The sequence below is a fragment of the Gymnodraco acuticeps genome, unplaced genomic scaffold (genome assembly GCF_902827175.1).
Source record: "Gymnodraco acuticeps unplaced genomic scaffold, fGymAcu1.1, whole genome shotgun sequence".
In the NCBI taxonomy this organism is placed as follows: domain Eukaryota; kingdom Metazoa; phylum Chordata; class Actinopteri; order Perciformes; family Bathydraconidae; genus Gymnodraco; species Gymnodraco acuticeps.
The window spans coordinates 6,357,194-6,645,551 of NW_022989768.1; the positions used below are offsets into that span (position 1 = coordinate 6,357,194).

The 288,358-nt window shown below is 40.5% G+C and overlaps 6 protein-coding genes across 7 annotated transcripts in view; 3 read left to right on the forward strand and 3 right to left on the reverse strand.

The window, feature by feature from the left end:
• pde3b (phosphodiesterase 3B) overlaps nucleotides 1-44,953 on the reverse strand; it is a 53,042-nt gene extending 8,089 nt beyond the window's left edge. The window contains 13 exon segments of the mRNA XM_034218872.1: nucleotides 2,904-3,017; nucleotides 3,224-3,335; nucleotides 3,632-3,766; nucleotides 4,011-4,162; nucleotides 4,825-4,916; nucleotides 5,026-5,248; nucleotides 5,354-5,454; nucleotides 8,347-8,495; nucleotides 9,765-9,973; nucleotides 9,976-10,012; nucleotides 10,851-10,877; nucleotides 10,879-10,902; nucleotides 43,915-44,953. Of these exon segments, the coding sequence (XP_034074763.1) occupies nucleotides 2,904-3,017; nucleotides 3,224-3,335; nucleotides 3,632-3,766; nucleotides 4,011-4,162; nucleotides 4,825-4,916; nucleotides 5,026-5,248; nucleotides 5,354-5,454; nucleotides 8,347-8,495; nucleotides 9,765-9,973; nucleotides 9,976-10,012; nucleotides 10,851-10,877; nucleotides 10,879-10,902; nucleotides 43,915-44,802 (2,263 nt within the window). The 5' untranslated portion in view covers nucleotides 44,803-44,953.
• Nucleotides 44,954-48,515: 3,562 nt separating this feature from the next.
• Nucleotides 48,516-62,045, forward strand: copb1 (COPI coat complex subunit beta 1). Its single transcript, XM_034217824.1, has 22 exons — nucleotides 48,516-48,689; nucleotides 49,998-50,151; nucleotides 50,762-50,991; nucleotides 51,171-51,340; nucleotides 51,448-51,562; nucleotides 51,670-51,762; nucleotides 51,873-52,010; nucleotides 52,130-52,249; nucleotides 53,092-53,199; nucleotides 53,313-53,459; nucleotides 53,624-53,769; nucleotides 54,325-54,421; nucleotides 55,006-55,166; nucleotides 55,245-55,365; nucleotides 55,463-55,690; nucleotides 56,163-56,342; nucleotides 58,158-58,302; nucleotides 58,434-58,553; nucleotides 58,663-58,808; nucleotides 58,997-59,086; nucleotides 61,341-61,496; nucleotides 61,770-62,045. Exons 2-22 carry the CDS (start codon nucleotides 50,061-50,063, stop codon nucleotides 61,827-61,829), a joined length of 2,862 nt encoding a protein of 953 aa, XP_034073715.1. The 5' UTR covers nucleotides 48,516-48,689; nucleotides 49,998-50,060; the 3' UTR covers nucleotides 61,830-62,045.
• Nucleotides 62,046-67,530: 5,485 nt separating this feature from the next.
• On the forward strand, nucleotides 67,531-101,617 carry rras2 (RAS related 2). Its single transcript, XM_034217835.1, has 6 exons — nucleotides 67,531-67,945; nucleotides 94,765-94,852; nucleotides 95,018-95,120; nucleotides 96,813-96,921; nucleotides 98,764-98,882; nucleotides 99,619-101,617. The coding sequence occupies exons 1-6, from the start codon at nucleotides 67,844-67,846 to the stop codon at nucleotides 99,704-99,706; spliced, it is 609 nt and encodes a 202-aa protein (XP_034073726.1). The 5' UTR covers nucleotides 67,531-67,843; the 3' UTR covers nucleotides 99,707-101,617.
• A 1,322-nt stretch (nucleotides 101,618-102,939) lies between these two features.
• Nucleotides 102,940-151,950, forward strand: tub (TUB bipartite transcription factor). 2 transcript variants are annotated; one of them, XM_034217845.1, is made up of 12 exons: nucleotides 102,940-103,135; nucleotides 132,886-132,937; nucleotides 140,579-140,741; nucleotides 142,155-142,292; nucleotides 144,344-144,496; nucleotides 145,254-145,375; nucleotides 146,152-146,343; nucleotides 146,583-146,695; nucleotides 148,160-148,274; nucleotides 148,976-149,074; nucleotides 149,207-149,378; nucleotides 150,048-151,950. In XM_034217845.1, the coding sequence occupies exons 1-12, from the start codon at nucleotides 103,080-103,082 to the stop codon at nucleotides 150,179-150,181; spliced, it is 1,509 nt and encodes a 502-aa protein (XP_034073736.1). In that variant the 5' UTR covers nucleotides 102,940-103,079; the 3' UTR covers nucleotides 150,182-151,950. The 2 variants fall into 2 exon arrangements, with proteins under 2 accessions (XP_034073736.1, XP_034073743.1); XM_034217852.1 differs by lacking the exon at nucleotides 102,940-103,135 and adding an exon at nucleotides 125,960-126,374.
• Nucleotides 151,951-154,208: 2,258 nt separating this feature from the next.
• ric3a (RIC3 acetylcholine receptor chaperone a) lies at nucleotides 154,209-159,112 on the reverse strand. Its single transcript, XM_034218886.1, has 7 exons — nucleotides 158,995-159,112; nucleotides 156,979-157,199; nucleotides 156,631-156,712; nucleotides 156,346-156,442; nucleotides 155,148-155,305; nucleotides 154,767-154,993; nucleotides 154,209-154,724 (listed from the first exon to the last, which is right to left on the reverse strand). The coding sequence occupies exons 1-7, from the start codon at nucleotides 159,110-159,112 to the stop codon at nucleotides 154,209-154,211; spliced, it is 1,419 nt and encodes a 472-aa protein (XP_034074777.1).
• A 28,949-nt stretch (nucleotides 159,113-188,061) lies between these two features.
• lmo1 (LIM domain only 1) lies at nucleotides 188,062-212,375 on the reverse strand. Its single transcript, XM_034218184.1, has 4 exons — nucleotides 211,627-212,375; nucleotides 197,487-197,700; nucleotides 190,150-190,275; nucleotides 188,062-188,837 (listed from the first exon to the last, which is right to left on the reverse strand). The coding sequence occupies exons 1-4, from the start codon at nucleotides 211,646-211,648 to the stop codon at nucleotides 188,732-188,734; spliced, it is 468 nt and encodes a 155-aa protein (XP_034074075.1). The 5' UTR covers nucleotides 211,649-212,375; the 3' UTR covers nucleotides 188,062-188,731.
• Nucleotides 212,376-288,358: the final 75,983 nt, after the last annotated feature.

The window sequence follows — 288,358 nt, forward strand, 5'->3', positions numbered from 1 at the left end:
CCCAGCAATCGCAGGCATGATCTGAAGAGAACATGTTTGCGCAGCTGGAAAAGAGCGAGACAAGCTCTGAAAGCTTTCACTCTTTCCGCTGATAAGCGAGCTGAAAAGGGCACCGAGTTCAGGCGTAAACCCAGGAAGAGTATAGTCTGCGCGGGGCACAACATGCTCTTCTCTGTGTTTATTATGAAACCCAGGTTGAGCAGGTGCTTTACGAGGACATTTGTCTGCGTAACAGCCTCCTGCTCCGACTGTGCGAGAAGCAGCCAGTCGTCCAGGTAGGTCGCCAGGGCGAATACCCGTTGTCTTAACGGGGCTATCGCGGCTTCCGTACATCGTACAAACACCCTTGGACTGAGAGACAGACCGAAGGGGAGTACTCTGTATTCATAACAGATCCCCTGAAATGCGAATCTCAGATATTTCCTGTGTGGGTAATATACTGGGATGTGAAAATACGCATCTTTCAGGTCGACTGATGTAAACCAGTCGTCTTGTCGCACGAGCCGCAGCAGAGATGTGTGAGTGAGCATTCTGAACTTATATCTTTTAAGATATTTGTTCAGAGCCCTCAAATCAAGTATTGGCCGAATTCCATTCCCTCCCCGTTTGGGAACGAGGAAGTACTTGGAATAGAAGCTGCCCTGACTCTGCTCGGCGGGTACTATAGATATAGCCCTCTTTTCTAGGAGTGAGATAATCTCTCTCTCCAGAATATGGGCTGAATCTCCTCGGGCCTGCGAATGCAGAATGCCCGAGAAGCTAGGGGGGGGGTGACGGTGACTTGGAGTCTGTAGCTCCGTGTAACTGTCTTGAGAAACCCAAGCAGATGTCGTGAGCATCTCCCGCTGTATGCTCCTTAGAGCCAGCTGAGATGTCACGTCTCTTCCCCTCTGAGTCTCTATTTGTTGTGTTATGGGACCCTCCAGTGTCTGAGCACTGTGGTGCCCCATTTCGACAATCCCCACCGACACAGCTCATGCGCGTGGCGGTGGTGCCCTTACGGCTCCAGCCGGCACTGCACATGCGCGTGACGGTGGTGCCTTCACAACCCCAGCCGGCACTGCGCATGCGCGTGACGGTGGTGCCTTTACAGCTCCAGCCGGCACTCGGCGCATGCGCGTGGCGGTGGTGCCTTTACAGCTCCAGCCGGCACTGCGCATGCGCGTGACGGTGGTGCCTTTACAGCTCCAGCCGGCACTGCGCATGCGCGTGACGGTGGTGCCTTTACAGCTCCAGCCGGCACTGCGCATGCGCGTGACGGTGGTGCCTTCACGACCCCAGCCGGCACTGCGCATGCGCGTGACGGTGGTGCCTTCACGACCCCAGCCGGCACTGCGCATGCGCGTGACGGTGGTGCCCTTCACGACCCCAGCCGCACTGCGCATGCGCGTGACGGTGGTGCCTTCACGAACCCAGCCGGCACTGCGCATGCGCGTGACGGTGGTGCCTTTACAGCTCCAGCCGGCACTGCGCATGTGCGTGACGGTGGTGCCTTCATGACCCCAGCCGGCACCGCGCATGCCGGTGGTACCTTCACAGACCCGTCAATTGTCCGCCCTTTGAGAGAGGCCGCAGCTGCTATCAGAAGGGGAACAGTTGACTTGACTGTTTATTGTTTTTATTGTTTTTCTTTTCATTTTTTCGAGCTGCGCCCTTGGCTCGAAGCCTGGATGCATCAGCGGAAAATGTTTTATGACAGAAAAATCAATAAGTGTGTGACATGTGTTTATGCGGACTTGAGGATGGTGTTGAGGCATCTCTCGAGGCGGCGGGAACACATTTAGAGCTGGGGAACCGTAGACTTCCAGCTCTGTCACAGAGGGGAGAAGGAGGGGCTGTCATGCCGCTCGCTTCTTCTTCCTCGACTGCTGGCCGAAATTCTGGGTTGGCTGCGCCTGGGCTGCAGCCGGAACCGGAGATTTTCTAGGCCAGCTCGCCCTCGTCCCCTGCCTGGGCTGGGGACTCGGGGCGGACTGCGACCTCTGCGTTTTCGGTATTTTTAACCGAGCAGGGTTCGGAGCAGCCTGGACGAAGGGCTGCCTCTGCGAAGGCAGCGGCTGGGCCCTTCGAGGGAGGCAGAGGTGGAGGGCCTCGTCCTCCTTCTTTTTCGACTCGCATCTCCTCTGCATGGAGGCAAGAGCGGAGCCGAAAATCCCCTCGGGAACGATGGGCATGTAAAGCACATCCTCCTTTTCCCGGTCTGGGAGGTTGGTGAGGTTGAGCCATCTAGCTCTTTCCTGCACCACCATGATCCCCATTGTTTTGCCCGTGGCCTGGACGGCGCAGCGTTGGACACGGAGACAAATGTCTGTGACCGCGGCCAACTCATCCAGAACGGCCGGTCCAGGATTACTCAAGATATCCTCACAGAGCTCCGCTAGGTATGCGGTTAGCAGTGAGGAAACGTTCAGAGCCCTGGCGGACAACAGTCTGTGGACCGTTAAGCTTGTCCGGCTACTATAGAGATGTGCTCTGAAGCGAGAAGAGGTGTTTGAATGACGCATGCGTCGTGGCGCAAGCTACTTTTAGGGGGTGAATTCCCTGACGCTGACGTCAAGATCACCAGCCAATCAGGATTGGCGTAATGAGATTGATGCTTCTGTTTGCTCCGCGATGAGGCGCATCCCATAGTGAGACATCGAACGGAGTGTTATGAATGAGAACTGGTAGAAGAGTTTCTTAATAAAGTAGTGGTGTTCACACTTACAAACAGGTGCTATTAGCAGGAAAGGACAAACATTTAAAAATATTTCTTTCTCTATATTTGGTGAGAAAATGCTTGGTAAGATTAAGAGGTGAAATTGTCTCAACCTAGGACCTAAGAGCTATATTTAAAATGACTACCTTAAGTGTCTTTTATGAATTTCCTTTTTTTCTCTTGTGGAGAAACGTAATGTTTTTACCTGTGTCACTTCCTGTCACATGCTCGCTGTGAATCTGCTGGAACCCGGGGATTTGTCGAGTGGTCAAGTACCAGACAGCATGGAGCACATCAGTAGCATGGACCCTGTTATGATCTGTAACCATGGTCGATTAAATGAGTCAATTTGACCATGTACAGAACATTTGAAATCATATGTATTTTTATAGACAAGTCAAACTGCAACCTGATTCATTCAATGATCGACATGAACCATGTGGGATATTGCATTAACAAACAAACAAACAAACAAACAAACAAGAGTCCTTGCATTTCTTGCACATTGCACAATGTAATACTCACAGGGAATGTCTCTGTAGCCACTTTCCAGAGCACAGAAGTATGACATGAACTCCCTCACAGGGATCTTAAATATCTCAAACAGACACGTATCCTGGAAGAGGGTGTACGTCACCTGGGGAAACACACCAGCTTTACTGAAACACCAATCGCAACATAACAAACACGCTCACTGAGCCTCAGTGGAACAATAAAAGTACTTTTTGCACATCATTTTGCATAGAAGAAAGGTTGCAGTGTTGCATTAAATATAGAATTAAATGCTTAAAGTCCTGCAAATATGATTAACTACAATTTAATAGAACAGTCTGTTTAGGAGACTCATCAGAGTGGACACATACAACAATTAAAACACACTGCTGCTACGTCTACAGCTACAGCAGATGACTGGTGAGTGCTTGTTGTACTAACATAGCTGAGTATCCTTCCGGTCTTCCCCCCCGTCCTGCCCACCAGGTCAAAGATCTGGAAGTTCCAGGTGTTCATCCTCTCCATGAGAGCCTCTTGGTCCTTCAGCATAGGATCTAGTCTGAACTCCTGCTCACCCTGGAGACAATCAGAAAAGTTGTAGATATTAGCATGAATATTGTTTCCATTGGCAAAAAAATGAATCACTATGAAATTACAAATCTAGATAAAGTATGAGCTAAATGGTTGAAAACTAACATCGCTGATATGGTCGTTTATGGAAGGGTAAACTACAAATAACATGATAAATAGAGTAATTGTTTCATCTGCTGTGCTGCGGGAAACATTCGTATTGTAACTAAAGCCCTCTGATGGAGCACACCTCTGATTCCTGAGTTTGCTGGTCTGTGCTCTTGTCCTTCTCCTCCTGCCCCGTGTTCCCTGCAGCGTCTGGACCCCCGTCCCCCGACACGTCCACCTCCACGCTCTCCTCCCTGATCAGAGACTCTCCTGCAAAATCCAACCCTTCACCTGCTGCACACACAGAGCACAGTGCATGGAGAGACATGAATAATATGGACTCACGAACACAACTACATTTTGACCACACTACTTTCATGTCAAAGTGACTGGATTGCAGTCACAGAAAATAATGTATTAATTATATTGATTTGTCCTTAAAGTATTTTAATAAATACTATAATTACTGGTTAATTAAAGATGATGTCTTTTAATTGTTTTTCTAATTACTCTTGGCTAACAGTGTTGTTGTAAACTGAATAGAGAAAAAGTAAACCCTAATACTTGTCAACAAAAGGTATAAAGGCTAGTGTGGTTAACATGGTCAATGGTGATAGTGGAAAACCACTGAGAAAGAATAGGCTTATTTTTAATGAGCAAGTCTATCTTTTTTTAATGTTTTCTAGTTACACATTTTAAGTTTATTAATAAAACTCAATTTTCAAATGTAAAAGGAAGCAGCACGAGGGTTAATTAATAATATCAATGTTGCGTCCTCTGTGTGTGCTCCTCTGTCTTTGTTTGTGTTCCTCAACTTGCATTACATTTGGAGTCCAGCAGAGGGCAGCATTAACCCCCTAACTGCTTACAGTAGTGATTCTCTTTCAAAACAATAGCACTGTTGAAGACTGTCAGTCATTATTACGCTCTATAATGTGCATTTCATATTTTTGTACCTGAGCGTCTGCGTTGAGCCTCACTAGTAAATGTTTGATAGGATTCCCCTGCGTCACCGCTGGTAACGCCCTTGAGCATCTGACGACCACAGCTAGAACGGGATAGACAATCAAAGATATAACCAACTGCAGTACAGCTTTGGTTATAACCACTTACACAAAATACACTCTAACATGCAAATTCGTCGGTGCAGGTCTCACCTGGTGCACAGAGGGAAGGCGGAGCTACGGAAGGCCTGCTGGAAATCAGGTGAGCTGAGGGTGTAGCCCAAGGGCTTGTGCAGGTTTAAACTGACACTGGGCTTTGTCAGGAAGTCAGCCGTGTCTGGAAACACCACAGGCGATCGAGTGACGAGAGACAATGAGGAACCTGCGAGAGTACCGTGGCTGGGGGAGGTGACTGGGCTCAGGCTCGGAGAGGCCCCTGGAGGAGAGGAAGGGGGTCCAGGGAAAGAGAGCAGCATGAGATGATATCAAAACGTGAGGAATTAATCTAGGGTCTTTGGGAAGTTTTATGGTAGAGTCTCACCTGCTCTCCTGGACCCTGAATGGTAGGTGAGAGTAACAGACGAAGACCTCTGCTTGGGAATCGTGAGCAGGTTTGGATTGGGTCCATTAGACAGACCTGAGCTGGAGCACAAAACACAACACGTATTTAAAAAAATATACAATTCAAGGCTGCAATATCCTTAGACAGCCATTGAATACTTTTATAACAAAAATAGGATTATTTGAATGTCAAAAAAGCCATCTGCCATCATAGCTAGTGTCTACTGCCATCCAGTGGAGACATGTAGACACAACATCCAGTAGCGCCAACAGCAGGTTTGAAGTGAATTGAACACCGTGAAATGGATTTGTTAACATTCACTAACAGGGCACAATTTCCTCTTAATGCAGTAAGTACCATTATCATAGTCCAAAGACGACATTATCATGTGTTTACAACTTATTCTGCTTTTGCTTTCTCTGTGCAAGCCACACTAACACAGCCAACATGCAAGACACAATGCCTCACACTAGGGCTGTGCGATTATGGCAAAAATCATAATCACGATTATTTGGGTCAATAATTGATATCACGATTATTTTGACGATTATTCATTGACCATTTATTGAACTTTAAAACAAATAATATTTTACCAATAAACAAGATCAACAAATATGTTGGAGCGCACTTCCAAAACCATACTAAACATATATTATTAATATGATAAATAAAAATAAATTAGACCAAAATAAATTAAATCAAACATGTTGCAGTGCACTGTCACAACCTACTGAAAACTCCTTAACATATAGCCAACATTTTGGTAAAACATATTCAACATATTCCACTCAGTTAAACGTTGAAGGCTGGCCAACCGTCATGGTCCAGAAGTAACAGGAAATAAATGTTGAACTACAATTTAAGACCAAATAAAAATATGTAGGCCACCATGGCAAATGCTGGTAGGGCTGCTCGTGTCATCTCTTAAAGATTTTTTGCAAGAAACACCAGGCTGTTTACATGGTCTAGTTTCAGAGATGAGCGCAGGCAGGTGACGATATTGCCACCTGTACTGAAGACCCTCAGCCACGCCCCGACACGGCGGTGACGCCGGCCAATCACAAAGCTTTGATGCGTTCAAGTGCATTATTCTGGCACAGGAAGATTATGTTACAGGACATTAACGATAAAACAGAATATTGTTGTTTTATTTTTAGACACATCTCGCGATCGACTGGTTGGGCACCCCTGGGCTTGACCATAGGTCCGTTGTGGTGGCAAAGTAGTCAGCTGAAGCCACATCTCTCTCAACTTCCCCACGGCATTTGTCAAATAATACCGAATGAAATAATACCGAGACGGCATCGCGTAACGCTTGTCCAACGTGTTGACAAGTTGCTTAAAGCCCTCGTTGCTAACAGTGCTAACTGGGCACATATCTTTAGCGATGTGAAATGTAATGGCACCTGTAATATCTCTGTGTCTCTGCGAGCTCGTCGCGTAGGCCGTTGCTCTGTACAATGCGTCCTGAATCGATGACTGTGATGATGTTGTGGATGAAGTCGAGCGGCATCTGCTTTTTGTTGTATTATTTATTGCCCGGTCGTATTGCACTTTGTGGTTGTATTTCAGATGATTAAAGAGATTGGTTGTGTTAGCGTGTGGTGCCAACACAATCTGGTAACAAATCCTGCACTGTACTTTGTTTTGCTCCACGTCGGACTCCTGAAAGCCAAAGTACTTCCAAATAGTGGAAATAGTTGTACCCTTCTTTTTAACGAGTTGCTACTCTTGTTCTGACATCTTCGCTCGCGCTGAACACTCACAACACATGTCACTCCCACGTGGCCGAGTGGGCTTTTAGGGAGGGGTGAAGCACACCCAGCTAAATAATCGTATTTTGTCAATTATGCTGTTTTCATAATCGTCGCAAACCATAATCGTAATCGCGATTAAAATACGATTAATTGCACAGCCCTACCTCACACATTCACACAGTCATTTTTATCAATTGTGACTATATGAATATAACATGTATTTACATTTTATTTGTTTAAGCAGGATAATTGGGTTATCTAACGCTAACTTCAAACAACTAAAAAAGGCATCAAACCACGAATATCGACCAATTAGGAAAAGAAAATAACTGCAGACTGGACAGTGATGAGTACTTATGATTACAGAGCGACATGTTTACATAAGTCTAGAATAACTTTGCTTTTCATGATATTTATTGTATTAAATCGGATATATATATTTCATATTTGTTCCACCCTAGCAATAAAAAGTAACACTAACCATCTGGAACATGAGGTGAGCTGATGAGTGGAAACTGTTCTGTTCGACTCAGAGATGTGATGATGGGGTTGTATATATTGTAAATGATATGAATTTGTAGTGAGACAAGGAGGTTTGTAAAAGAAAATAAACAAAAATGATCTACATTTTTCACCTGGTCCATTAAAACAGATGTATAATTCACAGTTGACCTGGTTTCCTGTTAAGTGCACTATGTTCCTTTTTATAAAGAAGATGTATTTTGTACTTATTTAGAACTCACTGAGGCCTATTCATAACTTTGTTGAGGCTGACCAAAAGACTAGAAATAAAAGATCCTTATATTTCAACGTGCACAGATGCTGCTGAGCCACCTGAAGAAGATCAAAGCATACAGTCACATTATTCAGATCTTGCAAAAAATAGCGATTAATCTGCTCCAAAACAAATTCAACGTGGGAGGCGTGTGGTGCAGTGGGTTGAGCGTTGGTGTTCAGGGGGTCACAGGTTCAAACCCCACTGCAGTCAGCATGTCGTTGTGTCCCTGAGCAAGAGACTTCACCCCAAATTGCTCCTGTGGGGGATTGCCCACAGTATTGAGTATGTAAGTCGCTTTGGGATAAAAGCGTCTAACAAGTGACATGTAATTTAAAAAAAACAAATTCAGGGTGAAGTATAGCCCAGATGATGTGTGTGAGCAAATGTAAAGACAGTGTGTATTTCTGGAAGGTGGTAAAGTGTGTTTGTGTTGGTACCTGCTCAAGTTGAGGTCTGGGTGGGGTCTCTTGCCAGTGCGTTCCCAGCGTAAGGAAGAGGAGTCAAGAGGAGGGAGTGCAGAGCAGGAGGAGGAGGTGGAGCTCCTCCTGGGCTGAGGGGTGGGGAGGCTGTTCCTGCTGCTCAAACCCTGATGGGGAAAAAGGAAGTCTCCAGTATAGATCAATGTTTGATACACTAACTCAGTGGTTCTCAAAGTGGGGGGCGCGAGAGACCAGGAGGAAAAATGGTCATACAAATTAAAAAAAGATTTAAAAAAAAATTTAAAAAATTATTGATTCGAAAATAGTCTAAGTTATATCAGTGGGTCTCAAACGTTTTGATGTAAACAATTATTTCCGAGGCACACGTGTATATGATCATTATAGTTATAACAGGTATGAAATACTATATGACAGTAAAAAAGAATAACGTTTAAAAGGGTGATTTGTAAAATATCCATAAAGAAAAAGTAAATCTGTTTCCAGGTCTGTTTCATATGGATGTTGAGAGAGGTATCCATAGATCTCTTCATTTTGTTCTCAAAGTGCACCAGATTGATGATTTTAACTTCAATATTTAGAAATAAATCTTCCCGGGGGAGCATGCCGGACCCCCCTATGTTAGGTCCACTCCCCACTTATAAAAATAGCACTTTACCCCTGCTTACACCTATATGCCGTGAGCTGATTATCGTGCCTTCATTGTAACAGTCACACTGTGTATTTGCGTGGGGAGTGTTGCAGTAGAACATTCCACTGTAGCGCCCGGTACATTAATGGAAAACCCTAAATGTTTGAGCACCTTCTATGAAACGTCAAGCTACCCCACAGCACCCCCAAAAGAAATCTCTGGCGCCGCCACTGATCCTGACTATTTGTGTTGGGGGGGCTGACTTTTTTTTTTCTCCAAAGGGGGGCCTGACAGAAAAAGTTCGAGAACCACTGCACTAACTAAAGATGCTGGTCGTGTTATATAAACAGAAGCTATGAGCATGTGTGAACTAAGGCCGTTTTCATAATTACAATTGTACAGCATCAAAAAGCAAAGAAGCAAGCAGAAAGCACCTGCAAGGTAAAGAACAGGGTCCAATTGTCAAAATACCTGTCTCAGCTTTTGCCCCAACTCAATGCAACGTCATCTAGCAGCGCAACACATCATCCAGGCAATCAATTATATCAATGGCGTAATTCTGTTATCTGCCATCAAGATAAAAGATAAAAAGACTGCGGCTATGATAACTTTAACAGCTGACAAATCCTTTCTCACGGTGTTAGAGACTGCTGTGCAGCATTATGTTGTCAGTAGTGTCCTAAGTTTAGATACTCCTTTATTACCGGGACTTTTTCAAACTGAAATAGCCTATTACTCATCTCTTCTGTATTTACTACACTGGTGCAGTGGCAATGCTGGTACTCACCTTTATGGTCTTTCTGTCACTCCTCTCTACAGAATCCTCCACCTCACCACAGGGGTAGAACCCGGGGAAGGGGGTGAAGGGGTTGACCCTGGGGCGGCACGAGCCTGAAAATGTCCCCATGAGGCTGGAGATGCTGCGCAGGGCTGAGATGGTGTGTGGGGACTGAGAGGAGTCCATCAGCAGGTCGGACACCAGGTTCCTGGCCTCGTGATGACTGAAAGATCCACGCCGTTGCCGCTCACCGCACCCTGACATATTCACACATACATCGAGCAGATTAGGGGACAGGGCCAGTAAATGCACCAAGTCGGTTTAAAACGTTTTCTTTAGGGAAAGTTTTGTTAAAGTGCTTTTAGATTTTCATTCGACATTTCTATATACATTTTTTTGTTTCTTGTATGTGTGTTTTTAGTGTTAGTCTGTGTGCTTTGGTCAAATGTCAAAAGATAATACAAAATAGATCCAAAATCATGGCTTTAAGGTTAAAAACAGTGTTGTCTAGTAGCCCTTGTGTTGGTCTGTACTGTAAACAGCATGAAAATCAGCTGATTTATGACACTAACTTAATAGAATGATAGGGCTAGCTGTGTTATGGTTAGAACAGTAACCGTAAATAAGGAAAAACATACACTATAGGTAGGGGCCCATATCAGAAGTGTTGTGCAATGCTTGTTTCTAAAGTACTGAAAGGTATAAGTGCATAAAGAGGGTGTTATCGGGGCAGGTTTGATGTGGGAAAATGTCCTGGCTTACTGGGCTCTGTCTAACAGGAACAAATAATGATTTTTGGTCTGTGGGAGATACATTCTTTGACAGATTACGCAAATAGTTCAAACAAGACAAAGAATGTCTGAAAAGATAAAAATGTGGCTTGACAACAATCCCAAGGTCACTGCATGCCAGGTTTTACACAATGTGTATTTTGCCTGACCAAATCAGTCAGCAAAATAACTGAATTTCCTGAAGGTGAATTATAGAAAGCTTCCACTCTACATGGACCACCCCTCTCTGGACAGACCTGTATTATGTGTGTGTTGATTGGATCCCACCGTGCACAGTAAACTCCTGAAAGAACACAGAACTGACCTGATACTGGGGTTTGTACCAGTGTTTTCAGATCCCAGTCCCACAAGATCATCTGAAAAAAAACACAAAGGACATAAACTGTTAGTGAAATATCATCATTGCACATATGTTTGTGCATGCATAACAGAGAATACGAAATGTATTCACATACAAGGAGCACAGACTTTGACCTATGCTCCACTTTCAGCACACTGCCTTATGACTTGTGTATCTCTTTTATGTGAGAGCAATGGCAGGTGAGCAACAGAGCTTCTTCTAATTCTGCATGCTTTCCAAACACACACTATAGAAACAGTTTACACTAAAGATTTCCTGCAACACATGATGCACTTTCTACTACAGGTATGTTTCACGCACAAGGCCTTAGTGACATCAATCTGAGCCCTTAACTGAAAGCAAAAGAAAATCAAACCACTACAACCACCATGGTGCGTCTGCAATGGGGCTTTGAGATCTTATCTGGTCCAACTACGTCAATCGGCAACATTTCCACGCTATCTGTTGGTAACCACACAGGAGCTCTCCACACGTTACTGTGGTGTACAGTCAAAGTTGCTGCAGGTTGTGTAACACTTAGTTGCTAGACCTGAAATAATATAATCCTCTGTTTTAGAAGAATAAACACAAAGATGGTTAGTTAAGATAATAAGGAAACATTCACTAGTTTTGTTCCACTACCAGATTATTATTTTGCACATGCAGATTTTCCTAACATGCCTTCAACTTTCTCAGCCGTGCACTTTTTCGTGAGCGCACAGAAATGGTATGAGAAGTCATAACAATTCCACTATTGCGATGAAACCTGGTACAATATTTTCATGAATGTGGCAACAAACGGACCGAGATTTTCGTTCTACTATAGCAATTTGCAATGTTTTCAAAAGCCAGCATGCATTCTCACCATGCACCACAAGAGGGAGAGACACAAGGAATACACCTTCTTTTGAAAAGCACCTCCATAAACACAGACAACCTCTACATGTAAACATCATGCACACATGTCCTTCTTTTAAACATGTCAGCCAGTCAGGAATAATCAAGGCACATCAAATGTGAAAAGGTTTCAGATTCATAATCGGTCATTTCTATCACAGTCAAGGAATTCAATAAGATGTATGCTAGTAAACAAATTCAGTTTGTTTTAGAAAAAAGCTTTAAAAAAATATGTTTACTGTTAAATTGTAAAATGCACTCTTATATAAATGTTTTTGTGATTACAAAAACTAAAACTATTTTACAGGCTTTAAAGCCAGGTTTTTAATATAACAAGGCACGCTCTAAATAGTTTTGTTTAATCGTGACTTGTTTTACTTTTCTGCATGTGAGACATACAAAGCATTAAAGCTATAGGTAAGGTCGGTAAATAGATCAGACGCCCGGTCCCATCTCCTCTAATCAGTAACCGTTTCATTGATCAAAGAGGGATGTTGGGTGTTTGTCATCAGCATCTGTACAATGCTGAAAACATTTAATATGGCAAATAAGCCCTGCCATGGCAACTCCAGATAGAGGCCAGCAAACAATGCTCCATACACCATGGCAACGAGATGGCGGGAGACGGCCGGAGGACAGAGTTGTTGGCCTTCTGCTTGTTTACGGAGAGACGCAGGAGGGCTGAAACGGAGAGGGAGATGGGTAAAAGCTGAAGGAGAGGATGCCATAATGGAGGGGATGGAAAGTTAAGGACAGAGAACCTATAGACAGAGATTTAAAAAAACTAGACACAAAGTACACTCAGCCTTAATTCAGCTCCACCCAAGGTGTTTTTGTTCCTTTTTTTACCGACCCTCAATCGTACAGTGAGAAATCTTTAGTGTGTCACCTAACATAGTATGTGTACACTCTGTCTACACCTCACCACTACAGTGTGCCTTTGCATTATCTGTGCACAATGCACGAAACACGAATGTTCTTCTCCGCCTCCAACGCAGCACAGAAACAGGAAAAAGCTGGCTGAATGAGAGAGAAACAACACCATCACAGAGTGTGCCAAGCCACAACTTATTTACAGCGAGGGCCTTCCGCAAGGGAGGGGATTAAATCTGTCAATGAACCAGAGATATTTTCTTTAGTGATGTTTTGAAAACATGACATGAGGGCAGACACAGAGACCAAGACACACCAACTCAGCTGCTGACACTTAAGACACCTGTCCTGTACACATGCACATAGACGCACACATGCACACAGCAAAACACTTATATTCTTTCTCATCATTAAAACATTTCGGTGAGATTATGAAACAACACTTCTTATCTTATCAAGTACATTAAGAAACAAGCGATGATTAAACTCTGTACTCAATGACATTTAAAAGGAATCATTTGTTTTTTGCACTTGTACATAAGTGGGCCTACATGCATACCAAATGCATTACACCCCAGCGGCATACAACGTAGGAAAAACGTCAATAACAATGCATTAAAATGTAGTGTTATTGACGCCATTTATTATTATTATGAATTTTTGTAAAGTTAGCTTTTGCCGTCACGACTTTACTAGTCTTAATGGAGTATTCTGACATTGCTTTTGCTGAGTTAGCCTACTTCTTCCATCATTAGATTTAGGGATAAAGACGCTGAGAAGGGAAGAAATAATGTACATTAACGTGAATCATGCCTAGATTTCAAGTTAGTTCTTTACTTGGTGTTATTGCTATCTTTTAAAACACAGGCACAGACAAGGTTATACTGGCATATATTCAGTGTATCTTGCTATGCTGCGTACACTGTGTGCACAGCTACATGTGAATGGAGATTATTTATGGTGCAGGTATTTCAAAAAGGGAAATAACTGCACTATATGTATGCACACCTGCTTGAATATACAGAAGAAAAGCAAACGGGGAGAGACCAACAAAGCAAAAAAAACACACATAATCTAACATTCACTCAAAGGTCCAGGGAAATGTAGTACACGTAAATAAAGAAAAAACATTCAACACACACATACCACACACAGTTATTTAACGTTTAAACACAAGTCGTAAATATTAACAGGAGTCAATAAACCTGTGCAGGCTATTAGACGGCCAGTTGTTACACCTGCGTGTCATATTGGCTAGGCTCTGCGGTGCGAGAGGTGCTAGAACTGATAAAAACACGCTAATAAGAGTGTGGGGGACAGAGAAAAGGTATCAATGGCAGACAGGCAGGCATTTGTATGTAGAGGAGTAAGGGCTCTGCTGACGTCAGTGTGGCCCGCACACACAGCGTCAGCAGCCCCTCTGCACATGCACACGCCGATAATGAGGACCGAGCTCTGGCTGTCAAGACACGCACCGGAAGGAAAGATGATACGGAGAGAGGAAAATAAAGCAAAGGCTTGATCCTGTTTCGGGGAGAGAGATCTAACCATATGAGACATCTGCAGATAGTGTGTGTGTGTGTCCTATTGGAGGGACATAAGTTGAACTGCTGAAGCTCTGGCAGGTAGCTGACGGTGGGCCCAGCAGCTGAGGCGACTGGAGGAAGGAGCTGGGGTTTTAAACAGTCTCTGGGACTTTTGACCCCGACTTACTCACGACCCCACTACCACCACACACCACACACACACACACACACACACACACCACACACACACACACACACACCACACACACACACCACACACACACACCACACACACACACACACACACACACACAACACAACACACACACACACACACCACACACCACACACACACACCCACACACACACACACACCACACACACCACACACACACACACACATCACACACACACACACACACACACACACACACACACACACACACACACACACACACCACACACACACACCCACACACAACACACACACACACACACACACACACACTAATTTCAATGAAAATGGTCATGAAGAAAGAAAACAGTGAACTCCCTCTAACCCAGTGGTTCTCAACCTTGTTCTGTCATTCCCCACTTTGTTCCTCATCACTCCAATAAAATGGTAGGCCAGGCTTAAAATGGTCAAATGTATCATTCTATAACAGGGGTCGCCAACCTTTTTTTGGATGAGAGCTACTTTAAAAAAATAAAACAGGTCGTGAGCTACTTTTCCTCATCTTTTTTTGTTTTTTTGCAGTGTATATATTTAACACATTTTAACATTATTATACCTTTGTGTGCTGTTTGGGTCTGTGGGGACCCAGTTTTCAGTGTTTACTAAAAGAAAATGTATGCAATTAATTATTTGAACCTGCTTTATTTGGGGGTGGACCTCACATCCTCAGGGGGGTCCGGGGGCATGCAAGATTTATTTGTAAATGTTGAAGTTAATTGCATCAATCTGGTGCACTTTGAGCACAAAATGAATTCATGGATACAGCTCTCAACACTCATATGAAAGGGAGCTGTTTTCAATAATCCAAACATCTTTAGAATATGATCACAACCAATAAAAAAACATTTAAACTTGTGTATTCTTATCTTATGTTACCTAGTTAGCATTCTTTCTTTTTATTTATGCATATTTTACTAATCATTCCCCTTTTAAACAGTTTTTTTTTTTTACTGTCCTATAGTACACATTGGAATGATTTACTTTATTTTTTACAACTAGGCTATATTAAATAGATAAAGGTGTGCTCTCTCTCGCTCTCTCTCTCTCTCTTTCTCTGTCTCGCTCGCTCACAGAGGCTGTGTGCTCCTTCGTGGCGATGACGGCTTGTGTTAAAAAATAATAATAAACATAGGCCTATTTGTAAAGTGGGGGGACACAAACGGGATTTCGAAAGGTGTCACGGTTAAAACTCCTTATGAAGTGGTGAGATGCCGCTCCACATTTGCTTTTCTTCCCGACTGCAAACGCTGTTTGGTGGTGTTGTGTGTGTGTGTGGTGTGTGTGTGTGTGTGTGTGTGTGTGTGTGTGTGTGTGTGTGTGTGTGTGTGTGTGTGTGTGTGTGTGTGTGTGTGTGTGTGTGTGTGTGTGTGTGTGTGTGTGTGTGTGTGTGTGTGTGTGTGTGTGTGTGTGTGTGTGTGTGTGTGTGAGAGCGTTTCAGTTGTGTGTCTGTGAGCAGGCGCGGATTGGCCATCGGGATATTCGGGACTTTTCCCGGTGGGCCGCTGCCGTTGGTGGGCTGCTGCCTTCGGTGGGCCATGTGGACTTTCACAGCGCTGGTACCGCACCTGCCGCCGCAAACACCTGCCGTGGCGAGGCTCTGGCCTCTGGCGGGTCTGATATAGCAGTCTGAGAAAATGCATTAGACATTCTATACAAACACCCAGAAGATGTATCTGAGCCTCGTTGACACTATGAGCATGTATACATGCATATGTGATTTATTGAGTTTTCTAAAAGTTTAGGCTAAATATAGAAAAATTCTCAAGACTGTTAATTGTATTTGTTGTATAGTTTAAATAGCATTAAAACATCTATTTTGAAAAGATAACATACAAAATGTAATTAGAGATACATTTGTTATGTATTAATGTATTTAATTTCATAACTTATTATATTCTTAGTTCAAATCTAGTACCCATATGGACATATTTTGGTAACTTTTGTTACAATAAGATGTGAGATATATCATATACTATAATAATACTTAAGCGAGATTAGATTAGGTCATGCTGATATGTTTTCTGCTGAGTGAATGAACCATTTCACGGTTGGTAGATGTGAAAGGATTTCAAAGTAAGGAGTGACTAAGCAGCTTTGAAGGTTTAAAGATAAAGTACTTCCTCCTAGTGTAACCAGTCCACAGGACCAAAGCCTTGTAAAAATGGTTTTGCATCTGTGCAGCTTGGCTCAGCACCAGTCCACAGGTCAACAGGGCCGACCAGAAAATGCACAGTACTCCAGATGGCTAGTCCACCTATCGCTGTCACCAGTGTTGTCAGGGCAACCTGGCAGGACCATGGAAAATTCTTTGACCAGGGAAAGGAGCTTGTGCAAAATGTCATCCCTCTCTTTCACACTCATCTACCACTTCACTGGACTGGTGTTGTTCAGCGTCTGCCCTGCAAAAGGCAGTGCTCTGGGAGTCAATTGGACTATTAGCCTATGTTAAGCACTTAACTCTTGTGACACACTAGGGACTTTTCTGGCTTTCTCATTAAAATATGTGTAACTGTCTAATGCAGGGGTGTCCAACCTTTTTTGAACCGAGAGCTACTTTTAAAGTTGCCAGTCTGCCGAGATCTACCAGTCCAAATAGAGAGGCGTAGCCATTACTGACAGCCTACTACCAGGTAAATACACACTTCTACTTGTATAAAACTGACCTTTGTACGATTTATACTTCATAAAATACTGCAGATCCTTTATCTTACCTCTTTCTAATCTACACACATACAAGTATTTAACTGAAGTTACACAACAGTGTTGTTGATACAGAGTTGGAGTTTATTCACACGTCACTACAGTGGGTAATGTTTTCAAGAAGCATTGAACAGTGCTGCCACATATGACACAGGAACAAAGAAAAGACTCTGAACCCTTTCTTTGCCATTATATAAAAATAGTGTTGCTACAAAAGTATAAATGAGGCTTACTAATAAGACAACTCAGATCTGAAGCTACACAATAAAAAAGACAAACCCTTTTTTTGTTGCATTTTAGTAGATTATAAAAATAAATGCCTTTAAAATAGGATGCAAGCAACACTATCTTAACCTGAATTGATAATAGATTATAATCAATTTAAGTTTGCATTCTTATACCATTTTGTACAATAATTATAATGAATAAGTTCAAACAAACTCAAACTTACAGCTGATTAATAACGGTATCTAACTTGAGTTTTTATCATATCAAAAACCTGTTGAAATGCTACTGTTATTTTTATTGCGCGTCGCAGCCTCCAGGAATGCTTCTTTCACAACTTCGCCGTCTTTGAAAGACTTCATGTGTTTCTCAAGAACGTGCCTGACACGATAAGATGCTATGGTAGCAGCCTTGCTCTTGTTGTTGGGCCTGGTGAAAATGGACTGCTGTGCATTTAGCTGTCCTTTCAGGCCCCTCCCCTTTTGGAGCGTAGGGCAGAATTAGGAGGGAATTCCGTCTCGTAGCGTTTGTGCACTGTTTTGAAATGCCGCTCCTAAATTACCCTTCTTCGATAAAGCCACGCTCGCATTGCAGATGAGACAGATGGACTTTGAATTGGAATAGATACAAAAATAATCATCCTCCCACTCGGAGTGAAAATTATATATGTTTTGCTTCTGCCATAATTGCGGTCTTGTGTGTGTGCGGACTGTCACTCCTGTTGACACGGACAACGTTAGCGAACTAGTGCACTGCCCACTGCCCACCAGCCACGCCCCGACACATGGGGTCACGCCTGCCAATCACAAAGCTTTGATGCGTTCAAGTGCATTATTCTGGCACAGGAAGATTATGTTACAGGACATTAACGATAAAACAGAATATTGTTGTTCCATTTTTAGACACATCTCGCGATCGACTGGGAATCTCCTCGCGATCGACCATCGACTGGTTGGGCACCCCTGGTCTAATGCATATCTCATACAATTCTGCAAGGTTTGATTGTGTTCATTTTTTGGGAAGTTTCTTCTTTATCGCCCTTTTATCCAACCCATAAAAAAGGGATGATTCCACCTGCCATTACAGGATAAAATCATACAATCCTAACATTAACATTTTATTGGCATTAATTAGAGTCAACCAAACGCCTTTGAAATATTCTATTTCTTCTATAGTTCTAGCCGCAGGGGTGCCCAACCAGTCGATCGCCATCGACCGGTCGATCGCGGGGAGATTCCCAGTCGATCGCGAGATGTGTCTAAAAATAGAACAACAACATTCTGTTTTATCGTTAATGTCCTACAACATAATCTTCCTGTGCCAGAATAATGCACTTGAACGCATCAAAGCTTTGTGATTGGCCGGCGTGACCCCATGTGTCGGGGCGTGGCTGGTGGGCAGTGGGCACTACTTCGCTGACGTTGTCCGCGTCAACAGGGCTGCTTCTCAGGTCGACTATTTTCATTTCCTCGCTCCTCGGTCCTCTGTCTCACCGGAAGTTGATTTACCTGCGCCATCTTGAGTACCGTCCCATGGCTCTTATTTCTGCCGGAGGACCGAGGATCGAGGAGCGATCATGGAGGAGCGATAACCGAGGAACCACCAGACCATCCTCCGATGAAATCCTCAGATACTCACCCCGCCCCCTTACTGTGTATCGCTCACTGATTGGACGAGGCAGTGCATGCACTGATCTCATGCTTCTTGACATGAGAGCAGAGTGAAGAAAATACATGAACCTCACTCCTCAGTTTATACCGTGTTTTGTTTCAATTCATGTTTCATTTAGTTACAAATATGTGATATATCTGAACAACAAAGTGGTCAAAAATCATTTAATTCATTTTTTGGAAACATATTCATGATCGCTTTTTTCGTTTTACATTTTCATTTATTGTCATTTCCATTCAGTCAGTCATTAAGTGCTATTAAAATGTTAATGTGCTACATATCCACACAAACACACAAAGTGTGCAATCCAATGAATGTTAATCTAACTGGGTTTTGATAGATAACATATGTCTTTTTCTTCTCTCAATTATTTTATTTCTATTGTGCACTCTAATCAATATTAATCAAACTATTGTTCGTTTATAAATTTTAAGAATGGCGTTTATCTTTTTTGAGAATTAGTTCTTATTTTATTTTATTTATTTGGGTCTACAACAGATGATAGAAATGTGTGTGTCAGTAAATGTGTACTAACAGAGGCGGGGGTGTGTGTGGAAATAACGGGGACAGAGCTGCTGTCAGACGATCAGCTGTGCAGCGTCATCACAAACGGACGTCGCTTCACGTGACGCTCCGGAGGAAAGGACGTCCCATTGCTCTTAAAACTCATTTCCCTGCTTCTCGTGGTTTCCTTGCGTCCCTCCATGCTTCCCTGGTGGGAGGGACTAAACGCAGGGAAACGACGCAAGTGAGTGAAGCAAGGATTTCATTTAATCGACCTGAGAAGCAGCCCAGGAGTGACAGTCCGCACACACACAAGACCGCAATTACGTCAGAAGCAAAAAAGCCCAAAATATATAATTTTCACTCCGAGTGGGAGGATGATTATTTTTGTATCTATTCCAATTCAAAGTCCATCTGTCTCATCTGCAATGCGAGCGTGGCTTTATCGAAGAAGGGTAATTTAGGAGCGGCATTTCAAAACAGTGCACAAACGCTACGAGACGGAATTCCCTCCTAATTCTGCCCTACGCTCCCAAAAGGGGAGGGGCCTGAAAGGACAGCTAAATGCACAGCAGTCCATTTTCACCAGGCCCAACAACAAGAGCAAGGCTGCTACCATAGCATCTTATCGTGTCAGTCACGTTCTTGCGAAACACATGAAGTCTTTCAAAGACGGCGAAGTTGTGAAAGAAGCATTCCTGGAGGCTGCCAACGCGTTTTTGGTTGACGGTAAAAATAACAGTAGCATTTCAACAGGTTTTTGATATAATAAAAACTCAGGTTAGATACCGTTATTAATCAGCTGTAAGTTTTAGTTTGTTTGAACTTATTCATTATAATTATTGTACAAAATGGTATAAGAATGCAAACTTAAATTGATTATTGTCTATTATCAATTCAGGTTAAGAAACTAGTGTTGCTTGTATCCTATTTTAAAAAGGCATTTCTTTTTATGCTCTACTAAAATGCTACAAAAAAGGGTTTGATTCTATTAATTTTGTCTTTTTTTTTTGAATTGCACTTTGGCAGCAGATTCCTGTGTAGCTTCAGATCTGAGTTGTCTTATTAGTAAGCCTCATTTATACTTTTGTAGCAACACTATTTTTATATAATGGAGTCTTTTCTTTTTTCCCTGTGTCATATGTGGCAGCACTGTTCAATGTTTCTTGAAAACATTACCCACTGTAGTATGTGAGGTGTGAATAAACTCCAACTCTGTATCAACAACACTGTTGTGTAACTTCAGTTAAATACTTGTATGGGTGTAGATTAGAAAGAGGTAAGATAAAGGATCTGCAGTATTTTATGAAGTATTAATCGTACAAAGGTCAGTTTTATACAAGTAGAAGTGTGTATTTACCTGGTAGTAGGCTGTCAGTAATGGCTACGCCTCTATTTGGACTGGTAGATCTCGGCAGACTGGCCACTTTAAAAGTAGCTCTCGATTCAAAAAAGGTTGGGCACTCCTGGGGGGGTGCATCTATAGAAAGTACATAGAAAAGCACATAAAGTGTCCTTTTCACCCCACAAAGCAGCATTTCTTAACATTTACACAGTGGAAAGCATTTTATGAGACTTTTATAGAATCCATTAAAACATAAACAACTAGTCTTTAATTTGTTATCGAGCTGCCAAGTCATGTGACCGACTGGAGTTAAATGTTCTCCCCAGATATGCAAGGAAAACCAGTTAATAATAATTAAGTTAAATCAATTTCATTGGAGCTAGCGAAAACATTGATTTCAGGATTAAAACTAAACCAAAAAATAACTGAATTTATACCACTAGATCACAGTAATCAAGCACATCAAGTTCAACATCAAAGCCCTTGGTTTACGTCAGCAAAGGTCAGAGTTTGTTGCAGCACAATGAGTAGCCTACATATCTCTCTCATCTTCCATCTCAGGGGCGTAGCATGTGGTTTTACTATGCCGTTTTGTTTACATGAGTCAGGAGACATACAGCACACGGCCTACACACCCACTAACTCCTTTGAAGCATGGAAGATAGCATTTGCTGGTTGCTTCCTGGCTGCTTTGTCCCGACAAAAAATAAGACACACCAGAATGAGAACGACAGAAAAACTGATTGGAAGTATTGCGCCTGCGCACCATAAGCCATTTGGGAAGTAACAGGACAAACTCTTGGTGCTAAACCCACAGTAATTGACAAGTCCAAGGGACATGGAACTGTTGAGGTTTCATTACAACAAGGCAATCATGGTTGTGTCCATCATGGTGGAGAGACCCATTAACGATATAAAAGTCGCACAGGCCAAAGACTGCATCTGCCGTAGTTAAAGAAGCGAAAGCATTGGTGTGGGTGTTTTGAGGATGCTTTGATGAAAAAACTTGATTCAGGAATGGAAGTCAAGAACATCAGTCAGGCAACTTTGAGGTGGCAGGTGTGTCCTTTTTATAAGAGAAAGCCTCAGGAGATATTTAAAGATCTCATGAGACCTTCAATATCGATGGATTTTCTGGAACTCTAGTTTGACATGGCATGGCTTTTGAAGAAGGAGATGCAGGAAGAAGAACAATATAGATAACTGACTAGATGTTTAGTAACAGCTACACTAGTTGGCCAAAGATAAATACAAGTTTTCCTTTATTTCTTTAGCTTTTGCATTTTTCTTTTTTTGGAACTATTTCCGCACCTTTAGCTGTTTTTAATTGTACATCGACACAGCGAATGAGAAATTGATTTGCATACCTTTTTAATTTATACTGAGTCAGATAGTGTAAGTGCATATTTACTTCAGTCCACAGACTACTGGCAGAATAACAATGGTTGAGAATATCTGTTAGTGTGACGAAATTTGCCATTTATCTTCATCTATTTATTTTAACTTTGTGTTCACATTCAGTGCATTGTAATGCAGAAAAATGCTTTAAAAGATCATCGCATGGAACAAGCAACAAGATTGAGCAAGAAGATTGTCAGCACCTTGTTTTGTAATCTTTAAAAAGGAAAGCATTGTAAAAAGGAAACAAACCCTGCCAGAACAAAAGTTGATGACGTTATGAGATGTGAGCTGGTTATCCAGGCAGATGTTGGCTAAAATTATTCTTGAGCCCATCCCAGACTCACCTTCATGTCTGTCAGTACAGCACACATAATACAAATGAGTGTACTTTTATTATAAAATTATGAATTTAGGTATACAATTGATTCATCGCTCGGAAAAGAAAACCACACTTTAGGAAGTTCAGACCATATCGCATAGACCAGCGGTTTTCAAAGTGTGAGGCACGCCTCCCCGGAGGGGCACCAGAGAGCTTCAGGGGAGGCGCAGCGTGAGAAAAAAATAACGAGAAACAGTGAAATCTAGCTAGTTAATTTCAGCTAACTTTATGCGCAATGAATGCCCATCTCTTCTCCATCCTCTGCAATGAGATGGGCGCTCACTTCCACCAGCTGCTGCTGCACTCCGAGGTCCGGTGGCTGTCCCGGGACAAGGTCCTCACTCGCTTGTGTGATTTGCGCATGGAAGTTTTCCTCTTCCTCGCCGAAATCAACTCCCCACTGGTCAAGCACATGGAGGACATGAACTGGGTTGCAATGTTGGCCTATCTGTTCGATATCTTTGACCGGATAAACGTGTTTATTCCTGTCTACATTGCATCCCCGCATCATCCGCCTGTGCGCATCAAAGACGCAGACTCATTGTTCCCACTAAAGTAGGGGTGAATGTAATAAGGAGGCAAAGTTGACGTTCAGTGTGTTGCCGGGAGCACAACGATGTTGAAAATGTTAAACATGTTTAAAAAATATGTTTAACACATAAAGATAAAAAGGTTTTAAAAAGTTGTTGTTTAATGTTTTAAGGAGGTGACGCTACTCAGCCAATCAAATCGGTGCAGTCAGTGAGTCAGCACGATAGATTCAAACACACAGAGACAAGAAGAGAGAAACAGTCGGAGTCATTTCAAATGGCGTGCTCAAAAAAGAGAAAGGTAGACAGCGAAAACAGAGCATTTAATGACATTTTCTCTTACTGGACCTCTTTGAAATTGAATACCCCTGCATTATAGCAACAATAACAATAATAATAATAATAATAATAGCAATAATAATTGGGAGGGGGGGCGCGGCTGTTCTTCTGTTCTCTGAGGGGAGGCTCACCTTCCCACACTTTGGAAACCCCTGGAAGCTGGATTTTCGCTTAGCCGGCTAACTTCAGGGAAAACTCCTGCTTTCCGGTCCTACGACGCTGGTTCTCTTTTTAGCGGGCTAGATCTCCATGGTAACTTATGCTGTGCGGCTAACCTGCTCCTGAGCAGGTTAGGTTGCAGGCTAAGAGATCAACTCAGTGAAAGCACCGTCTGCTGACCAATCAGTGCTCAGTGTGCGGAGTTTAAAGCGATCAAGTCATATTACAGGAGAAAGGAAATACAGAAAAACTGCCGTTGCAGGAAAGACGGCCGGCAAAAATCACCGACTGTGTGAACGTGAAAATGAATAGAATATCACCTCCATCTTCAGAGCAATCTGACTATTATAACATTAGCGTTAAGAAAGCTTACTTAAATATCTGCCACAACATAAGTACACTGAGTGCAGACGTCGATGTGTCCCATTATCATCCATATCACATCATAATGTATCTCCTTATCTGAGTCAGCTTCTTGAGCCGTATCTGGCCGTGCAATACTTACAGTCTCACATACTGTATGCAGAAGTATTATTTTAAGCAACACATTAAGTTGACGAAACACTCGAGACAAATGTAATTAAAGTCAGATCGTGTTTTAGACGGGGCAGTGATATCATAAACCTGTTAATGTATGCATTCAAACACTTTTTCTTTTGCCAGCTGTATTCACCTTGCAGGTGCAGCTATGTGGCTTTTATCCTGGATAAAGTGTTTAAGTCATGGATGTTTAAAGTTTAACTTCTTCATATTTAACTAGTATTAAAGTTCACTTTTCATTCAGGAAGTATGACGCTGCGCTGTCAGTACGCTTCTCCATGTTTGTGATTGGTCGAATGCTCCAAATACCACTCCTTTCATGTGAACGCGCACCTAACTAGATAGGACATGGCTGGCTTGAGCGATCCACTTGATAACCAGCGTCGTAGTACAGTTTAGCGACAGCGCGTATGTTTTGGATTAGGCCAACCGGCTAATTTAAATATATCCAGGTTAGGAAAATCCAGCTTCGTGGTACAGGCCTCTGGTCGCATCAAAAAGACCGCAAAAAGTCTAGTCTGTTAACACTCTTGTGATTGAGGAGAACTGAACATGTAAAGCAAATTACTAGGAGTTTAATTGTGACAAATTTGTATCTTAACAAAAGACACAATCTGTTAAACCGTCAGCACACTTGTCTGTGTGAGTCAATGCCAATGCACAATCTGAGGGATTATTTGAACGATCAATTTTTCCCACAATGGTATGTTTCAAACAGCCAGTAACTTCTTGATTCTACTCTCCACCAAAACTCAGTAAGCAGCTACCAATGTATAACCTGCACACCTTCATGACATTTGAACAATACAAATAATAAAAGATTACTGACTAACAACATGCAGCTCGTTTTTATCCAATTCCCCTCTGTGCTTTCTAGTAAATCAGAAATTACTAAACATTTTTCAAATAATGCTTAACTGGGTCAAGGTTACAAAGGATTTGTTTGGACAGAGTTAAAACTGTGTCCCTTATATTCACAGTTCATCTGTTTGTTAAAAAATAAATCTGTGTTAGGTCTCAGCTGCTCATATAAAAAATAAAATACAATCTACGAAGAACACAAACATTTAAATATGATTTATTCATTAAAACGTTTATTTTGTAAAAAGTGGTTCAAGCAATAAATGACACCTGTTTAATTCAAGTGATTTCCAACAGACTGGCCTCAAATTAAGTCAAATGGGAACTCTTGGGAGGAAAATATTACTCTACATAACATATTCAAGATTAAGGGATTTAATCCATTCATGACTTTGGCCCTTCATTTACTGGAAACCACTTAGTAAATCATGCCCCTATAAATAGCTGCAGTCTGTTGTGCAGGCTATGAAGGCAGGATACATTTGATCTGGCTTCAATTGTATGTTGACATGGAACACAGCAATTCATTGCTATCACAAAAGATTGGCAAGAATATACGCATGTATGACCTTTGGAGAGTGGTGGCAGAGAAACCACGTGTAAATACTCGGAATAGAACTTCTCAAAGTCCTTTCTGCTGACATTGATCTGCTGATCTGCAAGTTCATATTAATATCTCAGGTTCACCCAGTGTTCACAAGTAGTTCTAAAAAGGACCATTGACCTTGTGACGCAGAAAGGGGTGAATACCAAACTAATCAATGGCAGCCCTTGATAGCATCATGAATTGCGCATTTCTTTCATCCACTATCTGCCCCGTCTCAAGGTCTGATTCACAAAAGATATTGCGCTTATGATATTACAGCATAAACACTGCCATAAAGTTGTGCAGCTGATTGCAATTATCTGGGCTGCACAATTAATACAAATGTTATGTAATGTAATCAAATGTGCTTCATTCAAATTGAAGGAAGCAAAATTGTGTTCAAATATAATTTTTAATAGAGTATTGTCAAGCAAAATAGATATTGCGCCAACAACTCACGAAATAAAAGAAACAAAGTGTGTATGATTTCCTAAAAATGTAAATGTAATATGCAATGATAGCTGTAAAGTCGTGACACATCTTATAATTGCGTTTCACTTACAAACCAAACCTATGAAGATGGTTATAATTGAACTATAACTGAATGTAGCTATTAGCCTTGGTCTTTGTACATTTGGACAGTATTTGTAACATGCTCATTTGCATTTCACTCTTAACCAACACATATTATATATTTCAAATAGTACAGGATACCAATGTGCAAGTTGCTGCTCAATTCTTTAATTAATTCGTCCCAGATACTACAATCAGGGCCTGTTGAGGGCTTTATAAGACTTTAAAAACAACAACACCTGTCTGTTTTGTTTCCCTTTTCATACACCTGTATGTCCCTCCACCAATATCAGTTCAAGGTTTTGTTTCGAACAAGCTGTTTGAACTTATGTTTTTTAAGATATGCCAGACAACAAAGGTGATCTTAGTGCCAAATATTTTGTGTTGAAACTTTGCCCAGCCCCGGACCAGACGGCTTCACTGTTCAAGACATCCTGCACACAGTATAGTCCAGTGAAAACATTGAACCTGGCCTTACTTTAACAACAATGCAATATAACAGCCTACATCAACACAGTAAATTGGCAAATCAAGTGTGTGCAAGTGCACATTCCAGGTAGATTTATTTGTAATGTGAAGAGCATAGTTCTAGCGTGTACGTCACAATTATCAAAACTGAGATTAAACAACTCCACTGAGATAACTCTCCAGAGTTGTAAAATTATTTATGTGTATATGAAAACCTCCTGTCTGGAGTGTTGGCATCAGACAGACCTTCAGTATGTTGAAAAGGTTAGATCTGATAACAGTAATTGAATAACGTTTCAATTTATGTTCTCATTCTTTAAAATCTTTAGTTTGTTAACTGGTCACGGCACCACACCTTGTTTTTGGACTGAGCCTTATTGAAATACATGTAGAAAGAGTTAGGACATGGTGAAAGACTATTTGTGCTAAAGCGAATAAAGGACAAAGAGATTAATGGGCAGCACTTTTGAAAACTGATTGATTGGTAAAGTCATATATCAATCAAACAAGCTTCACACTCTGTTTTTAAAACACAATCTGTACTGTCATTGCTCAGGTTTTCATGCCTAGAATATTTTGGCTTTCGTAATTTCATTATTCCAAAAAAAGGTATTTTAATTGAAAAACCAATACTCTATACTCTCAGCATATTCTTACTTGGTTCTTTGTATTTAAGTGCAAACAAGTTATGTATGTCCTTCACATTTAACCTTTTTTGACCATGGTGGAGCCCAAGACCAGGCTATAGTTTGGAGGCTGGGAGGCCCGAGTACAACAGGAAGGTTATACCTGATATGGACATGAGAGCTAGATGAGGGAGGCTCGAAGCCTTGTAAGGGCACATCTGGTTTTATCATGGAATCAGTGCAGGCTCCTCTCATAAACACAACCTAACGCCTGAGCCCTGGAGCTCTGGCCAATAACAAGCATGTGAACACAAACGCCATCCATCAGAGCCGAGCAGCAGTAGGAGGAGTTAACAGGGAAGTAGAGGGAGTGAGACAGACACAAAGAACAGTGAGAAGAGACACCACAACAGAAAGTGTGTGTTAGGTCAATCATTTACAAGCAAAGTGAACAACGCTGGCTGTAGGCAGCTTTTTTATATTTCTACCTTACGTATTACATTTCCACAACGCTTATGTTAAAGCTGAGATGACAGGGAGTTGAATTATAAAGAAATAGCTTAAGGAGCTTTAAGTTGTACACTTGTCAAGTTAAAAGGTCAAAATCAATATGGAACACTCTGTAGCGCCTCAACGTTTGTCAGTCTACTTGTTTTTAAAGTTATAGTGAGAGTTTGTTTGTGTGCTCCATAGCAACGCAGGGCAAGTTGCAGCCTGTTCTTTCCCTCCTGATGGTGGTGTGAAGGCCTGGGTTGGATCACAGAGGTAAAGGTCAGCAACATACTGTATATGCGGCTCCTGCATATCATTTTTCAAATGTCTCACATCTGCAATGTTTGTTTCTCTCGTGATGTTACGCTTCAAAGGTGCAATAATCTACAAAAATGTAGCTTTGATCATAAACTAGATAGATTTAAAATCAACAGAAACACACCACACACAAGCCCAGGGAACACTTCTACTAAGTTCTGCAGCTTTCTAGCCCCTTTTTCTCAACATTTTGTTTTTTTAAGACGTGTGTAGCATATGCTTCAGTCGCAGGATCAATTTTCAGCTAAAAAGATCTGACTCGTACCAACGATGCTACATGCTTAACAGCAGACAAACAGAGTTGACGACTAGCTGTTGATGAAACTTAATTAGGACTTAAATATTGTGTTGGTGGAGACCAAATCAGAGATAAAAAGAAAGGTACATTTTGTCTTAATTGAGATGAGATAATATTGTTGCTCTATGTATTCTGACTGTGTAGACCACTGTATGCTAACACATTCACCATTATCGGGCATAATATGTCAAAGCTGGGTGTCTGTAGGCTAGTATTGATTTCTTCTGCTCTCTAGTGGTAAGGAGTCCAAGAATTAAGCTTTAAGGGTCTGAGCGTCTATTATCTATGGTCTATCTATTATCAAATTAAATTCTTCAGAATATATGTTACACATTCTGGATATTCTGGATATTTCGAAATGATACAATGTGAAACAATTTACACCGGTTCTGTCATTATATTCACACTGATGTTCAAGCAAAACACCCGTCTTCAGTGTGATGCAATCAACCAACAAGTGTGCAACCGTCTGCTTCCCTTGGTATGGATAATGAACAAAATGACGCTTCCTACTACAATGTGTGGGCAAACAGCAACCTCATGCTGGTAGGTTGCGACAGAGAGAGAGAGAGAGAGAGAGAGAGAGAGAGAGAGAGAGAGAGAGAGAGAGAGAGAGAGAGAGAGAGATTTGCGAGTTGCATAAGAACTGGTAAGTTAGCAGGGTTTCCCACACATAGACTTTACTTGGGCGGGCCGGCCAGGTATATTAACGGCCGCCAAAGTATAATTTGCGAGCAATTTAGGTTTAATTTTTGTAATCCATCCGCGAGCACGACGGTATCTGCGATCCCTCGCTCTACCCCTCGCTATCGCGTGAAGGGTCTGCTTTATGTGCTCCGCACCCTGCTGCGAGGCTCCGGCGAACAGTTCATAAGCGTGCTCACTAGCGCACCTCCCCCCTGTTCATAAAGTCAAGTACCCCTCAAAAGATCCGGTTTATTTCATTTTAAGGATGCGCACCAAGCAACATCTCCAGGTGCTCCTTTGAGAACCAGGGCAAAAAAGTTATGTGCACCCCTGATTATAACACACCAGCAGGGAATAAAAACTACAGTTGCTGAGGCTGAAAATGTCTATTGTTGCAATGTCACAAAAGTAATACGTTGGAATTGTATTGTGAGAAAAAACAACCCTGGCATGGTACAGGCGTGGTGCTTTTCAGATTTTTGAGTCCCTGGTGTTTGGAAATAGAGAGACTTAAAAAGTGAGGATGCACGTTTTAGCAAGTGGAGAAGATCAATTGAAATAAAAGGAAGGAACTTCCACACTCAAACTAAATTAAATCACCCAAAACACATTGCAAGGTGTAAAGCTGGTTACTGAGAAGGCACAACAAGTATTGCAAAGTATAAAACTATTCAAGTAACATTGTTTTGAGACGTAAAAAACATAGTTGAGATAAGATACTGTGTATTTTTTGACACTAACATTTTTCCAGTACATTTTATGAAATGATGCTGTAAATCTGTTCACATTCTCTACATCAACACATATTTTTCTTCTCGCTTTTAAAAATGATTGCATCAACAATTTTGAGAATAACAGATATTTGTCATTTAGCACAAAACCATTCCAGGGAGGCTATTTTTGGGTGACCTTCATCACAGGATGCAACAGTCACATGATTCCAGTTTCAACAACTGAACACAGAATATCTAATTATGTTGTAGATATTTATCTGATCCTATTGAAGAAATCAACAAACAGTAATTCCTAAGCAAGCACTGTCCGTTAAACAGATGACATGTATGCATCCTAAATTACTGTAAAATAAATATTGTAATCAATTTGATTAATATGTTAGTCTTTTTAAAGGTCCCCTATTATACTGTTTTTCATCAATATATTATAGTTCTCAGTTATATACAAAACATGTTTCTAAAATGTTTGGCTCGAAGTACCAAAAAGATCATGCATTGTAGCATCCCATAAACCCCTCTGTTTCAGCCCTGTTTCAAAAGTGCTGATTCTCTGTCTGTTATATGGAAATAAGGGGCCACTCCCAGCGCCCCTCTTGGGGCTTTCACACCAACGCAGTTCCAGGGCCGGTTCGGAGCTAGAGCCTGAAAAGCACCATTTTTTCCTGTTCACACCGCAGCGGAGCCGCCTCTAACCTCCGGAATCCGGTTCGTTTCAAGCACCAAAAAATGGTCGGTCTAGAAGCAAGAACCGCATAAGTCACGCTTACGTCGGAGGGGGGCGAGATTAACCTGAGTTAACAGTTAAAGGCGAATACGGCAAATAAAAGTTGTAACAAGCAGTAGTGCTGAGCAAAGACGCAAACCACACACTTATAAAAAAGAAAACACACTTTATAAAGTCAGGCAACACTAACCAGGCTCCGTGTGATTCTGTTTATTTGTACCTTACTTTGACCATCCGTTCGCTGTTATTGATCATTGTGGAGAGCAGGCAGACGTTTTGTTTGTATTATAGCAGCTATCGGATGGAATCAATACATGGGCTGCACAGGTTTTCATGTCCGACTATCACAAGTAGAATCATAATGAAAAATATGCCGGTAAAATGTGCCTGAAGAACACGGCTTATGCCACAATAGGATAGCAACAACAAGTAGTCAGTTTAGCTTCGGAAGAGCAGCACTGCAGCGGTCGGTAAATGCAGCTGAAACACATTAATAAACAATGAACCATGGCACTCTGGAGAAAAGTATAAGGTCGGCCCGTCCACACTACAGCTTCGACAGCTTCAAAAACGGTTTCCAACGCGTCTGCCCATTCACTTTGAATGGGGTGACGTCACTTTTTGCCGAACTGCATTGTGGGAAGCAGAGCGGAGCTTTTCTGGCGTTTCAGGCTGCAAAAGTTGAGCAATGTTCAACTTTTGAAGCTTCTGAAGCTTTCGGTGGAAGCGCCAGCCAATCAAATCATATGCCAGTACAAGCTCTAGCCAATCGAACCGCTGCTTGTGTGTCAGGGGCGGGAGATTCATGCGATTGGTTGTTGGTCGAGCTTCAGACACGCCCAGCTCCAAGCTTTTTTTTAAGCTGTGTGGACGGGCCGTAAAGGTTGGAGAAGTCGTTATTTAATTTAATCTGGCTCTGTATGATTAAAAGCAACACGATCATCGACCCGACGCAGTCCCCCATTGAAAATCAGCGACGTAAACTGTGACGTCATGACGCAGCAGCGGCAGCACCAGTCGGGCTCTGGGCGGTGTGAACAAAACGGAGGCTGAAAAGAAAAAACGTTTTTTTTTTTTCTGAAACTTTCAGAATCTCTTTACACAGAAGGGACACATGTTTATGTATACAAGTGGATTTTTTGCATAATAGGTGACCTTTAAGTGCCACATCTACACTCCTTTTTAAATGCATCATGCAGTTTACAGTAAAACAGGCTGCTTTCAGAGGGACGGGGCATCAGCACCTCTCCCCTTAATGTCCTGTCTTCAGAACGAGCCGACTCAGCAGTCTGACAGAGTGCGGGTCAGAAAATAATGCTGGAACCACCAGAGATCAGCATTTTATCTGTATGTATAAACTCAGAGCTCGGCAGGCTCTGCCTACATCACCTGAGACAGATGCCACATGGTATAAATACTGGAACACTGGCTGACTGTCAGATGAGTCACACAAACAAACCCTGAGGTAGGTTTACTAAACAGGGTTAAGGAGAGCAAAGGTAAGGCCTTCATGTACCACGTTTACCAAGATTTGTGTAGTATGCAATCTTTTTTTCGGACAGAATTTACATTTCCAGGTATTGGGATGTTGTTGCAACACCAACAAATAAAAAAAGAGAGATCCTAGGGGGGAAAAGGGTCACTTTAAATGTGAGAATACCATTAGTAGTGCAATATAGTGAGTAATGTTGTGTTTCCTTGTACGATGTGAGGGTCTAAGGACAGAGGGTGTCGTTTTCTCATACTGATATTCTGCACAAACTGCGCTGTTATATTTGCTGTAAAGTGTCTTTACTGTATTTTTATTATATGTACAGCACTTTGGCTCGACCAAAAATTGTTTAAAAATGTGCTATATAAATAAAAGTTGATTTGATTTAATAGGAAACTAGAAAATGTACATTTGTTTAGATTGAAGTAACTTAAGACACTTGGCAATCGTTTTATCAATTGTGTATTTAACTTATAAGTCAAAATAAAAAATAAAAAAATTTCAGAAATGTAAATGATGCAAGTATTTAAATCACTGTCAATTATTCTCATGAGGTATCTGGAGCACTGAATACTGGATGGACAAATCAGTGAGCTAGACTATAATGATACATAATATCGACTTAACTTCTTGCTGCAGTTTGTTTTGGAGAGTAGAATGTGACCTTTAGTTTGTTTCTCACTGCTCTGTTGCTCCATGACATGCAAACAGTTAACTTCACTATAACGGCATGGATTGCCTATTAATGTGTCCAAAACATGATAAATGATCTTCACTGTAGCACAGACTACCTCTAACATATACCAGGCCTTAGATATGGTTCACAGTTAGTTTATTTAGCTTTAACAAAGATTTAAAGGTGATAAGTAACCATATTTAGTCTGACTTTTATCACATTAATTCATATTATTTCAGATCACTAAGTTGATCGTAAGAAAAATGTATTTTGACTACAAGATATTTGTGTTATGTTTTAAGACACATTTTCAGTTTTCTTTCTGTTATAATACTTTTTCCTTAAAAAAAGTATTTGCATACAACCTTGTAATATGTTGGGAGAGAATAGTGAAGAAAAAGTTTATATTACCTACATTTTTGGCACAATGACGATTCAACTAGCATTTAGTACATGTAAAGGACACGCTTGTCAACTGAAACAGACATAAAAGTAGAAAGAAAAATGTTAAGATAGATACTTTATTAATCCCAATTTGGGAAATTATTTTTGTTACAGGAGCAGTGTGTTCAAGAAACTAGATTTACTCAGAAAAGATCAAATTCATTTTGCATCGTTTGTTGTCCTAATGTGTTTTAAGCCTGTTTTGGCGACTTGTACAGACAACCCATCTGATGTGTGTGTGCTTTCGATCACTTAACAACAGTAACACAAAACTCACTATGGCCGGTAGAGTTCACCTTATGACGCAAATACTGCATCTTTAATCCATGCCTACCCCCAGCCAACTCCTTCTGTCTGCAGCCGAGCACCCGGCGCCTAATGCCCCGTGTTGTTGCCATGCCAGGGAGCCTGCTGTTGATATGTGGCATCAGGTCCACTGTTAGACCAGTTGATCATTTGACAAAAGGGGGGGGGGGCAGATCAGGACAAAGGAGGGCCACACTGCTGCAGGCAGTCCAATGCAGCGCAGAATGCAGAATAAATAAGAAATGACTTTTGAAAGGTTTCAAAGTGTATAAATACAGTGTCTATTTATTGAATATAGAAAATAATGATTGGCTCGCTTCACTCCACAGCACCAGTAGTGCCCATAAAGCTAAGGGGGATTTGTGATAAACAACACTTGTGTGAACTGGATTTCTGTTTGAAGGAAAGTCTCTTTGGCCACTACCCTATTGCCCATCAGGCCTTGCTCCCTGAATATCTTATTTTAAATGTCTTATGTGCACATCATGTCAAGGCCATCCCAGGGAGCAATAACAGTTTGACTGTATCTGAGCAGCACAGTGTGCATTTGCTGCAGAGGGGCCGTACGATTAAAACCCTGTGCCCTCGCTCCCTCACTCTGCCATCAGTGAGATCCATATGACCGCTGCAAACACCTATCTCTGCCCAAAGATTATCTCCAGCAGCAGCAGCCCTCATGACTTACATCATAGTCTTCAGAGCACAGACGCAGCAGACATGACCGTCTTCTACTGGATACAGACTGGTAAACTACTGCGTCATAGCTCTAACTTTTCTCACATGATAAACAAAGATACTGTGTCGTTGGTAAAATAAATACTAACACTTGCTAAATTAATAATAAATAAATACTAATATTGATAACTTAATAATACAATGCCTCTATTCACAAATTGTGATCGGAGGAAATGAACTATTATTTTAACCTAAAAATGTAGATAAGCTTTTTGTTTGGTCAACTCAAAAGGGTCACATTTTGTGTGCTGTCACAGGACAGAAAGAGAGACAGTGGGTGGGAGGGGGGGAGAATGAGACAGGTCCCCAGGAATTGATTACACCGAACAATGGCGAGCAGATCGAGAGCAACTTCGGCCGGATGGGGGAGATATCACACACTGAAGCTCCGAGTCAGAGACTTTCGTCAGACGCAAAATCTCACTTACACTATGTGAGGGAAAATGGGGGGGGGGGGTGTCTGGCATTTGAGCTTGTGTGTGTGCTTGTGTGCTGGGGGAGGGGTGGTCGGGGGTTAAAGTGAGAAAGAAAAGGAGACAGCAACAGACTAAAGAAAAAGTGAAGAAAAGGGGGTGGGGATTGGCCGGGAACCATTTTTTTGTTTAAACCTCACCATTCCACTTTAAAAGATTTATTTTTACCATAAGTCACTCAGAATAAATTGTGTAGTTATTGGAAATGGTGATCCTGTTGGTTGAAGTTAGGGTTTTCATTGCAGTGACTAATAGTGCTTCTCAGTTTTGCCCTTTTCAGTGGGATCTGCCCTCAGCTGCTAAACACACACAAGCCCTCCTCTGTAGCTGCGGCTGACGTCAACCGTCACTTAGCAACAGCCTTTTGGTGTAAAAGCAGCAGTGCTGACACCGTTTTCAAAAGAGGCGCACAGAGAAAGACGGAAAGAAATTCAGAGAGAAAGAGAGACAGAGATAGAGAGAATAGAGAGAGGACGAGTAGAGAAAGAAAGTGAGTACAATTTTGGTGAGGCTGCCGTGTCATGTTTGGATGAGAATTAATGCAATAAAGGAAAATAATTAAAATTGTAAACATTTTTCATTTTCCACAAAAATCTAGAATCAATCTCGTCAGACGATGCCTTCACATGATCACATAAAGCTTTAAGAATATTAATGGAAAGGATGATATTGATATTGTTATATCAATAAAGTTGACTGGAGAGTGACTATAAACAGTCATTAAAACCTATGGTATGTACTCACCAAAATAAAACTTGAATTTACTACATCCCTCACTTCATGCTTAAATTCCCACAGCAACAATGTACGCATGGGCTCACACCATATGTCATAGAGTCTAATTAACCATACTATTACCATCCCTCGACCAAACCTACCCAAGATCTCTCTCGCTCTCACCCCATCTCTGGGCTGAGCAAACAGTCAACACATGCAAGGTTCAACAACCTCATCCTGATCTGAAAAGCTCAGTCACCTGAAATGTTTGCATTGTTGGGAAAACCTTGTGGTGTAATCAAAGTGGTGTTTTGTATGTAATGGAAAGAAGAAAAGTATGGCATGCTGATACAATTGTTGCAGGAAAAAAGGTTTAATTAGCCTAAACTTAGTTGGCGTATGTGGCCTGGCATCCACCTCCCCATCCTAACATTTTGGGCCTGAACAATACACAAACTCAGCCACGGATAAGCTTTGTGCAGACAATAGTACAAGCAGATAGCCGAGGTCAGGACATCACATCAAGGCTCATTAGAGAAAAATAAGAACGAGGCGACCCGCTGCACAGCTCTTCATACGCATTTCACAAAACAAATCATAGATTCGTCAAATAATAATCATAATAATGTTGAGGAAAGAAACGTAATGAGACAGTCAATGAATATTTTGTGAGCTCTCTTTTGATAGTGACTGTTAAAGACACCAGAGCCATTAGGCTAAGCTCTGGTAGACCTAACATGAAAACTAAAGAGCTGCAAGCTAATTGCTGGTGATCATGACGCAAACCGTTTCCAGGGTAACCCGAGTTTTGGAGTACCCGCTCCAGCATTTCCTCATCTGTTTGCACTCACACCAGCAGGCTGACAATGCAGCCGCTGCATCCTGTTTCACTCTGCAGTCAGCCAAACACACAGTACCTCGCTCAGCTTAACCCTTTCTACCGCTCCTGCTGCTGCCGCCCATGAAACATTAAAAGCAGATATGCAAACTAGTTATGACATTAAAGAAAGTAGGATGAGAAAATAATTAACAGTGTCTGTCACAGCAGTGCATCTGGATCCAATGACCAAAACACTCATTGAAAATCGGTAGAATCCAAAAGAATAATACAATTATTTACATTTAAGACACATCTTAAAGACCCATTACAGTATATTGTCAGCTGATTCAGCTCTAGATTTGGCATTCTTAAATGTTGAGCCACTATGAAAGCTACCTGTGGCAGCGATGAAGAGTTGCTAAGCAATGAATTAGGACATTTGGTCTTTATATCGTAACAGTTACACAAGGTCCTGAACACGGATGTTGACTTTGCACGTCACCCTCCTTCAGCTGAATAGATCAGCTTCATATTTCATCAAATAGAGTTATATTATAATAATCAGCACAAAGACAGATTAACAACACTTTCACTAAAGATGACCATATTTTCATATTATATAACACCTGTATTATAAATTAAACTGCGGATGCCACATAAGGCGTAATTCTTTCAAGCTGTTTTACTTTCACATGGACTGAGAGAAATTATTCACCACATTGAAAATATAACATTTCCTTTTAATAGAATAAAAACACACACTTTTAACTGCAGGTAACATCTTATTGGCTGTTATTTAAAAGGCAATGCAACTTCTCTCTGTTAGCACAAATGTTGGAAGTCTATAAAAACAAATAGTTTTAAATTAAAGCAATTTCACTTGTTTAAAAAAAGAAAGTGCAAAAAGAATATGAGCTACAATGCACAATTCAATTGTGGTGTTCTCTTAAGTGTTTATGACGCATTCTGAGCATGTAAGAGGCAGAGGGTGGCCCAGCATGCCCAACAAGGTTTAATTTAATTATCCTCTGTTCAGTTAATTGTTTAAAGCAAGATGGACTTATTTACATGCCATAATCAGCATGTGGAGTTTTAACTGGAAACTGGAAAATAAAACTGAATGTTTTTCTCAGCATATAAAACTCATCCTGAATTAAACACACAATGGCCAGACACGGTTTGGTTTTGGTAACAGTTTCAATAAATGCACTTTCTCCACAGACAATACAAATAAAGAGGCTGAGGATGCAAACTGTAAAAATAGTATATTGGGTACTGTTAGAAAAATATCACTCGTACAATATACATGTTTATATTATTTGCCCATTAAGAAAGAAATAACCACATCATTTTTCGAAATCACAAATCTACAATTACATAATAAACCAAACATGTACCTTTCGATTTTAAAACAAAATTCTGCTCTTAGATTTAACACTTATTACTTTGGAAGATTTGTTCAATTATTTAACACATTCCATACACTTACACCACTGTGCAGATTGTGTCAGCCTTAACATTTCTGTTTTTATTCAGTAAACACATTTGAATATATAAAACAAGGAATAGATATTTTTGAAATTCTTAAAAAGCTGATAGCTCTGTATGATTTCTAGATGAATAAACTGAGTGGTTTTTACATTGCAACATTTTTCTCCCAAAGACTCTTTCTATTGCACCTCGTCTGAAGACGGACAATTTCTCCCTTTCACATCAGTGCTGGAGGCAGACACTATATTCTACAGCGCGATTAATAAGACTTGGCATTTTTTTCTTCTTTGCAATCACCCTGTGGTACGTCACTGGGTTGTGACGTCAATGTTATATCATTCCACATGGCTTTACAGCAAGCGAACGTGACAGCTGAGAGCTGCTCTGCGTTTTCACTGCTCTCCCTTCCAACCTTTCTCTCTGTAGCCTGCTTCTCTCTTCTTGTCTGGATGGGGGGTTAGTTAAGTGTATTATTTACCCCTGCCTGCCCCCGTGGAGTGGTAACCACACAAAAAGAGGGCCTTCTCCCTGAATTGCACCACCAGCAATGCCTCTAGGTCTTACCATTGAAGTAAAGCTTTTAGATGTCTGCCACTAAAAGCCCAAATACAATAATCCTACATAAGAAATACTTTTGCCACTTTATCGACATCAACTCAAAAATGATACCGGAGATCAGAGATACAACATGATTTAATTGTGTTGCAGAAAAACTGGTAATTCATGTTGTATGAGTCGAGTGACTCCTTGTTTTGGATATAACAATTCGAAGGAACAATTCGATTAGAACAAATATGTTCGACAGTGAGTGACCTGTGTGCAAGAAACAATTATTATTATTATCTTATTATTATTAACAGACTTATTTAGGTCTCCTATTGAAGAAGAATTTAGCACAATAGAAGGGCACTGTTAATGCAATAAATCTAGGATTTAGTGCAAACCCCTGGCATTTGCAGTCAATCCATAAAGCTTTGGTTGTGCAAGAGGTTTTGAGGTACTGTGCCAAAACACACAACTGAGATTTGAAATTATCAGAGCAAAAATGAACATTCATTTCAGCTGGAATCGCATAATTGAGACAAAACATCTCCAACACTGTATAGAATATGTGTTATAGTGCACTGCATGTTTGGTTTATATGTGTAAATCATGTTTGCACCTTCACAGATTCAGAAATGTCCGTCCTCTTTCATGATTTCTATGAGCAGTCTAAACACTTTTTAAATGCAGTGTGTATAATAGTAAAGGCTCAGATGGCAGCAATCATGAAGTGTGTTCCTTTCAAATCAGTCAGATACATTTGAGGATGGCACCTCGAATGAAAGATGTTCTCAGCTACAGACAGTCACGAACTCTAACACAACACTGCAAAAGACAACTGAGAGGTTGATGTATAATACAAAATAGAGCAATGTTATGACTTATAATGTGGACATAACATGACATGAAAAATGTGTGCAAATCACAAGCACCTGTTCTCTTTATTGTTTGGTTCTTGCCTTCTTGTCAGGTTGTTCGTTGAATAGTAAAAAACAAAGTGAAACAATCAAGTATGTCATACATACATACAGTCCTCTTTGATGTTAAAAATGTTTTAAAGAAGAATATACAAACTGACATCAATGTGATGAAACTATGAAGTATGAACGTTGTGCAATCAGACCACTGCATTTGAATATGGTGATCACTAATGGCGCATTTCCACTGCAGCGGGTAGCCCCGTTTAAGCGTCCTTAAATCGTCCTCAAGCGGCCAGGCCAGTTTTTGGTGGCCTTTCCATATAGCGTGGCACCGGCTAGCGGGTTCTTTTTCCCTCTTTTTCCGGCCCCATAAAATCGTGGTTCTATCAGACCAGGGCCAGGGCTGAACTAGTGACGTCAACACTCTCGACTGCTAATTGGTCAGAGAGAATCTTCACAAGATCGCGCGCGAGATCATCCCTAGCGTCGCATATATATTTAGAAGCAAGCTTGCAGCATTTTTATACACAGCATTTTTGTAAACGGAGGAGCTACAAAAATGGCAACGTCAAAGAAAAGCACACCGTGGTCGACCGAGGAGGTGACGACGTTCCTACATCTCATTGGGGATGATCAAATCCAGCAGGAGCTCGACGGGACAACTCGAAATGTGAAGAAAAAAAAAAGCCGATCGCCCCGCCTACACTGCGTTGCTACCCCAGGTCCTAAACTGTAATGGAAATGCGCCACGGCCTGGGCCGGCCAGCGAGGCAGCCCGCTGCAGTGGAAATGTGCCATAAGACTGTAAAGATGTTATATAACACTCCTTTGTAAATTCAGTTTAAAAATGTAACGCTTCATAGGGCGACTGTGGCTACGAGGGAGTGCGGTCGTCTTTCAACCAGAAGGTTGTGGGTTCGATCCCAGCCCATGCAGTCAACATGTTGATGTGTCCTTGGGCAATATACTTAACCCTGAGTTGCTCCCGATGGCATGGCCAACGGTGTGTGAATGTTAGGTCCTAGAGTAAGGTACACTGCGCTGTATGAATGGGTGTGAATGGGTGAATGACATGTAGTATGTAAAGCGCTTTGAGGGTTCTTAAAGACTGGATAAAGCGCTATATAAGTACAGTCCGTCTTCCATTTACCATTCATACGCTTGTGGCGATATAGAGGTTATCAGAAAGAAAAGTCAGCTGAAACATACTGGCTATAGAAGTTGCGATGGGCTGAAAATAATGACGATTTAAACACATGCTTGTCAGTACCAGGGCATGCCTATTCCATATCTATATGTTTTTCTGTCATTTGGTTTAGGAAGAACATTGAAGGTGTTCTCTTCTCATTACAGAAAAATATTTGGTAGCATCTTTCTTATAAATATGTGCAAACCTAATTTTGTCATTAATTATTGGCTTTGCTGCCTGTTTATAACTAGAATGTGTGAATCCAAGGGAATCCATAACCCTAAATAGCATTGTAAAGAAATGAAAAGAAAGGTAAACAAGAGTTACATTTGCAATTTTAGTCTAATAGATAAATATTTGTGGCACGTCTGTACAGCCCCATTTGCATGTTACTATAGCATAAAGAAACACTACAATAACCTGCTCACAGAAGTATTGCTCTTTAACACCATTAGTAGCTAAATCAATCCAAAGTGTACCATTAACTAAAACAATAGCAACAGCCTTTTAAACATAGATGTTGATCCATACACTGTGTTTTATTATTTTGCTTTGTCTACACAGTGCACATTATTGCAATACACAATTAACAACTTATTAATTAAATTCCAGTGACTATATATATATATATATATATATATATATATTTTTTTTTTTAAAGAGGATATTCCCCAGAGCTCCCAGAATTGATTAGGTTTAAAAATCCCTGACAATTTTGCATTTTCTTTTCATCAGCGAGAAATCTGTTAGTTATACCGCGTGAAACAAAAGTACTGTTGCTGTTATTACCTGCAGTATGATATACAATCCACATCAATAAAGGATGTTGGTTAAACAGTTGACAGCATATTTGTTTGGGAGTGTCCTGCTATACAATTCGAATCAGTACCTGACAGTATTACATAGCCAAAGTGTAACATTGTAATTATCAAATGGCTGAAGATGTTCTGAAAATGATTTCAATTTATGTATAAATGATTTTAAAAGCAAGTTTCAAGAATGAGTTCACACATGGATGTCTGTTATCCGGGACCAAAACATGCTTACTTTCATCTACATGATGTCAAAACTCTAAACAAATATTTTGATGATGAACTTGCCGTGTATAACACCTTGTGTGACTATTAACAAAAAAAACGCCGCCACTCTCTGCAACTGAAAGCCACAAACACAATGAAGCTCTCGAACAGGGGAAAGGGGGGGTGCCTGGTGTGCAAAATGCGTGTGAAGATGAAGAACATGTGTGACATCACCAGTGAACCCTGAGTGACTCCTTTGCAGTCTGCCTTTGTGCCTCTTTTTCGCTGCCTCTGACGCAGAACCGTGTCATAAATACTGAGAAAAATCTTCATTTCAGAGAATAACCCTTTTTAAGATTTGAGAACATCAACAACTGCTCTTCTCTACATTATGAGTTTAACCACTAATATTGTAAGCCATCATACTATTCCAGTAAGATCCATCCCAGCATCCCAGCATGCAAAGGAAAGAACACCTTAGAAAGGTTGACAGTAAGGTGCATCACAGCCAGTATATAAACACGCATCCGCACCAACATTCACCACGTTGACATAAAGGTGTCTTAACATGAGGCTGGATAATCTGTTCAATTTTGTCTATATTTTTCCTCAATATTGATTAAGACGCCTATCAGATATTCATCTGGTAATTCAACACATTCACTAACTACCAAGTTGTTGTTGTCCTCCCACAGTTTCTATACAACTGTGAACAGTTTACGTTTGTGCAATTTCACACAATGTCAAATAAAGTCAACAGCTTGATGGAGATGTGGTAAGGCAAATTAGCTTACATGGTCTGTTTAGTTAAATAAACAGAGTCCGGTTTTTTACACTCCAATGGAAAATAATAAGGTGTAGTACTTGTCATTCAGTTGTAAGCTTTGGTGACCCCATTTCTGAATATATCAACACTTAGTACTAAAAAATATGTAATTTAATTGAAGTTTGAATTGGAATCCTATTATTAGGATTGTTTCTAATATACAATTAGGGCTGAGATTCTTTCAAAAATATTTCATATCAGAATTTCTGTTGAAGGACATGCTTGTTGTCATCAATTTGAACTATATGTTATATTTACAATCAATTATTATATTGCATGTTTGCCCAGCCCCATACAATGTTGTCTTAGTTCATATATTTATTTGGTAAAATTAAGTGCTTGCTGGGATCTTATTTTTGCAGGAAAAAGCAGAAGGTGAAATGGTGTATGGTGTGTATGCAAGGTCCCGAATTATCTATGTATCTATTTATGTATTGCTTCATGCTCTTTTAAGGCCTTTGTGACTGCTAATCGGCTAATAGCCTAAAAAATGAAGTGGGAAAACAACTGCTGGAAAAAGCAAAACTGAGGCACACGTGAGATACAATTTAGTTCTCTTATCGTCTCTTTTAGTTGTCTTATAGCAAAGCTGGGAGGACTGAAAAGCAATGCAGGTGTTGTTGGCTCAGTCAACTGAAGAACTGTATGTTTGCTTTAAAATATACTTCAAAATAATATTGACAGAAATGTTTGCTTTTATCTTCACAGAAATTAAGACAGCAGCTTGTATCAGCTCTTTCCTTCACAACTTATTATGTGCAACATGATAGTTTTCATTTAGAATGGATATCACTTGATATAGGTGTATTGGTTTACAAAACAAATGCAAAGTAGTAAGGAGGATAACTTTGCAGTAGACCTGTAAGTTACTGTATGCAAACAGACTGGTTTTATACAGCTTGTGTATACAAGCAAACAAACAAAAAGAAGAAACACCCGCTGAATGTGGACACTGAATAATCCCTGCCAGGCCTCACCATTATTTTTGTTTTGTAGACTGCTTTAGTCAGGTGGGACTGTAGGCCACAACACTTGCTTTGCTCCTAGTTGTGTTGTTATTGTGACAGCATGACACTCATTGCATTGATTATCTTGTATATTGGCTTAACTTCACAAATTAATATATTCCCCCCAAAAATGTAGATAAACATTGCTGATGTCATAAAGTGTTTAAGGCAATTAAACTGCACATTTGAGCACCTTCATCCTACAGGTTTTACCCCACATTACAATTGTTGTTTAATTGTATCTGATGTATTCATGGTCGATAAAGTTATTATATTATATGAATTTCTGATAGAATGCTGATTCTTACATTTTAAGTATGTGTAGGCTATAAAACACACCTTTTCATAATTTGTTGAAATACAGAAATGATGCAAAAGCCAATATACTACTTCTAATGACCAAATGTAATCTTATTAAAATATTTTACCAGAAAAGCTCACCTACCAGGAATGTACTTATTGCATCTAATAATTGTGTTAAGCTGATTTAGTTCTCAGAGGGAATGTTCTTTTTCTTCAGCAGTCAGTAGTTTGATTTGCTTTGAGAGCTTTATCATGACATAATAAGACTGGGTGTTTTCCTCCTCTGGTGCACATGTGCACTCGGGGTAGCAGTGGATGATCAGCGGGCCTACTTTAGAACAATAACAACAGACACGGTCCTGCAGGGAGCACCTACCTGTTCTCTGGATATGCAGGGCAGCGAAGGTCTGCGAGGCATTTTACAACTGCCATAATAGCTGGTCGACGTTTCCCCAAGTGAAACACAACTGGACCTTCTCCTAGGTCTGATCACTGGGACCTTTTCCTCCGCGGTGGAAATCCCACTCGGTGCTTCCCTCGACGGGTAGTAGCGGTCAAAACAGAGCCCCAACAGGGAGCCCGAAACCCCCGCAAAGCAGGCGAAGAGAGGTCGGAGCAGTGCAGGCAGACCGCTCAAACTTGTGAAAGAAACCAGCCACACAACGCTGGCAAACACCAGGATAAGAACACTGTGTTTGAGTTTCAGAGTTGGAATCAGTGTGAGCAGACCCACACATCCCAACACGAATAACAACCTGCCCACCATTTGCATCTGGTGTTGGTCCTCTCCCCATTGCAAAAACCGCAAAACAAAAAAATCCCCGAGGTAACACGATGCTGGTAGTGACAGGAGCCAACATTTACTGCTCTCCTTCTTTTTCCTCCTCAGGTAAAAGGTGAGAAAGAAAAAAGCACATCCTATGCTGAATAAAGGACTGATGGACTGGGAGAAGCCCGACAAAAAAGTCCGCAAATCCCACAGCGAGTCACTTTGCAAGCTCCTAGAAATGAGAAAAGAAACTGCGAAGAATACAAACGCGCCGACGTAAAGGGCAGATATCTTTAACAATTTTGAATTAAGAATGTCTTCGTTGGAAAACCTGCACACGTTAAACAAAAATCCCCTGTGATGGTCCTGTTTGAGAGGGGTGACGCAGCTCTTCACATAGCCGTTCCTGAAGCCCTCTGAGCTGTTTACACTTCCAGCTCCGTCGTGGTGCCTTGTTTTACTGTGCAAAAGCTCTCCTTCCTCCCGTGCAGACATGGCTCGACTGTGCCTCCTCGTATCCACGCTAAAGTCCCCCTCTTCTAATATTCACGCCGTGTTAACGCTGAACTACATGACAGCAAATGCACTCCATGGTCACTCAAACGTGCTCCAGCACTTGGACTAAAGAAAGAAGGTGAGATGTTGTTTTTACAGAAAAGGGGCTCCATGTCGCCGCCTAGAGGCCACACACCTCAGTGCTTCGTAAATGTGGAGCTCTGAACCAATCCTGAGAGCTGCATCATTATCATAACCTACCGTAATGTAATCAAATCACTGATCCGCAGTTAACACACTTTTAAAACGTTTTCATTGAAAAAAGAAAATGGCACAAAAACCGACACTTGTTTTCCATACTGCCCACATTGGAAATTGTACAGTCACCTTTGCATAAAGAAAATCCACATTTATATAAAATAATGTAGCCCTATTGCCATACAACATTTTAATAGCCAAGGACAGTCACTTTTTGGAGTCAGCATTGTATATAGGTTTTTAACATTGATTGATCAGTTTACCTGGTGTTCATTTAAATGTAGCTTGCTGTGTGTTACTGTGTGTTTTTAATGCTTTCTGGATGTAGTGCTTTGTGTTTTAATTTACACATTATAATAGCAGATCTTGCACATGCAAGCCAAAGAAAATGTTTTGCTATTTTTTTTGGCAAATAAGTAGACAGTTATTTTCTATTCTATTTTAATATTTACAACCTTCTAAATTGTAAGTGTATTGTTTCAGGTATTTATTTGTCTATGTTTATAGTAGACACTTTGAATAGATTTTAGTCAACAGTTCCAGAGTTACACTTTTGAATGTGACTACATTGATTCGCATAATTATGTTTTGCATAAGCCTGGAAATAGTCTATTTAGTTTAAAAGTAAAGTCCTATTTTTTGTGTAAATATTATTTGTTTTGATCAGAAGTGTCACCATCGAGTGTCGCTGCATCATGGTGCTCTGGGATCGTTTGCATAGCCTGCCTTCAGTCTGGTATGCAGATTATCGATTTAATAGATCAGCAAAACAGTGTAACCGACTTTAAATGCCGAGTTGTGGCAACATATCTAAACAAATTGTTAACGTATTTTGCGATAAAAATACACAGACAAAGGTTGAGTTGATGTCTGACGAAATATGGTCAACTAGCTAAATACATACAAGCTTTCCCATAAGTAAATTCGCTTGTTGACATCCTAACATCAACATTGTAACATGATAGACCCAGGAGTGCCTGAAGTAAAGACTACTATTGATCCATGAGAGCTGCCAACTTGAACAAACACGTTCATAAAAGTACAAATTAAAATATACGGCTAATATCTAAACCTAAATAGTCGTATCAACGTTAACAAGTTGACAGCATTTAGATAAACCTCTCTAATGTAATTAGTTACACCTGTGTATCTGCTGTCATAACAAGTCAAAATATCAGATGTGAGAATAAGTCAAAGTAAAAGCAAGGCAGTTAAATGCACATTTCCTTACAATGCATGCAGCAACAAAAATGTTTAATATATGTTACAACAACTCACCTGCTTGCCAATAACTCACTACCCTATAGTTTCTCTTTTGTTAACTGGACTTATAACTTCTCAAAGTATATTTATATTTAATTGAATGTCTTCTTGCAAACAAAATGTAAATAATATCCCACTTTTATATTGTGTTAGCTGTAATTCAGCCCATCAATAGTTTTTTTTATTTGTCAGATATTTAACATATTTTTTTCTCACGGTCAACTTTTATATTTCAAACTTTTAGTTCTATTTGGAGATGTTTGGATTGTATAATTGTTTACTTTCCACTCTTTTTTATTTATAATTATGTGTAATAAGAAAATAAAACAAAATAAATCCCAATGTTTGATTAATAAAGTATATCTTATCTTATCTTATAATGAACCAAACAATAAAATATAAGAAAAGAGAACAAATAAGCTGTCACTGTGACTTTAGATTTCTCACACATTTTGTGATTTACACAGATGTAAGGCCTTCTTGGATCCTTGAAAAGCTAGCTTGGATGTAGTATCGTAAATAAAATGTCTTAATGTCTGTGTTACTAGATGTGTGCCACACAGACTAAGTAAACAGGTGTGTCCTGATGTGTCTGAAAAGTAAACATTACATGTTATAATAGTAATAATCTTATTCAGCGTTTACTGTTGGTTCAGTTTTGTCAGCAGGGTAAACAATGTTTCCCTTTAACTTAACTAATGTGCATATTTCGCCTCTTCTTTAGATATGTAACCAGTATGACAGAGATGTTACTCTTTTGAGACATGAGGTTGGCTTAAATGATTGCATTTTGTTCACCATTTTATTTATTTATTGTTTGTTTTTTATTTATGTGTTAGTTTTCTATGAAATTCTTCATTAATGTTAAATTATTCAATGGGTCCCTGGAAGTGGCAGTGGCAGTCAGTTATTATATATTTCCTCCTTTACACTATTTTGAATGATGGTAGAAGAGGAACTACACTCGAAACCATTCCCAGAGAACAGGATCCTTAAAGTAGAATACAATTCATTAAATGACAATACAATAAACAATCTATTTTTTATAGTAAGCATAAATAAAGGGCATGTGTGAAGCCGTTGTTCTATAGCTGAAAAAAGGTTCTGCAGTGTCAACAAGTACTTTGCTCTTGACTTGAACCATAAACCTTTCTTATCATGAAAACTTCCATTTTAATATATGTAAACACTTCCATGGTAGTGGTTGTTAATCAGTGTAAGAATGATTGCAATACGTTGTGGTGTTGGCAGCCATACAACAGTGTACAATGTTTAAGGTAGCTGGTGGTCTGCACAACTGACATACATTAACAGATTCTCTGAAGATACTAATATACTCCCCTCCATTGTTTTATCCACTGAATGTATCAGTAAGGCTTAGCTTCCACTGGAGGGTGCTGCATTATATTATATTCCGTTACATACTATTTGTTAAAACACTAAAGTAGCTATATTTAGTTCCCCCAAAATAATGTAATGTATTTGTGATGCAGGAATCATATCTGAAGTAGTTATACTGAACCAATAAACTTTAAGTGGAAGTTGAAATTCACTGTGAAAAACAAAAAAATCAATTATGGCTGTACAAAGATGTTTAAAGTAGCCTATATTTTATTTTCTACAATAACATTTGCTGCAATTATCACTATTCACAGATTTGAATATGAAAGGGCAGTGAGGTAAAAAAAACGTTGTTTAGTGTACTGCATAATAATAATGATATTATTATTATTATTATTAATTTCACCCTGTTTTTATCCACTTTAAAAAAAGGCTACCATTTAAATATGTACACCGAATTACCAGAAAACATGATACATTCTTAAGTTCATCTTCTTCTTCATATGTGTATGACTTGTTATCAACAAATAAAGTATTCTAGGCCTACGTAATGTGACAAGGCAAATCAGCTTTATTTAAAAAAATGTCAGTGCATTGGCAACAGGCTGAGTGCAGCTTTTTAGTGGCTTATTTCTTTCACTCAGGGAGTCAATATCCACAAGGAATCTGAACAATTAGTCTCATACATTTGACCACGGTCCGTCAAATTCACCGGTGGAATACAGAATAATTCGTGTCTTGCAACATTATACAAATTTAAAGAGCGTGATATAAATAATTGATGTAATAGTTAACTTATATGTGTTTTTGAATGGAAAACGCTCCTTATTATTGCTCTCGCGTTTGAGCCTTCCGCCACACGGTAGCAGTGATGTGGCTCAGAAAGTAATCTTCCACGTCAGTAGGAAGTGGTAGGGAACTACACAGACAGCTCGCCAAAGGGAGCTCCTGGGACATGTCACAGATGTAATTATCCAAACCTGGATATCGAAGGCCACTTCGGAGGATAAAAGTCTCGCAATAAGGTATGTAAAGTGATTCTCTTGTTGACCAAGGTGATATTTTCTCTCCCGACCCGCGGTATCTGCTCAGGCAGCTAGCTAACGTTACTGTCCACCATTTCATTGCTAGCCTGAGCAGAAGCTAAGCTGGCGTTTGCTAACATTCGCTAGTTAGCGACTAATCACATATATTAACTAAATCTAACCAATTGTATAGTCCACTTAGTAATTCATGTTTGCCTTTTATTCAGGGTTAGCCACACAATTGTTGTTGCTATCGCAGGTAGGGCCATTAAAACTGTAACAGTAACTAGCTGCAGTGTTGTACCAGGATTTTAACGCTGCGTGTCACACTTTCTGGAGTTGAGCTTCATCACCCACTTAATCGTAACCATTCCGTCTATGAGAGTGACATTGTCACTTAAACTGTCTCTTCTGTCACAATGACAGCTCTTGTCTCTGTTTTTGTGATGACAGCCATCGCGTTTTTACATAATAAAGCCGAACCTAGCAAACACTACCATTATGTAACTAACCACCTAATGTTAATTACATCTATCCAAAGACAACTCCGTATTAATTCAGCTCCTCCTTTTGTTACAACTAGGTGCTGGAGGAATCACCTGTTGGGGATGTTTTTCTGAAAGAGTTTTACATAGAAGCCCCACAAACAAATGCCTCATTGATCCAAACAATCACTTTTTAGGCAACACCTGTATAATGCTAAAACATTTTGAAGATACCCTTCATTATTTGTCTCCATGTACTGTTTCTGCCCAAGTCTTTCAGGGTCTAAAGAATCCCAGAATGTTTTGAGTCAGATAATCACCCAGGACTGATCACGAGTCTATGGCAGGGCAAACACTAACCTAATACATTACATTCACAACTACTTAATTGATCTATTATGCATTCCTTTGGAAATATTCTGGAAGGATCTCTGGTTTGTGAGGCTAAAGTGTTAAATAAACAATGAGACAATGTCCTATACACATGCAGTTAAATTCAGTAAATAAGTAGTGGCAAAATCATTATTTCTACACTTAATAATGTTTTTTTCCCCCAGTAAAAGTAAGAATGTGAGTGATATAATAATTATAACAGTTTACCATGCCTTCTTTGCCTGCTGATGAAAATGTTAATGAAATATGACCCAACAGTGCGTTTTCCTGTTTCAAGGACATGATGCTATTCAGCAAATGTATGTTGTTTGTGTCTAATGTTCATTCAGATTTTGTTCACACATTTGCTTTACTTACTGTATGTTTATGCATCTGTGTATAAAAAAATCTCCACCTTTTTACTGAATCTATCTTTTACTGTTTCTTGCAGTTATTGTCCAGTGATCGACATTCGTTGGGATTCTTCTAAGACAGATACAGGCCGGAAGCAAAAATGACGGCTGCAGAGAACGTGTGTTACACTCTGATCAATGTTTCATCTGAATCAGAGCCTCCTTCTGAGGTCACACTTAAGGCTGATCTAGGTAACTATTCTTACAGTTCATTTGCATAGCTACCTTATTAAACCTTAGAGGGACTATATTATTTTTCTACATTCCAACTGCAATACATTTGAGTTGAATGGAAATCAATGTATGCTGTTTAAAGTGTTAAAAGGCTTAAAAGAATCAAAAGCAAAACATCTTTTCCATTAAATGAAGTTCTTTCCAATTTAGGATAACCCACACATCTCAGTGTCAGCTCATTTCTTAGGAAGTATTTCTTTAGTAGAATGTTTTTCCACTAGAAACAATTTGCAGCCAATGTTGGTTTTAATACATAAACAGATAAACAATATGAATCACTCATCAAACAAGTGAACATCCCAAAAATCATAATGCATACTTAGAGTCAAGCTAGGACCAGGTGGAGGGATTATATCTCTTCGCTGGCCTGGGAGCGCCTTGGGATCCCCCAGTCAGAGCTGGTTGATGTCGCCAGGGAAAAGAAAGTTTGGGGCTCTCTGCTGGAACTGCTACCCCCGCGACCCGACCACGGATAAGCGGGAGAAGATGGATGGATGGATGGATGGAGAGTCAAGCTGACTACATTCATTGTAGTAGTAGTAAGACACATACATATTGTTTTCTACAGAAAAGGGGGAGATCAAGGCAAAGACCGAAGCCCTGAAGAAGGTCATCATCATGATCCTGAATGGTGAGAAGTTGCCAGGACTGCTGATGACCATCATCCGCTTCGTGCTGCCTCTTCAAGACCACACCATCAAGAAGCTGCTGCTGATTTTCTGGGAGATTGTTCCCAAAACTACCCCAGACGGAAAGCTGCTGCAGGAGATGATCCTGGTCTGTGACGCCTACAGAAAGGTAAGATTCATCCACTCAATCTGTAGATCTGTATATTTCTTATATCAGGTGTCCTGTCATCAATATACAGCATGGGAAATAATGCTTGTTATAGTCAGAATGGGAACAAAATAAACAGCAGCAGTGTTGTGACTATTGAATCCACACCATTTTCATTTTTCTGACTTTTTTCATTTCAGGACTTGCAGCATCCAAACGAGTTCATCCGTGGCTCCACTCTGCGCTTCCTGTGCAAGCTGAAGGAGTCCGAGTTGCTGGAGCCGCTCATGCCAGCGATACGGGCCTGCCTGGAGCACCGCCACAGTTACGTGCGCCGCAACGCCGTCCTGGCCATTTACACCATCTACAGGTACAAACTGTTAAAGGTTTTATGTGCAGTTGACTTTCCATATAAACATATGTTGTACTTTATTCACTGTTGCACAACAAGCAGCTGATGATCTTTATTTCTTTTAGGAACTTTGAACAACTCATCCCAGATGCTCCAGAGTTGATTCATGATTTTCTTGTCAATGAGAAAGATGCCAGCTGCAAGAGAAATGCGTTCATGATGCTGATCCATGCCGATCAGGTCCGTCAAATATTGCCCATTTCCTTATTTTTCTATAATTGTGTGCCGCTAGACTTACATGATCTATCCCAAAGGTATAACTTACAAATGTCATTCACTTCTTACAGGATCGAGCTCTGGATTACCTCAGCACGTGTATCGACCAGGTTCACACTTTTGGCGACATTCTCCAGCTGGTCATTGTGGAGCTGATTTACAAAGTGAGTGCCAGCATTAAGTCTAATTTATCTTAGTTTTGTAGCATAACAGCATACTGCCACAAGAGCTGCGTTGGTGTCTGAACTCTTGCTGTATTTCTTCTGTCTGTTAGGTTTGCCATGCTAACCCCTCTGAGCGTGCACGGTTTATCCGCTGCATCTACAACCTGCTGCAGTCCTCCAGCCCGGCTGTGAAGTATGAGGCTGCTGGCACTCTTGTTACCCTCTCCAGTGCTCCCACAGCCGTTAAGGTACATCACCCGGGTTTTGTCAATATACCGTATATATGGTAGTGATATTGTACTGCATTGGAGCGAGTAGCAGTGATGTCTTATGTCGTTTATTCATCTTTTGCTTTGCCGGACTTCAGGCTGCAGCCCAGTGCTACATTGATCTGATCATCAAGGAGAGCGACAACAATGTGAAGCTCATTGTTCTCGATCGTCTGATTGAGCTGAAGGAGCATCCCACTCATGAGCGTGTACTCCAGGTACGTTGAATTATTGCTGTTTTTTTAACTACAATTACCCATCACTAACCTGATTTGGATTGATAGGATATAACATCATATAAGCAACAATAATTACATTACATTTAGCTGACGCTTTTGTCCAAAGCGACTTACAATAAGTACATTCGACCAGGAAGACACAACCTTGAAGAAAACAGAATCATATAAGTACATCAGGTTTCATAGAGCCAAACATTTCAAGTGCTAGTCAACTGGCTTTAGATAAGCCAGCCCTTTATTAGTATAAAAGTGCTTCGTTAATAGTTCTAACGCTCGAAGTGGAGTCGAAAGAGATGAGTTTTCAGTTTGCGCCGGAAGATGTGCAAGCTATCTGCTGTCCTGATGTCAATGGGGAGCTCATTCCACCATCTTGGAGCCAGGATAGCAAACCCACGTGTTTTCGCCGATGGGAACTTGGGTCCCCCTCGCAGCGAGGGCGCAACGAGTCGTTTGGCTGATGCAGAGCGTAGTGCACGCGCTGGGGTGTACGGTTTAACCATGTCCTGGATGTACGAAGGGCCAGATCCATTCGCAGCATGGTAAGCAAGTACCAGTGTCTTGAAGTGGATTCTAGCAGTTACCGGAAGCCAGTGAAGGGAGCGGAGGAGCGGAGTGGTGTGGGAGAATTTAGACAACAACTATATATGAAAATGTACAGAATACATTTTTAGAGTCAAAAGCAGCTGAAAAGTCTGTAAGATATAAAAATCTAGCAAACGTAGTTATATTAGGACACTGCAACAGTTTGCTGAGCCTACAGTGCTACATCTCTGTTGGGAAGTAATTCGGTTTTTCACCAATACATTTGTATTTCTATCCAGGATCTTGTGATGGACATCCTGCGTGTCCTCAGCACTCCTGACCTGGAAGTCAGAAAGAAGACCTTGCAGCTGGCACTGGACCTGGTTTCATCTCGCAATGTAGAAGAGGTCAGTGGCGCGCAGTATATCCAAGTTATTGTTGTTGTTATTATTTTGTCCAGGCGTGTACACAGACAAAACAGGTTATACTGCAAATAAAGTGAAATCTATTGTCTTTCCAGTTGGTGATAGTTTTGAAGAAGGAAGTGATCAAGACAAACAATGTAACGGAACATGAAGACACTGATAAGTACCGGCAGCTTCTGGTACGCACTCTCCATTCCTGCAGTGTGCGCTTCCCTGACATGGCGGCCAATGTCATACCTGTGGTGAGTTTCCTATCATTCAAACACACCAGTAACAAGATGCTTGTGACATTTGTTATATTTTATAGCTTTCTGAAATGGTCTCAATGGTGGTTGGTATGTATGACACTATATAGTAAAGTCTGAGTATATAGTAAGGCTTTTCTTCGTGTTGTTATGATTTACAGCTGATGGAGTTCCTCAGTGACACTAATGAGGCAGCTGCTGCTGACGTGCTGGAGTTTGTGAGGGAGGCCATTCAGAGGTTTGACAGCCTGAGACCCCTCATCATCGAGAAGATGCTGGAAGTCTTTCACGCCATCAAAACTGTCAAGTAAGGCTTTCTAAGCACATTAAGGGGAATATTATGCAATGTCTTGGTAATGCCATCCTAATAGATATAAACAAAAGCAGGTACAATTTAGGTTAGACTATTTTATATGGATACATAGGCAAGTCAATCAACAAATAAGTACATCCTTTTCTATTCAGTTTGTGCTAATCTGAAGTCCTTACTCGTACTAATACTAAAATACGAGCTGAACTGTCATTTTGTTCTGTTATTGGGCACATGCTTCTTATTATACTATGTATTAATAAAGAGACTCATGTGAGGCCAAATCACACACTTGAGTTGTTCTTCAATTATGTCTCCTCTGAAATGATGTGATTTAAAAAAGGGTACAAGAGCACAAATAATCAAACATATACAAACCAACTTTAAACAAAGAATGAATTTGCCTGATTTTGGTCATTCTGGTCTGATAGTCACTTTATGTTTTACCTCAAGTCACATTTGTCGAATGCCATTTGGATAGCTCGTGTATCAATACAGGAGTACGTAGTTCTGTCAATGCTCTTCAACATTGTCACCGTTGTGTTATTTCAGGATCTACAGGGGAGCGTTGTGGATCCTGGGAGAATACTGCAGCACCAAGGATGACATCCAGAGTGTGATGACAGAAGTACGCAGGTCCTTGGGAGAGGTACGTCCATTATTATTATTCAGGGTGTCTGCGGGGTCTTAAAAAGTATTACAAGTTGATGAATCAATTTAGCGAAAATGAAGGCTATTAAACCGGCATTTTTCAAGGTATTACATGTTGTAGCTTGTTTTCAATAAGTATATCAATTGTCCAAAGAGGTTGTATTCTACAGTCTGCCTGAATGTAATCATTGCGTAGGTGTGTAGTGTGATTCTGTAGTTTATTTATGGCATCCCGTTGGATGAACAGGGCAAGGCACGCTCACTGCTTGATAGTGCGCGAAGCTCCGTTTGCGCCGGTTGTTAAACATCGTTATGGGGAAATGCAAGTTTGCGTCCAAATGGTTGGAAGATAAGGAGGAAGGACAATCAATACTGTATATAGTCAATGTGAGGTAAAGTGTGTCGCCAATGTAGACGGTTAAAACTCCAAGTGGCGATGAGGTCTTAAAATGTGTGGAAAGGGTCTTAAAAAAGGTCTTAAAAGGTCTTACATTTGACTTCAGGATTCCTGCATATACCCTGTTATTAGTATTAAATGGAAAAAAGCTCACTTGACCTAACATCCATCTCTTGCCTGGACAGATCCCCATTGTAGAAAATGAGATCAAGAGAGACTCGGGGGAGGTGAAAGCAGATGATGAAGTGAGCGCGGCTCCAGCCCAGAAGCTGGTGACAGAGATGGGAACCTATGTGACGCAGAGCGCCCTCAGCTCCAACAGGCCTTCCAAAAAAGAAGAGGATAGGTAAAGAAAGGCTCATTATTCTCCATTGATTGTCTGCACAGTGAACTCACTCAATAAACACTGCTTCTGTTGTTCCAGACCTCCACTCAGAGGCTTCCTGATGGACGGAGACTTCTATGTGGCAGCTTCCCTGGCCACCACCCTGACCAAAGTTGCCCTGCGTTATGTTGGAATTGTTCAAGACAAAAAGAAACAAAATGTAAGTCGTCCTCTTTCCACTCTACTGACCACTTCTGTCAAAAACAATTAACCAGCTGACTGTTTGTCTAACCCCTGTTGTCTTGCTGTCCCCTCAGTCCTTTGTGGCAGAGTCCATGCTGATCATGGTCACTGTGCTGCACCTGGGCAAGTCCTCTCTTCCCAAGAAGCCCATCACAGACGACGATGTGGACCGCATCTCGCTGTGCCTCAAGGTCCTGTCGGAGTGCTCGCCTCTTATGAATGACATTTTCAACAAGGAGTGCCGCAGATCCCTGTCACATATGCTGACTGTCAGACTGGAGGAGGAGAAGCTCTCGCAGAAGGTAACGCTATTTAACCTCCTGTTATTTAACCAGCTGAGGCATCGCCACAAGAAGAGGAAGTCACATTTTATCTGTAAATTGCATATTTTTTGACCCAGCCCTTATTTATGAATGTTACAAATTCAGTTTTATGCTTGTAAATATACATATAGTGTTTATAAGACAAATAAGTTTTGTTTTTAAGAGCTTTGAGCAACAGGAAAAGTGCTTTATAAATAACATGTATTATTATTATTATTATTTATGGCATTCATTTATGAGGGTGTCCGCATCTCTTGACAAAAACATAATTGCTCCATCTTTTTGTTGATAAATGTAACTTGATTCTAATTGAAATATATATTTATCTTACTAATTTGTTTTCACATCTTGGCCTCACTATTTAAGTGTCTTGAATATTTCTTGGTGGGACAACTATATGCTCGATTATCCCCTTCAAAATAACCCTATGTGTTTCTTATTCTGACCACAGAAAGAGTCTGAGAAACGAAGCGTAACAGTGCAGGCAGACGACCCGATCTCCTTCATGCAGCTGACCGCCAAAAATGAGATGACTTCTAAGGAGGATCATTTCCAGCTCAGTCTGCTGGCTGCTATGGGCAACACTCAGAGGAAAGAGGCTAATGATCCCCTGGCTTCAAAACTCAACAAGGTACCCCCACAGCAGAGGTGGGAGTAAGTCCTACATGTGCAAGTCATGAGCAAGTCTCAAGTCTTGACCTACAAGTATCAAGCAAGTCCCAAGTCACTGTGGTGAGAGTCAAGCAAGTCAAGTCATTGCTCAGGTCAAGCAAGTCAAGTCATACGAAATTCTGATGAATAAGCCCAGTTTCCGCATTTAAATCAGTCTTTTAGACAGTGGTTATGAAAATGAATTCAACCCACACTATGATCTTCATTACATACAGTTAATCATTTGAAATCTAATTTAGACCGATGACAATCATATTAGATTAATATTAACCCTAGAACTGCAGACAATATAGCTAGGACTCAAAAAGTCTGTTCAAAAAGGCAGAATTCCAGGTAAGAAAATCACATATGGCATTTTCCATTACACATATTTAATTTACATTTCTGTTAACACTAGAACCGCCAACAGCGTCAGCACCTACATAGATATCATTTTCAAATCATTTAATTTGTTCCTCTTCATAATTTCCTTATAAACTAAGTAGGACGATTTAAAACTCACTTAATTGGGTTAATTTAGAAATTGCTTCAGTTTAGCATCATAACAGATCAAAAAGTTCAGATTAATTTTACAATAAATCAAGGAATGATGCACTTCTACAAACAAAAATAACATAATTAAAACATTTAAACAAACTACTAAAAGTAGATGAACTACATTATTCAACAGTTTACAGTAACTTCTGATAATAACAGAAATAAGCGAGGCATCTCTTTTCCTCTCTCTCTCCCTCTCCGGACAGCCCGTCAGTATCAGGGTTAGTCAAAAATGAATCCCTTGGCGGTTCTAGTGTTAAATTACCGTATTGTCTTCTCTTCTCTTTGCTTATTCGATTTGAAACCAAGTCTAACGTAGTTTAAACTTAACGTTAGCTTACTAGCTAACACAACACATGCACGTACATTTCTCTGGGTTTGTTTTTGTAGTGACGAATGAAGTTGGATGTTGTGGTGGTCGTGTCACTGATCTTTATGCAGCAGACCCTGCATACCGCTGTTCTCTTCTTATTACCGTCATCGACAACATAATCCTTGAATCCAAACTTCACTATTTTTGGAGTAAAGCTAGCCGCTGCCATGTTAACTGACACTCCTGCCGTCTAGTGGGTTGCCAGGTTTGCGCGCACGGCGCTATAATCACCCAATCACGTTTAGAAAAAACTCAATGTAATATCTCACTACAAAAACAAACGCAAATATTTTTATTTTAAACAGTCAAGTCCTTTCAAGTCATCTGTCTCAAGTTTAAGTCAAGTCTCAAGTCATGAATACCAAGTCCAAGTCAAGTCTTTTATCAATGTTAGTCAAGCAAGTCTCAAGTCAAAAAATATGCGAGTCATGTGACTGCAACTGGTAATTACATTGAGAAAGATCAACTTGGGAATTAGATTAATTTGTTTTGAGATTTTATTAATTTGTTCTTCCATTTATAACGCTAATTTATTTTGTGCTGTTTTTGATTGCACAGTGGAAACAAAAACAGTTGTTTCGTTTGGATTTCATATTCTACCATTTTTAAGTTGTTGCATTATTTGTTTTTTATTTAATTTGACTGCGGGTATAACAGTTTTTTATGCAGGGACACACTCAGCTACGAGTATCATTTTTCTTTTTTAATCCTGCTGCTTGAGGTCTTGCTGTGCAAATGCACTGCTGTTAAAACCTTGTAAATGGTATACAAATGTACTTTTTAATTGCTTACTGTGAGGAAACATTTGTACTTGCAATATAATTGATGATTAAATTGATAAAAACGTGTTTTTGTCCACTCTAGGTGACCCAGCTGACAGGGTTCTCAGACCCAGTGTACGCTGAAGCCTATGTTCATGTCAACCAGTATGACATCGTGTTGGACGTGCTGGTGGTCAACCAAACCAATGACACTCTCCAGAATTGCACTCTTGAGCTGGCCACTTTAGGTGAGTTTGGTTTATTTTTCACCTCACTGGACATATGAACATGTTCTCCCCATTAATGATGATCAAGCCCCTCGTATTTTTTTGCTACTAGTTGTTATGTTTGCATTCCACTAATAGTATCCATCCCACAGGTGATCTCAAGTTGGTTGAGAAGCCTTCACCTTTAACTCTGGCTCCTCACGATTTTGCTAACATCAAGGCTAATGTTAAAGTGGCCTCGACTGAGAATGGCATCATATTTGGAAATATTGGTGAGATAATATTTTGGTTTATCGTCTTGATAGAACTTCAGCTCGTTTTGATCTCTGTAACCAGAGAAGTAAGTCTAATTTGTGGAGATGTTTGTTCCTTTCTTTCCAGTGTATGATGTGTCGGGAGCCGCTAGCGACAGAAACTGCGTCGTCCTCAGTGACATCCACATTGACATCATGGACTACATCCAGCCTGCGTCCTGCACTGATGCAGAATTCAGACAGATGTGGGCAGAGTTTGAGTGGGAAAACAAGGTAGGCTTTGCTTTTCTACTTTGTGGCTAGTTCCCAGAAACAAATTGCCTTTAAAAAGTGTGTTTGGTATCATTTGTCATACACACAGGTTTTTTGTACTTCCTACATTCAAAAATCCATAAACCAAAATCAATATTTAGGACTGTGAGCATTGAAGATGTTCCCTAATCAATCTTTCTTTTTCATAGGTGACAGTGAACACCAACATCACTGATCTGAACGAGTACCTTCAGCATATCCTTAAGTCCACCAACATGAAGTGTCTGACTCCTGAGAAGGTTGGTATAAGACATCACATCAACAGAGATAATCATTTAAATGAGGTTTTAATGCTGGCTGGACCAATACAAATAAATGAAATTCATTTCATTTCATTTCAAACCTTTATTTAACCAGATTGGTCCCATTGAGATCATAGATCTCTTTTTCAAGGGAGACCTGCAGCATATAGGTTCCACATCAAACATAAAACAATAAAGGACATTATACATTATATTTACAGGATACATTTACATAGTTATAGACATTTACAAGTGGCCATAGTATCAACGAGCATTTCATTTAGCCTAGCTTTAAAAACATGCAGAGGAATGAGATTGCTCAGTTTCAATTCTTGCTGAAGATTGTTCCAAGCAAGTGGCGCTGCGCACATAAAAGCTGTCTTACCTGAGACAGTCCTTGCTCTTGGCACATCTAAGAATACTACATCATGCGATCTCAGACAATAGCTGCTTGCAACTCTCTGTGTTATCAGAGAGCAGATATAATACGGGAGTTTACCCAACAAAGCTTTATAAATAAACGTGTACCAATGACTGAGCCTCTTTACAGTAAGTGATGGCAGACCTGCCTTGGCATACAGGGTACAGTGATGAGTAAGTGCTTTACAATTTGTGACAAATCTCAGTGCGCTGTGATAGGCGGCATCTAACTTGTTCAGGCAATAGGCAGGTGCATTCATATAGATCAAATCACCATAGTCCAGCACAGGTAAAAAGGTCACAGTGACTAGCCTTTTCCTGGCTTCAAAAGAGAAACAGGACTTGTTTCTGAAAAAGAAACATAGCCTAACCCTCAGCTTTTTAAGCAGGTTATTGACATGACGTTTAAAAGTAAGACAATCATCAAGCCAGATACCTAGGTATTTATAACTGGTAACCACTTCAAGTACTTGTCCTTGCATAGTAACAATATCTAAAACAGGCTCTGGTGTCTTTTTAGCTTTTGAAAATAGCATTACCTTGGTTTTATCAACATTTAAAAGAAGCTTAAGTTCAGAGAGCTGAGTCTGAATAATGTTAAAAACAGCCTGTAATTTAACACCAGCCTCCTTAATGGAGGGACCTGCACAGTACATCACAGTATCGTCAGCATAAAAATGTAAAGTAGCTTCATCCACATTTTCACCTAAACTGTTGATATATATGGAGAATAAAAGTGGACCTAAAACAGAACCTTGAGGAACACCATTAGCAATGTTTAACCACTCAGAAGACAGCCCATCAAAGTGAACACATTGGGACCTTTCAGAGAGGTAGTTCACAAACCAACCCACTGCATGGCTGGATATGCCGATACTGAGTAGCCTCTGCTTTAAGATGCGATGATCGACGGTATCAAACGCTTTGGAAAGGTCAATAAATAGAGCTGCACAACTCTGCTTATTATCTAAAATACTCGTAATATCATTTACCACTTTCATTGTGGCAGTGATGGTGCTGTGTTGTTTTCTGAAGCCTGACTGATGTTTAGACAGGATATCATTTTTACATAAAAACTCCTTTACTTGTTCACTCACTAGGCGTTCGAGCACCTTCGCCAGAACTGACAATTTAGAGATTGGCCTATAGTTATTTAAAATAGTTGCCTCCCCTCCTTTTAGCAAAGGCAAGACATAAGCTGACTTCCATACTTTTGGAATTGCATTTGTGCCGAGGGAGAGGTTAAAAAGAGTAGTAAGAGGAAGAGCAATAAAATCTGCAGCTATCTTTAAAAAGAAAGGTTCTACGTTGTCCGGGCCAGCCGGTTTCTTAGGATCTAGCTTAGATAAGGCTTCATGAACAACATTGACAGTAAAAAGAGTAAAACTGAAAGGGTTTTCCAGAACACATTGTTCAGAGTCACGGATTGGGGTGTTCACAGAAGCAGAGTTAGAAACTGAATCAAACATAGAACCGCAGGACACAAAATGCTCATTAAAACAATTTAACATGGTGGCCCCTAACATGGTGGCTCATTACGGATCTCACCGGTGGATATCGATTTTTATTGCTTTCCAAAATTTCCTAGGATTATTTAGGTTTTCTGTGGTAACTGACAAATAGTACTTCGACTTTGCACTTTTGACATTTGAAGTGAAGCTATTCCTTAGCTGCCTAAAACGCAGCCACTCTACCTCTGAGCCTGATTGCCTAGCCTTTGCCCAGGCCATTAGTTTGGGTGCTGGTGCATTTTGTAACGAATCAGATAAATCCTCTGGTGTTGTTACTCTGTAATACTCTCAACTCTTATCCTTCTTTTCTCACAAACCAGGCGCTGTCGGGCTTCTGCGGCTTCATGGCTGCCAACCTCTATGCTCGTTCAATCTTTGGCGAAGATGCCCTGGCTAACGTCAGCATCGAGAAGCCCATCCACCTGGGGCCTGATGCTCCTGTCAACGGACACATACGCATTAGAGCCAAAAGTCAGGTGAGTCTCAGTTGCTGCATCATAAACCTTTATACATCTAAGAAGTAAAGGCTTTGTTGAATTTATTATCTTTCAACTTGAGAAATGCAGCAAATTCATCTTTTGGAAGGATATCATTGAATTAAATACTTTATTGAAGGAATTGGACGAAATGGCCAGGGAGAGTGATAATATGAAACAGCCCATAACTTGGTGTGATGTTGCTCTAAAAGCTTTTGCTCTTATCAGTGTCTAGAAATGCTATAACAATAAATCTTCTCCTTTCTTTCACAGGGGATGGCCTTGAGTCTCGGAGACAAAATCAACCTCTCCCAAAAGAAGTCAAATGTCTGAGACAACTCTGTTCCAGCTGACCCCTCTGCTGTTCTCTTTCATCCTCCATCTTACAGTCTTTTCATCACAGCTAATTAAGAACTCTATATGGTCAGTGGCTTTCCGCTGTTTTCTTTCTTTCTTTTTTTTACATCACCTCTGTCTGGAAACTAAATTTCAGTAATGTTCTTTCCCTGTCCTGTTTAATTTTCAATAAACTATGTATTAAAAGAAAGACTTAATTTTGCTTAATGCTTTATTCACTGTCACTGTTTTAATTTTGGGCAGATTTAACTTAATGCTAAAACAATTATTTTTAAAATAATTATTGTTAGCTTCCCCAACTATTCGAAAGTTTATATTAGATTTATCGTTCTTTGTGCCCAATTCACTGTTAAAGGTTTTAATTGATTAATTCATTCAACTAATCGTGTCAAAAGCCATATTAGGAACAGGAAAAGAGGATGAGGTTCATGAGAAGGAGTTTCTACTGTCTTTATTTAGAAATGACTGTTGAAGGGTGAAGTTTGGAAAATAATTTATAGATGGCCATTGTTAAATTGCTTTCACCTGGAAAGTTGAACATGAATAATGAATTCCTCAGATGCCTTGTGTGATCTCGTGCACAGTGTGAAGATGAACATCAGTAGTCCAGCACCCCAACAATGGCATCATGAATACTCTTAAATACATCCATATCCTTAGCTTGGACACAATTTATTTCGACCTCAGGTACTACTGAATATTGCAGTGATTTCAAAGGTACTCTCAAAACCATCTGCAAGTGTTACCTTCACTGATCAAATGAGATTGAGATGGATTAGTGTTGGCAGAGAGTTACATATTCCACTTTCCCTCCTGTTTATGTATGAGTAAAGGGACATTTCTGGGAATATGCCAGATTAAAGGGTGACAACCCCGGTCATACATTTGCAATATCTCTGAAATCTGTCTCTCCAGGGGTTTAGATAAAGGCTGAAAGGTGGCTTTGAGGTCAGAGCTTCAGCTGCTAAAATAAACAGCTGGCTATCTGGCAGCAGTTACTGGCCATTTCTCAATGTTGAGTAAAGCTGCTGCAGAGCCACTATTTCAAGTATACTACGTCATCGAGTGGCTCCGAAGGACTGTTTAAATGCCCAGCATTCGGCGCTACTCGATGACGTAGTATACTTGAAATAGTGGCTCTGCAGCAGCTTTACTCGACATTGAGAAACGGCCACTGACAACCTACTGTCTGCATTGTACGGCCTCTTTGGATTTATGGTAGATATTATCCATCATTATTACAATGAAATCTAAACTCCATAAAACCGTTAAGCTTTTACACCCTGTGTTTATGCTATGTTTTTCTATTTTGGTGATTTATCTTGTACACAAAGTAAGCGTACATTCTTTAATTTATCATTTTTATAGGGACTCTTTTATAGGGAGCTGTGTTTGTGAAAAAGTGTTTGTAAGTGGTTTTACTATATGTAGCACCAAGCCCAGTGTCAAAAATACTTTTCATTGTTCAAGGTAACTGTGAAAATATATATATATCTTTGGACACTTTCAGTTTACTGGGCAGTTTTTTTATTACGCCTGTCCTGCATTTTATACAAAAAATGCTGCAGCATTTCTCTTTCTCAGCTGCTAACAAGCTTGTCCTGAACTTAAGGCCTTATGGGTGAGTTCAAAAGTTTAGTAACACGCTCACTCTCCATATGAAACAACTATTTATATGAATGCCTGAAACCAACTTTCATACTCTCAATCAAGACTGTTTCACATCCAACCTCCTTCTTCTGACACTAGGTGGCGCCACATGTGTCGAATCAAACAGTGCTTTGGCACCCTGCACATCATAATCCTGTAGTCAGATTTGTCATAACATGGCATTTACTTGACATGTTGACATAATACAAAAAAGCCATGCTTGTACACACTGAAGTTAAGTCTGTCCTTTCAGATAGACTGGCTTAAGTCTATTTTTCAGACTGAGTGCTATTTAAGTGATGTAAAAAAAGAGTCCATCCCTTTTATTTGCACCTATCATGAAAACACTTCAAGATAAACATCACCATGTGACCACCATTTGACTAGAATAAGACAACCTTAAGCCTTTGAACATTAACTGTCACTGTTACATGAATACACTAATAAAGGTGTATCTGAGAGGAACAAAAGTGAGTTTTATTTGTCTTTATATTATTTATTTTTAGAATTTACATTACGAATTGATATTTATATCAACCTTTTTATTGGTAAAATGCACTGCTGATAATCTAATTAGATAAATACTACATTTTCATGGAAAATAAATTACTCTTCTTGTGCATTGCTAAAACGTAAAAATTCCTTGTATCTGTAAACCTATACGTTAATTCTTTCACACACACATACGGGTTTTGGGCCGAGGGCGACACCGTACTTCCGGTATCAACCATTTCACGCGAGGTGCATACAGAATATCATAGTCGATTGCCTTAATCAATATAGTCAACTCTAAAATACCACATATATGCATTGGCATGATAATATTATTGTGACAAGTGGGGTATTCACCTGGTGTTTCCAGAAGATAGACGTAGATGCAGCCAAAATTGACCGAAGGCCACTTTTGAGGGTCGTAATTCCATACATTGTACATCCAACAACCCACACAGCTCTAGTTTACGCTGGTAACGACCTAGAGCACACCCCTCAAGTCCAGAGATGTAATCCGAAGACATGCAGCGATTTCTTCGGTCGTTAATTCAGAAAAAAAACCTAGTGCGCTCTGCCTGGTACATAAGCTAGCTGTTTATATTAGCATCACCAGGATTTTTGCACCTCCAGAAAAATGGCGTCTTTATAAAAAAATATATGGCGCGCGTTGCATTGTGGGTAGCTGTGACGTCACTGTGTGTGAAAGAATAACACCGATTCTGATTCTGACTCTGATTTCCAATGACTGAAGAAGGCCGATGTAACATTTTTATATTTACTGTAACCAATGACCAGGTGCGCATAATTTTACGTAATTAATCATATATTTTCGATTATAAGGAGTAGAAATATGATTCAGATATCCGCGGAATCACTGGAAGAGTAGCTTTCCAGCGGTATCTCCTGTGAGACTGTAACCAGGGCATAGCAGCCAATATGGCCGCTCAAAGCAGCTTGACTTTACACTGTGGATTGGTGGATTCGTGTGTCCGTCAAGGAAATCTCGGCCGGCAGCCATCATGGTCTGAAATGACCAATGGACATCGAGAAATCACTAAGGACCTACCCACCAAGTAAACAAAACATAAACCACGTGTCTCCCATCAGTTTACGTCTTTGAGGAGAGAGAGAGAGACAGAGAAAATGGCTAAAAAAAACTTTACAGTTGCCGACTTCGCTAGAGATTTTTTTCGCTAGCAGCAGTGAAGATAGAGCCTCAGAACGTGAAGTCTTCGACTCTTCTGAAGAAGAAGAATACAAAGACAACAACAAGGATCCATTTGGGCATGGGTAAGTGTAAATATTACAGTAATAGTGTACTGGCAATGTGTGGGGAATACCACGAAAATGAACAATAGGTTTATTGATATATCTTTTTTATCGATAGTCATGAACTTTTTATTGGACAAAATAGACTCTCCATCAGCAAATGTTTACTCTGTGTTAACGTTATTTTGGTGTGTAAAAGTGAGATTACATGTGTAGAGGATTACATTAATCATTTATTCGTCCCACAACGGAGACATTTACAGTGACATGTTTTTGCCATCGATTATTTTATCATACTGTTCTGTACAGATGAGACTTTGTCATAGATTTATTTATATGTGTGCCTGTTATTATTTTTACCGTCCTGTACAGATGAGACGTTGTAATCAGATGAGACTTTGTAATCAGATGTAGCCTATGTGTGTCTGTGATTTTATACTGAATGTAAAGTAACTGGAAATACCTGTGTGTGTGTGTGTGTGTGTGTGTGTGTTCCTTCTCCAACCTCCCAAACTTTCTTTTTATGTGTGCATTGTTATTTGTGCTTGAGCAACATTTTACTTGAACTTTATTTCAATGAAATTAGTTGTAATTATTGTCCTACATTTTAATTTGTTTTACAGAGATGTTTCACAGCTGCCTGGGCCTAGTGGCCCACAGGCGGCGTTTATCCAGCAGCCAGAACATCCATCTGTGCCGGCCCCCAGGTCAAGATCTACCGTGGCTCAAGGGCCTTCACCAGAGCGATCACCACCAAGGACCAGCAGACCAGCATCACTACAGCTGCCTCCACCTCCATCTGCGGCTGCCACCAGGTCAAGACATGATGATGATGTCAAATACACCTCAGCACAAAGGCTCCACCACAGCCATCACCTTCAACCCAGCCAGCAAGGAGGTCTCGTGGAGGTCTCGTATAGCACTTGTACACCCCACCTACACAGCAGCCCATGCACCATCACCCCCATCTTCACAGCAGCCAGACCCACTGTCTTGGAAGACAGACAAAGACCTTGACACTGTCTTGACATTTATAATGAATAGTTGGTTGAAAGTTCTGATGTTCAATATTGTAAATAGTGAGATTTTCCAGTTTCTTATATTTATATAAATAGTTGGTTGAAAAAAACATATTTATAATAAATTGTTGGTTGAAAAAAAGATTGAATGCTCAATTTGTATTTGTACACATCACATGAACCTTGGTATATAATATGAAGTCATTATTCAGTCCTAATGTATCTCAGCCCCTGCTGTGGTGAAAGTAGAGTGATAAACACCTATTTTACTCAAAATTCGAATTTAATTTTTTTAATTTTAGACATGAATAACACATTTATATACAGTGTAATTCAAATATTTCACTGCTTTTGTGATCCTAAGACTTTGGTAACCTAATCTAAAACACCAAAACAATTCGATCACATGAGTAAATTTGTGTTTTCACAAAAGTTTTGAAGATTTTCCGAAAATCGGATGTCAAATTTTAAGCTTTTGAGCTACTTATCTCATCAAACAGTGCTCTAAGGTGAGTAATTTGCATATATAGAAATACCAGAGATTGTCCTGAACATTTAGATATTTAACACATGGGGTGCCATGTTAGAAGAAATACATTTAAAAGGTGATTTAAGAAAACATCTAAAAATCGAGAAAATACCCTTAGACTCCAGAGGGTTTTTTAATATAACCTGGTGTTGAAATCTTAACATGAGATGTAAAAATGTTGTTCTTCCAATCGAGCAATGCAGGTCAATAAATAAGGGTTATAACAATGAAGCAGTCTAGATTACAGAAGAATCAGAAACATGATACTGCAGAGCTTGTCAGTCTCCTGACTTTGTAATGTGCTTGTGAGGCAGTAGCAGTAGGCCTATACTGTATTTCAGTGAGTAGTTTTTTCTTTATTTTTTGAATTCATATGGCATAGGGTACAAAACATCTAATTGGAGACTTTTGAAGAAAACAAAATACAGTTTTTATTAGGCCTACTGGAGGTTTACACTATGACTCTATAGCTATAGCTGCAGGGCATCTTTATCATCCCTGTGTAATTTGTTCCAGTTAGAGAAGGCAGGCACAGCTTTTATGTGTGTGCTCAGGGAAGGCTGTGTGTGAGGACAGGAATGTGACTGCAGGGGAGTATGATAGTCTCAGGACAGGGCTGTGTGTGTGTGTTTGTGCACGCGCGCTTGCGTGTGTGTCTGTGTGTGCGTGTACTGTAGGCGTGGTGTTCAGTCACACACAGCCTGTAGAAGGGCCCCTAGCGCCAGACATTAGTACTGGTGGTCTGGCTGTTCACTCTACTCCCGGTTCCTCTGCTCGAACAACGCAGTGTTGTCGAGGCTGAATCACAGTCAGGCGTATGGACAGGCGCCCGTAGCTCCGTAGACCCTTCCTTATCTATCTATCCGTGCATTAAACGGACTACACCGACGAGTCATTTCCCGCACGTTTCTGGACTCTTCTCTCCGGTGTCTCACACTGCAGGGCCTCTTCACTTTACAGGAAAAAGTGGGTGTTTGCTGCTCACTGGTGTTCCGGCGGCGGCGGCGGCGGAGAGCAGCGAAGTGTCCTCGATGGCAGGCTGGAAGGACGGCTCGGTGCAGGAGAAGTATCGGCTGGTGGTGGTCGGAGGAGGTGGTGTCGGGAAATCAGCCCTGACTATCCAGTTTATTCAGGTCAGTAGCATGCACACTTCACTTGAATTGGAGCCCGTGCTTTTAAATGCTTATCCGAAAACACGGCGAAATCAGAGGGGAGGCCAGACACGGGAACCCCGTAAGCGGATACCTGGGTGTTTTCTTCTCTACTTTATTTGAGGCCTTCAACTATTTACAGAGGGGTTGTTACAAGTTAGGGTGAGATATTAAGCCTTATTTTGTGAATTAAACGAGGAAGGACGGCTGTCACTTTAACACGTCGATTTCCGAGAGATCCACTTCCACTTTGCCGTTCATTGCCGCTAGTCAAAAGAGAAAGGAAAGTGGGTCTGCGGAGCTCCTCAGTTGTCCTATTTTATTAACTTGCTGCAGAGTGACGTTAATAAAGAGTCCATGCTAAAATGTAGTCTGTTCTAGCCAGAAACTAAGGAACCCTCAGCCCAGATGAGTGTTAATGCTATAAAAAGTGCATTGTAGAGTTACAGAAAACTCCATCATTGTAGTAGGCCCACTGATGTCCTCAGAGAGATAAATGTACTTTTAACATTATAATTGAGAGACACCAAACTGTTTCAAATCTCATGAGAAATAAGCAAACAATGACAGAACCCGTAATGGTTTAATTAATATATAATAAGCAGAACAGCAGCAGCACATAACAACCATTGTAAGATGATTAACTTTTATGTTCAGATGTAGACTTTCGATAAAAATACCTGCTGGCAAACATTATTTGAAACACTTGAAGTGACTGAAGGCAAACAACTACATTAATGTTAATTATTTTAAAAATAATTAACCATTTCCCCCTGAAAGACTATGTTTTCACGAGTTTAATGGAAGCTTACTTGAAAATCCATCTGTGTCACATATAAAAGGCACGTAAAGAGTTACCTCCATCTATGTCTGGTCGCATTCCAGCACACTGCAGAGCCTGCCTCGCTTTGACCTTCCAAGCTTTCATAATAGTAATTTAAGCAAGGGCTCCTTTCCGAAAAGCCCCACACCCACACACACACACACACCCACACACACACACACACCCACACACACACACACACACACCCACACACACACACACACACACACACACACACACACACACACACACACACACACACACACACACACACACACACACACACACACACACACACACACACACCCACACACACAGTGACACACACACACCCTGTATGAAATAAATGACAAACTTTAACCTTTGCCTTGTGTGTTTCCCCCTCGTGTGGTACTGACCAGACTGCAGGCAGCTGCATGTCTCCACACTGCCAGACAATAGTGGGCTGGCACACGTTTTGAGAGAGTGGGGGTAAAAAGCTTGTGTGTGTTGGGGGAAGTTGTGTCTAATGAGGGTTCAAAAAGCTCATTAACTGCATACCAAGTAAAAAGGGATCAGATTGCTGTGGCACAGCTATTTGCCATAGCCTGCTGACCTCACTGACCTGAAGTAGGGCAACATTTGAAGCTGAATTAAAACGCACCAAAGACATTTTACTGAATATAAAAACAGTGTTACATTGATATTATGATTGGGAAGATTTTTTTGAACATGAGTTTGAACATCATAATTCATGTCTGCTCAATATAATTAGCAACGTTTGTTTTACCATTGCATAAAGAGGGATGCTAAGAGATTTATTAATAAAACGGCAGCCTCCACTTGGAATCTGCTGCTTAATAAACAGCCAGCCACACCGCTGACAAACTAATTCAAAAGCCTATTATTGAATTCCTAAAGTGTCATATTTTGTTGAATAAGTGAGCTAGAAAATATCATCAAGCTCTCTGCATTGTGCTCTTGCAATACATTTATTTTGGAAAGTAAACGGTAAGGAGTACCAGGGTATAATTTATTTATTTCAGTTGTAAAGTCGGATTTTGCTTGAACAGCTACTTTATATGCATTTTGTATTCAGCGTGACCCACAGTTAATTTACTCATGCCTTTCTAGCCATCGGCTGGCATATCTGGTGCCGTGAAAGTGAGAGAGATTGAGATGTTGACAGCAGCAGGAGAACCTACATCCTCTTCAGAAGTTAATAGAAGGTGCCTGCCAAGAGAAAAGACCTAACAGCTGATTGTGAAGTTGAGGCTTTCCCCAGAACTATGTTGAGTGTTGAGGAGGTGGGGGTCTGGGTCAGCCTGGGTGGGTTAATGGTCACGGACCATGTGGAATTTGGCCCTTTGGCAAAAGGAAGTCACTCTGCTGCTGCTGCTCTTAGGACCTTTTAGTTTTGTATGGAAAAACATGACCGGCTTCCTGAATCATAGAGGTGTGTGTGTGTGTGTGTGTGTGTGTGTGTGTGTGTGTGTGTGTGTGTGTGTGTGTGTGTGTGTGTGTTGTGTGTGTTGTGTGTGTGTGTGTGTGTGTGTGTGTGTGTGTGTGTGTGTGTGTGTGTGTGTGTGTGTGTGTGTGTGTGTGTGTGTGTGTGTTGTGTGTGTGTGTGTGTGGTGTGTGTGTGTGTGTGTGTGTGTGTGTGTGTGTGTGTGTGTGGTGTGTGTGTGTGTGTGGTGTGGTGTGTGTGTGTGGTGTGTGGTGTTGTGTATTGTTGTGGTGGGTTGTGTGTGTGTGTGTGGTGTGTGTGTGTGTGTGTGTGTGTGTGTGTGGTGTGTGTGTGTGTGTTGTGTGTGGGTGTGTGTGGTGTGTGTGTGTGTATGTGTGTGTGTGTGTGGTGTGTGTGTGTGTGTGTGTGTGTGGTGTGTGTGTCGTGTGTGTGTGTGTGTGTGTGTGTGTGTGTGTGTGTGTGTGTGTGGTGTGTGGTGTGTGTGTGTGTGTGTGATGTGTGTGTGTGTGTGTGTGTGTGTGTGTGTGTGTTGACAGGGTTTTTTGATTTAATGGTATACGTTTTTCTAAAAAGTGCTTGATTTAATTTTCTCCCAGATTTATTGCAGTATCACTTTTAATGCACGTGTTATGAAATATAACACATTTTACAATATACCAGGCCTCCTGTCAGTGCTAAGTAAAACAGCGTTAATGCAAGTGATTTAAAGTCTCTTCATAAACAGAAAAACCTTTGTTGAAACTCTTTTTTGGCTTCCTGGTTTGCAATGGCTCCTTCCTCTTATATTTTCTTCCATTTCTTATGGATATGGTTTTCATTGAACTCATACCTAGATAAAGAACATGAAACATTTATTATTTGATAACTACTCATCAAGTAGGTAAGAAGTCACTATTTTAAATAGACTACGAAGAGTAAGCTTAAGGTAGTTTTCCAACAGTTCTACAGTATGATTTTATAAAGGAAAGGTGCTCCGACAGTCTGGATATGCAGCGGTGTCTTTTTGTGGCATCATGTGTTATATGTTTGCAGGAATGTGTCTGTGTTGGGGGTGGCTAACCAAGCACTAAACATTAACTATTTTAAGAAGCATGTTTCAATTTTGTGTAATTTGAACATTTTCATTACTGGAACCAATATGATACCTGAGCTTTGGCACTCAAACTAAAACCTTGCTTTTAAATGTACCAAAACATACCAAACTCTTAAATGCACTTAAGTTGAATTTACAAAAGCAGCACACTTTGCACACTAAAAAAGTTCTGATATAGCTCAGAAGATATGTGATTAAAGTAAAACAAGACTTTGATCGTTTGATGTCAGTTAGATACTTGGCAGTCTTTTGATACTCGATTCTATTGGCACATTTCAGTCATTAATTAAGACAAAAACAAAACGACTACTGTGCTGAAGCAGGGATTTCTGGGAGTTGGGGGATAAAAGATGATGTCGCTAGCAATAACAGAATGGCAGGCCCCCGGGCGCTGCTGGCCTCCCTAACGCCGAGCGGTTGACTCAATCTGAGATAGCATTAGCATGACATAACATTGAGTCATCTGACAAAAGTTGTGAAGCACAGTGTGTTGTTTTAATGTGACGTCCATTAGAAAGGAAGCATCCCAAGAAGGGCAAACATGACTCACATTGGCCATGTGAACACAGCATGTGGGGTGGTGTTGTGTGTAGGTTTGTTTTTACCCAAGCAATAATCACACATCAACAACTGACTTAATTTACAAAGAGTAACCAAAGGAGCTCCTAAAAGGAGACCATAATGAGGCGTTGTGTGGTCTGATCACTGGTCTCTGAGTCTCTGACTTATGGTGTTGCCTGCTCACGTGCTTGCTAATATTAGTGTTGTGGCGGCCCCCGGCAGTGGAGATTCATCCATGAGAGCAAAACATCCTGACTGATCAAGTCCAGACAGTTGAGGATTTGTGTTAGACCTCATCTGGATTTACAGCTGAAGTGACCCCTCTCTTTCTATACTCCTACTCCTTTTTCGAAATATCTCACATATTTTGTTTAGATATGAGGTCTTTTAGGAAGAATGTTGCCCTAGAGTAATAATTCAATAGCAAACACGGATTATAATGGCAGCTCTCGTTGGGCATGTGGAGGCAAGGTGTAGTAATAATAGTAACGCAGGAGTTGAATGTGGTGACCGCCGTTTCATGTGCATTTCTCAGAAATAGCCACAGGTGGTTAAACAAAATGTTTGCAGCGACGCTGTAGTGTGTGCGTTTGTGATTTAGTTTAGTTGTATGTAACACCACACACGGCATACTCTCAGCCCATTTTTGGATACAGGCAGTTTTGTAGCTTTCTGTCTGACTCAGGGATATGTCACATGCCATACCGCTGAGTGCAAACATTTCCATTTATATTCTGACCGGCGTTTCTACATGTCCTTTAAGGGAGTTTATACCTTTCCTTTGTAAAGGAAGACTGGACCATATTACATTAAGCTCTCTTCTACCGTAGGGTTTGCAGATGCGTGTGTGTGTATGTACCTGTGCGTGTGTGCGTGGCTGTTATCCCAGGTGATGAGAGGACAGTGTTTGTTTAGCTCTGTAGGAAAGTCACCTGTTGATTTCTCACAGAGCTGGATAAGCCCTTCATTGGTTTTGACAACACAAATTCTAACCAGGAGGTAAAAATAAGTACATGTATCTATGACAACAAAAAATAACAATAATTTAAGAGGCTAGAGGACAGCCTTTCACCACTATGTCACCTAGGAAAGAATGCAGGTCTTGTACGTGCAGTGACTATTGCATGGAATTTATAAAGCAAACAATTCCGGTAGACAAACTGTTTTTGAGTGTATAACTGCAAAAAAAGATACTCTAATAACGTAGTTATAAAAAAGGTAGATTTCTTTAAGGATCAATGTTCTTCTAGGCTGGTGCTGCACTCACATTAATATCTGTTTCATGTTAGTGTGCTCCAGTAAAAGCTCAACAATGAATTTTAAAACAATGGCCTGGACCGAGCACAGTAGCACAAAGTCTGTGTGACTGTGCCTTATTTCCCTTTTCCCACCACCACCCTTTACCCTCATTTGACTCTTGTGTAGATATTGAAGCCAAGTTCCACCTGCCTTGGGTCAGTGATTTTATAGGATTTCCTTCTTTGGTCTGCTTATGAAAAGTTATTTCAACAACTTAAACTGTGTATAGTTTGAAGAGCAGAATTGATGATACTGAGATTGCTAACAGAAAGATTGAAGAAATTGCTTATTAATTATAAAACAACTACATAGGAACCCTATTGCTGTTATAGATAAACACTTTCTGATGTGCAGGGTCTGATAAAAGCAATTACCCCTTTAAATGGAAATGCATATTTAATCCTGCATCCTTGTATTGTTTGTAAGTATTTTAACTTTACTGTGATTAGAAAACTTTTAAAGACTCTCAAAAAGTGAACCTAACTGTCCATTTTGTATGTTCTCCTCTATCTCTCTTATGCTCATATTACTCTTTTCAGATGTTACCATGCAAGTGTTTATACATACTTAATTATATGTCTTCACTTGTCGGACCTCAGTGAACATCAAACTCTGGCTGGTTATAGCCATAGATCATAAGTATGTTTCTAAATAGGGTTTGTGTGACCAATCAGTTATGAAGTCAGCTGGCCTTGTGGCTGGTGACTGCATAGCACTTAGCTTGAGGTTGTTCTTCACAAGGGTTTTTCCCCTTTGTTAGTCACCTGTTTCGTCAGGATCCTGAAATGTGTGACCGTTGGTATATTATAGCAACATGATTTCCTGAACTTATATAAGACAGAGGGAAACCAAAGTATGACAGGGTGCATACACTTGTAACTTAATTTGTAGGAATGTATATAAAAAACTGCCTCTTTTTTATGGCTTTTTATTAGCACACTAACTTAAGACATTTACACAACACTTCCATACCTGACACTTCTTATAGGTCATTGCCTGCAGGATGTTAAGAGCAACTTTATTGGGTTTTTTCAATTGTTCTATTGTATTATTGGCTATGCAACACCTACGCGAAAGCAGACCACTGCCACATTTTCTTAGAATTTGGCATGATTAACAATAGACAGTGTATCCTAATGTTTTAGGACCCCCCAAAACGTAAACTCCTGCGTAAAATCTAAATGTGATTATTCAGATTGCTATGAATTATTCCAGCAAATTGACACACTGTAAGCTTTTTCCTCTGTGCCCCCTTCAGGCAAAGAGGCCAGCCTTCCACACAAGACACTGTATAAAGTAATTGGTAGGCATGTGTGAAATGTACATAATGCTTCCAAAAAGATAAACCCCTTTGATTGTAATGACCATGGCTTTTCCACTAGTAGTGCAACCCTCAGGACACATTTTACAGTTTTCCTCCCATACATTCCATGGAGCTGAGAGTAATTTATTTATAATTTAGTGTCAAAATCACTTGTGTATTGTGGCAAGTGATGAACATTGAGGTACCAAGGGCTGCTTGTGAGGCTTTATGTTTTTAGGCCTATTTGAATACATGGATAAGTAGTGTACAATCGCAGTGATGAGGTAATTGACTTGAATCTGGAAAAATGCCAAGCAGCTCCCCATAGGAATGTTCATGTAAAAGTACATTTAGGATCCATAAAGACACTCCCAACCATCTGGGAAAGCTCAGGAGACTAGCAGGTCATCCCTTTAGCTCTGAGAGAAACGAATGACTATCCAGGGAGGGAGACGACTCTTAACCAGCATTAGCTTAGCATACAATAATACAGCATCGGGTACTATTAGACTATTGTATATATTTGTTGGTGATTCCATTCTGATGATGTAATTTTTACGATCTACTAGTGTGTTGTTGTAAGTCTTATAGTTGAGAGGAATGTTGTCAATTATTAAGATTAGATTTACTGTTACATAAATGGCTTTAAATACATGTTTCACTACCATTTGACTCTCCTTTATGTCTGTTTCTTGTGTGACTTTCAATGGCCTTTACCTGTGTTGGCCTCTTAACTAAAGTTGGCTTGGATCCAGTCCACAGGCACACATACATATATGAATACTTTCCACTGAAAACAATAGATATTGCTCCCCTTCTTTTGTAAGTGTGCTTCCTCATTCTGCATAGGTCTTCCGTGTATTGGTTGTAATACAGTTAGTGTTTGTTGTAAATTAGTTCTCTGTTTTGCTTTTCCGAAATGTTTCTTATCTCTTGTAATGTCATTCTGTTAACCCAATAATCTCCCTGTTCAGTCAAAGAAGAACTTAATCCCTGATGTGTGACTGTAACGTGTTTGTTAGCTGGCAGGGCAGAACATATGAAGCCTTCCTCGAGAAATCAAAACTTAGTTATTATAACATGTTTTCAGGTGATTATGTAGAAAAAGCTGTATGGTGCCAGTGATCATTGCTCTCTAAACCATTTCCCACTTTTCCCGAAGCATCTTCTCTGTGTTTTCTTCTGTGGAAAGCAAAATAGTTTGCTGGAGGCGGAGGTGTGATCCAGAAAACCACAAAACAGATCTGAGATCAGATGATAATTTCAGCCACTCTCTCCCTCTAAGTGTCTCTGCAAAAGCTGAAAGCAAATTCTAATGAATCCTGAAGCATGTACGCACAAGTCTGTAAGTAACTCAAAAGAGCAGAGAGTATTATATACTGTATTTTGGTATTTGCACAACATTCACTTGTGCAGCCTATGAAATTGGTTATATCTACAAGAAATATCTTTATGTTAGTTTCAACATATTTTCACGTGTAATATACATGAATAAAATCAGCATATGCTTAACATGACATACCAATCAAATGTGTTTCTAAATTCTCCATTTTACCATAATACACATATTTCTAATGAATATCAGAATGAAGGAAAACAAAACATTTGTATGCGCACTTTGAAATTGTAACATTTCCCTCCGATAGGTCATAAAAACCTTGTATTCACCTGCAATATCCTCCGTTGTTTTCCGGTCACTGCCCCTCAGATAATCAGACAGACAGAGAGGGCAGCGGGTTCCTCTGTGTTGTTTTTTGTCCATTGTTCTGTATTCACACATCTGTCTGTTTCAGAATAACTGTGCACAGTATCAGGTCTCGCATCTCAGAGTCATATAACAGCAACTCTGTCTATGGGAAACTGATGCTGCTTATTTTAGCAGCCCGCTCCCACCACATTGTATTCAGCATTACAAATGTACGTACACCTTTTCATGTGACACGCCTACATTTAATCACCCCACTAGTGATGCAACGGTTGATTATATATAGCATTTTTCATCAGTGTGCCCTTTTTGAACAATGTCTACAATGTTATTAAAGTAATGTTGCCTTCTGTAGTGTGCCCCATGTAGAGGAGACATTTTCCTTGTAGCTTAGATGATAGAACACTATGAATGGTTCTTTTTATACGTCTGTGCTTGTCGCTGATGCCGGCTCCTAAGCTACTTGCCAGGCAGCTGGTAGACATTTGGCACGTCTCATGCAGACACCGTCCAGAGGCCTGCGCGGCACCTGCTGTCCATCAGTGGGAGGTGAGGCTTGGAATGAGACAACCCCTCAACAGGTGACAGTACAGCACGACTCGCTGTCCTAATATGCTGACCACAATGGCCCAGTGTGACTCTCCTCCACTGATAAGAAAACAGATCATACCAGGAAGGCCGTTCAGTCTGCACCAGGTACATGTGTGGAGGGATACATTGAGAAATATCTGCGTTTGGTTGAGTCAGTGACACAGCTGTTGTGTGACTGTTATACTAATCTAACACACGCAGCAAATGCGTCTGTGTTTTCAGCACCAGTTGCTGTCGGCAGGCCTGATGCAGTCTTTTAAATTGGCACACGCCAATGCAAATCAAGTCAGCAGCTGCCTAAAAAAGTGTGTTTGGTTTGTCGAACCAAAACATTGGCCACTCACAGCCGGGCCTCCCAAAATGCTAGTTAGAGCATGTAGCGCTCAGGCCCTTCGCACACAAAAGACAATCGCCTTGTTTACAAGCTAGCCATTTCAAAAGTTACACTCTGCTAGTCATGTGTGAGGGCCGCCACAAGCCACAGGCCTGGTGACTTTCAAGTCCATAGCATATGATACGTTTCTTCAAGCATTACCCCTGCAGAGGAGGTTGCGTTTTCTGGTCAATTTGCAGAGTTGTGGAAAAACTACTGGCCATCTTCATCAAACTTGTTGGAAAGGTGAAGCATTGGCTAGGGATGAGCCTATTGCATTTTGGAGCAAATCCAAATCACAGACAGGGGCACAAACTGGGTTTCACTTATGTTTACATAGCAAGATGTTGCAAGAAGTATTTTAGTTGCATTATGTGGAGTTACAATTATCGGAACAAATATGTTCTCTTCCCCAGCAAGTCGAAACATCAACTCAGAAAGATGGCAGAAATGTTGGCACACCTTTGGTAGAGATGATCAAAATATGTCTTGATCTGCTTCCTTTGCTTCTCATTGACATGCAAATACTGGAAATACCCAAACAAATAGGCCTCAAATACATCTTCTTTGTATCGTCCTTGTTGTTTCCAGCTCATCCATGGAACACATAACTGCAGCATTGGTCTTGGTGGAGGCCTCTCTGACTGCCATCCTATTCTTTTCTTGTTTTTCTTTTATTTGTTATTGTGACATGCACAGTTGTTGATAATGATCAGTGTCTTTACCCAAATCCAATTACTTTTGATGATGGTGACTGGGCAGGCAGGGAGGAGCCATCAGAGATAAGATGTGTCCATTAGGTGTTATTTACGAGGAGTTGCCCGCTTCAGTAATAACGTTTCTGCTGCCTGTGTCGTTGGAGTGCTGGCCTAAAAGCACACAACGGTAATGCTGCTGTGTATCTGACATGATGCCAGTGAGTGGCCCCATTTACTTTGACATATCACACCTTGCTAAGAATTATAGTCTGCAGTCGAGTACACTGGTGCAGAAATACACACTCAGCAGTTGTACCAGAGCAGAGAGGGGAGATGATGAACACATTTCTGCAGGTGCTGTACAGTTTAATCTTCTTTGAGGTGTGTAGTATGTTAGAAATAGGTCATTTGTTTGGATATAGATGATTTATTTTCTATAATCTTAATCGGTGAAACAGCCTTTGGATCCTGTTAGTGTTTTTCATTTTTAGAGATGATAAGCATCCCATTATTCGGTCAGTCATACGTTTTTTCTGAAAACCATAGACTACTGACTGTGAGCCACACTCCTTTGAGTGACTTTGTATGGGCTTTTGAAAGTCACACAGTAGTTTCTCTGTCCACACAGCCACTGCAGTAGCTGGTGTCCTCTCACTGTGCCGTCACAGTGGACCTTTGTTGATATGAGCACATGCAGGACTACTTCTGCACCAAGAAAAAGCAGAGGAAGAAGAACAAAGCAAAAACACATAAACACTCTACTGTCTGAGTCAATGGGTTCCAACAAGGTCTTATGATATGTGTTATGATTTAACGAAATATATTTTATGTTTTAAATGTCAGTACGATAATGAACTTCCTGTGCCAAAGGTATTGATTTTCTTTTCTTTCATCCTCAACATCTATTCAACTTAATTTATGGCGATTTTGATACAGCGTCACATGGGCCGAGGTTTTTCTCACTTCTACAAAAGCAGGCATTGATGAGGATTCACCCGAGTAATACGCAGTCAGGGGGGAATCACCATGTCTTTTTAGAGATTATCAAAATATGTCTTTATTTTTCATCCCTCCCAGCAAAACAAGGAAGGGCCATAGACAAACCGGCTTAGGGAAGGCTTAATGCAGGGAAGGGGAACATTAGTGATGTCACGTGATCAGCTAGAACAATAAGGGTGGTTCACACAGTTCTCTGTCTTTGGGTTGTTCTCCTTAATCTGTATGTGGACTTGTAAAGTATTTACGCAGGTCTCTGGTCACTTATATTTAACCGAAGTTAACTTACGAAACGGATATAAAGAAATAGTTTGTAGTGTGACCACTACAGAGAAAACAGGCAGCTTTGAGCCCAGTCACCGGGTGGAAAAAGGCCTTTAAATGGCACCTCTTTGATTCTGTGCCTTTGAGCAGGTTCAAAAGTGTCCAGCACACATTGATATTTAGCAGGGCTATTGATGTATTAATGCCAGAGAGGTTAAAGGAGAGCAGGGGGTTGACGGGTGGGACATTTATCCTCTGCTTTATTCTCTGCATGTGTGGTGTTGCAACTCTACAGCCTTAAGTGCTAGCTAGACCATTCATTGTATGTCACTTTTTTTTATTTTGAAACACCAGTCTGTCCAATATAATTGTAAAAAGCCAAGTACCATTCAGGTGTGTTTGATTAATGGCAACTTGAATGAAAATGCACCCCTATATCCTAGCGATGAAGTGCAGTGGTGTGCACCAACCAGAGTCCACGATTGTAAAAAGGAAAGGAAAAGCATGAGACCTGTGGAAGCCCATTTGTGGTTTAAAATGTTAACGTCCATGCAGGATTATAAATAGTTTTTTTGTTTATGCAGCTTATTGTTAACCTAATCTATAGATGTGTGTGTGTGTGTGTGTGTGCCCGCACGCCTCTTGATTTGTCCCTTCCCTGATTAGCGAGACTGTGTATGAAGTCCATTGAAAAGATAGCTACATTTTCCTAACAACTTAGACCTTTTCTTTGTAGTTTTTGTCATCATTTTGGTTACTTATATTGAAAATGTAATCATCCATTACCTTTTAAAGTGGCAGGGTCTGCATTTCCAGTGATGTCATCTTACTGGGTGGATGTTGGAATCACGCCAAAGGTTTGTCTGGTGAGGCAGAGTCTCACTGGTCAGCCCGTATTTAAGGACAAGGCCATGATTTAAGGGACAAGCTATTGATCTGTTGCGCATTAGGAGGAAGAGATCTTGTAGGAGTGATGTGCATGAGTTCATTTAATTCGGCTTGAAGCCAAGATTTCTGTGCTACACCCAAACTGCTCTCTCACTGTAGACATTCTATATGAGTCTTATTACTTTGGCCGTTAAACAAGCACTATAATCATTTAGGTTTATAGCGGAGTTTTTAAAAACTGTCAATCAAAACCTATTGTTCTTTTCAATTCTTTGCAGCGATTTGTACTGTCTTTAAGTTTTCCCGGCTTTAACAGAATGCTCCCCGGTGGCCCTTTAAGGCAGTAGACACATTGTGAGTTCTCTTTCTCTCTGTGTATTAGGTATTGAATCAGTGACCTTTCTGGTTTGTATGAGCTCATGGGAAAAGTGGGTGTTTCCACAGGAAGTTAATGCCTTTTCCTCCCCCTCTTTTTCTCTTTCTCTCCCGCTCCATGTTGCATACAGTCTCCCTCCCCCTCAAACCTTTCATTCTGTCTTATTTTTTTCAACTATTTCTCACTTCAAGCAGTCTTAAGTGCTTGAAGTGAGAAACAAACAATACTCCTTACCCAGATTCCTGTGCAACCCTGTGAAGCATGGGAAGAGAGGTGGTGATGGAGGAGGACATAGAATGTAAAAATGCAAAGGAAATGGTCCTCAATTCCATCTGTTCAACATTAAACCCTCACGGTGGCTATTTGATTACTGACAGCTGCCCAGAGTCCAACCCAAGAGGTTCAGCAAAGGTTAAACCTGCGCTTGTTTGGGGACAGGAAGTAATATGTCGATGCCCCAGTCAAATTTCTCTTTTCGTAGATCAATGCCCAATGCTATCCTGCTTTTGTGTGTGGTACTTCCAAAAGGTTTAACCTAGACGCAGCATAAAGTTGATTTCAGTGGACTGAGATTTATCCTGAAAGGTTACAAAAAAAGTATCTATAGTAAAATAAATCCAGTCAATGATATGAATATCAGTTTACCTTCAGAGGAAATCCTTGAAAAGAAGGATTGGCATGAATATTTATACCATTCTACATTTGTTATGTTTTCATAAGCATGAGTTGTCATGTCATAATGTATTATCAGAAATGGATCATCACAATCTGTCACATTCTTCGAGCTGAGGCGGCGACCTGGCAGGCTCCAGACTGTCTGGCCTGTCGTTGTATCCTTAATTGAAATGTCTGCACTTGGCTGTGGCCCACTGAACGTGTTTCACCTGTCTGCTGGGGGGCAATTTCCCCCCTCTATACCCTGGCCACGTCTGGTGGCCACCCCTATCTCTCCAGCTCCTTGGTGCTGATGTCTCAGTTTGTGTAGCAGTTTGTATCGCTCTGTCAGCAAAGATAAGCGTGAGGGCCAGTTTGAGAAGCTTGGGTTGAGAACCAAATCTTCTCCTGACAATTGTAGTATTACATATTTCCTGATAGTAAATGATCATCTCAGACAAGCGCATCTAAATCATACAACTGTACTGCAATGGCTAAATGTAAAATCTAGTGTTACTGATTGTGAATTCTCAATAAACGTAGGCAAACGAAAGCACTAGTCTTGAGAATGTTGTTGCCCACCTTCAGTTCTATTTTGCATTTTCCAAATGCACAACACCACGCTCAGTTCATTTTCACACTGACAAACCTCCATCCAGAGCTGTTATTAGTTTACTCTACAATGTAAACAAAACAAGCACATTTGAGTGACTCTTCTGGGAACCCAAGTTGAGTGGTTGTTAAATGCCAGCACTCTGTTAAAATAAGTAACTTGGTGTTACTTTCACTATTCTTAATGACAACATCTTTTGTTTTATCTATGAGATTTACAAACAACAAAATGTTGTGTGCTGTGGTGTGTCGAATAAGGGGGTTGGGGAATATAATAAAACTGCAAATGCTGCCAGAATTATTTTCAAGAATAGCACAATTAAATGGCATTCAATATACATTTTCTTTAATTAGTGAATAACTACGGCTGATGATTTTACAGTCAAGCTCTGTGAATTCTCATTGGGCATCAGGCAGTGTGTGGAGGGTAATTATCTCCAAACAGTGTCAATGACTATTTGCTTTAGCTCAGCATTCGCTCTAATTAAGACTTGTAGTATGCAGGCACATGGTTTCTCCCTCATCTCTGTAGGTGCAGTATGTTTTTGTTAATTCATCGCCCAAGGTTTCTTTTTTTTGTACTGTAAATCTCAGGTTTTTCTTTTTTGGTGCTGAATCTGTGGTTTTGTGCTATGTGTAGTTAATGATGCTGTAGTGGTTAACAGTCAGAGGCGGCTATAACCAAACAAGTAGGATAACAGACAGAGATGGAAAAGGATCTATATTTAGTGTTAGTAAAGCTGTTTGTGTGGAGAGGAAGTGGGTGCATAGTGCAAGCACGATGTTGATTACACGCCTACACATATCACCCGTTCTTGCTTTCCTTGAGGCTGGCAACCAGCAGTCAGACAGTATTTATTGCTTTATGTCTCGACTAAAGAAGCTAAAAAGAAGCCAGAGTAGGTGCTTGAAATCTAAATGGGAATTTAAATAGAAATACACTACAAGCTGGACCAAATATGGCATTTTATACTTTATGTTTACTAGTGAGGCGGTTTAGCAGACAAATAAACAATGAGTTGATGCTATCTTTGTGGTTTGTTAAGTTTTATTTAAAAATAGTGCTTTTAAATGCATCACTGATGGCACATTTTTAAAAGATGGCTTGAAGGAGATCCATAGGAGGTTTATTGACAGTGAATATGTTAACCATGTAATCACTAATGCCATCCCCACAGCAAAAATGCTAAACATTTCCAGATTCCAGCTTATCTAATTTGTTTGATAATATATCAATTTTCAATTGGATTTGTTTGGTGAGTGGACTGTAGTTCGGACTAAATGGTCAGTTTAATGACATTAACTTGGACTTTTTTTAAATAGAAGATAATTAACTAATTAATATAAAATATTAATCAAGACAGTTATCAAACAGATCATCTTTACTAGTAGCCCTAGTGTGTTTTTCTGTCATTTTGTTGTAATTTAAGTCTGTCTATGTTTCGCAAAGCATCCACATAAAGAACAGACTGCAACAAAAAGGCTCGAGACTCATCCCCCGACATCGCGCTGGAAACAGGCCTCTATGTTTTCCTGGTGTGAGCGTGCATGTGCTGTGTGTGGGTGGAGGGCTGGGATGTATGGAATGCTCGGGGGGGGTACTGAGTGACAGGTTTGGACTTTGGTAGGAGGGCAGGGTGGGGAACATGTTGTCTGTGACATCACCATCACCCGAAGGTTCGGCCGGGCCAGCTGCCTGCTGTAGAGGTGGAGTTTCCTTCCTGGTGAGGGGACCGGGGCCACCAACATCTAAACTGTTCTGCAGCTTGGTTCTGCAGGCTTTGGTGTGTGTGTGTGTGTGTGTGTGTGTGTGTGTGTGTGTGTGTATTTGGGAATTTGGGATTTGTCCTTATTTATCTAAGCACAATTGTCATCAGTACTAAAATATTTTAAAACAAGATGTTTTTAGTCAATTGACTAAAGTTATCTTATCCTGTTTCACACATTTTTCCTAGCTAAAATATTAAACCTTTGCCGCTTTACCTTCACAAACGTTTTTTCCCTTGTTTATTTAATTCATCCTTTGGTTTCAAACTTTGTGTCGAACAAAACAGTACAGTTGAAGAATGGTTATTTTTTCATGTTTTTGGATTTTCTTTATAGACCAAACAATTAAGATTGTAAAAACACCCAAGAAAAAAAAGGATAAATTGATAATGAAAGAATCATGTTGCAGAATGAAACCCATATGTGTGGAGCTTATTTACATTTTTTTTAAAGTAACATCGGCACTAAATGTTGTCTTAACAGAAGCAACTGTACAAGAACTTTAAAAGAATGTGTTAAAAAATAAAGAAAATACCGCACAAAACACTAACCTACGGGACAGTTTCGGCTTCTTGGGCAGTGGTCAAAAAGCACTGAGGTTTAAGCCATTGCCCTAATTGTTAGTGGTGGACGTAGTATTGACTTGTGGGTGCTTTTGTTCCCCAAAAACCTTTGGGCAGCTCTACTCGTCTCATACAGACTGATTCATTCTGTTTGAGGAGCCTGTTAAATCGGATGAAGTCATCGGCTTATATCAGATTTATAGGTCATATTACTGGACATGACTCAGGCTGGTTATGTCACATAGTTATTGGTAGGCCTCCTGAGTCATGTTGCACTCCCTCTCCGAGCCCCCTGCCCGGCTCCTGTTAGTGCTGGCTCCACTGCTGCTGGCACTGCAAAACAGCCTCATCTATCACAGGGAACGGCTCTGAGGGTATCAGCTCAGCCAGAACAGTGCGCGAGGCAGCTACACTACCCAAGCACGTGGAGGGAGGGGAGACGTAGCGAGAGGAGTGCAGAGCTCACTGCGGCTGCCCGAGGTTGACAGAATAGGAATAAGAGGTTGACGGGAAGCCGTGGTCACGTGCCGAAGCAACGGCAGGGAGAGTGGTGAAAATATAGGCATATTTTCTTCCTTGTCTTTCTGTCTTTCTGTCTGGTCGTCTGAAGGCAGTGCAGTGAAGCATGTTCTAGGAGGACACAGTAATACTGATGAATTATTGAACAGTGGTGAGTTGGTGTGACAGGCCAGTATACTTGCATGCTGCAGAGCGACAGCAGAGTGAAAGGGAGAGATTATCTGCATCCTTTGCAACAAAAGACAACTGCAGGTGAGAAGAAAGACACAATATGATTGAATTACAAATGTTCACGTCAAACTAGAGCTTGAGCTCATAAAGGATATTGATTTCTTCTTAGAGTTACATTTTTTTAGAGTTTGAAAGAATATAATGACAATTTATCGTCTGATTTTATGTTTTTGCTAAATGTCTCAAATAAAAGAAAGGAAAACATATTAACATATGAATTAAATGGCAACACAGTTTATAAATGACCTACTAAGGCATATTTGGCTGGCCTTGAGATTTTTGGTTTCACATCTCTTTCTCTCTCTCTCTCTCTCACCATTTATGTAAGGGATAATTCGCGTCGGGCTCTCTGATCAGCCTGTCGAGTGTTCTTTTCCCCATAATGACGGCCTCGCTGCACATTATCCCGCTTATTACTAGGGATGCTCCGATCGCCAATTTCGGGGCCGATCGCCGAAATCAGTATCGGCCGATACCAATCGCCGATCCGATCAAGTGGGCGGGGCCTAAATGGAAGATTTAAACATCACTTTAAATCTTCCATTTAAAGTGATGTTTAAAACTCAGTCAATGGGGCTCATTCACTGGAGCTTCCACAAACAAGAATCAACTTAATTATTACATTCAAATGATGTACATTATTCAAGTTTACATTAACTTTGGATAATAACACGGGAGAAATGAGCGGAAGCGCTCTCTTTTCCTCTCTCCCTCTCTCTCTCCCCCTCTCTTGACAGCCTGTCAGTATCTCATGCAGCTCACTGATCCAGTAATGAGTGACCCGACAGTGAAGAATAAATATATTTATAATAACTAGTTTAGCTTGTTCCAGAGGTAGATCAAATAGCTAAGTAGGTCTAACTCTTGTGTGTTCCGCTCACCGGTCTGTCACAGCGGGCGGAGCTGCAGGATTTCTGCTTCACTCACGTTGCATTCCGCTATTTTACTGTCTTTTTCGGACACCTTAAAATAATGCCAGACCGGTGAAGCCATTTTGGCGAGCTTGTTTTGCCGCACACAGAGAAAAGTGTCATGTATTTTACGTCATGCGATCGGCTCTCGCGATCGGCATGTTTAGAGAGCACCGATCGATCGGTAGAGAGTGAGTATCGGCCGATCTCGATCGCTGACCGATCGATCGGAGCATCCCTACTTATTACACAGCCATATACTAAACAAACTAACGACTCGTCTCCCAATATTAATTGAAATGATTTTATTGACCTTAAAAATGGTCGTATTTCTTCCGCTAAGAGAAAAGAAACCCCGTTCCACGGTGCACCAACGGCTGGAACTGCGACAACAACAACTTTATGGCAGCACTCAGCACTGTCCAACTCTGTTCACAGTTTCTGATCCACTAATAAGTCCCTAAACACTGCACTACAGAGCCCATGCCGTGTTCCTGTTAGTGTTTACTTCCTCTCTGCCTTCTTCTGGTAATTTATCTGACGTCCAGTCTTTTAACCTCTTTTACTTTCTCTTTCTTGATCCTCCTTAGCAACGGCAGGAACTGCTTTGATAGCGTTTTTGAGGGGCTTTTTGATTACAGATTTGAAAACATTGTTGCTTTAAAAGTAGCACAATTAATGATGTCAAACCTTGGAAAGTATCTAGATATCCCTGCCCTAATGCCAAAGTAACTGGCAACTGAATATGTTTTGCTGTTTGATGTCTATGTCTGGACCGTTGCGTAAAAAGGAGGGTTTCTGCCCCGTTACTTCTGCGCTGTTTTTATGGTCCCAGTTTGAAAAGCAAACTCCATGCAGTTTTCTTTGCGGCCAAACTGTATACAGTTAAATCGAACGGACTTCTTTGTGCAGATGTGAGCGTCCTTAACAACGGTCAATAAGTCCTTGACAGCGGTCTGTACTACTGGCAGAGGTGGGAGTAAGTCCTACATGTGCAAGTCATGAGCAAGTCTCAAGTCTTAACCTACAGGTATCAAGCAAGTCCCAAGTCACTGTGGTGAGAGTCAAGCAAGTCAAGTCATACGAAATTCTGATGAATAAGCCCAGTTTCCGCATTTAAATCAGTCTTTTAGACAGTGGTTATGAAAATGAATTCAACCCACACTATGATCTTCATTACATACAGTTAATCATTTGAAATCTAATTTAGACCGATGACAATCATATTAGATTAATATTAACCCTAGAACTGCAGACAATATAGCTAGGACTCAAAAAGTCTGTTCAAAAAGGCAGAATTCCAGGTAAGAAAATCACATATGGCATTTTCCATTACACATATTTAATTTACATTTCTGTTAACACTAGAACCGCCAACAGCGTCAGCACCTACATAGATATCATTTTCAAATCATTTAATTTGTTCCTCTTCATAATTTCCTTATAAACTAAGTAGGACGATTTAAAACTCACTTAATTGGGTTAATTTAGAAATTGCTTCAGTTTATCATCATAACAGATCAAAAAGTTCAGATTAATTTTACAATAAATCAAGGAATGATGCACTTCTACAAACAAAAACAACATAATTAAAACATTTAAACAAACTACTAAAAGTAGATGAACTACATTATTCAACAGTTTACAGTAACTTCTGATAATAACAGAAATAAGCGAGGCATCTCTTTTCCTCTCTCTCTCCCTCTCCGGACAGCCCGTCAGTATCAGGGTTAGTCAAAAATGAATCCCTTGGCGGTTCTAGTGTTAAATTACCGTATTGTCTTCTCTTCTCTTTGCTTATTCGATTTGAAACCAAGTCTAACGTAGTTTAAACTTAACGTTAGCTTACTAGCTAACACAACACATGCACGTACATTTCTCTGTGTTTGTTTTTGTAGTGACGAATGAAGTTGGATGTTGTGGTGGTCGTGTCACTGATCTTTATGCAGCAGACCCTGCATACCGCTGTTCTCTTCTTATTACCGTCATCGACAACATAATCCTTGAATCCAAACTTCACTATTTTTGGAGTAAAGCTAGCCGCTGCCATGTTAACTGACACTCCTGCCGTCTAGTGGGTTGCCAGGTTTGCGCTCATGGTGCTATAATCACCCAATCACGTTTTTCGAAAAAACTAAACGTAATATCTCACTACAAAAACAAACGCAAATATTTTTATTTTAAACAGTCAAGTCATTTCAAGTCATCTGTCTCAAGTTTAAGTCAAGTCTCAAGTCATGAATACCAAGTCCAAGTCAAGTATTTTATCAATGTTAGTCAAGCAAGTCTCAAGTCAAAAAATATGCGAGTCATGTGACTCGAGTCCCCACCTCTCACTACTGGATTAACAACGTGTCACGTGTTCTGAATTGACCAATCACAATCGAGTATCCGTGGTATATGCTCATTATATCACAGCTAAGGGGCGTGGTTCGGCCCGACGCGATGCATGCAGTTTGCTTTTCAGCCCAACTGCAACGCAACAGGTTCTCATTCATAACACTCCGTTCGATGTCTCACTATGGGATGCGCCTCATCGCGGAGCAAACAGAAGCATCAATCTCATTACGCCAATCCTGATTGGCTGGAGATCTTGACGTCAGCGTCAGGGAAATCACCCCCTATAAGTAGCTTGCGCCACAACGCATGCGCCATTCAAACACCTCTTCTCGCTTCAGAGCACATCTCTATGGTAGCCGGACAAGCTTCACGGTCCACAGACTGAACCCAAATATCAATTTCGGTCAACGGGCGCTTGCCGGCTACTCCTTCTGCTTCGCAGGAAGACGGTAATTACTAACGCTAGTTATTGTTGAAATCGACCTCGCCGCTCTCTTTCCCCGGAAAGTAAGCTAGGTCTCGTGCGGACATTGTGTCCGCTTCACCGTAAAGAGTCTCCGCCGACGGCTAGCACGCCAAGCTAGCCTGTCGGAGCAGGAACCCCCCATGTCCTCTGACCTGCCGGCCGGCTGTCAAGAAGCGGGGACATCTGCCACGGAGAGTGAACCCCTCTCCATGTCGGTCTGGGGCTCAGTATCTGAGATGGCCGCAGAACCGGATTCCCGCGCCCTGGCAGGCCGGGACCCGGTGGCGGCAAGACACGCGGGAACGGGACCCCACGCTTTACCGAGCTGGGGCTCTCAGTTAGACCTCACCATGGTCTCACCCGCGGAGGATGTCCTCGAGCTTCACTACGACGAGGACGAAGAGGACACCTCGGTGTTCCTCCTGTCCGAGTCGGATGAACATGAAGAGGACATCTTCATGTCATCGGCGAGGGCTGCAAAGCCTGGAGCGAGGGCTGCTCTCCCAGACGATAGCACACCAGCTTCGCCCTGTCTGAGTATGGACCTGCAGGCCGTGTGCAAACGCGCTGCGGCCAGACTCGACATCCCGTGGCCTGAAATGGCCAAGGAGACTTCCAGGTCCCGCTACGAAGGGAAACATTTCCCCCAAGCAACGCGGACAAAGAGGCAACTCCTTCCGGTCTTCCCGGAGATGTTGGATGAGGTGTCGGTCTCGTGGAGAGACCGGCCCTTCAGCAACAAGGTCCCAATCCAGAGTGCCTCCTCCCTAGACTGTGACGGAATGGAGAAGCTCAGCCTGCTCCGCATGCCGCCCATGGAACCGCTGGTAGCAGCCCACCTCCTACCGAGGATGGGCCCGTCACCAAGCAGGAACCCCACGCTGCCGGCAAAGTCGGACCGATTTCAGTCGACAATGACTGAACGGTCCTACAAAGCCGCAGCGTTGTCCGCCAGGGCCCTGAATGTGGCCTCGCTGCTAACCGCTTACCAAGCGGAGCTCTGCGAGGACCTGTCGGGTAACCCGGGGGCAGCCACTCTGGACGAGATGGCAGCGGTCACAGACATCTGTCTCCGTGTCCAACGCTGCGCCGTCCAGGCCACAGGTAAGGCAATGGGGATCATGGTGGTGCAGGAAAGAGCGAGATGGCTCAACCTCACCAACCTCCCAGACCGGGAAAAGGAGGATGTGCTGGATATGCCCATCGTTCCCCAGGGAATTTTCGGCTCCGCTCTTGCTTCCATGCAAAAGAGGTGTGAGTCGAAAAAGAGGGAGGACGAGGCACTCCACCTCTGCCTCCCTCGAAGGGTCCAGCCGCTGCCTTCGCAGCAGCAGTAGTCCTTCGCCCAAGCTGCCTTGAACCCTGCTCGGTTTAAAACACCGAAAACGCAGTGGTCGCAGCCCGCCCCGAGTCCCCAGCCCAGGCTGGAGACGAGGGCGAGCTGGCCCAGAAAATCTCCGGTTCCGGCTGCAGCTCAGGCGCAGCCAACCCAGAATTTCGGCCAGCAGGCGAGGAAGAAGAAGCGAGCGGCGTGACAGCCCCTCCTTCTCCCCTCCATGACAGAGCTGGAAGTCCACGGTTCCCCAGCTCTAAATGTGTTCCCGCCGCCTCGAGAGATGCCTCAACACCATCCTCAAGTCCGCGAAAACACATGTCACAAATCTGTTTGTTCCTCTGTCATTAAACATTTGCCGCTGACGCATCCAGGCTTCAGGCCGAGGGCGCAGCTCAAAAAAATGATAAGAAAAACAATAAAACCAATAAACAGCCCGTCAACTGTTCCCCTTCTGAGAGCAGCTTCGGCATCTCTCAAAAGGCGGATTACAGGCGGGTCTGTGAAGGCACCACCGTCACGCGCATGCGCAGTGCCGGCTGGGGTTTTAAAAGCACCACCGCCACGCGCATGCGCAGTGCCGGCTGGGGTTGTGAAGGCACCACCGTCATGCGCATGCGCAGTGTCGGTGGGGATTGTCGAAAGGGGGCACCACTGTGTTCAGACACTAGAGGGCCCCATAACACAACAAATAGAGACTCAGAGGGGAAGAGATGTGACATCTCCACTGGCTCTAAGGAGCATGCAGTGGAAGATGCTCACATCATCTGCTTGGGTTTTCAAGACAGTAACACGGGGCTACAGACTCCAATTCGCTGTCACCCCCCCTCGCTTCTCGGGCATTCTGCATTCGCAGGCCCGAGGAGAGTCAGCCCATATTCTGGAGAAAGAGATTCTCTCTCTCCTAGAAAAGAGGGCTATATCTATTGTACCCGCCGAGCAGAGTCAGGGCGGCTTCTATTCCAAGTACTTCCTCGTTCCCAAATGGGGAGGGAACGGAATTCGGCCAATACTTGATTTGAGGGCTCTGAACAAATATCTAAGAAGATATAAGTTCAGAATGCTCACTCACACATCTCTGCTGCGGCTCGTCGACCTGAAAGATGCGTATTTTCACATCCCAGTATATTATCCACACAGGAAATATCTGAGATTCGCATTTCAGGGGATCTGTTATGAATACAGAGTACTCCCCTTCGGTCTGTCTCTCAGTCCAAGGGTGTTTGTACGATGTACGGAAGCCGCGATAGCCCCGTTAAGACAACAGGGTATTCGCCTGGCGACCTACCTGGACGACTGGCTGCTTCTCGCACAGTCGGAGCAGGAGACTGTTACGCAGACAAATGTCCTCGTAAAGCACCTGCTCAACCTGGGTTTCATAATAAACACAGAGAAGAGCATGTTGTGCCCCGCGCAGACTATACTCTTCCTGGGTTTACACCTGAACTCGGTGCCCTTTTCAGCTCGCTTGTCAGCGGATAGAGTGAAAGCTTTCAGAGCTTGTCTCGCTCTTTTCCAGCTGCGCAAACATGTTCTCTTCAGATCATGCCTGCGATTGCTGGGGCTCATGGCGTCAGCCATCCTGGTCGTACGACTGGGACGCTTACACATGAGGGAGTTTCAGCGCTGGGTGGCCGCCCTAAAACTAAACCCTGCGCGCCATGGCGCGCGGAGAGTGATGGTTACTGTGTAAATGCGTAATGGCACTGCGCCACTGGCTGCACCCGACTTTTCTAGTACGAGGTGTGCCTATGGGTGCTGTCCTTTCACGGAAAGTGGTCACCACGGACGCATGTCTGACAGGTTGGGGAGGTATTTATGAAGGTCGCCCGGTGAGGGGTCTCTGGAGCAGAGACCTCCAGCGGGCGCACATAAATTACCTGGAGCTTTTAGCGGTGTTTCTCACCCTAAAACGCTTTCTGCCTTTCCTCAGGGGACATCACGTCCTCGTGAGGACAGACAATACGACCACAATATCGTATATTAACCGCCAAGGGGGTTTGCGTTCTCTCCAGTTACACACACTGGCGCGCAAACTGATCCTATGGAGCGGTAGGCGTCTCCTCTCTCTGAGAGCGACGCACGTACCGGGAGTGAGGAACCTCGGGGCAGATCTACTGTCCAGAGGTATACCACTTTATGCAGACTGGACTCTACATCCAAGGATTGTGAGCCAGCTGTGGGTGCGTTACGGCAGAGCCGCGGTGGATCTGTTCGCATCGAAAGACAACGCTCAGTGTCAGCTGTTCTTTTCGATGCGCGATCTAAATGCACCGTTAGGCGTGGATGCACTCGCGCACAATTGGCCCCCGGGCCTTCTGTACGCGTTCCCACCCCTGGCTCTGATACCCCCAACTCTGGCCAGAGTGAGAGAGCAACGCCACACACTTATCCTGATAGCTCCGCACTGGCCAGCTATGTACTGGCTAGCGGAGATATATCAGCTGCTGTGCGGGCAGCCATGGCAGCTCCCACTACGCAGGGACATATTGTCCCAAGCGGGGGGGGCGATCTTTCACCCACACCCAGAGCGCTTGGCTCTATGGGCCTGGCCCGTGAGTGGTACAATCTAAATACAGTGTGACATGACGCTGACCCTGGCAGCTGCCAAGCGAGCCAGTGGCACTCATGCACTATCTGTACAGTTTTCATGCACTCAGTTTGCCCCAGGGCAAACAGAGTGTGGTTGAAGCCTGACCCTGCCTTTATCTTAAGGCGGTCGGTTCGGGTACCACATTTGACATTAAGGCATCCTCCCCCGCCACTGTATTCCTCCGGGGAACAGCGGCCGGATTTGCCGTGTCCAGCCCGTGCTTCACGCACGTACAGGGACAGATCAAGGGTGCTTTGTCATAATGACCAACCCCTTGTGTCCTGGGCTAACCCTTATAAGGGCAAGCCTGTTACTAAGCAACGGCTCTCCCACTGGTCTGTGGAAGCAATTGCTTTGGGGCTCATACGAGTCAGAGTTCGCAGGCACCCTCGGGTCCGCGAGCTCTTTCGACTCAGGGTCTGGCTGCATTCTGGACTCTGTCCAGGATGTCTCCCATCAAAGACATTGGTGCAGCGGCGAGCTGGTCCTCGCCGCTCACTTTTGTCTGCCTCCTAACAGGCTGGACGTTCTGCTCCCAGTGTGACTCAAGCAGTGCTGGGCACCTGGTTGAGTCAGAGCTCTACCTGTTAAGTTCTGGTTGGTTTGGTGATTTTTGAGATAAGCTCGTCTGGCAATACGGGAGCTACAATTTCCCATAGTGAGACATCGAACGGAGTGTTATGAATGAGAACTATAGGTTACTTACATAACCCCAGTTCTCAGAGTAACATGAAGTGAGATGTCTCACCAGACGGCCCTCCTTGCTATGGTGAAGCGAGAAGAGGTGCTTATTTTGAATGGCGAATGCGTTGTGGCGCAAGCTACTTATAGGGGGTGATTTCCCTGACGCTGACGTCAAGATCTCCAGCCAATCAGGATTGGCGTAATGAGATTGATGCTTCTGTTTGCTCCGCGATGAGGCGCATCCCATAGTGAGACATCTCACTTTATGTTACTCTGAGAACTGGGGTTACGTAAGTAACCTATAGTTTTCTCAGACGCGGAGGGATACTGACTCGTTGTGAAAAGTAACTACAATTCTACCGGTGATGTACGCTCATTATATCACGGCGAAGAACCAATCAGATTGCTTGATTTGACTTGTCCGTTTTATAAGCTCTGTTAAATATACGCAAAAATGCCACGTAGAAATCTCCTTAAAAAAAAGAAGGTCTATCCTGATGTCTAGGATACAATTGGTTAATAATAACATTGGTTATGCAGATGTATCAGATGGGCTCTATTCATAATTAAGGAGTCATTTTTTCCTGAGAGAGATGACTGTATGACTGTAGTACACTCAAACCAATCTCTCTCTTTTGTGTCCCCGGCTGCCCAATACGAGCAAATAGGCAGTATACAACCAGTGTGAAATGACACCGCTCCATACACAAACATAATGTAAAAACATAATTTGGCTTGTTTTTAGAACAACAGGGAATCTTGTCTGTATTTTCTGTTCTCGAGCCCGCTCCGTGTTTTAGGGTGTTGGTTTGACATTCCTTGAGTACTCCCCTCAGCTGTCACCACTTAACAAGTACCAGAGGAGAGGAAGAACTACAAAACATGGGAAAAATGTAAAAAATGCATGACTCCGACTCCTGCAGACTCCCTGCCCCCTGGCCCCACCCTTCCAGTCGAGGTTACTAGGAGACCAGATAGTAACCCCAGAATAAAATAAATAAAGTCGTAAGGAGTGAGCGATGCCACTGTTGCAACTGAAGGAACGTCTTGTAAATGTGTTATTAGCTAGAATAACAGCCCAATGTCTCTACATAAGCAGTGGTTGTTCTATGAGGGACTCTTTACATGTATTTTCTTCTGTCCAAGTGTCTGCAGACAGTGTGTTTACCTCCTGTCTGCAGGGTGGTTGTAAAGGTAGAGGTCATTATGGCTGCCTCTGCTGTTGTAACCAAAAACAAAAGGACAGTGGCTGTTTGTTCACATATCCATTCATTGTTAAGCCAGCTGATTCTACTCACTGTGTGTCCTAAACCCTTGGTACATACTCATTCTAAGCAGGATTTCAGTAATGTGTTAGCCATAGAAATAGAACGGGAGTTGTTGACGCTAGGGAAAAAATAAAGCGTACTCTTAAAAGTAAGCAGTGGACACCATTCTCCTACCATGCAATGCACAAACAGCTGTACAAAATTAATTGTAGGTAGTAGTTATACAATTTCTTGATTTGCAGTGTTGCTCTAAAGTCGCAGCTTGTGAAAGGCACATTATTGCTTAATTTCCTGTTAGAATTGTACTCACTGTACATTTATATCTATATCATCGTCATATACAGTGAACTGGGACAAAGCGTGTGTCTCTACCTGACAAACTGTATAGACCCCACATATATTCACAGTTTCTTGTCTTCTGTTCTCTTCTTTCTCACCTGCAGTCGTACTTTGTCACTGACTATGACCCCACGATTGAAGACTCCTATACCAAGCAGTGTGTGATTGACGAAAGAGCGGCCAGGCTTGACAGTAAGTTACTGAACAAACATGTACACAGTTAATACACATACAGAAACTACACACGTTTGGTATTTGTATTTTTCGATTGCATTATTTTCTTATTACGGAATTCATTGCGAAAGTCTCTGTTAATGCACGTTATGAGTGATTTGCATCTGTGTGTGCTCTCTCTAGTCCTGGACACGGCTGGACAGGAAGAGTTTGGAGCCATGAGAGAACAATACATGAGGACAGGGGAGGGCTTCCTGCTCGTCTTCTCAGTCACTGACAGAGGAAGGTGAGTGACAGTTCTTGTCATGTGCTAACTCACAGCTACAAAGCCCACTACTCAGTCTTTTTCTCTCTCTTTCTGTTTGCACATCTCTGTTTACTGTTTCACAATTAAACCCTCTTTTTCTCTCCTTCTCGTTCTCTCACTCTACTAAAACCATAAATCTAGCACCGATACTCTCACTTGTTGCCGCTTGTACTTCCGGACCCCCGTGCCGTTGTTCTTGTTGTCATTTTCGTTTGTTCGTAACATTCCTCCCTCATCCTGTTCTCTTGAATTTACTTATTTATGTACCTTAGCTTCTTGTTTAAAGCCCAAATGCTATTTAAACATTAGTATGTGGGCTAGAATAGACACATATTTAGGTAAACATGTTGTTAAAAAAGGTTAAAACTTTATTTTAAAGTCCAGTGAAGACCTGAAATATCCTTACAACACCAAAGATGTCAAGCTGAATTTAGGGGAAATATTTATATAAAAGATGCACAAGATAATCTAGAATATCTAATAGAGCAATCGTAGTGTATTAAATCTTGGTTTTAAAGATTTGACTTGGTGTAAACGTTCAATAGCTTACATAAAGAAGTGGAACAGGCTAATACAGAATATACAGGATATGATTCTGTCAAACAGTGTGGCATCAAATATTTTAAAGGTAAAATCTCAAGATTTTATAGATGGTTATCCTTATGTCTTCATTCCTTATTGACACCTGTGCTAACTATTGTATGGCAGTTGTGATTTAAATGCTACAGCTAACAATCCTCAAAATGCTACTTTGTCGGACATACAACCGATAAGCACCCAGAGTGTTAACTGCACAACCAAGCTAACTAAGGATGTTTTAAAGAAGTTAAGGTAGCAAAGAGCAAAAAGTGAGGCTGTCATCACACCAAAATGTAGATAAAAATGGTGCTGCTTAACCTGCATTCAATAATTGCCCCTCCCAATACAAGTAGCTAAATAAAGTTACTGAATGAAAACATTATTTTACCTTAACAGTATCAAAAAATATGGTTTGATTTCATGAAGATCTTAAAAACTAGATAATAAAAGAATAAAAAAATGTGTGATTTTGAAAAATTGTTTCAAATATCATATATTCAGAATAATATTTCTACTGTAGTCTGTCACATCCCCTCGTCTCTGTGTCTGTATACCTGCCCCGCAGTGCCATGAGCTGCTTCCCCCTCTCTCCCACAGCCCCCTCCCAATGTTTATGTAGTAAACAGTCTTTCCTTCCTCCATTTATATTAGTCAAGTCTTTCCAGATTTACTATATGCTCAGCAGCCCGTGGCTGGAATGCCGTCCTGGGTTTGCGGTTGCATTCGGCCTCTTTTTATTTCAACCAGATTGACATTTGTATTTACTGTTTGGTTGAAAGAGTGAACATGGCCTTTATACTATAGCAGGACTATGGTCAGGTCAGTGCACAGGGACGAACCTCAGACAAACAACATGTATGCTTCTGTAATAGTGCGGCTGACTATTTATTCTCTTTGCTGACACATTCCTTCAGTCTGATCCATATTGGTGGTGACCCCAACTTCTGGGTGTGTTTGTGTGCTTGGGTGGGTCATTTGGCTGCATTGCAATGTTGGCCGCATGTGCATTAAATGAATGTATGCATCCACATGTAAAACTTTATATAACCTGGAATAGCAACACTACATAACACCCTGTTTTATGTTTTATAGCTTTGAAGAAATCTACAAATTCCAAAGACAAATTCTCCGAGTGAAAGACAGAGATGAATTCCCTATGATCCTCGTAGGAAACAAAGCAGACCTGGAACAACAGAGACAAGTAAGTCCAACAGATTGCAGAGATCTGAATCCACTGACTAACAAACATACATCGTGTTTGATCATCTGAAGAGATGGAATCAACCAGACTGGAAGACCAACATTTGCATATTTGAAAGTGGCAGCAAAGCGTTGCAGCTGCAGCTAGCTGCCAAGATACAACAGGATGTGAGTAAAAGGATAAAAGAGATGCTGTAGAAGTGGTGGTGTCAGGAGGGGAGGCTGTGTGGAGAAAAAAGGGAGTGTGATGAAATGATGAATGTTCTGCCTGCAGTAGCATGCAGTGAATCCACAGCATCCCCTCATGGTGAGAAGGAGCATCACTGGCACACGTCTTTTTACCGTCAATGGGTTTACTGAAATCAGCATTTAGCATGTCAAGCCTCATGGGAAATTAGCCTGTTTTTTATTCATTCATATTACATGCATCACTATATGAGACATGTAGAGACTAACTATATTATATTTCATAACATTACTGATTAAGATGACAACTTGTGACCACATAACTCATGACCTAATACACCTGATGATGATCTGTCATTGAAGCATACAAGGAATGCATAATGACACTTAAGTGAAAGTAATTGTATTATGTGGCTCATGAGAATAGTTTAGCCTCATGAGAATTTATTTTATTATTTCATGCTATTTAACAAACAAATAAGTTCATATTCCCTTATTATATTCAATATATCCACCAAACATTGCAGAACAATCTGTACACTCAAACTTGATCTGTTGCTGTCAGGGAGTATATAAGCTTTGAATCTAATTACCTTTTTGCTTAATTCAGCTCTAGATAATAAGCTGTTTCAAAAAATGGACGTCGCAGATGAATACATACTCATTTAAATGTGTACACTTGAGAAATGACAAGTGAAGTACAATTAAGCAGGACATGCACACAAAAATGCTTCAGAAATGGTGTTAATGGACAATATTGTCTCCCAGTAACCTTTGTAATTAACAGGTTTTTGTTTTTGAAAACAAATGTTGGATGATTCATTGAATGCTCAGGAGAAAGCATGGTCAGGTCAGGAATTAAAGTGAAAGTAGTACAGGTGTTATAGATATTTCATGTTTAAATATAGTTAAGCTAAGAAAAGAAGCTACATTGAAAAATAAGAGAGTTCTTCCTTCAGTGTTGAGGGTCACTTTCACTTGGATGTGAATGTCCGAACATTGTGGTATGCAGTACAAAGTGAATTCTACATACTGTCATATTCACGTATGGTATGTAGCACTCACTTCGTACTACAGCAGTATTAGAGCAGACGCTTCAGCTTAGTGCCCTACACAATAAATTATTTGTTTGATTGTGGCCTTTAAATCTTTGTTCCTACTAGAACAACAAGCAATGTTAAATCCTAAGGTAATCTTATTTAGACGTCATCATAAATAGAGGACACAAACACAAGAGGTCCTAAGGTCATGCTTCGTAATGTTTTAACTATAGATCTGTAGTCTTTCAAATAAATTGAGCGTCAATCCTTTAATTGGCTGAGATTGAATTCCCATAGGATCCATAGTTTCAGGAGCTCTAATCTTTTGTGAAATCAATTGTTTTAATTGGATATGCATTATGCACACAACCATAACATTTTAGTCCGTATGCAGTTCAGGCACTGCTTGTATGTATACTACCATTGGGGTATGTTTTCAAATGGTGCATGCTATCTAACAAGCTCACATTTTCACATACAATAAAACGACATGTATTGCCAGAAATTAAATGACCTGTCAGATGATAATTATTGTCAAACATGGGTTTTCATTGACTAAATCTCAATTTAGATTCAAGCCTCAGCCCCTCCTTATTCTGTTCTTCTTTTTCCCTCAGGTAACCCAGGAAGAGGGTCAGCAGCTGGCCAGACAACTGAAGGTCACATATATGGAGGCTTCAGCCAAAATCCGTATGAACGTAGACCAGGCTTTCCACGAGCTGGTTAGAGTTATCAGGTATGTGATTTATGAAGGCAACTTTTACAAGTATATATGGTTTTCAAATGTATGACAGTGGATTAAGAAATGCACATTTTGGCACTCCTATAATAGTTGTTAATAATGCAGAACTCGGTGAAGGTTTCGTTAATGTAACATTAAATAATAAAGACTCAAGTGTGCCCTCGTGCCGCTTTGATGGCCTCGGGATTTAGTCAATGACCATGAATAATTCCTAGTTCAAACCCAGCTAAGGGCCTTTGCATTTCTCCCTCCTCTTCCATTTTAGTCAGCTAGTCAATAAAGACATAGAATCACCCTGAAAATGACTGATGAATTAAAAGCTAATTATACAAATGACTAAATAAAATAATAAGAATAAACATATTTAGGTTTAATTTATTAAGAGTTTACCAAAACTCAGCTTATCTGCCTCACCAAGGCTGTGTGTGGATTGACTAGATTTGATTGGTAGTCGCCACCAACATGAGCAAAACCCCACAACAAAGTCCCTTTCACACACTGCTGAATCCTGATGAAAGTGACATCACCGTTTACAACCTTGAAAACTTTATCCAGTTAGAAAAAACTCAGATTAATAGATTAACAGCACAGACAGAAATGTCAGACAAATAACCAAAAACCGTTTTACTGAATTAAGGGTGTAGGTAATATTTGTTACAAACAAAAGAACAAGACAGATTGCAAAAGTACCAGTCCAGTGAGTCATGACAGTTTTTCTCCCAACTCCCAGGAAATTCCAAGAACAGGAATGTCCACCGTCGCCAGAGCCTACAAGAAAAGAGAAAGACAAGAGCGGCTGCCATTGTGTGATCGTCTGAGTCAGCCTTATCACTGTAACTCATGCAGCTGCTCTGTTCCCCCCCACTCACTCTGCCTGACATCACATCCTAAGTGGATGACTGACCGCTGCCTTTTCCACGTGCATGACTTCAGACAGCCTTTTCTGAGATACTTTGACGAGGAAATGCTGTCCCCAGGACATCATTATGGACAACTGACAATGCCAAATTTTAACACCACTCTACCTTCAGCCATAATCTAATTCAAACGAGAGAGTCCCTACACTAAACATTGCCTTCTGAATCAGCCTGACAAATTAATGTTTTGTACTCTGAAGGACTTCTCTTGCCTTGTAGTGACTTTGTACTTGCTACCGAGATTGAATGAAAACTATATATCCAGAACGTTGATGAGTTTCTTTAATTTCCAGTGTCCGACCAGAGCAGAGAGATTATCTTCTGAAGCTTTGTGTACGTTGTGCCATATCCACCTTTACTCCCATGTGCTAATCTGCTACTGTACATATGTGACATTTGTTGTGATTTTCAAAGTGTACTTCTAATGATCTATTAAATCACCACAGTACAGTGTGTGAGGTTGAGTTTGGTTTTACATATATGAAAGTGAATATATAAGTATGTATATAAATATAAAGCCTAGACAGCCCTTAAAGCTACAATGATAGAACTTTATGGCATTCTGCAGTGGATTCTTCTTCTTTGTCTGTGGTTTCTGCTTTCATCTCAATTGCCAAATACTGTGTCTACTGTATTTGAATTTTTTAAAGTCTTATGGATTGAAGCATTCTTATCCTATGCTATTTCATCAATGAACTGAAAGTAGCAAATTTGTCTGAATTTCTATCCTCAAAGGTGGCGGTTCAATCAACATTGGCATGGTTTAAGATTTCCAAGAAGCAGTAGATAAATGTAATGGTAGCATATTGTGTAACTTTGACAACTAACATGATTCAAAACACTGAATGCTACATATTCAACTTTTGACAAGTCATGTTATCAAATCCATTTGTTGCAAATCAAGGAGCTTTCAGAGCTCAGTTCAGTTCAGATCATTCCAGTGTAATGCATCTTTTCTGTCAAACATTTAGTCAACAAACGGATCAAATAACTGTCATTTCATTCCAATAACACAGTGGCAACGTTTCTGTTTGGTGTTTTTGCATTATTCTGTTACATACATTTTTTGCCCAATGATCTGTCAGTCTGAAAACAAGTGGAAGCGTTGAGATGCGCAGCCGTTCTCCAAAGGCCACTTGTTGAGAAATCATCAGCACAGAGTCACAGACACAAAGTACTGTTTCACCTTCCCTTTCCACTCCTGTACTTCTGTTTGGGCCTTTGAATGAAGTACTGCAGATTGTTTTCCATATCATCCTCTTGTATTATATAAAACAAGAAAATCAGATGATGGAAGTAATAGACTTGATTAAATGTTTCTACTCTACTTTTATACATTATTTTCTTATCAAACTAGTTGACAAGTATTTTTACATGTTTATAAGTGACGACACATCCACAGCATAGCTTGGATATATTTAAGGAGAAATGTTGAATTCTCTTGATCTTAAACTGGAGATGACTATTGGCCCAAATTTGCTAAATTGGATTGGTCAACCAGATGTGACCTTGAATGTAATTTCTTATTGTGGCTTAGTAATGGAGAATATATTTATCTTTGAGGTGTTCACCACCAGCTCCGAGCTTTAAATGCCGGGTCAGGTGGGAGAGGGTCTAAGAAAGGATTCTGGTATTTACATTGGAGTTTAAAACCACATGACTTAATTATTATAATAACTACTCCCCACTTTATTGCAAATCCTAGTGTACATTCAGATTATACTGTATTTTTGTTTTTGTTTTTCTTCCATATCAGTGTCTTTTGCCATGTGTCTAGCTTTTGGTGCTAAAATAAAATCTGTCATTGAGCCAGATGGGGTAGAGAATCTTTCTTTTAGGCTGCACAGACTTGACTCTTACACATTGAGGCTTGCAAAAGTAAGATCAATACTATTCACAACATGACTAACTGGTGTTATAGGATAATTATGACCACTAAATGCTCAGAAAACAGTAATTATAGGGATTTCCTCTTTGTCTATTAGAAGTAATATTGTTTTCAGGGGGCACTACAAGCACTTTTACTGCTACAAGTTATTTTCAAAGACACATATGTCAGACGCTTAAACTTCATACAATATTCCAGCCTATGCTAAATAAGAGCCTTTTAGAGCAGACTAAGATACTGAAAACATACACTATTACTGGCAAAGAAAGGCATACACATATCTGACCACAAGGGGGATGTTTGAGTCAGGAAATTGTATTAAATACTAAAACCACTAGGGTTAAAAGAACACATCATAAGACATAATGAGTAACAAATACGACAGAGGAACATTTAAAATTAAGAGTTTTAGCAAGGTGATGGGCCATCATCATCATCACAATTCATCTAAATATACAGGGTCAACCTTCATTGTGTGTGTTGATGCTGGAGAGTGCTGTTCAACACATCAGTACATTAACCATAGGGGTTCGTTTCGGTTGAGATTTGACCTATATGTCTGTACTATAGGATTCACATAATTGTATTTCTAATCAAACCAACTATATTAAAAACTCACTCTGATGGTTCAGTAAACCCATCACACAAGGCAACATCACTCTCAGTGTTGCAGTTATTTCTCACAATGTGTCATTGTTTCTCTCCGTCCAGGATGTTCCCATTCCTCCACAGCTGAGTTCTGCTTTGAATCATTTTGTGATTTGTTATGAAAGAGAATCCTTTTAGAATTCCACACATGCTCCTTGCAAGTAAAGAGAGCATCTGAACGTAAGATTACCTTAATTCAAAACTACGTGTTAACTGTTTTAGTGAGTTGGCTCTTGTGGGTGAGAAGATCATAAAGAAAGATGACAAAGACGTTTGTTCATCAGTACAAATTAAAGAAACGTAACTGTTTTTGGGCTGTAAATCAGCTTGTGTAGTCTCAGCCTTTTTGTACCGACCAGCAAATGGATGAGAAGGTGAGTTTGCTATTGAGTCATGAGCTGCCAATAATCAAAATAAACAAATCACTGTTCCAAACATGTATAGGGTCTGTTTCATTAGACTGAACTCCCCCATGCTATTGCCACAGTCAGCATGGAGGTTTGCCAGAGAAAATGAATCAGTCTTGTGGCGTGAATGAAACAGGCTCAGCCCCCCTCTGTGTGGTGGTACAGCCCAGAGGACGCGTCTGGCTCTGCACAGCCTCTGTGGCTCATTCACTTCACGGCGATTCCTTTAGTTTGGTGTTTGCTTTGGTTTGGTGAGGACGGAGAGAGGAGTGTTTATGCTTTAATTTAGCCATCTCAACATCCAGTCCAGTCTAAACAGTTCGCCGGAGACATGGAGGGAGTGAGCAGCAACAGGAGTATGTCTTACAGCAGGTGGAGTTATGACAGGTAAGCGAGCTTTTCCACATAATAACAAGTCTAGCCGACGTTTAATCAAATCAAAACGCTGGTTTTCCTCTTTGCATTTCGTTTGTATTGTCATGCTAAAGCTAAAAGCTTGTGAGAGCTCTCCTCATGCGTAATTAGTTGACAGGTGCAACGGATTTGGAAATGATAGATGCGATGCGAGTGTATTAAGTGGCCTGAGCATCTCCCTGTGTCTGCTGGCAGAGAGCCTATGGGATGTTCGCTTCACTACCTTTACTGTATGTCCATGGTGTATTGACTAATCTCCCACCGTCCTACAGCAAGCCCACCGTCACAGAAACCTTCCCAAAGGCACTTCAAGCTTTTTGTTTTACACTCATAGCATACTCTATCTATCTATCTATCTATCTATCTATCTATCTATCTATCTATCTATCTATCCATGAATTAACATTTCCTATGTGCTTGAGAAGTGACCATAATCAATTACTATACTAGAAATATTCAGCATAGTGGTGAAACACCTGTGTTAACAAGCTAAAATGCTTCAATGCGAGTGAAAAACTCATAAGTTGGCAGGGTTTGTCTCAGCGGGGAACTGTGATTCAGGCCTCTCATTTGACACTTTCAAACAGGCATGTGGAGATATAACACTTGGTATGAAAAACATGTAACTGTTGAATCCATGATGGCCCTCAGCTTGATAAATCTGCATTTTTTTAAAATACTAATATTTGGAAGAAATCAGAAAATAGCTGCAAGTGTGAAATGTGTCTCCAATGTGTGATTTATGATGCATTTAATAAATGAGTAGAAAGAAAACAATGTCCATCTTGCGTGTGTGAGTGATGTCATCAACATAAGTGTGAATGAGTCAGTCTGTGTGAATAGAAAATGGGTCTAATATAGGGAAATCACTCAAAGTATATTCAATACACATAATTATCTTAATGCACACGCGCTGTATCTTCACCAGAGCTTTTTCCAGGAATTCCACTTACCAACTCACATTAAAGCTGACAGTTCCTGATTAGCTGGCCACTTTCTTCTCAGCCAACAATTTGGAGTAATGGGTGAATGTACTGTGGCTTTATCACTGAGGCTCCATCGGTAGGGGAGGTTTTACCTTGACAACACTATATGTTGGCACTGACAACAATATCATTGGTATTCTGAATATGTGCTTGGACATCCCAAGAGATTACTGCAAGAGCCAGTGGTCTCTTAGCTTCCTAAGGTTTCTCACAACAAGTCATGTTTACTGTTTGCGAGCAGCTTTACACTGCAAGGGGTGTCGGGACTGTGCAGAAGGGGTGTTGTTTTCTTTTACAGTATTACTACACAACATTTCTCAATCAATCCAATCTGGGATGTTAATGTGACATTTTCTTACAGGCACAATATATTAGCATCAGGTATTAAACTAAACATGGCTCCGTGAGTCCATGGTACTATATTGAAATGTATTGGCATATATATTTACTTGCAGCATAGTGAAAACATTTTTGGAATTTTTTCATCTTGACGACAAAGCACGTTTTTGTAAACATTACCTTTCAGTAACAGACATATTTAGGTTGGTTTATTTAGGTTCAGGTTGTGGTAAATGAAGCAAGTAAAATTACAGCCTTTTTTTATTTAAGAAGTGAATATTGTTGGATTTCCAACACTTTAAGGCATCCTTGAGTGCAGTGCAAACGTATTGCTTAGAGCCATGTGCATTGATTTGACTGGCAGATGAGAGGCGTTGCAAATTCACAAGAGAACTAATTAAAAATAATTCTCAAAATGTAAGCGAATGTTGCCTGCAAAGGCGTTACTGTAAATTAAAAGATTATTCTACGTATAAGCTTTTTAAACTGTTACTATTCATTGACCATATAGGGAAAATTAAACTGCAGATGTATAGATAATATTGCATTTGTAATAAAATAAGGGGGATTACTGTTGACTTTATCTATCTTCCATTTAATTTAAAGTAAATGATATCAAAATATGTGAATAATCACACTAAGACTCTCATACAGTTTTAGGTACACAACCATCCCTTCCTTACTGGTGTGTTTTTGCAGAAATCGTTATGGTTTTGCAGGCAATCAATCATGTCTGTTTGAACTCTGACCTACAGTATGTTAAACCACACTGTGTCCTGGCTCCCACTCTGCAAACACTGTTTCCTGCAGATGGAAGGGCAAGGTGAGCTAACAAGATACGATTTACAGCATCCAGAGCTCAGTACAGAATTGTAATGGTTTAATAAAAAACAAAGATTAGTTGGAATTTCTCTGTCAACATCGTGTTCCCTTATTCAAACTGTGCAGCAAGGAAGAAAATAAGGAATAATTGGGGCTTATGCACAGTACGTTTCTCCTTCATTTCACATCCTTCTTTATATGACCTGATTAGTTAAAGAGAGACCACTTACTGAGAGCAATACATGTGGAGATTGTACAAAAATAATAATTAGCTAACCTTCTTTAATTAATGTTAGCAATTTATTACTTAGAAAAGTATTTGTTGTTTATCAATTACAAGGATTTGAGGACATTTATAATTCGGACAATTCTGATTAATCAATTTTGCCACTGATCTTTTGCCAATTGTCATTTGAGAGTAGATGTTGATCTCTCCGTTAATTGGTTTCACACAAAAGCTCAAGGTTAGTATTAATGCCATGTGGTTTAGATGACAGGCAGCTGAGAGCAGACACAGTGTCCTATTTTATCAGCATGAGGTGAGAGAACTTATTTTCTGGGTGTCATTTTTCCATGGCCCACAAAAAACTGCTTTTTGGAAAACAGTGACGTAAGACCCTGTTGGGGGGTGTAGGTGATAATGAAATTCAGGAGGTTTGATTCTGTGCAGCTGACTGAGGATATTTGATTTGCCTACTGGACCATCATGTATTCAACCAAACATTAAGACATGTAGCAAGAACTTTCAATGAATTATGGTACGTGATTTCATATACCTATTCAATCACTGCTTTGTGGGTATCTGGTTTTGGGTCAGATATGATGGGTTGATCTGAGATGTGTTTGCAATGCAGATGTATGAATTACTCACAGTTAGAGCTGTTGGCATTCAGAACTAAAGGTGCACCTTTGTGTATGCACTCAACTGCTAATATGCGTATGCTGTCTTTCATTTGCAATATATCCAAAAACGATTGAAACTGCCTCTACAAGTGTATTTCTAACACTTGTTGTGAGATACACACCAATTCATGCACACTAAGAGCTCCTGAAGTTGGAATCCATTGTGTGTTTGCTGCCAATCTGGGATGCTTTAAAAATGAGTCACAAAAATACCATGTATTTTATTGATTCATTGGTCTCCATTAAACACGACTGTTCAGTCCAATAAATGCCAATATAAAATACTCCAAAAAAACCATACAGAGTGAGAGTGGGAAGAGTAAAGAAAAAGTTTGAATGTGGTTGTCATGACAGTCTGATTCGTGTTTGTAGAGATGTTAGCTCAGTATTAGACAGACAAACAAGGATTCATGGCATAACCGTCGTTACGTGCTGTTACTTGGGGGACAAAATGTGTGTTAATTTGGTATAAGTTATTATTCAGCCAGTGTTTCAAAATCCATGATCATCAAGTAGCTGCCTATGAATACGATTTCTCCTCCAGACATTGTTGAGTAGACAGAGCCTCTGCCCTTTACTGTCTGTCTCCTTTTAAATATTGAATAATTCAGGCTCATGGAACTGTCTTAAATTGATCTGTGAATAATAAGAATACAGATATTTGATATTCACATTGCAGTATTTTGGCTCTACCTCTTCAGATTCCTCCCAGCACAAGTTTTATGATAATATTTTTCTTTTATGTCTGAGCTTGTGCTAGTGGACATATTAAGGTTATGGATTGCAGAGATAACTATTGCATTGAGTCAAGGAATATACATATTAACATACACAAGATATATGAGAAATGTTAATAGTCTTTGGCGATTAGACCCCATTGTGATATTATACCTTTTTAAGGGACACATGAAGCTGTTAGTTGATTAGGAAACCCCCATGGGGTCTAGACACTGGTGGTGACAAGGGTGTAACTTTGGTTTGAGAAGTGGGGGGGGACACAAAACAGGGGGTCCTCCTCCATGAAACATTGTTCTCGATTTAATTCCATTTCCTGCCTTTCTACAAATATATTAGGGACTATGGTGTTATGGATTTTTTTCTTTAAATTGAAGTTAAATGCATCAATCTGGTGCACAAATTAAGAGATTGATGGATACAGCTCTCAACACTCATATGAAACAGAACTGTATATATTTCAATTCTCCAAAAACCATTAGAATATGCTCACAAGCAATAACACATAATTGATATACTCCTCTCTCCTATCTTTATCATACCGTCTGCATTCTTTCTTTTTATTTATGGATATTTTACTAATCACTCCCCTTTTCTTTCTTTTTTTACTGACATTGGAATGATTTCTTAACTTATTTTTAACAACTATATTAAATAGACGGAAATATTCGTTTACATATGACCAAACCGTTTGAGACCCACTGAGATAATTTAGACTAAAGTTTACAATCTCTAATCGCTCAGCGAGTCCGTTACCTCACCTAAACTGACGTTATCTCAGTCCGACAGAGAGGACTCTCCTTCTCCTTATTGTTGAAACAGCGTCTAATCTCCGTTAGCTCCGAGCTAGCACCAAATGCTAACAACAACCCCCGTATATATCTCTCTCTCTCTCTCTCTCTCTCTCTCTCTCTCTCTCTCTCTCTCTCTCTCTCTCTCTCTCTCTCTCTCTCTCACACACAATGCGCTCGTGCCACACACACACACACACACACACACACACACACACACACACACACACACACACACACACACACACACACACACACACTCATCCGTGACAATGACCGCTTGCGTAAACAAATAATAATAAACACATTTGAAAAGTGGGGGGGACACAAACGAGATTTTGAAAAGTGGGGGGGTGGGACATGTCCCCAGTGGAAATTACGCCCATGGGTGGTGATGAGCTATAGAGAAGATCTAGATTTGATGAGGATTTCTGATTAGCTCAACATCGGCACTGGATAGGATGAATTGAGGTGAATGGGGGGGGGGGGGGTGGAGAAGGCCTGAAATGACAGCTGATAGCAGCAGAGAGGAGAACAGATTTAAAGAGTGACAGCAGCATAATCACTGTCTGTTGGAGAATCCTGGTAACATCTCGTTAGATAACTAATAAGGAGTGGATGCCCATAATCAGCTGATTGGAAGCAGCCAAAAGAGTGAAAGAGAGGATTGATTAAATTGAGAATAAATAAACATAAAGGTATTCTCCCTGATTGAACTTCTGCTGTGCCTCATTTCCATTTAAAAGAGAAGTGCAGTAGTGAGAGAGAGCCTATCCTCAAACCCTAATAATGTTATATTTTAGAGGATCCAGTCAGTTTGCTATGCCAAATTGATATATATATATATATTGTTGCATCATAGATGTTACAATTTACTTTGAAAATACAACTATATCTTTGTATTTAACATCTATTTGTGATCATTTAGCTGTGCTGTTGTTCACACAAGAGGTGGAAGAATCCTTTACTTAGGTACAATTAGAAATATGGTCTAAAAATACTCTTAAGTTGAAAATCCTAAATTCAAAATGTTACTTAGGTATTTCTAGTTAAGTGAGTATTATCAGACAAATGTAAAGTACAGAAAGTAGAGTATGGTCAATATGTAGAATACAACTTTTCACTGTAATATGTTGTTATAGAATATCATAATATCCTGGTTGTATTATACAGTACATGTGCTAATTTTAACGTTGTAATTTGCCAATGTGGATACTTTGTAAACTACTGGGTTGATTAGTACAATACTGCGTCATATGAGCATATCATGTGTTTTTGTATGTAAATATAAATAGTTTCTGACTTAAATATTTGTAGTGCAGAACAAAGAATGATATTTGCCTCTGAAATGATGTGGTGTAGGAGTATAAAATAGTGTAAAATACAAATATTCAATTAAAGTACGAAAATTACAATAGTACTTAGGTAGAGTACTTGCACTGGACAAACGTCTGTGAAGCAGGACAAACAAGTACTGGCCGAGTTTAGAGGGTGAAAGCTACAGTGGCTTGGACACATCACACACAGTGAAGGGACGAAGAGGTGCAGGAGGGCCAAGGGGAGAATGGCTGACGGATATTAAGAGGTGGACGGGGAAGGAGTGCATGAGACTGGTGTGGAGACGGGTGGTGAAGGCAAGGCAAGGCAAGTTTATTTATATAGCACTTTTCAACACAAGGCAATTCAAAGTGCTTTACAAAAAATGAAAGAGATTAAGAAAATGGCATTTAAAATCAGTCATTAAAAAGAAAAGCTAATAAAATAAACATTAAAAGAAAAAATACATGGATAAAAGTTACAGTGCAGTCAATTAAACATTAAAAGAAAAAAGTACATGGATAAAAGTTACAGTGCAGTCTAAGATATGAATAGTTCAATTAAAAGCAGCGACAAAAAGAAAAGTCTTCAGCCTGGATTTAAAAGTAGTCAGAGTTGTAGCGGACCTGCAGGTTTCTGGGAGTTTGTTCCAGATATTTGGAGCATAATAACTGAACGCTGCTTTACCATGTTTAGTTCTGACTCTGGGGACAGAAAGCTGACCAGTCCCTGAAGACCTGAGAGATCTGGATGGTTCATAATTTAGCAGGAGGTCAGAAATGTATTTTGGGCCTAAACCATTCAGTGCTTTATAAACCAGCAGCAGTATTTTGAAATCTATTCTTTGACACACAGGAATAGACAATAAAGTCAACAAAGTCAACTTTATTGTCAATCTTACAGTTTGTGCGTACAGACAGATAGATCAAAATGCCTTTTCCCACAATCCCGAATATAAAAACAAATGTATATAAAAATATGTGTGCATATACACTGAACAAAAATATAAACGCAACACTTTTGTTTTTGCTCCCATTTTTCATGAGATGAACTCAAAGATCTAAAACATTTTCTATATACACAAAATAACCATTTCTCTCAAATATTGTTCACAAATCTGAAAAAATCTGTGATAGTGAGCACTTCTCCTTTGCCGAGATAATCCATCCCACCTCACAGGTGTGGCATATCAAGATGCTGATTAGACAGCATGATTATTGCACAGGTGTGCCTTAGGCTGGCCACAATAAAAGGCCACTCTGAAACGTGCAGTTTTGCTTTATTGGGGGGGTCTGGGGGGGTCCGAAAACCAGTCAGTATCTGGTGTTAGGGGTAGGGTTAGGGTAACGTTGTGAATTAAGTGGCCCATGGTGGTGGTGGGGTTATGGTATGGGCAGGCGTATGTTATGGACGACGAACACAGGCCACTCGATTCACAACATTACCCTAACCCTACCCCTCACACCAGATACTGACTGGTTTTCGGACCCCCCCAGACCCCCCCAATAAAGCAAAAATGCACGTTTCAGAGTGGCCTTTTATTGTGGTCAGCCTAAGGCACACCTGTGCAATAATCATGCTGTCTAATCAGCATCTTGATATGCCACACCTGTGAGGTGGGATGGATTATCTCGGCAAAGGAGAAGTGCTCACTATCACAGATTTTCAGATTTGTGAACAATATTTGAGAGAAATGGTTATTTTGTGTATATAGAAAATGTTTTAGATCTTTGAGTTCATCTCATGAAAAATGGGAGCAAAAACAAAAGTGTTGCGTTTATATTTTTGTTCAGTGTGTATATATATATATATATATATATATATATATATATATATATATACACACAGTCGAAGACGTGCCGACATTAAGACCTAAATAAACACACAACAATCAATATATACAAAACAACAGTCACTTCAATATTTTGAGAATTTACATTAGTGCAGATATAATTATTGCAAAATGCACATTCGATGGACAATCTTGTGCCAATATTGTGCTGGCTTCTGGAGTGACCTGAGACATGAGAGTACTTGACTGGTTATTACTTGTGGAACACTTCAACTTTGCAAAACTAGATGAAATGCAGTTTCCTACCTCTCTGTGTTTCTGGTGATGATGCCTGTCTTTGGTTATTGCTCAGAGCTCCTGGCTCTCCGGCTGCTCGATTAGTTTTAAGTTCACAGCTTGATCACTGTCCACCTGCCTCAGTAGTTACCACAGAAACCAAACAGCATTCTTCTGTGCTGCAACACCTCTTATTTTAGCTTGAAGCCTTTATGAAATGTATTTCGATGATTTGTGGCCCGAACTGTTGGACGGACACTCATGTGCAATAACATTTTGCGATGTTTAACTTGATGGATTTGAACGTCTCTAACAACCTGTAAAGGGCAATTTAACCCCAAATTGCTTCTGATGGCAAGGCGAGTGTGTGTGAGTGTTATTCTCTCTGAGCATGTGGCACCTTGTAGAGCAGCATCTTCCTCTGTATGAGTGTGGGTGAATGCTGACTTATGTATATGTAAAAGCGCTATATAAATGCAGTCCATTTACCATTACCTAACTAGTTGGACAGCTTTTTAACACTCAGCGTGATTTCAATTCCAGTCTGGGGTACTGTAAATGCAAATGTCAGATATTTCCTGGTTGAGAAATGTTCTTTAGCTATTAGTGGCAGCTCTGCTTGAGTTGGCATTTGCTTTTACAGTTTGCACATACCCCGTCATAAATATATTTATTTTCACATCTATTTATTTGCTGCCTCATAATATTAAAGCTCCTTGACTGCTTTCTTTTTCTTAAATAAGTACTCTAATAATAATACAGAAAATGGTCAGTATATAAATCCAGGTTCTGCCGTTTTGAACCAAGCAGATCGATAAATGTGATTCTAGGTAACAAATTAAAAGCTTTGTGAGAGTGGCAGAAAGTCAGCCAGCCTCTGTTTCCTCTGCAGTTAGAAGGCAAACACTCACATCGTCTAGGGAAACAGTGAACCCAGCTGACTGGCTGCTGTGGTTTGAAGCCTTTATGTTTCTGACAAGAAGGATCTGACGTGGGGGCAGAGGTGGAGAAGCTTCCTTGCTGACATCTCCCTCTGTACTTTGGCCCTTTGTTGCTGTGAGGGAGCAATGCTGGCAGACTTTGAGCTCTGGAAGACTCTAAACGTCCCTTAATATATGTGAAATGACAAGGTACGTATTGTTCTTCAAGAAAAATATATCGCATAATTATTTTTGGTTAGCCAAAATAAATACAGCACCTCTTACTGGAGAACAGCCCTCAAAGCTTTAATGCTTTGAACCGTCTCTGCTCAGAAAAAAAGAAAAAATCCTTTTGAATTCATGATTCATTTTGAACTAAATTTGAAATTGATGTGTAATGTATTTATCCATTTATGAATCCAGTCTATAATCTAATATATATGGTTTTCTATTTGAAATGTATCATTTATATTGATGCACTTGCACACTAACAGAATAAACCTGCTCTGCTATGTCTTATTAAATTCAACTTATTTGGCTTGTAAGTAAGATTAAAGGTCTTGGGTTGGACATTTTATGATGCAGGAATATAGAAGAGTGTGTGTGTGTGTGTGTGTGTGTGTGTGTGTGTGTGTGTGTGTGTGTGTGTGTGTGTGTCTTCACCAAAACCTATAAGGAATTCAAAAACATGATTTATGATCTTTTGAAATGTGATATACTGTATGATATTTTGGAGTATGAGGTATGGAATTATCTCTTTTTTATATTCCATACTTTAATAATTATATCACATAATTACTAGTGGCAGAATGAGTAACGGAATCAGTTGCATATGACCTGGTTAAAAAAAAATATAAGTCGGAGAAAGGGGACATTATAATGATCTTTTTGTTGTTCTCCTTCTTGCTTTAAAACCGTGATACATTTGAGATGCAAATGACAATAGACAATCAGCAACACAGACCAGGATGGAGCCTCTTTAATGTCCTTCAGTGATACTCAATGATGATGATTTTTTTCTGTGAAGAGCTTGAAAAGATGATCTTTGAAATGTGACAGAGCGCTGGAGATACACATTAGCGCTGTGGAGGTGTTCGTGTGGGACCCATATCAACTAGAAAGGAAATAATGATAGGCCCTTATTCTGAAAGTTGAAACATTGCATTTGCTTTCAGCAGCCATTACTTACAAGCAGCCTTGAATTATGAATGACTAAGCTCAATAACCTCATACTTGTGTCACTCAAATTGCGTTTTCATTTGACTACGGAATGGCACTATGGAATGGCAGCCATTCCATTCCAGTGTCTGTTGAATTCCGACATAGGGAAATGTTTTCAGTAGTTTTATAAAATAAAATAAAAAACCATTTGTTTCACTCGAACACATACCTACATAAAGTAAAACCAGAGAAACTGATAATGCTGCCGTGGTCTCTTAATTTTGTACAGAGCTGTATTTTTTAGCGCCATTCAAAAACAACACTTATATTAAATATTTAACATGTATTTAATTTTCAAATCTGTAGATCAAAGGTAAAATCAAGGTCACAAAGTAAAATGCCATCACTAAAGGTAATCTGCTCTCAGCTCAGCATTTTTTACCAAAACAAATCCTCAGTTCCATCAAAGCAATGGCATCGCCTCCTTCTGTAAAATAATCACTGTCTGAGTGGCGTGATGGTGTTTGTTTGTAGCCTCCTCACCTTGATGCCTTTGCCGTCTTATTCATACAGAAGGGGTTGTTGGTTCTCCTTGACATCAAAGTGGATTCGTGTTGAACTTCAGTTGCCCTTTCAGCAGCAGGTGTGCCTCTGGATCCAGAGCCTGAAGCAGTATGACGAGCCAGCTGTACCCTTAGCCCATATATTACATAGACATTTTGGCAAATATTAAAGAATATTAACCTTTTTATATAAGTAGTACTTTGAGTTAAGGAGGACTCATTGCCTTTCCCAGGCATTTACTGAGATGAATGTCTGTGTGATGTGTGAAGACAGAGCAATCATAGGGGAGGTAAATGTTTTTTTGGTTAGTAGTATTGTATGTATAGTGTGTGTGTGGTTCTCCATCAGCTGTTCCTTTTTTCCTTACTAAGACATATGGCAAAGTTCATTCTCAATATGGGAACTTCTAGTGTTTATTTCTTACATTTTCTGATTTGTCTTTAATTGATTAAAAAGCTGTATTTGTCAGCTGCCTATGCTGATGTATATTTGTCTCAAATTTCCCCTTCATGTGCATCAGATACACTCTAAAATGGATTGGTATCACAGTAAATCTGTAAAGGTGAAATCCATACATTCATGCAGGTACTGTCTATCACACGTGTTAACAGTCATTTTAATATATGCTCCATGTACAGTTTACATAAACTCTCATGCATATACATATCTATCCAGGGGCATACAAAAAACAGACAAAACATTGAAGTTACAGCAACTGATTCTTTTTTTTTAATTAACAATGCAGTCATAGGACTATTAGTAATTTTAAAAGGGTTGCTTTTAGTATTAAATCCAACAGAAAATCATTACTGCACCAGTCTACAGTATAGCATATTTATTCCAACAAATGTTTAACTTTCACAGGCCAAGACTTTGTTCCGTTTGGACTCTCTCTCACCGTCTCATCAACCGTGTTCCCAGCTGCAGTTATTTTCAGTGAAAGGGCTCTGATATATACAGTAATAAGGCAGAGAGGCAAACTTAGCGACTGGCTGGTGAACATCATGGATTATTTTGCAGCTACCGATTAATATTTCCCTTAGGAGTTGGTGGAGACCGAACAGAGCTAAAGGGATATTATTGAACCTACACTTGTCCTAACATTGCTCCATGTTTACTGTAAATGTTTTTAAAGCATGCTCAGTTGCTTAAAACCCAACAATGCATTCTGGTTTATTTTTATTATTATTTCAACTTTTGAAGGAGATTCATTATCATTTTACAATTTACATTTATTATAATGCTGGCCAGCACTTAGGCCCTGCATTAAAAACTGTAGTTATCATACAGCCTTACATTTGTTTAAATTAATAATATACAGCAGATTTTTAAATGTGATTTAAATATGGAGTATTCATGCCACAGAGGTTATTCACAGAGGCATCTCTGTTGACAGTTGGTACGGAGAAAGGTGATTACATTCTTTAAAAGATTATTCTACGTGCTATTGCTTAACTCATCTCACTCTGTTCCTTTACCTCGTTGTTTTTCCAGCATTTTCCTTTAGCACTCCATTTCCTCCCGCCTTCACTATTACTCGGACTGCTATGGTTATGTATGTCAGAAATATACATGACATATATTTTTATTTTATCTCCGGAGAAAATACATTGTCTCAGTTTGGCAGGGAACATTTTATTAAAGTCTCTACATTTCGTAAAGGTGCTCTAAGTGACAACAGGACATTTGGATCCTGGTCCTCTGTCAAATAACTCCTTACAGTTTTTATTGGCTGGTATAATGTCTTTTTCACTGGATTTGACTATTTTTTCAATATATTTTTATTGGATTCTTAAGGACATTGTGAACACTGTTTCTTAAAAGTCCCATAAATACAAAAATATGTTTATTACGTTCCCTCGTGTTATTCTTTTATTTATGTCCATCCTTTCCTCATTAGCTCACTATTGGATGTGTTTGGGATATGCCTCTCGATCTGGTTGCTATGGTGATGAAATATCGTGGCATCAAGTTTTGTGTGTGTGTGAAGTGCAATTATGTATGCCCCATGAATGAGCAGCCAACAAGTAAACACCTGCAGTATTATCTCTCTTCGTCATTTATCTTATGGTCATTACATAGTGTTTTCTTGCTGTCTGATTTAAGTTGCTTTTGCTTCTCTTGATTAAATAGTTATCAATTATGTTGGTTTATTTTGATATACAATACCCACTGTCAATAGTGATAAGGAGAAAATCTAACAAGAAATTGGTTGTTGTTGGAGAATTGGAACACACATTATCTTTTTTTATTTAAAGAGGACATATGATGCAAATGTTCAGGTTTCATATTTGTATTTTGTGCCTCTTTTATGACATGTTTACATTTACATGCCTTAATGTTCAAAAAGCTCTATTTTTTTCATATTGCCTGTGCTGCAGCACATCTTTTCACCAAATAATGCTCTACAGGAAAGGGAAAAACCCAAAAAGCATAATAGGGCCTCTTTAACACTATGGCCGTTTCTCAATCTCGAGGATACTGGCTTCCAAGCAAATATTTCAAGGATGCTACGTCATCGAGTGCCGCCGAAGTACTGTTCCAATCTCCAGCATACTTGGAATTCCACCGAGGCCGCGTCCTTGGTTTGGGGGAAATTTCGAGGATGCACATATGTAGACTTTGCGTCCTTAAAATCCCCACAATGCTTTGCGCACGGACCAATTTCAAAAACCCTTGCGGAGAATGGCTGAACCGATGCAGCACACATTTAAATGTAAGTATGTAGTGGCGTAGAAAATGTGTAGTGTTGGTAAATGTGTTACTTTGTTAAATTTGTTACCACCATAAATGTGTTCCGTGAAAGTAAAGCAAGTTCATAATTAGATAGACATCGTGAGGTATTTATTTTCGTTACAGTTTATGTTGAAACCGTTAGAGAGAGTGGCACACTAGTTAGCCTGTTCCATTCTTCTTCGTTTTCCGAAGCCGTGGCTTGGAAGTATACTTGCTTCGTTTCTGAAGGAAGTGACTTGGAAGTACGCGACTACCAAGCCAGCATCCTCGCGATTGAGAAACACCCACTGTCTCCCTACATGGTGGGATCATTTTGAAGAGATTCACACCGTATCACTGGGCACTGGGTTTAAAAGCCATTTCATTTCAAGAAGAAAGAAACATCAATGTTGCTTTAAATGTACTTATAATGCAATATGTCACCTTTTATAATTTGCACTCTTTACAAAGTTGCAATGACCCTGATTCAGCATGAATTTTGAATTGTTTTAATTCACACTGCCTGCCTCTCAGTTTCCGAGTGATGATAATAATACTGATGGACTGGTGGGAGCATAAACCATATTGCTATGTGATTAATGGATAGTTGGAGGATTACTTTGATCAGGTAAACGTGGAGAGAGCAGCTGGCCTTCTTAAAGACTTAAACATGCGCTGAGCAGCCTCTCTGACATTTTTAGGTTTGGCAACCAGCCATATACCTATGTGATCAATAGATATGTATTCAATGCACTCACCATCCCCATCCATCCATTCATCTTCTCCCGCTTATCCGTGGTCGGGTCGCGGGGGTAGCAGTTCCAGCAGAGAGCCCCAAACTTTATTTTCCCTGGCCACATCAACCAGCTCTGACTGGGGGATCCCAAGGCGCTCCTAGGCCAGCGAAGAGATATAATCCCTCCACCTGGTCCTAGGTCTACCCCTTGGTCTCTTCCCAGCTGGACGTGCCTGGAACACCTCCCTAGGGAGGCGCCCAGGTGGCATCCACTAGGTGCCCAAACCACCTCAACTGGCTCCTTTCGACGAGAAGAAGGAGCAGTTCAACTCTGAGTCCCTCCCGGATGACTGAACTTCTCACCTTATCCCTAAGGGAGACACCAGCCGCCCTGCGGAGAAAACCCATCTCGGCCGCTTGTATCCGCGATCTCGTTCTTTCGGTCATGACCCATGACCGAACTGTGTCCAATTGTGTTTTATCAAGATGCCACGTGTTGTTTACTGCCAAGACCTTCTGAAGACAGCTGTGAGATTGAAACATTGCCTCTACTGTACTTCTTAAGGACATGAGAATACAGCATGTTTATTCCCTCATTTTCTTTAAAATCTATAAAGACAGTATTGTGAAGAGACCGATTTCAGAGTGCCACTGTGTCTCTCTCTTTTTCCCTCTGTTCGTTTGTCCTCTGATGACTCCTTTCTCACTGCATACATGAAGGTTCAAAAATACTGAACAGACTATTCTCTAATAAGGATTTCAGTTTTTTGTCTTTGACATGAGGTTGGGAATACTAAAAACATTTAGCACCAACAATAATTCTATCAAATCTGTTCTAAATAGGCCTACCATTTCTATGTCAAATGCAATTATTTTGAATGATTGTGCTGTAATTAGAGGAAAATACACAATTATCATTAAGGAAAAAAGGAGGGTAGGAGCATTGCATTTATCCCGAACAAAGAAAGGTTACGGTAATTAGGAAGTAAATACATTTCTTTATCTGCTCAAAAGGCTAATTTTGATCAAGACAACTCAGATTTCCATACATAGTTTTTTTTCCCCCTGGTCCAGCATTTTAAACATTTACAGTGTCTTTGTACATTTGATTAATTCATTACTTTGAGATGCTCAACATTTGCAACACTTGCATTACATTATACAAATACAGGAATAGGACTGGCACGCTGTGTTCAGCACATTTTCTGTCCAAACAAGTCGGTGCTGCTGTAGGAGATGGGTTCGCAGTCAATCCCCCTCCCTCCCAGAAAGTGTTGTTGTGTAGGGTTTGTACATTTGAAAGTGCAAAGCTCGTGCTATTGAACAGCACCTCCATGTGCCCATAAGACATCATTACACATTGTTCTGTCACTGTTCAACGAGTCCCCCTGTTGGTCAAGAAAAATACCAACTGCCACTGACTGCAGCAACACACTGACGTTAGTGTCTTCCACAGATTTGGAGCAATCACAGCTATGGCAACTGACAAGATGGTAATACGTTTGTGTTTTTGCGTAGCCTATGTGTATTTTCTTTAAGCAGATATTATGGTTGCTCGTGAGCTTTTAAATGTTAATTAGTCTCTGCTGTTGCCATGGTCACGCGAGCGAACCGGCAAATGAGTGTGTATCAGAGGAAGCAGCGTGACGTGCAGAGAGAGACACACCAGACGCCGCCTCGGAGCAAAGATGCTGAGTTAGGATGCAGGGGCTGCACACATTTACACCACAGCGCTCCCTCCATCTCTCTATGTTTAAGAGAATTCAAAACATGTATTAGAAGTGCTCAGACACTGTCAGTTTATTTTTCATTGAAAGGTATGTCACCTGAACTTTATAGTTAACGAGCTGTAACAGTATCATTTAAGGCTAAAGCCCCTTTCTTCAGTTGATATTCAGCATTGCTCACTATCTCCTGCTTTTATCCACAATACTTTGCTCATCTCATTCATAGTTTGTAATTTCCCGAGAGATTTCCAAACTAGACATGATGGGTGTGTGGAACTTCAAAAACTACTTGGAAAACTAAAGATAAAATGTAGATAAGTATTGGCAGCAACCATTTAGAAAACAGTGAGTCACCTTCATATAATCCTCTAAAGATAGATGCAGCACTCACACACTGTACCGCACCTGACAAGATGACACTCTCAATTAACGTCTCTGCCTCGCTGCTGCCTTTCTGTCAGCGGGGTGTGAGGTACACTGCGTAGGTGTTGTTTGTATTCTCTGTTTGAACTATGGTTTGAACCAAAGAGTGGTCATTAACCTCTGAAAGGACACATTAATGCCTTTTGATTTAGTTGTTCCCCCTCATCTCATGGTCTCTTTATGCCTACACAATATGAAGAAAAGCCCTTGTATAAGAAAGGACTGGGACAGTATTTAATACATTTGTATAGTAAGCCAAGGACTGTAAAACAGACTTTTAAATACAGCTTGTGGAAAGTAGAACTTTTATAATTAATATTATAACACCATAAACCTGTGAAGCTTAACACCTTCAACACAGCAGCCTTTGGGAAATCAATGAATACATTAATTGCATTCAGACATCTGATGTCAGTGGAGGGTGAAAATCAGAAACGCTTTGATTAATTATATCAATGTAAACATTTAACAAGAAACTCCAATAATGCATGAAACGAGATGACTAAATCCTAATACATTTCACAGCTACCAGCTAAAAAAAAGTTTAATTCACGTGTACATTAACTTTATAACAAATCCAAGGAATATACTTTTAAGCTCTGGGAAAAATGATGCTGGAAATTGACAATGCGAGTTTAGGGCATCATTTGGCTATCTAGAAATGTAAACAAATCTGTATGCTGTGTAGAGGGGAGATGTGGGGGATGACTCATGAGTCCATACTGGGTGTTGTACCTTTTATCATACTAAGCAGGCATCTTTGCCTGTTGCCTGTCGAAACAAGTGGTTTCCAAATGGAAACCTTGCCATAAGCAACAATTTAGCACAGCTCGTATATTCTTTATTCAGGCTGTCACACTGATTCTGATCTCTTGGAGTCATTTAGGTTTTAAAGGTTTTTAGTTTAGGACATATCGTTTTTAATGTGCATTTGTCCATCTCTGTTGGTGATCTTCCTCTTACAAAAGTCACAGATTCTCAAAGCATTTTTGCTTGTTTTAATGAAATATAAATGACATGTATATCATCCATGCTGTGGATTTCTGAAAATGTTTAAGAGTAGATATGTTAGCTCTGAAATACATTTAATCAACCCTCAATTTAGATCAGATTAATCCCTATTAATTAAACTTCTAAGAATGTAGGCTGATAGGTATCCACATTCTAAATGTGTATTGTTAGCTTCCCTAATGACCACGGGGGAGTAGCACAATATACAAACTGTACGCACTGTACACAGACGCTGTTGTGCTATGAATATCAGGATGCAGAGGAACTTTGGTGTGTTGAAGCAGTCCATCTGGCTGCCTCGCTGGGACACTGTTTCATCCAGCGTGACATTTTCTAATCCAAATCATGTTTTATGCATGCCCTCTGCTGGGAACTGAGATCCAGGGACATTTGTTGATACAAGGACCGTGTGTGTGTGTGTGTGTGTGTGTGTGTGTGTGTGTGTGTGTGGTGTGTGTGTGTGTGTGTGTGTGTGTGTGTGTGTGTGTGTGTGTGTGTGTGTGGTGTGTGTGTGTGTGTGTGTGGTGTGTGTGTGTGTGTGTGGTGTGGTGTGTGTGTGTGTGTGTGTGTGTGTGTGTGTGTGTGTTGTGTGTGTGTGTGTGTGTGTGTGTGTGTGTGTGTGTGTGTGTGTGTGTGTGTGTGTGTGTGTGTGTGTGTGTGTGTGTGTGTGTCGATCAATACCGGATACAAGTCAAAATGCTCATTTACTTTGTATTATTTTGCATTCATAAGCTCACACACACTCACTCTCGGCCTCTGAGGCTGTGGAATTTACTTTTCACTCGCACTCCCAAACACATATAGTCTCTCTGTTTGTCTCTCATAAGATTTATAACTCTCTTTCAGATAAAGATGGCATTGTTTATGCCTCACATTAACCTTCAATGGCTGTATATCTGGTTTGAGGCACCATACATTTTAAGATAGATTTCTTGAATATTTTTATGAGGACATTTTCCGAGATAATTTAATCTTAAAAAAATGATATCATTCACTGAATGGAACTTCATACTGCTGCTGATTCACCAAGGACCTCAGTGGGCTGTTTTTGGCTGAGAGTGATATCTTTGACTCAGTCAGCCCAATTTAATTACTGTATCAGCTTTCCCTATATTGTGTTTTACGTAGTTAAATCATGGTGGTTTTGAAATATTATTAACCAGTGTGGTGGCCTGGTATGATTGGAACACTCACATTTTATCTGACTATTACTGATGTTTTAAAAATGTTCCTCAGACTGTGAGAAGGATTTTGAATATGCAGTGTTATCACAGTTTTGAAAAAGCTTGAAAGCATTTGCACTGTTTAATTTGTGTTTCTGGTGAAGTGAGACGACAGAACAATAGCTCACTTTCTTTTTCAAGATTATCCTTGTATTGCTTATTTCCAGGGTTTCCAATTTATGGAATACTCAATATCCTTTGTTTTAGCAGTTCCATATCATACCAGGCTTTCAACTGAATAAAAAGTGTTAGTCTTCCACGACACTGACCAACGTAAAATGGATCGTTACCTCAATTATAATTTAAAAAATGTGTTCAAAACATTTGTTTTACAACAACTAACGGCATCAGTTTAGTCATTTGATTGCATACATATTAGCAGTATACCATGCAGTATCTATGCTGAATAGTTGATCAAGATTGAGCTTCCGAAACCCAGTATTTCTGTCAACATCAAGTACTCTCTCACAAAATGTTCCATCTCCAGTCTCCCCTTCAGTCCACCTAATCCTCTGTCTGTTTTCATGATGCTTAATTAGACATGTGAGCATTAAGCCCATCCACCTCTTAATCCTGATGCAGACATGGATTTTTTAAGTTTATATCTATTTACTGCTGACGGCGTTCCTTGTTTTGCCCCGTGTGTCTCTGAAGGACAACATGCTCCTGTGTGGGTCGAGCTAGTGACTCACTCCCTAGCCAGGCGTCCTAATTGCCTCCATCAAATTCCCATTTCAAGGCTGCGTACGTCATTAGAGTTTGAGGATTTTTCTACATGCAACAAAAAAATACAGCTTTCTCTTGATTTTATCCGTTTGAACTTACATAACTAACCCAGTTTCTGCTAACTCACCTGATCACAATGCATTTATCAGGTTTTTGTGTTTGGCATTATTGACATGTTGTTAGCCCTGACATAGAGTATAACAATCTTTCCCCCACAGTTCCGCACACAGTTTAAACCTGGTTAAATGTTTTATAAATGTACATTTTAAAATCACCAGTCTAACTATAAACTCGGATAATACGCAACAATGTTATTCACCACCTTATTTGCTCTTCAGTTTAGATTAGATTGATTTATATTATAATTGGATTAGATATACTTTATCACTCCAAATAATGTTTTGCAAGATTTTTTGATACAAGGACCATGTGTGGAGAAAAAACTATATAAAATAAACAAAATAAGTTAGAATACTCTAAACCAATGTAATACTAAAACAGAAATGTATAAACATAAAATACTAATATAAATATTAAGTGTCTTTGAGCACTGTGAAAAGTGCTTTATAAATATAATGTATTATTCATGTTATTGTTATTATTTGTATTATAACCATTACTCATGTATTCCCATCCCCACAAGTTGAAGAAGACCACTCTTTTACTGATAGTTGTCATATCTGTGAGACTAGCACAGGAAAATGGCAATTGTTGAAGTATACACTTAACGTGGAGGAGTAAACCTTCAATACTTAAAAGTCTGAAACTTCACATGTCTATTCCCTCAAAAACACCACAGCCCCCGCATTGGGATGCATGGCAGCACATAGTCGCTGTAAATCCTGTCAATCTGAGGTGGAGAAATAAGGAAAGTGAGGCATCAGCGGATGGAAATAAATGAAGCCACTGTGCCGATCAGTGCCTATGAAGCACTATAATACCGAGGTAAATATCACTCATCAGTTGGCACATGTGCTGCATGCCTGATCAGGCTTCTGTATTATTAAGGCTGTGTGCTCTGCAGCTGTGTTTTCCCTTCTGACTAAGACATGCAGACACAAGCCAGAGATCCATTTTCACATCAGTGTGTGCCTTCTGTGCCTTCACCATTATTATAATTACTGATACTGCTGTGCTATCAACAATAAAATGCCTCTGGGAAAACAAATTCTGGACTTACAAAAATCTAATTTGTCCAGAGGATCTTATCATTTGCTGTTCAATACTATAGTGGATTAAGCGACGAGGGAGAAAGAATGAGAATATACTTTGTTCTTTAAATGATATGTAAGTCAGCCTCACTCCCACTTCTTACTCTCTCGTGGCCAAACTTCAAAGTCCTCCCTTTGGCATCAAATATTAAGCAGGGTGTTGTGCTTGCACCGGTTCCTCAGTGGAGTGGCTTGTTCCATTAACTTCCACTTTTATAACAGCTGATATACAGGGTATGCACCATTAAGCACAGAGGCTGTCTTTGAGTCAGATACAGCTAATGGCATTTGATCTCATAATAATGGATGTTTGTAATGGACATACTTCATTCTGTCTTTCCCCCATCACTGTGGGTACGATATTTCTCGCTGAAGGACCTCACTCAGCTACAAGATGCCTCCCATCCTGCTTCTCAGGGAGGGAGATAATATCAGTTAATAAAAAATGCTTTGGTTTCTCATCACAATAGTTGCAGTATGGAACTAAAACCTAAAAAACAACACGGGTCTCATGAGTGACCTTACACTTATCACATCCTGTTATTTACAGAAGAAACAGCAGTTATGTGTAGGTGGGGTATCTTCCCACAGCAACATACAAACTGTTGTCACAATGCTTCTCAGGGATTTAATAAAGTAATATTTTACTCTATAGCAGAACAAATACATTTTTTATCAAACAACCTTCCAGAAAAGAGCGCAAACTGGAATTTACCTTCTTACAAAATGGGATAAATGTGAATCCCCGGTCCCCCAGTTTATTCAAACCTTCCTGGTGGTCTGCGACATGATGTGGGGGATCGATCCGTTTGTAATTTTCTGAAAGCTGATTTATTTTACTGTTCACTCAAGATTTTCTTTCTGTTCAAGTCTAAAATAAAACACCTTTGTGTCTTGACATTTTTGAAAGGCCATACCTTTGCTGAATACAATCAATGTTTCATAAGGTGTCAGTGCAGCTGTCGCAGTAGGCTTTGAGTCCGTCGCTCCTAGAGAAGAAAAACAACAAGTTTTCCTATATTTCTTTTATACATTTTAGGATAAACCATCCTGTATATTGACCAGTTTACCTCAGGAAAATATTTATGATTGTTTCACCATTTCAGGCTAGTTGTCAATATGAATAATCTTTTTATTATTTCAAATAAATTGATCATCTATTCTTCTACATTTTGTTTGTTTGATATATATTTTAACATATCAACCTTTAAAACATACTTTATATAAACAGATATTTATTTATATATTTTTTGTTGGCTTTCAATGCCCTTTGATTTTGTTTCCTCCCTGGCTTACTTGTTCACATGTAATTGAGAAAGACTAATGATTGCTTCCCCTTAACGAGAAGTCCACTGTTTTATAGGACTACACAATGCTGAATGCTATATTACAGCTTTACTATCTCACACAATTTCCATAATCTGATCAGCACAATTCTGACCTTGTGAGAATGAACTAGATAATGTAAGCTGTAGCACATTTTAAAATTGTATGTGTGTGTGTGTGTGTGTGTGTGATTGTGTTTGCACTTTGATGCATTTGTGCATTTCAGAATGGTAAAGACAGTTCAATTTAAAAATGTTAGTTGGTATGTTGTAGGAATTTGTATAACACATGGATGATGAAATGCAGCAAATAATATATGTTGGCATGATAGGAATATGCTTTCATCCCTTCACACAAGCAATAGATTGTCTTCCCCAAATAACTATCAGGACGATTTCAGTTTCCTTAAATTAGCACTTGCATGGATCTCGACTTTTCAACTGAGATATTTGTTGATGGAGGTGACATGAATTGACTCCTTAAAAAGCAGTTTTGTTACGAGGAAGCCGTTTAGTTTAACTGTCTATAGATGGACTCCTGAATAACCCTGGGAACACAGTGAGTGATGTGTGTTTGTGTGTTGACAGTGAGGGGCGGCAGACTGAGGGCGGAAGCAGATGTGTGTGTGTGTGAGAGAGGTTCAGAGCCGTGGCACTATCACAGGGTGCCTTTGTCTGGCTGTAGAGTGTTGAATTAAAGGCTGTTAACACTAGTCTGCACAGTCATATGCTAATTCCTCTTACTCTGATAGAATAAATAAATAATGTTCCAGAAAAAACACATCTGAGCCCCTGCTTTACATGCCTCATGCAACACAGATAGAAACAGTGGGGTGTCAGAAAGAGTGTGTGTGGTGGTGTTGTAGAGAGGGGGGTGGCATTGTACAGAAATAGCATAGAAGGTACATCAAAGAGGCAAGACAAAGAGGTCTCTCTGTAAGACTTTGCACTCAATGCTGCTGTAGGTGATGCTACACGAGAGATAACGATAGATAGATTGGGTGGAGAGGCACTGAGCGAGATTTGGACAGCGAGGAAGGAAGAGAAGGAGGGAGGGGGGGGATTTAAAGGGCAAGAAACTGAGTGAGATTTAGATAGAGTCTACAGAGTGAGAGCGAGGGAAGAGAGCCAGCACTGAGCAGAGGAGGTGGATGGGAGAGGAGAAGAGGAGAGGCTTTGACTGGAAGCGTACACATGGAAGAGAAGAAAAACGGCTATTTCATGCGCTCGCTGTGCATGAGTGAGGAGTGTGGCTGTCTGTCTGGATTTTTAGTCATTTGCTTCCCCACAGCTAGAGGACACACAAAGGAATGCAGGCAGGCTGGGGAATATAGGGCTGTGTGCAGAGGATGAACAGAGGATGTGGGCTCTCTGGCTGTGATTGCTGTCCTCAGACCCCGTAGCCACTTGGTGCTGTTGCAGGCCGTCAGCCTCGCAGTTAGGCAGCAGCAGGCAGAGTGATTGATAAAGAATGAGCTCCAAGCACTCCTCCGACTGGATTCCCTACAGGTACTGTACCACATGCCGGAGAGCATAGAGAAAGGGCACTGTGTTTTTTTAAGCAGTGTGTGCATGTGTGTGTGTGTGTCTGAGCGGGTGTTCTGTCATGTGAGTGTCTGACAAGCAAATTGATAACAGCAACATTGCATCGACACAATAAAAACAAACAATCTGAATGGAAACCGGATAATAATTTTGTTGCATAATATTCTTGTTTCTGCTTTTTTTTTTTTAACACTGAGATTCCTTTTTTTAAATGTATTTTTAAAAGTAATGCAAAAGTGAATCTCAGAATTTCAATCGCATAAACTATAAGATCTAATTTTGATCACAGGCAATAATATATTATCTTTGCTTGCACTAGCTTCATTAATAAACAGTACTTTTACTGGATTCAAAAGAAGCAATAATTCATTTTTTTTAATTAATTTGAATGTCATAATCAATGTAATACATATTTCACTTGACTGTCTTGAAGACAAATCACTGAAGAAGTTCCTGTGTGTGTGTGTGTGTGTGTGTGTGTGTGTGTGTGTGTGTGTGTGTGTGTGTGTGTGTGTGTGTGTGTGTGTGTGTGTGTGTGTGTGTGTGTGGTGTGTGTGTGTGTGTGTGTGTGGTGTGTGTGTGTGTGTGTGTGTGTGTGTGTGTGTGTGTGTGTGTGACTGTGTGTGCAATGATATATGTTGTATGATGTTGTTTATGTAATTGTGCTATTTGTAGCAGTATATTTTGTAAATAACAAAAGTGTAAGCCTTTATGTGAAACCTATCTGCTTTCATCATTTGAAGTCAGTACAAACACTGTTGGCTCTTTCCTCTGATTGACCACCCATTGCCATGGTTTCCCTGCTTACTTTGATGCCATTGGCTCACGGTTGCTATAAGTTACGGTGGCAATCCATGAATTTCAGAATGAAATTAAAATTCTTGAAAAGTCCGTAGACACGCTAAAATTAAGATATTTCTTAAAAGGAACAAAGTTAATACAAAATAATCTAATTAAGTGATTTAACAAACATGAATTATTCACGATGCAGCAGTGGGAAGAATAAGTGGCATTTATTGAGTCATTTCACATGTTGGTCCTCTCCTCACTTTTTTTTCAATTTATTGAAAGGTGAATTAAAAAAGCAATATAAATAGGACATCAGTATTCAGATGATGTCTTTTTGGTGTAGGCTTGGGGAAGACATTTGGTGTTTCCTCTCTGAGTTGCTCCCCTTATTCGCTGAAGCGGCCATGAAACATGTATGGGCCTCTGTGAAGAGTTTGAGGATACAGCTGCACTGTGGGGCTCTCTCATCCCATTGGAGACAAACCAGTATCACAGACATGTGTCAAATGATGATTTTAAAAAAAAGCTCACACACTTGCAAAGTGATATTGCAGTTGTTCAGTAGGGATCTGGATTTGGAGCAAATTCCTCAGATTAGCATTTCAGTAGTGGGAGACTTCCTCTGACATAAGAAGCAGGGAGGGAGGCCTACACTGTAAGAAGCCCTTGACAAAATAAAAAGAGAAACTGGTATATTTTTGTATATCTTAACAAAAAATTATGAACTATTTATTTTTTCATCACTTATTCAGAAAAACATTGTTGCGGTTGATAAATGCAACACAGAAAGCTTTTTGCCGTTATAATTCCATATTGTGCCAACTTTAGATTGACTTTTTACTGGACTGACCTTGTCAGTCCAGTAAAAATATGATCAGATGTTCTCACAATCACATTTCATGCATTGCACCGTGCAAATGGCAATTAAACATGCCTTTGTGTGCATATTGGATTGTCCTCCAGTGCAGCCACGTGTGCTGCACAACCATCAGCCAGTGACGGTCACACGTTTAAAACCGGATTGATGCGTATGCAACTATTTGAAAAGTGTGACTGTCAGTCTCACTTCCATGCCCCAAGTTTCAAATGAATTTGCTGCTGGCGGAGTTAATTAAAAACCATTATTTCCATATCCACATTTTTTTCATAGTGCCATTGTTACAGAACATAAAAAGCTGATTAAAAATGTAATATACATTTCGGCTTATGAACAAAAAAGGTTTTAAAAAAAAAAAGTGAGGGAAATCTACAACAATATTCAGAAAAACAGCAACCAAATAGTTGAGCGGCTTCAAAATATGATTTAGATTCACAGTTCTATGTTTAATTATTTAATGATAAACATAAGCTTTCATTCACAATTTATTTTCACTGAGCTGATAATAGTATAATCACCGAAATGTTGGCCGTATCAGTAAATATTTTGCATATCTTTCCTTCTCCATATTCGATTTTTTGTCTATGTTGCAGTTTAGCGTTGTTCCTTAAAAAGCCTCCTGTGAATTAGACCATTGGTGTGTCGCAGACCGGGATTGACCAGAACTCTTCACCATAACGAGCTGTTTGACCTCCACAGGAACAGCTCTGTGCGCGTGTCATTATCTTCCTGTCTGATGCCTATATTCACACACTTGATTACTCTGATTGCAGACATGGAGTGCTTTGTTTGTCTGTATGTCTGACAGAGAGTGGGAGGTAAATACATTTTCATTGCATCTGTGTGGGCCTCTGTCGCCAAACCAGAGTTGATCGAGATGATGGTAGACTGAATATTCATTGACTGAAAGACCTGAAAGACGTATGAAGAGTAAAAATGCCACCTGACAAACCAAATGTGAGATTGGTTTATCATGCACCAGTGAGACTTAATGGGAAATAAAAACGAATATGCTGCAGTTTGTATTAATTAAGCTGGGAAATGATGGAAAAATTAAAAATATATGATCTGCTTGGATTATAATATGTGGTAACTATTAACCCTGCAATCACTAATCAGTTATTAAGCATTTCGTAATCAACCAAATTGATTATACACAAACCTACAGTATGGCCGTTTATCATTGGATGCTGAAAGGTTATTTATTAGTGAAAGTAAGAAATGGATTTTAAAAATGCCTCGATTACTCAGAAGATAATGGAACATTAAATAAGGGACGTAGTTGTAGACAATGTATAGAATAAATCAGTTGCCTGTGTCATACTGTAAGCTGCATGTAACAAAATCTTTTGAAAGGCTAATTCTCAGTCATCGTAAAAAAAGAAGGCTAGAAATACAACGTCCTTTTCTCATTCATGACACATCAGTAGACAACCTCCCCCCCTTCATCTTTATCCTTTCCCCTTTTGCTGCAGCTCATCCTCTCCAACTCTTGTGGAGAAAACCTTTCATTGCCCTCTAATTAGGAATCGTTGAGGTTTTTCAGGGGTCTCTGAGCTGCACGGGCCGAAGGAACAATCAGTGACTTTGTCGACAGTGATTAAAGGCTCAGTCGGTGAAAAAGGAGGACTGGGAACACAGAGCAGCTAGCCAATCACTCGTGCTGGATACATATTCTGTTGGTTCCTTAATGGGAGTGCAGTTTATTTAGATTATTGAAAAGCAGAGAAAAAGGAAGCACAGCTGGGACCACATTTACATGTTGGTGAGGTTTGATCCTCCACAGAAAGGACCTGTGAGGTTCACCATCCCCTGATATTATAGTATGTAATGCGTGTGTGGTGTCATTAAGGTATGATTCTAAACCTGGTTTGGCAAAAACAAATGCATTAAGCACTGTATATTTACAGAATTGCAAGTAAAAGGTCTTCAGCAGAAATGCACTGCTGTTGCCGTCTGAGAGAAGTCGTTACAATGTTACTGAGAAAGACTGGCATATGTCAAATTATCGAGGACACAATGTCACAAATACATTTGTAATTGGATTTGTGGGTGATCTCTCTCTGTTTACATTAGATACGTTTTCTTCCATGCAGAAACAGATGGACAATATTCACATGAACAAACCGCAGCTATATGTTTAAGCTTATTTTCAATAAAAAGCTGTTTAATCAGAGGACACTGAAAGACGACTTTTACAGTTAAAAGCTAGGTTAATGCAAATCTTTTAATCATATCAACATGCCCCTAAAATATTTGTGTCTTATCATTTAACTACAGTATGTTTGACAGGCAGAGTGATTGCAGAGAACAATGGCTTAAATAAATGAAGGAGGTCAATCATAACTTCCTTAATCTAAGTTCTGTATTGCTTTAATTTGTCAGCATGAAACTAGTTTCCTACATATCAAGTACTGATGGCAGACATTTCACATACTCTTGATTACATTGGTATATCAATTAATCCTTTAAGGCTTTACTTCTCAAATGTAAGACTTGATCTCAATATCAAAAACGTTTTTTATTGATTTTACAGCAAACAGATTATTGTCATAACTCAACAACTGCCTAATGCCTTTAGCATAGCTAGTAATGTGATTGGGTTAGATATTCTCTAAGAGGTGACTGTAATGTATCTTGGGTTTTGAATTTCTGTGCAATTATATTGTCTTCATTTGTACTATTAATCTGAATTTTCAAAGTACGTTTGGCTACCACATATACATATATATATATAGTGGAGGAAAAAGGATCATAACTTATTTTTGATTTGGAGTAGATTATTCATATTATCCAATTGTATTTAAGTATAGAAGCTACTTGAATACATGCACTTAGTTTCTGCCCACCACTCTTTAGGTTAGAGTGCCTCCAAATCTAATAATATGAAAGTCCATTTATTTTGTAAACAAAAATGTTAACCTGTTCTTTTAAAACAATCTTTTTTAGCGTCTAATATCAGATGTGTTGGTACTCTTGCTAATGAAATAGATAAAACATGCCTCTACACATAGAAATATGCATCTGTCACTTTTGTTATATTGCTGTGCAACATCAACAGTATAACCAGTTGAAAAACACTATTAGACTGAGAGGGTGATGACTGCAGCTACAACATGTCCGTTTATCTAGTTTGGGGTAATTCTATACACAAAGTCATCCATCAATGTGTCTCTGTTGAAAGTGTGTAGGTGAATAACAGCTGCTGTTTAGTTAGCCCCAAATCTCCAATGTGCCTCTAAGGGCTTTTACAATACAGCATACCACTCCCACCACCATCAGACCTTCTGTCTCTGCCTCTTGTGACAGACGTTCTGGCCCATATGTTGCCCAAGTGTGAGCCATGGATCAAAGAAAAACATAGAACATGTTGTTTTCTGCAGACAGCTATAGCTTAATCCCTGTTGACACTGTTATGAGCTGATTTTCACACACATACACAATCAATCTGGGATTTTCTTTATGCTTTCTTTTCAGTTTTGATATCAAAATCTGGGGTGCAACTTCTTCAACCTGTTCAAAGGCAAATGTATTTACAGAGCATGCAATGGATTATTTATTTATCATTTTATAATCCGTGTACTGAAAGGAAAAGCATCCTAAAATCAAATGATGGGTCGTATGGAGGTAAATCTTTGCTACATCCCATCATCATAATAATAATAACTTTAATTTATATAGCGCCTTTCATAACCTCAAGGTCGCTTGCAAGGATCCATGAAACCTCTTCTTTCACTAATGATCTCGGCCAGATTTATAAAAGTTATTTTTATGGACGCACTACATCACTAACAGCATCATATTCAAGTGAAGCCTCTGATTAAGTTGCTGTTGTACTTGCTGAGAACAAGCTAGCAGACATATTAGTGAGAGCCCTTTTTCCTCTTATTATTGAAGGAGAGGTTTTTAAGGGTTGCATCTGTTAAAATACACATGCCCTCAATAAGGCTTGACACCACTGAAAAAAAGCCAACATTCTTGATTATACATTTAGGTTTTTATTTTACTACATTACGTCTTTGTGTCTCTTTAATAAAATATGAAAATGCTTCAGTTGCATATTTAAACTTAGCATGTAAATCAATAAATAATTGTCCTTATGTAGTTCTTTCTTGCAGTTCTTTCTAATGTTCTCTTTTCATTTTTATCGTTGGAGTTAAAATACATACAGCACATACAAGATAAGGCTTTGTTGCTGTTTGTAAAGATATAACACTAGATAACCTTCCTTTATACTTTAATCGATGTTGTGCTACAAACATTTTGTTGAAGAAAATAATGCACAAATCTGAAATGAATAAATAAATAAATGACATCACACTTGACTTGAGTTTGTTATACCTTTAATTTAACTTGAGACATGATGACCCAAGGGACTTTTGTGTGTTAATTTTACGTTTTTGTATTTATCTCTGTAAATGCACACTGTTAAAGACATTAGCTGATTAAAGTGTTTTGCTTGATTACTTTGTAGTCTGGCTGTATTTCAGTGTATTTAATTTTTTGTTGTTGAAGGAATTAAGATAACGTTGTTTGTGTGATAGGATTCATTTAACTGTCTATTATTAATAATGAGATGAACTCAATTAATTGTCATACCTTTTGAGGGACTTGACCTGACACAACTTGAGATTTTACTTGACTTGAGTAAAGCCACAGCTTGCTTAAGACTTGTACCAAATGTCATGAGTCACAAACTGAGAGTGTTCAACATTCGACTGCAATTTCAGAGTATGAAGTGAAATAACTAAAACAGTTTGGAAAGTGTCTTCATTATTCTTTTTTTTTGCTCTTTTCTTTTCATCTCAGCACTTTAGATGATGAGGGCACCAACCTCCGACAGCAGAAGTTGGACAGACAGGTAGGTCATTGCAGTTCATCCTATCCTCTGATAATAGAGTAACACTGAGGCAAAATCAATTATAACAGGGCAGTTCTCATTCATAACACTCCGTTCGATGTCTCACTATGGGATGCGCCTCAACGCGTATGCAAACAGAAGCATCAATCTCATTACGCCAATCCTGATTGGCTGGTGATCTTGACGTCTACGTCAGGGAATCCACCCACCCTTTAAGTAACTTGCGCTACGTCGCAGCGTCAATCAAACACCTCTTCTCGCTTCAGAGCACATCTCGAATATCAGTAGCCGGGCTAGCTTAAATGTCCACAGAATGAACCCAAGCTAACATTCGGTCGACGGGCGCTTGCCGGTTACTTTTTTTGCCTTGCAGAACAATTGAACAAATATTAATACACCAGTTAATATTGTAATCTGCCCCGCCGTTTTTCTTTCGAAATAACGGTAAGGTTTGATTTTCTTCAAACAGTAACATACCTGTTGCTAGTTTATCCCTCCGCGCCAACACCACGGCGAGCGGGGACGGACTCTTCTCTCCCTCACACCAGAGGAGACGGAGATAAGAAAGTTATTAACACACCAGTTAATATTTTTTAAAGAAAAATCTACCCCGTCGTTTTTTCCTTTCGGAATAACGATAAGGTTGGATTTGTTTTCGGTAACATACCTGTTACCTGCTAGCTTGCATATATATATTTAGAAGCAAGCTTGCAGCATTTTTATAAACAGCATTTTGTAAACGGATGAGCTACAAAAATGGCTACGTCTAATAAGAAAAGCACACCGTGGTCGGCCGAGGAGGTGACGACGTTCCTACATCTCATTGGGGATGATCAAATACAGCGGGAGCTCGACGGAACAACTCGAAATGTGAACAAAAACAAAGCCGATCGCCCCGCCTACACTGCGTTGCTAGCACAGGTCCTCAACTGTAATGGAAATGCGCCACAGCCTCGGACGGCCAGCGAGGCAGCCCGAGGCCTGAGCGATGACGCTTAGGGACGCTTAAACGGGGCTACCCCGTTGCAGTGGAAATGCGCCATAACTGTATTCAGCTCGCGTTACATTTGAAAAACAACTAATCCGAATACAGTTACTTTCGTAAACCTGAAGTGAATACATTTTGGAATACTTATTGGAATTATTGGTGGAAAAGTTTCCTCACAAAATGTATCCTAATATTCATTACCGGCAGAACTGTGTGCGCAGCAGCATCTCTGTGAGGCTCCGCCCCCGCACGCAGATGAGAGAGAGATCTCTTTTTAAATATATTGAAAGTTAGAAACGGAGATGGTTCGATAAAACGTGCAAGATAACGTTTATGTAGCATTTCTTTATTGTCGAAATGATGACATTTCATAACTGGATCAAATCAAAGTGAATGGCCTGCTGCTGCTGAAGGCATGGGGCAAATATAAGTCCTTTGCCTAATTTATAAAGTAAACCTTAGCATCTCACTAGCAGTGGCAACTGCAATCAGTTACAGCTGCCCTAAGTCTGTAGCCAAGTCTAATAACACCAGTGTACACGTTGCTGTGTCAATACAGATATGTATTTGTTAATTATTTGTCTTTACTAGTCATACACCTGGTTTATCGTAGCAAGCAGTGGAAACTCCCCTCAAGAAGCGAAAATTGCCAAGGGCGTTGCAACCCTCACTTGCCAATATTTCATCATAAATATAGCACGTTTGTTTATTTTAGCAAACCATGCTCCAAGTAAAATTGAATAGAAATTATAATGTTTAAAAAAATAGAGATCGGACCATCAGTCCTGTGTACAGATCAGTTCGATAAAGTCATGCCGAAACAGCGACATTTTACACGATAAATACGGGTTTAAATAGCAGCATTTGCCACGGAAGGCGAGTGGCAGCTACCGTAAACCTTCTCTTACTCTGGCATCTTGTGGCAACTCCCGTTGAGCAGTGGCAGATGCCTCGGCAAGTTGTGGCATCTGTGGCATATGCCGGAAGGACTTGCCACAGCTACCACAGAGTAGCGGCCTCTGTGGCATATGCCGGAAGGACTTGCCACGAAATGCGCTTGCTGTCTCTCCGGAGGATGTCCTACAGCTGGATTATATGGAGGAGGATGCCTCTGAGTTCCTCTTATCCGACTCGGATGAGCACGAAGATAACATCTTCGTTTCATCTGCCCAGGCTGCCAAGCCGGAGGCGATGTCCGCTCCCCCGGGCGAAAGCACACCAGCTTCGCCCTGCCTCAGTATGGATTTGCAGGCCGTGTGCCAACGCGCTGCATCCTGGCTGGACATCCCCTGGCCTGAAGTGGCCAAGGAGACCTCCAGATCTCGCTATGAGGGGAAGAACTTGCCCCAAGCAGCGAGGATGAAGAAGCAGCTTCTCCCAGTCTTTCCAGAGATGCTGGACGAGGTGTCGGTCTCGTGGAGAGACCGCCCTTTCAGCAACAAGGCCCCAATCCAGGGTGCCTCCTCTTTGGACTGTGTCGGCATGGAGAAGCTCGGCCTGCTCCGCATGCCGCCCATGGAACCGCTGGTGGCAGCCCACCTCCAACCGTGGCTGGCTTCGGCACCGAGCAGGAACCCCACGCTACCGGCAAAGGCAGACCGCTTCCAGTCAGCAATGACCGAACGAGCCTATAAAGCCGCAGCTTTGTCCGCCAGGGCGCTCAACGTCTCCTCGCTGCTGACCGCCTACCGGGCGGAGCTCTGTGAGGACATGACGATCAAACCTGAGCCTGCCGTGTGGGACGAAATCGCAGCGATCACGGACATTTGCCTCTGTGTGCAGCGCTGTGCAGTCCAAGCCACGGGCAAAGCACTGGGGATAATGGTGGTACAGGAGAGAGCCAGGTGGCTTACCTTGACGAACCTTCCAGACCGGGAAAAAAGAGGACGTCTTGGACATGCCTATTGTTCCCGAGGGCATATTTGGCTCCGCTCTAGCTTCGATGCAGTAGCGGTGGGAATCCAAAAAGAAGGAGGATGAGGCTCTCCAGCTTTGTCTTCCCCGAAGGATCCAGCCGCCACCTTCAACGGCCCCGCGGCAGTCCTTCGCTCAGGCTACCTCACGTCCCGTTTCAAGATCCCGAAACAGCAGAGGCCACAGCCCGCCCCGGGTCTCCAGCCCAGACACGAGGCGAAGACGAGCTGGCCAAGAAAGTCTCCGGTTCCGGCAGCAGCCGCTCAGGCACAGCCGGTCCAGACTTTCAGCCACCAAACGAGGAAGAAGAAGAGGGCGGCCTGACAGCCTCCTCTCCCCTCCTCGATAAAAGAGCTGGAAGTTCCCTGTTCTCCAGCTCCAGAGCACGTTCCAGTGTTAGATGCTCATGTGTTTCCTGGGTGCAACCATGCCCCCATCTTCCCGCCGCCTCGAGTGATGTCAGAACGTCATCCTCAAGTTCGCGCCATGAGGGAAATGAACTTAACATCAACGACAGCAAGCTCCGCTGCTCGTTTAAGTCACACAAACACATGTCATCACTATTGTCTCTTAATAAATCATTTTCCACTGTCGTTTCCAGGGTTAAAGCCAAGGGTGCAGTCAATAAAAATGAAAAGAAAAACAATAAACAGTCTGACGTCTACCCCCTTCTAAGAGTGGCTGCTACCTCTCTCAAGGCGGACGATGGACGGGGCTGTGAAGGCATCACCGCCACGCGCATGCGCAGTGTCGACCGGGGTTGTCAACCTGGGGTACCACCGTTTTCAGACACTAGAGGGCCCAGTAACACAACAAATAAAGACACAGAGGGCAGACGACAGGGATGTGACATCTCCACTCGCTTTGAGAAGTGAAAAGTGGAGGATGCTCACAGATTCTGCTTGGGTTTTCAAGACAATAACACGGGGTTACAGACTCCAATTCGCTGTCACCCCCCCTCACTTTTCGGGCATTCTGCATTCACAAGCCCGGGGAGAGTCGGCCCATATTCTGGATCAAGAGATCCTCTCGCTACTAGACAAGAAGGCTATATCGATAATACCCTCCGAACAGAGTCAGAGCGGCTTTTATTCCAAGTATTTCCTCGTTCCCAAATGGGGAGGGAACGGGATTCGGCCTATACTAGATTTGAGGGCTCTGAACAAATATCTCAAAAGATACAAATTCAGAATGCTCACTCACACATCTCTGTTGCGTCTCGTGCGCCAAAACGATTGGTTCACATCAGTCGACCTGAAAGACGCGTATTTCCACATCCCAGTATATTATCCACACAGGAAATATCTGAGGGTCTGTTACGAGTACAGAGTACTTCCCTTCGGTCTGTCTCTCAGCCCACGAGTGTTTGTACGGTGTACGGAAGCCGCGATAGCCCCGTTAAGACAACAGGGTATTCGCCTGGCAACTTATCTGGACGATTGGCTCCTTCTCGCACAGTCGGAGTAAGAGGCTATTACGCAGACGAATGTCCTCGTAAAACACCTGCTCGACCTGGGTTTCGTAATAAACACAGAAAAGAGCATGTTGTCCCCAGCCCAGACTGTACTCTTCCTGGGCCTACGCCTGAATTCGGTGCCCTTTACAGCCCGCCTGTCAGCAGAGAGAGTGAAAGCCTTCAGGGCTTGCCTCGCTCATTTCCAGCCACGCAAATATGTTCTCTTCAGATCATGTCTGCGGTTACTGGGGCTCATGGCGTCAGCCATCCTGGTGGTACGACTGGGACGCTTACACATGAGGGAGTTTCAGCGCTGGGTAGCTGCCCTCAGACTGGACCCCGTGCGTCATGGCGCGCGGAGAGTGATGGTCACTATGAAATGCGTAATGGCACTGCGCCAGTGGCTGCACCCGACTTTTCTAGTACGGGGCGTGCCTATGGGTTCTGTCCTATTGCGGCACGCAAACTGATCTTATGGAGCTGCGGACGTCTCCTCTCTCTGAGAGCGACGCACGTACCAGGAGTGATGAACCTCGGGGCAGATCTGCTGTCCAGAGGTGCACCACTATATGCAGACTGGACTCTACATCCAATAATTGTGAGTCAGCTGTGGGTGTGTTACGGCCGGGCCGCGGTGGATCTGTTCGCATCAAAAGAAAACGCTCAATGTCAGCTGTTCTTTTCAATGCGCGATTTAAACACACCGTTAGGCGTGGACGCGCTCGCGCACGTTTGGCCTCCGGTCCTTCTGTACGCGTTCCCACCCCTGGCTCTGATACCCCCGACTCTGGCCAGAGTGAGAGAACAACGGCACACACTGATCCTAATAGCTCCACACTGGCCTGCAATGTACTGGCTGGCGGAGATATATCAGCTGCTGTGCGGGCAGCCGTGGCAGCTCCCACTATGCAGGGACATGCTGTCTCAGGCGGGGGGGGGGGCGATCTTTCCCCCACACCCAGAGCGCTTGGCACTATGGGCCTGGCCCGTGAGTGGTATAACCTGACTACAGAGGGACTCCCTCAGAAGGTGATAAACACTATTCAGAGTGCAAGAGCTTCCTTCACCAGGTCCCTCTATGACTGTAAGTGGAGGGTGTTTGAGGAGTGGTGCCTTCAAAAGGGACACATCTCTTTTCAATGTCCTGTCGGGGTGATTCTATCATTTCTACAGGACCTGATTGATAAACACAGAGCTTTCTCTATGATCAAAGTGTACCTGGCTGCTATTGCTGCATGCCATGTGGGCTTTGAGGGAAAGACGGCTAGCCAACATCCTTTGGTCTGCCGTTTTATGAAAGGGGCTCGCAGGCTCCTCCCTGTTTCCAGGTCACTGGTGCCCTTATGGGACTTGGCAGTGGTTTTAGATGGGCTCACTCCATTTGAACCCCTGGAAGAAGCTGACATGAAACATCTGTCACTGAAGACAGTGTTGTTACTGGCTCTGGCATCTGCCAAGCGAGTCAGTGACATTCATGCGCTATCTGTACATCCTTCATGCACTCAGTTTGCCCCGGGGCAAACAAGAGTGTTGCTGAAGCCCAAGCCTGCCTTTGTACCTAAGGTGGTTGGCTCATGTACACCAATTGACATTGAGGCATTTCCTCCACCACTGTGTTCCTCTGAGGAACAGCGGCCAAATGTACTGTGCCCAGTCCGTGCTTTACGCACCTATATGGACAGGTCAAAAGAGTTTTGATGCAATGACCAACTGTTTGTATCCTGGGCTAACCCTCATAATGGCAAGCCCGTTACCAGGCAACGGCTCTCCCACTAGATTGTGGAAGCGATTGCTCTGGCTTATACGAGTCAGGGTTTGCAGGCACCAACGGGCCTGCGTGCTCATTCTACTCGTGGACTGGCTACATCCTGGGCTTTGTTCAAGGGTGTTTCCATCCAAGACATTTGTGCAGCAGCGAGCTGGTCCTCACCGCTCACTTTTGTCCGCTTTTACAGGCTAGATGTCTCTGCTCCAAGTGTGGCCCGCGCAGTGCTGGGCCCCGTGTTGAGACAGGGTTCTACCTGTTAAGTTCTGGTTGTTTTGGTGATTTTCGAGATAAGCATGTCTAGCAATACGGGAGTTTCAATATCCCATAGTGAGACATCGAACGGAGTGTTATGAATGAGAACTATAGGTTAATTACGTAACCCCAGTTCTCAGAGTAACATGAAGTGAGATGTCTCACCAGACGGCCCTTCTTGCTAAGGCGAAGCGAGAAGAGGTGCTTATTTTGAATGACGCTGCGACGTAGCGCAAGCTACTTAAAGGGTGGGTGGATTCCCTGACGTAGACGTCAAGATCACCAGCCAATCAGGATTGGCGTAAGGAGATTGATGCTTCTGTTTGCATACGCGTTGAGGCGCATCCCATAGTGAGACATCTCACTTCATCTTACTCTGAGAACTGGGGTTACGTAAGTAACCTATAGTTTTATCATGACACAAACTTCCACTGCTCCATCTTGAGGCCACAAATGGACAGCTTAGAATTGTTATCTGTCAGAGGAGTTCTAATGAGATGGCGTCTATAAGTCCAGTTCATAATAAGTACAACAATAAATAAAGTTAGGCAATAACCAATTGAACTAGGCATTTACAATGTTGACTTAAAATCACACACACAGCCTTATTGAGGACAGTGAAGTTGTCTTTGTCATTGTTGTTAAGTAACCTTTAATTCAAACAAAGAGAAGCTTGCTTGTAGTTTTGCCCACATGTCAAAGCCTTAATCATCAGATCCATGCCCAGGGTAACTGTGCCTATTGTTACCTCTGTCTTTGCAAAGAGAGCTTTACAGCAGATACTGTAGCGCCCTAATGCTCTGCAGCCTGAAGTCTCTACTAATAGAAACCTTCAATATTTGATGAGCTCTGGTTTGAAGATGTGCATAAAGATGACAGTTCGTCCAGATGAATTGCTATATCCAGCCTTTAGGTTAAAGTGGTTGGGGCCGTTTCTTCTTTAACATCTTCAGATTGTTGCCATGGCTTAGCAGATGTATCTGTGAATGTGGTAGTGCTTTTAAACTCAACAAAGGATAGCTTACAATAAAATATGTTATGCCTCAAAATCGATGATCACAAACAAATTTATATTGACGTATGTTGACTTTAACGTTAAATATCACCACACAAATAAACAGGTTCTTCAGTGGCACTGTGTTTTTTTTAACTTACATTGTTAACTGTTCCTTATAATGGTGAATAACATTAGCTGATTCTGAGCCTTTTCTCTCTATCCGGACATGTTTTTTTGTGTGCACCTCCGTGAACCCTCCACATCAGCGAGCGCTCCTTGAACAAAAGCAGAAGAAGAAGAGGCAGGAGCCTCTGATGGTCCAGTCTAACGTGGATGGGAGGTCTCGCACTCGTCGGACCAAACAGAGCGAGGAACAGGCCCCGCTGGTGGAGTCCTACCTCAGCAGCAACAGCAGCACCATCTACCATGGTGAGTGAAGGGAGCTTAAGAGTGAGAAAATAAAGATCAGACTGCTTGATTAGTCATTCTGTTTTCATTTACTGTACAGGATGTGTTTTTTCTAATTGTAAATGGTAAATGGACTGTACTTATATAGCGCTTTATCCAGTCTTTACGACCCCTCAAAGCGCTTTACATACTACATGTCATTCACCCATTCACACCCATTCATACAGAGCAGTACCACTTGCTCTAGGACCTACTGTAACATTCACACACATTCACACACTGTTGGCCATGCCATCGGGAGCAACTCAGGGTTAAGTATCTTGCCCAAGGATACATCGACATGTTGGCTGCACGGGCTGGGATCGAACCCACAACCTTCTGGTTGAAAGACGACCGTACTCCCTCGCAGCCACAGTCACCCTAATTGTAAATGTATACTTCAAGTAAAACAAGTGCCAAACGTATAACTATAAAATATGGTTGAATAATTATAATATTAAAATGCTGTTGCTGTTTGCAGAGCCCATGTTCAACCGATGAAACATTATGTATGTACCATGAATTGCAGGCTCGCACTGTGCTTCAAATGTATCCACTCGAGAGCAGACATTTTGTTAAGACGATTGATGAGGTCCTCTTATCTACGCACAGAGACCAGAGCAGCTATCTAATCCTCTGCTCTGAGGCCAGATTCTGGGCTTAAGGCCATGAACTGTCACATTTCCTGCTGAGAGAAAATAAAATGTATTGGCAAAATGTTACTCTGCACTATGCTGATATTTGGATGGAAAGAAAAGAAAGAAGGCAAGAAATAATAACCTTATCATTACCCTGCAACAACAGAAATACATCTCCAGACTTCCGTTTACTGTTTAGCAATACATTGCTCTGTTCAAGCAGGAAGTGCATTTATTTGACTTGGGGTGATTCTGGATTGGAGCTGCATGAATGTCTTCTTTGCAGAAGAACGTTACTCTCATGTAAAGTTTAAGCAAAAGCACATTTTAATGTAGAGTTTAAGTCTTTCTTTCTCTAAAAAATACATTGAAAAAAAAAAAAAATCTGCAATAACGTCATCTGTTATTTCAGATGTCCAAATGTTAGAGTATCACAGTGGACACAAGAACAAATATTTCATCCAGCACTTCCCATTTCAGTTATAAACTAACATCAACAAGAGACCAGTGCTGACATTGCCTTTTTTGGGTTCATCATTCATGTATTTATATGTTCATATGGTAATGTCATGCCAGGAATTCAATGGAGAACAATGATCTGTGTTAACTTTCACAAATGTCTGACCATTTTCTATTTTCCATTGAAAACTAAACTACTTTGAAATGTGCCTCAGCCTCTTTTGATTTCTCTGCTTCTCTGCCCATCTGCTCTGATAACTCTGCATCTGCTGCTGGTCATCTCCCTCGATGTGTTTAGTGCAAGAAGCTGAGCAGGAGGAGGTGAAGGTGATAGCGGACACGCAGCCGCCTCGCTCCGCCAAAAAGGGCAAAGCCTCGGCCAGCTCCACTCCACAGACGGGCAGCGACAAGAAAGAGAGGAAGGGGAAGCACAAAGGTCAGCCTACCAGCCTGCCTACTGTACCTGCCAGCCTGTTGAGGGTAGACAGAGAGAGGAATGGTAGAAAGGAGGATAATGGACAGGCATGGTCCAAGAGACACACTCACTTTAAGGAAAAAGAAGGTTCGTAAAGGTTAGGAAATATGTAAGACTATATAAAAGAGAACATTGGCAGGGCATATTTGACAGTATAAACACACCAATAGATTTTGTCTAGGACCTAGGTTATAAAGGAATTTTAAGTCATTTGAGAGTCAGTCCACTGTAGGAGAGAAAAGAGTCAATTCAATCCAGCAGCTTTAACTGCTCTTTCAGCCCTCTTTGCCTTCCTCACATATCAGATTTGTCAAGCCACATCTGGCAACACACCCTGCCAGTGTTACTGCCCTCTTAGCCACAGCGCTGGTGCCATGCGTGTCATCTGTGTCTGATGATGTATGACAGTCTGAGTGCCTTCAGCCTGCTGACAGGACAAAGTGGAGACATACATTTGTGTTTTAGATGGAGGAGAAAAAACTAAGCGTTGAAATTGTATAATCCAGCTACATTTACAGTGCTTTGATTGTTTACGTTTGCTTCTGTGATTATTAACATTCACAGTATGTTGTACACAGTATGCAGTTAATAGTTCTTACCATACAATTTAAAGAATCACTCATGACACGACAAAGTGGAGACATAAATGTGTCTTTAGATGGAGGAGAAAAAAACTGAGCATTGAAATGGTGAAATTCAGCTACATCTACAGTGCTTTGATTGTTTCCATTTGCTTCTGTGATTATTAACATTCACAGTATGTTATACACAGTATGCAGTTAATCGTTCATATATTTACCATACAATTAAAAAAAAATCACTCATGGAACAATGAAAAACCGATATATAAAACAGTCAAACTATAACAACACAAGCAACACAGAAGAGGCTCAGTTTATAATGATTGTATCCCAGAAAAAAACCAAAGAAAAAGTGAATTAGTTTCCACGGGGGTAAAAGATTAATCAGGTCAACAGCGGCAAACTCAACACTAATGGACCTGTCTCACTCCTCCTCTGTCTCACTCTCTGATTCTCTCAAGCACCAGAGCACAGTTTCTGAGAGCTATTTAACCATGCTTCTATGCAATCAGCAGAATTAATGAGTATAGGTCTTTTAATTTACTCAGAAAGAGCAATTCAAGCTGCTCCATGAATAAGATATCTAGATCTAAAATTATCTAATTATCTACTTTCTAACCTAGGGTGGTTCAACGCTATTTATTGGGATGAAAAAAAAAGGAAATCTAAATTAACATAACAAATACACACTAGTCTCCTACATGGGCACATCTTCTTGGCGAGGCTTTGTGTAATTTGAATACTGATATAAAATTAACACGTTGTTTGTTTGACTAATCTCTTATACAAAAAGGATACATTTTACAATTCGCTATGAATTTCACCAAAGAGGACATGAAAACAAAACCTTAGGAAGGTCACATTCCCACCTCTGAGGGAAAGGGAATAAAGGTCAAGGGACTACGTGAGAAACCAACTGATTAGACAAGCTAACAATTATTATAATCAACATACATGTTTGAATATACAGAGCAAATCTGCAGCAAATGTAGGTTTCTACAGAAGGAGGAACCCCATTTGAAGTATGTCATCTTCTCTACCTTCTTTATTTTATTTTTCTATTGTATAAAGAGGAACACAAACATAGAGAAGTCGTTGTTTTGAAACAGTTGTGAACTGAGCTTGAATGGAGCAGCAAGGACATCATATTCCCTCTTACACAAAGCTATTTAAATGGTAAGTACAGTTTTTGAAACAATACTTAAAACATAAGAACAGAGCACAAAACACCCACACATTCATCAAGCAGATATATGAAATTCTAATCACATTTCTTCAGGATAGTTTCGGCTACATGATGATTACAACTTTGTTTTCCTTTGCTGGGATTCATTTGGTTGTTTACTGTATGATAACATGAGACAGTGATTGTTGAGCAGTAATGTATTGTATTCTGACGGAGATTGCTCTTGTGGGATTGTGGCTCTGCAGCTATCGATGGCCTGGCTTCCCAGCAGGATGACGGTCAGATCCAGATCCTGACGGTGGGTCACCACAGCACAGACGAGAGCGAGAGCGAGCCCGTCATGAGCTGCACTCAGTCGCAGAGTAAACAGGATCTGCGCGTCACCATGCTAAAGAAAGGTACTGTCAGTGCATCTGTTTATAAACACATCCATGAGTCCACATTTAAACCCACGGCATTCTGGTACTGTTGGTCGGAGGGTGAAACACACTGAATCATGTTTGAACTTGCAACTGCAAATAGAAATGCCATTGTAAGGCCCAGTGTGTGAATGATATCACTGGTGATGCCGACATAATTTTCTGTCACAGTCATTTTTGTATGAAAACATTTGAGAGCAATGCTGTAAACTGAGAAAATGGACTGATAAATGAGCGCAGTGTAACTTCATTTACATTTCTACCAAATTAAAAGTTTTGCATTTTGATTGTGTTTAGAAAAAAGGAGTGTCAATGTTATGGACTTGATTGCCAGACAAAGAGAGTCATAAGCAGATTTGTTCTGATTTTTGAAAACTAGAAACTGAGATATCTTGTTTTTAAAGAGATTAAAATAAAACCTCACGTGGACCAGCTTGACTTTTCAGTCGCATTATTGTTAGGCATCAAATAAGTTGAATTATACCTCCTGAATGACTGGATACTCAAGTAAGAGGAAAACTGCCATGATTAAGTGTTTCTTTGCAATGGTATTGATATGCATGGAACATGCTAGTCAAATGCAGATAACAGTGAGATGAAATGGGCATGTGTTCCTGTTGTTGAGGCTTCAATTATTGCAGCAATTCCTGTTACCAAATAACTGCAAGAAACAATCAATGACGCCTCTGTGTTCCTTTTTTCTTTCTTTCTTACCGTATTCTCTTTGTCTATGAAGGTATATCCAGCAGTATGAATTTTGATGAAGAAGAGGACGACGAAGATGAAATTAGCTCCAGTTCCTCGCAGCTCAACAGCAACACGCGACCGGGCTCTGCCACAAGCAAGAAGTCATGCAAGGTAAACTGAGTTACTGGGCCTTTTTCATTTGCCTCATTGACAGGCTGGAAAAAGGAAATGTAGCTTTAACTGTGTGGCTCAGCTAGACTCCATTGAAAAAGGTTAATAGCTGAAAGTACATTAGACCATTAATTATGGCTTAATGTGAGAGAAAAAATGTGCCGTTGCCATTTGTTTCTAGCAACATGATTGGTATTTTTTTGGTAATTGTTTTGCTACAAAATACAAAATGTAAACTTGCTGTGTATGTTACAGTTTGGATGATACCGTATGCAGTTGAACATTTATTTTTGGTTGGACTTTACAAACCTGGGGTGGAGAAATGTATGCAATCAATAAACCAATACATATTTAGAAAATATATGTTCTAAGCTGATATTTTGCACATTTTTTAAGACTTGAAGTCAGCCAGCTTTGGATATGTTTGAAGTAACCCCTTTGAGGTGTGATCATGGTGATAAAGTCAGATAGACAAGTAGCTCTCCCACAAAAAACTAAGAATCATTGCAGCCTTTACACTTCAATGCGATGTACTCATGATAACCATCATTTCAGTTTGCTCCTCATTCCACTCTAATCTTTGTCTTCAGTCAACTCAATCTCCCGTCTCTACACCACCTCCTTATTTTAGATCCAGTGTGCTCATTCTCTTTCCCAGTGGACCATTTGATCTTCAGACTCGTTACTCTGTTCAAATGAAAGTGTACTTTAATGCATCACTCCTCAGTCCACCATATAACCAGGGGTCCTGCCCTGTGTGTGCTGTTACCCTACAGGAGGTTGCCTCAGCACCCACTCCCCCAGTCAATGAACCTGCCATTGATGTGGATGACCTTGAAGAGTTTTCTCTGCGACCTGCACCCCAGGGGGTCCGAGTAAAGTGCAGAATCACCAGAGACAAGAAAGGCATGGACAGAGGCATGTATCCCACCTACTACCTTCACCTGGAGAGAGAGGATGGCAAAAAGGTGAGAAGACCGAGTCAAGCAACAATGTTACTGTAAACAGCAACATACCCATCTAAAGATCTGTTGGGTAATTAACATTGTAAGCTATGCAATAATGAGCAAAATGGCTACATAGCTAATAGACATTGGATGTATATTGTCTGTCAATCGTTTTATATTTTCATGGAATTGTTTTGCATCAAAAGTTGTGTGCATTTAACTTGATTTACTAATTTGGTTCTTGGCTTGGCTGGACGCAGGTGTTCCTGTTAGCTGGCAGGAAGAGGAAAAAGAGTAAAACATCAAATTACCTAATCTCCATCGATCCCACTGATCTGTCTCGAGGTGGAGAGAGCTTCATTGGTAAACTGAGGTGAGTTATTGGCTCTGCTACATAGAGCATCTACTCCGAGAAAATGTTTTTAGACGGCTCCTTGTTTAATTGTATTCTCCCTATACCGTATATCACCCTCTCTTAATGTATATATTGTTATTAGCCCTATGAAAAAACAAAAGTAAGGTTTTACAAAAATAGCTACTAAGGAATGGATCATGAACAAATCATCTAACTGAAATTATAGTTTACATCATAAATGAACAGCACCTTAATATTATACTTTATTGTTTTAGCCTCACTAATGAAAATGTTCTGTAATTCACCACTCACTTACATTACAAAATATTTGTTTTATTAATACCTTCCTCATAAATGTGCATTAGCTGTACATCCTTTTAATGTTAAAGGCTGCAGGAGAGGCAGGAAGTGGGCAGAGATGTAATCTTTGGAGACAGCCTGAAGGCAGCGTTAGTGGCTCCATGGAAACTCCTGGGGAGTTTAATCAAATATGGCTCTGTGCAGCCTTTAATCTTCAGAGCCAGCCTCACCATTGGTCGATAAACCGCTCAAACCTTTGCAATCACAATCCCACTTGAATGATGGCGACCTAAATTTGAATGAACAGTGACCTTTCATCTATTGCTTCTCAAGTGTCCTCGAGGGGCCTGGCCTAAACGAGGTATGGACTTTAAGAGGTAAACAGTCAACTGTTTGAAGCTTTGAAAACCATCACAAAACAATACTACTTAACTACAATGCACATAATAGGGTGGCATCTAGTTGGGCAAATGGAATATATTATTCATTATTATATTTGAATTAGTGTATAATCACCTAAAACTAAGATGTGTTGGGTTTTTCTAACATCAAAATGGCTCCTTCTTATCTACATAGAGATTGGGTATTGTTTCAACAGTAGTTTAGGGAGGACAACCATCATTTGGTAATGTAAAAAAAACTCTTTGGTGTTATTATTATCACCTGAAGTCCTCCTTATCTATCACACATGCTTATAAACATGCAGTATGGTCATCTGTTGCCTGAATTTACTTGCCCTTAAAGAAGTAGTAAGGTAAAGGTCCTGAAAGATAGCATGCAGTTACAACAGCTTTGTCCTTGTTTGCAATCTGCAACTACAACACTAAATAACGCTGAATCTTACACACTGTCTCTTTAAGTTAAGGATTTAAGGTTAAAGGATCATGTTTTTTTTCAAACAGTTACGCAAATGCTATTTCAAAATATAGTACATAACATTTTCTGTTTCAAAATCGTCATAAACAAGCTGTTTTGACCTTGGGTGGGAAATCACTTAAAGGGAAAAAACCAGCAGTTTGCGGCCCTCTTTGGTGCGGTGACCTGTATGGCATTGATAATGGCTGCTCTTTTTTTAATACATTATAAATGTGCACTTAAATAAGGTTCCTCCATCATTTCAGTGGATAAGTAAGCTGGCAGCTACATCCAAAGACCTCTTCAGTCTGTTGTGTTTCTTTTCAGGTCTAACCTCATGGGCACTAAGTTCACTGTGTACGACAGCGGCCTGAACCCCATGAAGAGCACCACCAGCCTTGAAGCTAGCAACCTGCGTCAAGAGCTAGCAGCCATTTGCTATGTGAGTCAAAATGCTCATATAACCCAGCTGTACTTCGTTTTATATCTTTGAAAACAAATATAATTCAGTGTGGTTATAAATACAACAGTATCATACTTAAAAATTGGGGTTTAATGTAATGTATTTTTTTCTGATAACCTAGTTAACATCAATGTATTTAATATCAAATGACTATAGGAACCACAAGAGGACCTACTGCATGTGTATGATTGTATTTGTTTTGCCAATACTACATCCGCATGAATGTGTCTGTTGGCCTTTGAAATGCATAGTTTCATTAAGAGTCTAAGTCAGATATATCAGATAAAAACATACATTTTACAAACTGAGGAGTCAGGGCCATGCCATAATCAGGTTGAAGTCAAGTTAACATCCATGCAGGTTTAAATCTAGATGAATTTGTATAAAGGACAGTGGCCTTAACCTTGAAGGCAGAAAGAGGTAGCTTTAAATTATCCAAAATAACATAACATTTGCTTAACATAACCTTAGCTATCAGATCAACAGAGAACATAAATTATTGATATAAAACATTTTCCTTAACTTTGTAGAGATATGGCAGCGTACAGTTGTTTTTATCAGAGATTTTTATCAGAGGTTTGTGAAACTGTTTGACAATATAACCACAACAAGTTATTAAAGTATGGCAAATGTGTTGGATAAACATTCTTACAGTTCATTTTATAATCTTTTCAACCTAGGAAACCAATGTTTTAGGATTCAAAGGACCTCGCAAAATGAGTGTCATCATTCCTGGAATGAACATGGACCACGAGAGAGTGTCTATTCGCCCACGAAATGTATGTTTACCTATCTTTTTTTAAAAACAACATTTGTGCTGACCAACTCGTTCTTCTTTTATACTTGTGTAATTTATTTTATATTTATGATGTCCGTGTCCAAATCTACAGTTTTCGTATTCTTCATTTCAGGACCATGAGTCACTGCTGGCCAGGTGGCAGAACAAGAGCACAGAGAGCGTGATTGAACTTCACAACAAAACGCCTGTGTGGAACGATGACACACAATCCTATGTGCTGAACTTCCATGGCAGAGTCACTCAGGCCTCTGTCAAAAATTTCCAAATCATTCACGACAATGACCGTGAGTTACTCGCATCTAAACTTTTTAATGATTATTATTGAATATAACTAACACAAACAATTTGCTTTGTAATAGTCAAGTTGTGTTGTACAAAGGAGGCACATGGTAGGTTTTAGTACAGCACATTTTTTGTTTCTATTCATTTCTTAATCAAAGGGAGGTATAAGACCTAAAAGTGTAAATAGTGAGAGAAAGTCATGTTAACAAATAAACAGTGTAAGTGGTTATACACAACAAGGTGTCCTGGTACAAAAACGTTTGGAGGCAAAGGACGCAGCAGATGCAGTCTTTTATTTCAAGTCCTGAACTCTGAATTCATTTATTCATATTAGATTAGCTTGGGTGGCCTATGGTTAAACTGCAGCTTTCTCAAGAACCGCTCATCCAAACAACATCACACTTGGTGCTCAGCAATACACATTAAAGTGTGAAGTCTGTAGGAAAAACTTTGGTCTGCAGGCTCAAAAGCAAATATACAAACCATAGACTGTTCAGATACAGACAGAAAGAGAGACCGACAGACATACTCGTACTGTTTTAGTTGAACTGTTACATAAAATGGAATGCTTTAGGTTGCCATATAATTAACAATAGAAATAAAAGGGAGATGAGAATATAGTTTGGAAGCAGCTAATCCAAAATGTGTTTCCTGTTATGTCTCCTCTGCAGCTGACTACATTGTGATGCAGTTTGGCCGTGTGGCAGAGGATGTCTTCACCATGGACTATAACTACCCGATGTGTGCCCTGCAAGCCTTTGCCATTGCCCTCTCTAGCTTTGACAGCAAGTTAGCCTGTGAATAGATCCCAGCCTGAAGTTCAGCAGAGAGCTGCTGCTTCTGTCCTCTCAACAAGGGCTGTCAATGTATCCTCTGGGCTGGTTTGAGATCTCAAAGTCGCCCAGTATCTTGGAGGTCCTGCATATCCCAAAATGCTTTATGGGCCTCACGTTTTGTGTGTTTGTGACAGTGGGGAGGTGGATTGGACCCTGTGATGGTCTTTGTCAGTGGAAGTAAACAAGCTCAAAGAGAATCCACTTTCAAAATACAATTTGTTTTAATAATTATAGTCATTTTATACTGTATTAGAATGACAAAAAAAAACACGGTTCATTTATGTAGTAGTTAGAGAAATTTAACATTTCTTTACCTGTAAATTATAACTAACATCTACACATCTGTACGTTTTAAAGGCTGACTGGATTTTATGTAATCTGCCACACAAAAATGTCACACTCTTACTCAAGCATGAGTTCTGCTTATATACTTACTGGAGAAAAAAATTAAAATGCACGTCTCTATATTTATTTAGTTAATTATGTATTTATTACATGTTTATTTTGTTTTCTGTTGTCATTCGCAAACAACTCAGCAGTTTTGGCTCCTTGGAGCTGCAAGCACAAAGATGAGTATCCCAAGTAGGAATATTTCCACACGAACAATTAGCCACTTGAAGGTGAACAGGGCAAAGGCATGTTACAATGTGCTGTGTACCATTATACAATATTGTGTCACAGTGTACAGTATGTGAATGTATAGGATGATGGTGCACTTTACTTTGAAGTCTGTAGTGGATGAAATATAGCTGTACATACTTCATTGTGCCTTTGAAGACTTATTCCAGTGTAATGCTTTGGCCATACAATGAGCTGAGCTTGAATTGGTCTTTGCTATTCTTGCTGTCCTCAAATGCATTGGACATAATTCTCTGTAGCTACTTTGCATTCAGTTGCCTAATGCAGAGTTATTTGAGACTGATTACATAGCTGGAGTTGCAAAAATAAATGATAATAATCCAAAGTGCAAATCATTGAATGACATTTCAATGAGTTTCCAAATAAATGTTGCAAAACACATTCAGGGCCTGGAATACAATTAGACCCAAAAGGCGAAATAATTATTTACATTGTACTGTAGATACGCAGCTGTTACAACATCCAAAGCACTCAGGCTTAAGTTTGTTCTAACCTTCTGAAGTCTTCTACTTGGGAAAAAAACAACCGATTGACTTACTGCCATCAAACACCAAGTAACAGGATACATCTGCCACAGCTTCATCTCTTGCTCTTTACAGCTTTGATTCATTTTATGCTCCACTGAAGTGGAGTTTGGTAAATTCCTCTTCTGACTGGCAGTCAGTTTCTATATCTGTGGTTTATTGCTGTTCACATTTTTACTTAAAACAGAATTCCTCTTGCTCCTTATGGGGCAGTATTATTTCTCAAATATATATATAGTATTTTGTATTCTATGACTATTAAAAAAAATGCTTAATGAAGGCAAAGAACAATCTCTGATACCGCTATTGTTACTGTGGATTATGAGGAAACCTTTATCAAATGTGCTATTCTTGTACTCAATTGTGTTCTAACTATTTTACATTTCTATTTTAAAATTGTTGATACTCTTGCTGTAAAGTCTGCTTTTCATACATGTGTCCAGGAACTAAAGGTTCTTTCACTTTATGTTTTTAGTGCTCTCGTTTTATTGTACAGTAAATGGTGTAAAATGTACTGTGGTGTTATAGACACAGTCCTCTGATCATGGAAAAAATAAAACTTCAGTGAGTCAAAATATGCGTTACTTTACTTTTTAAAATCACATGTTCATTACGTTAGTTATTTACTACAGTGAACATACCCTCTCTTTTCCCCAGTAAAGTCCAGTTCCAGAAAATCTGTATCGGACACCTTGTTTTGAGCTATACTCTATATATAGTAATGCCACTTTTTACACTAATGCTGAATCAGTGTGCAAGATTTTTTTTGTTTTAAATTATTTTTTTAAAATGTTGATATACTTCATTAATCCCCGTGGGGAAATTGTTTATTTGCATTTGACCCATCCCAGTGTTAGGAGCAGTGTGCTGCCATTTTGAATGGCGCCCGGGGAGCAGTGTAGGAACGGTGCCTTGCTCAGGGACACCTCGGTAGCACTTGGTCTTGCCGGGACTTGAACTGGTGCCAAGTCCCTATCGACTTCGCCACCACCGCCCTAGATCAATTAGCCTGGTAAAATACTGTATATGTTTTACACAGAAGAGAGTTAAAAGTATAAGATGCATGAATGAAACAAATATAAAAAGAACACAGAAAAACATTAAAGTTAAAAAGCAATGCTTTCTTTATTGTGAGCCGATGATTTTTACAAATATGTGAACAATATCATTGTTTTTAACCTTACCTAAGATTTTATTTAAGGAGTGGCAGTGTTATGTGAAAGATAGATGGTTCAGTTTAACTCTAGCACTCTCTACAATACTGTTCCAACAACTGCTCATATTCAAAAGAAGATACCAAAAATGTCTTTGATAAACTGTCAATGATCTAAAAACAGCTGTAAACCCAATGTTTTAACTAAAAGGTAACATATAAAACAGTTCAAGTTACAATTTATTTCTGAAAAAAGCTGACATGTGTGTTACCAGCCCCAATGTCCACAGGGAGAAAGATGCATTGGTCAAAAGGATTTGTGAGAACACTGAGGCTGTTGAAAATGATGAGTGCTGACTGCTGATAACGTGTTTTCCTTAAGCCGGTGAATGAAAACAAATTAAACCATTTCCGGATAAACTGTCTTGAGTTAACCCCTGGCCCTTGAGCTGTGCAACCCACTGGTCATAAACAGTTGGATAAAATGCAAAGCATTGATTTATTTGCTTTTAACTATGAAAGGTGAAAATAAATAAATTAGTATATACACCGTGCTCCCATCAATAACAAGCAGCAATAGGAAAAGCAGATAATGACTTGATGTTGTCAGGACACTTGAGTGTGAGTTTGTGCTGCTGTGGCAGCTGAGAGCTGTCTCATCACACCTTTATCATCTCACTGCACTTAAATAATTACATATATATTTAATAAATCTTCATGTTCACATTTACTCTGCATATTGACAACGTTTGTTTAAATGCAAAACTGCTACCAATTTCAAACGCCTTATAAACCACAGCCTCCTCCTGCTTTGATTTACTCTGTCCATCATTCAGTGATCCTATTTCCACGAGGCTGGTTGAGGAGGGGGTATTTTCAAAGCTCCCTTGATGTTGTTTATCATGTTGCTGTGTACTCTAAGCTGATATGCCGAATTACCGCAAACAAGGAGCATCCCCAAGGGAAGAACAATATTGGACCACAAGGTGGAGCCAAATATTGCACGACAGAGGTACTGTATTCTCATAAAGTCCTTCACATATAAGGAAGACCTGTGTCTTCTTGTGAACTCTCTGTTCCTGGTTTCAGCCCCCATGGCTTATATCTACCTTAACTGTCTGTATTCAACCTCTTCTGTTGTGCTCTTTTCTCTGTGCAATGTGTGACGTATTATTTAGTATATTATGGTATGAATGAAATTGAAGTGCACTTGTCACTGCTGGACATTGCTGCATTCCTGTCCACGTCGCCATTGAAAAAAAGGTATTTTATCTCAATTGTTCTTTATCTGGTTAAATAAAGGTTGAATAAAAATAAAAAACAATTGACATTTTCTGAATAAAAAGTAATAACAATAGCTACTAAAGTAATCCAAGGAGATCATAGATAATGAAAGCATTCTGTACCCACAACATTACTCTTATTTTGAAATGATAATGCCTTACATGATGAGCAGTCACAAACTTAAAACAAATATTCAGCTATTTAAAAGGTCGTGCACACCCACATATTTTGATGAAAGCATCCTTTCAGAGCAGCATTGCATGTCTTGATTCAGCCTGGGTTAAATATTCTACATGTATAAGGGATCAGTAATACAAGTAAACTTGAGGAAAATGTAGATTATGTTAAAAAATAATAAATAAAAAAAAAAGATTTCTAGGTAATCTGAAAAGTGTTTTATGTTTCCCTCCTGTTCCGCATCCTCAGCCCACTCACCCCGACTTCTTTATGCATGTCAGCATGGATAAGACCTTCACCCTCCACAGACTCTAACATTAACAGGAACTCTTCATCAAACTCCTCAGCTTCCTCCTCTGGGTTGGGACAACCCTCACAGCTGAACTGCAGGCTCTCTGCCTCCATCACTGGATCTTCCTCATCCACTTCCTCCTCTGTCCCATCATCCTCTTCCTCTTCTTCCTCCTCTTCTTCCTCCTCTTCTTTATAAGCATCCTCTCTAGGGTACTGAAACACATCTCTGTGTTCACTAAAGCTAATCTGCTTCTTCCCTTCTTTGAGACACTGTAGCTCTCTGCTCACCTCCAAACCAAGTCTCTCCGGCCTTCTTTCTGAAACAGGGAGGGATGAGGGAAGACTGAGCAAATGATTTTTCTCTGCTTGCTCTTCCTCTTCTTCTTCCTCCTCCTCCTCCTCCTCCTCCTCCTCCTCCTCCTCCTCCTCCTCCTCCTCCTCCTCCTCAACGTACTGCTCCATCCCTTCCTCTATGTCATCCACTTCTTCCTCTTTATCCTCAACGTCCTCTTCGTCCTCCTCCTCTGCCTCTTCATCCTCTTCTACCACTACAGATAGTTTCCTTGAGTTCATCTCTTCCTCCTCCTGATCCATCCTCTCTGCCAGGGCCTCGGCGGTGGGCTGGTAGGTGGGTTCCTCCAGCTTATAGATGTCAAACTCATGTCTTTTCCAGGGCTCATCATAATCTGGGTAGGTCTCCTCTGGGTAACCTGCATTGGTGTACAAAGTAAATACATTTTTTGATAAACAGTATGAGATGTGTTGCATGAAAACAGCTTTCATTACGCCGGTGACAAAATCTGATGCTGGAACAAAAGTGCATTTTGTTAAATGATGTGAGGAGTTGGATATTGAGATGTGTACCTTCCCAGTCTGCACAGTAGGGGGTCTCCTCAGCCTCCATCTCTGGGGTGGCTGCCTCCATCCGGCCCTCTTGTATCAGCTGTGTGATCTGTCTGAGTTGCTTGAGTAGTTTCTCCTCCTTCTTCGATATTGAAGTTTTACTCTTCTTACTTCTTCCACTAGAGAGCAGAGAAGAGAATGAATCAAATTCACTCAACATGGCAATGCTCTGGTACATCAAGCTGTGACAGTTTAGTAAAAGGTTCTTGTTTATATTACATTACATTTCTGTGTATAGCTACAATGCAAGACTAATACAACGTACTTAAAGTAGACGGCATCATTGAGTCTGAGTCGCTGTTTTTTTTTAGCTTTCCAAAAATAATGATTTAGTAGCATATCCAAATATGAATATTTTCCAATATACTATAAGCAATATAGTTTCTGTCTTCATATACATTGATTCCATTTATTAGCCTACTGCAGTGTTTTTCAAAGTGGGGCCGCTGACCCCCCGTTGAGGCGCATCCCATAGTGAGACATCGAACGGAGTGTTATGAATGAGAACTGAGTATCTGCTCAGCTTTTGGAGCAAGTGAGAGCTAGTGAATATTTCGCTCTGCAGCTGGATGAGAGCATGGATGTAGCAAATATTGTTGTTTATATGAATATAAATATGTTTATTGTTAATATTACTGTTGAATATTATATATAAAGAGCTTTCAAAAATGCTAAACATATATGTTAATTGTTCATATTACTGTTCAAAATTATATTAATATTATAAAGACAGAAATCACTTTAAAATATGTTTACTGTTGATATTACTGTTTAATATTGTGTTAAGAATGTTTATAACAGAAGACACAATCAATGTAATGAATGACAAACAAAAGATAAATACAAAAAAAATATATTAAGCTGTATGATTAATTTGTCATATTTTCCATCATAATGTACTCATCATTTAAAAAAAAAATTGCAACAGGAGGGTCCCCGCCAGACGATAATGCTAGGGGGTCCTTGGCATGGCAAAGTTTGAGAACCCCTGGCCTACTGTATGCAATTATGGTTTGTGAAAAAAGGACTCTAAATTAAGTAGCTGTCAGATAAAACATGGAGTGGACTTTTAATCTTCAGGCCTTTCATTTTCCATGCCAGTTCTTGTCCCAGTACAGTACGGCAAAATGGAGGATATCAAGACAAAAATAATTCTTACCTCCGAGAACAACGACTCTTTCCGGAGACAATCCTCTCCATCTTCTTTTCTGTTTGTAGAAGTTTCTGCTGAAGCCTTATAAGATCCTCATCGGGTTCTACAAGATTTACACAACAACTTTTAACATCAACACATAATTCTTTTTATGTAAATGTTAACATATTGTCTATGAACATTTAAAATATATTACTAGGAAGGAACCCAAGGGTTGTTAACATCCATGAAGGAAACACATATTTTTTAGAATACCACAAATACAATCCATCAATTGCTGCAGGTACTTACTAATCTTATTCTCCATGTTTGCTTTACAGTAGGATACTGTAGTGTAGTCTCTTGATTTCATAGTATTGCTCTTTATTGTCAGCTGTGAACACCAAAACACAATTATAATAAGCATAAAAGAGCATAACAATAATTTCTGGTCATTTTAAACAATCTACTCATTAAATTGCCAAGGAAGTACAAGTATGGTCACAAAGATCGCCATGGCCTTCGTCATTAGTATTTATTAAAAATATCATTCTGCAGTGCATGTAAAGCTGATTGATAACACTTTATACTCATAAACAATAAACTAATTTGTTTTGTTGTTTCATAAAACCTGCCTACCAGGTCAGTTATTGTACTCACCTTATAGATTATATAAAGAATGTAAAGAAGTATCCCAAAGCCATATATGGGTATCACTTGACCCATCAGGTTGTGTTTTTTGCCTTGTCCCATGCTTTTAAATTTGGCCATGACCTCAGCACTGTGTGTCAATGAGTAAACAGAAGGGTCCACGCCCCAGCGCTCTGGGTCCTCTGGCAATGACAGCTGGTGAATCACAGGAGGGTAGTACCCGGGTCCAACTGGAGGAGACAAAAATCATGAATGTATCCCTTATCAGAGCACATTGTTTCTTATTTCAGAAATGAACCATGCAATTAGGAGGGCTATGTTCTTCAGGGATTTGACTGTTGGTTGTTGCCACGCCTGCAAGTTTCCCAACATAACAAGTATTTTCCAATTGGTCAAATTCAATTATTCACTTCTATCCGACATGGATGTAGAAAGAGTGCAGTAGGCTACTGGGTCAGTATGAAGGAACAATGTGTTTTTGGTCAGACAGTCAGGGAGGGTAGACAGTATCCAATATTTTATAATAATTTGTGATCAAAATTGTGTTAAATAAATAGTCTGCAGACATATTTTACATTTCTTCAAAACATGTTTGACAACTACATGTTAGACGAATGAGGATCTAACAAATACCTAATATTTCCTGTTCATTCATTTTTGCCGCCCTGTTGCACCAATCAAATGCCGTCCTTTATGATCGTCAGTCGTGTCAACCAATTGGAATCAAACCACCATAAACAGGCTGTCCGTCTTGGCCGCAAATAAGCAGGTTACTGCCGTGAAGAGATGCGTGTGTAGCGTGTGAAAATTGTGGCCGTATAAGACTTTATTGTGGCCGTATAAGACTTTATTGTGGCCGTATAAGACTTTATTGTGGCCGTATACATTTGAAATTACACACTAACAAAGAGCTCAAACTAACGCGCGTAACTCCAGAATATCAAGTCAAAATACGCAATTTGCTGTTAGTCAAACGTTGTGTGGACGCTACCATGCGGTCACTATCAGCAATTGTGAAAATGTAATTACCATAGACATCAAATAAATTACATTCAAAACATTAATATTCAGTCATTATTTTCTTAACCTTGAAGAACAAGATGTTGCTGAAGAGAGGACAGACCTATCCCTGGACACACAAGGTAGACTACTGTTTTTTTGTTGATCAGGATAAAAGCTGTGTTTATTGATAATTGCTGGTCAGCGTCAGTGTTTGGTCACTGTTTAGGCTTTTTAGTGTTTGAACAGTTTTTTTATGTTGATGGTTGATCAGATTTTTTTTTAGACGATTGTTGGTTATTGATCATTATTTTTAGTAGCCTACATTATATTTCAATTAAAAAAACTTGAGCCTAAAACAATGCTTGAATGTATTAGTGGCAGACAGTCAGTATGTTGCTTTTAACTGAACCAGTCTCTGCACAATTAACTCATTTATAGGCCTCTGACCAAAGCTGTTAAAACTCAAATTGCAATCCTCCTTCTGAATATTTTTATCATAACTGGAGCTTTTTAAAAGGTAAAAAGTAACAATATATGGGCAGTGAGAATAGAATAGCCCTTTAGATTAATTTAAGTGTCCACGTCCTCCATCTCAAGTTACATTTATCAACAAATGCTGAAGCTTAATGTACTTCTGTGTTTTAAGCTACTTAAAGGTTAGTGTACACATTTCAGCTATTATTGAAAAAATGCAGCCCTAAACATATTTGGTCATGTGCTTGTGTGTGTATTTATATATACAATGGATTTTTGTGAATTAAAAATAAATCACTCATAAAAACATTAGGCTTATATATTTCTTCAAAACGTAGTCCATACACATGTTTTTCTGTCTTCTTCATATCCATTGTGTAACATAAATGCAAACATGATGATGACTTTGGCCTGGCACTCTGTATAGTCAAAGTAACAGCTGGCAACAACAACAACAACAACAACAACAACAACAACAACAACAGCAACAGTAAAATAAATACATTGGAGATGGAGCGGGATGGATGGATGATGATCTGATAAGCTTACCCTCAGGCCGTCCCATCTCCTTTTTCGCTCTGGGTAAAAGCATTCTAGGCAGAAAGAGAGACATACAGAGAACAGAGCATGATATAAGAGTAACCTTCTGGCAAGTAGTTATAGACATTTTGTCTCACAAAACAAAGCCATTTGTTTTGCATTCAGTTAAACAGGAGAGCTAGTATGAGTATACAGATGTGATCTCTCATCTGGTGACGTTCCTACCCAGATTAGACCAGATTATACCAGCTGCCTTCAAGTGCTGTTCGAAATATTGACCACAAATCCCCAGATAGGATTTCAACTGAGCGAGCGCATTTATTATTATTATTATTATTATTACAATTTACATACAAATGTGTTTAACAAAATGATGGACAAAGCAGTCTTGGCTGGATTTAGCTTTGTGGTTTTTGTATACAAATTTGGTGCACACATTTTAACACACAGATCTGGCTTAATGGGTGTGTGTGTTTTCCCCAGGAGGAGCCATAGGATCAAAACTTCTATGTCTCAAAATATATTTACTTTTTTTATTGTTTTGCCATGATATAGGATCATGGCTGCAACAGGCTGAAGCTGAACAAAAGAACAAGGAGGAGACATAACTAAGGTAAGCTGGCTGGGTTACTATGTGTTACGACTGGTTTAATGAGCAGTGTTTGTCGGGCTGATCAGAGCATGCTTGTGAAAGCTCTCTGCTAGTTGTAATTCTGGTTAGATAAAAGTGGCAGTAATGGCATTAGATGGAAAGTGCATTGTTTTATGATTGTTCAGAAGAAAAGAAAACACAGGCAGATGTTATTATACAAATTGTATACAGTACAGGCATGTCCGTCTCATTTTATATTGATCAGGTACATTCTCTGGGTTGGCGCTGTTATTCCTACTAATTTATATTTATTATTGTAATTGACATGGTGTCATGTCCCGGTGTGCCATTAAGGGCAAAGGAATGAGAGATTAGCAAAAATCGTCTTTATTGTTTTCAGCCATGATTTTTTTAGGAATGCTAAAACTAAGCTTAGTTTCATGACTCTGCACTGGATCAATGTGTTGTTCACACCTGGATACATGCATCCTCAACTGTTGTGTAACATTAAGAGGGTAAATTAGTTAAAACCTAATTTGCTATTTCGCCTCTGATGTGCAAGTGTTTCTTTGCTATTAGACAAACTAGCTTTGTGCTGTCTGATTTCTACAATATACATTCATTATTCCCAAGCAATGGCCCTAAATACACAACTAGCTTTTACAAATACGTTTTTTACGATGAGCACTTGAATGCAACAGACAACCTATTAACCCACCAGTCTGTGAACCCTCTGGTGTGTGTATCACACTATAGAGCAGCAGATGGCAGTGCAGGCTCAGGTACAGAGGTACAGCCTGTGGAGGACAGAGAGTTCCTACTCTGAGTCCCAACAGCAATGTCATGTTTAATAGAATTGTCAAACCATTTTTAGATTGTAGTAACTAAGGAGGATCTGGTGGTTGTTTTATTTTTCCGATATCCATCTGCACTTTTACCACAATTATAGCTCACTAGAGACGATACAGCTCATGTTTGACAATATCAGTCAGCTTCAATAAGACATCACTTCACCATCACCATCTGAATGAAAGTGTCTGCCTTAATATGAGGAACATTATCACAAACCTTATATGTCAAGTTTAGAAGTTTGGAAATGATTTCAAAATGGTGAATAGCTATTGGACAATCTATTTTACATACAGATACACAAATCATTAAGACACACATTTTAAAGGGCTAATGAAGGCTCAAAAGAAGTGGAGCGACATGAAGGGATACTCTCTCATAGTTGACTAAGAGTTTTTTGATAGGAACATATCAATATTTTACAAAACTTTCAGAATATATTTGAAAACATTGTGCTTAGGTTGTATAGTTTAATCATGCTTTAGAATTCATCCATACATATTTCTGTGTGTTAAATTGTGTTGATACATCCGTTGGGTTAATCTACTCAAACAGTTGTTTCATACATGTTTTTCCTCAATTTTAAACATTTAAAGGGATCAGAATTTCCAGTGCGGATAATGTCAATGATATGGGTCGTTGTCGTAATTTATGTTCCCCAGGGGCCGTATCTAGGCCCCATTCTGTTCTTTATTTATATTTCATTGTCTGTTTTGTTTTGTCTGTCCACCATGTATAGCGACCTTGGGTCCCGTGAAAGGAGCTTTATAAATTCCATTTATTATTATTATTATTATTATTATTATTATTATTATTATTATTATTATTATTATTATTATTATTATTATATGTCATCTCTAGGCCACCTATTGCATAGATCACCCATCAGTGTTCTTGATTATGCAGATGATATGCAGCTTCACTTATTATGCAATTCTTGAAACCCACAGGGATTTATCTGTCATCATGAGCATTCCAAAGTGGATGGCTCAATGTGTCCTACAGCTATGCAAATTAAACTAATAGTGTTGTATATAGTTGTGAAAATGCAGAAAATCTCCAGTGAAAACACACTGAACACTTTCTTGCATGCAACAACTTGCTGGTCACTAAGGGTATAAATGCTTCACTGTTAGTAGTCATTATATAATGAAATGGTTAATAAGGAGGTAGGTATATGGTTAATCTATTGTGTGGCACCGCAGTTTAATCTGCAACTTCGAACCTCTAGATTAGGCTGTCCTGGATACCCTGTCTGAATATGTTCACTCATGTTTAATGATTATTACTTCAAGATCTTTAGTTTTTTTCAGTGGTGAGCATTTTAGAGCGACGCCAGCTTTATTTGTTGTTGTTTTTGTTTTTGTTGTTGTTGTTTGCACTGTTTGCACTTTTAGCATTGTTAGCTGCTTGTTGCAGGCCCGGCTGTTGCCATGTTGAGAGTTGTGTGAAGGCTACCTCTCCATCATAGATATGCTCTGATTTCCCTATTTAGCACCTTAAACAATACTTATTTAAACATCAGTTGGCCTACCTTGAGCTTACCTATGTGTCTAGTTTTAAGTCATTTTACAATCACTCCCTGCAGCTAGCAGATTAGGAAGTTGCCCAGTTGAGACTTATTTCCTACCGCAAAAACTATAGCAGGGGATTCGGTTAAAGAAAGATTATGTATAAGTGTCCTGATTGGCGTCTTATTTATTCAGCAATGTATATGGGCTTTATTTAATAAAACATTTTTCAAGGATGTTTAAAACCTTTCCAGCCAACGTACGTTGTGGTCCAGACCAGTAGGTAGGGGGTAAGTGACTATTTCAAATGTTTTATCACTTATCTTCATTTCAGAACTTTTGGTTTTCCTATCCTGATAGTATTGGAACATTTTAGCTTTTACTGATTTTAAATGCTTATGACTTAAACAAACATTGTATCTACAATATAGCTGAATATTCTGTCATAGCTGGCATGGATGAACATTATTGGCCATGCCATACACCATCCATAAGCTTTTAATCCTAGGAAACAAATATGCATTTGTGTACCCTCTCTGGATGAATGGATTATAGATTATCACTGCCAACCAGCATATGATGCCAACAGAGATTATGGCTGCTGTATGTTGAATAAAGCAGATACCAATGTTTGGGAAATGTTGGCACCATAAACTACTTCAAAGTAATATGGACGTGCTGCAGTATAGAGGGTATTAGAGATTTTATTTGCAAGGATTTGTTTTCGTAACAGACTGGTGTTTTAAAAACTGTTCAGACTTGAATTGCCATTTTCAACTTGCTCCCTGTTTCTGTTTTCTATTCCTATTATTCTAGTCAACTCAACTGTGAACTGGCTCAAAATGTATTCCCATATTTCCCCATAATTGCAGCATTGTTGAAATAAGACTTTCATCGTTCTCATGGAAACCCCTGAGTACACATCAAGCTGTGCAATTACTCAAGAAATAAACCCGCTAATGTCAGAGTGGTGAAAATATCACAGTGCACTCCCATTCCCAAAATCCAGCTGGGAAGTATTACATTTTGTGTGCATATTCACAACCACAAGCGCTTTTTAAGAAATGACATGCAGACTGTTGGCCCGGTTTGGATGGTGCCTTTGATGCTTTGTCTTCCGTAGTGATGCCATACTGGAGGTATGTCCAATTCACTGCAGCGTGCCATACTGTTACAGTAATAACCTCACTTGTCTTTTATCTGTTTACTGTGCCTCCCTCTTATCAAGCCTTTAATTACTTAATTATTCTTCATTGGGCTCAATTAAAACACAATGGACTCTGCTGCTGCAAAAGTCAACGATTTCTGCTCCTGCACAGCAGTGTGCAAAGCACAGAAGAGATAGGCTTTTGCAGTTTGGCCTTCTATTATGTACTTGGAATAAATGAGATTCTGTTTTTCTTTGGATGAAAGTCTGGCCTTTCTGATTATTATGCTAACAGCAAAATATAACATTGACTTTTATAAAATGTTCATGCTCCCAGAGTCGAGTGAGGAATAGATTCACATATATGGCAATCAACGCACCTTCCCCAAACAAAATTACTTTTTAGAAATATAAATCGTTTTCTTTCTCTATTCATGCGAGTGATTTGTTGCGCAATGTCACCTTACTCAATAGGAGCAGACCAGGTTTTTTTCCCCTCCTTCCCGTGCCTCTATCCAAATCAGTCAATTTATTTCCAAATTGCATGTCGAGTGTAGGAGCAAGGGCTTATGGCAGTATATTAAATCAATGAACTCCTACAGTGTATATTTAGAGGTTTAATTTTTTCCTCTTTTTTCTGATATTGATGGGGACGCACCTGGCTTTGAGTTTCATGAAGGACACACTGTCACCAATTTGAATCCTGTGTATTCATACAGTAGAAGAAAGACAGCTGTGAAAAGTGAATGAGGTGGATTAATGGAGTCGAAACATGCTTTACAATATAGGCAAGACCTTGACTGTCTTTTAGTTGTATGGCTTCCATTGTGCACATTTTAATTTATCAGTATAAGAAAGACATACACTATCACTAAGAGATGCAATTTAAATTTGTGTTGCTTTAATGGACTATCATGAACAAAACAAACACCCTTCTCGTTGCATAGAGCTTGTATGTGAGCCCTTTTCATTATTGCACATTTACAGCTTATGTAAAAACATGTTTTTCTGTTTGTGACGTATACAGGCAAAGCTAGACATTTAGTTTTAGCAATATGGGGATGCTAGCGCTCAACTGTTAGTTGCAATTGTTAATTATTTTCATTATTGATTTATCTGCTGATTATTTTCTTGGGTAATTGATGAACAGCCGATAAAATGTCATTCAATGGTGATCATTTGCAAATTCCTATATAGCCCTATTTGCCACTTTCTAAATTCCTGTTTTGTACTATCAGTCCAAAGATATGTAGTTGGTAAAAGAGCAGCAAAGTTCCTGGTGCTGGATGTACATGTGATTGTTTGAATAGTTAAATAGCAGCATGTCTCCCCTGTGTGTTTGAGGCACCTTGAATGCCCTTAACCAGCACTAATAGGAGATAATGATTGGACAAAAAGCGAGATTCATTTGAATTATTAACAAGTTAACTTTGTAGTGGTGGCACTTTATCCCCGAGGACAAACAGCCCAAATGTTTGCAAAATATAATTAAGCCGCGGCATCTTTAAATGTCATTGCTGCCTGTGCCATGTTTCAAATTGTTCTGCATCAACAGAATTTAACGAGATGGCTAAGGAATCCATTTCCTGCAAGCATGTGATAAGCCACACATACAGTGGAGCACTTTCATTGATTGCCAAAATAAAGCATTTTGTATGCAAATATAGGAATGGAGTGGCTAAGCTGATTCAGCCTCATGGACACCAAATAATGGTCTTTACAATTAATACTTTTACATGCTATCCATTGAAAATGTCATCTTCCATTTAATGGCTCTAAAACATTTACACATGCCCAGAAAAGAGGGGGAAATGCACTGTGTTCCAATGGATTAATATGAAAGCCAACAAACAAATAAAGCCATGCATCCCCCCATCCCTCCCCCCAGAGTATTGGTCCTCTTTTCCTGCCGTCTCATGCTCCTGCACATTTTGGATTAACAGATAATCTTTGAACATGAAGGAAGGTCTGCTAACCCCGAGGGGGTGGGATGTAGTGAGTGAAAGAGAGCACAGGATTGGAGGCAGTGCAGCATTGTTTGAACGTAATGTGCTTGTCTTGTTCTTGTTAACATGCAGCTCTTTTTGTAGTGGCGATACAGCTTTAAATACCCCTCCTTCACTCTTGCAGGTTGTTTTACAGGAGACCCACAGGTCTGTATAGATAAAAGGGCACTGGTGTAAAGGGTACAATGGAAACCTTTCAACTGTAGATTCAGGATTATATGTGGGGACCAACAAATCACTTGTAGGCAGTTTGTGTATACAGTATCTCCATGGAGCCTGCTGTTGACCTGTCTAGTCCCATCTGTTTAACAGTTTTGTTACAAACAACCACTCCAAGAGTAGGAGGAAAGTGCATTTGGAAATACTTTTCCACTAACTTGGCCAGTAAGTGGTTTAACCATTTTGTGTCTTATCCTGTACTTTCTCCCGGGTGCTGTAGTGCTGTATAATGGGGGACTATTGAATGAATACTGTGTCCTCTCCTGCCATCTGTTTGTGTAACCTGTAAGGCATAACTCTCCAGTAGTGCTGCATCTTTAGTACATATCCATCTTCAAGTTATTTGACTGTACATTGACATTATTTTCACATTTAGACAATGTATACACAACATTCATCAAACTCGGATGTATGATAATGTTCCAAGCTAGTAAACAAAGCTTTTTCAAGAGATCATTTTATGCGTCCTGAACGTGCCTGAAACAATATAACATTTGTTCATGTGTATGAATGGAAGAACAAAGATGTAACATGAGAACTGCCAAACGTGGGTACAGAACAAGTACTCGCTAATGAGAGTGAAGTTTAGAACAACACGACTCAACAACAGAACAACAAACAACAACTAGCACATGCAGATATGACAGCTTCCTTTAATATACTTCGCATCTGTGCCAAGCAAATCCTACAACACCTTCTATGCATTAATGCTGTAAGTAATGATAAAAGGTCATGTTCACCTGTGTTATGGTTAGCTGGCTAGCGTGGCATTATTGATACATGCATTAAGTTTTATTTGGATCAGATGTTAAAAGCGTCATTGTTTACATTTTATGAGGATTTTTGTTTTGGTCATATGCTTTGAAAGCATCCGCCATGTAGTCACTGGTCCAGTCAAAGCATATTTCTGTTTGGTTGGAGTATTTATGGGGTATTAATTCATCCTAACCTGTTCCATGTCAGGAAATGTGACTGTAGAATAAGTATGGTGTAATCCATCAAAAAAAACCTAGGAGGCAATTATAGCTATTTAAACATTAATTAATGCTTTACAACTTTGCTGAAAGTATTGACTGTCATGATCAACATCAGTAAATATAGAAATACTACCTTCCTCCAAAGCAAATGGCTAAAGGGGACTAACGCTGCATACCATTTCAGTGTTTTAAGGTATTCTTCAATATTTTTTTTCTTTGTATTTATCCTTCTTTGTCCATCCAAGTTCCTTGTTTAACTGTAAGACCTCATATCCCCCTTCTTCCCTTTTGCACGTTTGCCTTTCACCCCCTGCCGTGTGTCACTATCAACATATGAACCTGGTATCCTTTAAGAGTCAAGGACAGCAGCAAAAACTGTTGACAGCAGTGTTTGAAGTAAATGAGAAAGCTGAGCCCTTCCAGATCTACTGGAAGGCTGCAAGAGAGCACGATGGGCATAAGGACTATGGGGATGGGGCTGACCTTCTGATCAGGTGAGCGTCAGGAGGCCTGAGGACAGAATCCCCTCTCTGCTGCCCAGGCTGAAATTTTGTGCTTGAGAAGTGTTTAACTTTCTCAAATCCCAATTGCACTCAGTGGGGAGTGTCCTCTTTCCCTTTGCCCACAGGTTTAGTGACTGCCCTTATGCCTGGGCCCGAGGAGGGGGGTGGGCGTTTGGAGGTTCGGGGATCAATAGGATGGCAGCTTGCCGGTTTGACAGAGGGGAAGTTAAGCTAGGAGGGAGAGAATGTGGTGAGATAGCGTGGGCTATAGATATCTGAGTAGGAATTATCCATGACACCTGGGCTCTCAAGCTGCAACCTTAAGCACATGATTTAGGATCACCTCTATTTGTGGGATAGCCGTAGCAGATTCAGCACATTCAATCCAAGTCATTGTGCTCCGTTAGCTCCCACAGCTGAGGGACATTGTTAGTTATTTGTTTAGAAATGCTTTCTTTGTTAAATCCTCCTACCTACATTGTTTCAGCCAGGCGAATCCCATTCTCTTTTGTACCTTCTTTAGTTTCACTTAGTTGTCAAAAGATCTCCTTTAAGTCTGTATCTTTCTGCACCACTGAATTGATACAAAAATGTGTTTTTCCCTTCAAGCGATAATATATCGTTCCTAATAATCTCCCTTGGCTGTGAGAACGGTGTCAATAAACTGACATGTAAAGAACAAATGCAACATCCTTTATCTCAGTAAAAATCTTCAGCCTTTGCTTCAAACAAAGACAAAACAAACTGTGCCTTCATGTTTCACCTTATTTTTTAACGGAGGATAACCCTGGATGAGACTATAAATGTTGGCTTTTGAAAGGTTGACATTTAGCGATTGTAGATATAATGATGCATACAACAGATGTTAATAGAAATTGACGATGTCATGATTCATCTTTCGAATTGAGGCACGTTAATCCAAAGTGTTGTGGAAAACGGCTGATAAAAAAATAAATGTACTGCATATTTGTAATAAGTGGCATCAATTTCCCTTTTGACTGTCAGTGACTGAAGATTTCTAAGCAGATTGCATTATCTATTCTGCTCAGAAATTCACAGAACTGTAACATGCTTACTAGCATTATTTCTTGGTGTTCTTGATTTCTGAAAGAGATTCCAACAAAGGTAATGTATATGTGATTGGTTTAAAATGTCATACCTACACTGATTAAACGTTACATTACCATAGTCACAGTCATTTCCTGGAAAATGGTGTATGCATGAGTGGCTCTGTCTTGGTCTGCTTTTTGATGATAGGCCGTGCTGTGTTAGTGAAAATAGCTTGAGGTAATCTGAATCTTTGGGAAGCTTTTAAAGACAGAGTGCAGCGGCAGGGACATAGCAGGTTAGCAGATCGTCTCTGCCACCAGAAAAGGTGTCTTAATGAAGTAAAGAGCATCAGATTGACTGGTATTTAGATCAACTGATGAACAATGAATGACAGGCTGCATTAAACGGGGAACTCTTTTATGTACTCATCAAAGAAAACATAAAAGTAATCGCAAAGACAGTATCGGAACATATACTTGTACTGTGATATAGTACAGGAAATGAAAACTGAAGTCACCATATAGTCTGGATTTGTGAGGATGATAGTAATATCAGTAATATTTGATAGTTTAACATAATTTATTAACAATATATCGGCTGATGTTCTTTTTAAACACGTAACATAAATGTGTTTGATAAGCATCCTTCAGAGTTGTTTTCATAGCTTCAGAAAAACATAAATCCGGAGCAGGACATTTTACAGTTGAAGTACATTTGTTTCTATTTGTGAAGATGATAAATGACCTTACAGAGAAGAGATGCAAAAACAGTTCTGCTCGGACATCTCTCCATCCCAGGTACTTGTTGAATAAAACATCTGTCTCATGCACAAGGTAACAGCAATGAGAGGGTTTGTGTTTGCAGAGATGAAACTCCCTATCCTACACTATGCCCAAGAGAGTTTAGCCTTGATGCATTTTACACCAGCCCCAAAACCTGCGTTGACAAGTTATCTCTGACCTGCGGTGAGAGCAGGAAAGGCTGCGGTGAAAATCAATCTTCGCCTCTCCTCTCGCCTTGAATACCAGCAGAGCAAACAAACAGGCCTAAACAATACGATATATACCACATATCAATTACACTAAATGCCTCAGTATCTATACTTCACTGTCCCAGGCACACACCGGTTACAAGGCACACACGCTGCTGTAAGACGATAATGGTGCTGCATTGTTCCTCGCCATCTGGTGGGCTGATAAGGCCTGCCTGTGCATAGTTGATAATGAGAACAGGCTGAGGAAATGTGAGTGTTAAACATTTCCTTGGTCCATGAAAAAGGTTCCATTAAGTCCACTGACCCCAATTGAATATTAATGAGCTAATTAACGGATTTATTGTTATGCGCAATTTCTGGAGGGGCATTTTTTTCAAGTGCTATTATTTTTTCTAATTATTTTCCGTACTTTTTATAATTGAATCTTTGTAGCTGCCAGCATCCTGTTTGTGCCTTGGCAAGAAGAAAAAAGCAGCTGGCATCTGTTTTTCCTTCTTTTAGCTTGCTGTAACTACAACAAAAACAAGAAAATGGTCTTTTCGACTCCAGTTTATTTTTCAAGACGGCTCCCTATTCCTCCATCAATGCAACGCAGGTCCAAAAATATTACACTTTAAAAATCACCATCTTGCTTATCTGTTTTTAGAAATGTACAGGTCAAGTGATGTTCAGGTGTTGGATTACAAAAGTGCAATTACTTGGTTTACTGCAGGCTGCATTGCATGAAGGACTTGACAAAGGTTTAAATGGGCAGTGACAGCTGGGCTTGATAGATAGCATAATCAGCTGATGTTGAGGATGCACTGAAGCAGTCCTCAGTGGACAGCTGGAAAGTACAGCCAGCTACTGACAGAGATGGTAACCTTGGGAGGAATGACTACTGATAGTTTATTTAATGGAAACATAAGGTTTGGGCTCTAGTAGAGTGTGCTCTTAATTGTTTTATTGTATTTACATAGTTTAAACATGGTATGTTTTGTCAACACACTGTTATCACTTTATCCAAGGTCAGTCTTTTTTTATTTGATAAAACATTTGTGGGCAAATTCACCTAAAATCGGATATAATAATCCCAAATATCTTGAGAGGAGTGAGTGCCTGCAGTATAGGCTCCTCTCTCTGGGTGTGTACAGTAATTGATCACGATGGGAGAGACCTGTACAATGTGCTGAAGGAACTACATCTCCCAGCTATCCTGTAAAGGTCTGGGGACCCAATAGCAGGCTGTGAGGAAACGGACCTGTCGTTTCTGCTAGCTTTTTACATAAACTGTTGGTTCATGCCTCTCATCTGAAGCTTAAAACAAAGTTGACCAGTTACAAGTTACATTTCCTTCTGTTTCTTACAGCTGTGTACAGGGTTTCGATTACATTTGGACAGATATTTAAATTATAATTATATACATTTCGATCGACCTACACAGCCAGGAAATGTCACGCTATCCTAGAGATGCAAACAGCATATTGGTTTGAAAGCGATGAAATGGAAGCAGCAGAGGCCAACCTGATAACCTTTTTGATAACACTAATGTAATTATTATTACATTTTGCTGTCTGCATGTTTGCCTAATTCTGTTTGTGGACGAAATTTGATTCCAGCTTAATAAAACCATCAATTTATTTTGGTTACTTCACCAATATAACTCAGAGTAATGAACTCATTTTGCTGTTGTATGGAAATGTTGTCTCATTACAATAATTTTGCGTGATTCACTCGGCAGCCGATATTAAGAGTAAGGCCCCACAGTCATAGACTGGGTTATTATGCTATACATCACAAAGTATGTTAGGCTCATAAAACCTGTCAACAATAAGGTTAGAAAGTTTGTGCGTGCGGCCCAGCAGGTTAATATATTTCCCCTGAAGACTGACTAAAGGTGTCCGAGCTATATTGCTGCTTTACAGAAAGCAATATCCTACTAGTTGGGAATTCCATATTCACTACCTTTCCCCCTCTACAGAAATTACTGTCCTTAATCCAAACAGATCTGGTACTTGGTCTGTCATAATATCTGGGCGTCTAGGTAAGCCTCATGACAAAATACAGCCCCTTTTTCCATCATCATACAGAAAGTGAGTGAAATAATATCAATTCCAGACAAAACAATGTTTTGTTATCAAGAAAATGTTTCACTAAAGCTCAGACTTCTTGAAAATGATTTTGTATCGTGCAGTAAGATACTAAATGGTGTATCAAGTTTTTTTACATTGTTTTCCAATCATAAGTTATGTTTTGTATGTATATATACAACATTTAAATCACTGGTTTTCCCTAACATTGCAGAACCTCTTTGTACTGCATACAGTATATGGTGTAGAACTTATGGAGCCACAACTTTCCAATAGCAATTCTTTATCATTTTATGGTCCTTCTAAGGAACTCATTGTAGTTCTCATTCATAACACTCCGTTCGATGTCTCACTATGGGATGCGCCTCATCGCGGAGCAAACAGAAGCATAAATCTCATTACGCCAATCCTGATTGGCTGGTGATCTTGACGTCAGCGTCAGGGAATTCACCCCCTAAAAGTAGCTTGCGCCACGACGCATGCGTCATTCAAACACCTCTTCTCGCTTCAGAGCACATCTCTATAGTAGCCGGACAAGCTTAACGGTCCACAGACTGAACCCAAATATAACCATTTCGGTCGACGGGCGCTCGCCGGCTACTCCTTCTGCTTCGCAAGAAGACGGTAATACTAACGCCAGTTAGTATTAAAATCGACCTCGCCGTTTCTTTCCCCGGAAAGTAAGGTAAGGTTTTGATTTTTCTCAAGCTAGCTACGCACCTGTTGCTAGCTAGCTTCCCCTTACTACCGACACCACGGTAGCGAGGACGCTTTTCTTTTTCTCTCTCATGGAGGAGAAAAGGATTAGAAGTATATTGACACACCAGTCAATATTCTTTGAGAACAAAGGACCCACACCGTCCCTTTTTCTCCGGATTAAGGACGGGTTGGTAACACTTTTTCTCTCAACGACGTACCTGTTACGAGCGGGTCCTCTCCACGCCACGAGGCGAACAAAATGGACGCCTCTCCCCCTCACACCAGAGGAGTCAGGGACTCGGAGGCTCGGTCATGCGGGTGCGGGTTGAAGATAGCAGGCACAGACTCACACCAGGTCTGCTCGTCCTGCCTCGGGCTGGAACACGCCCAGGAGGCTATCGACAACCCCGGCTCGTGCGGGCATTGTGCCCGTTTCACCCGAAAGAGCCTTCACCGACGGCTAGCACACCAAGCTAGCTTGTTGGAACAGGACTCCCTCATGTCCACTGATTCGCCGTTTGGCAATCAAGACACGGGGGCGTCCGCCGCAGAGACTGAGCCCCTCACTGTGTCAGGCCGGGACCCGGTGGCGGCAAGAGACGCGGGAACGGAGCCCCACGCCTCACCAGGCGGGAGCTCCCGGCGAGACCTCACCATGGTCTCGCCCGCAGAGGCTCGGCCTGCTCCGCATACCGCCGATGGAACTGCTGGTGGCAGCCCACCTCCTACCGAGGATGGGCCCGTCACCAAGCAGGAACCCCACGCTGCCAGCGAAGGTGGACCGTTTCCAGTCGACCATGACTGAACGGTCCTACAGAGCCGCAGCGTTGTCCGCCAGGGCTCTGAACGTTTCCTCACTGCTAACCGCATACCAAGCGGAGCTCTGTGAGGATATCTTGAGTAATCCTGGACCGGCCGTTCTGGATGAGTTGGCCACGGTCACAGACATTTGTCTCCGTGTCCAACGCTGCGCCGTCCAGGCCACGGGCAAAACAATGGGGATCATGGTGGTGCAGGAAAGAGCTAGATGGCTCAACCTCACCAACCTCCCAGACCGGGAAAAGGAGGATGTGCTTGACATGCCCATCGTTCCCGAGGGGATTTTCGGCTCTGCTCTTGCCTCCATGCAAAGGAGATGCGAGTCGAAAAAGAAGGAGGACGAGGCCCTCCACCTCTGCCTCCCTCGAAGGGCCCAGCCGCTGCCTTCGCAGCGGCAGCCCTTCGTCCAAGCTGCCCCGAACCCTGCTCGGTTCAAAATACCGAAAACGCAGAGGTCGCAGTCCGCCCGAGTCCCCAGCCCAGGCAGGGGACAAGGGCGAGCTGGCCTAGAAAATCTCCGGTTCCGGCTGCAGCCCAGGCGCAGCCAACCCAGAATTTCGGCCAGCAGTCGAGGAAGAAGAAGCGAGCGGCATGACAGCCCCTCCTTCTCCCCTCTGTGACAGAGCTGGAAGTCTACGGTTCCCCAGCTCTAAATGTGTTCCCGCCGCCTCGAGAGATGCCTCAACACCATCCTCAAGTCCGCATAAACACATGTCACACACTTATTGATTTTTCTGTCATAAAACATTTTCCGCTGACGCATCCAGGCTTCGAGCCAAGGGCGCAGCTCGAAAAAATGAAGAGAAAAACAATAAAAACAATAAACAGTCCGTCAACTGTTCCCCTTCTGAGAGCAGCTACGGCCTCTTTCAAAGGGCGGACAATTGACGGGTCTGTGAAGGCACCACCGTCACGCGCATCTGCAGTGCCGGCTGGGGCTGTAAAGGCACCACCGTCACGTGCATGCGCAGTGCCGGCTGGGGTCGTGAAGGCACCACCGTCACGCGCATGCGCTGTGTCGGTGGGGATTGTCGAAATGGGGCACCACAGTGCTCAGACACTGGAGGGCCCCATAACACAACAAATAGAGACTCAGAGGGGAAGAGACGTGACATCTCAGCTGGCTCTAAGGAGCATACAGCGGGAGATGCTCACGACATCTGCTTGGGTTTCTCAAGATAGTTACACGGAGCTACAGACTCCAAGTCACCGTCACCCCCCCTCGCTTCTCGGGCATTCTGCATTCGCAGGCCCGAGGAGAGTCAGCCCATATTCTGGAGAGAGAGATTCTCTCCCTCCTAGAAAAGAGGGCTATATCTATAGTACCCGCCGAGCAGAGTCAGGGCGGCTTCTATTCCAAATACTTCCTCGTTCCCAAACGGGGAGGGAACGGAATTCGGCCAATACTTGATTTGAGGGCTCTGAACAAATATCTAAAAAGATATAAGTTCAGAATGCTCACTCACACATCTCTGCTGCGGCTCGTGCGACAAGACGACTGGTTTACATCAGTCGACCTGAAAGATGCGTATTTTCACATCCCAGTATATTACCCTCACAGGAAATATCTGAGATTCGCATTTCAGGGGATCTGTTATGAATACAGAGTACTCCCCTTCGGTCTGTCTCTCAGTCCAAGGGTGTTTGTACGATGTACGGAAGCCGCGATAACCCCGTTAAGACAACAGGGTATTCGCCTGGCGACCTACCTGGACGACTGGCTGCTTCTCGCACAGTCGGAGCAGGAGGCTGTTACGCAGACAAATGTCCTCGTAAAGCACCTGCTCAACCTGGGTTTCATAATAAACACAGAGAAGAGCATGTTGTGCCCCGCGCAGACTATACTCTTCCTGGGTTTACGCCTGAACTCGGTGCCCTTTTCAGCTCGCTTGTCAGCGGAAAGAGTGAAAGCTTTCAGAGCTTGTCTCGCTCTTTTCCAGCTGCGCAAACATGTTCTCTTCAGATCATGCCTGCGATTGCTGGGGCTCATGGCGTCAGCCATCCTGGTCGTACGACTGGGACGCTTACACATGAGGGAGTTTCAGCGCTGGGTGGCCGCCCTAAAACTAAACCCCGAGTGATGGTTACTGTGAAATGTGTAATGGCACTGCGCCACTGGCTGCACCCAACTTTTCTAGTACGAGGTGTGCCTATGGGTGCTGTCCTTTCACTGAAAGTGGTCACCACGGACGCATGTCTGACAGGTTGGGGAGGTATTTATGAAGGTCGCCCGGTGAGGGGTCTCTGGAGCAGAGACCTCCAGCGGGCGCACATAAATTACCTGGAGCTTTTAGCGGTGTTTCTCACCCTAAAACGCTTTCTGCCTTTCCTCAGGGGACATCACGTCCTCGTGAGGACAGACAATACGACCACAATATCGTATATTAACCGCCAAGGGGGTTTGCGTTCTCTCCAGTTACACACACTGGCGCGCAAACTATCCTATGGAGCGGTAGACGTCTCCTCTCTCTGAGAGCGACGCACGTACCGGGAGTGATGAACCTCGGGGCAGATCTACTGTCCAGAGGTATACCACTTTATGCAGACTGGACTCTACATCCAAGGATTGTGAGCCAGCTGTGGGTGCGTTACGGCAGAGCCGCGGTGGATCTGTTCGCATCGAAAGACAATGCTCAGTGTCAGCTGTTCTTTTCGATGCGCGATCTAAATGCACCGTTAGGCGTGGATGCACTCGCGCACGATTGGCCCCCGGGCTTTCTGTACGCGTTCCCACCCCTGGCTCTGATACCCCCAACTCTGGCCAGAGTGAGAGAGCAACGCCACACACTTATCCTGATAGCTCCGCACTGGCCAGCTATGTACTGGCTAGCGGAGATATATCAGCTGCTGTGCGGGCAGCCATGGCAGCTCCCACTACGCAGGGACATACTGTCCCAAGCGGGGGGGGGGCGATCTTTCACCCACACCCAGAGCGCTTGGCTCTATGGGTCTGGCCCGTGAGTGGTACAATCTGAATACAGTGTGACATGAAGCTAACCCTGGCAGCTGCCAAGCGAGCCAGTGGCACTCATGCACTGTACAGTGTACAGTCTTCATGCACTCAGTTCGCCCCAGGGCAAACAGAGTGTGGTTGAAGCCCAACCCTGCCTTTATCTTAAGGCGGTTGGTTCAGGTACCACATTTGACATTAAGGCATCCTCCCCGCCACTGTATTCCTCCGGGGAACAGCGGCCGGATTTGCCGTGTCCAGCCCGTGCTTTACGCACGTACAGGGACAGATCAAGGGTGCTTCGTCATAATGACCAACCCCTTGTGTCCTGGGCTAACCCTTATAAGGGCAAGCCTGTTACTAAGCAACGGCTCTCCCACTGGTTTGTGGAAGCAATTGCTTTGGGGCTCATACGAGTCAGAGTTCGCAGGCACCCTCGGGTCCGCGAGCTCTTTCGACTCAGGGTCTGGCTGCATCCTGGGCTCTGTCCAGGATGTCTCCCATCCAAGACATTGGTGCAACGGCGAGCTGGTCCTCGCCGCTCACTTTTGTCCGCCTCTTAACAGGCTGGACGTTCTGCTCCCAGTGTGACTCAAGCAGTGCTGGGCACCTGGTTGAGTCAGAGCTCTACCTGTTAAGTTCTGGTTGGTTTGGTGATTTTCGAGATAAGCTCGTCTGACAATACGGGAGCTACAATTTCCCATAGTGAGACATCGAACGGAGTGTTATGAATGAGAATTTTAGGTTACTTACGTAACCCCAGTTCTCAGAGTAACATGAAGTGAGATGTCTCACCAGACGGCCCTCCTTGCTATGGTGAAGCGAGAAGAGGTGCTTATTTTGAATGACGCATGCGTCGTGGCGCAAGCTACTTTTAGGGGGTGAATTCCCTGACGCTGACGTCAAGATCACCAGCCAATCAGGATTGGCGTAATGAGATTGATGCTTCTGTTTGCTCCGCGATGAGGCGCATCCCATAGTGAGACATCTCACTTCATGTTACTCTGAGAACTGGGGTTACGTAAGTAACCTATAGTTTTTGAACATACTGTATGTAGGGAATGTGCAGTCCATTTGCCTACAGCTGACATCCCTTGATAGAAGTCAGGATTGCGGGCATGGCTGGAAAGTGAGTTTTACTCACACTGACTTATAAAGAGCCAACGTGGGGACAAAAATCAAACAACAGTGCATGGTAATTGTTTTGCAAACAGCATGTCAGCGTGAATGTGTGGTGCTGAAGAAGCCTTCTTTTGAAGCTTCCAACGCTTCTGCCCATTCACTTTGAATGGGGTGACGTCACTTTTAGCCGAACTGCATCGTGGGAAGCGACGCGGAGCGTTGCTGGCGTGGCTCGCTGCAAAAGTTGAGCAATGTTCAACTTTTGACGCCTCGGCAGAAGCGTCAGCCAATCGAATCATATGCCAGTACAAGCTCTAGCCAATCAAACCGCTGCTTGTGTGTCAGGGGCGGGAGATTCATGTGATTGGTTGTTTGTCGAGTGTCAGACACGCCCGCCGGCAAGCGTCAACGCACGCCGCTGTGTGGACGGGCCGTGAGGCGTCAAATGCACTTCTGAAATAGCTTGATGCTTCTTGAAGTAACAATCAATTACAATACATTTCCCCCTCTGTCTAGGCACTAATAGCTCCTGTCTGTGCACATGATGAGGCATGTCAAGTAAATATACACTGTTTTCCTTTTAAATGTCTTATAATATGCATGGGGAACACAGAAACACACTATGATAGAGGGGTTGAGCATCAAAGCTGGAGAAGCAATTCTCTCCAGTTCCTCAGTCAAAGAAATGAGAATGGAGCAGTTTGTGGCTTTCCTCCCATTAGCCAGATTGAATTACAGTGTTTTACTTTTAAGGGCCATCTGTTCTGGTTTAAGTCATATTTCTAAATCTGTCATGTTGTGTGTATGTGTGTGTGTGTGTGTGTGTGTGTGTGTGCGTGTGTGTTGTGTGTGTGTGTGTGTGTGTGTGTGTGTGTGTGTGTGGTGTGTGTGTGTGTGTGTGTGTGTGTGTGTGTGTGTGTGTGTGTGTGTGTGTGTGTGTGTGTTGTGTGTGTGTGTGTGTTGTGTGTGTGTGTGTGTGTGTGTGTGTGTGTGTGTGTGTGTGTGTGTGTGTGTTGTGTGTGTGTGTGTGTGTGTGTGTGTGTGTGTGTGTGTGGTGTGTGTGTGTGTGTGTGTGTGTGTGTGTGGAGAACACTTCTTTAATGGGTTGGAATAGTTTCTGCTGAAAATAAAACGATGTGTTAAGACTATTATGACAGATATGTGACTTACATGGAAATGCTGTTGCAGTAACAGTGTTGTAACATAGATGTGGTCAACAAACGATCTTTCTCAAGTACGTTAATGACAGAATACTCAATACTCATATTTGATGCACAAGTAGTAAGGTTTTCTTTCAGATTCAGAAGGATACAGATATATAGAAACTCTGTAAAAATAGAGAGAAGGCTGCAGTGTGGAGAGACCGATAAGAGATGGAATTATGAGTGATGTGGTTCATTCAAAGGCTGGAGTTTAAGAAGCCTCATATTGAATTGCAATATGAAAAGATTATTCAAATGCCAGACAGTATCATAATTAACTGAGAGATCTGTCAATGCTTTACAGTCAATTTCCTATTTTCCTAATTTTGTATGACTTTTAATGTAATTACTTTTTAACCAGGCCTTTCAACATTGTATCAGTATTACATGGTATCACATAAATTACACTTCCTGGAGCCCCTCCCTCTCACATTGATTGTCCAATTATAGCTTGGCAACCGTATCTAGGCAGAGCAGGCCTTTCAAGCTTTGAATTTCTCAACATGATGAAGCAACGGAGAGTGTTGTGAGGAAAATATGAGCTGCAAACGTTAGCATGTCCTGCTAACTAGCATACTACAGTAAACATGGTAATAGTAGAACCGGAGCACCTAAACCTACAGCAATCAAATGTTAAAGATCATAGAAACTATCTACTAATAATAATAATAATAATAATAATAATACATTATTTATATAGTGCTTTTCCTGGTGCTCAAAGCACTTCCTTGATAGATTTATTGAGTCATCAAGGAATATTTATTCTCATTAACTATCATGTGTAATTGAACATTTTTTAACCAGTTGGAACATGTCTGGTTTGTGGCATCCATAATGCAACATAACCCCTTTACCCATGGCAAAGGTTAGATTCTGGCTTGGGACCTTGTTCTGTACCCTCTCTCTCTCTCTAACATGTACCTCTTCACAGTCTAAAATGCAAAACAAATCTTTTAAACAAATCATTATTTGAGCAAGCTACTGCAGCCTTTACAGCGATAGTGTAACATTCACCAAACCGTTTGATTACTCCTCATCCTAAAAGCTTTTACTGAATTACATGAAGTAACTAGTTTAACACACCTTAATATGATTTTTTATTTTAAAACGATTGAACTTGAAATGTTAAAACTTCAGCCAGAGAATGAGTCTTCAACTTACTCATGGAAATAATCCATAATGTTGAGGGATACAGGCTAATTTACAGTACCTAGATTTCAAAAATGTAATTGGTACTTTAAGGCATGCATGTCTGTAGTGTCATATTCTTTTATCTTCCTGAGTTGAAATGCTGACACAATCCTGGACAGTTTAGGCCTGGAAGAGCCTCTAAAATGTCAGCGATCCACTGTGCCGTTGCAAAGATGGAGGTGCATGGCTTGAGGGGACACAATATTTCCCTGCCAGCAGAAAGACTCTCCAGAACAACCTATTTGCAGCCCAGCAGGGCTTGCACTGTCACTGAGTCCCACGATTGAATTGAATGGTCCACAGATTACTCAATTATTTCTATATACCAGCCTTCCATGGCAGACTAAAGGCCTATTATTGGAGGGACTGAGACCATAGGAACTTATTACATGTGTGACCTTTTAAAGCCTTTCACCGTGATGGATCTCAGGTGAGAATTTACTGGAATCAATTTGTATCTGAAAGCTCGATGCTTGCTCACTGGCCTGGCCCTGTGTGAAACATTAACTTTATAAAAACATAAAAAGATGGAAAGAGAGAGACTTTACTAGTGGAAATGGGCAACATTTTAAAGCACCCAAAATGCCTTTGTGTCCTTTCCTACCAAATTAAAGACCCTTTGAAATAGAGGGCTGCAGGAAGTGCGGCAGTGTTGTGCTTAATCAAGGTAAAAATACAAAGACAGAGCCAGTTCCCCAAAGGTTCACATCAAAAGGTGCATCCCACTTTGTGAGCTATTTAATCAGTTAAAACACAGATGGCAGGCTGCCGCAATTAATTAATCATATATGAGGCATCCTGTACCTGCTAGCAGAAAGTATGTCAGTGCTACATAGATCTCATTTGGATTGCATTGTAACTATGTGCCACCAGAATAATTGCTTAATATGAATAGGACTTGCTTTGAAAGTTATGCTGGACATAATTTATTAATTTTCAAACACTGCTCTCACTTAATATATGTTACCACTACTTCATAGTGGCAGGGTAAAGGTCAGTTATTATTCTTTAACTTATTTAAGTGTACATTATAAGGCAATATATATTTGTTTCTATGATTTGTTAGAGAAGAAATTAACTAATCAGATCTTTGTGGGCCACATTTCCAAAGCTACATCGCTGGCTTGCTACAAAGCAAGCTTGGATAAGTATGATGCAGCTGTAACTGATTTGTTAGCCTCATGATTTTTTTAAAGTCACAACATCACACATTTACAGGTTGTTACACTGTGTCTTCACAGGAGGGGTAGCGTAAATGAGAATGAGTTGCCAGTAAGTTATTTTGTTGGGAAAATGATCTGATTTATTAACCTTGAGCTTAAAACAGTGGTTTTATTTTATGAACAAAATGGTTTTGTTTGGATTTTTACATCATGATGCTCATTTTGTAAATGATGGTCGCATATATGGTAAAATCGACGCTACCTTTAGATTGACAGATCTCTACCACAGTGTTGTTTCGTTTGTAATGCTTTCTGTTTGATTAGTTAATTTAGTATTACATTATTTGTAACATTTTGCTTTACGTTGTAGGTTGTCATTTGCTCCAACCTCTTGTGTCATTTATTGATGAAAAATGTAAGATGGCTAAAACCACAACACCAAAACCGAAGTCCAAAAACAATGGGTGACGTCATGGTAACCACTTATTATAGTCTTTGATCTATACTATAATGGCATAACTTTCCGTAACATTATAGAACAAGGCCTACAAAAGCACATATTCTCAGTGTACAACATTTAATAATTGATCTGTGAAGAGGACCAATTCAATCTTTAGCTAATGGTTTTATTTTTAAGATGTACAGTAAACAAGCTAAAAGAATATAACATGTATACAATAAATGCATACAAACAATACAAACTACTCCATTTATTTCCCGCTCACATTCTCCATCACTCTTCACCTAACATACTGGTACTGTACACAAAGATATATACACCCCATGTAGCTAGTAGACTTTTTGATCCCTCAGATTTTTTTTTGGACGTTTTACACAAGAAATGTTTCTAGCAAATCCTATAGTGTATATCCTTAGAGTGAAAGGAGACTGCATCAAAACAGAGAGATAATCTAAAATAATATACAGTATACATTCTCTCCGGATCATCCAATACTAAACAAGGTTGTGCTCTCCTCTCTCTCTCTCTCTCTCTCTCTCTCTCTCTCTCTCTCTCTCTCTCTCTCTCTCTCTCTCTCTCTCTCTCTCTCTCTCTCTCTCTTTCGTCATCTCTATCGTTCCACAACTCGTCTCGCTCTCTCTCCTCATCGTCTCTCTCTCGTCTCCTCTTCTCTCTCCTCTCGCTCGTAGTCTCTGCCTCTTCTCTCTCTCTCTCTCTCTCTCTCTCTCTCTCTCTCTTTCTCTCTCTCTATTCTTTATGAGAGGAGAAAATTGCACATGTAATAAAATCCAATTTTGTATTTCATTCTGAGAACTACAATAAACACAAAACAAGCCGTAAATAAGCTTTTCAAAAAGCTGATTACCAAAGCAATTTATTGCCAAGTCCAAGACTCTGTTAAAGCAGAGCAGCACTGAAAAGTGGAGGGGCCCCCATTTCCAAATCTTCTCTCCCTCAAGCTCTTTGCTTTCCATGTTATTAGCTGGGCTGCTTGGTGAGGAGCCAATCTGATCAACTTATTTGACTATATAATGCTCCAGCTCTCGCTGAAAGCAGTTAAGAAAGGATTGTGATTGAGGTCATCCTTGCATCCATCACGGCGGTAAACGCTGCTGCGTTTATTACCATGGCCTTTTTTCCCCCCTTTGTTATGGTTTGGTACACGAGAGGGAAAAAGCTCAAAAGGACATAACTGTAAAGTAATTTTTATGTTTATGTTGCTGATGCGAATTATATCAAACATACCCATCTACAGGCCCACTGATCAAACTGTGGTTCACTGTCAGGGTTTAGACTGACTTAGGTAGGAAATAAGGCCTACAATGTGGTTTCACCTGCAAAGAAATACAGTAATAATATCATTCATCATTCCATAATCAGACTCATCAAGCATCCTGTTAGCAAAATCCTGATACAATTATAAAGTGCAACCATCTTCTTAGTTTCTGTTTTACTGTCCCTATTTTAGTTATGTCTTTTCTGTTCACACACACTGATAAAGCACAGTAATAATGATGTGGAAATGCTTTAGGGTTTTGTCTTGAGCATTGCATTATAGATATCTTAAATGAGCTCCAACTTTAAGAAGGATTGTGGAATGAGCAAAAAGTAAAAAGTCTGCATAATATTTTTGAATATAAATTGAGGCACTGATGGCATAGGAGAAAATGCTATGTGGGGATTATTCACAGTTATATAATGTTAGGAAGAAAACCAGGCGCTTCTCATTTTGGTCACTTATCCCTCATTGTAAAGGTCTGTATATTTCATTGCTGGTGCAGCAGCTTAGGGGATACATTTCAAAGCAGCAAATAAAAATTGGCTAAACTTCCAAAATTAGCACTTCAAAGTCAAACATGATTTGCAGCGAGGGAAGGGGTGGAAGGGTTGAAGCAGTGTGACTGTGAAAGTGTGTTTGTGAAAGCTACAGTGTGTGTGTGTCCATGTGTGTGTTCGTTTGTGTGTCCGTGTGTGTGTGTGTGTTAGAGCTGATGTACAGAGTTCAGCATTAGGCCTTAGAACCAATTTCTAGGCAAATTGGTTTCATTTAAGAATGAGATCACAGAGTAAGCAAACCTCTTTCAGGGCAAGTTCATGCATCTGTAGCCATTTATTTCAGTTTTATATGCATTGCTTGGCACAGGCTGTTTGTAGGTAGAATATGCATAATCTTAGCCGAGGGCACCATGCAATAGTTAATGTGTTCACATTTACCTGTTATTACCATGGAGTTTAATAGTTTCTCCAATTTCATTGCATTATGTGAAAAAGAGCTTCAGCAGTAATGTATTATTTTGTTTTCTATATTCCTCCAAGCACTGTTGTGGAATCGGTGCTAATCAAAGCCTCATGCCACTAATTGCCCTCTCCAGTCTGTTGAGCATAGCTCATGCAGACCCATTAGGCATCAATGGAACATATGTTGAGGTTTTTGAGTGGGTGTCAAAATCATTTTGTTTTCAAGTTGAAAATAGTCACTTGACCACAGATAGCATCTCTGCTCATATTTTCATTTATGTAAGATAACTGTTTTCAGCCCATTTTAAAACAAATGCAGTAGATTTGTCTCTGAGGTCAAAGCTTTTTATTTGAAGGACAGCATAATGGCCCATGAGTAGAGAATAGATTTTCCATTCAAATTGATGAATAATAAACATTACACACATAGAAATACGTCAACTAAACTACACTGAACAAAAATATAAATGCAACACTTTTGTTTTTGCTCCCATTTTTCATGAGATGAACTCAAAGATCTAAAACATTTTCTATATACACAAAATAACCATTTTTCTCAAATATTGTTCACAAATCTGAAAAAATCTGTGATAGTGAGCACTTCTCCTTTGCCGAGATAATCCATCCCACCTCACAGCTGTGGCATATCAAGACGCTGATTAGACAGCATGATTATTGCACAGGTGTGCCTTAGGCTGGCCACAATAAAAGGCCACTCTGAAACGTGCAGTTTTGCTTTATTGGGGGGGTCTGGGGGGGTCCGAAAACCAGTCAGTATACTATCTGGTGTGACCACCATTTGCCTCACGCAGTGCAACACATCTCCTTCGCATAGAGCTGATCAGGTTGTTAATTGTGGCCTGTGGAATGTTGGTCCACTCCTCTTCAATGGCTGTGCGAAGTTGCTGGATATTGGCAGGAACTGGAACACGCTGTCGTACACGCCGATCCAGAGCATCCCAAACATGCTCAATGGGTGACATGTCCGGTGAGTATGCTGGCCATGCAAGAACTGGGATGTTTTCAGCCTCCAGGAATTGTGTACAGATCCTTGCAACATGGGGCCGTGCATTATCATGCTGCAACATGAGGTGATGGTCGTAGATGAATGGCACAACAATGGGCCTCAGGATCTCGTCACGGTATCTCTGTGCATTCACAATGCCATCAATAAAATGCACCTGTGTCCGTCATCCATAACATACGCCTGCCCATACCATAACCCCACCACCACCATGGGCTACTCGATTCACAACATTGACATCAGAAAACCGCTCACCCACACGACGCCACACACGCTGTCTGCCATCTGCCCTGAACAGTGAAAACCGGGATTCATCCGTGAAGAGAACACCTCTCCAACGTGCCAGACGCCATCGAATGTGAGCATTTGGTTACGACGACGAACCAGAGTCAGGTCGAAACCCCGATGAGGACGACGAGCATGCAGATGAGCTTCCCTGAGACGGTTTCTGACAGTTTGTGCAGAAATTCTTTGGTTATGCAAACCGATTGTTGCAGCAGCTGTCCGAGAGGCTGGTCTCAGACGATCTTGGAGGTGAACATGCTGGATGTGGAGGTCCTGGGCTGGTGAAGTTACACGTGGTCTGCGGTTGTGAGGCCGGTTGAATGTACTGCCAAATTCTCTGAAACGCCTTTGGAAACGGCGTATGGTAGAGAAATGAACATTCAATTCACGGGCAACAGCTCTGGTGGACATTCCTGCTGTCAGCATGCCAATTGCACGCTCCCTCAAAACTTGCGACATCTGTGGCATTGTGCTGTGTGATAAAACTGAACATTTTAGAGTGGCCTTTTATTGCGGCCAGCCTAAGGCACACCTGTGCAATAATCATGCTGTCTAATCAGCATCTTGATATGCCACACCTGTGAGGTGGGATGGATTATCTCGGCAAAGTTGAAGTGCTCACTTTCACAGATTTTTTCAGATTTGTGAACAATATTTGAGAGAAATGGTTATTTTGTGTATATAGAAAATGTTTTAGATCTTTGAGTTCATCTCATGAAAAATGGGAGCAAAATCAAAAGTGTTGCATTTATATTTTTGTTCAGTGTAATTGGTTCCAACATCACTTAGTTGTTTTAGATTATCGGCTTTTTTTTTAAACAATCAAAGGCCCAATGCCACACGTACCCACTTAATGGTGGCAATTTATCTAATACTGTCATTCCAAACAATGGAATCTTCCCCAGCCATTTTGTATGAAGCAGCAGAGAAAGAAAATAACCTTCTGGCAACAACCCCTTTACATTCCAACTTCCTTTAACATGATTAACAAGCAAAGAACTACAACTTAGACTTAGGACACATATTTGCACTTTTGGCATTTCATTATTTTATTTGATGGGTATGTATTAAGCCATGGTGGCATAGTATGGATGTTCATGGCCCTGTACTTGATTCACCTTGATGGGCCTTTACTTTTTTTTTGTATTCAAGAATACATTTAAATGACTTTGGTTATTCTCTGACATTTCTTCTAGTGCCACCAGCAGGCCAACGTGTGTAAGAATAAGCGACATAGCAGTGAGGTTTCAGATTGGAACCAAGTGAACACTTCTCTGCTCACCTAACTCTTACTGAACACTTCGGAGATACTGTGGTGGCCTTCAGGTTATGTGAAATCATAAAAGGCTCTCAATAGAGCGTGTCTGGTTCGTCGGTTCTGGTACAACTTTCCTGTCGAGTGCATTATTCCAATAATGACATGATTTTTGATCATCATGGATACTTTAATTGTACAGAAGGGACATATCTACAAACTCGTTTCCATCAAGCAAGTATCATATTGTGGGATAGAAATGATTGTCCAGAGCTGTCAGGCAGATAATGGTTAGAATTCTCTTTCATGGCAATAATGAGGTTGATTCCTCGCCAAGAATTGGACACCACCCTAATTTTGAAAATACACCGGCAGGAGGCTACTTTGAATATTACCTGTAGTAATCAAAATGCACGGCCTTCAAACAGTCCATTCTCCCAAAAAACTCATCCATAAAATTAAATCTAGCATAATTAGAACTGTTGCAGTGTTGACGGCTCCAGAGTGAAACACAGAGTCAGTAGTTTCACTTAAAAATTTGGCAGGCTTTTCACTCATCTGCCTTCCTTGTGGTTTTTTATTCTACATGCACCTTTTATGACCATGCTTTGCTGACAGCTGTCCCTATGTCAATACGAATGTCTGTCTAGAGAGATTATACATCACATGAATCGAGGCAGATAATGAGCAAGAGGGAAGGGCACTTTTTAACACCCCCTTGTGTGCAACATATGACACAAGCCAAGCTAATTAAGCAGATGCCATAATGCAGTAATCAGGAACACAGAGGAGGTTGGAGGATTCACAAACTTGAGTCATAACAGCACAACATTTGGTGCTTAAGAACTTTCTGCACTAGCACAAGCAGATGGGAATGCCAAGCTGCGGTGCATGTGTATTTATGTGTGTAAGGAGGATGCCTTTGTGTGTCATGTTTTGTAATTGTGTGTGTGCATGTCTGCTTATTTTTTAGGCAGATATGAACACTCATATGTAAGCCTACATGTGTCTGTGCATGACAGACACATACACTGTCTGTATGTGTGTATACATTTACTGGGGACATTTTTACCTGGTGAGGTGTTTTCCTCATTATTTCTCCGGAAAATGAGCAATCAGCCATATTGCACAGAGCATGATTGTTTCCCTCCGTAAATCAATCCAGGAATTGCAATTAAAATGCTCTTATGTAGTATAATTGATGTCTACCTAATCCTTTATTTGCACACCTGCCGGTGAGTGTGAATTTTTAATGAATTTCTAACTAATGCTCTTTGCACACTTGATTTATGTGTTAGCAAATTATCTTGCTGTTCTGTATCCTGCTAGTAGAGACTATAGTCTGCCCCCTTTCAACAAAAAGTAAGAAAAATAGTGGGTTGAATAATAATAACAGAGATACTACAGCAGCAGAAGTTTGACAAATAAAATGTGTATGACTCTTATTGTCGTTGGCCATTTCCATGCTCTTTAGCTGAGCCATCTTTGGCTTTATATCCCGAGCTAGGTGTGTATGACACCTTGTTTTGGTGGCACTTACAACATCCCATTGAATAAAAAAAAGCGAGGTAAGATCTAACATGTCACATATGAGGTTTGGTAACATCTGATGCCAAAGGTACCAGAGTGAAATTAAAGCCTCGAGACCTCTGTCCAGACTGACGTATGGCATATTACCTGTCACAGAACTTGAACTTAAATAAAATGGATCATATGATCTAACAGCCAATTTGATCCCTGCTTAGGTTATTTTTTCTCTCTAAAAGAATGATGTTTGCTATTTCTAATTAGAATAAAACATGAATGTTTGCTAATAATAATATGACAGCAGTAGGAACACTTTGTCGTGAGGTAAGTACCTCTTGGATGCTAAATGTAATAAGCTGAAGGAGAAACATTATTCCATTTATCATGTAGTCAATCAACAAAAATAACTATTTGGTCACAAAAATGAGTTCCACTTTTATGTTACTATCATTTCTTACTTTTATATGTTTGACATCATCATTGTAAACTTACAATCTTTGGATTTTTGATTAAATGAAAATAACTTACTTTCAGTCCTGTAATGAACTAATGTGTTATTGGCTCAGCTTCTTGTGACCCAAATCCAAAATAAACTACCGTATTAATTATCAGTAGAATAATTAAGATCAAAACAGGTCTGATAAAGAATGCAGCACACCCTGCGGTCATAAACCTTTCTTGCATGTTTTTAGTCCATTAAAGTTAATTACATCTGGAATAATGTGATATTTCTTGAAGAAATCAGAGGTGCACAATGAGCTGCTTAATTAATATAGAAACAAAGCTGTTAATCACTTACAGCACATAGTGTTATTTGCAGGAGATTATCTTCAAATGATTCTTTCTCAGTGTTTTCTTTTTTCTTGTTTAAAGATAGATGCCCAAAAAAGTATATCTTGATTTATTAACACAACTACATGTAATAAGCAAAGTCATTGACATTAATTATCACTTGGAGGATCAGCTAAATATTTGACAATATCCATTAACCAGAGTCTTCTGGGACAAGTACTTTTTATTACAGCTCTGCCCCTCTGTTGCTGATGAGTTCAAAATGATCTCAAACTCAATGAGCATTTATTTTCTCTCTAATTTATCTGCTATTGCATTTCATTTCCAGGCCGATTCACCCTTTTAATCAGATGGCAATTAGTGAAGCATGACTGACGGAGAGCAGCTTAACGCACTTCCTTTCATGACACCTGCACGCTCACAACAACACAGTTTGGAGAAGCATTCTTTTATTCCAAATAAATCTTAAGTAGTTCATTTTAAACAGCATTTCTAATTCCATCAGAACTCTGAAAAATGTAATAAAACGTGTTTTGTTGCATCATGTATTGAAGACTGTCTTCAAATATATTTTCTCTTGCAAAACTTTTTCTAGCATTGCCTTTTTTGGAGACATGATTACATATCAACACGTGAGCCGACTTCCTCCGACAACTTTGGTTTTGGTAAAAGAGAAAAAAACTCACTATATGAACATTTAAGAATCTTTAATTCACACTAGTAATAAAATTGCATTACATTTCATAAAATAAATGTTCCAGTTTATATATACAGAGAAAACAGACTGTACATACCCTCCAATGAACCATTTCTAAAAGGAAATTAAAACCAACCGGAAACAAATTTCACAAAACATACAAGCAATACAGTGCTCAGCTAAGCAGGCACAACTGTACATCAAAATCTGTAACTGCTCAGTGTTGGGGTGTGGGAGGGGCAAAAAGTTGAACATTTACAATAGAGTCCTTAGGGACTGATAAAGGGGTCTTAAAAAGTATTGCAGGCAAGCAGACAGACGCTTGTCTTTTTCCAAGTGCAGCAGAACATCCATTTCGTGTGTAGTTGAAGTGTGGAGCTGATTGTTGCTGCCACCAGGCTCCAACTATTGAACCTGTGTATCAAAGCTTCCATTCAGCTGGCCCTCCTCATAGTCCATTTGACACAAAATCATGTTGTTTTTTAGGAAAAACTTGTCCCCCACGCAAAACCTGTTGGTAGAGAAGCACAAAGGCGGAACTGTTGTTAAAAACACAAGGACGATTTATGTTGCTATTAGACAAAGAGGTGTTTGTGTGTCTGCATGCGTGATCTGACTGGCTGACTCTGCTCTGGCAGTGTAAATGATGCATTTAAGATCAGCAGGTAATGATGGTCCTGTTTGATAGCACACATAGGTTTGATATGTTTCACCTGACGTACGCTGACACTATGCCTTGTCAGATTCAAAGCCTGTTTTGATGTTCATCGTACAAGTGTGGCTTAAAATAAAAGTGGATTAAAACCCTATAATTTCAAAGCAAACAGACACAAGCACAGGTCAACTCTCCCCGGCCTGGCAAAAAGGCACTGGCTCCAAGGGGCTAACATAGGGTTAGCTTCTTCAAGCACCAGTTTGGTTTCAGTGCCTAAGAATGTTTTTCCTCTGAAGCCTCAAAGTCAATTCTAGAGGGAAGATACCACGTAACAGCCTGCCCTACTGATGTTCTTCTCCATGCTGCTGTTTGTCTGTGTGACACAGTGGAGACAGCTCCGTAATGTGACTGAAGGGGAGTGAAGATAAGAATATGGCCGAGCATAGCTTGGCTTTAGTAATGAGAAAGGCTGGTAAAACGGTCACAGCCATGGCTATGCTGTGCCAGATGAGACATGCTTCATGTGTACCAGCTGAGAAGAGAGGCTGCAGTCATAATTCCCTTACAGCAGGTGTTCACTATGGTAACTGAATGTGGCCTGCAGAAGGTTAATGGGCTTGTGCTGTGTGGAGGAACAGGGTCACAGCACCCCTGACAAGCATGCAAAGGACGTTCTGCTCCCAGAGTGCTGCCATTACCGACAGTATATTAATGGGAAAAAGCAATATTTGGGTATGTCATATTCTATATGTATCATACCATAAGCTCTGTGCTCAGTCCAATTTGCTAATAGATCCTATCACTATATAACACCATTTCACACATGTGTAGGTCCGGTCTCCCTTGCTGCAGCACAGTACCTCTCATAGCTCCTAGCAGACATAAGAACACACGCTAATTAGAAAATTCTGGCTTAAAAGATTTACAGTTTCAGCCACAAACTGCTTGAGTGTCACAGTAGGTAATAATTACCATAGCATTAAAAATGCAGTACACCTTCATTTTAAAATACCACACAACCTTTTTTTTCTAACTGACACTTGTTCAGTGGTCTGTTATAATATAATAGCTTTTTCAACAGCTTTTAATATTTAAGCTATTGGCCATTTTATCACTCCCTTTTTTTTCAAAGGCAATGTTGTTGTGCAGTTATGATGCTTATTCTTACCTCTGGTTACAAAGCTGACAGGCAAAACAGTCCAAATGGTAAACATTATCTCTGGCTCTCATCACCATTTCAAAGGCTGGGATCAGTTTACTGCAGGCTGCGCAATTCCCCGTTGTACCAAAGAGCCTGGAAGACAGAGAGCACAGACAGAGATTAACCCACCTTCCCTTTACCTTGATGCAATAAAAGAGCAAACAAAAATGTACTGACAGCAGGAACAAAAGCAGAAAAATGCTGCAAAGAAACGAGAACATTGTGAAATCAAAATACATCGAATGTAATGCACAAATCTTTCTTGGCACCCACTTGGTATTTGTGTTAATGAGAGTTACAAACATAGATCTTAATTCTCGGCTAATGATCTAATTAAAATGATCACATGGTTTTAATCTCCTTTTTCAAAGAATTTCTTCCACTGCACTAGAGCAATGAAAACAGGTCTGATCAAGCCATTTGAATTGTTGGGTTTTCTTTTTTCAAAACATAAAATACACAATGAGTTCATCCGCAACCAAAGCCAGCTAGATTTTTACACAAGAGACTACATCTTTAAATGTAGTCAAAAGTTTACTTTAAATGTTTTTTTTACAAAGATACAGGCTCAATTGCTTCTCTTTGTTCTCCGTCTCCTTTCATTCAGAGCTCCAAGCCTGAGACAGTGTTGGGAGATGCAACCTTGAAGAGTTCACTAAATGTTTCGCAGTGAACAGACCCACTGCTCGAACGACACTGCTGCTTGTTTAGGCTTATTAGATAGAATAGGAGCCAAATAATAAAGGTCACAAACATAGCCAGGAGTCACTGGTGTAGATCTCTTTTCTCCTCCAAGCAAAGAAACCTCAAATGCTTTTCCCAGTCAGATTTACATTTTCATTTTCCAAGCGCCTGCCCCTATGTTTAATTTTTCGATTCCGAAGCACAGATAGATTTATATATTCTGCAGGAGAAGGACCGTTTCACAGCTTTGCAAGAGGGGATAAGGCAACAGCAGATTGCCATTCCAACAGTATGTTAAACACTATTTCTCCAAACTTGTAGGGGCTCAGACAGGAGTCACAGTGTTGATATTCTGCCTCGTTTATGCTAGTCCCATTCAGTTGCTTTCACCTTGTTAAAGAAAGCGCCTGTCCAGCAGCCCTGCTTCTAATTAGGGGCTACTGCCCCAGAGGAGCCGAGAGACAGAAACGGAGGGAAAAAGGCAGTTATGTTCCATGAGAGGGATTCACACAGTGCTAAACAGAGACATTGTTACAACTGGTTAGTGTTTCAGTAAAACACTACAGGCTCTCAAACAGTACACAACTGCCACCCACGGGGCATTTTGTAACACAAATAAGTGACATTTAAAACAAACCACATTCAATATATTAGATACAGACAGATATCAGTGCCTTTTGTTTCCAAACAGTGTATATGTTTTCCTGGCAACCCTGATTTCCCTAACATGATGTAATGAAGGCTAATTATGTTCCCTTTTGTTTTCTATTCAATTAAAAACATATAACCCACTGCCTAAGACTTCCTGTGCCCTCCTGCCAGTCAGGTTTCCACACCTGAGCTCTACACTGGACTGAAGGGTCACAAAACGATGTCTTTCTCTCTCCCTCAGGGAACACAGGCTACAAAGAGCCTGGAGAGCCTCGGTCACTTACAGAGTCTGACATGAAAACACCTACAGTATAACCGCTCGTAGGATTACAGAAACCCTTCTCCATTACGCCCCACTGGGCCTCGGACATGGTGCTGACTTGATACATACAGGTTGTGAAAACGCCTGGTGGGGAAGCCCAGCTTGTGGCCGACAAGTTCTACCTTCAGTCAAAGCAGGCTGAGACACCCGTGGCTAGTTATAACCTTTCAGCTACATCTGTATTCTATACAAGTCAATGCTTCAAGTACTGTCTGAACAACCTAATTTCCTTTTTATTATAAAACACAGTTTGTTTTTTAGCTCCTCTATAGAGCTGTTTACACAAGCAACTCAAGCTACTGTAGATTTGCTGCATTTGTACTTTAGCCTAGCAGTCATATAGGTTGTTTTTATGGATCTCTTCTCTCTCTTAGTGTATATTTGTGCAAAAACATCAAAACAAATCTCGTACATCTGGCCCTTTAAGTCTGACAAGGTATCTTTTATAAAAAATGGGTTGTAGGTTTGATTAGCAAGCCGGAAAGTGTATCAGTTTTAAACTAAAGCAAAGAATAGCTTCACGCCCTCTTGGTGGAAGTGCAGTCAAAATGAAGCTACAGTCTGATTTGTGATGAAATATTACAGACAGTTATTTGGCATAGTAAATAAATGTCTTCAATCTTCATAACATGAAGAGTTCAAGTGTAATAAAGTTTTCTTTTGTGTAGTCTTGATACTCAAAACGTCACTTAGTGGTAATTACATGTTTGTTCAATGTGCAGACCATTTTTGACATGTTCTACTGTCCAGCACCTAGTATTTATCATCTGGATGTGTGTGCTTTTGTAAAGTAGTTCTAGTTTATTTTGCCTATTGTCCCATTTGCGCAGTTCATCAGCCAATAATGAATGTTTCTAGGTTATAACATGCAACAACAACATGCTGCTTAATTGGGATCCTCGTGCTAAAGGATGATTACAGCCAGAGAGAACTGTTCAAACACATTACTCTCTTCTATTGCTGCTCCTATCAAGCTAAAAGCATCCAAAGTTAAACCATCGCTGCAGCAGTCTCATGAGTAACAGCTGAAGTGGAGCTGCATATAGAAAGCAATGAATGTTTCACACCAAAACATGATCTAGAGGCATTGTAAAGGTCAAGGGATTTGATGTCAGCTGAGAGAATGCACTTTGTGACACCAAGTAAAATAGATGCACACAACAAGTTCCATTCAGGCTTTTCAGAGCAGAGCGAGAGCACACAGGAATGGATTGACCGTGACAGTTCAAGATTATCTGGAGGTGAAGTATTGACGATACTGAGAAAAACATCTATAGAGAAAAAGTCATTTATACAAGCCTATAAAGACTGTGTCTTACATTGCTCCTATCAAGAATACAAAGAAACCATACATACACACACACACACACACACACACACACACACACACACACACACACACACCACACACACACACACACACACACACACACACACACACACACACACACACACACACACACACACACACACACACACACACACACACACACACACACACTAATAAAACTATGTTACTACATTTGCCTCCTCCTTCTTGAAACTTGAATGGCTTCATACATTGTGGATTACGTTTTGAAAAACATTCATTCTTTTAATTTACAATAGATACAATTTTCTGCAGAATTCTCACTTATTGTTCTGACTCATGTCCTGTATTGTAGGAGTGCAGTGGCTCATGCCCTTCAATTTCCATGGTCATTTGGATTAAATAAATCAATATTCTCAAAAGGAAAGTGAAAACAGTTTTTCAGCATTTCTATTTCAATAGAGTTTGAATGGTGACTTCCTAGAAAATATGAGAGTATTGTTCAGAGCTGCCGAAACACACTGAGCACGTACGGTCTTGTAGATCATCAACATTTTACAAAGTGTCCTCTTTTAAAATAGCTTCTGTTGGTTCATTGATTGATTAGGAGCGCTGATTCTGATGCAGTGTATTGTGAAAGCATTCTGGCTATTAATATTTTAAAGGATTTTTCCCATTTCTTTGACTTTGCTCGGATAAATTAATGACCCCTTTTATAGTACATAATAATTGCAAGGGCTGAAAATATATACTTTCTTTAATTAACTGTTATATATTATTCCAACATTTCTAATGTCTAAACAGTTTATGGTATATAGTTAACAACCACATATGACATAAATAATGCAGTAATATTCTTACATTTAAGAAACTCAAATTTGAGAACGTTTGACTTAATAAGTCAAATAGCTGTTGTATATAATTATATAGTTACATATTGTATTAAAAAGTCCTTAAACCCTCTCTCAGATTATACTGCATATCTTTGATAACGTGATTGAAAGTATTCATAATTATAATATTTACCTAATTATTTTCATATTTTCTTGTCGGGTAAACGATTACCAGTTAAACAAATAATTGTTTATAGCTTAGGCCTAAAGCCTTTAAAATATTCAATGAACACATCGCTGCCTAATTCCTGTTTGCTACAATCTTCAACAGAAATACTCTGTCCTCCTTTAAATAACTCTTATTTTCTCTGTGTGCTGATGTGGGTTGTTGAGAAGAGAGTTTGATGGCAGGAAGGTAAAGAAGTGCAGCTCTCCTTTCTCTGTTATTTAGTTATTACAACCACTCTTTAAAGAAAGGAGGGCCATCTTTAGTTCGTTCAGCATGCTGCTCTGCTAACATCAAACCTTTAAAGCTCGTACAGAGCATCATCTGCCTCTCTGTGTTGCTTTCCTCGGATAGCGCTGTGGCTCTTGAAGTTTTCTACCTGTTCTCTGAGCTCTTTGAGACTTCCCAGCCAGCACAGAGTCTGTCAGATTTCTTAAAAAGGAAAGCTATTAATGCATGCATCGAATGTTCTGACCCTCCCCAACATTTGCGTCTTTTGAAAATCTGTCTTGCTCAGAGAGGAAGAGCAACTGTTATGAGAGTACAGCAATTGTTAAAGAAGATAATTGATTTGAAAAATAGTCACATCCAGTGGAGCTATCATCTCCCCCCTGCTATTTCATTGGTTTGTGGATAACTTATAATGTTCATTATCTTGAAAACGTTTTGCTCTTACAGTTAATTATATCCCATTTTGATAAGTGGATGACTATTATGTCCTCTCTAATATATGAAACAGAGGATTAAATGATTTCAGACATCAAGTCCTGATGATCACACCATTACTGAGTGTCAACCCTCTGGTGAAGTTTTGCGATTCTGGGCCCTAGAAATAAAGAAAAACGCCTAATTAATCTATTATTCTAATTTATAATGAAAGAGACTGGACAAGTAGAAAGAAAAAACACTCTTGATACCGGGAAGTGAATGTCGGGGGTATAAGAAACTAAACTATTTGTTGGTGCAATGGTTTGGAGGACACTATGTTTGTATCTTAATGTTTGTGTGTGTTCAAGCGTGAGATTCAGGAAAGCGTGAGTGCATTCAATAAGTTGCTAATGCCACTGAAGGACAATCACAGATGGAGCTCCTATAATAATTAATGTGAGCATGGCAGGGATCCAAACTCTGGAAAATAACCAAAGTGTGTTTGATCCACCCGCTTGTCTTTAATGAAGTGCAGGAGGCTAATTCAGTGCACAGATTTAACTTCAGTACTGCAGGTGAAAGGAACCGCAGTCTAGCTATACAGGAAAGAAGTAATGAAAAGGAAACGGAGCGGCTGCCTCACCTACTTTTAAATCCTCCCGTCTCAAACCGCCTTTTCTTCATACACAAGGCAATGTTTTTAATTTGTTTCATAATATAATTCATCTCAAGCATCTCTAGCCATTAAGTGTTCTGTATTTGTCGCAGGCTGAAGAGCAGGCGGGTGGCATGGATTTCATTAGGCAGTCAGGGGCAGCAGAGGAGCACAGAAAGCTCTCTCCTCCTCTCTCCTTTTTATTCTTATTTTAGTATTCCTTAACTCTTGATTTCATATGTCTTTCTTAGTTTTTCTTACAATCTGTGACCTCTACATTTTACTGGTCTAATGTGCGAGAAAGCTTTTGCTTCTCCTTCACAGTGCCGGTTACGCACTTATGGCTTGGGGGTTAGGTTGCTGTCCTTTCAGCAGATGTATTTTACCAAGTGAAACTTTAAGCTACATAATTTTTTGGCCTTCTCTTGGTCATTTGCCCATTTATTATTACCTCATCTGCACCATCTGCCCCTTCTGGGGGCAACGTCAGGTCTTAGTGGACCTCTCACTGCATCTTAAAAGCATTAACTTTAGGTGGGAGCTGATGGATGGTAATGGCCTATCTCAACGTAACGTCCCTAAGCGCCTTTCAAGTGGGCTGCTGGCTTCTTCCAGGTCAAAGGAAGAGCTGAGATGTATGTCATGGAGAAACATGAGTGAGGTGGGAATAAAAAACAAGTTGATTAAGACTCTCTTTTAGATTTTTGAAGACATAAGAAACGATACCTGCTGTTTTTAAATTAGAATAATTAACTGTCAAAAGTAGGTGGTAGCAATAAGCTGGAAGTATCAGTGATGGAGTAATGGGACAAGTAAGCAAAAGGGAAATGGAGAAAGGGAAAGGGGGAGGACAGGGAGATTTAGGAGGGGGGGCCAGGGCGATGGCATCCCTAAGACGGCCCCTGGAGGATTCCCTCTCAGATAAATGGTAGGATCTCATTGGGAATGTGACTTAATGCCCAGGAAACGGTCATGTTTAATTTAACAAGCAGATGGCAGGGGCATCTGAGGGGGGGTATACAGAGCCAAAGACACTGATGAAGCAACAAGCCCGCCTGCAGCTTTCTCACAGCAAACAACCCTAAGAGCCGGTCTACTCCATGACAAAGTCTTCTGTGTTGATGTCAACATAGAGGAAACATATGATACATTTTAATTTGAATAAATTACATTTTAATTATATTGCATGCTTATTTTTGTAGAATTTGTTGTTAATTAAGTGAATAGATCCACCTGATAGTGTACAGTAACTTTCAATGTTTAAAAATCATTAACAAAAGAGATATTTTAATATGATATATGATATGAAAACAACCTTGTGAAACCACTGCTTATATTCAAACTGTGACTAGGCATTTCATATTCTGGATGCAGTCAAACAGAAATATCATGACAGCGTGACTCATGTTTTGATGGTTGCACAAGAATTTGTATAAGTTATATAGTATTGCATTTTTAAGAGTTAAAAATGAGGAGACGCTCTGCTACTAAAACGCCCCAAATGTTCCTTTTTTCTGTATAATAGGATTGTGTTCAAGCAACATAAACCAACGTTACTTTCTGCTATATGCATTCTGTAGAGAATATCACAAGAAACACTATAAACATAATGTTTTGATGTGATGGACATCTTTGCATGAGTAAGGTTTAGATATCAGTACTGTTTCTGTGAATTTGAGCCACATGAAACCAGGGCTGCAGCTCATTTTTAGATCGTGCAAAATGTCAGTTCCTCAAAGCCTTAAAATGTCGTCTTTTGACAGTCTGAAACACAAAGAAATGTAGCTAAATGTTATAGAAAATAGAGAAAATTCTCCATATTTGATGAGCTTGATTGGAGATTCCAAACGGTACCAGGAGGTATAAAACCCCCCACAAAAAAACCTTTGTGATTCTTTCATGTCACAGAGCTCTAAGAATGACATGGCTTTTGTGTTTGTTGTGAGTGGAGAGAGGTGATTGTGTGTCTTTCTTGCCTCAGGTAGTCCCTGCGACAGAGGATGAGGTTGGCTTTCGTGTACAGGGTGGAGCCCACCTCCCCCAAGCGGCAGTCACAGCAGGCACATTTGAGACAGTCCTCATGCCAGTATTTGTCCAGGGCCTTGAGCAGGTAGCGGTCTTTAATCTTGCGATTGCAGCCGGCACACCCCTTCTGTTTCCCTTTGGGCTGGACGGAGAGCATGGGCACACCTGTAGTGATAAGGAGACAAACAGCCATGCGTGATTTACGGCCCGGGAACACGAGTGACTTTTCATGTTCTCTTTTTGATAAGCCTGCTACTTCTCCAGGCGGCTAAGCCTGGCCTCGCGCGTGAACACAGCACGCTGCCTACCTGCTTCATATGCATTAAAGAAAACATTCTTCCATGTAGATAGGCTCACAGGTCACATTGCACTACAAAGACCTCACTTACTTGTTCCACTCAGAACATGCTGTAATACAAAAGTTACATGAGTCACTTGCAGCGGGTTTCAGAGGAAGGGGCATGTCCTGTGTATTTCTGAGGATAAACGACACAATGTTTATTTTGCTTACTGAGGTATTTACAGCGTGCTGAGTAGTATGTTAGTTACCTGCCATTTCATCAAGCCCATTTCCCTCAACTGTCTACAGCTGTAAAAGCTCCTCATGGGCTTTGTTTGGTATAGATTAACATTAACCTTTTAAAAAGCCTCTGACCACAAAAACGTTGCTACCAGACCCCAGTGAGATATGTTATGGCCTAAGTGCCTTTTAGCATACACTCATTCTCTGTGTTTCATACACACACACAGACTCTCTCACACGGTTGCACACTCAAAACCACAAACACACACACAGTGTTCCCTACTCAGAGCATTACAGCCTTTCCTCCTTTTACACTTATCTGTACTCATGTGTCGGCAACGAGCGAGCCTAAGTTACCAAACGCGCAAATTGCCCTGCTGTCACGCAGGTCCCCTTTAAGCGTGCCTTTTAGCCTCCTAAAGGACAAATAAAGTCCATGTAATAACTGCACTAAACACTAATAGTCTATGTGTGGCTGACATTTGTGTTTGGACTAAAAGCCCCCCTCAGGCCACTGCTGGTACAGAGACAGGGGCGCGCAGCTCCCCTCTGTAGCACTAACAGGTCTGCCACAGCTGAAAGCACAAGACAACAGCTCTTAAGACACTCTCTCACACACTGAGCTATTGATCCATCTAAAAGAACACACAGTGGACGCCACTTGCCACTCTACTTTCAAAACACATTTCTCTCTCTCTAAAAAAAAGACCGGACACTCTGCATCACAGGGGGTTAGGCCAGCATTTTGTATGTGTGAGTATAAAGGCCCATTTAAAAGACACGTTGCACTGAGTTATGTACAAATGTCACGGTGCTACTGTTGCACTTTAGAGATGTGCAGTTGTACACTTTGCCCCGATCAGATAAACTTTATTCCATTTCATCAGGAGGAAAGTATGCACAGTTTTAACAATGTTACGTGTAGATGGGGTCATTCTGTAGTTGGAGCTGCTGTTTTACTGTAACGTCTGTAGTTTGCTTTACACAACCTCAGCTGGTAACAAGCAACTGCTTCACTCTGAGCACTATTTTTCTCTCTGCTGTCAAGTTAGTTCTCTTTCACAAAAACATTATACCACGTTTCAAAGAACTTCTTCGGAACAGAAAAACACATGTTCTCACTCTCTTTCTGTCTCTCGCATTTGCACACACATATCTGCACACCTAAATGGACTCACAAAGTACCGTATTTGATCCAGATTTGCTCTGCAGTTTTTGGCCATCCACACATCAATAATGCTATGAATGTAATATAATTAGCATTTCCCCTTTTTAAAAAAGGGGTGCGAGAAATAGGAGAGCTTGTTAGTCAAATGTATGGCTTTGGTTTATATGTCAGTAAGTGCTCTGGTGCTGGTGAGCCGTCTTATTTCTTTATCAAAAGTGGAAAGGAGAGGCTAATTGGTCCGGTGCTGCTGATGGGAGCCATCAATTAGTGTTCTACCTGCCCTCCAGCTCCCTCACCTCCCTCCCTCTCAAAAACAGGCCCCTTGAAGCTGGCACATTAGGATCACAAAACCTGCTATAAATACCAATGTTCAGTGTAAATGAAGCTAAAAAGCTTCAAATTCAAGCCACACTGGCTAAGGGCGGACTCTTCTACCTGCATTTCATGGCTTGTTAGGGGAGCTCTCTGCAGGTATGCCAACAGTGCTCGCCTGACAGCCTTCTACAGAACTAAAAACAGTCTTAATGAGGAGAGAGGAAATGCCTGTGTCTGTGTACATGCGTGTGCTTCTGAGCCTGTGCAAAGAAAAAGAAAGGAGTTGCTGCTCCCTCGGGGATCACAAAAAACTTTAATTTGCCTTTTATGACACCTAATTAGTTATTCTACTCAAATTCTTTGCTTTAAATAAGAGAACTAATTGTACAAAAAGGTCGGACCCCCACCTCCAGAGAACTACTCCTAATTGGTTGAGACACACTCTTTAAACATATCACGTTTGTGTTTTACATCACGTTTGAAAAGGCCAAGGCTTAACCTATCCTGGAAATACTGCATGCTGCTTTACCCCTCAATTGGATGCACACTTTGTTGGAAACCCTGCTCAGCATCATCAAAGTCACAACAGTGAGTCTGACACTCGTAGCTTCATGCTAACGTCCTGGTTCTTCAGTCTTTGGCTGTGAGAGAGATGTCTCAACGCAGGAATGCCTAATGTCTGCTGAATAACCAGTACGCACATTCAACTGACGCCTCCTTTCTTGAAGCCTTTGCAGGGAACACACATGGGTTTGATGTCTCCTACCAAAGCAGCCTCTAGCTTAGTAGTGTAGCAAGCACTCGCTCAAACCCACTAAACAAAGAGCAGTGACAGAAAAAAACGTGTGTGTAAAGTAAATGTCTTTTCAATTCCCTTAATGCCACGAGACATTTTCTTGCACCTGTCACCACTCCCGGCGCTATGTGAAACTGTGGAGTAGAACAGTACCTCCCATGCTTTCCACCTCCCAGAAAGAAAAGCTGCATTATGAAAGGAAGCAGCAGACTAGGAGGCAGCCGCCACTTAATCCAATCCATTTAACAGATACAAGTGCCACTGACCTTCCAGTGTCATTTGATGTCACCAAAAGCAAGCCTCTCCACATCACGATTCATCCTCAAACAAGGGATGCATTTTACCCCTCAAAGTGGAGAGACAGCACTTGCCCTGCCAAATATTCTTCCTGAGAGAGAATTTAATTTGCCATTAGTACTGTGTGTAGACGCCTTTCATCTTTCCCTTCTACATCCATCTACTTTCTTTGAGATTGTATCTTTCAAGAATATGTACAGTTAGTTTTTCTCAGCCCAAGCAGTCTGTCAGAGCATATATTTTCTATTATCGAGATAGCATCCGATTTCTATGTTACCCCATTTGGTCTTCACAGCTATCAAAAAATCACATCAGTCCGCTAACCTTTTTGATATATAGCGTGCACTCATGGAATTGTTTGACATGAGAGAAATGCAATTATCACATGCCCTCAGAATGGACAGGAGTGTGTAAAAGAAAGCTGATTTCCACCTTTATTCTATCATTACCACTAACATGTTTGGTTGCTGAGAATGCAGGTGCTGCATACAGTACTGTAAAAAGGTTTCCTATGAGTTCCTGGCCCATTATCCATGCTGTGTCAGGTCATGCAAACTAAACGATTGCTTAATAACTTTGCTTCAACTGCAGAACCAGGAAATAATAATAACCATAATACAAATAATTCACGCTAATAGTCTGTTTTTGCTATGAAATAGTGTAACTGTATGTTCTGAAGCCTGCAACCAATTATTTGTATTGCTGATTAATCCGCCAGCAATTTTCTACATTATTTGAATATGTGTTTTGTACAAAAGTTAAATTCTTATTTCCTACAAGGCATGGCCGTTTGTGGATCCTTTTATACAATATGATGCAACAGCTAATTGTTGGATATTTTTCTTGAAAAATTATTCATTGATCATCAAATTAGATGCAGATTTTTTTCCAAACAAATGGATTAATCATTGCAGATATACTGCTAGAAATACTCATCACATCTTTTGACCAATCTGAAGTCAAAACCAAAATATTTTCAATTTGCTAACAGAACTGATTAATAAATTATCAAAATACTAGCAAAACCATTTTTATGTTGCCCAGCTTGTGAGTGCACACAGCAAGATTGTCAGGAAATTGACTCACCATTGTATACTACACCACACACATGATCCCAAAGGAGCAGCTGCTCTTACAGGCTCTCAGCCGTAATGGTAGAAGGGACAGTTACATCTGATTCTGTGTTTTGTTAAATGTCTTTTGATCAATTAAAAGCGCTGACGCCATGGTGTGATGCAGACGCTGCTGGTTCATGGGGAGGTAAAGGATCGGGATGAGAATCACTCAGCCTTCCTGACACATGGGGAGGGAGGCAGGCGTTCAGAAGCTGGGAGCTGGCCCTGGGTGGGCCTCCTCTCAGGGGCCCCTATAATTCCAAATCCCAGCTGCAGCGTATAATCCACCAGCGTGTTGAGTACACAGACTTGGAAGCTCAGGGAAATTAGATACTACATTACTTACTGATTGCATGTTTGTAAAAACAAGTGCATTTGTCCTCGTCATCATCATCATAATCATCATCCCTATCACCTCATTTGAAGCACTCCACACATTAATGGCCTATGATGAATCTATAAGATGCTGCATGTGGTTACCAAACTACTGCATGTCAACACTGAATTACTGAATGAATCATTTAAATACATCTTGAAATACAAATTATATTAAAAACAGAACATAACAGGGGCAGTGGAAAATCCCAAATGGAACTATAATAATAAACCTCTCGGCAACTCTGCAGTTAAGCTGCGGCGGTTGATTTCTCTTTTATTTTTCAGCCACCACTGTAAATGCCGTGGCCATGGCAATGCCTAATAAAATGTGTGCCTAGGCCAAGGTGTCTGCCACTAAGGTTAATAGGGATCTCATGCAGATGTCTTGCCATTGTGTGCATGAATCAGCCCCTTTCATTCAGCGCCCGTCATCGCTGTAATTGAGCCCATAGACACGTTTCTCTATTGCCAAGACAAAATACAAGACATCTGGTAATAACATCAGCTGGAATACACATGCCCGCTGAAAGCAGACTGATGAGTGTATTCTGAATGATAAGCAAAATAAACACCACTGATTCATTGTGTCATTCATGTTCCTATCCTACGCTGGAGCATATGCAAGGAGTAAAAGAAAAGATATGCATGAACACACGCTCACAGAGAGAAACACAGTCTCTCTCAAATTAGGTAGTTTCTTACAAGGCCCAAGTCAATATTACATTTCATACCGACTGTGTTTTTTTCTCATAGTTTGCTGTAAGAGCCTTCTATGTAACTGTACGGCTTGCTACATTTCCAGATGGTTGTGTATGAATGCTGGGGTCTGTGAGGTGATTTCTGGGACTGTATGCACGCTATGATTATGACATAATTAACACCCACAGTAAGTGGGAGGGAGAGCAGACAGGGCTGGTGCGGATGAGGAGGGGACTGTTCATTAACAAGATGCACTCTCTCAAACTTTGCAGCTTGCTGTGGCTAATAAGCCCCAGTGAAACGGAGCCCAGCCGTCCCTTGCATTGACCCTGGCACTGCCCAGGATAAGGGAGGGTTTTGTCTCCTGGAATAATTGCTCTTTTCACATGTTACAAGTGTCCTGACCCCCACGGTCGGCAGCCACTTTCCCTACCATAATTACTCCTGATCCGCTCCAAATGAGTCAGCCGCATTAGGGCTGCAATAACACTGGCCCAGCTTCAAGCGCGGCATGGGGAGTCTCAGCAGAGCAGCCTGGAACAGGACTGCCTTTTCTCTCGGCCCACGGTCATTTCCATCACGTCAGAGGTGCATTTCTTACACTTGAAGTCAGCACGAAGGCCCTGGGCCCTTTTCTGAGGCTTACAGAAGGCATTGTTAGCTGCTGGTGCTCACTTCTCACTGTGGTTTTGGCACCAGACTCCATCCCAATTAACAGAAAACTTCATTAGGGTGTTTTTTCCACACTTTTCAGCCCCCTATTATTTTTAATTTATTCACATGGGGTTAATTAAAAGAAATGTATCACAGAGATATGCAACAGCTTTCTAATTAAATTCATTGCAGCTTTTTATTTTTTTTTAAGACATGAAACTGGCAGAGTTTCCAAATTATTACAGAAGGCGACTTGTTCCAACACTTGGTTGCTCAGTACTATGGTGAGATTAGAGCTCTGCAAGGTAAGCTGTCAGAGAGGGAGCAGGAGCAATGGGGCTAGGAAATGAGAGTGAGGGGAAAGATGAATGAGGAGGAGGAGGAGGAGAAAAGACCCAAACATGCATGTCTTTATCATGCAGGGTTACCCCAAATAAACCCATGAGAGCTTTTAAAGAGGGAGGATGTCTAAGTGTTGACACAGCAAGCAGAGGATTTGGTAGTTCATCTAGCCAATCAAATGTGGCTGTACTTGTGTTGTGCTTTGTCTGGTGTTGCTCTGAGGTTTTTATATTTTGAAACCTGCCAATTTAATGTCAATAACCATGAATGCATCTTCATTTTTTATACAGCCTGAGATTGAATAAAGAAAAAATCTGTCTACTCTCAAACTACATACTTTTAAACTTTGATAGACGGGCAATCTTATCTGCCACTTTGTGATTCCTGGCAAAAAGTAAACTTTGAAAAATAAACCATTAAACCTGTCATAGCCACCTTCCGCCATCCGGACATAATAATGCACAAACACTTTAGTCCACATTAAAAATGCATTTGAAGAGGAATAAATGTAGCCCTCTAAAGTTTGTGTCACTCATGAGGTCAGGAAGTGATGTACAAAATCCTCCCCACTCCCCAGCAATTACTGCACACTTATTATTTCAAAGGATATGCCAGGAGACAGGTGTGCCATTCAGGGTCCTCAGTGTGTCGAAAATGGAGGGGAAGAAGGAACACCATACTGCGGTGCACTGTGTGAGGCTCTTTAATCTTGAATAATGCAAATTCCCCACAGGGGGCAGTTATTTGGCAGCACTGGTCTCTAATGTCATTCAAGCACCCACTCCCACAACTGATGGGGTAAATAATTAGGGAGGTTGGTTGAGTGCATTTAGGGATCAGATCTTCATGAAGACGGGGAGGGATGGTAAACTCAACTGCCTCATGGAGTACAGCCTGTCCTTAATTTCAGAGAGAGGACTGTTGTAGATGTCATTTGATGTTTCTTTATGAAAATAGCTTGATTTTAATGAAGTCCTTTTAACACTTTTATTATTTAATTACCTCAAAGACCCGGGCATGTTCCTAAAGGAGTAATTATTGTTACTGGCTAAAATCTAATAGCAATTCAACTATAGAGGACTGGTCTTATGATGAAAATGAAAAAGGTGTAACTTAAATTAAGGGCTCTCAAGTTTCAGTTTAATGCTGCGTTCGGTGGGAATATGTGTGGATGGCAGCTGTCATTCGCCTTTGAATCTGTAGTTGCCATCAGCAAAGTTAAGAACTGATTAAATCACCAACTTCAATATCCAAAACCTAATCTACCAGCTTTAAGAGGGAAATAACTTTCCCCCCCCTCCCATCCCCTTTAATTACATACTTGAATTAGCTATTTAAGATTTGATTTACTGAAGGTCCTCCAATAAGAGATTAGTTTTCAGCAAGTTGCCTCGTATTGAAGAGAAGGCACCACAGGCTTTTCTATTTACCAACAAGATAGCTTTAGGCTTATATCTTAATACAGCGTGGTCCCTCAGTCCTCCTTTGGATTCTTATACCATGAAGCAGCTCTTAGCAGCTTTTATAAATGCATGTGGTATTTTGTTTTTGCAGAACAATAGCCAAGTAAAGGTCATTTGAAGTCCGATTACAACTACTAATTGTATGTGTATGTATGCAAAACAGAACAACTGCTATCAATCAATCAATGTTTATTTATATAGCCCAATATCACAAATGTTACATTTGTCTCAGTGGTCTTCACAGTGTGTACAGAATATCAGTATGACAATACGACACCCTCTGTCCTTAGACCCTCACATCGTACAAGGAAAAACTTCCGGAGAAAACCCACAGTTAGGTATAGGGCAACAAAATACCAGATGTCCAGTAACATTTAAACAATGTATGGTTTAACTCCTGTAAAGTTCACGTCATTGCACTTAACATCTTTGTATCCTCTAACTGGGAACCTGCATTCCAAGAAGAAGGAAAATAGATCAGAAATGAAAAGAGAAACTTATATTAAATCTCTGTCTGTGATGCATCAAAGATCACAAAGCTTGCAGAGGATATCCAAAGCTATGTTTTGACATTGCAGAACACTGAAGACTGCAATGGGAACAGAACCATTTTAAAGATATTTACAGCTAAACAAGACTGGAAGTCTAAAAGCCCCGCTAGCAGCCCCTAGAGGCTGTGCTGCTTCTTACACCCACAAGAACAATCAACCCTGTCCTCCTCAGAGCCACACTCACACAGGCAGGGCCAAACATTTTTTAAAAACACTTGGTAGCAACGACCAGGGCTTTTGAAAATGGGAGACATACATGTAGCATTGGCAATAATTCCTGCTGGCACTGTGATGTGTGCACTATAGAAAGGAAACAGAAGGCATTTCCCTACGTTCATCGAAGACCGATGCTAATCAAAGCAATCAACACCTTATTAACAAAACCTACAAGCACATTAATGGATGTGCTTGCTCTCACACGGCTCCACGTTCACCTTTAACTGCAAAAAGCTGATTAAACACTATCATGTTCACATTTAAACATGTGTCTACCTCAAAGTCCCACATAGTTTTATATTCCAATGTGAACAAATATCCACATATAGCTAGACCAATAAATGGCTTATCGGCTCAAATATGTAGATAATAACTCATAATGCATTTTAGGTAAAAGATTAATTTGGAAACGGTGTCTCGATAATATACAGTAGTTGCGCTATAAGAGAGCCCTAACACATGTATTATTCACATGTAACATGTCCTGCTCAGTAAGTATCTAAATCACCTTTCTTTAAAAAATAAAACATTAAATACATTATAAGGAAATGGTCACTATATTGTGAGTGAGAGATGTTTTAAATATTTACATTGGTATCAGCTTTAAAAATTGTTGCATTGTTCCGGTTATATTACACACAAACATGCATATGTATAAACACCTATACTGCCTTTCATTTAAATGTGCATCATGGGACTATTTCAGTGGGGATTAGATTTGTGTAATACTGAATTAATAATGGTAAATAATGTTGCATTTTGTCACAGGAAAGCATTTTAAGACATGAGTGCAATTATGAGTTGAGATTCAGTTCACGCATGAATAATGCACCATAGTAATGAAATAAAACATATAAACATTCATGTTTCTTCTGGGTCTAAAATCCTTTCAAATATGTCGTTTATGCTGTGTGTGTCTGAATTTCTCTAGGGATTAACTGTACAATGTGCTAACATTGCCTTAGAGTGTAACAGGTGACATGCTATTTCCTTGCTGAATGTTGAATATGTGTATGAAGCTTCCCTTCAGTAATGATCTTTGCAATTTTGACTCTAAGCTGCCAAATAACTACAGCTGGTGACATGGTAGTTTTGACATCTGCTCATCTCAAGAACTTTGCTGCATGTCATTCCCCTTTCCCATCTTCCCTTTCTTCTGCACTAAGCCTACGGTGACAGAAGAAAGGAGACATTATTTTCGAGCAAGCACAGAATACGCTTTACAGAGTGCATCAGAATGCTTATCAAGTCAGAACGCGCAATAGGTAAACAGATCAAAAAAATTGCTTTGTGTGAAAAAAGTGATGAGATGTTGCCGGAACTGTGCACGTCTTTTGTTGCGGCATCAACGTATGAATACTGTTTGCCCCCACATCAAGATGAGTGTAGTGACACCTGCTTTCAACAGGTTCAAATGGATGCATAACTAACAATACACTGTTTACATATTTGGTGTGTCATGGCCATTAAAGATGGATTACATGTTGTTTAAAAAATACAGTAATACCTTAATACCGAGTCACTGGCTATGGAGGAGGTCATTTGTGTTTATTTGTTTTCGGCGAGAATTGCGTTTTGCCTTTGGTACATAAAAATGTCTTGTTTGCATTTTTCTCAGAGCTTGGGATAAATCATTAGGTTTCTCTAAGGTGTTTTTTTTCATTATCAATTCATCCCTGTCGAGCCGTTCGTTGGTTTTGTAAACTGTTTCATTGTAACATTAGGACTTATGTGTGTATGCCTTCCGAGTTTCTTATTTGTACATATCATTGTTAATATGGAATCTTTATCTCTGCAACCTTCATGGTTCTCACTCACAACTCAATAAACGAGAAATTCTTCATGACATTGAAAAAACTATTTAAAGTGAATAAAAGGGTCAGACTTTGGACCCATACAACAGGGATTGTACGTTCCCAGTGATTCATATTGTACCCTGATCTTGTGGTGAGAATTTGTGTAATAACGTGGTTAGCATGTGTCCTCTGGTAATAATAAAATAGATGCTCTTACAGCGCTAAAGTGCATAATTGAGTTTGTGTGGCACTCTAATGAGTGCAGCCATTTACATCAAAGGCAGGTGGGCGCGCTCGCTAACACGTGTCTCTCAAGTCTCAATTCAGTCCCTTTGAATTCAACTGAGATTATGAAAAATGATACAGAACTTCAGCACCCGTACATGTGAAACTATCGGTTCTGATATGGATCTAAAGGTTTAGTGGGGACGGACAAAATGGTCTCCAGTGAAGAATCTGCATTTTTCACATCAGAAACAGATTACACTGAATGAAACGGCTGAAATATGCAATGTTGTGGTAATTAATGAGAATAGCTTTAGTATAATGCACTGAGGGAGAAAATGATACTGCATGTCAATGCATCGTGCTGAAGATAACGTTATTATCACCTAAGTATCATCTATATGTTTTGGTATTATATTGTGCACATGGGCTACACTCGGTACTGTTTAAAACTTCCACCTTTGACAATCTATGTTTATCTACAAATTAGAGGAGTACTGTAAAGTCCATACAGGTGCCTGTAATAAAGCTTTTAGAAGAAACTGTAGTGACTTTAGAAATATAAAAAATGAAGCAATGTGTTTGTAATATTGTTCAGGCCCCAGAGCACAGAGACGAGACATCATTTCAATATTTAAAATTGGCAAGTTTAATTTTAAAGTAAGAGCAAACCAATACGCTGAGAAAATAGCAAATACGAGGGAGAAGATTGCATTCCTTTGGAAAAGTGAAAAGACTTAAGGAACATATAAAAGTAATCTCAAACTGGAAATTAGAAATCAACCCTCAGAAACCAAATAACAGAAAATAAATATTACCGTCCACTTTCTAAATCAATAAAACATCGCTACGAGACAGTATTACTATGGTAACACCGGTAAAGAATGAAGCAATTCTTATTATTTCAAAATAAAAATTGGAGCCTGAAGCCCAAGTTTTATTACAGCAGCCGACAGATCACCAGCCTGTATTCATCTGAAGCGTTGCTTTTCAATCACATGCTTTATGAATGTACACATTTCACTGGACAGGATGATAACAGGGTCATAAATTAACAAGCAAAGGTAACCAGAAATGTATCAGTAGATGAAGGATATCTCTTCTGCTCAAGTCTGCACAGAGTATACTATAGTTGTGTTAATGTTCAGCAAAAATGTGCTTTCAGTGTGCACCCACTTGCTTCTCCTGCACTTATGAAAAAGGAGAGAAAATGGCTGAGTTGCCTTTTCCTCTCAAATTAGACGCAAATTGGAACTTCATATCACAGGGTGAAATAAAATGTTGACACAGAATTTGGTACATGTGTTGCTATTCATTACCAACTATGACCTGCGTATTAAGGTTATTTCACAGAGCAGTGCCTGTATTCCTTTTACAGTCCTCCTCCGTGCTGTCTGACTCAGTGCTTTACCAGTAAGCGAATATTATAAGCTAATAACTGCAGCATCTGAGAGTATGGTGATAGGTTTACGCTGTGTATTTACCTTGTGATGGACAGGACAGAAGACATGTGCAGGAACATAGAACTAATTAAAGAAATCTTTTAGTCTTGATTAGAAACTGTGATCCGTTTAAGATCCTAAAATAAACGTTTGAGAATAATACTGTGGGAAATGGTTTGTAACAGGCACATTTTTTTCAATGGAGCTTATTCATTTGTGGTTATTGCTTTTGTTGCACACATTATTCCAGACTTTAAAAAATGTCAGGGTTCAGTCTTGCAAACAAGCAGCAGCATTACTTTGTTGCCAACTAGGATGGGAGATTTAAACAAGAGACCAGACACACTCAAGATCAGTTTTATAGGCCACATAAGGACTTAAATATGAACACTTAAGCACTGCGCACAAACAAACACAGTCATAATAGTGAATCAATCAAGAGGAACAGACAGTAATCATACACATACACCCATGTGGCTACCCAAAACACTAACCCACACCTCCCTCTCTGCATAAGCACACATTTATTTGTGCAGGCACTAAGTGGATACATTAGACAAGAAGGTTTGAATTGACAAGCCTATAACTTTAGAGCAATAAACGCTAAGAGGCACCACAATGAAAGAGACCAGATCTAGCAGCTCTGTTGACAACCTGGCCAAAATGCTGGAGCTGCATGTCGGGTCCAGCAAATAAAGGGTGAAGCTTTTAGGCAATGAGCAGCAGGTGATCTCAGCTTTTCTGCAAGTCCTAATGCTCCTAAAAGCCACTCTCCCTGGTTCTGTAATTGGGCATCAGTAGTTAATGTAGTATTGACTGCATTACATGCTCCTGTGCATCCTTTCCCACTAATGCCATTTGCATCACCTTGTACATTTACCATATTGCTTAGCCAATAACTGTTAAAAGCAATCTGAATCATGAATCATATAGGGAACTTTTAGCTAGACAGACATCCAAAGGAGACAATTTACAGTTGAGTTAATTTGGGTACATTTGCAGCGCGACATGGATTCAGCCAGACAGACCAATTTATGTCTCTGCCGCAATCCTTTTATTGGTTTTTAGACGTGTAAGTGAAAGGATGCTCTGCTAAGAGATATGAAATATCCATTTTCAAACATAAATAATGGGTTACGAATGCATCCATTACTTTCAGAGGAGGAAGTGCTCAGGATAAAGTCAAATTTGCAAAGGCTATAATACTGTTCTTTGATAAACAAAACAAAGAGATATGTGTTTTAAGGTTAGTGGAGGTTGTCATTGTGCATGTCAGCAGGTGGTCAGCAAAACAACCCCTTCAAATACTCTTAAAGATAGAAAAAACATCACACAATAACTTTTTTTTCAGACAACATAAACCCCTTTAGTACTATATCACCATTGAAATATGATAATCATGCTGTTTAAATGTATTTAAATGAATACACAGTAAGCACCATTTAGACCTGTATGTGATAAATGCACTGCACATCTCAGAATCAGTTTAATCCAATATAGGACGTCATTAGAGACGAGTTTGATTTAAATTAAAATTAATTAGATTGCCTCACCCATTAACCTAAATACATTGAAATAGATAAGTAATGCAAGTAGGCCTATTTGGATGGAAAGTGAGCGAGCGTTCCGCGGCGCTATCCATAATTTGCAATCAAGTTAAAAGCACTCTGCTGTCATCTCCCATCCCGTGGTGATGTCAAAGGCTGCCTCGCTAACTTCACAGACGCAAAAAGCACTTAGAGGAGGAAAGAAAAGAGGAGCCACATGCACTGCAGCGTCTGTGGACTATCTTCAAACTCTGGCTCACACATCAAAACGCTCCACACAAATCTGCTCTAAATAAACATGCAACTATCTTCCGAACTGAACTGCAATTTGGCAGGGGCAGTTTATTTGTGCACCTTAACTTCATGGTACAGAAAGCAGCCACAGTGTTCTTTGCGAAAACACCGAGCCTGTCGTGACTAAATGGGATTGAAAAGCCGATATAAATCGAAGGCTGTGGGTGCGCAGGGTCCGGGGCGACAGGAAACACTTAACGTGTAAAATGTCAGTAGTTTGCCGTGTTACTCCCCAGGTTATAGCATACTACGGTGGGAGATGTTACTCACCCTCTTCCTTGTCCAACACCATCGTCCTGAGGAACGAGGAGTCCTTCCCCGGGCGATCCGTCCTCGGCTCCAGCAGGCTGCACTGCTCGCTCTCTCCCAGCTTCTCCTGGAAATGGCTTTGAAACGCGCGGCTGACTAGACTACGCCTCGATAAACCAAAACCCTGGAAAGATGAATTTCCGTGTGCACGTTTTCTTTCTCTCCTCCTATCAATACTAATTCATACGCGAAATACGGCCAGATATGCGGCGAGATCCCCCTATCCGGACTGAACTGTAATGCAAATAAATAGCGATCAAACAGCGTTGGTTGCTCTTGATAAATTCCATACGAATTAAAAGAGGCAAAACAATGAAAAGCGATATAAATCTAGTGTCGCCTGTATCTAACTGTGCACACACGGACAGAGCAAACGCTCAGACTGAACGGCTGAGCTCTCCTTCGCTGTTAATATTCTCTCTTTCTGGTTCTCATTTGCTCCGAGACAGCAACTATATTCAAACAAATCCAATTGCAAATCTGACAACTGCTCAAAGCAAACTCACGCCGCCTCTCTCCCAGTTTATGTGCCGCGCTCGCCTCTGCTGCTACTGAATAAATGCGCGCAGTTTCCAGAGACCCTCAGATTCCCCTGTTAATTAAATCAATTCATTATGCTCAGATCTGATTAGCAGCCCTTCCCCCCTCTTTGAATCAATTATTCAATACACAAACATAATTGCTTGTGCCAGAGGTGTCTAAGTATTAGCTTATTTAACTCCAAGGACACTAATTACCCCTAGGGCAAGGGAACTTTTCTCATTAATTCTGACAAAACACAAAAGCACAGCTAAGGGAAGGCGCGTGTGTGTGCGCGCGCTCGTGTGTGTGTTTGCGAGCGACGGGTCTGCCTGCCAGTCTGCATGTGCGTGATAGAGAGGGAGCAGGGGAGCGCGCGCATGCACGGAAGGTTGTATTGATGCACGTGCGCACGGACGCGGGTGCGCGTATATGTCAGAGAGAGATAGAAAGAGAGAGGGGGGGAGAGAGAGAGATGCTGCTTTGGTGGCTGGTACAGTTAGAGTAAACATGCGCTTATTATTTTTCTTCTCCTTACCTTTGTTGCCGCAGAATTTAATAGAAATAACATCTAATTGCGCTCTATTTAGCAGTTAATTCGTGTCCAGACACAGTTATACAAGCTGCAGATAAACAGTCGTTTCAAAGGAGACAGCACAACAGATGGGCTGCGTTTTTGATTAGTGGGTAGATAGAAGGTTCAGTTTCGAATCTGGTAATATAATTGTTGCCTGTTATTGCCAAGATGAAAGTGTTGCTGTTTCATGGTGGAGCCTTAAATAGCACCACTTTCACTTGCCCTGCGGAGACTGTTAACCAATTAAGGGTGAGATCCAACAAAGATTAGCCTTTTAGGAGAGTGGAGTATAGCTACAATAATGCTGGTTCGTCAGCCGCCAGCAGGCTGTCTGTGCTGTGAGCTTGCTCAGTCTGTCCTGGCCTTCTGTTACATTTTGCACCACCCCTATTTAAAGCACATCATCATTAGCAACTCTATAATCAAATAATAATGAATAATTGTTAAAATAATTACTCTCAAACTGTTTTAGATCAAGGGCCTCTTCAATATTTATATTCAACCATGTTGTAGTAAGATGTGTGCGGTGCAAAATCATGTGTGAAGATGTAATTGTGTCTCTTTAGCTTGAAAGGAGGTACAAATGTTGAATATAATATATGAATGAAATACAAAATAACCACATCCACATAAAAGTAAATGTATTTTTTAGTTGAACCACATTGCACTTTTTTCATGGATTTAGTTATGACGGTACAGTATGTTATATGCTTTCCCATTTGATAATTGTTCTCCCATGCATTTGAAATTACCTTTTTTTACAGGCCCCGATAATGTGATCATGCACCACAAATCTAAGGTATAAAGCTCATTGTACATAGCCCATAGGGATAATTTCCGTTCTCAGGGCAGCAGGCTGTGGTGAGATTGGGTTGGCCCTGAAATCAATGGCCTGATCCCTCTCTGTCCAGCTTCCTGGCTGACATGCTTGACTTTTCATCTCCACGGTCACATACTGTAGATTGATGACTTATGACCGAGAATGTATGTTTGCTGACCTCTAGCAAAGTGAGTGGCACATAATTAATCCAATCACACAGAAAACTGGAAATAAAAGGACAAAGAATGGTTCAGTATCATCGGGGCTTGACTTGAAATAGCCATTTGACATTTGAATGAAAAAAAAAACATAAAAACGGTTCAGAGAGAGAGTGAAAATGGTGTGTGTGTGCTTGCATGTGTGTATGTGAACAGTTGGTAGTAATGGACGGAGCTTTGAATTGACCACAATTACCTCTCTAGTACACCAGGTTTTGGGGTCCACATGTTTTATAAAAATCATTAAGCTGAGGAAGTTTTGTGTTTATTAAAATGTCACTAGTGATACTCATTTGGAGTATCAGCAGAGACCATGTGTCTCAGTCTAACTGAGATGATCCGAATGCAAAAGCATGGAAAGGTTGCAGAGTGGCTCTCAATCAAGGTGCTCATCAATATAAATTACGCACATGACCTTTGTGTAAAGAAGACACAACATTTTGTGTGTCTATGATCCCTGACTCATGTAGGCCATGGTGCGCTCTTCATCCCCTCTCACAGTGTCTTGGGTGCAGACCCTTTCCCACTCCTCATCCAACAGTGGGGTCAGTACATTCTACAAACAAGCCCCTGAGTGGGCCTCTCTGATACACAGTTAATTAAAATTTATTTCTGAGCATGCATTAGCCATGCCCATCTATTTATGGGCAGCTCTCAAATGCAGCCACTACAAAACAGTGCTCCGTAATTAACCCCACCTAATCAGATAGCACACTAGTGTTGTGTTCCTATTCGTCCTCAGGCACACAGCCATTGGACAGAGGTTTCAGAGAGAGGATGAGCCCATTCTATAGTTCAGAATGGCTAAGCAGATTAAAACCTCATATCAAACATGATATTTACAGGCAAGCCTCAGTGGAGAGTGCTCCTTTTATGTGGGACGGGGAGAGGCTTCAGGGCTGGGCTTTTAAAGCCATGTCCCTTAATTGTATTCCGGCTAAGTGGGATGAATGGTGCTTTTTAATCAGACTACTGGCGGGGCTCTGTGTTGTAAAAATATAGAGATGGTGCCTGATAGTTAAGATGGTGAATGATATGCTTTTAGTCCAGGTTCCCTGGCTTCTGGCAATATTCAAATGTCTTCTAGCATTAAGCTGACACTTGTAAACATCAGTGTTATTTCCCCTGATGTTTCTGCCACAGTAGAAACACCAGTTTGGTAAGTACTTTTACAAAATGATTTTTAGTAATGTCACCATCTTTGCATTGAGTTAGCTCTGTGTCTCACAGGCACATCATTCAGATACTGTTTTTATAAGTTCACTGCATTTAATATGCACACTTATATTCAGAAAAAAAAAAGCCTATTCCATGAATGCAGTTTCTTTGAACTGTGAGAAGTGCTTTACTTTGTTACTCTTAGATTTAAGGCTCTGCTCCTCCTAGTGGCTAATCTCTGCTATGTGTTCCCCTCAGAGTTGTACACAAATGGGTTTGATAGCAGAGGTTTAACACATCACATAATACAATGTAACCTAATTGTATTATCTTCCTGGGTGAGCTCCTCAGACGATGTATGGAAAATAGGAATTATTAGAATCTTTTTGATGCAATTTGACAGGCTCACCATATGGAAAAGTAATCGAAAGTCTATAAGCCCTGCTGTTCACCTAGTCAATTTGAATGTCATGACCAATCAAATGTAGACAAGGTGTCATTTGGTGGATAGGAAAGAGAGGAGAGTGAATCCCTTTCCCAAACAGTTAATCCAACTTTAATCCTAGTCATTAGGAATTAGACATGCCAAGCTGTCCGGCCGTGCCTCTAAATTACAATCAAACGGTTACCAATTACACAAATTATTGATGGTAGATTCTCTTTTCAACTGCAAATTAAGGCTATTAAGGAAGGCTCCTTTTTAATGCAAAAGTGACTAATTAACCAGCGGATGGGAAATCTGCTGCCCAGATATCAAAAAAGTTCTCAGCACACATTGCAGGAACACAAGGGAACCAATTAGTTTAATTATCAAAACAGCTAATTAAAATTGCACAGTTCCTAATTAGTTCTTTGCTTTTTCCTCTAATTGACAGCATGGAGATAAATGGGCTGCCGATGAAAATGGAGAGAGGAGAAAAACAGGAGAAACTTCGGCGGAATATTTATGCTGACTTTATCTCCGTCTGTGTGGCAGCCCTTGAAAGTAGAAAATTAATGACCTTAATTCCCAAACTGTTTTTCCTCTAACGGTGCTCCCCTCTGCGCTCCACGCTCCTTTGTATGGACCTGCCACCCTGCCAACTGCTGGAATGGGAAAAAATATGCACTTGGGGGTGGGAAGGAGCCACGATTCTCCTCCTAATGTGACAGCTCCCACCTAACAATGGAGAAAGATGAAAGAAAGGAGCAGATGTAACCACTGGGAGTGTTGCATCATGGGACTGCAACTCTGTTGCATTTTCTTTAAAAGCCTCTGTCATCTACAGGGCCACTAATTTGTCCCATGAAAAAGAAGAAGCTCTTCTGGGAAAGAGATAAAAGACATCAAATGGCCCAGAAAGACTTTTAATAAGTTTTCAAATTAGAATTTTAGATTGATTAATACTATGTCTGGCATGGGAAATACCCTTGAAACTTTGCACAAACACATATTTGTACATGTTACCAAGTGGGCTAAGGACTGTAAACACAACTGAGAATCTTTTGTTATGTCCTCCAGATTTATTGTTGCGGTTTTCCCTCCTTTTTGGTATGATCTGTTTAAAGGTCCTTGAAAATAAAGAAGAAAGATAGATCCTGTTAGACAGAAATGCTACACTAGCAAACCTGAACGACAACCATAGACCCAGAGAGTGTGTGTGTGTGTGTGTGTGTGTGTGTGTGTGTGTGTGTGTGTGTGTGTGTGTGTGTGTGTGTGTGTGTGTGTGTGTGTGTGTGTGTGTGTGTGTGTGTGTGTGTGTGTGTGTGTGTGTGTGTGTGTGTGTGTGTGTGTGTGTGTGTGTGTGTGTGTCTGTGTGTCTGTGTGTCTGTGTGTCTGTGTGCGCGGAGCCTCTCTGGTGTCTATCCTTCTGGCAGGCTTTGTCTCTTTGTCTGGGCTCCTGCAAGGCCAACCTTGTCATGTGTAATCCTGTCCCTCTGCCTGCATGCAAGTGACATGCGGGTCCTCTTGGCACATTAGTAGATAACTATCAACTAATCAGTTTACTTTTGGGACTGTGTTAAAATGTAAATTACATTAATGCTCAAATTATGCATCAAACTACGCAGATAGGCCAGGCCAGAGGCCGCATAATGCTAGGATCATTCAGTTAGTGCCTTCTACATGCAGTGTTAATGCACTCTGATTTCCCCTGCTCTGGTTCAAATCAAGTGTGATACGTCAGCCAGTTGGTGTCTGGGAAACTGGAGGAGCTCTGTATGAAGTGGAGGAGAAAGCCTTTTTGCAAAGCTTCCATTAAAAGGAAGAGCGATGATAGCCGCCTGTTGGATTTATATTTGTCTTATTCAGTTGGAAGGACTTTCTGCTCTATGTGCATTTTACTCACCTCTCAGTTGAAACTGTGTAGATAAAAGTTTACTTCCAATCTGTGAGAGTAGAAATGGAACGACTGAAGTGCATTTAGTTACATTCAAAATGTGATTTATCTGAACTCATCCTATCCATTTCAAAAGGACAACCTGAAGAGGCAGGTCTGTGGCAGAGCTCTGGCCTGGAGGAACTTGCTGCCCATGACTAACAAACACACGTCCACCGCTAATTGATTGTCTTGTGTTTTATTTATGGTGCGGTAGTAATTAGTGGACAGCATAATGTAAGCCATTCATTAGCACCTGGCTACCGCTATGGATTTCGCTGCTTTGTCTCAGATGCACACATCATTAGGGAGAAACAAAGAGTGGAATTTATTAGCATGGCGTCTTATAAATATTCTTAAAGTCAGTGTGCCTTTAAGGAAGAACACAGGCCTGTAAAACTTTTGTCAGCATTTGCTCACTGATTCCATTTGCTGCAGAATATGTTAAGGAAGAGCAGTATAAATTTAATTTTAATTGTTTTGTACACACGCCAGTGAAAAGGAACTGATTGGATACAGTTCAGAGACAGTATATTAATACGTTATTTTCATATGTTAATTGGTTTGCATAATCTCTCCCTTTGCTTGGTTTGGAAGTACCTGGCATTGAGATGGGGACTGAAGAGAATAGAAGACTTCCATTTACATAAAACCAGCTCCTCTGAACATTAAATAATAATGCATCTGCATGCTGAAGGTGTGTTCAGTTAGCAGAAAGCACGTTTTTATAATTTATAGTCCAGCTGTTTCAGTGCTTTCGAGTCACTTTTCCTCCCTGCCTGCTTTTAATGAAATCTTGTTACCGGAGAATTGACTGGAGTGAATTGAGATTGTAATCCCATTGACGTTCTACCGTGGAAATGCACACTGGTGGGAACTTTTAATAGTGGGCCCTGTAATCAGAAGACACTTGTATTCAGCTCCCTACAATAATGAATCTCATCAAATGTTAAAGCCTGGGCCGCGTGCGAGGGGCTCAAATTTCAAGGTTTTTGACCATCCCCATTTGAGAAATTCCTCAGGGAGTGTGTGATTACTCAAGTTTAGCCGTTTATTGCCTCATCTTTCAATAGCCACTGAAGCACAAAATTCTCATCTAGGTTGCTCTTTTTTCCCCCACTTGAAGAACAGGCCAATATAGACTGCAGAACAGCTGCTCAGATCCCGAGGAACTGCTGTTGGCACTGCAATGTTATTAGCTGCCACCATCACTGTCCACTCACTGTGTCATTTAAAGAATGAAAACTAAATTCCATGACAAAAATCACTGGTGCGATTTTAATTGTGAACATCGCGTGTTTGCAGCAGTGTTTTTGACTGCAGTAGTGCTCTGTGCAGCACATGATAAATTGATTTATTTACACATATAGCATGTTCTTTGGAAGTGTGTAAAATCGCATTTTGCAATAAAGAATATGTATTAAAATAGATGAAAAAGATCAATTTGAACTTGTTAGGTTTCATCCCCTTACCTCACTTAACCTCTGACATTAGAGCATTGTTGAAAACAGTGAGTGAGCAGAATATAAAGTGTGTGTACAATTCATGGCTGTCATTAGGACACCTTGCAAGGACAAACTCATCCAGCTTCTTAATGAGGATTATTGTTAGTGTGTAGTAAGGTGCATCAGAATATTAATGGAATATTTAAATAACATTTTTTACCAGTCCAAATTAAATATCAACAGGGTACTGTGGAGGATGATTATTGCTAAAGTATCAAATGCAGTTTCTTCATGTTACAGTTATCCATTTAAATTGGAGCCGTTTCATTTTTGTCTGTTTCCTCTGAAATCTCGGCTCTGGAAAAGACCCCAGCAGGTCACATGGGTGCGAGTGATGTGCTGCTGTTTTATATTTGAATGACTAAATGTGACCTTTGAGATTAGAGGAGGAGTTGCTTCTCAGGGGTTGAAGAGAGTCCCCGCTGCTATGAAGCTCATGTCCCTTTGATCCCTCTGTAATGAGAATAACACCAGGCGTTGTGGTCACTGAACACTTTGACACACCACTGGAGAGCCGAGAGCTCTGCCGCCTGGTACCAGAGGCTGCTGTGTGTGTGTGTGTGTGTGTGTGTGTGTGTGTGTGTGTGTGTGTGTGTGTGTGTGTGTGTGTGTGTGTGTGTGTGTGTGTGTGTGTGTGTGTGTGTGTGTGTGTGTGTGTGTGTGTGTGTGTGTGTGTGTGTGTGTGTGTGTGTGTGTGTGTGTGTGTGTGTGTGTGTGTGTGTGTACGTGTGTGGGGGGGGTGTCCTCAGGTACAAGAGCCAGGAGACATGTAATACATCCACTGGGATTCACTATTTGGCTATAATTCACTGCCAATGCAGTAATTTGGGCGTGAACGTACCATATAAATGATGTATGCACATACACATCATTTGTTATGCCAATTAAAATGCCTCACAGGGTAGTACCACTTATAACTGGACTCACCAATACATGTCATAGTCTCCAAGTATAGTAAAACCAGTAAAAAAAGAACGTTTTCAACTTCTTTGTATTGGGCCAACCAAAATTCTGACCTGATGTGATGCCACACTTTTAAGTCAGAGGGCACTCTTTATGACCTGAACACGACATTGGTGAAACCCAGTTCTCTGAGACATCTTCAGAGATCCACTGAAGATCAATCATGACCGGACCCTTCCCCACGAGACCCTTGGTAACAGCTACTGATTGCTTTCTGCTGGGCAAGCCGTTAAGTGGAGTCTGGCAATGGGCTCCTGGACAACACTTAACAATCAATCAGAGGGCACAACCACTTCTCATTGCATGCTGGTTCTTCCCCTGCATTACACACAAACAATAATTCAGGTGGACACAAGTGACACTTAAGAATCACGGCCAGAGTATGCCCCATGATTTAGCTGGAGAGGGATATGCTGGACTGTAGACAGAAACTTGAGCTGCAAGATTTACATAAACCCAGTGATTGAGGACTCATCCACTGTCATTTGGACAATCCTGAACAAATATAGCGGCATGCATTTCATGCTTCTCATGTGCCGTTATCCTTTGTCTTTTACTATCAAAGATTAACAGTTGTTTGACATTGAGAAATTATTTCTCATAGATATTTCTGAATTGTTATTGTCTCAATGCCTCACCATAGCACCAAGGTTATGAAACACATTTGTAAAAACATCATTCGCGAGACTGCATTTTAAAAATTGTATAAAAACATTACTAGGCTCTTGAAGGATCCTGTTACAAATAAGGCATTTTGTCATTTTATCAGGCTCGATGTTTACCAAGAATACACAAAGGTTATGAAATATAATTGAAAGATTTTTAAAACGAGACCAAGGCTGTTTAGTTCTGTGTGCCTATCAGTGTAACTAGATATGCAGTTGCAATTCTGCCATAAAAGCCTGGGCTTAAACTTTGCCTATTGATTAAGGATTCCATTGACTTAATGAACCTTAAACCCTCCATCAGCCAATATATGCTCTAATCTCTAAAACGGATGTCTGGCCGTGGTTCCTTTTAAATGAATTGATCTACTCAGCTCTCCCAAATGGGGAAATGGGCATGTATTGATATGATTCTTGACTCAGTGATGGATGTGTGTGATGGTAAAACACGAGCTCCATGAGCCAGTGAGCTGTATGGTAAGCAAAAATTCAGAGTACAGCTTTACCGGAGCTCTTCAAAGACCAAGCAATATAATTTGTGTCTTGGCCAATATTCAACCCACCTGTTTGTTGCCTTGTTTTTGTTCTAACATATATTCCTTCACATTGCTTGGAGGTAAAGGATTTGTATATATCCATGTGGAGAATAACTTTCAAGATGGTTTTCTTTTTGTGCTTTATTGATTTTCAGATAGATTTTTGTTCCACATACAGATATCATATCACATATCATCTCATGTTGTGATATTTTAGCAAAGAAAGTCACTTGAAGGCTCAAATTCATCTCTGGTGGAGTAAAGCAATCACAGCAAGCTTCACAGGAACATCACAATGGTTTTGTGTGGTGTTCAGACAGCATGGTAAATATTTATCTAAATAAGATTACACCTAAGGGAGACTGAGTTGTGTGCGTCCTTCCAGCCCTCCATTGTTTCATTGCTGAGAGAAATGCATTGGGCCATTGTTCTGGCAGAAGTTAAAACTTCTTACTGTTCACTTCCCACAACAGAAAACCATTGTTCCCTCCATCAGCATAATAAGCGTGAGTGTCATGAATAATCACCAGTGTGTCAACTAGCTGTTTGTGATCCTCAGCACTGGTGAGCTTCAGATGGCATCAAATAATTTTGTCTGTCTTCCCTCTGAAAGCTGTTCAGCCAAGAATGTTTGATGTCCCTGCAGTTCATTTCAATAGCAGAAAAGCATTTTAGGGAAAATTGAAACAACCTAGTTCCTCCTCTGATCTCTTTTTGTACGTGGTTGTCAAAAATGTTCAGCTTTTCCTTGACATGCGATAATGAGTCAGCTGTACAAGTCAAAGGCCCTGACAATTTGAGCTCTTATTTTATAAACTAATTTCTTGTCTCTACGATGAAGGCAGAAATAATAAATCAAAAACACATTTCCAAAGATCTGAAGATTGCATTGTAAATGTCAGTCTAGACGGAAATTGTAATTAGGGAGAGGAAATTGTTTCAGTGAAGCACTTGAATATCAAAATGAACTATCGAATTGTGTAAACATTTATTTATAGACCAATTATCTAAGACTTTCTTGTCTAACCTTTGTTCTTTTCATGTCAACGTAGCAATTGAAGGGTTCAGGTAGAAAACGTGCAGCAATTACTTTGGTCAGAACCAGTATAATTATCTTCTACCTCTCACTCTGCCTTTGAATTGATGCACACTTAACTAAACACTGAAGAAAAATATATGAATACTCTATTAACTATTTTATTAAAATCCATGAATTCATCTTTATATATTAACTTAAGCAGTGTGTGACCAGCATAGTTTATGTTTTTTAATCCTGTTGCTATGATCACCAGTTGATCCCACCAAGGCCAACTTCATGGTACTCCCACTGGTCTTCACACTCTTTTATAGCGACCAGCAAACCTTGTACTATTAGTTTGTCGGTCTGTAATACCCCTCAAGTCCATCTTCCTCTTCTGCAGCTTTCTCCAACACACTGGAAACCAGATAGCTAGCAAATCATGGAGACAACAACATTTAGGAAGCAAGTAGAAAAATACATTAACACATGTGCTATATATGGAGCATTTTTCAACATCTTAACATAGCGATATGTCAGCTCGAAGAGCAGTCTTGGGTCTGCTGTGGATTTTCTTTTTAACACCCATACATACACTGTTGTACAGCAAATGTGTGCAGTTTGGGGTAGGATCCAAACTAAGCCCTGACTAGGACTTCTCCTGTGTGGAACCTTACCTGTTTATAGTAGTTTATTACCACCTATATTAACAACCCACCTGTTATTGACCTTATGGGGCAGCGTGATCCTACATGAGCACCTACCAAATCAGCAATGTCCAAAGGCAAACACTCTGCCTATCATCATAGAGCCTCATTCCCAATGAACATGCACTCTATAAGCTTAAGAGGGTAACACATACCATCTCTTGCTAAAAACCCCAGCATGACACAAAATCAACATGAACATGAACATGAACATAGGAGCAGGTGATGAAAGATGGTAAGGCAAATGCTTCAAGCTTGTTAGACCCTAAGCAGTACAAAGCAAGAAACACAGTCTAGCGTCCAAAATTAGCATAGGGACTCAGACGCAAAGGCTAAACCTGCGATCCACAGCTGATTCCCACAGTGCTCAGCTTAGAGGAACATCCCTCATGCAGGGTAACACAAATAGTATAGATCTCATGTTATAGCCCTCCAGCTTTCAAAGGCTGTACTGACTTAGACTTGTTAATAATAACTGCAACCCTTTTTTAAATATTTGCAAAGCACTGTGTACATTTTAGCCAGCAACGTTTTGGTTATTGCAACTTTCCCTAATCCACTAATGCATCACAGTATGTGCCAGCTAAGGTGTCTGACACTGAATCAAAACACAAAGCCGTGTTGCAGCTTTCATTAGATCTGTACCTTCAATTATAGCATTTGGTTTGGGGGAGTTCAAAGACCAGTAAATGCAAAATGCATAGGTGGACACTCCCAAAAGAAAGAATCCCTCCAGTTGATCAGACTTGGCTGACAGCTGGGGGAAGTCTTTGGCTGTGATGATCAACACATATACACCTCATAATATATACAGAAGACCTAAGAGATTCCTCCCAATTATCCGCTGTCTTGTAAACCTCAAAGATGCATGGGAATCAAAGCTGTCATGGTGCTGCATCTGGACTTACAGTAGAGGTTGTGACATGTAGTGTGGCAGAACTCAGTTCCACGCCTGTATAAATCACCTGCTTGATAGGCCCGGTGGAGCTCAACTTCTTTTTCTTACAAGGTGAGGTGCAGCATTAACGGTGCTGTGTAGAACATAACCCACTCTCGAGACCAGGCCAAAAATAATCTCAGGGAAATTCAGGTAGAAAGAACTCTAGTACCTTTGCAGAAACCTTGGCACTGAGTAAAGTAGCAGAGCAGCAGCGTGCTGTATTTGTAAGCCGCTCCCCAGAAAGCAACACAGAGGACTTTTTCATCTGAGGACAACACTGCAACATAAAAATAAACATCTTTCCCGTCTATGGTGGTGAACCACCTGGCTGAGCCAGCTCTAGTAACATTTTTAATGTCAGCAGACGGGCATGCTTGCTCTGCAAGCATTCAACAGATGGACTTCCAAATCCAATCTCACTGTCCTCCACTGGAACTGTTGAAATAACCTCCTTGAGCAGGATGTCTTAAGTTTCACTGAGGGGTGCATTCATTTATTTTTTATAATAATACTTACAACATTGCAATGGTGTTGGAAAAGGTTTGCGAAATGTCGCAAATATTCAAGTTCGAAACTTTCTGTGAAAAAAAGAGACATTTGACACATTTTATGTGAATGTCCTATTAGTAAGTTAATCAATTGAAGCAAGAGGTGACATTGACGTAGTTGGTGGTAAGGAAAAACTACGGGCTACGTCTGCTTGGATTTCCCTGGCCTGCCAAAGGGTGGGCTCTGGATGCTACTTTGAAACACAACTTCCTTGTTCTGTTGTTTGTCTTGCAAACTAGTCATGTTTCCAGAAGTGTCACAAATCACATCTCAACATATAAGTACAGAGGATGTTATGGATGAAGAAACAGCACACAACATTTTGTCTGACTTGGATATTCTAGGATTTTTTGTTTGTGTAGTATTGATAAATATAATTTGAAACGGTTTTATGAGAAGTTAAGTTGGGCTTTTATTGTGTGTGTATAAAGGATAATACAAAAATGACATCACCATAATGCAATGGTCAAATGTACCATCATAAAGATATACTTTACATTTAAGAGAGGTAATCAAGTATCAAACGTATAGGGTTTCGAATGTGCTGCGTTATCATGTAAAGATGTCCAGCTCACTAGGAACGTGTGTGTGCATGTGTGTGTTTCCAGTGAGGGTATTGGGAGGTGCAGACCCTGTTCACAGTGATGTCACGCAGCCTCTCCGCAGACTGGCTGTGTAAGAGGAACAACAGAATTTCAACTGGAGAGATCAATTATAGATAGTAGAAAATGAATGGGAAAAGTAATTTAATAAATTATTGACTTGATGTCTTATATCATGTACAAAAGCAAATGAAAAATTAGATTGTGCATTTGGATGAAGTTGGATTTAAAGAGTTTCAAAATTATATTTAATTAGACAAAGAAAAAAATGTGTCATGGGTATGAAGTTTCACTGGGAAGGGTAAATTAATGATCGCATTTGCGGCAATATCAGATGGCGTGCCAACGCAGAGTGTGAATGTCTGGAAAGGCAAGGATTGGGTGCAGTTGGCATTTGAAAGAGTCAACACCACAGTGGTCATCTGTCTTCCCTTTTACCCATTAGATGGACAGATTGTAGGGAGCGTTTCTGTGCTCTGTGGACTCTCTTCTGTCGATACAAGTATAAAACAGCTGTTAAAGACGCTAGCTTGGCATGTTGAGCATACAACTACATATATGGGCCAAATTAAAGGGAAACCCAACTTCAAGTACAGGGCCGGCCCTTGGCATAGGCAGTATAGGCGAATGCTAAGGGCGCATCAATCTATGGGGGGCGCGGAAGAAAAAAAAAAGAAAACAAAAAAAAAAGTGTAGTTTTCTTAACAACACAATTTCCCAATTTTGGATCAACAAAGTACATCTTATTATCTTATACTAACAGAACTACGCCTATATTGCGTACAGCGCCCATAAACTATGGCGCACCCCCCCCCCAAAATCAAGTTGAACCGCCCCAGCCCCAGTAAAAACCAGAGGTTTATGTGAAATAGTTCTTTTTTTGAAATAATGGTTTTAGTGGGCAATTATAGGTTTTAATTTTGTATTTATGTTAAATTTAATAAATCAAAATTAAAAAGCTTTAGAGAGCTCTCTCCTGAAAGACTGAGAGGCTCTGATAACCTCAGCTCAGTGAGGTAAAGGCACATCTTTATATGATCATTATAGTTATAAAAAAATAAGAGAATAGATTTCCATCTATTCTCTTATAGTATAAAATACTATATGACAGGAAAAAAAAAGTTTATATTAATAAACAAGAATACAGTTTAAAAGGGGAGTGATTAGTAAAATATCCATAAAGAAAAAGTAAATCTGTTTACAGTTCTGTTTCATATGGGTCTTGAGAGATGTATCCATAAATCTCTTCATGTTGCTCTCAAAGTGCACCAGATTGATGCTTTTGACTTCAATATTTAAAAAAGCATAAAATGCATGCCCCCGGACCCCCATAGAGGAGGTTAGGTCCACCCCACACTTAAATCATGTTCAAATGGATAGGATACTAAATACATTTGCACACATCTTGTGTCCGTATCTTTCTGTTTTGGTGGTCATCATGCCACACCGTGCATGTGCATGCATGCGGAAGTCATAGTGAGTGTCTGCATTTGGAGGGGGCGCCAGCTAAAATCTTGTCCAGGGCAGCAAATTGGTCAGGGCCGGCCCTGTTCAAGTATCTTTGCTAGACATTGGCCCACCATGAGCTCGCTTGCCGAACTCTAACCAAGTAAGGAACACAGATACACATTCCATTGATGCTTAATTGGGTTGAGATGAGAGGACTGGGAAGGCCATAGCTTATTTTTCACAACATTTTCTTACTCCTCACATGACCACTTGTGTCCTGCTAGAAGCATCTGCATTAGTTAATGGCTTTCCACTCAATTATTAAGGCATTTCCTTTAATTTGTCATCCCTCTGTAGGTAGCTTTGACTGTAATCAGGCTATTAGGTTTGGCTCTCTTACTGTCCTTTAGTTTATCCAAAAAGTATCTTTGTTGGATATTCATTCATCCATTCTCTAACCTGCTCTGTAGGAGGGTCACAAGGCAGTTATGGCCAACTCAAGATCATAGAGTTTACCTTGGACAGGTCTTTTGCATTTTAGAGTTGCAACTTTACCATACCTACCTTTCTGTATTCAGAGTCTTGGTGAAATGCCATGTAAGCAAGAAGAAAATACAAAACATATTCACTAAAAGAAAGCCTGAGCTGGCTAGGGGGGGTTGCCATATGTTAAGATCTGTTGTTCTGTAACCTCTACATTTAATGTGACTTTCACCTTTTTATGTGATTTATAGTAATAATAGAATTGCGATAGAAATTTGATGAAAGTAAAGACACTGAACCATCATGCCTTTATCAAGAGTTCTGCACAATTTTCTTTACAACAATGTACACTTGGCTTTATTCTACCTATACTGTGTCAGCCTGCAACACCGTCATGTGAATTCACTTCACATGGAGAGAAATTCAAGTTCTCTCTCAGTGTAATTTTGCCTACTAAAAACTGATGTTGTTACACATAGTCGTGAAATGGAAATGCTCACATGGAAAAGTAAAAGGATAGTTGTGTCCGGTGCAAGGAAGGGTGCATAACAACTATGCCAACATGTAATGAAAAAGAAAATCGAATGTTAAATATTGAGAAAAAAGGTTGAAACGTTTTTAGTTCATTGTATACTCTAACCCGATGCATTATTTCCAACATAAAGTATGGGCTCTGTGGGTTTGAATTTGTGAACTTTATTTTACACTGTTGTTTTATTATTCCAAAAGATATGTTCAATGCTGAATTAAACATTGGTTTCCAGACTTAAAAAGCCAATATGCTGGCCCACACAGCAGCCCGAGGAAAGTAAATACAGATTGTAATTAGAAGAAGAAAAGTTGGATTTCACTCTCTCCTTTGCATGAACTGTGATGTGATGAAGCCATGGGACAAATAAGGGGGAGAGGGGAGGAGCAGCAGAGGGAGAAGTGAGGGAGGAGATATGGGGAATAAAGACAAATGTATGTGTGAGCTTCCAATGCCATCTCTGTTTCCCCTCAGAGTTTCGCCCGGCGCCTGGAGAGGCAGAATGCAAATGGCGCAGGTTTCTAGGTGAGGCTGGGCGCAGTCACAGGCCCATGTTGGGACCCGGTTATGCTGTTGCTAAACAAGTGTTCTTTGTCACGCTGGGCCCCTGGGGTTGAGCCAAACGAATCACATCATCTGTAGTGTTGTGTTACTTAAGCAAAAATACTCAAGTTTGCAGCCACTATTTATAAGATGAAAGACCCTCTTCAGGGAATGTCAGAATTAGTTATTTTCCCCCCAATTAATTTGTGTAGCGAGTATAGTTTCATGGTTCCTGCATTGACTCCCCAGTGGATTTAGTCTGGTGTGCTGTGTATGTGCTCGATAGTCAATGTGTAAAAACTCAAGGAATAAGGGAGTGTATACCAGCTTTGTTTTGTTTTCTGCTACAAACCCGGTTCATGAAGCTGAGCTCATTTTAAATTAACAGAAAACTGTCTTATACCATTGGATTTTAGGAAAAGATTTCCATGTTGTCTAATGTGTTTTCTCTTTCTCTCCCCAAGCCTTTGCTTGTCTAATGGATGCTTACACAGTCACTTATAACAGAGTCCTTGATGAATTAAGAAACACTGTGTTGACTAATTGACAAAATCATTGAAAAGTAAAGATAAAATCCTCACTGTAATTGCATGTGAAGCATCATTTATCTATAGCTTCTTACCAGACTACTTTATTGGATTGCTTTCTCGCGCCTGAAATATGCTTCAGCAAATTGACCTAAATTCTCACGTGGTACATCAAAATCAGCTACATTTACTTTAAATATACTTTTCTCACATCCATGATGTGGAATTATACAATATGCACTCTAATCGTGGAAGTTCAGTGCTTAAATGTCTCATCCTCATTGTGGAGAGGCTGTAAGTCGTCAGGCACTGCTGCAGCTCTGCACAGAATAAGGTGCTAATAAAAAATGTGTGACTCTACTAATGAATCTGATTCTGCAATACTGCAACTCAAGCACTTAATTATCATAAGACATTCGCTAATGTGCTCATTCAAATAGCAACACTTTGCATGGAAAAAACGGCATGGTTTAATGACTTGAGAAAAGAGCCTGATGACATCCTGCTCTCTTATCAACACTTCCCGACGATTGGCACAAGAGATGGTGGGTGGATTTGATCAAACTGCCCTCTCAATGAAGAGGCCTTAATACTCATTGGCGTTGAAAATTGTGACAGAGTAGTAAGATGCTTCATATATGAGTCAACCCTTCATATTTGTATATATTGATCTGGATTCGAGTAGAGACCAAGAAAACCAGAAATCTAAATTGCACTCACACTTGAGATCTAAGGGTAAGGAAGTGATGCCATTGCTCTTTGTTCTAACATCTGCTCATGAAAAGATATAAAAAGAATGGAGGCATTACAGGATATTTTCAAGCGCCTTCTGCTCCGGGTCTAAAATAGGTCTACTTTGACAGCCAACATCAAAGTAAGTCATTATGTGCTGTATATGATCCATCCATTAGCTGCACACTCAACTTTTGTGGCATTAATTGATCTTTATGTGTGTATATGCGTGTACTCTTGTTCACATGCACATTAGCAGATGTGTGTGTGAGTACCCTGCCCACACACACTCACACACAGCCTGTTCAGACAAGTAGAGGTACAATTAAATCCCTCAGTGCAGTTGCATGCAGATGATGTGCTTCAATGGCCTAGCTGCTCTTTGCACCATTGTAATTGAATAACCTACAGAAAAGTCATCACATTCCCACTTTGCTATTCCCTCTCCATGTAACATGTAAAAAGTCCTCTTGTAACTACCTGGGAGAGCAACCCATCAACAGCTGTTAGAGCTGACTTGAAGGTTAAATATTAGGAAGGAATCCAATTTCTCTTGTCTATTCAGCTCAGCGGTGTGTTAGATTGCAGCTGGACTGTGCTTACGGAGTGTGGGATATGAAGTGGGCTAATCAATCCCCTCTGCTTCATTCTCAAATTCCTCTCATATCAGGTCCCTGCCCCCCGGGCAGGCCTTCTGCTTTCCGAAAGCCAATTCCACACGAAATAAGAACTGTGACCTGCAGCTAGAGGGTGAAGTTGAGTTTTCCCTTCATGATTAATCTCTTCTTGGGTGGTTTTCAGAAAAAAGGAGAGGGGGAGGATAGAGCAAGAGGGCGAAAAAAATAAGAAAACATGCAAGTCGCTGCCTTGTGACCTGCAAGTTTCTCTGAATAAGCCCGGTGCACTGGAGCCTGCTTATCTCCCGAGAGAAAGACAGAATTCATTTTTTGACAAGGTTTCATGTTGACATTGAGAAAATGAACTACCCGATTCTATGATTAAACCTGGGCTGTCATAATTGTCATCTGAACTGTGGTGACGATGAAATTTGAGGGTTTTATTTCTTCTTGTTTGGAGAAGTTGAAGCTCAAGATATTGAGTCCGGAAATCAAAGATATAGAACGCCATATAATACTGCTCTCAGAAGTATGGACAAATGATTTTATTTTGTAATTCGAAAATATTTACAAAGTACTTGAAACAACAACATACTGGCCAATAGACTCACAGTCCTTAATATCTTGTGTACAAATTGAATAAATAATATCATTGGAAAGGTTTATGAAAACATTCGCCTTATGACCTAAAACAAAGGAGCGTGCCCTTTATTATGGAGCAGATGGGCTGCCACAGTTGAAGGGTAAAATGATATAACCTTAAAGTGCCAGTATCACATTTTACAGGTTATAATGGCATCTGTCAGTGAGAGTGGACCTGTCAGACACTACTTTCATGCAGTTGAATTGCTCGTAATGGCTGTTTCTCCTGGTTCAGAACCACTTTTAGAGGAAGGGTGATGTCCGTCTAAGCAACAGTGACGTTAAAAGCATTGAGCTAGAATGAGATGGACTTACGGACCATTCCTGCTCTGCCATTGTCCTTTGTTCAATGTTTTCGAACGAGGTTATCCTCTTTGTTAAAGAAAAAGTCCCTTGAGGACAGTTAGGACGGCAGCCTTAAATGGTCAACACTGAAAGCATCAGCGTACATGTAGAAGAAATGCGCTCACACAGGGACTCTAAAAGGTCTCTAGAAATGTTTACATTTTTAATGCCATAATGATGATCCCACATTCAATGTACATGTTTTACTCACCCATCTTGTAAATCTTTTACGTGAGTAAAACATTCCATTTGGAAAAACAGCCCATTTGCCCTCTACCTCCCACCAAACAAATTGGTTGAGAACAACAAAGTTCAATCTATGTCTGCATATTCCTTTGTTTGTGTGTTTTCCCCACCCGGCAGGGCACTTATCAAAGTGCTCTTTTGCATCAGAGATAAGGTATGCTGGCCCACTGGGAAGCGAGTGAAAGTGGGTTTTTAGAATGTGTGGGAGACCAAATTCCTACAGCTAGAAGTACCTCTGCGCCAGGCTAAACAGTGGGCACAGGCCTCGACACACACCCTAATGGAAGAGTGAAGTAGCATACAGTGCTGGAGTGCAGGTTTGGGCTGAGGTAAACAAGGCGCTGCCGACTGCTGGTCCAAGGGCCTGTAAGTTATTCATTAAAGAGACGTCAGCGTGGCCCTCTTTACCGATTCCCACAGAAAACGTCCCATTGAGGGTTTTTGTTATCATGAACAGGGTAAAATTAAGCCTTGGTTAATACAGATGACTATTTTCTAAATCTGCAGTCAAAAACGTTAGTCTTATCAGCTTAATCTGCAATTTACACTTTGCAAATCCTTTGTGGAAGAATCTTCTTTTTAAAGTCAAGAATATTTGTATATATATTGGCAAAAGTAGTGTTTTGCTAGTTATATATATTTCTATATCTGATTTTAACTGCAGGAATAAATGATATTCTGCAGTGATACGTTTTTTTCTGTCTTCAGATTTAATTTCTGTCTTCAGATGTAATTCCTTGTGGTAACATAACTACTCTGCACTGTTTTACAGGGAGCAGTGAAATGATTGCATACATGTTACAGAGTGCCCATGTCTTTCCATTTAAGGGCCTAAAAAGATACAGGAATAATGAAATAAACTCAAAATGACAGTATTGTGCAACATTGTTTCTGATGTATTAAAAATAACTCAATCATCAATATGATGTTTGAATTTTGAAAGTATTTTGAAAGAACAGCATGTTTTAGATAAAGTGGGACAGTCTCTTAGGCTCTGAAATGCAGGAAGAAATCTAATTGACTTTAAAGGACCACGTGTACTTAAGCGAGGCAAGTCTCTGGTTATCGCAGTTTTGCTTTTTTAAACAGGGTCAGAATATTTTTGGCCTATTTGTAACAAGAAGACTCGTGCAAATAAACATGTTGTAGAATAAACTTAATAACACATTTTAAATACTTAATACTTTAGTCATTTCAAAGTGATGAAAGCAATCAAATTATTCATTATGCATTATTTTTCATTGCCCCGCCCCCTAAATGTCACCCTTACCTGTCATTGGTTTCTTGATTACAATCTGCCTTACTGTCACTTATCTGACTACTTAAAACATAATTTAATAAACATTTATTTGTAACACTACTTTTACTAGACCGGTACCTGTAGGATCATTACTGAAAATCATTACAAAGTGCATTACTCTGTCAGTTCATGTCATGTGTATTTATAAAGCTCAATATCAATACAATGTTTCATTGAGCTTTGAAAAGCCCAGGGCAAAAAGTGTTAAAGGCCAGAGGACAACACAACAATTATTCAACACACGAGGGAAACAATAAAAGATACTTGACCATTTAAACAGATAACCTGTCCCAATTATACATGGCTTTGTATATACAAATTGAAATTATTATCACCTACAGTACATTAAGACCTGAACAATCACACCAGTGCACAGGTGGGTTTATAATTTGAGCTTAAATTGAGATAACATGATCATTTTCAATATGATATAATGGTACTACACATATATAAGTGTAGAACACCATCATTGTATGTCACCCTCCTCCTTATTTTTGTCTACTTTCAGCTATCTTAATAAGGGGGAAATGCTTAAATATTAAATTTTGAAAAGCATATGATTTTTGTTTGAATGCTTGGTCAGGTCTTACTTTGAATAGCTAGCTGAAAAATCTCACCTAAAGAAACAAACATAAATCTCACTAGTGGAAAAAAGTATTTCTGAGCAACAACACAAAAAAAAAACAGATGCATTCAAGTTTAGCTTTTCTAATAACGGTGATTGAATGTGTTTTTAACTAAACTGTTCATTTTGGTAAGATAATGTGTATAGTGAATGAGAGATGAGGAGTTTTGCACAGATTGATGACCTTTTTGCACAAGCAGCATAAAAGTTTAGTCCCCTGCTCCTAATGATGGGAATGATGATGTGGAAGACTGACACTTTGTCACATGCTTTTACTGCGAGGGTGAGGGAGCAGGGTGAGAAATGTCCTTTTCCAGCATGGAGGACGGAGTGCCGTAGCGCTCTCTTTGCAGCGACTACGACTGTCATCTCAGGCTCATTCAGAGCTCGGCAGCACTTAGGGCCCATTTGCTTTTAAGGATGTCTGACAGGACAGCAGCCACGTATGATCAAACTTTACTTTCACTGTGCACTTGTGACAGTTCATTGAGAGAGGCTCTAATGTGCTGTCAGCAGTGCTCTCCACTCAGCTGCCTTGATTTACCTTCCCCATCTGTCTCAGTCAAACAGTACTAAGTTGAGGATGAGAGGAAGGAAGATGGCCTGTTGATTCCACATTCTTGTATTTAACAATGACCTCTGTTCACATGAACCAATACTATATTTCCTCTTTGAACAGTTATTCCAATTACAAACATTGCATATGTACAAGGGTGTAACTTTGGTTTGAGAAGTGGGGGGGGACACAAAACAGGGGGTCCTCTGCAATGAAACATGTTCTCAATTTAATTCCATTTCCTGCCTTTCTACAAATATATTAGGGACTATAGTGTTAACAAATCCAAGAAAAATGTGTAGTGTATATAATGAGTGTGCACACATATCTAGTATCCTATCCATGTGAACCTGTTTTATTTGTGATGACCTCACCTCCTCTAGGGGGGTCCGGGGGCATGCACCCCGGGAAGATTTGTTTCTTTAAATTGAAGTTGAATACATCAATCTGGTGCACTTTGAGGGCAACATTAAGAGATTCATGGATACAGCTCTCAACACTCATATGAAACAGAACTGTATATATTTAAATAATCAAAAAACCATTAGAATATTCTCACAAGCAATAACACATCATTGATAAACTCCTCTCCTATCTTTATCTTACCTAGTCTGCATTCTTTCTTTTTATTTATGCATATTTTACTAATCACACCCCTTTCAAACTGTGTTTTTTATTTTTGTACTGACCTATAGTACACATTGGAAGGATTTCTTAACTGTTATTTTATATTACATAGATGGAAATATTTGTTTACATAGATGACCAAACCGTTTGAGACCCACTGAGATAACTTAGACTAAAGTTTACAATCGAATCACTCAGAGGTTGCGTTTCACTTCTCTTATTTTTAATTTCCTCGCTCCTCGGTCTCGGTCTCGGTCTCACCGGAAGTTGATTTGTCTGCGCCATCTTGAGTAGCGTCCCAATGGCCTTATTTTTGGCCGAGGAGCGATAATGGAGGAGCTATATCCGAGGAACCACCAGACCATCCTTCGATGAAATCCTCAGACACTCGCCACGCCCCCTTACTGTGTATCGCTCACTGATTGGACGAGGCAGTGCATGTACTGATCTGATGCTTCTTGACATGAGAGCAGTTTCCCAGCGGAGTGAAGAAAATACATGAACCTCACGGGAGTCACTCCTCAGTTTATACCGTGTTTTGTTTCAATTAATGTATCATTTAGTTACAAATATGTGATATATCTGAACAACAAAGTGGTCAAAAATCATTTTATTCATTTTTTGGAAACATTTTCATGATCGCTTTTTTCGTTTTACATTTTCATTTATTGTCATTTCCATTCAGTCAGTCATTAAGTGCTATTGAAATGTTAATTTGCTACATATCCACACAAACAAACAAGGTGTGCAATCCAATGAATGTTAATCTAACTGGGTTTTGATAGATAATATATTTTTCTTCTCTCAATTATTTTATTTCTATTGTGCACTCTAATCAATATTAATCCAACTAATGTTCGTTTATACATTTTAAGAATGGCGTTTATCTTTTTTGAGAATGAGTTCTTATTTTATTTTATTTATTTGGGTCTACAACAGATGATACAAATGTTTGTGTCAGTAAATGTGTACTAACAGAGGCGGGGGTGTTTGTGAAAACAACGGGGACAGAGCTGGCTGCTGTCAGACGATCAGCTGTGCGGCGTCATCACAAACGGACGTCGCTTCACGTGACGCTCCGGAGGAAAGGACGTCCCATTGCTCTTAAAACTCATTTCCCTGCTTCTCGTAGTTTCCTTGCGTCTCTCCATGCTTCCCTGATGGGAGGGACTAGTCGCAGGGAAACGACGCAAGTGAGGGACACAAGGAATCCATTTAACCGAAGTGAGAAGGACCCTATGTCTCTGTCTCTCTCTCTTTCTATATCTCTCTCACAAGATGCGCTCATGCCACACACACACAGACGCTCCTCCGTGACGATGACCGCTTGCGTACAAAAATAATAATAAACATTTAAAAAGTGGGGGGGACACAAATGGGATTTTGAAAAGTGGGGGGGACATGTCCCCCCTGTCCCCAGTGGAAATTACGCCCATGCATATGTAACAGTTCACAGTAATGACTAGATGTTACCTTTTAAATACGTAGACAACTAGGAATCTGTGACCGTTTTGTTTATTGCAAACAACCCTCATGGACTCATTTTTGATTGCAGAGTGATTTTGCACTTTCAATATTTTCTTAGGTTTAGCTACCAGCTACAGCAAGTAAAATCAATATCACCATAGGTAAATTACAGTTCAAATGACTCACAGAGAACTATGTCCCCATTTCCTATTTACAGAGGGCTTGAGCATGTTTCAGCTCACTATTTTGTTTTTTAGCTCACAGCTCTCATCAGATTTGTTTTCAGAATCAGACGCAGCTGCATTTAAAAGGCTCAGTAAAGTAAACTGATCGCATACAGAGCATTTTATTGACTAGCATGTGCATTTATTATATATATTTAGTATTTATCAGCTTAAAAGCCAGATATTTCCCTCAACAGTCGGTGGAGACCATAAACGGAGCTATGAGAATATTGGAGTTAGATTTGCCAGAAAGATGACTCCAAATTAATGGTGTTCTGTAACTTATAGACGTGTAAACAGTCTACTTAATTGATGACGAGTGTACCACAGTGTGTCACTGTGCAGTTTACAACTTCTTTTCACTGCCCCTAAGTTGCCAAAAAAACAGTTTTGTTAAATGTGTAGTTGATGCAAGATATAGACAGGATATCAGGAGAAGTACACTCAGTCAAATATATTGTCAATCAATATTTATTTGATTGACATAATTGTCCGCCAGTTGTTTCATGGTTATAGTTTTTAAATTGGTGTTAAATACAACAATAATGTGTGCTATTTCATCCAACAGTATAACTATATTGCATTTTAGTATGTCAGGATCATTGGATGTGAAAACATAAATCCTCCCCACTCTGTCTTAATGCCGATGATAACTATGTCCAGAGCCATTCAGTGTAAAACATAGGAACTAACAGTAAGTATAAACCCTTTTTAAATGCTTCTCACATAATGATTCACTGCCCTCGATGAACAGAACCAAAGGGAAGGCAGCCAGAGATCAGTCAGTGTTTGGAGGCGACATGATCTCTCTCTCACATTAACTCGCTGGAGTGCCCATCAACAGATGTAAATGCGTCTGTTCGTTTCATTCGTCTTCATTTTGCTTTTTTACGATTTAAGCTGCATTTTTTTGGAAGTGGCTGCGTTTTCAAGCTGTATTACAAGTCTCTTGAAGGCCTAATAAATATGAAACTGAATGAGATTCCTTTCTCTCTCTGTTGCTCTTTAGCTCTCGGCTTTGATCATACTATCCCATGACATATCCATCGTCAGCTTTTCAACTCCTCCAGGAGTGGGCCAAGCCTAATTGGTGCTATGAGGAATAAATCAAAGCAGGAAACAGGACTTGTTCCAAACAGAGCTCATACTGCGCTAGAAACCTCCTAAGTTTCCTGTGACTGTCCACTGAGTTTATACGTCACCTCATCTAACATTTTTACAATACTGCCTGAGCTGTTGTGTGGTTGTTAAAGAGTAACAGTGGTTCAACACTACACAGCCATCCTGTGAGGTACCTGTGCTGCTCTCTTGGTCCTTATTCTAATCTTATTTAACAGTCTCTGCCTGACACGCAATTCAATGCAGGCCCCCAGATTGGAGAGTTTCCAAACAATCCTGAGCTCACCCAAGCTTGGAATTGGTTTTCCGTGGAACATCTCCCTCCTCCCTTTGGGCACTTTACCAATTTGACCAAATTTGTTCCATCACTGGTTCTAAGTACCAGAAGTGTTTTCTGTCCACACTTGGACTCGTTTCTGCAATTTGCACATTCTTTGCAGAACATTAACAGCTTTGTCAGGGACTGAGCTACCGGCTGCTGCAATATAAGGGCCCGCGTTTTAGGGGATGCTCAATAGAAAACTTACTGAAAAGCAAACATTTTATGTGTTACACATCCTATACACTTCAAATAAACAGGCTGACACTTGATTTCAACTTGTACTGTTTAGCACTCATAAGGAGTATAGTAGAACTTAGTTTATAACACAGCATAACATAACAGATTATAAGTTTCTTAACTAGACCCTCTTGTTAAAAAACTGGTGCATAAACAGCTGATGAATAACTGATAACAATATATAGAATAGCTGTGGAAATACAAATGATGATAGCCGGTTTAAAACTGATGAATATAAGTCGTTTTATATAATAACAGTACAACTTGATTACATCATGTTATCAACCTTTATTATCAGTCTAACATCTAGTCACAGTTACGGTAGTTATATCTGCTTGAAACCACTTTTGGAGTGTTCCAAAAATATTTGTTTAGTGTTAATATATTGCTTATTTATGTTAAATACAATATCAATAATACAAATGCAAAAGTCCAATAACCATACATTTTGAAACTGTCTCTTTACTTGCCTTTGTGTTTATATTTTGTGTTCATAATACCATGCTTTTACTTATGGGTTCATAATTAAAAGGGAAAGCTTGCTCCACTGCAATAATATCAGTACTATTGTCATAATTATGTAGGCATAAAGCACTATATCGAACCAAAGTATAGCCTCTATGCCTTCTTATTTAAGATAAATGTTCTATGCCACAGATGCATCTGTCCAGGCGATGCATATCGGGAATAGAATGGACTAGTAAAACTTGATATACTGTAATGGACTAAGATAATGAGAGTTATAAAACCCATGCCCCATTGAGATCAGGAAAGTGAGATTATGCCCACAGAAATGCACGCCCACTGCTCTTTTTAATTTAAGGGATGAGTGTTAGCAGAAATATAATTTAGCTATGTGATCACATTGTAGGTGTACATACAGATAAAGAGCGGGATGCTTCATAAAGCATTGCTTTAGAGTTGGATGATAAGTGCCTGAATTATAAGTCGGGTAATGCGACCGCGTGACTGTAAACTTTCTGGCAGTTCTGAGGCATGAGCTGCTGCAGAGAACAGCTTCAGGCTCCAAAAGTAATTAACAAAAACTTAAAATAATTTGAGCTAATTATTTTCTTCCTATCTGGTAGAAAACGACGCATTACTGTATATGTTGATTATGAGAGGAAAGAAGGCCTTTATCTGCAAAGTGAATACCTTATGCTGAGCCTGCGTCTTTAAAGAGGCAGCTTCAGGGGATATTTGTGCTTTTTCCCCCTCTTCATTTTAATTTGTGACTATTCTCTTTACATTTTCAACTCACATGAAAACAGTTTGTCATTACATGCCAGTCTTCACCTGCAGGAAACATCAGCCTCCATTTCTGTTTGTGGACATGGTAAAACTAGTGAATGAAAAACTAAATATATTTCAATTTTACAGTGTTTTAACATTTCATTGCTTTTTAAATGTAGAACAAATTCCACCTTAATTATAGATAATGTTCTTAATTAAAACAATACAAATTCTGATATGAATTCAAATAAAAAAGCCCTTTAAAGGAAGAATACACATTTTTGTCCGTCACTTGTTTTTGTTTTACAGAAAATCATTTATGCTTGCTGAGACTTTGTTTGTGTTTGATTTGAGCACAGGTATGTGCACAGCAGCATATGAGTTTGGTAGCAATTTATTTGTGTAATTCTGCAGACCTTGTGTGACCCCGGCCAGCTGCAGCCTCCTCTGCTCCCTGTGAAAGCTGAGAGATGGAGAGCTGGCCCTTTTTAATGTCCTCTGATGGGCTCAGCCTGTTCTTTATCTTCCTCTCTGCATCAAACCGTTCTGAGTGGCTGTAATAGGATAATAGACTCATCTGTATTTGTTTTAGACTATTGACTTGAAACCTTGTTGATACATGTATTTCAGCAAATGCAGGCAAACTTTGTTTTCCGCTGCCTTATTCAAGTACTTCCATAAGGGGAATATTTTAGAACCACATTAAGTTCAAACAAAGCAAAAGTAGAAACATATAATATAATATTTGATTGTCATTTTACTTAGAAAATGATGTGTATTGTGACTGTTATCTTAGGCAGTCTAAAACAACAACATGACTTTCTGTGATTATTTTTCCATCCCAAAAAAAGGAGATGGCAGCCATGTTTGTCTCATCCTGTGCATTTGGTGTTAATATTTTAAAATAATGACTTGGGTAATGATGGCATCATTTTCAGCTAATCTGGTGACTGGCTGTGTTAATCAGTTAAGCTCTACAGTAGGGATGGTGCATGTCCAATGAGTAATGCTACCTGCTGTATCATGGAGGAGAGCAGAGGTTAGACATCAGGAAGTGGGCACCATGCTTTTTAAATACTCTCATCATTACAACTTAATTGGCACTATATCTGTTGTAAAAAGGACTCTATACTGCCCAAAGTTATACATTCATGTCCATTTTGCTGTTCTGATCATTTCCAAAACTAAAAAAATGTAAGTTGCCTACCCCATTTCGAAGATTCTTGGGAAAAAATTGCTTATTTGTGTTTTTATCGAGAGATGGTGAGAAGATCGATATCACTGTCAATATGAAGCTAGAGCCAGGAAAGACGGTTTTCCTATTCTGTTTTCAATCAACTTTGAATATCAGAAATCAGTGCTGGGAATGACGTCACATCAGTTGACGGCTTTCCTGAACAACCATAGAGTAACATTTATAAGGAATGGACATAAGTGGTGTTATGTCACCAATTGGTTTGTGGACTAATTAGCCGTTGCCATATTGGTTTTTGATTGTGACCATCGTGCCTATACTGTATGTATATATTTCATGCCTGAACCAAAACATACTATGAAACAAACAAGACTCAGACCGGACAATGCTTTGGTAGCAATCTGTCAATCACAATATAGCCCCGCCCTAAAACATATGCAGTATTATTTGTAATGGGAACTCATAAATCTTTGACTTTCTTGTACAAAAGACATTACCTTCACTTCTACAGTAAAGCTCACAAATGTGTTTTATCTAATTTGTTTCATCTTTAGGAAAGTGTTGTTTTTATGCGTGTGATGGACAAGTCCTTATGACTTATGGAGTCTCCACTGGTTTCCTAGCAACTGCTCCTTAATTTAGTCCTAAATGCAGTCACAATAATATGTTGGTAAATAACAAAACTTTCCCATCCCTTTTGCAAAAACTAGATTAAAAGTTGTGAATAAAAGTCAAAACATCTAAATTACTTCTGTCTTCCTGTTTATTGCCAACAGAATTATTATAGTTATAAATCACCTCTATTGCAAATCGCTCTTTTGTTAAATGTTACATTTTCTTTTATCCCTGTATTTTTGTTATTTATTCATTCAGTTGTAAGTAAATAATATGCGGCTTGAACAAATGGCGGATCAAAGTAACTCTTTATTTCACATGATACTCTGCTTTTCTTGCTAATGCAGGGTAGTATCCAGCAGGAGGGAGCTGTGTAAACATAATGCATACAGTATGCAGGTAGCAGCCGCACCACGCAGCCCAGGGTCCCCGCAGCCTTTTAGTGGGGATGTCATGTTTGCTTCCTGGGGATATAGACGCCCAACTCAACACAGCAAACCCTACTTAAAATCTGAGCATATTCAGGCCAGTGGAAGATAACAGGATTTCACATGAGACCTGCGCTAATGTCTTCTGAAGGGCATTGGGATAAACAGGCACTTGTCTGTGCAGTGGAGGGAGTGGGGGGGGGGGGGGTCGGGTGGAGGAAAAGTGGGGACTTGGGATGGGAGATAGCATCTACAATGCAGCTGAACCCCCCCCCCACACTCCTTTTCTCAACTTTGGGGCCTCATTCCCTCTTATATTGTTTTGTATGAAGGCCAATGTCCTTATTTATGATTTTTTTTGTTCAATGTGTGCGCTTAGAGACTCTAGTGGTGGTGAAGTTGCCATGGCTTTCATTAAAGCCGAGGCCAAATGAAATATGGATGTGCAGGGAGTGAATTAGAGTGATGGAATGGGCCAAATATTGCCTTCGTGGTGTCTAGGCAATACTGTCTTGAGGGGATGGAAACTCAGGCCAGAGGAAAGTAAAAACCCCTCTCCAAGTTCATCGCATTCATCAGCAGGCTGGAGAAGTTTGCCTCCGTGCAATGTTGATGACTGTTGTGCTACTGCGTATTTTGGTGTGTGAGGGATAGCTGAAATTGGTGAGAATATCTGTGACCTTTATCTGTGATGAGGGTTTGACCTCAATGACAGGTTTCTAGCAACTTCAATGTTACTTCAACAAATCTATTATGCCTGTGACATTCAAATACCAATGGTGCTTAAAATGTAATTTGCTTTTTAATGATTTAATGAAATGAGTCAGAACAAGATAAGGTACAGTATGGTACCTCATAAAATCTTCTTTTCCTTTGTGTCCCACATAATGACTTCATGTAATAGAGAATAATAGAACAAACCCTTAAAGATGGAGGATAAAACTAAAGTTCACATAGATTAACGATTAACCCTTCGTGAGAAATATGTCAAATCTTAACAGATATATAGAAATAATTACAATATTTCAGCCTCCAGATCATACACAAGTCATCCAAACTTAAATAAAGATTTCTTTTGCAAATGCTGTACAGATACTGTAGGAGCTCAGAAGTATTGTTTCAGCACACTGAATAAATTGGCAAATAACACCGAGTTGGATCCACTTGGTCCCAGCTTGTTGTCGTGCCGCATAAATAAAATGCAGCAGAGTCTGAATTCAGTTCATTCAACTCAAATAATCCCAAATAGGCCTTTGTGTGAAAAAGTTTGGAATGTGGAGTTCAGCTCATGAGTTTATTCAACAGCACCAGCAGACGGCTGCTTATTCGAATGTCTTGCAGTAAAATGCAAAATGAGAAATAATCCCCCCCACCATTGTTGTCTTGTTTTAGGATTACTAATCATAGTTCTCCTTTCAAGGACTTTCCACATACAGATTGATTACGTTTAGCCTCTAAATCTAATTTGGGTCACATATTGATAGAGATGTCAAAGGACTTCCACCCTTTACTGCAGTTTCTACCAGGAAAGTCTCCTTAAGCGAAGCAACTTTTACAGAACCAAAAAGTGCATTGTCGTTGCGGTGTGTGATGTGTAGAGGGCAGGCTGAAGTGGGAAAAGAAAGCTTAATTGAACAAACTAATGAGTAGTTCTTATTTCCATTGGGGATGTGCCAGTGAGATTGCTGGACAGTTTATCTGTGATAAATAAATGCTTTAAGAGCTAATTAGCTTTTAGGCCCTCAGGGGATGGGGGGTGTTGAGTGTCCGAGTGTGTGTGTGTGTGTGTGTGTGTGTGTGTGTGTGGTGTGTGTGTGTGTGTGTGTGTGTGTGTGTGTGTGTGTGTGTGTGTGTGTGTGTGTGTGTGTGTGTGTGTGTGTGTGTGTGTGTGTGTGTGTGTGTGTGTGTGTGTGTGTGTGTGTGTGTGTGTGTGTGTGTGTGTGTGTGTGTGTGTGTGTGTGTGTGTGTGTGTGTGTGTGTGTGTGTGTGTATCTGTGTATTGCCATATCTTAAAGTCGACACTAGTCCACTTCCTGTTCTTCCTCACTCCACCCCCTCACTCACACATACATCCACACAAAAGCAACACCAATGAAGCTACCAAAAAAGTTTCAACTATTACTATTGGAAATAATAATTAATCTCTTCTTTAAGTAAAATCACTCTGTAGGATTATGAATGGTTATCCCCCTCTCTCCATGATGTCTTTTATAACAAGGAAATCTAGCTTCTTTTCCAAATTAAAGGAATAGTTCAACACTTTGTGACATGCTCTTATTGGCTCTCTTGCCAAGAGTAAGATGAGAAAATTGATACCACCCTCACTCTCAGATCAACCAGTAGGATTAAATGATTGATGAGTGTTATGTGATCCGCTTTAATCTCTGATTTATTATTATCGATGCTAATTTATGCATTGCATGCTGTAGGATTAAAGGAGTAGTTTTACATTTTTGCTGAGAGTTAGATGAGAAGACTTTCATATATTTTCATTCATATAAGGCTATAACTGGCAGCAGGTTAGCTAAGTCTTGCACAAAGACCGGAAAATACTTAACAGCTGGACTGGCTCGGTGAGCAGATGACAAAAACAGTCTAGTAGCTTTTTTAAATCTCACTCTTTCTTACGTATCTCATATGTTTAACCTGTACGAAAACAAAGTGTGAGATGACATGCTGTAGTTCTTATGATGGGTTATGTGTGGGATGGAATACAGTTTGTTTAGACAGTTTTCCTCTGTTTTAGGTCTATGTGCTAAACTGAGAGCTCCATATTGAACAGACCAATACGAGTTTTTCAAAATGTCAAACCTTTCCTTCAATTCTACTTCTGCAGATTACAAATGAACATGTATAGTAAGTCAGAAATTAAAGCAGAGAATGAAATCATTTAAAAGTCATCAATCATTGAATCCTGCTTGTTGAGCTAGAGCGATCCATTCATCAAATATCTGCCTTTAACAATAAGTTTGCTGTATTTGAATCTTGAACACACACACTCAGTCACACACACAACACACGGCACTCAGTCATACACAACAGTCACATGTGTTAAGAATTCCACTTTTCATACTATTTAGGGCCCCTTTTCTGTATCTGTGTTTGGCTGTTGGAAGACGTATGCTGCTGCCTGTCCTGATAAGAGCATATCTGCGAGTGGGACACATAGAAGAGTCAGAGGTCGGTAGTATCTCCGTCTCTGGGAAGACGCTGCGTCTGGGCGTCAGGGTCTGGGGTCCCCATGGCCACTGCCAGATCAAGCCATCACTTACTGATTGACTGTCGTCTCCTTGAACTCCTTTAATTGCAACAAATTAACAGCACCATTTTATTTGACATACTGTATGTAAGGGGTACGTTTTGCTATAAGGTGATTGTAGTTGAATAGGCTTGGATGAGAACTTCATGAACAAAATGATCATTTGTACATCCATTAGTTAGTCCATTTAGCATTAAACACTTGAAGAGAACACATGCCTCTACAGTATGTTCAACAAAGGATATCAAAACGGAAACAAGTATTTAACGCAATGGTGAAAATGGAGGGCGTCTTTTGCAGCTAATCTAAACATCAGTTTTTAAAAGTTTCACACAACTCTTGCTATAACTATGTCGAATGCCTAGAACTTCCCAAGAGATAAATGTCTGCTAACACTTTACTATTTTGTACACTTTGGACATGTCAGACTCACATGGATGACAAGCATGGCTGCAAAAGAATGAGACTGTTTTATAGTTATTACATAGTAACGTTTTAATGAAAAAGTATGTGGGTTGGGAAGTAGTTGGTATAAAGCTGGAAATATGAGAATTTCATTAGATTGTACACTTTGTGATAGTTTGTAAAATTATTTTTTTTCTTATTAAACATGCCCCCCATTTATTTAAATTAGTCAAAACTGTTTTCATTATATTCTTCATTCACCTTGTGAGAATGTGAGAAGTCAAGAGGAGCAATTCAAGGCAACGAAGTGTGAGTCATTTATATAAAACGACAAAAAGGGGTTGTTTTAGGAATACTTCAAATGACCTTTAAAGGTCAATGACAGTCATACACTATAACCCTTTTAACAGAAAAATGAAACGTTTTTATTAGCTGCTCATTTTCTAAAGTCCTACGCATCTACACTGAAGCAAGCTTAATAAATGATGTCAAAAAGTCTGAATAGGAATACATCAAATGTGAAAGTGTGTTGAGGACTTGAACAAAGATAAACAAATTGAAAACTTTTCAGTCATCCTGCAACACATTCTTTGCATTGTCAAAGAATCTGCGTTTAATGTTCCATTAAGTAAAAGCTCCCTCCATGCGCCATGGTCAAACATTCAAGAGGAGGAATATGAGTTTCTACCCAATCAGAGGGAGTTTGGGTAATCATTTGAATAATAGAAGGTGGAATATAATATGTACCGGTAGAATAGAATGAATATGATAATTATGCTAAATTATAAAGTGTTGCCGACATCCGTCACCCCAGAATTTCTTTCAACAAATGAAGAGAAATAAACACAGAACATTCCTCTGTTGTGAAGAAGTGTAATCCTCTTGCCTCCCTGTGTTCTTTTCTTTTCTACTGACAAAGATAATTACAGTTTTTGTTGGACGGCTTTCAAGGATTTATCAAAATGTTGTATTAATGGCTTTGTGAAGCTTTTTAATCCAAAAAGTTTAATTTGTTTTATTTCCGTGCGGCCACTGCAAGTTTCAATATTCTATACTTTAGTTTGAAATACCTTTAGGTTGTGGTGTGAAATCCTTCTTGATGTTCTGTCATGAAAATATTTCCACAGTTCAGCTATTCCTCTAAATATATATCTAAAAACGCTGTGTTCAATTAATTTATCAAAAATGTGGAGCACACTTTAGGTTTGTCCTGGGGTCACTCGCTTTGTGAAACTAAATGGGTTCAATTGAGAACCCAGTCACGCTCAACAAGTCCTGCAAATTACATTACAGTTTGTAATTTCTCTGCTCCAAACTTTTGTTAACAACTCTATAGCAAACATAAAGGCTGAGCTCCCTGCCCTAAAATAAATCATGTTTCTTGATTGGCTAACACACAAACTAAATACTAAAAACCACCACTAATCTGTGGGATAAAACATCACAAATAACCCAGAAAAAGGCTTTAAAGAACAGCAAGTCATCTGGGTTTGATCAAAGAAAACTCCCTGCCACCAAATCCTCGTTGGGCCAGCTTTACAAAATGTCTTCCATGTTGTAATTTGGGGACAATGTCTGACAGACCACTGAGTGTATCCCCTCATTCAAAGCCAAGTCCTTATAACCATGCTGGGTTTTTAATCTGACCGGGCCACCTGTGATGCTCGTCAGAACTTGAGCCCGCGGGGGCAGAGCTGGACTTCATTACTGCATCGCTGGTTCTGGCCCAGTTCTCCCCACTCTATCTCTCTGCCTCTCTATTCTTCAGTACCTTGCAGGCATGGTACAGAAATGAGAGCCGGCTGCTTGGCCCTCCACATCACTCGGCCGCAATTTGTCATTTTTCACACGAGATGAAGCCTTTTATGAAACGAAATGAGTTTCCCTAAAATGAAGCGCCACAAAAGCCCCGTGATTAATTTGCTTGTTAGGCTATTGCAGCTGTCACCTGTGGAAGACATCTGGACAGCAGATTGACTAATGCCAGCAGTAGGGTTGAAACACGGCTCTCTCTCCCTCATAACCCATGCAGGGTTAAAAGCCAGCTGAAAGGCTGACTGCAGGAGTCAGCCTTTCAGCTGGCTTTTAAAGGCACTTCTCACTGTTTGAAATAGCCCCTTTCTGATGGGCAATTAATAAGCATTACTTGTGATTGACATGGTAATTAGGTGCATTAATGTGGTCATAAGAGGCTTTGTATAGGGGGTGGCAGTGAACCGATGAAGGGTGGGCAGTAGACGTTAGGAAACTGGGAATGAGCACTGCGACCTCACTTAAAAACTAATTGTCCATTCGATTATTACCACTTTTTCTGACAGTAATTTTGTCGAAAGAAAAAGCGCGGTCAAAGTAACAAAGTGTAATTTCAGCTTTCAGGTTATGTGCTACTTTAAAGAGTACAGTCTAGAAATGCTTTATATGACAAGTGTATTGTCTTTTGTGATTTGGCCCTATAAGTGAAATCCACTTAACTTAATTATGTGAATAATTCATGCCCAAATCAGACTATACAGGAAGAGCTTTTTATGATATATTTAAAGATGCCATCAATACACAGAAACACTGCTACTGCACATGTTTTATTTTGTGGAAATGTACTACTGTTTGCGAGTGGCTCTTTTAGGGAAAGGGGCATTCGGTTCATGTGAACGCTTTTGTTGTACTTTGGTTGTACTTTTTGAGACAAAAATCTTCTTTTTACAATTCCATGGGTTGATAACTCTTCATAATTACAGATCCATTTTTTTTTTGTAATTTCCTGAGGAGAATAAGTGTTGATTCCTTTCAAATGTTTGCTGGAATTAAGCCCTTTTGCCATTTAGGCCACTTGCAGCTGATGACAGACTAATACACCACCAGAACAATGTTCATAGAAATCTGTGCAGCCATCTCTGCCTAACCCTAGTTAAAACATGTCAAACCGCCCACATGGCCCTTTAAACAAAGGTCTTCTATAGGGTATTTTTAACCAGCATAATTCTCGCAAAAATGTGGTGAAGGGATTTGCACTGCAAACTGGAAAAGTTTTCATTTTCTTCCTCTGTGTTAGCTTTCGGAGGTCTTGGAGTCCAAAGCAGAACACAGTCATGTAATGGTGAGTGCAGGCTTATTTTTTAATTAATGAGGAATTAGAGGGTAGCGTTGGTTTATTTGTTTATGGTTTGTAATAAGGAAAACATTTCTTAGAAAACAGAGGCTTTGTTGGCATAACTGGTGTTCAGTAAATGTATAAACACAACACAATACTCTGAGATTTGCAGACCAGAAATTTGATGAAGCTATTTCGAATGGCATCAGATGGATCCTATCTTATTACTGTTTCTAATTCCTTCAGTATAATTATGAAATTCATGACATAGCGAGCGTGAGAGACCCTTTTAGTGCTACTGTAACAATAAACTTAATTGAAAGGACAACATCATTGGAAGTTGTAAGACAAGGTTTAACACACACATCATTACAATCATACACTTAAATCATAGAAACCCAATGAACAATCTTTTTTAAATTGTTATCTTTTTGTTTACTGAAAGAGATAACAATAGACACCATACAGTACACAACAGTACATTGTCCACCCCTGGATTTGTTAAAATATCTAACACAGGTGGGACTAGGTCACAGATAATTATTAGTCTGGCTATCTACAATCCCAAGTCTCCAATTTATACATTTGGTGTATTGAGAAAAGCAGATTGTGACAACAGTAATGTTAACAGTTGTTGGTGACTTTCAGTGTCAAGGCCATTTCATGTGTAAATTCTACAATGACACACACAAAATCCATTGGACAAAATCATCAGATCAGTATTAAGCAATAAGGAGACCTCTCTCAAATGTATACATGAAACTAACCCAAAGGTTTAATGAAACCCAAGCAAGGAGAGAAGTAGTGCCACTAGCTGTTTATCTCTAAACAATTAGGTGTACTCAAAGCAGTAAATATCGATACAAAAAAAACCTTGATTATTAAATGTGCTGTGTCGATGGACATTAATCTCCCACAATGGAAAACACAAGGAAATAAATTAGCTGCTCATAGTTGCAAACATTTTTAATTGTTTGTTGATGGTAGTGCAACTGCTCCAGGGTTTACCAGAAAATGGTATAAAGATATTATGTAGGAAAGAATTGGGAACAGCATACAAAAAGACGTGATAAAAATAGTGTCTAGTGTAGAGGGAAACTGAAAAATATTAACCAGGTAGGCATCAGTGACCTTTAACCTGTCAAGCCCTGAGCCTGTTTCTCACGTCTCAGGCTCGAAAATGACATTCCCAGAACAAATGACTATAACTTCACTTCTAAAAGGGGTAAATGAATAATCTTTTCTCTCAAAGCAATGATAAACCTGTGAGTTGGATGTAGAAGAGTCAGAATCAATATAGATTTTTTAAATTTTAAAGTAAATTCAGATAGTAAAATGTTTTTAATTATAGTGTCCGTCCAAAAAAAAAAATACTTATAGTGAAAACCACCCTTGAATGATGGGATAGTAGACTAAAAACTTTAGGAATCCAAACTATAACATATAATAAGTACCCTGTCTCAAGATTGATGCAAAACAAGTGAAATTTGACCTTTTTAGGAGAGATGTAGACAAAAGAACCCACTTCTGGGGTCATTTGGGTGCATTTGACCTATCTCTGGCCCCCCTTGGTCGATTTTGATGATTGACATCTCTGTTTAACCGTTAGAGCCAATAGAATCGAGGGGAAGTTCCTAAAAATCCATCTAAACATTACCCATTGGTGAATGAGTGATGCACAGCCAGAATGCCCCGGAACCGAAAGCTGCGATACACTCTGGTGGCTATCATTAGCAGCTAATATGAAATCTCGGTTTTTGACCTAAAAATGGAATGATGGATTATCAGTAATCATTTCAAAGTGACACAGACACATTGGATTAACCTTCAGCAGTATTTTTATCGTTTTAATGCCATTGATTAATAACAGCTAAAGTGAGAAGATCTCCCGTAGTGATGGGAATTCCGGCTCTTTTCAGTGAGCCGGATCATTTGGCTTGGCTCACCAAGAAGAGCCGGCTCTTTTGGCTCCCAAACGGCTCTTCATTTGAACACATATACCTTTTATAATTCAACCAAATTCAACCCTGTTTTGACTCTTGATGTATATGTCTACAGTCTACACATATATCACTTATAGTATTCAATACATCCTTTGTACTGAAATATTCAAAAGTAAAAATTACATTTTTAATATAAATAATTTGCTGTGGCCAATTGTTTTCATTGCATTTACAGACCCTTGTAACTCTCTGATACCACCCAATGAATGCACTGACTTGCTTGTAGTACCACGCTACACATAACAGATAGCAACATCTAGCCTATAACAACTTAATCATAGACATTTAAAAAAAGGACAGCTACTGTATCGACATTTTTAAATTGTATTTAAAGAAAAAGCCCTAACAAAACAGCAGGGCTCTATTTCAGTATTAACTAAAGAAAAAAATACAGCAACAACTGACATCAAATCTTTGCTGAGCCTAAAGATAATCATAAATAAACAACATAGTGAAAATAAATATATTGCAATGCTCAAAACAGCAGCATCCAACCGTCTCTAATCCTTGGATATTACATGTCACTGCATGCATGCACGGAGTACCATAGCGCAGATATCATTCTGTCTTGTATTACTTAACTTACTTGCACTCGTAATGCTACGTGTTGTGATGTCTGTGTTTGCTTCCCCATGTTGCGAGTTGATGATACTAATACCTATAGAATCTGTGGAATCTCAGCTTTAATCTGATATCTTGTATGTGCAGTTACGATAAGTAATAAGGGTATTTTTACCTTGAGTTCCGTGCCAAAGTGCGTCAGCATGTTTTCGCTCAGGGCTCATTTAGACGCTTCTTGTGAGACTTGTGTTTTGTTTTGGTAAAAATGGTTCGTATCGTCAGTCAGCTGAGTTTCTTCCCGTTAAACGGGTATGACACATTAATAGGTTTTTAAATATTAAGAAGCCCTGAGAGTACAGTTTTGTGAAAAAACACCCCGCAGGCCCCGGATTAGGGGCCTCTCGGGCTTAACAGGTTAAGGATGCTCAGAGCCTTCCTATGTTTTCTTTTCTTTTTGATATTGTTTATTAATAACATGTAATCAATTTCATGATTCAGTCAAATGTAAAGGCACTGTCACTCTTTCCTGTAGATGAAATCTCAACATATTGACTGTTTTTGGTTAACATCAACTGTTTATTACGATGCAGAGGGTGTGGCGTGCCTCCTGGAACCAGGCAGCATTTGTTTTTGCTCAGGCTGAAGTGTGGGATGATGTATACTGTATTTAAGATGCAAATCTGCACTCTATTTTTCTTTGCCTATAAGGACAGTTTGCCAAGGCAGCAAATTATACTTTAAGTTTGCTGCAGCTGCAACATACCAGATATAAGAGAAAAAGTATAACATATAATCATTCCACTCCTTACCATGGCTGTCCTCACAAGCACCGAACCACAAGGGGAATGAAGGGCATTGTTCAGTGTAAATGCACTTAACTCCTTGGCTAAACTTTTGCCGCATCCCTGTAGCTATAGCCTCAAAGTCATTTTAGACAGGACTGACAGACTAATCTTGCCCCTCTCAGGCACTCAGTGAAATGACGCCTCCTCCTAAGACTTCAGATCCCAGCCTTACTGCCTCTCCTAATATCTCTCCTCTCATAACAGCACAACCAGAAATACAAACACACCGTGGCATATTGCCATGACGCCGGTGTTTTTAAGATCAAATGCCCGGCCACATAAAAGCAGCATTTCCAGCCGAAACACACACACAGCCACACAGATAGACGCACACACATACAGGCACACACATTCTGCACTACAATAGCTGTCGCAGGGCTATTTCAATAATCCCCAGCATGTATGTTTAATGGTGAGGGCACTGAGGGCCCAACAGGAAATGATCGGCAAATGAAACGAAGCAGCATGTTATTACGCACCACTCTGGTGTCAGCCCAGGCCTCCCCACCATTAATTTTATTGTAACTCATTTCTGCGGCCAGAGTGGAGCAGGATTTAATGTTTCCATTCCCCACTCCTGTTCTGCATGACAAATTGTTTTAATAAACATATACCGGGTCATAATAAAGTAATAATAATCCTACCAGTCACCTTATATCACTGCAGTTACATTTTCCCATAAGCCGACACTGGTTACAATGACAATTACATGGTAGCCAATCCTCAGCAAGGCAAACACAATGGGCAGATTTAATATAATTTGTAAATATGATTAGTGTGCTGTCGCGTTATTGGAGTCTAGTATTTACATTTCTCTTCGGGCCTTTTTACAGTACAGGATCAGCATTGAATAAAGCTTTCGCTCTCTTTCCTTCCTGCTCTCTTTCCTTCCTGCTCTCTTTCTTCCTCCAGAATGCCTCCCCTCGCTCCCCTTCACAACTTAATGAAAAACATTGTTGACCGTTAATATTCCACGGATCAATCACCATTTTTAATTTTGCGGATAAATGTGCTATTGTGAAACCCTCAAAGGTCTCTCCCACCTTGCGTATGTGTGTGTGTTCATGCATGCACACTGTAGTTGTGTGTGTGAGGTTAGGTTTCTGAGTGAAAGTGGAGAGATTGTGTTCACATACTGTAATGGCTCATGGTTATTTGCAGGGGCAATTTTATGCTACAATTCAATTATTGCCTACATTTGTTTTTACCCCTGAAGTCATTGCTTCTACCTGCAATTTACTCAAGACACAAACATTTACATTACACACAATCAGGATGCTTTTGTGTTTTTTAAATACAGTAAGGCTGCATACAAAACGTACAAATAACATTAATAAATAAATACAGGCCAGTACATGCAGATGATACTGACATTTTGATTGAATTACCCCCGGATATTGTACAACATTATGATGTGCTAATGCTAATGTACACTATTTGAAAAAAAAAGGATATGGATACGGATAGAATTGTTTGTATTTTTCAAGGTTTATGTGAGGCCTCTGAGTTGCAATGAAAGGACATCTTAATGATGCAGCATGATATGATTTCCAGACAGCTTTATGACAGTTTGGCAAGGTTCCTTTTTCAGTTTCACAGTTGAAATGCTTGAAATTCTTAATTTCATTAGGAAATAATTGTATCAGTGCACTGTGGAAGTGTTTGATTTGTCTGCGCTAACACCTGACCTCAACCTCATCGTTCACATGTGTAACTTGTAAGCAAACATCAATAGTACATTTTGTTCTATTTGTTTATGTTTGTCAGGCTATCTATTTATTTGACCTTCCATTGTTGGATAACTGCTGGGACACTATGAGGCTGATACAATGTGTATAACAATGTTTTATTTATGCTGTTAGAGGCTGATTAGTAAACAAACATTATCAGGGTTTTTCTTGAAAAATATAGTATGAGGGCGCTGATCTTTTATGTAATGTATATCAATTCTCGAGAGAACGTGACGCCGGTACACAAGATGGCGCCGAGGACGTAAACAACAAAGCAACGTCGGAGCTCCGTTAAAAAAAAAGCTGTCTATGCCATCTTTGTATTGTCTATATTGTCTATATAATTTGTATCTGTGTATATAAGTCCCTTTGTGAGGGCAAAAATAAATAAATAAATAAGTTGGTCACAAAAAAGAAAGAAAAAGCTGTCTATGCCATCTGACGATCTATTTGACACGCTCTTCATATTTTTGAAGTAATTATACAATTTTTGACAAACATAAATATTGTTTTCTGGCATCACTTTGAAATCTTACGGGCAATATCGGCATTTTGGTATCCTGTTACCCGTTTAGACAAAACCCTGAAATGATTTTGGTGTTTGTTGTTTACTATTATCTAAATATCCAAATGAGTGATCATACTTTCTGTTTCAGTTCTAGGGGGCTTCGTCAAGTGACATAAACTTGTCAATTTGGGGAAATGACTGAGAGAGAAAAAAGGTAGTGTGGCAAATGTATGGAGCCTAAAAGTCTGTTTAGAGGAAGTATAGGTGTCTGTGCACAAACCTCATCGAACTGCGGTGTTTTGTCAGTTTGTTGCACTTGTTGTTTACATAGGAATGATGTTTCAGCGGATGTTAATGTAATGGAGGTTTACTATCCTTTTGTTCCATATTGGTCCTAAGTACACATGATCTCTTACAATAACTCTTACAATAGATATGGCCGTGCAGTATCAGTCTTGTCTGGAGTTGGGATGGCGCTTGATTGTGCGTCGGTCTGATCCGCTGTGAAGTTGGCGGTTGGATTATTCTTTGTGTTGTTGCCTGCGCCTGCCTATCAAGGCTCAAAGCAACCCCACTAATTGTTGTCAAATGTCACTCCAATTCTGCTGGACACCCTCAGCAATCAGATCAAGAGAGAGAAAAAAACACAGTTCGACTCTTTGCCCATCATTCAAATGGGAGTCTTTTCTGGCTCCCTCCTGCTGGTAGCCTTTAGTTGCCTCAATTGTCCCGCACAACATCGACCCATCCAAAAAAACAGAGTTACATGAAAGGGCTCTCTTCCACCACACATATGCCATTGACAGTTGAATTAAATATTTATTTATCAAATCTAAAAACATGTATTCACCCTTGACACTAGATTCTGGGAACATTGACTTCTGAAGCACCTCACTGCCATCAGAGCCCGGCCCTCCAGTGAGTCAATTATGATGGCTTAAAGAAATGTCTGCCTCTCTCTTAAAGTTTCACTTGGCCCTAATTTTTCATCTCACACTCTTTTCATCTTATTCTGTGCAGAAACATGAAAATATTTGAGGCCAGTTCTTTTTAACCTGCATGCGAAACTGAAGTATTTATATGTCGTTGCTGCTATATTGTATTACCATGTCATAAATACTTGTGTATGCTGCTCTTGCTCTCTTGCACTTTTTGCATAACATGTTTACAATGTTTGTAAAATGTAAATTTCTTAAATGTTTTTATGTGAGGGACTGCGGATGGAAATTAGCTGAAAGCTAAATCTGGCACTGTTACGCTTGACACATTTTAATGTTTTAAGTGTTCAATACCGTGCATTGTCCCTGCCAAATAAACGATTAAATAAATAAATAAGTCAAGATTGACATTTGGGGATTTTTGATGTAGTCACTTTAGGGCTGATTCCTCCGTGGTTCTTTTGTGTATGGACTACGTTTGAATCATTCACAATTCAGGTTTCTAAATGCCAGGAATATTTAAGGTTTAAACTTTTCATGGAAATTAATTAGAATATATAAGGAATATAGGAAATAATAGGAAAACGATTCGTGAATAGGAGTTTTCTAATCAGACTGTAGTTAAATGTCATATGGAAAGTCAATTGTTATGTGGAGAACACGTGAAGAGCGAGCTAGATCACAAGTAAACTTGGGAAAAGTACCACAACAATAGGAGCTATGTAGGCTATCCACAGTATAGATATGTAAGTGTTAATCTTATTCAGATACATACGACTCTCTTTAAGCTTCTGATTATTTTAGGTCTAACAGCTTACGTTTGTTGTGTCACTTTTACTAACTGTGATGATATTTGAGTTGGCACTGGCTCGTTGTGCTTTCAGGTTTTTTTTGCTCTCTTCACAAGACCTTCAAAAAAGATGCACAACCTTTACAAATTAATATATATGTCTGTAATTGTATTTGATGCTGGATATCCAGTATAATGTTGGCTTCATTTTATTGCCTTGTTTTTACCTTGCAATTTTTGATTGATGTGCAAAGAAAAGTTGTGATTACCATCTCAAGCTATTTTTCATTGGTTAGTCTTCTGGCATAGGTGTAAGTATGCAAAGTCAAGCCACATTATTCCTCACAGTGATGTCAGAGACTTGATATCTCATTTAAAATTCTAATAAATTGCATCTGACAGAAACTGAAACATTTGAGTTTGTGGAATTCCAGTATCAAATAGCTGTTTTTTTCCTCCTGTTTATTTGTCAGTTAGGACTATCTTGAACATATTCAGGGCCCTTGTATTGGTGTGGGCATTACCAAGAAACAAGGAGGCTTGTTATTATTTATCACACCAGATAGTCCAAAGAATAGCCGGCAAAAAAAACACAGTATAAATATTATTGTTTGACTTTGCAGCTGAGCAGTAGCAGCAGTTGGTGACTGACTCAATAGATGACAGAAAAACTAGATGAGAGCAGCCATCAGATGTGACAGTGGCCATGAATAGTTTTAGCACCATGAACATTTTGTTCTCACTTCACTATACTGTATCACACCTGCAAAGACTCTTCTGGGTGGGTCAAACTTTTGGAGGGGTCGTGACACCCAGGTAGCATCAGTGATCATCATTGATGATGCTGCAGTAACACAATTATTAGTTGCCACCTTCCCTGTGGAGAGCAGGAAATAAATACAACTTTTGCTCTAAGTTGAAAAGCATTGAGACATCAAGATCCTCTGCATGAAATTACCTGGTTCTTTCATTAGATGCAGAATAAACTCTACACTTCCCATTTAATCTTCAGGACTTTAAACTCAGCATCTTGACATTCATGAAAAGAAGCGAGGAGTGAGGCTTTAGAGACCTCCCTGAAGGGCAGGCATGAAGAGAGGCAACTAGAGATGGTAATGTAGCTGTGGGGGGAGGTCTGGGTGCAGAGGTACTTGAAGCAGTCGAGAGCTCATTTCAGACCCAATCCTAACCCTCTCAGTCACTCAGTCATCTCTCCTTACAACTCAATACTAAGGACCTGTGTGTCTCTCTGTCTGACACTCTATGTAACTCTTCATTATCCTCCAGCCAAATTCAACACAGGCCCCTCCCTCTTCCTACTGTGGTGCCGAGGTGAGGGCCCTCTGAGTCAGCCCAGAGTCAACCAGGCTGCCCCCACCATGTGCTCTCCAACATGGCTGGAATGTTTTCCTGTTAGTTTAAGTCTCATCTCAACTAATTAATATTTTTGCTTATAGCTGCTGTAGTTCCCGTGGGAGGCCCCTTAATTAATCATTTATAAATCTACACAGCCTCCCAGTTTATTAGTCTCTGCCTTTGGCGTTGGCTGACTGCATTGGGAAACCGCAAATGATTAGTTACAGGAATGAAAGCTTTTCCCCCCCTCTCTCCCTCCCTTGTTTGCAACTGATTAGGGCCTCACACAGAGGTACTTCCACAGCCTTGCTCTGCACTTTAATTCATTCGGAGCACCTGACACATTATTCACTCTCCCACCTCTCTGATCCTCTGCCTATTGTTTGAACCAATGTTTTTCGTCAGCTGCGATGAGGCATGGTGATCAGTTAAGACTCACTCTCAGCCCGGTCAAAACAAAAGCCACAGCACCAAACATGGAAGAGGGGAATTAAAGCGCTGAATGAGATCACTCGACCACAGGCTGAGCATGGGCTGGGCCGCCATGGAGACAGGGTGATTTCTGGTCATCCTTTTTGGATGGGGTTGAGGGCAGGGCTGGTGACGGGAGCAAAATGCATTCACAATTAATTTCCTTCTAGCGGAGGACTTCAAGCCATGTCGCAGTACTAAAGCTGTCAGGCTTTTATTGGAAAAGAGGCAATATTTCCATCAGTTTAACAGAAAAAGAAATTAATTGAATCAACTGAAAGCAGCGTGGGAGGTTTTCATAATGTCTTTCCACTCTCAGGGAAGAACGCCTCATGCAACAGGGTTCCTTCATCCAATTAGACCTCCGCTGGCTGGCACACCACACTGCTCAACATTCCACCTTATCGCTGCCTTTTTATCCCTTTTATCATCAAAGTGACTGCACTTTACTTTGGCATATAGGTAAAGCTAGCCAAACCCTCCTAGAGAGATGGACTAATTACGTTATGAGAGTCACACTGTGCAGATCTGGATAACCTGAGACATTCACCATTGGTGGTTGATCCTAATGTTGAAATGATGTGAGAGCGGAAGTTTGGTATTCTAACTTTGCAAAGGAAAAATGGCACACAATGTATTATAATATCAGTTCAGCAAACGAAGGCCCTATAGCTCAAATATAAGAGTTTATTTGCAGTTTTTTTTATTCCAAGAAGGCGTCAGCTCTCTGTCCAAATACGGCGAATCTTGTTTGCACCTGACCGGACGGTGGGGGGCTCATCACAGAGTTATTTGTTAATCAGCTCAGCAGCACACTTCTTTCACAGATAACACAGGCAGAAAAACATAATCATACGAGAGTGCGGGAGGGAGAGAGGGACAGGGGCTTCACAGGCGAGGTAATTACATTCGCATTCGTATACATAGTGATAGCAAATGTGTGGCTGTTTTGTCTGGATGAGGACCAATTACTTTTATTGAAATGTGTTGCAATTTCCTTTTTTTCCCCTCAATAGCAATGGGTCTATAACCAATGCCTATGAGACTAACTAGATCAAAGGAAAGGATTGGAGACAGTATAGCTCCATTGGCGTCATTGAGCATTGAATGAAGGCACAAGAGTGCTGCTGTGTTACTCTTGATGGTGTCATCATTTCATAGCAAAGATTATAACATTATACATGCTCATAAGATTATATGAGAAACCTCTAATGAATCAATGTGAGTAAGAATAGAAAACAAACTAGAATGGCATTCGGAAAGCACAGAACTCTGCCAAGGACAATGGTGCATTTACTTTAAATGCTCGGTCCTTTTTCCCTAGTTTGCCCTAGTTTTCCAACTTTGGTGTGGTCATTAGCTTTGGAAAGTAAATTAGAAACAAAATGGTTGCTACGAAGAAGATGTGTTCAAAGTGTTTCGAGAACATGGTACACCTGTTTGGGAATTATTTTTCTGATTAGATGTTTCTGATTGTTACTACACGTTGCACCTATAAAGAAATTACTTAAAATCTGATATAGTTGATATAGTTGGGCTGTACAGTAGAAATAATTCATGAGGACAGCGTTGACGTATCATCACTTTTTAGTCGATATGACGAACAACTTGTTAACATATTCAGCAGTTACTGAGCAACATTATCATTCCTCTGCTGTCATGTTTCTGTTCGCCTATAAGTCCAATACTGACTTTTCGGTCTGTCTTTGGTCTGAAAGATCAGATATTGTATCGTAAACAAATTAAACATTAAACAAAAATTAAACGTATGTTTTGTCAAATATGGGCATTCTTTGTCAAAAGTACATTACATCTTAATACATACATGTAAGAAACCCAGACCTTCTTGTTGTGCTAAACCACTGAGCCCCCCCCCTCGTCACTCCTGACCTAAAATATAATGAGTTTCTGTTTGTTACTATAGCAGGAGCAGCCTTCTGACCCTTTTTCTGATCAGTTGAACTTCTTCGATGCTAACTCCTCAGAAAGTCTTGGTGCTTTGTGCCTTTTAAGTTTACAAGGCTGAATGACGAGTTAAAAGGATCAGGCCCATCGAGAAAATAATGTTTAATTTAGGTGCTTTGACCTTGTTACACCAGATGATTATGCACTTAACTTCCGCCTCTGTGTTTAGCGCTGTGGCTTAATAGTTACTACTAATTAAAAGATTATGATAGAACTGAATCAACAACACGCTTGGGACACAAAGTCAACACGAAACAAAATGTTATGAGCTTAAAAACTGTTATTTCCAGGATACTTGCATAATATAGATATTTGCACCAAATGTGTCCAACCCGTTAAACATAGCAGAATAATCGAATAGCATCTCGTGAGTTTGAAAACACAGAAGCTTTTAAAACCAGAATGATCAAACAGTTATTTTTCTAATCTTTCAAAACATTGAATTTAGGTTTAGCCATTGTGGATGGCTTTAAAGCTAATATAACTTAAACATAAAAATAATTTTGTTTTCAGTGTGTAAGAGTGTCAGACAGAGCCAAGGGCAGGTCTTTTTTTCTTACAATGTTGTTTTGATTAGATTTTACATTTCAAAATTGCACAACACAGAGTGCAGACTTTAGCACACAACTTGAATAACTAAAAGCAATATCCTTTGGAGTGCTGCCTTCTTTGTACTTATACCCACCTTCTCCATTATTTCTTGCTGTTTCTTTCATCTCTCAGAGCTTGTTGAAAACCTAAATTAAAACAGGTGAAATATTGAAATCTGTTTTATGAATGATGCTGCTTGTTGCCTTTGATTTGTTCGTACAATAATGAAACTCTTATCACTCCTGGGAGCTATTTGGTTGTGAAATTGCTGCACCACAAGCCTAACACATTAGAAGCTGTGATGTGTTTTGGAGGAGATATACAGTAGCATGTGTGAGTGTGTTGTCATTATGAGGCTTCTTCTTTGAAGACTGATATGAAAAAACCTCGGGCCTGTTATCATGAAAAGAGTTCATCATCGTCAGACTACAAGAGTAAAAGGTAATTGCCGTGACGGTTAACTGGATTAATCACATCCAACATCAGCAGAGCGGCATTTTCATACTGTAGGATGAAACTGTTGATCCCTGTTTTAGGATATGTAAATATAATTTAGGGTGAAATAGAAAGTCATTATTATTACCTAAGAATATGCAAAGGATGAATACAAACGCCTAGAATTAACAAAATAAACATGAAAGCTGGCATTATTGTGATCTCATGGTATGCTGAAAGAAATTGTTTACTAAACATGTTTTTAGTAAGAAGGCATGATGAATATATGGGCAATGGAGAATTAACTCAAATGTAACAGGGTTTTTGCAACCAAGAGAGAAAACATGGCTCAGAATTCATCGTTTAGAATGTTTATAGGATGGCAAAGTTATCCAAAGTGGCTGTGGTTTTGTTCCCTTTCCTCCTCTCTGCCTCCTCTGTCCAATTCCAACTTCCTACACAGCTTGTTGAGACTGCTGACTACCAAGCCTCAATGCCACCACCACGCCACACCACTGTAAAAAACAGAGTGATGCCTATACGGATAGAGGATCTGCAGCAGCCTGTTGAACGCATTGGAGTCTTTTCATGAAGAACAGTCTGCTCTGTCCCTTCCTGAAGAGGGCTTCAGTGTTGTCAGTCCACCATTATCGCTTCTTCTTCTTCTTCCCTGGATGACTGCCTGGACAGCAGGCCTCCTGCTTCTCTGGTAGTCTAGAAAAAGCTCATTGGTTTTGCTGTTACTGAACTTCAGGTGTTACATCATGTGATGAAGCTCTCTTTCAGTACTCTTATTATGGCACATTTCCACTGCAGCGGGGTAGCCCCGTTTAAGCGTCCTCGCTCAGGCCTCGGGTTGCTTTCGCTGGCCGTCCGAGGCCGTGGCGCATTTCCATTACAGTTTAGGACCTGGGGTAGCAACGCAGTGTAGGCGGGGCGATCGGCTTTTTTTTGGTTCACATTTCGAGTTGTTCCGTCGAGCTCCCGCTGGATTTTATCATCCCCAATGAGATGTAGGAACGTCGTCACCTCCTCGGTCGACCACGGTGTGCTTTTCTTTGACGTTGCCATTTTTGTAGCTCCTCCGTTTACAAAAATGCTGTGTATAAAAATGCTGCAAGCTTGCTTCTAGATATATATGCGACGCTAGGGATGATCTCGTGCGCGATCTTGTGACGATTCTCTCTGACCAATCAGCAGTCAAGAGTGTTGACGTCACTAGTTCAGCCCTGGCCCTGGCCTGATAGAACCACGATTTTATGGGGCCGGAAAAAGAGGGAAAAAGTACCCGCTAGCCGGTGCCACGCTATATGGAAAGGCCACCAAAAACTGGCCTGGCCGCTTGAGGACGATTAAGGACGCTTAAACGGGGCTACCCGCTGCAGTGGAAATGCGCCATTAGTGCAGACAGCATATTTATCACTGGAAACTATTAATTGGAATCTGTTAGTTTAGAGATAACTTCCATTTTGCCAAAAATGTGCCGAATACCTTTTATTAAATCCATCGAAGTCTTCACTACACAAGTTACATTTTATGAGTCTTTCTTGACAGACATGAGTAATGGAGAACATAGCACGAGAGCAAGATGGTTTCTTTAGAAAATATTTCCCAAGGACAACGTTATTAGCATTAGCAAAATGCTTATAACTGCACATCATTAGGGAACATAAGGCATAGCTCTCATTGATAACACAAAGTGCTTACTTAGAAGTGGGCTTTTGGACAAAAGCATTTTAACCATGCAGCATTAGTTACCATGGTGATCCACCCTGAGTATAAGTGAGACCTAAATACTTAAAGTGAGATAATTGATGCGTTAATCACACTCTTTAAGGACAGGCAACTGCTCAAAAACAAAAAGCTGAAGATCATAACTTTATTATACTGTATGCCGTAAAACAAAATAAGAGTACAAGAGGAGTTGTTTATTCGAATATAAGGCCATCACTGTTTTCTGTCTCTGGTGTATCATTTGTCTCACATTGAAACCACACGTATTCGCAGAACAATGTTTGAATTAAATGTAGTAACCTTCTGCAAAAGTAGTGAGGAAGACTGCTGTTGACTGATGTGTGTTTGTATCTAACACAATGCTTAATATAGCAGTATTAGTCACACATGCAGGCACACATTGTCTTCTGCAAAAAAGAAAGGGAAGAGGAATCTGTGTGAGTGTCGGGCGAGTCATTCCTCATGGCTGATGGTTACAGAGAAAAACTTAAAAGCTTGGGATTTGTGACATGATGTTCAGTGCAGTCTTCCTAATCTGCTCTAATAGAATCCTGATTTATTTCACTTAGAGATGAGAGTCACTGTGATATAGTGCTCTCGGGCATCTTCTGGGATTGTGGCCATCCCCGATAGGACAGAGAAATATCAGACGGGTATAAAGACAACACATTCACTGGGGTCTTTCCGAATCCTCTACAGTGTGAGAAGTTTTTCATATTTATTCAACCAAAATACTAGTGTCCATGCATCGGGGCATATATTATTCATTTTTTTTAAACGTTAAGATGAATTAAAGAGAATTAAGCAATTTTAAGCAAAAATACTGATTTGGCAAATATTTGTTTCTTTATTTGACAAAAGTTAGACTTCAATATGATACTGTGCCACAAGTAAGTCGGAATTATTTTGACGTTCATGCTTACAGTAAATATGAAACAAAGCTTTTAAAAAGTGTATTTGATATCTCAATAATATTGTTGGATTTTGCCAATGACTGAGTTGTTAACGTTGTAAACAAAAATAGTTTGATATTCCTTTCTTTTACATTTCCTCTACTTCTTTCTCTTTCATACGGTACATCAGGATGAGAGATGAATCAATATTTGAGCTAGCTACTTGATTATGCATTTAAAAGGATTGTGAGCCATTTTGCACTGAGAGCTTCTAGATGTAAAGCAAGGGGCTCTTTCACAGGACCTTCAATGGTTGTGTGGTGTCATTGTGGACCATTATGGTGAAATCAGACCATTTTGATAATGGCTTTCTATTAGTGACCTCGGATGAAAGAATCACAGACAATCTACATTTAAACTAATGTATTTTGTCCTCGCAAGGACAAAGGATTTGGTTTAGTAACTGGCACCTTCCCAAATACATGCTTCCATTCACCAGTGACGTTCACGGACACACATATTCAGAATACACACTTACACATTGCAATGTCAGTGAACAGTGAGAGGGCAGCAAATCACCCTGTGACACCAGAGGAATAGAGAGAGCCTAGCAACCTTGTAAAAGACAATCTCTGGGGCCTCAAATTAAATGAAATGGCTAATAACATTACTTGGCATGCCGTCCACTTAATAAGAAACAGGCATGTCCCAACTTTAATGCTATTTACCCACCTGACTAAAGTATAACACCGATTTGGCACCTATGTCCAGATTGAACTGGAAAATGACTTGCTAATCTGTTTAGGTATTTGGAGTAATTGGGTCTGGTGCCAGTGAGGGGGATTTCCTTGACTGTTGAAAGTCTCTGCTAGTAGTCCATTCCCAGCTCCTTGGTATAATTACTCTGACAGAGCTGTGGCCACAGGGCCTGTGAGCAGGGCTGCTTTTTAAACTGTAAATTATGAAGGATTAGCATTTATGAATTTTAAATCAGGACTGTGGTAGGAGACACTAAAGCTGCTTAGTGATTGCAAACGGCAGCGTCTAAGCAGGCAGCTCTACACCCCTCATTCTCCAAGCTGTTCAGAGTGTGTGTGTGTTTGTGTGTGGTACTGTTTATTCAAATACAGCTTCGCATAAACACAAAATGCTCAGACTGGACTCCCACTATTCACTTTAAGGGAAGAAGGATCTGACATCTTAACACCAGCCCCATCCAAGTGTGTGTGTGTGTGTGTGTGTGTGTGTGTGTGTGTGTGTGTGTGTGTGTGTGTGTGTGTGTGTGTGTGTGTGTGTGTGTGTGTGTGTGTGTGTGTGTGTGTGTGTGTGTGTGTGTGTGTGTGTGTGTGTGTGGTGTGTGTGTGTGTGTGTGTGTGTGTGTGTGTGTGTGTGTGTGTGTGTGTGTGTGTGTGTGTGTGTGTGTGTGTGTGTGTGTGTGTGTGTGTGTGTGTGTGTGTGTGTGTGTGTGTGTGTGTGTGTGTGTGTGTGTGCCAACTCACGCGGGGTGCATCTCCCCTGTCACTTTTTCTTAGGCTTGGGCTCTGCTCCTCACTCGCGTGTCACACTATTCAGAATATCCAATGGGTGATTATGTTAATGTGGGACTTGATCCATGTTAAATTATGCATAATGGATTGATGTGGCACAAAGTCATCAATTAGACGGATATCAGCACTAAAAAGTGTGACACAGCATAATATTCTGTTTTTGGTTTTCAGAGAGGCAGTAAATGACACACACACACTTACACTCATGACCTCTGACACACAGTGTTTACACTTATCCGGTTAAGCTGTGTGTGCTTGTCAGTTTGTGGTGTGCATATGAGTGTCCATCTGTCTGTGTCAGAGTTGACCTTGCTTTGTTTCAGATGTACAGTCATCATGCTCTTCCGTGGAGGTGTGAGTCCATGACTGGTTTGTAGTGATATTCAGCCTTGGGTGAGGCAGTGGGACAGACACCACCAGAGGCCTCATATCACACCTCTAGGAGCTGTCTGCACCGGGGTCGCTGAGCCGTGACCTCCAGCCTGCGGTGTTAACTGGTTTAGCCAGGTGGCAATAGCAGGGGGTGGAGGATTTGGTTGGTTGAGCATTACACAAAAACCCATGAGCTGATGAACCCAAGAGTATAGGACAACACCTTCTCCTCGCCAGGCTTTCACACACACTTCTCCAAAAAATCCTAATACATTCTGATACCCTCATAACACAACACTGTGGACATGTTTCTCTGCTGTTTCACTCAACCGTTTTTTGTCAACACAGCCCCCACCCACAAAAAAACAGCCCCACAGATCTTCTTCCCTTATGAAGAACACATATTTTGGACATTTCAAATGGCCTTTGAAATAGCTTGAATTAAATGTTAATTAAGGCCTTCTCTTTTTACCCCCCAAATAGGAGTTATTTGACGTGAAGAGGAAGTAGAATACTCAAGTGCTGGAGAATAATAATGTTTATTTACTCAAGTAATGAGCTTCAGAACAGTTTACAATGCAGTATATTTTGTTCTTTTGACAAGTGACAAAATCAGCAATTGATGTAAGTATAGTTGTATTTAAAGTAGATTAAATAAAGACATAAAAAACTCAATTATATATTTAATTTATTTTATATAACATGACAACACCAAAGATATCATTTTGGACTTATTTGTATATACAATAAACACTAACAATTATATCATTAGAACATTATAAATGAACACTAAAGACTTTGTCAAACATACTTTAGCACCTGTCATTCGGTAGATTATGGGATGTAAACTGATTGTACTGACAATTAATTAGTGAATAGTACCACAAAATAGAAAACTGTGAAATGCCTGACAGGCTTCACAGCGTCTCTGCTCACAACATGTTTACAGTCATTGTTATCTTTAGATCTCTAATTAAACTAATATGCCTAAACATAGTGACATTCATCTAACTCTTATCACGACATTCAATCTATAACACTTATCACTTCATTTTGTCTAAATAAAGAAGAATATTTAGTTTGAAAGTTGCATCTTCCTTTCACTCCCAGTCTTTCTTAAGGTCTTTCTTTAATGCACTTTCTCAGTAGCCTGTTTCTGTTTGCCGTTGCCTGACATTTTACAGTGCATCCTCTAGTATACCCTCTTCATTTTTGCATTGTCTTCTGAACAGTTGTGGTAGAAAATATCTAGCATGAAAACTATTTTGCTTCAATGTAAAATGTATGCCTCAAATAAAATGTAAGAAAAAATGCAGAGCAAGTGCAACTCCAAGGACACCTAACGGAGCATCTTATAAAATCTCTAGTGTTGGTTTTGCAGCTTTGTTCCAACAAAAGATCCTCACTCTGAGGCATAAGTGGACAGATCTTATTGATTTTCTTTCAAGCCGGATTGCATTGATTCCTGTGAATATGGCAGACAAATCCAGCTGGTTGTGTGTCCATTGGGACAAAGTGGGAAGGCAGACAGGGAACTGAGGCCGGGTGTGCCACAGCAGGGGTCCAGGCTTCATTACACCAACTAAGAGCCCACTGGCCTGACACAACCCTTACCCCCTCCCCCGACACTCTCCATCCTCTACTTACCCCCAAATTAAACTGAGAGCTTTTTAATTATTTATCAATACCATGCACTCATCGTGGATCAATCAGTGTGAATGGTTTTTAAACATAATGAAGGAGCCCGCTCCAATGGACTTGTGAAAATTGATCGTGATCTTTGCCATTATGGCTTAAGTAAAGATGAGCTGTGGTAACAGTGGTGTTGGTAATTTGGGGTTTGGGCAAGGACAAAGTGGAGTGTTCCCCTGGCTGTACAGAAGTGTGCTTCAGTAAAGCCAAACAGTATCTGTGCTGAGAGGACATCTCTTCCTCCGCCATTAATCAAGCTCTTAAACAGGACACCTCATCTTATCATCACATCACACCATCCTCACAGAAGAGGGCAGGCCTCTTCCTGGGGCCAGAAGCACCAAACACCTCCTCAGAGAACACTTCGCAGAGCAAATTCATAGGTCCTCAGCACTCTTAGTAAAGCTTGATTCATTGTGCTTGTAAGGCCTCCGAATGAACCTGAGCAACCTTAACTTTCCCTCTCTGCCTCCACATTTCTATCTGGGTGCATCATGTCAAGCAGAGTGTAGCTATTCCATCTGGAATTATTAGCCAGAGACACACAATGGAATCTAATTTCATAGCACCACATTCAATCACTATGAAATGAATTCAGTGTCGCAGGGGCAGTAAATAAGACGTGGAGTGCAGGTATTTCAAAATGAATTAACGCTCGAGGATGAATTTCTGTACCTTACATTTTTATGAAATTAGAAAAAGATCACCTGTCGTTCACTTAGATTACTGTCCATTCAGGAGATGTGAGTAAACACTCTGATATTGAATTCAGAAGATTGTTTGTGCGGGAACAAGCCAACATAAAGCAGGACAGTATAATGAGATTCTTATTTCATCCTTTTTTTATGGTGTGGGTGGAATTGGATTATAGGGGACTTATTTATATGTGATATTGAGCAGTGCAAAATAAATTCGCACCTATTCAAATTGAAATCAGACCTAGGTGCATCAGATAATCCTTTTAAAGATAGTATGAACTGACAGTCAAAGCCCACACACTGGAAATAAATCATCTATCTCCAACAAAACAGATATAGCCTACCTTGCCAAAAGCATTCCAAGATTTTTTTAACAAATATTTACTAGTAAGTATGTGCTTGATTATTTTTCTGCTTGAAGCATAAACAGTTGCATCCATATTCATAGAGAATGTCAGCCTGTCTCCCAATAATCATGTCACAAAGAGTCTTAGCAAACGCGCCTTCCCAATGGCTCAGTTTGTCGGTGGATCAGGAAACCTGATTTTGTTTTGAATCCCGAAGCCTTTGGAGACGTCAGGCCGTATCAGTGGAGAAGCCTGTGATGGCTGCAGTTATACATCATGGCGGATCCAGCTGCTCATGAATCTTTTTGAAATGGCTTATTTCTGAGGGAGTGTTGAGACGTAAGCCTGAAAGAAGGACAAGGTTTAGTGTGAAGATGAGCGGTGGGTAGCTGCTGCGAGGATGTGCTCGTGGTGGTGTCAGTGGTTGTGGTGAGACTGTGAGAGGCTCTAATGTGAGAAGGGATGAAGCCGAGACAGAGAAAGAGAGGATGGTGTTGGTGTTGGTGTTGGGCGGGTGGGTGTAATGCAACCTTGACATGAACCCAAACTAGATGTGAGCTTCTGACACATTTTTCCTGATGCTTCTGGCATTCATATGAGCAGCTTAATGCATCATCTCCCCACTGGCTGAAAGAAAGTAGACCTGCATCAAGTCCACTCTGGGATCGTGTGCGTTATAAGCCTCTGGTTTCAGGCGGGGTGTGAGGCCATGTCTATTGCTCTGAGCTGATGACTCCCAGTGTGTAGTTATCCCTCCATCTCTACCCGGTGTGTCCTGCTGGAGCATTAAACTCATACAGATGTAACAACAGAGAGGTGCAGGGAGCAAGTGTGGACATGTTGTCAAGGCCAGGCCTGTTTTGACAGAGTCACCTTCATCCTTCCCTCCTTCCGTGCCAGACCTTTGTACATTATGCAGTGTGTTGAATTTTTTAGACCAGCCCAACACCTATTATTTGTCCACAAAGAGCATACCTAAAAACACATGCAGGGGATGTTGTCCAAGAGTTTAAACATCACAGCCCTCGCCCTTATAAATATTTCAGTTTTTTTACAGGTCCTTCCATTTCTCAACCTGACTGTCCTGCTTTTCTTTTGTCTTTTTTCTTTCTCTGTCTCATTCTGTTTCTGTACTTTTTGCCATCTCTTTTGCCAACAATGTCTGCTTAAATTACAATTGCAATTCTACTGCAAAAGCTGTACACTTTTTGGAAACAAAAAGCCATCTGTTATATATTCTTTATCATGTTCCCGTGTTTTTAACAATCCCTGCAAACATAAGACCTTTATACTCAAATCCTCAATATAATGTTCAAAGATCATAGTTTTGTTGAAAGGAACAGTTACCACCTTTAGGGACATATGCTTATTCGATTTATTACAGAAAGTTAGATGAGAAGATCGATACCACAGTTGTGCTTGTACACAAAATAGGGTGCTAGAGACTGCAGCGGTTTGGATTAGCTTAGTTTAGCTTAGTTTAGCTTAGTTTAGCATCAAGGCTGGAAGCAGCCAGGTGTGATGGAAATGCAAATTCCCTTTGCTGGATAAAATCACATCTTCCACTTTATAGGTGCTGATAGGCTGTTTTGTTTATGGTATTTTGTAAGAGCCAGGTTAGCTGTTTTTCTCTGTTGCCAGTCTTTATGCTATCATGACAAACATGATAGGTTCTCATTCCTCTTATCTGGCAAGAACCTGAATAAGTGCTTTCCAAAAATGTTAATCTATTACTTAAAGTCAGAAAAGGAGCACGATACAAAAGAAAGACCAAGGGAGGAAAAGACAGTTCATCACATCAGGGCGATCCTCTGGAGCTCTCTCTGACCAGGTTTAATGGTAAACCTTGTTCCATCTTAGTGTGTGAACTAGCCAACAAACACTTTGAGGAGCCCATACCGACAGAGAAATACTTATTTGGGTTGTAATGAGTGACCTTTCCATGAGGCAGCAAACATGCATTTTTATGCCAGGGCATAAATAGCTGAGCTACATAACAATTAAGGTAACCTTTCTGTTTGAATAAGAGGCAATTGCTCAGAGAACTGAAATAACATGAATGATGAATTATTTTTGTAACCCGGTGCACAGATGGTGAAGAATAAGGAACAATGAAGTGGGGAAGGGAGAAGAAGCACGTTGTCTCAATTGTAAATCCTGTTATAATGCCTCGTTAAAAAGATTTGGAAAGGCGAAACAGAAGCAGACACAGTCTCTCTTTCTTAAAGGTAGACAGGTCTCGGTGGGATTCATTAATGTGTGTCCCGGTGGTAGTCTTCCTCTTACAGCACAATCGCCTGGGTTAGCACCAATCCTGAAATGATACCTAATTGGACAATTACTCAAACTCAGAAACCTCCTGCAATAAGCCAACAAGGCCCCTAATAAACACCTTGTCTTCTAATAAAAACAAGGAAGTCATTTGCGTCACCCAAGAGGACCACATTTTTTTATCTGTGCTAAATTTATTTTTTAAATAATTGCATGTGCTGTGAATGAGAATATTAAAAAGGTAGCTGAGAAAGGGGAAAGAAAGAGTTTCAGGGAGAACGAAAGACAGTAATGCAAAATACCTTAGGCTCAGTGTTGCAGTCTGCTCTCCTGGGGAAAAGCTAATTTGTTCCACAGATAAGCGTACTGCACACTGCCCTACTGTAATATTACTGCTGTCATACCATAATGAAATAATTACTGTTTTGTCTCCCTTTAAAAACCAAGCCAACCCCTTTCCCTCTGCTTTGACCTCCCCCACACATATTATTATGAAACATATACTGTATATATCACATGTTCAATGTTAATTAAACAGTGACAGTGATAACATATTTAATGTAGCCTTGTAATGCATCCATAGTATTGAAGTAGTTCTTCCTATATCCTATTCACTTTTTTAGCCAAGAGTCATATAAGAAGATTGATAACTCTCTCCATCATGTATGAAGCTGCAGCCAGGAGTTAGCTTAGCATAAAGACTGGAAACAGGGAAATTGTTAGCCTGGCTCTGTCGTGCTGGTAGGCAGTTTTGATTGACCTTTAGACGCCTGGCTACCTGTTCTCATAGTTTGTGCTAGAGTAAGCTAACTGGCTGTTGGCTATAGGTACCTTACAGATATGAGAGTGACATTGATCTTTTCATCTATCTTTTTGAAAGAAAGTGTTTTTTTGTCACCATTCCTAGAACCCTTTATTGTCAAGTTTTATATTCAAGTTTCACGTTCACATAATACATCTATAAAATGTATCTGCATTTATTTGGTTCTTCAATTCCCAAGAAGCATGGCATACTGTGGCCAAGAGAGACCTGAACTTGGAGCGTCCTCTCACTCATCACTTGTTTGCCTGACCTTTCTGTGGTGTGCACCACTCTGGAAAGTTAACAACCATTATCACATCTCGCTACTAACGTTAGACAAACAGACAGATGAATGAATAATTATAGTTGACCTCGCACAACTAGGGACAGCGGTCTAACACCTCCACTGGCAAGGGTTCACCAAAATGCCACTCTCCTGCCATTACAGAAAAAAAAGGAAAACAGCAGGAAGTAGGGATGAGAACCCACAAGAGGTGGACAGTGACAAATGATGTGGAAAAAACAACACAGGCAGCCATCTGAAGGGAAGACAAGAGTAATACTCACAAATAATTAACTGAGTAAATATTGGAGAGCAGACTGACTAATTACTTCACACGTCTCACTGCGCTCTCATTATTGTTTCTGTCGCAGTTAACCCTTTCCAGCAAGGCATGGCTGTGCAATGAGCTCCACTCTTTACAGGAGAGCCAATGAATCGCTTATTTTTCAGTATTTGTATTTATTCATGCATGTGGAAACCAGAGAAGAACACACAAGAGAGACAGTTTGAAAGGCTTGTTGCAAAGGCCAGTCACATTTTTTTAAATGACCATACTGGTGGTTTTGTATGCTTTTGCTAATCAAATGCAAATTATGTAATGGTTATGTTTCTGCCAATCACAAAGGCAGTAGCAGGGTTTTGTCATTCAAGTCACCAAAACTGACAAAAATCACTTATTATCTAGAGCCATTGTCAAAGAAAATAGTTTCTTGAAAAAAATCTTAACTCAAGGTTTCCTAGTTTTTCCTTACTGCATCTGACAAAAGCAGTTGCCTTCAATATAGGAGAGACAACGGTGATGCACATACTTTTCTTTACATATCTTAAACACCTTTGAAGCAATATTCACCTCCATCTTTGAGCAATATCTGCCTCTCTCCCTTTATATCTTGCCTCAGACATCAGTAAATACAGAATGACTTGAGCCTATTATTGTATTTGTTGAGAAAGTAACTGTTTTAGCTGAAAGCAAAAGAAACGTACAACAGGATGGGAGAGACAGAATAAAATAAAAGAACTCCAACATGCACAAAAAAGGATTTAGCCATAACTTGGTGAAAGGATAACAGTTTTTGGAAAGTGCACACAGGTGAACAGCAGGAGAAGAGGATTATGTAGCAGAAGTGGTTTGAGAAGTTTGTCCACAATGTAAACTGGTCACTGTGGGGATTCACGGTAACTGATATACATTCTAGCAGACTGCAGCTGCCATGCTTTGTGAAGGTCAAAACTGCAAACTCTCCAAACATACATGAGAACACTAAGAAAGATACGTTGGGTTGAGTGTGTTGCTTTAAGACTATGGATACAAGTTGTTTGTCCCTCCAGTGCTAGTTTTTCTCACATTGGAGTTTGAACCATCCTCAGGTAAACTGGTGAATTTGCTCACACAAGGACGTTTCTCCAATAATCTGCAAGCCGATGGTTAATGACAGCAGCTGTGAGGCAGGCATGCACCACTTCCAAGCTGATTTAAGTTTAACGAGCCACTCCAGAGTGCTATTGATTCAAATCTATATTTGACAGGATACACTGTGAGCATATATTAAATGGATAAGAACACCTCTTGGACTCTCAGAGTGCATTGCCAGATGGTAGACAAGGCATTAACAAAGAAAGGGTGTCTTTTGTTGAGGGATCAGAGTTATGCCAGAGTAGAGTGTATATTTGGATCAGGCGCCGTGTTATTCCTTGTTTTTGACATTTCAAAGGAGAAAAAGTAAACATATTTAATAAGCATTATAATCCTCCTCTACCTCTAACCTGCCAGCAGTAGGTTTTAAAACGTTTTTATTTTAATTATAGTCACTGTGTAAGAATGTAATAAGATTTATAATGACTACATTTAGAGCATGCATGTTTTTTTAAACTGATTTACAGAGGCAGGTGTCAGAAACACCTATTATTTTTGCAAAACATAGAATTAGCATATTATTGGGAATTTTATAAATCCAGAATTGAGCTTATCACGAAGGAATCATATGAAATGTGGGTTACAATGCCACTATGACTTGTGTGTCACCACTTTGCATTTAGTGTCACACTGCTGAAGTACCAAGTTCTCCAAAGATGACCTTAATACAGGTATTTTTTTACAGTTAGACAACTGGTGAAAACAGAGCCCATAAATGTTGATTTACTGGCTAAGAGCCCTACCATTTCAGTTTATTTTCTATTTTCTCCACCATGCAAACCATCAGTTGTGAATAAGTTGCTGCACTTCCCTGGTCCAGAGCCTTAGCTTTAGCAGTCACAGTGTAAAACAGGATTAGTTGTATTTTGGGACTTAATTCTTAAAATATAACTTTTTCAAACAGCATGAATAGAAATAAAAACGTTTTGGAGATATTGGAATAAAATGTACAAGGTAAAACATTATAATACTTAAAGTTTAACATGTACTTTTTTCTACATCACAAGAATATGTCACTGATGATGTATTCTGACTCAAAGCTGCTTTCGCAGGCGATTTGACAAATTGTTGAATATTAAATACATTAAAAGAGCATTGTCACCTCATCTTCTCCATCTGTTGAGCTGTATGATGATTGGCCTCCATAGTAGTTGCATTACCGCCATCTGATGGACTGTATATTCTGGCATTGAAAGAGGCTGGAGATTTCTGGAAGAAGAAGAATGATGTGTGAAAGAGGCTTTACTCTTAAACTCTGGGTCATTTATGAAAGTGGTGTGTCATATCAAGCTTAAAAAATATATTGTTTTTTTTTTACTTTACAGTTGACAAGAAAAGCTTTACTCTAATTAGGAGCAGCAAAATATAGAACTCATTTTAAGGAGCACTTAGAGAAATTGCATAGATGGGTCAATAACGTAACGACTACAAAATATATCCACTGAGTCATAACCGGAGTAAAACAAGAGAAACTGGCGGCCTGCTGCTTTTCTGTATGACAAGAGCTCTATGATCCCCATGACAGAGCGAGGCAGCAGAGGCAGTGGCGGAGCTGGGGGGTGGCTGGGAGTGGCCACGGCCACCCCCAGCTGAATCCTGGCCACCCTAATGGCCACCCCAAACACCCTCACCACGGGGGCCCAAACAATTTTAGAACATTAAGAAAAAAAAATGTAAGTAACCTTTCATCATTCATCAATAATTAACATTAATAGGACGTTATATTGATAATGTACTCACTAAACTTACAATTCATTTAACTTATTTTCTTCCAAAAGTTAATTATCCAAAGCCTCTGTACACCCCCTTCTATTTACATGTAATGGTTTGGTCCTGCCTCCACACGCGGTGCAGCACCGCCGGCACTTTCTAGCAGAGAGTGAGAGCATGTGAGGAGCAGGGATGCTAGTACTTACGTGTGAACCATGTCTCAACGACTCACAAAGTCAGGCTTTCAAAAGAGAAAAGAAAGGAGAGAAAGACAAGAGATAGGGACTAAAGGGCGACAGTATGTCACCCAGTTTTTCAAAGAAAAGGTGGGTGTAGTCTATGAGTGGTGGAAATGTGTGTGTTAGCTACGCGTAGTCCATTGTAAATAATAATTTGTATGTTTTTTTTTTTACTAAGCTGACATTAAGTACTGTTAATATCTATACAGGTTTTTCATTTCACTCCTCTTTCAGCTGACATTTAGTAAATGCAGGTACATTTTTAGCAGCTATTCATACTAAATCAGTTGTCCCTCCCCCTGGTGCCAGGACCAACTGATCCATCTCTAGACTCAGCAGCCCTGTCCCCCCATAAGTGTTATATTTTCACCGCTCAGTGTCAGTAAATATTGTGCGGTTAGTATTGGACTACATTAGATAGATGCAAGCCTGTACAGGTAGAGTTATTTAAAGCATAAATGAGTCGGTTGGGTTCTGGAGGTGTGGTTACAGCAATTGTGCTTAGTGGGCGTGGCCTGGGCCTGGTGGTAGGGCCCAATGTGATATCTTTCCATGGGGCCCAGAATCCCTGGCGTGTATGGCCAGAGGGCAGGACCTACAGTATAACACATTTACTACCCAATAGCATTGTGAGGCTGAACAAAAGGACCGTTTGACTATGTAAATGTAGTCTTTTAAAAAATAAAAACATTTACTGACTTTTTTAGGATAGCTTCAAGTAATGTTGTAAAATTACAACCGGGGGGCCTTACAGGGTTAAGGGCTATTGTTTATTGTTATTTACTTTAAGATGTTTATTCTTAACCTATCATTTAATTTAAAAACTCTTATTTAAATGATGTGTGTGTGTCTCTGTATTCCTGATGATACACTGAGAGAATGAGCTCATCGTGCTGCTGATCACCATAAGCTAAACAGTCTGTATATTGCATTACATTTGTATAATTTAAGCTTCGTTGATACTTTGCCTGCGGGAATACGAAAAAAATAGTTAGATATACTGAATATTACTTGATCTATTTCACCACTTAATCCCAAATAATGTAGAGTGTTGTAGGTGCCTTAAATAACCCCTTATTTTATAGTGAGATGTATTTTTATGTTCATATAATAGTGATTTCAATGCCACCCCAAAATGATCACTGGTTCCATCCTAGCCACCCCACTGAAAATGTCCTGGCTCCGCCACTGAGCAGAGGGGTTTGAGAGAAGAGCAGAAGCATGGTAATTTACTCTTCTGTATTCTTGCTTTTATGATATTTAAACCTTTTTTCTTCATACTATAGTAAGCTGCATGTGTGAAATCAAATTAAAAGTGCCTGCTTGATTATATGCAGTATATAAGTGAGGATAACAAATGTTTTCAAAATCCATGATGAGTTGAAATCTGTTTTCTTCACCAACCCAACTGTCAGTTTCCTAATGCTGCCACATTAAAGTGGTTTTCCAGCGCGTGTGATTCAGCTTTAACTAGGTCCCGAGGGCATTGTTAGTTATCATTGCCTACTGCTGGAGTGAGCCCGGTGAAAGCAATTTTAGCTTTCCTCCCAATCAGTGGTGCAACATGAGAGATGGCCAACGAGAACAAACGGCCCGGCTCACCACTTCCCGCCGATCTTATCTGAAATGCTGCTCCTGTCCCGAAAGGGCCCTCTAACGCAACAGCCCACCACCCTCTTCCCTTAAAAAAGACATGAGATGGTTGGCCCCAGGCCCTCCCAATTCATGCAGATATCCGTAAATTAGACTCATAGAGTCAGACCAAAACGTCCTCTGAGGGTATTAGACATGAGCACTTATGCCGCGGAACATATGAGAGGCTTTCCGGGAGTGCAGAGGGTATGATCAAAATACATGGAAATGCCATCGTGAAGTCCCACCACAGCCAAGGCTTTACATGTTTCTATTTCCGCCTGTTGTGGATCATCTGCTACGGCATCAATATACTCATACTGTACCTACGGGCAAGATAAATTCAAATCACAAATAATGATTTTTCTACCTGCCGCCAGTGATGTATTTATTTCTTGCAAAAGGAGAATGTTTTACCTGGTGTAAGTGATGCTTTAAAAGTACTTTTTATGTGGTCCTGAAAGGATGTGTTTTTAAGATCGATGAATACAGTGATTGCTCATAATTATTATGTTTTAGGTAATTAACCTCGCTATGCTACTAATGTACCAAAACTGAAGGAAAACGTTTTTTAAAGCTGGTGTTTTATAGCTGTTGATGTACATACCATACATCGTGTGTATTTTGACTGTGAGTGAATGAGTGAGAGCCATGCCACTGTCAAAACAACCAATTTCTCTGGTTCTCTGAACTGAATCCAAATGTGAAGGAATCAATTAATCTTAGTGAGGACAGTCCTCTATATGTTTTATCCACCAGCAGGCAGGCAGCAAACAGAATGCCGCTGATGTCCTTAGCACCACTAGAGCAGGCAAAACACACACATTAAAGGGCCGTGCATTTGTTATTTTAACCAATGCACTGCAAATTGTGATCATTTTACAATACAGATAGTCATTTTCGATAACCATCATCGTTATTATTATTTTTGTTGTAATGCAGTTTGTGAGTTGGTGCTATCTAGTTCATTTGGGAGACACATCCTGGATGTAAGCGCTTCCCATTGAGACTAGCAAGGAACGAAAAAAATAATAATATCCGTTATCTTTTCAACATGTTTGCTGTACTTCAAGGTTGTATCATTTAAATTAGTTTTGTATCTTTTTTATTATCTATTAGGTGATTATTTTATTTGTTTCACAATACCCAACCATCAAATCATACAATAAGTCATATTCATGTAAGAAATATGAAAATCCTGGATAAAAGGGAAAAGCTGAGTGCATTTTTTGCATTCAGTAGTTAATATTTTATTAAATCTTCAATAAAATGGTATTTTACTAGATTATTTTATGAGGTTCTAAAACTTACTTTGCTCAAGGTTCAAGTCACTTAGTCACGTTTTTACATTGAAGTGACAAGAGCAAAAACGAATGGTCTCCTGGATAATAATGCAATGTATACAACTGAGTTACAATATATATAAAAAGACCAGAAACATCACTTTAATCACATAATCTATACACTACACATGTTGGCAAGGATAGAAATAAAAACCAGTTTGATGCCTTCATGCTGAATAAAGCTCTAATTACTTCTCCATCACCCGCTATAGCTTTTATAGGCTTTACATGGCTTCTTCTTCTCTCCTCCATTCCTCTACTTTCCTCTTTCCAGAGTGCCGCGGTTTCACTAATATCAGATGTCAGATAGCCCAGGTGGAGGAAAAAGAGAGTGGTCTTAGAGACAGGCTGAGTTATGTGGCTGTCTGAGGTCTTATTACCAGTGCACTGCCTACAGGCAGCTTACCCATTAGGGAATACATTGAGCATCGCTCATACATTAACTCAAGTTAAACAGATGATCAATACTGGATATTTTGTGAGTTCTCCCAAATAGGAATCACTCCATGACACTTACCATGTGATACATCCTGCTGCTCCTCCCACAGACATTGTTTTTTCACCAGTCACTTCCCCTGATAAGGTTATCGCAGAACTGCAGTGTGCTTTTTGTTTTATTTCACACTTTTAACTTTCATTTTGAAAGAACCCATAAAGACGCATTAATAAGCATTGCTTTCTGTATGCTCGCCTGTATATAATGCTGATTTTATGCATCAGAAAATAATCATTTCTTGGCACAGTGGGTCACAATTGAGTTTGTGGAGGTTGATGATTAAGATAAAAACACATTGTGGTGTATTGAGGTAAGTGACCTGCCGCTCCCTTCAGATAAGACTCCAATTAATCTGGGCTGAATTGCAGTAATGTAAAATAAAGATAATTACTAAATCACCAGGCTACATTGCTTTGATAGATTTGTGTTACTCAATGTTATTGCTGCAAGGAATAAGAAATTAAATGGATTATATCACAGCATTTTCAGATGGATTACAACTGCTTTTAAATAACCGCAAGAGCAATTTCATCAGCCCTGCAATTCGAGAAGCCACTGACAGGCACTGCATGATTCAAATTGAACTTTCTCTCATCATTTTAATAAAGCGCTTCAGTCTTCACCCCCAGCAGGCACACACAGAAACACATACAAATTGTGCACACCATAGGCTCTATTTAATCTGGATAATAGACATACATTTATAAAATTGACAGAAAGCTACTCCTGTTTTCTAAACTCGATTAAATGTGTTGAATGATTCCATGAAACAGTGCAAGAATTACATGTTGTCCAGCATTTTGATTTCAATGTATGTGTCCTTTTGAGTCTGAAGTGAGAGACAACACAACATGGGTACAGTTTTTACACACACATCATCAATAAACATGGCCATATGAGGAAGGAGATGTCCCAGGAATTGTGTTTTATTTGCTGTGTTTGAAGTTCAGGGTTTAAAAACAGTAAATAGTGGACAAGTAATCAAAGGCATGTGATGAGAGATTTCACGGGTGGTTATCTCCAGGTCCTTGCTGCCATTTCTGTGTGTGCCGAGAGATTGTGGAGAGCTCGGCGTGCCAAGTGCCCAGGGCTGCAGCAGTGACTGCTCTCCTTTAAAACCATGCTGGCACAGAGCCCCCTATCGAAGCCAAGGCCTGACTCTGTAAGCATTCATTATGGCATCCATTAGAATAAACATCTCGACCTCCCCCAAGACCAGCTCCCTCGCTTTTAAGTGCCGTTTGACAAGGCTGCATCCAACTGCAAAATGAGAACAGTGCCCATATTTTATTGTATTTATTTATTCATTTCTGTATTTAGGCTTTTTTCAGACAGAATCCTCCTACTGTTTTTACAGAAAGAGCTTTTAAATGTTTGTCTCCAAGTGTTTCTGTCTCTGTGGGAAACTAACAGAAGTGCCAAAAGAAAAAAAGAGGAATAGGGCCAAACGCTAATCTGTGCTCTTCTTAAAGGGGACCTATCATGCAAAATGCACTTTTGTACGTCTTTTATACATGAATATGTGTCCCCGGTGTGTCAGGGAACTCACCAAGTGTCAGAAAACACAACCCTCTCTCTTTTCCTCCCACCCAAATCTCTAAAAACGGGGCTACAACGGAGCTGATTATTATTTGAATTTTTCTGACGTCAGAAAAGGGGTGCTCCGCCTATATGGGCAACTCTCCACCTATCAGGGGAATGAGAGACCGCTCGAAAGCGCTGGAGACGCTATAGTACATATGCCAGGCCTGTAAGTGGCGCTGTAGTCACAGAATCAGCCCTTGCAAAAACAGGGCTGGAAAAGAGCAAATAGGGCGGAATGAGGCATGGCTAAAATGCATGATCTGTTTGGTATTTTGAAAAAAAACTTCACAGACATGTTTTATATAGGTATGGCCCTACAATATATTATTCAAATATAGCATGATAGGTCCACTTTAAGTGCAGAGATACCTTTATTTTGGGCATTTCTGTCCATAGATAAAGATATTCATAAAGAATAAACATTGTTTAAGCAAAAGAATACTGTTGGAAAATGTCAGCACAAAACCTATCCAGAAAATGTAAATGTTTTTAGCAGCCTTTTTTTGTCTGAAGGACACATCTAGAGCCAAGTCTTGTCAAAGTGGGCTACATAACGCCTTATTGACGCATTCAATATAGGCAGGCTGACGGCTAATATTCCCCCAAACCTTGTGAAAGAAGTTGCCAGTTTTTAAGAATAAATCATAAATAATTCAAAGTCAAGTTGTGTTCAATGTCTGGTATTAGATTCACAGTAAATATACAAAAAACCCAGACTGAGTTTTCACTTGTAAGAGATTAGGAGAGTCAAACCTAATGACAGACAAACTTCCTGCTCCAGGTCTGGATAAACAGCTCTCTTGTTTACCCCATTGTTAAAGACAGAAGAACTCTAGTCTGGATCTGGAGTTTTCATCCTAAGTGTTAAAAAATAGAGGATCACAATAACAAAGTGCAACCCTCAATGTGAGAAATGTTCCCTGCTGCTGTGGCGCGTCTGCCAACAAAGCCTGTTTGGGAAGAACAACAAAAAGAAACAACAAAAGAGAACACTGAAAAAAAAAGCCAAGCATTATCATCACCATTATTGACAATAACAACAGCAGTAATAACAACAACAAAGGGCATCCTGGGATATCAAGTCACATTTGTTTCCCCATTTGCTGTATGAAACGTACTGTAATAAGGCTGCCTTTCCACTTTCATTTGGAGTGCCAGGCTTGTCAGCGGGCCACGGACAGGAGGGTTTCATCAGCTCGCTTTTTACACAGCCAACTTCACTCTCAACCTAACTAGGCCAACAGGCTTGACACTTTGCGTTGGAGTACGAAGTCTCACATAAATGAAATGCAGATGATTGGTAAAATGATATGATACACAAAAGCAAGTGTCATCAGGCTGTCATGTTTGCCTTGTTCCCCCTCGGTGTGTGTAGTGGCTCGCCCCGGGCCACGTCGACTTTCCTCCCTCCTTCCTTCCCTCCCTCCCTCCCTCCCTCCCTCCCTCCCTCCCTCCCTCCCTCCCTCCCTCCCTCCACATGCAGTCCAGGGACGCCGGCCGTCTGACTGACTGACAGCCAGACGGAGAGATGAGCTGGATTGGGCTGCATGTGTGCCTAAATGCAGTCAGAGAAATAAAGACAGACCAGCAGTCAACAACTCATAAGTAAATCTCTTTAAAAGTGAAAGTGAAAAGATGCCAAGACAGTGAATATAAAACTTGAACAAGAGAGTTAGGAGGAAGAGAAAGCCCTGTCGGAGTGGGTGAAGAAGACAAGAAAAAAAGTGTGGGTTACAGATTATGAAACTATTTTCCCTTCTCCCGCCCCTCAGGCCAGTGTCTGAGTTTGAGATTAGGAAAGTCAGATATTAACATTTTAAGCAGATATTCTCCACCAATAGCTAATCAGCAGTGTGTGAGTCTGAGGGCTAATTTCTGCCTTGATGCTGATGCAGCTATCACATGCGCCTAAATGTCATCATTTCTAATTTAGTAAACAACTGTGCTGAGGGATAGACGTCATATTAGATCAAAGGGACTCCTTTCCTCCCTCCTCATCATATTCTTAACAATGGCTCTAGTTCATTTGAATAAAAGCTGATTTCAGTCGGGCTTGTGGATTTTGATTGAGGCCACAAGCCCGACTCTGATGAAATTATTACTGTCGCTTGCCGTCTGTCTGTGAATACACCATTATTGTTATATGTTTATATATTTGATTCCTATTATATCTGATTCAGGTAATAATTAAGTGAAAATACATCTCAACAACACTCACCTCTGACTACTATTGATATGCTCCTCTATCATTCCCCTCCACAAAGAATAGGGGGAGCAGTGAGGACAAAACACACTGATGCTGTTTCTTGGAAATTAAGCAAATTGGATCATTTGCTGCTTGGATGCAGTAGAATGATGTTCCTCCTCTTCAAATTTACAAGTAAAGTACCTAATAATGCCAAGCAATTAGGAAGGACTGCCACTACACAACAGGGACTGGAATGATTGCTAATGTGGATTAGCCTGCATTATCCAGCCGGTGGAAGGAGAGGGGTCGGCACTGAAAGGTGGTGTTATACGAGCACCAAGGACAATGCCTTAAATGTCACACTTCAGCGGTGAGAAGGGATTTGTCTCTAATTAATTTCCAAAGATTTCTGTCGTCCATGTTTCTGAAGGCCAGCTTGGTGGATCTCAGTGGAGTGCCCTCCAGTACTTAAAGCCCTGAACAAATGTTCAACATCATTAAAAATATCAAGTGTCTTTTGCTTCCTCCTATCCCGCACTACATTATCTACAGTAGTTCTAGTGAATGTTTAAACACTTTACTGTTTCAAATAAAATCTCTTTTATTAGTTTATTTATGTCTCAGTATCTTGGCTAAATAGAACCAACTTTAGGCGATATTGAAGGAGTATCTTAAGCATTTCTCTCTTTTTCTAAACTTTCACCACAAATGTGCCATCCTCTCATCAGAGAAATGACTGCAGGGCAGTTTATCTGAGCTCTGCCATCTGACGAAAGGGTTTAGTGGCGACGAGGGATGTGGTTCTGGATGACAGATTTTAATTACAGGAACACAGGCTAGTGACACTCGAATGACCAGTCGCAGCTTACCATCAGCCAATCACCGCTGATAACCAGATGATGAGCACAGAGCAACCAATTAGCTGTGAAAGGGCAGCAGTGACACATCAGCTATAGAGCTGCTATGCAGTATGATCGTCATTGCAGGTGCAAATCTCAGGAGACAGACTTCAGAAGTCGTGTCACAGTAACTAAATGTGTAGTCTGTTAAGAGGCCTAAGTATCTTCAATGCCCATGTTTGAGACCATTTTGCAGAAGGGTTGTGTTGCCACATTACCTCAGGTGAAAAAACAAGTTTCGCATTGCAAATTATACTGCGTCAAGATGTTCCTTTCCAAAATTGTGTTTTTTGTGCCTGTTATAGTAAGATAATGGTCCTATATGTTTTTGATGCTACAATAAAAAGACAAACTAAACTGGGTTCATTTGGGTTACAATAAAGAATGTTTGTGGATGTCTTGGTACAGGCGCTGTTTAGTATACATGCAAATTGTGAAAAATGGCAATCCCAGTTTCTCAAAGTTCAATATTGAGTCTTTCGATGCATATTGTTTCAATTCAAAACCCATAGATGTTCAGTTTAATGTAATATGAATCAGGGAATAGTATGAAGTCTCCATATTCATCCTATTTCCCCGCGAGAATCAATTAGATTTACTGATTCCAATATTTGAGATGCTGTAAACCAGTGGTTCCCAAACGGTGTGCCGCGGCACACTGGTGTGCCGTGAGGCAAATCCGGGTGTGCCGTGGGATTTTGTGACAACCATACGTTATTATTGCAATATACAACTACACAAAAATAATATTTTTTTTATTTACTATAATATCAGTACTTTGTAGGTCTATATGTACGTAATCTGCGCGACTTGCCCGTCCACATCTCACGTGCAGTGCTGCATAAACATGGCTGAGTCAGCGATAACTCTCGAGGGGTGGAGGTATGCCCATTACTTTGAGTTCGTCCGAAGAATAGACAGGAATGTGACGGTGAGGTGCAAACTGTGTCCAGGCCAGAAGCTGTTATCCTCTGCTGGAAACACCACGTGGTCAAACCTCAACAAGCACCTGCAAAGAACACATGCTAAGGTGAAGCTACCGCACAGCTATTTGTTGTTTGTTTATATCACGTCGTCTGTTCTTCTTCTCTGTTTTCCGGTTGTTGCCTGTTTTGAATGACAAATACACACTACCGCCGCCTGCTGGTAAGGAGAGTTATTGCCACTCAGGCATGCGCAAGTTCGTACGTGCTCGGCGAGTAAAGTAACGAGTTACTTTATGTAGATAGTAACGAAGTAGTGTAATATATTACTTTTTAAAAGTAATATGTAATATATTAAAAAAAAATAGTAACCCCATCTCTGGAGTTGGCGTTCTCTACTCTGATTTACATGAAGAACAACAGGAGGTCACGGGACTCACGGCTCTGTTGAACAGGACTTGCGAGTGGCCCTCTCCTCAGTGCCACCAAGGATACAAAAAATAATTTCTGAAATATTTCGTTAAGAAATATTTCATGAGTAATATAGTTGTCTGTCACATTTTATTTGGTATTAGTAAATAATTATGCACATTTACAGATATTTTACATGATATGAGTGATAACACGTGTTATAAGGGCTATTTTGCACAATAGGTGTGCCTTGAGATTTTTACTTGTCCTTTGGTGTGCCTTGGGCACAAAAAGTTTGGGAACCACTGCTGTAAACGACATTCCTCCAATGTTTGCATAAAATGTAACGTTCACAATGAGGCATGTGATTTTGTTCCTGTATATTGAATTGAGCATTGCAGCTCTACTTCAAACACAAGCATTTTTCATGGAAACTATTGGATGTTAAGTTTCCTGTTATATATATCATTATGAGTCAAAAATAGTTTACAACTGCATGTTCACAATAACTCTGAACAGCTGGCTCCAGTGCTTGATCACTCATGAGTGTGGTTGTTGTAGTGAGTCTAGTTAATATTGTTAACTGTGATCATATTTGCTTCAGCTCAGTGGTTGCTCCAGCACTCTGAGTGTGTGATGCTCAGACCAACAGCAGAAACCTTTCCTGCTGTACACAGAGCGTAGAGTAGAACCTGTTATTGTGTAGTCGCAGCCTGCTGGTCTGTAGATACATAGGCATTTGGGCGAGTGGCTGAGAGTAGCGCAGTATGAATGGTAACACCCAGGACAAATTACATGCCGAGAGAAGAGGGGCCTCTCCCCCGCTGAGCCATGGTGGCATCACAGGGGCGGAAAATGACAATTCCTTGAAAAGGTCATACAAGACGCCTGCACTGTGATACGAGTTTACAGCCAATCTGACAATCTTAATTCAAATCATGACATTCCCCCGAAAAGTAGAACGTTTTCATCTCCCCATGTCAGAACAGCAGTCTGACCTTTAGCATGTAAGAACTTCACTGAGTTTTAAGAAATGCTAATCAGAGTCCTTCATTAACAGGTCTGTCGCACGTTCCACGCACAGCCCCATTCGCAATTTCTGAATTTCACACTGAGATTCAAAATAGTAATAGGATTTCTGTTATATTCTATTAATACACCCATCTTTTCTATGAATTGAGCCATCTCAAATGACATGAAGGTTTTCAATATGACAAAGCAGTCATGATGAAAAGAGATATTCCTTCTGTCAGACTGTAGCATTTAATATTGTGTGTTTTAAATACGTTACTATTATTAATGCCAGGAAGTTGGTATATTTCCTCTTATTTCCCCACATGAAGCTTTTTTTCCTCCTACAGTATTTGACAATGAATTTCATGCTTCAGACAGCCCCCTACCCGCATGGCCAGTGTCGCCCCACACCTTAGATGCAGATGAAATGTCATGGAATATTCACCTGCAGAGTCACACACCAAACGTCTGTTCACAGGTCTGTTTTTATACTTGCTTTTTTTGTAATTTGAGTCAGAATATATCATGGCTAAGAAGCATGAATTAATAAACATACACACAGTTCACACCACCAAATACTACAATATCCGTGACCACCACATCTACCATTGAATTTACATGTCAGATTTTGAAGCAGTTTTTTGCAAAGAATCACATTTTGGACTGAACATTTTTATGTGCCTGGTTTTAGATAATATGAAATTAGAAACTTTATTAATCCCCAATGGGAAAATTCCTTTGCCACCAAATTATCCAATAGACAACTAATAACAAAGACATTTTATTTACAATACACAACATATACACATTGCAAAAAGATAAATAACACCATAAAAAGCCCCAAGAAACCACTTAAAGAGGCTACATCTAATAACCATATCTTAAAGTGTTTATTAAGAAATATGGCCTCTTTTAGAACAAATAAGTCTTTCAGTAATCCCTGAATGAGCTTCTGAGTCCGTTAAAACACTGTGAAAGGGTTGACCTTCAAAATACAGAAGCACTAATATGGTCCTTGTCCTCTTTTCTCACTGTCCTCAAGTGAGCGAGGGGAAAGGCCAATCATTGTGCCAGCCTTTCTGATCGTCTTATTGATCCTGTTTTTATCAACCACAGTGCTGCTGCCTCCTTACCCTCCTCAGTGGAACACAACGTAAAAGAGGACACTAGGTAAGATCCCCTGATAAAATACATGAATCTTCTTGCTGATATGAAAGGATCTAAGCTCCCTCGAGAAGAATCGCTTTACTGAAACTAAAGCTTACATTTTGACAGCTTCAGCTTTGTCACTTACAGTGTATAACCATTGCTAGGCCTGCCATTACTGGCCTTTGTGAGGTGATGCCTCTAAAGGGGTTTGGTCGGCTGAAGGGATGAAATTACAGTGTGTTGAAACAATGGTCCATGAAATACCAGTCAATAGCAAAGTACATGTTTGCAAGCTGTTTACAAGACTCCGTGGCCATAGGAATCAAAGTATAAGTGAGTAAGAATTAAATCATTTTGAATATCATACCAACAGTTGATTTGGACCAAAACACCTTACACAAAACAGATGTTTGGGGTTCTAGAACAGCAGTTAAACTAATAGAAAAATTAAAAAAAACACCATGACAAAAACTATAATAGAACTCATAATAACTATAGGTTACTTACGTAACCCCAGTTCTCAGAGTAACATGAAGTGAGATGTCTCACTATGGGATGCGCCTCATCGCGGAGCAAACAGAAGCATCAATCTCATTACGCCAATCCTGATTGGCTGGTGATCTTGACGTCAGCGTCAGGAAATTCACCCCCTATAAGTAGCTTGCGCCACGATGCATGCGTCATTCAAAATAAGCACCTCTTCTCGCTTCACCATAGCAAGGAGGGCCGTCTGGTGAGACATCTCACTTCATGTTACTCTGAGAACTGGGGTTACGTAAGTAACCTATAGTTCTCATTCATAACACTCCGTTCGATGTCTCACTATGGGAAATTGTAGCTCCCGTATTGTCAGACGAGCTTATCTCGAAAATCACCAAACCAACCAGAACTTAACAGGTAGAGTTCTGACTCAACCAGGTGCCCAGCACTGCTTGAGTCACACTGGGAGCAGAACATCCAGCCTGTTAAGAGGCGGACAAAAGTGAGCGGCGAGCACCAGCTCACCGCTGCACCAATGTCTTGGATGGGAGACATCCTGGACAGAGCCCAGGATGCAGCCAGACCCTGAGTCGAAAGAGCTCGCGGACCCGAGGGTGCCTGCGAACTCTGACTCGTATGAGCCCCAAAGCAATTGCTTCCACAAACCAGTGGGAGAGTCGTTGCTTAGTAACAGGCTTGCCCTTATAAGGGTTAGCCCAGGACACAAGGGGTTGGTCATTATGACGAAGCACCCTTGATCTGTCCCTGTACGTGCGTAAAGCACGGGCTGGACACGGCAAATCCGGCCGCTGTTCCCCGGAGGAATACAGTGGCGGGGAGGATGCCTCAATGTCAAATGTGGTACCTGAACCAACCGCCTTGAGATAAAGAGAGGGTTGGGCTTCAACCACACTCTGTTTGCCCTGGGGCGAACTGAGTGCATGAAGACTGTACAGATAGTGCATGAGTGCCACTGGCTCGCTTGGCAGCTGCCAGGGTCAGCTTCATGTCACACTGTATTCAGATTGTACCACTCACGGGCCAGGCCCATAGAGCCAAGCGCTCTGGGTGTGGGTGAAAGATCGCCCCCCCCCGCTTGGGACAGTATGTCTCTGCGTAGTGGGAGCTGCCATGGCTGCCCGCACAGCAGCTGATATATCTCCGCTAGCCAGTACATAGCTGGCCAGTGCGGAGCTATCAGGATAAGTGTGTGGCGTTGCTCTCTCACTCTGGCCAGAGTTGGGGGTATCAGAGCCAGGGGTGGGAACGCGTACAGAAGGCCCGGGGGCCAATCGTGTGCGAGTGCATCCACGCCTAACGGTTTATTTAGATCGCACATCGAAAAGAACAGCTGACACTGAGCGTTGTCTTTCGATGCGAACAGATCCACCGCGGCTCTGCCGTAACGCACCCACAGCTGGCTCACAATCCTTGGATGTAGAGTCCAGTCTGCATAAAGTGGTATACCTCTGGACAGTAGATCTGCCCCGAGGTTCATCACTCCCGGTACGTGCGTCGCTCTCAGAGAGAGGAGACATCTACCGCTCCATAGGATCAGTTTGCGCGCCAGTGTGTGTAACTGGAGAGAACGCAAACCCCCTTGGCGGTTAATATACGATATTGTGGTCGTATTGTCTGTCCTCACGAGGACGTGATGTCCCCTGAGGAAAGGCAGAAAGCGTTTTAGGGTGAGAAACACCGCTAAAAGCTCCAGGTAATTTATGTGCGCCCGCTGGAGGTCTCTGCTCCAGAGACCCCTCACCGGGCGACCTTCATAAATACCTCCCCAACCTGTCAGACATGCGTCCGTGGTGACCACTTTCCGTGAAAGGACAGCACCCATAGGCACACCTCGTACTAGAAAAGTCGGGTGCAGCCAGTGGCGCAGTGCCATTACGCATTTCACAGTAACCATCACTCAGAGTGGCCACCCAGCGCTGAAACTCCCTCATGTGTAAGCGTCCCAGTCGTAAGACCAGGATGGCTGACGCCATGAGCCCCAGCAATCGCAGATATGATCTGAAGAGAACATGTTTGCGCAGCTGGAAAAGAGCGAGACAAGCTCTGAAAGCTTTCATTCTTTCCGCTGACAAGCGAGCTGAAAAGGGCACCGAGTTCAGGTGTAAACCCAGGAAGAGTATAGTCTGCGCGGGGCACAACATGCTCTTCTCTGTGTTTATTATGAAACCCAGGTTGAGCAGGTGCTTTACGAGGACATTTGTCTGCGTAATAGCCTCCTGCTCCGACTGTGCGAGAAGCAGCCAGTCGTCCAGGTAGGTCGCCAGGCGAATACCCTGTTGTCTTAACGGGGCTATTGCGGCTTCCGTACATCGTACAAACACCCTTGGACTGAGAGACAGACCGAAGGGGAGTACTCTGTATTCATAACAGATCCCCTGAAATGCGAATCTCAGATATTTCCTGTGTGGGTA

Bases quoted from the DNA above. Each gene is read 5' to 3' on its own strand.
- ric3a (XM_034218886.1), bottom strand. From the start codon at position 159,112: ATGTCTATAACTACTTGCCAGAAGGTTACTCTTATATCATGCTCTGTT. The intron at 156,443-156,630 runs GTAAGTACCTGC...TAAATCTTGTAG, and splicing joins AAACATGGAGAATAAGATTA to AACCCGATGAGGATCTTATA. The intron at 155,306-156,345 runs GTAAGAATTATT...TCTGCTCTCTAG, and splicing joins AAGAGTCGTTGTTCTCGGAG to TGGAAGAAGTAAGAAGAGTA.
- lmo1 (XM_034218184.1), bottom strand. From the start codon at position 211,648: ATGGTGTTGGACAAGGAAGAGG. The intron at 197,701-211,626 runs GTGAGTAACATC...TTATCACTACAG, and splicing joins GGTGTTGGACAAGGAAGAGG to GTGTGCCCATGCTCTCCGTC. The intron at 190,276-197,486 runs GCAAGAAAGACA...TCTGTCTTCCAG, and splicing joins TGTCGCAGGGACTACCTGAG to GCTCTTTGGTACAACGGGGA.
- tub (XM_034217845.1), top strand. From the start codon at position 103,080: ATGGAGGGAGTGAGCAGCAACAGGAGTATGTCTTACAGCAGGTGGAGT. The intron at 149,075-149,206 runs GTATGTTTACCT...TCTTCATTTCAG, and splicing joins TGTCTATTCGCCCACGAAAT to GACCATGAGTCACTGCTGGC. The intron at 149,379-150,047 runs GTGAGTTACTCG...TCTCCTCTGCAG, and splicing joins AATCATTCACGACAATGACC to CTGACTACATTGTGATGCAG.
- copb1 (XM_034217824.1), top strand. From the start codon at position 50,061: ATGACGGCTGCAGAGAACGTGTGTTACACTCTGATCAATGTTTCATCT. The intron at 52,250-53,091 runs GTACGTTGAATT...ATTTCTATCCAG, and splicing joins CTCATGAGCGTGTACTCCAG to GATCTTGTGATGGACATCCT. The intron at 53,770-54,324 runs GTAAGGCTTTCT...GTGTTATTTCAG, and splicing joins CACGCCATCAAAACTGTCAA to GATCTACAGGGGAGCGTTGT.
- rras2 (XM_034217835.1), top strand. From the start codon at position 67,844: ATGGCAGGCTGGAAGGACGGCTCGGTGCAGGAGAAGTATCGGCTGGTG. The intron at 95,121-96,812 runs GTGAGTGACAGT...TATGTTTTATAG, and splicing joins TCAGTCACTGACAGAGGAAG to CTTTGAAGAAATCTACAAAT. The intron at 96,922-98,763 runs GTAAGTCCAACA...TTTTTCCCTCAG, and splicing joins ACCTGGAACAACAGAGACAA to GTAACCCAGGAAGAGGGTCA.